General features: G+C 41.5%; 5 protein-coding genes across 8 annotated transcripts; 2 read left to right on the forward strand and 3 right to left on the reverse strand.

Moving 5' to 3' along the window:
• The first annotated feature begins 2798 nt into the window (after window positions 1-2798).
• On the forward strand, window positions 2799-43634 carry BEST3 (bestrophin 3). The gene is made up of 9 exons (XM_070407635.1): window positions 2799-2966; window positions 6409-6503; window positions 6961-7194; window positions 16617-16771; window positions 18407-18484; window positions 18588-18740; window positions 22903-22983; window positions 26154-26305; window positions 41288-43634. The coding sequence occupies exons 1-9, from the start codon at window positions 2815-2817 to the stop codon at window positions 42204-42206; spliced, it is 2019 nt and encodes a 672-aa protein (XP_070263736.1). The 5' UTR covers window positions 2799-2814; the 3' UTR covers window positions 42207-43634.
• A 24225-nt stretch (window positions 43635-67859) lies between these two features.
• LRRC10 (leucine rich repeat containing 10) lies at window positions 67860-71864 on the forward strand. Its single transcript, XM_070409747.1, has one exon. The coding sequence runs from the start codon at window positions 67878-67880 to the stop codon at window positions 68706-68708; it is 831 nt and encodes a 276-aa protein (XP_070265848.1). The 5' UTR covers window positions 67860-67877; the 3' UTR covers window positions 68709-71864.
• Window positions 71865-77079: 5215 nt separating this feature from the next.
• CCT2 (chaperonin containing TCP1 subunit 2) lies at window positions 77080-100908 on the reverse strand. The gene is made up of 16 exons (XM_070409748.1): window positions 100823-100908; window positions 98876-98950; window positions 98712-98777; window positions 96143-96254; window positions 95570-95646; window positions 95328-95440; window positions 93750-93952; window positions 91115-91215; window positions 90789-90916; window positions 87068-87171; window positions 84163-84282; window positions 83640-83768; window positions 83352-83455; window positions 81986-82085; window positions 80717-80858; window positions 77080-77357 (listed from the first exon to the last, which is right to left on the reverse strand). The coding sequence occupies exons 1-16, from the start codon at window positions 100823-100825 to the stop codon at window positions 77327-77329; spliced, it is 1608 nt and encodes a 535-aa protein (XP_070265849.1). The 5' UTR covers window positions 100826-100908; the 3' UTR covers window positions 77080-77326.
• Window positions 100909-102803: 1895 nt separating this feature from the next.
• On the reverse strand, window positions 102804-215201 carry FRS2 (fibroblast growth factor receptor substrate 2). Of its 4 annotated transcripts, XM_070409752.1 has the most exons (10): window positions 215075-215201; window positions 164744-164913; window positions 159565-159659; window positions 158053-158094; window positions 123245-123339; window positions 113742-113834; window positions 112600-112786; window positions 111493-111651; window positions 110455-110618; window positions 102804-108518 (listed from the first exon to the last, which is right to left on the reverse strand). In XM_070409752.1, exons 6-10 carry the CDS (start codon window positions 113805-113807, stop codon window positions 107568-107570), a joined length of 1527 nt encoding a protein of 508 aa, XP_070265853.1. In that variant the 5' UTR covers window positions 113808-113834; window positions 123245-123339; window positions 158053-158094; window positions 159565-159659; window positions 164744-164913; window positions 215075-215201; the 3' UTR covers window positions 102804-107567. The 4 variants fall into 4 exon arrangements, with proteins under 4 accessions (XP_070265853.1, XP_070265851.1, XP_070265854.1 ...); XM_070409750.1 differs by lacking the exon at window positions 164744-164913; XM_070409753.1 differs by lacking the exons at window positions 164744-164913; window positions 215075-215201 and adding an exon at window positions 214475-214493.
• A 59833-nt stretch (window positions 215202-275034) lies between these two features.
• On the reverse strand, window positions 275035-277803 carry LOC139005378 (kinesin-like protein KIF18B). Its single transcript, XM_070407636.1, is given in 3 exon segments — window positions 275035-275139; window positions 275360-277191; window positions 277194-277803. Coding segments are annotated over 3 exon segments (2547 nt in total).
• Between the last annotated feature and the right edge of the window lie 1991 nt (window positions 277804-279794).

Here is a 279794-nt window from a genome sequence, read left to right on the forward strand (position 1 = left end):
TTCTCCACAAAAAATACATGTTTTTGTAGTTGTTTTATTTAAGTTTAAGGTGCTTGGTGCACATGCTTTAGAAGGTTTGGAAAAACTATAAGAATTGGTCCTGAAATTATTGATGTCATTATTTAAAGAAGGCTCTCTCGAACTCTCTCTTTTGAGAAGAAAAATATGTGGCATAATCTAAGAGAAAACATTGTTAATAACTAGAAAATCCTCCTAGCCAGCCATGGAAAGATAACAAAGGTAGCAAATCCGTGTGTAATCTCTTTCCACTACCCTGGGCCATCCCACGCAATGATTCTCTCTGCTCTTCTAAAAGACAGTCTTTCTCAAGCATGCATGCTTGTTGCTTTTAATGGAAGAGCAAGAGCACTCTCCGTACCTCTTCAGTGAGTGTAAATCCTGTTTATATTCTTGTCTGCCCCGGTTTATGGCTTCAGGAGAGTTCACTCTGTGTTTTGAGCACACGCAGCCTGTCCTAATTCCCTTTTTTGGCCGGTGGAGCCTCCTCAGAGCTCATTAGGGGGAAAATGGCTCTTTCTTCCTTGATCCCAGGGCAAAGTCAAAATGAAAATAACAGACCTAACCGGCCCGTCCTCCTTCACGTCACCTCCGACTTCTCATTCAAAGGGGTACTTGGGGCGGCAGGTGGAGTTATAATTATAGATGAGAAAAAAGCCACCTCAGCAGCTGCTGCTTCTGTTTGTTCCCGGCTATAACTGTCATCATTGGGCAAATTGGCATAAACAGGCCTCCACAAGTGGAAAATCATTTAACCCCTGAGCTTGTCTGGGTGCTCTCAGTGGCCAGAAAACAGAAAGAAAACCTGACTGTGCACGCGCAAAGGGTGAAACCGAGAGTGCCTCGCCGGCCGGGAGGGCCCTGGTCAGGGGGCGCCTGAAGATTTTCTTTCCTGTCGGAGACTCCAAATCACATAAATAGGTTAGTGCCCGGAGAGTACACCTCTGCGTTCTCATTCTGACCTCTCCTCTATCTGGTCTTTGTTTTTCTGACAGAGCTTAACAGCAAGGTTGAACTGTTCCATGAAAGAGAGTTATCTGAGGGCTGTTCTTTCAAAAGGACTGTAATCATTATGAAATGGGCTGAATTTATTATGGTCCTCTCCCAATTTTGGCTGTATTCACAGCAGACAAATAGACAAGGTAAAGGTGGAAATAGGAAACCGGCGTTGTGGCATGAGTCCCATCCTTTCGTAATGCCGCTCGCTCATGCCAAAAGGCCCCAGGTTGTTTTTTTAATTGAAATCAGGAATATTGAAGGCTTAAGTTTGTGATTACCAAAACAAAAAAGTAATACCCTGAATAGAGTCCCAGAGTTTTATTTCCTTAGGGAAACAGGCAAATTAGAATTGGATTATTTTCCCAGCTCTAAATAAAAGCAGAACTTTTTCTTGTTTATAGTAAGATGTGTGCTATAGGCTACTTTATACAAGAAATTGGCTATAGGATTTATTTCTTGTGTCTTGCACAATTCTGCCTAAAAGATCTATAATTTCAGTCTACGTGGCTCCCTAAGACTTTCCTCATGGATCCCTTTGAGAAAATCAAAACGTTTCAAAGAAATCTCATTTTATCTGTGTTCCATGTTAGAGAGTAGTTGAGCAGGAATTTCAAAGATTAGCTCTGGGCCATCTTCCCAAAACTTGAATGTTTAGTCTCTTGGTGAAAAGCCATGGAATTCCAAAGAACTCACTGAAAACTGAGTTTTGGGGCCCATTTCTCATCCTACCCACACCCCTGGAACAGCTCCAAGTGGAAAGAGTCCTGAATAATGGCCTCAATTTTTTAGCTCCAAACAGAAAGTGAGCCATCCCTACGCGATTTGTGCTACATTTTTCAACGGGGAAGTGCACCTTTGTTAGTGTCACTGCGGCCCAACATTTTGTCTGTCTTTTAAAGTACCTAGAGTGCCAGCTATGCACTTGGAGCTCTATTAGAGAGACACCCACATCCAATTAAAACCAGCACAAGTAATCCATTAATTAACTTCCCACAAGGGCTTGCTTCGTTTTTTGTTTCTTTTTTAAAAAAATATTTTTATTGATTTCAGAGGGGAAGGGAGAGGGAGAGAAAGACAGAAACATCAGTGATGAGAGAGAATCATTGGTCGGCTGCCTCCTGCACACCTCACACTGGATCAAGCCCGCAACCGGGGCATGTGCCCTGATTGGGAATTGAACCGTGACCTCTCAGTTCATAGGTCGATGCTCAACCACTGAGCCACACTGGTGGTGTGGGGCTTGCTTCTTTCTAACAATGTCTCCTGATTTCTAAAAAGAGAGCCATACTTCCCCTTTGGAGGTTTAAGGGTAAAATAAATAAATACCTGTGTACATACTTTAGCAAATGAAGGCCGAAAGAATAAGTTTGGTCACTGCTTTTGAAAATGTCAATCAATATAACATATGAATACCCCAAATCTTCCTGTGGGTTAAGAAAGTATATGATAGGTAACATGATAACCTGTCTCATATATCTCATTTATTTATTCAGATATTTAGGGAGGAATGGCTATGTAATCTAAAAAATAATACTTAGAAATTAAGGCAAGCTTACACTTGCTAATATTATTCTTTCCAGAGATGATTTCCCTCCTTTTTCTACTAAGCACTTTAGCACCAAGATGGTGGTTATGTCCAAATTCCAAATTGTGCAAACTGAGAAAGGCAAAAAGAGGGGAGGTGACCGACTGGTTGATGGTGTGGGTTTCCTTTGAGATGCAGCCTTTTGCTTGGTCTTCAATGTGCTTCTTACTTGTATTTTGTCTTCTTGCTCTTCTAGAAAAAAACTATCCAAGATGACTGTCACTTACTCCAGTAAAGTAGCCAACGCGACTTTTTTTGGATTTCATAGGCTACTCCTCAAGTGGAGAGGCAGCATCTACAAACTACTGTACAGGGAGTTTATTGTTTTTGCTGTTTTTTACACAGCAATAAGTTTGGTGTACAGGTACTTTCCTTTGCATGTCTCCCTCGGTGGCCATCAGGTATCACGTGAGAATACAGTCTCAAAAACCTGAGCCCTGCGGTGGCTGCTGACTTTGGCGTATGTAACCTCCTTTGCATGATTCTCTCTGTTGCCTTCTCCCCAGGACAGGGTATTTTAACCCACACCGACCGTTTTTAGAATGGTAAATAGACTCACACTGTCATGTTCTGGTGGTTCTCATTCCAGCCCCACATGAAGTGATCGTGACGAGGCATTAGTTTCGTGTCAAGAATGTTGCTAGAGGCACAGAATGAAAGAGTTATACTTACTAGTAGATCCTCGCTGTGTAATGATTTTGAATGGCAAAGTCCACAAATGAATAATTTCTGGTGCTTCTCTCAACTATGCCACTCATAGTTTGAATTTGTGATTTGAGGGCCTATAGCAACTACTGTTGTAATGAATGTGTTTGTGGCTGGTGTCTATCAGGCATATACACTTAATCTAGGAAATTCCCTTCCTTTTGCCTGGAGCCCACCAACCTCCCCAATATTTCAACTAAAGAAAAGGCCAGAAAACTCACTGATTGTCTTTATATCTTCTGAGCTCAGGCCGTGCTATATTTACAAAAGGGGGTGTTTCTTCCTTATCACTTCACAACCTGTGCCTGTCAGATGGACAGGAAATGTGAGCAATATTATGTCCAAAAAAACACTTTTATGACTAAAAATTAGTCTTAATGCAATTTTACCAGTATTATAAAATAGAACCTTTTTTTAGCTTTTTAAAATTAAAATTGATTGCGTACATTTCTTCTCTGGGGGGAATTGAAACAAAATAGAAAAGCTAAAGGTTTTTGAGGCTGTATTTCCACCTTTTCTATGTACATCCGTTTGTTATTTTTCTTCTGCATACAAATGAACACATTTGTATAGCATTGCTCTCACCTACATTCTTCCTTGCAGCAATAGGACCCCACTTGAACAAGAGGGATATTAATTTGGTTGGCTGATAATTTTCAAAAGTAAAATAGGAAGATTTATGTAGCTAAATATCAAAATCACTATTTCAATAAACGTATATATTGGTATACATTTTGGCCAAATGTCTTTAAATGGAATGTTTTATTAAAAACCTCTAATAATTCTTCAGATATCTCTTATAATAGTATTTTAACAACTTATTTATGTCTTACCTAATCCTTCAGAATATGAGATGATGAAAGACACATGACATGGATTGTCTCAGTTTATTTTTACTAATGTGAATTTATTGCTGCTACTGCTGCTTAGAATAGAATAGCCCTTAGAATGGTTGCATTGTAGCCAGAAATGCTCCATGGAGCTTTAACTCTTGCTCCAATATCTTATTTACACCCCACAAAATTATATGCATATATTTTTTCTAAAAACCAAAGAGTGCTTACACTTATAACAATAACCATTAATTCAAGTCATTCTTCATTCTTTGAAGTCCAATTGTAAAAGCTTGTTAAAATAGATCCTTATATCTTGATCAAAGGTACACCAAGAACTATAGGCTGAATTTGTCAAGAATGTCAAGTATACATGTAGAAAGATATAGACATAGTTTTCTTCCCTTGTCTACTAATGACCCTAAGTTTTTTTATCCTATTAAAAGCAAATAAATATACCTAGCAAAAGTCATAAGACAGCGCCAGAATTCATTAATTTGATTACATCGCTTCCCTAATTTTGTATGGATTTGACAAAATAATTGCTGTAGTACTTTCTAACTAGTAAAATGTCTATATGTGTCTATTAGTTAAATCTTTTTTCCTTTGGCCAATGATTAATAACTAGAGGCCCGGTGCACGACATTCGTGCACTTGGGGGAACGTGGTCCCTCAGCCCAGCCTGCGCCTCTCGCAGTCTGGGAGCCCTCGGGGGTGAGCCCGGCTCAGGGCTTCTGGTTAAGCGGTGCTCCTCCTGTGAGAGCACACTGACCACCAGGGGGCAGCTCCTGCATTGAGCGTCTGCCTTCTGGTGGTCAGTGTGCATCATAGCGACCTGTCATTCCTCTGTTAGGTTGATTTGCATATTAGCCTTTTATTATTTAGGATAACAATCATTTTGTTATTAAGTACAACACCATCTGTTACGTCGTTTTATATATTATTTAATCCTCATAACATCCCTGATGCATAGATATTATTATCCCCATTTACTAGTACACATGAGAAAATAGAGGCTCAGAGAGATTTTAAAATATGCTCAAAGTTCAAATCTGTAAGTGGCAGATCTGGAATTCAAACCCAGCTTCCCCTGACTATGGCCTGTGCTTTCCACAATTAAATCCTCTTTGACCATTTCTATTGGAGTATCCGAAACCATTCTGGCTGTAACTTTCCGTCAGCATGACCTGATGGGCTCTGCAAAGAGGTGATGCCTCTCTTGTCAGCTTCTCCTGACTCCAGAATTCCTGACACCTCTTCCAAAGCTGAGGCCAGAACTCCAAGCCCACCCCATGCCCCATACCCCGCACCCCTGCTTTGTCAGCACCAGCTCCCATTTCTTCATCTGTGATCTGATTGCTGGCTCACTGTTCCCTCATTATTCCTCTACTTCCTTTATCGAAGTTCTACTGACCCAAATAGGCCTCTGAAGCATGTTAACATGGGCCTCTCCAAGGGCTTCCCTTCTCCTTTGGAACAGCTACACTCATTCTCTGATGCAAATCATCTCTGTTGCTTCTCTTTCCAGATTTTGATCATTATTAACCTGGAGACATTCCTTTTGACTCTGCATCTCCTCCCTGCAGCACAAATATTAATAATAATTCCATTAAATGAATTTATGGCTAACAGTATCATGAAGTGAATTTGGGTCAGATCTATAATATAAATTTTGATATTTATATTATGTTAATATAAACCCACCAAATGTAATAATAAAAATTTCCACTTCTAATTGTTAAATCTGTTATTTTATATTTTAAATAATTGCAGGCTTTAAAATAAAGTTATAATATCCCTTGAAATACAACACAGAAAATCAAGAATGTGCTGAGTAACATATTCAGGAGAAAGCAAGATCAAGATGTTAAAATCAGGGTGATTATTCAATAATAACTTAATAACTGTAATCCTCTTAATCAAGATTTTTTTCTCTTTGAGTACACCCAATGAATGATTGAAAAAGAAACTATTTTGAGGTATTGTGCTCCAAATCCAATGCATTAATCATATAAAAGTTTAAAATATAAAGTCTTTAAAAATAAAATGTTTAATAAATCTAATGGCCAATAACATTTATGCACTAAAAACATTAGTACTTGAAAGATTCAGCTTTTGAGATACATTAGCTTAGGTGGAAAAGAAAGTTATTGCTCCTTGAAAAAAATTTTTAAGATTATTTGTGCTTAATTGTTTGCACTGAATATCACTTGCAAAGCAGGTGCAGAAGTATAATATAAAGGGCTGTGCATTTTATTTTTGCTCCAGATTGTTACTTACAGGAGCCCAAAAACGTTACTTTGAAAAATTATCAATTTACTGTGACAGATATGCTGAACAAATTCCAGTAACCTTTGTGCTTGGTAAGTATAGGTCACACGCAGAATGCAGCCACACAACTGTCTCCGTTAGGATGACACCGATGACTGCATGGGAGTGTTTCTGAGCTGCAAGGCATGCCTGAAAAGCCACCGCTTGCAATAGAACCAGAATCATCCGTAAGGTTCACCCTCAGGGCCGCTTTCGCTACATTAATCCCAAACAAGTGTGAGGTAATGATCTGCTATTGGACAATGAAGCTTTCTCTTCACTAACCCTCCATTTTTGCTGTCAATTTCTGAGTTCTAATACCCACTTACGGGGTGCTATGGCATTGCCAGGCACAAATGACGTTTTTTTCTGGAGGGCAACAGCATATGGTCTGGATAACAACGTATTTTTATACCCCAAACCGTAAAAAGGCTAAAATTCTGCTAAACGCATTGGTGTTGACGTGACTGCTCCAAGAAAGTGCTTTATCGTTTTCCTGCTATTCTACAGGGTTTTATGTTACTCTGGTAGTGAACCGATGGTGGAACCAGTTTGTGAACCTGCCCTGGCCAGACAGGCTGATGTTCCTCATCTCCAGCAGCGTGCACGGGAGGGACGAGCGCGGGCGCCTGCTCCGGAGGACACTGATGCGCTACGTCAACCTCACGTCCCTGCTCATCTTCCGCTCGGTGAGCACCGCTGTGTACAAAAGGTTTCCAACGATGGACCACGTGGTGGAAGCAGGTATTGTGAATGGCTTTTCCTCCCATGGGCTCTTCTCAATCTAGATGGGAACCTTCAAAATTCCTTTGAAAATCCCGTTTATTCATTCATTTATTCACGAAATATTTATTGATTAACTACTATGTGCTAGAAACAGTCTTCAGAGGGGAAAAGGATAAGACATGGTTCCTGCCCTCAAAAAGTTTACTCCAGGGTTTGGAGGAGAAGAAGCAACAGTCACATGGCCTTTAGGTAAATATGATAATTATTATCATCTTTATTTAAACCAGCGGTTCTCAACCTGTGGGTCGCGGCCCCTTTGGGGGTCGAACGACCCTTTCATAGGGGTCGCCTAAGACCATCGGAAAACACATATATAATTACATATTGTTTTTGTGATTAATCACTATGGTTTAATTATGTTCAATTTGTAACAATGTAATTGGGGGTCACCACAACATGAGGAACTGTATTAAAGGGTGGCAGCATTAGGAAGGTTGAGAACCACTGATTTAAACCATCCAGCCCCAGTTGGTTTGGCTCAGTGAATAGAGCGTCAGCCTGGGGAATGAAGAGTCCCAGGTTCGATTCCTGTCTAGGGGATAGGCCCAGGTTGCAGGCTCAATCCCCAGTAGGGGGTGTGCAAGAGGCAGCTGATGGATGATTCTCTCTCATCATTGATGTTTCTATCTCTCTTTCCCTCTCCCTTTCTCTCTGAAATCAATAAAAATATATAAACCATCTATAATATTACCTTACATTTTCTACCACTTTACAGTTAATCCATTTTCATAAATATTATTTCCCTTGGACTTTAAGAAAAACGAGAAAAGTAGGAAACAGTCTCAGAGAGGTTATGACCTGCCCTGCATCACACAGCACACAGTTGTAATCCAGGCTCAGAACTCCTAAATTAATACTTTTCCCAAAACATTAGGAGATTCTCGTAGGAACCAGCAATGTGGGTTTTATCTAGGCCGAACCAGAGAGCTGCAGTAAAAGACCACTTCGGTGTGGGTCTATTGTCTCGCTATTTCTCAAAGCAGATGCAATTATCCTACCTGGGCTCCTAGATACACTATGCTGAGTAAAACTTATGTTGGAAGATGGTTCTCTTTGGTGTGTTAATATTTAGAGAAGAAGCTATGAGTTAAACCAGCCTTCAATGGGATGAGAATTAAGTGAGATAATTGTTGGCATATGCTGAATAAATATTGGTTGTTGTGCTGGATTCTTGTTAATAGATAGAAGTGTTTGTTGGAATGGATTAATGAATGTGTACCAGACAAAAGAATCATGAGATGATTCCATTTTTATATTGAGTATGCGCTCAAATTAGGTTGCTGTGTCTATTCTCCTTCTCTAAAATGTTCTTGAAAATACATTTTTTTAAAGGATACTATTTTTGGTTTGTTTTTGGAGGTGTTTTTTTGGGGGGGGGAGTGTGGGGGCCTTTGGTCTGTTTTTGCCTTGTTAGATGGGCAATATAGATAGTGACTAAGAACACAGACTAAGAGTTCAAATTCTTCCTCCACCACTTACTAGCTACATGACTTTGTGTGTGTTTCTTAACCTTTTTATGCTTCAGTTTCCTCGTCCATAAAATGAGTTTATGGTAATTTATAATACCACCTATCTCATATACCTCATTGGCTTCTTGTGAGGATTAATCAAGTTAACATTTGCAAAGTGTCCACAGCACTATCTGGCACATGGTAGATGTTATAGGAGTTCTTGCTAGTAATAATGAAATCACCTAGTACAACAGCATAACATGGCTCTTTGGTCACTTTAGAAGACTTGTTTGATGTGACATCCTAGGTCTTCTTGAACTAAAGGACCAGGTGGTTGAGAAAGTCAAGGCAGAAATCAATAAGGAGGGGTGCTGAGGGTGTTGTTGGGGTTACAGACGTGAGAAAGTTACAATGGCCTAGCAAATGCACAGATATATTAAGATGTAAAACCAGTAGAAACTTTTAAAAATTAACTGCCACACCCCCTCCAAATGCAAAAGGTGAATAGTGCTTCAGAATGATCAAGTTGCAAATGCTACTTGATAACTTAATTTTCTTACCCCAACATCTATAGCAGTGGTTCTCAACCTTGGCTGCACATTAGGATCACCTGGGAATCTTTTTAAAATCCTGATTTCTGGGCCTCATCCTCCGGAAATTCTGTTTCTTTGTTGCTAATGTTGTGGCCCCACCCCATAACAAAGAAACAGAATTTCCGGAGGATGAGGCCCAGAAATCAGGATTTTAAAAAGATTCCCAGGTGATTCTAATGTGCAGCCACGGTTGAGAACCACTGATCTATAGGATCAAGTGCAGTAAGAATTACCACGTCTGAAGAAAGACCTAAAAATAAATGAGAAAGGTTTGACCCATTCCACACTGATGAGTGAGAGCTAAAGTTGACTCGGATGGATAAAGGTGATCTTTCTCTACTCCTGATGCATCCCTGAAATGAAGAGAATGCATTCTGACAGGAACCAGACACCAGGCGCAATTCTCAAAGCAAATCTCCTCCTCTCAGCGTCATCTCCATATTAAAAGCAAATCAGGAGGAAGCCAGGATGGCTGGGGATGGAGAGGTTTGGGGGCCTCTGGGCAGACCTGAGCTCAAGAAGGCTGAGTTGTGCCCCGGCCGAGTTGCTCAGTTGGTTGGAGTGCAGCTGTAAGCAAGACCAGATATGGCCCATGTCCTCAAAGATCAGTAAAAATTATTACAAATCTTTTCTTACATGAATCTTTTTCAGAGACAACCACGAGTACAGCTAAATTCCATATCTCTATGTTGTATTTCTATTTCTCTAAAATAATTTCCTTCTGTGCCCATAAGAATGGTGAGAAGAGAGTAAAATTTGAGGAAAGGGCACTCTACTTTTCTTAAAGCCCTGGAATCTTTATATGAAGTTTCTTGAGCTTCTTCTACGACTAGAAAGAGCTTAATGAGAGCCCTAGGGAATTTCGTTCAATGCTGATCATTAACAGACATTAATACAACTAAGCAAGCTCCCAATTGTCAAGTGGCCAGTGAGATAAAGATTCTAACTTTAGATGCACTGGCTGGAAGGCAAGCCCCATTGGAGTTGCTGGCGTTATTTAGATCATTTAATCTGTGATCTTCTCTCACTAAGTAAAACCAGATGGATTTTGTGTTATATTGACTTTCTGCCCTGTGGTCTCCTGTTCACGTTTTCCCTGGCGCAGTGCATGGCTCTGGGGCTCCTTGGTCTCTGAAATCTCCAACTGCTCTTTGTTACAGAAGAGATGATCCAGGGACAGTGGTATTCACAGCTGTGCCAGTTTTCCCTCTGTTGGCTGAACTTTTACAGGCTGAGTCAGTTTCCCTACAGCCTCACATGATGAGCCCAGACAGACAGAATGTCATCCTGTGAGAGAAACCTGACGCACCCGTGTGCACTTGCATTACCCAGGGGAGAGAGTGCGCAGGAGAGCTGGCCCTCCTTGAATCAGCGCCACGCACGGGCAGTCTCGGCTAGTCACTGTCTGAAGGCTCCCCACAGTTCTCTTTTAGGAGTTAAAGCAAGGCTACCCACTCAATGTTTCTCAAAGTGTCAGTGTAGACCATGCTCATTGAATTATCAGGGGTACTTATTTCAATGGCAGGTTCCCAGGCAATGGATGTAATCAGAATCTCTGGGGTTTATGAGCTAGAATCCACATTTTTAACGAGCTCCCCAGCAGCACTGCAGGATCTGACCCAGACAAAAATGCTGACATGGCCAGCTTGCCATGTGATTCCATGCACAGGGTCCTTGTGCTAGTTGGAATCACTAGAGATCTTCTAAAAATACTGGTGTCTGGCTCTCCCTCCCAGGAATTAGATTCAATAGGAATAGGGTGCATCAGTGGTTTTTAAAGCTCCCCAAACCATTCTAATGTGTAGCAAACTTTAGGAACCATTGCACTAGGTACATCTATTAACTCCTCAACTTTATCTGCAAATCGTCTCAAATCTATTCACAGAGGGCTAATGAAATTCTTGGCTACCTGGGCAGGTGAGGAGGTAGGAGCACTGACTTATGTATGATAGTTCCTGTGTGTCATGTGTGCAAGGCAGTGAATTACTGATTCACATAGGATACTGATTTAGGGGTGGAGAGATGGCTGACTCATATCGGGAACACAGAGGAGTTTCTCTGTCTTTGTTCAGCATAGCTGTTCCAGAAACTGATTTTACTCAACCATTTCCTATTTTGAGCTTCTTAAACTGTGCATTGTAACTTAGTATTGGGTTCTTAAGTCATTTTTTTAAAGATATATTTTATTGATTTTTTACAGAGAGAAAGGGAGAGGGATAGAGAGCCAGAAACATCGATGAGAGAGAAACATCGATCAGCTGCCTCCTGCACACCCCCCACTGGGGATGTGCCCGCAACCAAGGTACATGCCCTTGACCGGAATCAAACCTGGGACCCTTCAGCCTGCAGGCTGACGCTCTATCCACCGAGCCAAACCGGCTAGGGCTTAAGTCATTTTAATGGCATGGCTTACAACCAGCATTTTAAATGGGATGCAATGGGATGGAAAACATTGGGTAGAAGAGCCAATCATTGCTTTGTGAACCACACACATCTTACTGTGGTTCATTGTATAAAATGTCTGACAGGCAGCCCCACACAATGCCTTCACAATGTGACTCCATCTCAATCTCATTTCGCCTCCCCTTGATTTTCCCACTTGGCAGGGATTTCTAAACCTCCACCATTGAATTTAGAGGACAGCTGTAGTTGAGTCTGGTGGCTTCATGCCACTCATATGGGAAATACAAAGATGAAAATGAGCCAGGCACTTTGCAATGTTCCTGAAAAAGTCATCTCTCTGAGACGCTCAGTTGCTGAATCACAACTTTCTCGTTCAGAGAGAACTGGCAACAAACCCACCCTGCCTTCAGGTTTTCAGATGCAGAGCTTGTAGCTCTTCTGGTAATAGAGCCTCATTTGCACACTCTGCTTTAAAGGCAAGACATCTGCCTTCAGCTGCTACCGAGGAAAAATAGATCAATTGTACAGACAAAATCTACAACAACTGGAATACTGTTTGTCGATGGACTTAATTAGTCCTTTGACTTGAGGGCAATAAAATTTGCCTTGAAGTAGCAGAACTTACTCCATCAAACCACAATTCAAGTTGCAAGCAAATACAAACATATGTGCGTGTGTGCGTGTGTGCATGTGTGCGTGTAGATTTTTATTTACTTTGACCTGAAATATTAAGGAGGGTTCTTTGGGATAAGCAGTAGGAAAATTGCTGAGCAGAGCTGTACCAGCCAGAAAGCCAGAAGGAAAGATATAACAAGAGAAACTCCAGGCAGGTGCAATGGCGAGATAAAATAGCAATGTCAGGAGTACGGATAGGGCCCACGGGAGCATGGCGTGAAGACTGACATGTGAAGGAGACAAAGATTGTGAGGACCAGCCAACTGATACTGCTGCCAAGCGGTAGGAAATCAATCCCTGTGGTTAACTTCGCCTTAGAGATGTGGATAAAGACCACATTCTGAACAAGATCACCGGTTTCTGGTTAAAATGGCCTGAAGTACTGATGAGGATAACATGTCCTTCGATAGCAAATGCTCTTTGAATTGATTTGATCAGCAATCTAGAGATTTTCTTTCAATTGATCGAAAACTTGATTTCCAAAGACAGGGTTACTTTGGCTAAGATGTGTGACCCCGCAGGGAATAACAAAAATTATTCTGCCTGTACACTCTTGGCGGACATATTAATGTCTGCTTAATCATCTTTCAATATGTTTGAGCTAAAATTAAAAACCACCAGCTTTCCTTGCTTTGCATGACCGCTTCCAGTCAGTGGTAAGTGTGCTACATGGTGGAGAGGTGGCGGGAGCCTGACTTCAGCTTTGGCGTTTGCACTAAATAAACCCTCACTCTTTTTTAATGCTGTTGTTAATCCTCATCTGAGGATATTTTTTTCATTTATTTTTAGAGGGAGTGGAGGGAGGGAGATAGAGAAACATAGATGTGAGAGAACACATCAATTGGTTGCCTTCCACACGAGCCCTGACTGAGGCTCGGGACTGAACCTGCAAACTATGTCTGTACCCTTGACCAGGAATCGAACCCTCAACCTTTCAGTGAGAGGGCTGGTGCTCTAACCACTGAGAACACTGGTCAGTGCTAAACCCTCACTCTTCATATTTGCTTTCGGCTAAGAAGCCAAGAAAGGACTTGCCAGCAGAATTTGATCCATATTCCTGAATAAAAAATAACTAAAAGTAAAGTTATTTCTTGGTCAAATGACAAAGATTGCAGCCAGTATACAAATGGGGATATTTTTGAAAATCGCACTATAATCCCAAGAATATAACTGTTAAATAATTGATATGAAATGTCTGAGAATAAGTTTCCAGGTAAAGGATGATGCATAGAACCAAGACAGGTCAAGTTCATCTATTAAATTCTTTCTTTTAAAAAAATGGTTTTTGGGGGATTTTTTTAGGAAGAGAAGAAGGGAGAGATAGAAACATTGAGTGCCTCCTGCATGCCCCCTACTGGGAATTGAGCCTGAAATCCAGGCATGTGCCCTGACCAGGAATTGAACCTTGACCTCCTATTGCACGGGACAATGCTCAATCCACACAGGCCAGGCCATCTATTAACTTCTTGTAATAAGAATTAATCACACTCTGCAAGTCCTGGGCAGGGTGGGGAGGAAAGCATAGTTATCTGGCTCGTGCAACGACTCTGAGATGCACCAAGAAATGAGAACAGAATTATCAGGCTCATTTTGATTTCTGAACTCCGAAGAGAGTCCAATTTCCCAGGCCTGAGCAGAACCCTTCTAAGCTAATATAAATAATCTATTATCTAAAACTAGTCCCCTGTTAGTAAATATTGGCTTTGTAGTTGTTACTCTGTTTGTTTGAAATATGAATAAACAGAATCTTCTGTCAGTGGGGCAGTGATTTTCAAACACTGCTATAGGTCAGTATCAGATTTTCCTGTAGAGTTTGGCAAACATGCAACTTCCTGAGCCCAGTTCCGTGAAATCACCCAGGAAGACTGAAAAGCATGCCGATGCCTGGACCTCACTCGAGAATCAGGCTCTAGAATCAGGCTCTGGGGGTAAGGCCAATGCATTGGTATTTTCTAAAAGTATCCACGTGAGACTCTGCGCTATGGAGTGCTTTAGTGGGTGAGGCTGGGGCCCAGCTCCCTCCAAGTACAGGTACCACAGGTGATTTCGATACCCTTAATCCCTGGATCTTATTCTCAAACACACTGGCCCAGATCATATCAAAAATCTAGGTAACTCCGAAGCGCTATGAATTGGTGACTCTCAAAATGACCAAGTCTCACTTTTCCCTTGACTTCTTTGTGCTACAGCAATACCTCTTAAGTACAATTCAGCCTTCGTGGTTGGGAGGGAGGATTACTTTAAACAGGATGGCCAGATTCATACACTGATTAAGATGCTCAAGGATAAAACTGTGTTACATTGGGGCAAAAGTAAATTTTTATCTAAATGTGTTATCAGAATTCCATAAGTAAATGGTTGCATCGCTGAGACAAAAGTAACTGAAAAATTATTATTTCACAAATAATCAGTTTTTGAAATAAACTTTAATTCAGAAAATATTATTTATACTAAATCATAATGAACATTTAAAAGTCCACTTAAAAAATCAAAGGGGTGCCTGGCCAGCGTGACTCAGTGGTTGAGCCTTGACCTATGAACCAGGAGGTCAAGGTTTGATTCCCCGTCAGGGCACATGCCTGGGTTGTGGGTTCCATCCCCAGTCGGGGGCGTGCAGGAAGCAGCTGATGGATGATTCTCTCTCATCGTTAATGTTTATATCTCTTTCTCCCTCCCCTTTCCTTTCTGATATCAATAAAAATATATATTTTAAAAAGTCAAAGGGTTAAGTACAAGGATAGTCATGGCAGCATTTACTTTAATAACAAAAATTTAAAAACTACTTCAAGTCTATTCAAAAGAGGACTCATTAAATAAGTATTGTATACAATTAACTAGGATGCAGCCATTAAAAATAAGGACACTGCTCTCTATATATTAATAAATAATATCTTCAAGATATAACTGAAAATAGAAGCAAACAATAGACATGTGTGTCATATAAATCCATTTGTTTTTAAAAATTAGGGCTATGTGAAATTCATGATATTTTTCTGGAAACTGTGTGGCTGGAAAAATGAGACTCACTTTCCTCATTAATATTCCTTTGGCCCTTTGGGGTTTTTGCACCATTCGAATTATTCCCTTTTTAAAAAATAAAAGGTTAAGTGTAAACTGTAAGCTTTTACTGTGAATCTTTGTATGAACAAACCCTGGTACATAGTAGACATTCAATAAATGTTTGTTTATCAAGTAAACCTGCTACGTTATTCCTCCTACTATTCAAATCTCTCCTTTCCTTGGTGTGTAGATGGGAGGGGGCGAGTAGCCAAAGTTTCACATAGTACATTATGCTTCAGCCCTTGCTGAGTGCTAAGTGTGTGCTAAGCATTGTCAGCCTCTTGACATGTGTTCATCATCTCAGGTAATTCTACATCTCAGTGAAGTACATATTATCATCTCTCTTTTACACATAAGAAAACCGAGGCTTAGAGAGTTCTCTGCAAACTCAAGCAAATTGTGTTACACACACACACACACACACACACACACTTAAAGAAGCACCTTTCAAGTAGATGCAAAACGTTGTGAGAATGATGGAAATAATATGCTCTTGTCCTTCCCAATGAACTCTGCAGGGGAAACATTTCTGTGTAACATGCCATCATGCACAGCAAGAGAGAGCCGGTGGTGGGAGCGTTGAAGCGGAGAAATTCGGGGAGGGAGGCTTCACAGATGAGGACCTGATTAATTAAGACTTGGAAGGGAGTGGTCAGGAGAAGAGTCATGTGGCCCATGTTTCCACACTACACTAAATGCTTTGTATACATTATCACCTTTTATTCTTTTAATCCTAACAATTCTAAGTATTCTCGTTCCCAATTTTGTATAAGTACCGCGCGCTAACCGATTGCGCCACTGGAGCTCCTCGTTCCCAATTTTGAATGAATAAATCAAAACCTAAAAAAGAAACCTTCCCCCGATGCTTGGGCCACACTCAATATGGCCTTACTCCTTACTGGCCATCTCTGTCAAGGATTGCCAACAATGCATTGCCTCGTGTAGTGAAGCATAAGTTGTGTGTTCACGCACCGTGTGTGTGTGTGTGTGTGTGCGCGCGCGCGCGCGTGTGTGCGCGCGCTCATGCATACACATTCCTTATCTCTAACACAAGTATAAAGTACTTGTGATAGGAACCTCGATATTTCTTTAATATTCCTCCATTATACACTCACATAGTAGACACTGAAATACTTATGGCAATGTATTAGTGCTAAACTAAGTCTGTATAATCCAGCTATTTTTATTTTGTACAAAGGTTTTATGACAACAGATGAAAGAAAATTATTTGACCACCTCAAGTCTCCTCATTTGAAATATTGGGTTCCATTCATCTGGTTTGGAAATCTGGCAGCGAAAGCCCGGAAGGAAGGTAGAATCAGAGACAGTGTTGATCTGCAATCATTGATGACTGTGAGTACATCATAAATTGTCACACACACACACACACACACACACACACACACACACGATGCTAATCAGAGACCAAGAGGGAGCTGGATGTGACAGGTTGGACCAGGTCGAACCTGCTTTGCTTAATTCAGAACCCTCAGCATGCAGGACAGGACAGCACACAGGTTCTAACTCAGGTTGATTGGCATTTGGTTGCTTGTAAACTCTGTGTTAACAGTATTGGGCTTGCAATGTGCTCTGTAGGAAAGTGTCCCTTGATTGACTGGCAATGTCTGCCAAGGGTTCTGCAGGATCTGGTGCCCTCACAGCATATTTGCATCCCTGGCTCCAGGACCTCTCCAGTCAGTTCCCCAAATTGGAATAGTTCAAGGTTAAGCCAGCTTTTCAGATGCTCCAGGAAACAAAATTGTGTTTTTATTCAACAAAATAACCCTGAATTCACCTGAGAAACAAATTAATGTAAGAGCTAGATAGATTTGTGCCATGACAGTCTCCTGCTTGGATTAGGCTAAGAGGAGTGAATGATTTAAAAATAGCTTCTGAATGAAAGTGAACTCTTCTTTCCAGTCTCAGATAATAATTTATGTGCAATTCGGGGGTGGGAGGGTGGGGAGGGAGTCAATGGATCCCAGTCCTTCCTGCTTCAAAGAAAGATAGATTTTCTGTCAATATAAGCAACCTTATTTGGCAGGGGTGGAGGGTTAGGATAGATTTATTTCTTTTTTCTAAGATCTATGGTAAGCATGTTTTAAAAACAGAAAAACAAACAAAAATATCTCCACATAATATACCAAAATGGCTAGAAATTACTTATCCTATATAATAAAAGCCTAATATGCTAAGTGTCCGGTTGACCAGTCGGCTGTTCAACCAATAAAAGCGTAATATGCTAATGATATGCTAAGGCCACTCAACTGCTAACTATGACATGCACTGACCACCAGGGGGCAACCAGTCAACCAGTTGCTATGATGTGAACTGATCACCAGGGGGCAGATGCTCCAACCGGTAGGTTAGCTTGCTGCTGGGGTCCTGCCAGTCGAGACTGAGCAAGACAGGCTGAACATGCCCTGGAGCCCTCCTGCAGTCCCTCCCCAGCTGGCCAACCTCCCACATCCCTCCCCGGCCCCAATTGCACACTGGTGGGGCCCCTCGGCCTGGCCTTCACCCTCTCACAATCGGGGACCCCATGGGGGATGTCAGAGAGCCAGTTTCAGCCTGATCCCACAGGCCAGGACGAGGAACCCCACTGGTGCACAAATTCATGCATTGGGCCTCTAGTTTAAAATATTAACCACTGCCTTCCCATCACCATTTTGGACCAACATCATTTTGGAAATTATGGATTCAATAGAGTAGGAGATACTTCTATAAAGTCCTAATGTATCTGAATATTTAATATATATATATATTCAAATGTACTTCTTTTTGTACATTGTTGAATGATGTTCATGGCTTGTTATTTTCAGAATTTTCCTTTTGGGGTGGTGTTCAGAACCAACTTATTCGCTTTGCAAAGTCCCCTTGTTTCACAGATATAGTCATGAAAGACATGGCCACATTCCTAATCCTACTAAATATTGATTACCACACCCGTCATTTTAGTAAATCATGTTTTATCTGTTTCTGACTTAGGAAATGAACCGATACCGCTCTTGGTGCAGCCTCTTATTCGGTTATGACTGGGTTGGGATCCCGCTGGTTTACACCCAGGTATCAAATGCCGTGCACATGACTTTTATTTCTGCTTGCTCCCTCTGGCACTGGCTGTGGGACACCAGCGCTGTGCTCTCACTTGGGTTTCTCTCTATTCCAGGTTGTCACTCTGGCTGTCTACACCTTCTTTTTTGCGTGCCTGATTGGACGCCAGTTTTTGGATCCCACCGAAGGCTACGCTGGGCATGACTTAGATCTTTACATTCCAATCTTTACTCTCCTACAATTCTTCTTCTATGCCGGATGGCTCAAGGTAGTCAACGGTCTCAGAGTCGTGAGACCCACTCTGTAATCTCTCCCATGTGCCAAACTCTGCATGCTGATCCTTCACTGAGTCTAGCCAGTCATTCCTGCGTGAGTCCAAGATAGATTTAACATTTAATGGCTCAGAGATGTTATTCCCTTTCATCCAGGGATTAAAGTGTCAGGGATGTGGTGAGTACCTATTGCAGCAACTGAAGCAGCTCCTTTATGCAAAGAGCTTACAAGAAGACTCTTTTATGGCTATTGATTTTTTAAGTCTTTGTGTGCTCCCACTAGGATTACAATAATGTAAGTAAAGTAGTAACTGTATCTTCATTGTACTGTGATAAGCAACTACACAGTAGAAGGGAGTAAATAAGAAGCTTTGTATCTTGGTTCTGCTCAACTCTGCAAATAGTTCGCTGTGATTCCCTGAAATCCCACTAGCTGTCTCACAATATTAAATCCACCCCATTTTCAAAACCAGAATTGAGACTCAGAGAAGAATTCATCAAAATCAAAACCAGAAACACAAGAACTCATGACAACATCTGGTTTGCCAGTGAATTGAAAACAGGTTAGGACAGTGAGGACGACTTGTCCAGTCATCAGTGTCAAGCTTTCACTGTTCCCACCAGCACCTCCTCCCACTCCTCCTGGAGGTATGTGTAGATATCAGAGTTCTGATCCTTCCATCTCTTTGGAGAACGTCCAAAACAGAAGTACAGTATGTGATGAAAAAAGAAATTGGAGTCTTTGGCTGCATTAGGTTAATTGAAATCTAATGACAGTTTGAAGATGGCGTTAATAACATGGACTTTCCAGGTGTCTGACTTTCCAAACAGCCGCTTGTTGGAGGGCATCGGTGAGGTCTTCCAGGCTGTGGCAGCATTTTCCCTGCAGGTGCCTTTACTTTCATTGGTTTAAATCTTAACCAGAAAAACAATAAATTATGTTGGCATTTCAAATTATACTCCAAAGAGTAAAGGCATATTCTTTACAAATGGCAAAAACATTTTTAACCAGATGACAGATTCCTTTTTTTAAACTTGTACACATTTTATTACACTGCAGGGCTAACACATGTTACCCTCCTGACAAGATGCTTAAAAAGTACTAGTTGACTTACATGTATTTCTCAAATTTTCTTCAAAATACAAAAATTGCCAAAATGATGAATTTTATCCCATTGGGAGCTTTGTCATATTCAAAAGTCTCTCTCCCTCTCTCTCTCTCTCTCTCTCTCTCTTTCACTGTTCCCACCAGCACCTCCTCCCACTCCTCCTGGAGGTGTGTGTAGATATCAGAGTTCTGATCCTTCCATCTCTTTGGAGAACGTCCAAAACAGAAGTACAGTATGTGATGAAAAAAGAAATTATACTCCCTGAAGTATAATTCTGATCCTTCCAAAGAGATGGAAGGATCAGAACTCTGATATCTACACATACCTCCAGGAGGAGTGGGAGGAGGTGCTGGTGGGAACAGTGAAAGCTTGACACTGATGACTGGACAAGTCGTCCTCACTGTCCTAACCTGTTTTCAGTTCACTGGCAAACAAGATGTTGTCATGAGTTCTTGTGTTTCTGGTTTTGATTTTGATGAATTCTTCTCTGAGTCTCAATTCTGGTTTTGAAAATGGGGTGCATTTAATATTGTGAGACAGCTAGTGGGATTTCAGGGAAAAAAGAAATTAGAGAGAGAGAGAGAGAGAGAGAGAGAGATCTATGTGAGAGAGAAACATCAGTCAGTTGCCTCTTATACTGGCCCCGACTGGGGAATGAACCCAGAATCTAGGTATGTGCCCTGACTGGGAATTGAACCCCCAACCTTTTGGTGTACAGATGATGCTCCAACCAACTGAGCTATCCGGCCAGGGCTAGGCTCTATTTTTATAAACAGAAAAATCACCAAAATTGGCCCAAATGTTTAATCATCCTGTTCTTTCCCCTGAGTAGTGCTGAGATCTGTAGTCTTGCTTTGTGTCCATGTGAGGTGTTTGGCCAGCCTACAAGAAACAGTTAGTTCCTGCCTTCTGACAGTCTCTCTAAAATATTAATGTTTTTTTCTTTTATAATTTTTTCAATACATTTTTATTGATTTCAGAGAGGAAATGAGGAGAGAGAGAAAGAAACATCAATGATGAGAGAGAATCATTGATCAACTGCCTCCTGCATGCCCCTTACTGGGAATCAACCCTGCAACCGGGCATGTGCCCTGACTGGGGATCAAACTGTGACCTCCTGGGTTAATAAGTCAATGCTCAACCACTGAGCCACACCAGCTGGGCTCTTTTATAAAATATTTTTAAAGAAAAATATGAGCCAGGCCGACATGACTCAGTGGTTGAGCATTGACCTAGGAACCAGGAGGTGACAGTTCAATTCCAGTCAGAGCACATGCCTGGGTTGTAGGCTTGATCCTTAGTGTGGGGTGTGCATGAAGCAGTCGATCAATGATTCTCTCTCATCATTGATGTTTCTATCTCTCTCTCCCTCTCCCCTCCTCTCTGAAATCAATGAAAATATATTTTAAAAAAAGAATTGATTCTTTATTTTGAAATATATATACATATGAAAAGCCAATCTTAGCTCCATTAAGAGAGAGGCAGTCCTAAGAGAAGTGAGTTTTCTCACCACAGATTGTATCTCAATTTCTAAACAGCTGTTTTGTCTACACCATTCTAATACTTACTACTCTGTTCACAGTATAGAAAATTCATCTAACCTTATGAGCAGTACATTATTCAGTTATTTGCTGGAAATGGAGCCTTTAAGAAAGTGAAAAAGTACTTTGTGATATAGTTAATTCAGAGGCATAGGTATCATTTTGGTAGTTAAATGTAGACTCTACTATTGTATGTGAGACTGATCCCATAAAAGTGAAATTCTGAATATAACAAAAATAGTTTCAAGACCTATCTAGTTGCCCATGTAATTTAAGGAAACCCCCAGATAAGAAAGGGCAGAGAGCCCCTTAAGAACTCGCAGTCAAGGACCTCGACATGGATGCTGCTATGAGGCTGACTGATTCAGGCCCTGGCTAGGGCTCTCCCTTAGAATAAGGGAGATGATGGTTCTCACCCCTGGCCACTCATTGAAGTCTCCTGGGGGCTTTACCCAACACCGATGCCTGGGTTCAACCTCTCACCCATTAAATGAGAATTTCAGGGGGAGGGGACCCAGGCATCACTCATTTTAAAAGCTCCCCAGGTGATTTTGCTGTTCAGCCAAGGTTGAGAACAACTCCTTGAAGTGGTTAGACTTAAATCCTAAAAAATAAGTAGGTAGATTTTCTACCAAATAGTCTCAGAATCTAGAAACTACTAATCAATGGTGCCTTTATTTTATACACTTGTAAATTTTTTCCATTTAGGCCCAATGAAAAATCACTCACACACCCAGATAATAAAAATCAAAGGGAATTACTAAAAAATGAGACTAACAGGTGAATCATATTTGGCATCTAAATCTCTCATCAAGAAGGCTATTCAATTCAGGAGCATGGTAAGAACGTATAATATTGACCAACTATTGTAAAATATATAAGAAGCTACTAAACTGTTCCCAGTGGGAAAACTAACTCACTAAATCCTTTAGGGTAAAACTAAGTAAGACAAATTTCAGCTTTATGACTTACTAGCTCTTGGACACATTCATTTAACAGTTATGTCCAATAATTATAAAGCTCCTTGTACTATTTTTGTTCATTGTGATTTGTCTTTCTTTGCTGTTTGAACCTTTCCCATGTTTACATTTTGTCTCGACACCTGGGCCTTCATAAATTCCTTAAGAGCGCAGGCTGTGCACCCCTCAAAGTGCCTGGTGCAGTGCCTCGCACACTGTCAGGGCTCCTTCCGTAGTCAGAGGTTTGATTTGTACCTGAAAATTGATTATAGGACTTTTAAAAGCCCATGGCTTCTCTGCACAGGCCTGCAGTGCCACCGGGTAAATATATCCACTGAGAACCTGCCCGTGCAGGTGCGTCATTCCTGGTCTGAGAGTCGGGTCTCGTTTGTTGGTAAATATCTGCATCTATACAACAACCCACTCCCCTCTAGGCTTCATCTGATGGAAGGGACAACAGAAAGCAGAATGTGAAACAGGCATCCTCTTCAACCTTCACTCTGAGTCCTCACAGCATCGTGGCTGACTTGGTCTGTGTTCTAACTGCAGGTGGCTGAGCAGCTCATCAACCCTTTTGGAGAAGATGATGATGATTTTGAAACGAACTGGTGCATTGACAGAAATTTGCAGGTGAGGTGAACTTTCCTTTCCTTTCTATATATATATATATATTAGAGGCCTGGTGCACAAAATTCGTGCATGGGGGTTGTCCCTCAGCCCAGCCTGCACCCTCTCCAATCTGGGACCCCTCGGCAGATGTTCGACTGCCAGACATCCCTCTCACAATCTGGGACTGCTGTCTCCTAACTGCTCACCTGCCTGCCTGCCTGATTGTCCCCTAACCACTCCCCTGCCAACCTGATTGACACCTAACTGCTCCCCTGATGGCCTGATGACCCCTAACTGCCCTCCCCTGCTGGCCTGATCTCGCCCCCAACTGCCCTCCGCTGCCAGCCTGGTCGGCCCCAACTGCCCTCCCCTGCCGACCTGGTCACTCACAACTGCCCTCCCATGCAGGCCTGGTCCCCCCACAACTTCCCTCCCCTGCCGGCCTGATCACCCCCAACTGCCCTCCCCTGTGGCCATCTTGTGATGATGTGAGGGCAGCCATCTTGTGGTGGCCAACTTGTGACAGCCATCTTGTGATGACGTCACATGTGATGCCACCTAGGCTTTTATTATATAGGATATACATCTCTATATATAAAAGGCTAAGTGACCATCTGACCGGTAGCTATGACAAGCACTGACCACCAGGAGGCAGATACTCAATGCAGGAACTGCCCTCTGGTGGTCAGTGTGCTCCCACAGCAGGAGTGATGCTCAGCTGACCTACAGGCACCAGACATCAGGCTCACAGCTGGTGAGCGCTGCTGCTGCAGTGGCACAAGCCTCTCCCACCTCTGTGGCAGCACTACTGAGTAGTGGCAGTAGCAGGTGTAGCAGGGGCCAAGATGAGCGGGAGTGGCACCCACCCCTGGCTCGGGCTCCTCCCTGGTTGCCTGCTGCTTCACACACTGCTACATCCCTTGGGGGATGTCGGACTGCCAGTTTGGGCCCAGCCTGCAGGGATCGGGCTGAAACTGGCAGTCCAACATCCCCTGAGGGGTCCTGGATTGTGAGAAGGCACAGGCCAGGCTGAGGGACCCCACCGGTGCATGAATCCATGCACCGGGCCTCTAGTTAATAGTAAATTACTTGTGCCATTTTAAATCCAAACAGATCCTGAATGCAGGCCCTTGAACTTTGGCCCAACCGTTAGCCACAAATAAAAGGGGTTTGGCCCTTTGGTAAGTTGCCTGAGGACCTTCTGAAACCTCACAGCTCCTAAATCTCAGTTCCAGAGAAATGTAGCCCCTTTTAAGTAGAATTTCAAGCCAGTTTTCTTTTTTAAGTTTTATTATTAACTAGAGGCCCAGTGCACAAAATTTGTGCATGGGTAGGGTCCCTAGCGGCTGCCGGCTGCCGGCTGCTGGCCGCTGGCTGGAGCCTTCTTTTATTCCGCACTTCCCCCTGGTGGTCAGCACATGTCATAGCAAGCAATTGAACCCCCGGTTAGTTGAACTCCCAAGGGGACACTTTGCATTTTAGGCTTTTATATATATAGATGTTATACAGTCTCTTCCACCTCAGAACAAAACAATATATTAATGCATTCTTTAATCTGTTTTCCATTGCCACCCAGAGAAGTTAACAGTGACATAATGGCAGCCAGACGCAATCTGATGTGAGTTCCCAAACTCATGTCACGCAGGTCCCTGCCATCGGATGTCCATCATGGATACTGGGAGCCTGGGCCACACTGGCCTGTATCTCAGATCTGCCTGTATCGCACCAAGGGGACTTCGGCCCCTTCCCTGAAGCATTATCCCACAGAGGTTTTCCATGAAGAACCAGCATAAGATAAGGAGAATGGTCTCCTCAGACCATTCTCTCCCCTGAGAACCACAGCCTTCAGCTCATCTATTTGTTTTGAGCCCTTAATCAGCTCTTAAACAGGTTCAAACATTTCACCATCAGTCACTGTAGGCTCGCAAACTGGCCCCCGTACAGGGAGGGCAAGGAGAGACTGGAGGAAGAGGCAGGCCACTCCAGATTGGCGGGCAGCAGGTTTAATAAGCAATGGGACACTTACATACATACAAGGCTTGTCTGGGGTGATCACCAGATCAGCATATGTCCTCACCCACCTGGCAGGAGCTTCAAAGTTTATACAGAGGCCTTAACTGGCTGGGTGCCGTCAGGTATATTGTTCTGATGGTCTCAACAACACATTGCTCTCTCCAGCCTGCATCCCCGAGAGCAGCTCCACTGTGACCAGGACATACATTCCAAGGAGAGGACAGTTGGGTGAGGAGCCTCCAACTGCCCAGGTCCAGCTCCTGGGTCACCTGGCAGTCACAACGTCTCCATCGCCTCCCTCAATAATCACACCATCAGTCTGCTAGAGAGGAAGCCTAAGCCACTCACTCTGTAAAACTTGGATTCCCAGAGGGTTAATAAGTCACTCATGCATCAGATTGTCAAAGAGGAGAGACCACTATAGCCCCAAGCAGGATAGGGTGTTGATACACTTTTCCAAACAAACAAACAAAAGCTCAAGGCATATAAGAAATGATATCTATACTAATAAAAGCCTATGTGGTCATCACGCCCTCACGCTGTGATGCCCTCATGCTGTAACAGTCCATCACCAGGAGGCTGCGTGCGGGTCCTGGCAGCTTCGCACAGTGCAGAGGCAAGACCCCCGGCTCCAGCCGACCTCTTTGGGGCCATCCATCTAGGAGCCCCAGATGGGTGGGCAGGGCCTACCTCTTTGGGGAGATGGATCGTGGGGCTCCCGCACTGTGAGAGGGCACAGGCCAGGCTGGGGAACCCCTCCCTCCCCCGAGTGGACGAATTTCATGCACCGGGCCTCTAGTCAAGTATAAAGGTGTTTATGAAATCCACAGAGTGGGATATTGAGGATCTTCAGCTTCCTGCGGTATCTGGGATTTGTGGGTGCTGTCAGGATAGGCAGTATGGTAACTCTGAGCAAAGAAGACGGTGCCTCTCATTCCTCCAGGTTAGAAGCAGCCCTACTTGGAGGCATGTGGCTTGATGAGCCTCGTCTGGGCAGTTTCACAGCCCCACCCTCTGCAGCGGCCCTGGTTGCAGCAAATACGAACCACAGACATTTGTATTTTCACTCATCGGGCTGTGCTCCATCCCACTCCAACTCCCATCCACCCTCTGAAACGTCTTCTCTTTCTTTCTAAGTTCACATCTGGATGATTCTAACACTGCAACAATGCTTTCAGGTCTCTCTTTTAGCTGTGGATGAAATGCACATGAGCTTACCCAAGATGAAGAAAGACATCTACTGGGACGATTCTGCTGCTCGCCCCCCATATACACTGGCAGCTGCTGACTACTGCATACCCTCATTTCTGGGGTCAACAGTCCAAATGGCGTAAGTGCATTTTTAAAAAAATCATCATTGTTTAGAAAAGAAGTGATAATTTTTTTGCCATGTTCTTGACGTTACTTTCATTACAACTTTCAGTTAACAGTATCTTATAAATTTTATATATAATTAATATACCCAAGGGAGTTAAAGAGTAAAGAGATGTAGTTTCTGGTTTAAATATGGTGTGTGTGTGTGTATGTGTGCGCGCGAGCGCGCTCGAGAGCGTGTTGGGGCAATTTGCATTTTTACATTGCTTTTGTACCACAGCAAACTTTTCCAATGGTTGTGAAACTATCCTTTTTTTCCCCATGCAATTTGAAGATAGTTTAATTATGTAGTCTTTTATTACTTAACTCTATCATAATTAAATGCATTTTTAAATAAATGTTTATTGAGCATGTACCACGTGCAGGCACTGTGTTAGACTATTTGGAGACAAGTAAATCTTAAAGAATTAAATGAGTTTTATCAAGTTTTCCCTAAGATTATAATTCAACCTACCCTGGTCAGCTAGCTTAGTTGGTTGGAGCATCATCCCGTACACCATAAGGTTTCCAGTTCGATTCCCGGTCAGGGCACATACCTAGGTTTTGGGTTTGATTCCTGGCGGGAGCACATGCAGTAGGTAACCAATGGATGTTTCTCTCTCACATCCATGTTTCTCCCTTTCTCTTTTTCTCTTCCTCTCTCTAAAATCTATAAACATATCCTTGGGTAAGGATTTTTTTAAAAAGATTATAATTCAACCCAACTGTGTTTAGTATATAGTAAATCAATCTCTGTTCCCTGGTGTTAACATAACAATCTGTCTTTATATACAAGCTTTAAATAAATAGGCTGAGGCCTGAAGTAAATCATGCACAGTTCTTGAATAATTTTATTTATTTTTTTAAAATATATGTTATTGATTTTTTTACAGAGAGGAAGGGAGAGGGATAGAGAGTTAGAAACATCGATGAGAGAGAAACATCGATCAACTGTCTCTTGCACACCCCCTGCTGGGGATGTGCCCGCAACCAAGGTACATGTCCTTGACCGGAATTAAACCTGGGACCCTTCAATCCACAGGCTGACGCTCTATCCACTGAGCCAAACCGGTCAGGGCTTGAATAATTTTATTAAATCTGATAATGTATTTGATTTTTAAGAAATGTGTGAATAAGGGGGAAGTGTAAGTATTTTTGCTGAAGGCAGATGCCACAGTTTCCAAGTAACTTAAAAAGAATATGGACAAATTTAGAAAAGTAAGGAGCCTTCCCAAACATTACAGAAAAAGGAAAAAAACTTGTGGAATTTTTCTTGTAACTTTTGGACAAAGAGTGGCTTGTTGCTCCCTGAGGGAACAGACTTGGGTTTGCATTTTGTAGTTGCCACTTGTGACCCTTCATTCCCCTCCCCCCAGTTTTCAGCCCTCCTCTTTCCCTATCATTTAAAAAGCAAAATGCAACTGAGCACATTTTGAAGATCCTATTGGCTTTACTCAGTGATTCATGAATTAGGCAACGTTCAATCTAACAGGTAGAAAGGAGCCCTAAGGAGCTGACTTTATAGACAGAGGGAGCAGGACCAAGGAAGTCCTTGCTCTAGGCAGCTGAGCAGGTTGGTTATTGTGACATTTCCTTCAGGGGGTAGCAGGGGCCTAGCAGGCAGATTATCTAACGAGTGCTCTTCTGGTGAGTCCAGATGGACTGGTTGAAGATCCCATCTCTGCGAGAGCTAGAACTATATTTAAGGCTCCATTTGGTGATGTGGGGCTTAGCATAAGCAACTTGAAGCTTGTTGTCTTGTTTTTATTTCTTTTTATTAAATTTATTGAGGTGACATTGGTTAATAAAATTATATAGGTTTCTGGTGCACAATTCTATAATATATCATCTGTATATTGTATTGTGGGTTTACTACCCCAACTCAAGTCTCCTGCCATCACCACTGATCCCCCATACTCTCTTCTACCTCCTCCACCACCACCCGTTTGTCTTGTTTTTAACACTGTATCAGGATATCTAGCTTCAGTCCTATTCCTGTAAGGCTTTCCTCTTAGCCAAGTGTCTCCTGACCCCCATAAGCAGTGATTTGTATGCTCTTCCCAAGGAGTTTCTGAGGCTGAAAGCCCTTCAAGACCCAGAGGAAAGGATGACGAAGCAGAAAGCCAGGCGCTGTGGTATATGTATAATAAGACCAGACCGTTCAGGAGCCAGGAGATTTGCCCTTTCCTCAAGAACACCTTAGAGAAAGGTGCCTACACTAGACTAGCTCCTGCCTCCAGAGAGACTGCTGAGCCTGGACTCTGCTGTCCAGAGCTTCTTCCAGGCCAGGGAGCTCGTCCCCACCCCAGCAGTCGCTCAGTCTCCAGGAATAGTAATGTCCTGTTGTTTGCACGACTCAGCATTTTTAATGCATTCTGCAGTGGCAGTTTCATGGATGTCTGGCAACCTTTGCAATTTTGAAAATTAATAGATGCTCTTCAGTGAGTTTGTTTTTAGGTCATTAAATATGCTTTAACCTTCCCCTCCACTCCCATCATTGATTAACGCAAAGTGTTTGAAGAGCTAACGTGTAAAAGAAGAGAACCCAGCCCCACTGGCGGGCAGGGGGTTATTGGGGGGCCTCTAGTTAGTCTGCAGGTGCTACCAGTGCTTCAGTTCGAGTGTCTACTTAGTTGTTTTTGCCTGACAGTTAAAAAGATTCTTTTTGGTCTCATGAAGTCCAGGGTGGTGGTATGTTTTTTAGTGGTTTTATATCACTTCAGGATGGGAAAGGGGAAGCTGCCTCCTCCACCCTGCCATTGTTCCTTACAATTGCCGTATGCCTTGTTTGAACAGATCCATGAAGACTCCTTATGCTACTTACTGTAGGACTGTCCACTATACGACTTAGCAGACCTTTCATGGGGGAAAAATTATCTCAGACATCAGTGGGAAAGAAGAGAGCTTTGTCTCTTTTGGGCAACCTTCCACTATTTGTTACAGACTCTGAGTTTTAACGTTGATGATGGTCTCCTTTTCATTTGGCTGCTGACAGCTGAAAAGCAAATCTGTAGCCCACCTTTAGAAAGTCTGTGGGGTTTGGGGGCTGCTTTTCTAGGTGCTGTGTCTCATCTTGCCATTGTTCCTTATTCTAGCTCTCCTATCGTAGCCTAACTTCATACATTATTGCATTGTATGTGTTTTTATAAGCCACCTCAAGTCCTTTATAAGATGAAGCAAGATGTAATAAAGAAACAAAATGATAAATATTCTTGCTCTGGAAAAAGAAGGAAAAAAGGCTGAGCAAAAGGAATCCACTGGAGAATAAGGAAGACACAGGAGCTAGAGGTTGACAGAGCAAGGTCCTAGAGAAAACACAGGAAGGCAGGGGCCAGGTTGGTCCCCGGAGGGGGCCTGGGCACCTGATCGGGAGGGAAGGAGCTGAAGCCGGATGTGGTGAGGGGGGTGGGAGATGGTGCCTGTGTAGCTAGTGAAGCAGGAACCTGTGTGCTCCATCATGTCTTAATCCAAAGGAAGTGTTAACAAGGCCTATCTTTCTCCATCTAAACTGAGGCCAAAAAGCTTGTTTTAAAACTATATTTTATAATTTCTAACACAATATGAATGCTGAACTTCTATCTCCCAATCTTTGTATGGGGCATATTAAAAGTCAACTTCAGAATGACCACTTTCAGTGAAAAAAAAGGCCAGTTGAAAATATGAACAGAGCACCCAAAATAGAAATTATAATTACAAAAAATATTAATTTTCATAAATATACCTGTCTTGAGCATCTAATAAATAGTGTTGATTATTCTCTGGCCAGTACTGTCCACTTAATAAACCATGTTATAAATTAACTGAGCAATGAAAAGAAGTCTTTCTGGTTGATCTCTTTTTCCATTACACAGCTGAGATTATATCATTTGAATCTGATTAGTATATTCTTTTGTCATAATGTAAAACACTTTCTGATCTGCTGTTTTAATTAAGACATCTTTTCATTAGCTTAGCCATGAAGACCCTATTAACCAAGATTTAAAGATGCCTGAAAACAATCAAAAGAAGAGTTGTTCATAAAATGAAAATGGGTCTTCTTTTACAACAAAACAATTATATAGTAGATCAGAAGTATTCTTAAGGATATTAGTTCAAATATACCAAATATACCAGAAGCAAACACTCTGTTTCATGAACCTCACTTCACCAAAACAAACTTAGAATGCTTAAACTCAAGCCAGCATTGCTGAAAGTAAATTTCTGTTTAAAACAAACAACAAAAAATAAGGTGCAGGCCTAGCCTACCACACAGCTGGCTTGGGGTAGAATGCTTGTCTTCAATTATACAGCCACAAGTTGCTCCAAAATTCTTATCATTTTTTAAATGCTTGGGATTATCCATTAGCACAACTTGTTAAGTCTCTGAGGAATGGAATATATGGAAATTAAAAACCTAAAGTCTCATAACTCCCTTTAATCCTGTCTTGAAAAATCAAAATGACCAACAGTGTAGAAGCAATAATTTCATAAAGGCATTGGTAAACCCTAATAAAATGCCCAACCATAGCAACTAAAGGATTCAAAATCCTGGAGAAGGCTGTCGCTGATTATGAAATGGATCACTCATGAGTGTTGTGAGGGTATGAGGTGTACACCTGGAGCTGTGCTCACTCTGTCTGAATCTAAAAGCACTCGCTCTGCCTGTGAACCTTGGATTACTGATTGCAATCCTGTTTAAAGAAGTCTGTTCTATTCGGCTTTCTGCCATGATTCAAACATGTCAACATCTCACACTTATAGTGATCTTAAGCAATGTGTCCATGAAGCCAATTAAGGTTCCACTTAGTAAAGAGGAAAAATATTCAAATTTTTGTGGAAATTTATTCCTATTTGGGAGTTGAGGAATTTAAGATTTATGTGTTACTGTGAAACTGTAAACACTTACCCAGAAATAATGACTTTTACTTCTCTATATTCATTCCAAAAGTTCTAAGAATATATAGCAATAATACAATTATTTTTTGTAATTATACAAATATGTACTTAATGTGCACAGAGCATTTAGAATTACATAGTAGATCAGAAGTATTCTTAATGATATTAGTTCAAGTATACCAAAATATATGTTTTAGCAAAGAAAGACTTCATTAAAGTACTAGAGGTCCAGTGCACGAAATTCCTGCACTGGTAGGGTCCCTAGTGGCTGTCGCCGGACGGGTCCTCCCTCCCTTCCCCTGGCTGGCCCCACGCCCTAGTCAAACTCCCGGACAGCTCCCATTCAGAGGGGACAATTTGCATACATGCTTTTATTATATAGGATGGTTGAGTATATTTCCAGATGGATGCTTTATTGGGTAATCTTTTCTTAGCCAACTATTTTAAAATTTTTCACTTTACAAGGAAAAACATAATATTGCATCGGTGTATCACAGACAACCAAGAATAACTTGAATTCTGAATCACTAACTTGAACAGAAATGTATTCTTAGAACATTGATTTGCACTTAATGCGCTAGAGAGAAAGGAAAGACGGAACCTCCCAAGGAGATGAACATGCATTAAGCTTATAATTTTATAAATAACTCGGGGGCTCTCTCATATGCTGACATGGGGGCCACCATTGGCGCTCTAACTTCCTAAATGATATGAGAGATACAGATGGCTTAATTTTCTTCTCTAACAAAACTATAGAGCACAATGGTATTAAAAGGTGGGGACCATTAGGTGAACCTCTATTTGGGGCCATTATTTTTTATTTATTTTTTATTTTTTTTATTGCTAAAAGTATTACAAAGGGTATTACATACGTGTCCTTCCCCCACTCCCCCCGCCCTTGACAATCCCCTGGCCTCCCTTACCCCCAGTGTCTTATGTCCATTAGTTATGTTTATATGCATGCATACAAGTCCTTCGGTTGATCTCTTACCCCCCTCCCTCCTGCCCTCCAACCCTCCCTGGCCTTCCCGCTGCAGTTTGACAATCAGTTTGAGGCAGCTCTGCCTCTGTATCTATTATTGTTCAAAAGTTTGTAATGGTCTCTATTATCCATGAATGAGTGAGATCATGTGGTATTTTTCCTTCATTGACTGGCTTGTTTCACTTAGCATAATGCTCTCCAGTTCCATCCATGCTGTTGCAAATGGTAAGAGTTCCTTCTTTTTTACAGCAGCATAGTATTCCATCGTGTAGATGTACCACAGTTTTCTAATCCATTCATCTACTGATGGGCACTTAGGCTGTTTCCAGATCTTAGCTATGGTGAATTGTGCTGCTATGAACATATGGGTGCACATATCCTTTCTGATTGGTGTTTCTGGTTTCTTGGGGTATATTCCTAGAAGTGGGATCACAGGGTCAAATGGGAGTTCCATTTTTAGTTTTTTGAGGAAACTCCATACTGTCTTCCATAGTGGCTGCACCAGTCTGCATTCCCACCAGCAGTGCACAAGTGTTCCTTTTTCTCCACATCCTCTCCAGCACTTGTCGTTTGTTGATTTGTTGATGATGGCCATTCTGACAGGTGTGAGATGGTACCTCATTGTTGTTTTGATTTGCATCTCTCGGATGATTAGTGACTTTGAGCATGTTTTCATATGTCTCTTGGCTTTCTGGATGTCCTCTTTTGAAAGGTGTCTATTTAGATCCTTTGCCCATTTTTTGATTGGATTGTTTATCTTCTTTTTGTTAAGTTGTATGAGTTCCCCATAAATTTTGGAGATTAGGCCCTTATCAGATATGACGTTGGCAAATATGTTTTCCCACGCAGTGGGTTTTCTTGTTGTTTTGTTGATGGTTTCTTTTGCTGTGCAGAAGCTTTTTATTTTGATGTAGTCCCATTTTTTCATTTTCTCTTTAGTTTCAACTGCCCTAGGAGCTGTATCAGTGAAGAAATTGCTTTGGCATATGTCTGAGATTTTGTTGCCTTTGGATTCTTCTAGAATTTTTATGGTTTCCTGTCGTACATTTAAGTCTTTTATCCATTTTGAGTTTAATCTTGTGTATGGTGTAAGTTGGTGGTCTAGTTTCATTTGTTTTGCATATATCTGTCCAGTTTTCCCAATACCATTTATTGAAGAGACTATCTTGGCTCCATTGTATGTTCTTGCCTCCTTTGTCAAATATTAATTGAGCATATTGGTTCGGGCCGATTTCTGGGCTCTCTATTCTATTCCATTGATCTATATGTCTGTTCTTGTGCCAGTACCAGGCAGTTTTGAGAACAGTGGCTTTGTAATACAGCTTGATATCTGGCATTGAGATCCCACCTACTTTGTTCTTTCTCAGGATCGCTGCAGCTATTCGGGGTCTTTTTTTATTCCAGATGAATTTTTGGAGAGTTCGTTCTAGATCTGTGAAGTAGGCCATTGGTATTTTAATGGGAAGTGCATTGAATTTATAGATTGCTTTGGGTAGTATGGACATTTTGATGATGTTGATTCTACCAATCCAAGAACATGGTATGTTCTTCCATCTCTTCATGTCTTCCTCTATCTCTTTTTCCAACGTCCTGTAGTTTTCTGAGTAGAGGTCTTTTACCTCTTTAGTTAAGTTTATTCCTAGGTAGCTTAATTTTTTTGGTGCGATAGTAAATGGGATTGTTTTTATAATCTCTCCTTCTGAAAGTTCACTATTGGTGTATAGAAATGCCTCAGATTTCTTGGGGTTAATTTTGTATCCTGCTACATTGTGGGGCCATTATTTCTCTTTGCATCAGCCAGTGGAGGTCAGAGGAGCATAACCAGAGTTGTAACGTGGGGCAGGCATGATATGTTTATGCTTTAACCAGATTTGCCGTAAGGCTTGGTTCCCTGACTTTGGGGACACTAGCAATTGGCAAATAATAAATCTGAAGTGAGAAGAACTCATATTAAGTATCATTTTCCTAAATTTCTCATTTTGCGAGCTCCAAGGTGCAGTAACATTTTTTAAAGAACACGCTTGAAGGAGAAAAGAAAGTGACCTTGAAGCGGAGGTAAGAGAGAGGCAGCGGTAGGGTTGCGAGCCCTGTTTGCAGCTTTCTGAGCTAATCGCTCCTCTCACGATGCTCCACTGGCTTGAAAGTGTCCCCAGCAGGGAAGCGGAGAGGAGGGCTGGGAAGATACACCCTTCCGTCCACTGGACTGTCCCCACAATGCTTAGCCCCACACCGCCCAGCTCCGTGTGAGGGTTACCTTGCCCGTCTTACAAATCCTTGACTACAGCTTTGAGGTGATTCTGCGGTGCAGAAGGTTAAAAATAACAGCTTGGCCTCTAATGGGTTTGAAGAGGACATTTCGCCTTGCCGGTGAGTAAACCTCCTCCGCACACTGTGCCTTTTTGTCCTGACAGATTTTCAGACAAATGATCAGCTCCCTCCAACGCAGTCGCCTGACTCTGGGGACACTAGCAATTGGCAAATAATAAATCTGAAGAGAGAGGAACTCATATTAAGTATCGTTTTCCTAAATTTCTCATTTTGATTCTATTAAAATGACCTCCTATTATTAGAATTTAAATTGTCAAAACACCACTTTCACGGTGGCACAGAGAAGAAAAATTAAGCATCACCCAGTTTTATCCCTCCGTCTTTTGAAGCTTATATTTCCCTAATCACTCTACAGTGGTTCTCAACCTTCCTAATGCCACGACCCTTTAATACAGTTCCTCATGTCGTGGTGACCCCCAACCATAAAATTATTTCCGTTGCTACTTCATAACTGTAATTTTGCTACTGTTATGAATCGTACTGTAAATATCTGATATGCAGGATGTATTTTCATTGTTCGTGACCCACAGGTTGAGAACCGCTGCTCTAGAACGAGGGTTGCTTGGCAGGAAGCTTGCTTCGAAAAAAATGCATTTGCTCTGTGAGTGTCATCCGCACTGTTTTTGGTCTTTCCATATAAGACACCTCAGGCAGTCTGAAAAGGGGCTGCCTGTCTCCTGCCTCTTCTTTGTTATGGCCACAGGCGGCAGACAGTGTTCTGCACCCCTTACCAGCCTAAGTACCTTTGCAAGAGGCCTTCATTAAACTCCTGCTGCTGCTGCTGCTCTCAGAGATTTGTCATTGGCAAAGAAGACTGTGGGGTTTATGGTTTTGTAGGTGCTCAATAGAGATTTTTTTAAATTGGGTGGCTGTTTTTTTGACACTTGAAATTAAAGTAAGAATGCAGACGCCAATCCAGACAATTATCTGACCTGTAGAAATAAGTGACGCTTTCCCTCCTTCTGGACTAAACTAGCCTGACAAGCTTAACATAACCTCTTCTTTCTCCTGCACCTAGCCTTCTTGTCCCTTTCAAAAATAGCCCAGCCTAGCCGAAACCGGTTTGGCTCAGTGGATAGAGCGTCGGCCTGCGGACTGAAAGGTCCCAGGTTCGATTCCGGTCAAGGGCATGCACCTGGGTTGCGGGCACATCCCCAGTAGGAGATGTGCAGGAGGCGGCTGGTCGATGTTTCTCTCTCATCGATGTTTCTAACTCTCTATCTCTCTCTCCCTTCCTCTCTGTAAAAAATCAATAAAATATATTTAAAAAAAAAAATATAGCCCAGCCTGGCCCATGTGGCTCAGCGGTTGAGCGTTGACCCAGGAACCAAGAGGTGGCCAGTTCGATTCCCGGTCAGGGCACATGCTCAGGTTGTGGGTTCGATCCCCATTAGGGACAGTGCAGGAGGCAGCCCATCGATGATGAGGCAGCTGATCGATGACGTTCCTCTCTCATTGATGTTTCTATCTCTCTATCCCTCTCCATTCCTTTCTCTCTAAATTTCAATAAAAACGTATTTTAAAAAATAGCACAATACATGGCACAACCTTTCCCATGCTCACTTTTTCTATATTTCAGTGTGAATGACTAATATTGTGCAGTAAATGTGTGCTGCAGGGTTTGGCAATGTCTGCAAATGGCACAAAACACAACACTGAGAGGCAAAGTTAGGGCAGTCCCACCTGACTGGTTCTATCTCCCTTCCCTCAAATAGTCCAGCTTCCTCTCATCCTTGTATTTCCTCTTCATTTACACAGTGCCTTAGTCTTACTATTAAATGACTGTTATGGTCATCCCTTCTAATGTTCATTGTTAGGTGGCAGCTCCAAGGTATAGTAACATTTTTTAAAGAACACGCTTGAAGGAGAAAAGGAAGTGACCTTGAAGCAGACGCTATCATTTCCTCCAATCACGTGCAAGATGTTAATGATGATTCCAAAACCGCCTCTGAAGGTTTGCCAGTCATTGAAAGAGCTCCTGTTATACCCGTCCTACTCTTCAAAGCTTTTCCACATACAGATGACTCCCAAACAACCTGCAAGGCAGGTAGAGTAAGGCAAACCTGTCACCAGATTGCCAAAGTCACAGAGAGGTTCAGTGGGCCTCCCAAGGTCACACAGCCTGGACAGCAGCAATCCTGGATCTGCAAGGTCCCAAAATAAATCATTTTTCTTACCACAGAGGCAGTTCTCAAATTCCACCTCTGGGCACTAATGGCTGCACGGTACTTTCCATGAATGTCCCCCTATCTCTAATTACCTGCCTACCTCAGTCCAAGTGAATTCAGAATATAAGACCCAGCTTTTCCAGCTGACCTTTTCTAATATATAGCAACATAATGAGGGTTCTGACATTCTATCATATAATATTTCTGCTATAATTGTTTGGGGGTATTTTAAGTGGTACTGTATTTGGGCCTCAGAATTGTACTAACCCTATACTACGGGTACACATTAAAAATCAAATACGGGGAAGTAGAAAGTTTAAATGGACCTAAAAAAAAAAAAAATACACCCAAGCCTCCCAACTAGGAAATAAAAAAATATTTTCAAGTACAGCAGGTCCTTGAAGAATGTCATCTCGTTCAACATCATTTTATTATAAAGTTTATGAGATTCCGTGGGAACTTAACTCTTGTTTCTATCAAATAGCCTATAGGAAAATTGGTTTCCTTGTCATTTCACTTAAAGTTATAGGACCTATTGATGGTGTTAAGTTACATGCTATTCTCTATGCTCTAAGCCTTAAACTCTTTTGCTCTTAAACCATAGTTTCTGCTGTCCTATTGGGAACCTGGGCTATTAGGCACAGGAGGGGGGCATAGCGTGTGGGCAGTGAACCCTTCGTGGAAGGTGTCATTTAGAAGAAGGTTCATTAGATTCCTCATGGGGAGGGGGTCACACTGCCTTTGGTAGCAGAGAGCCTGGAGGGCTTCCCTCATCACTTCAGCGTGAGATTCATAAAACTGCCCCCCAGATCACAGACCACTAAGTGTCCTTCTGAAGACCCGTTTTCTGACTAACAGTTTGGAAAGTTCCCCAGTCATGTTTCTCATGCTGCTTTCCACGGAGCTGTTCCCGCTTGGTCACTGCTACCAAATGGCGCACTCTAGCTCTGCCGTCCATTCTCAGAGACGATCCAAGCTCTCCACTGCCTCCTCCAAATCCCTCTCCCTGTCATGTAAGACCCTTCATGTCCCAGCCCGAGGCGACCTTTCTACCTCTATGCTAACACTATCCTGTGTGCTTCACACAAACTCAAGTATTTCCTGTTCCTCACAAACACCCTAGACCAGTGATGGCGAACCTATGACACGCGTGTCAGAGGTGACACGCGAACTCATTTTTTGGTTGATTTTTCTTTGTTAAATGGCATTTAAATATATAAAATAAATATCAAAAATATAAATCTTTGCTTTACTATGGTTGCAAATATCAAAAAATTTCTATATGTGACATGGCACCAGAGTTAAGTTAGGGTTTTTCAAAATGCTGACACGCTGAGCTCAAAAGGTTTGCCATCACTGCCCTAAACTGTCCTGCTACTCTGTTTGCCCAGTCGCTTCTTTCACCTGGAGTACTCCGTCCTTTCTCTGCCTATCTGATTCCTACTCAGTATCAAAAGTCCAGCTCAAACACTTTCTTTGCTCCAAATTCAGTTATTTCTATGCAATTGGCCCTGGAACAACACAGGTTTGAACTGCGTGGGTCCACTTACCTGGGGACTTTTATTCAGTAAACGTTATTTTCCTTATAATTTTCTTAATAACATTTTATTTCTTCTAGCTTACTGTATTGTTAGAAGATAATATGTAATTCATGTAACATACAAAACATGTGTTAATTGGGTGTTTGTTACCAATAAGGCTTCTGGTCAACAGTGGGCCATTAGCAGTTAAGTTTTTGGAGAGTCCAAAGTTATAGGTAGATTTTCAGTGCCCTTAACCCCCACGCTGTTCAAGGGCCAGCTGCACATGCCTTCGCCCTCCTTTTAAATTGTGTTATACAGGACTTAATGCAACAAATTGGTTCCTGGTAGGTGCTGAATAAATTTGGTTGGGTAAGTGGCTAGATCTCACGTGTCCACACCCCTGTTTCACGAGGCAGGAAGGTGCAATAGGGTCTCGATGTCGGTTGGTAAATCGGTAGATCATTAGCGAGAGCAGTGGCCTCTTTGCAGTTTGCTTTTTCCATCCGGTGTATTTTCCTCCACTTTGTGACCCAGGGCCTTAATCGTTTTGCCTCAGTTGAATGTACATATCCACCACATCAATGCAGAGTAAGAAAGTTTGGGTGTTGTTGTTTTTAGGATTCCTGAAGTTTTGAAGTAATAATAATACATTTTCTTCCTAGAAGATTTTGTCATTCTTACAAGGTTGTGTGGTTTAGAAGGCGCTAAGGCAAACAGATCCTGAACAAAAAGTTCAGATCCCAAATGGAGGAGAGAGGCCTGTCCACCTCGATTCCCAGAGCCCATCCATCCAGCGAGGCAATCTGAGTGAACAACTGCGCTTGTCGCTCCTCTGGAGAACTCCCTGATGACATGGGTTCCTGAAGTGTGACTGGAGATATGACCCAATGAAACCCAACCAGCCGGGTCGCCGGGGCTGCTGAAGCATGAGTCTGCGTTTCTCAAGTCAGTGTAACAGAATCTGAGCCATGCAGAGCGGAGGGCGGGCCAGAGGCTATCCGGTAGCCAAGGGCACTGCGGGGGCTTTAGAATAACAGGGCGAGGCTGTAACCGGACGCCATCCCAGGACATTTAGCCAGTTAATCATCTCAATTGCCCATTCGTTATTCATCAACACGAGAAACCAAGTTTTCTTCTGGCTGCCCTTTTGCCCTTTCAGGTTACACCAATATTACGCTGTCCTTACCTTTTCCTTGTGTCGCATAAAATGCACCTGGCATAGTAAAGCATCTTGTCACCATGGATGTCATTGTGAACACTGGCCTGGGTCGGCCCAATCACTGTTGCTCCCGGAGCCAACATAAGCGCTGGCAGTTTAAGGGCACGGCTTTCAGTAGTTCTTCAAACCTCATTAAGACTGTAAATCCGCCGAAACCGGTTTGGCTCAGTGGATAGAGCGTCGGCCTGCGGACTCAAGGGTCCCAGGTTCGATTCCGGTCAAGGGCATGTACCTGGGTTGCGGGCACATCCCCAGTAGGAGATGTGCAGGAGGCAGCTGATCGATGTTTCTCTCTCATCGATGTTTCTAACTCTCTATCTCTCTCCCTTCCTCTCTGTAAAAAATCAATAAAATATATTAAAAAAAAAAAAAAAAAAAGACTGTAAATCCACAGAGACGTGAGACCAACAGCCATGTAATCTGAGGCAGGAGAGGCCTTACAACCCTATAGCCCTTACTGTTGTCTCAATTATCCATTTTATTGCAGCCTTGGAGGAGGAGATTAAAGAGGGTAAGGTTTTTTGTGTCTTCAATGTTAAAAATTCTCAACAACAGCAAATCTATCAAACTAATCACACGAGGAGCCCAACCTCAGTGTGAGTCCTTCCACAAGGCCCGCACTGCCTCTTCAGGCTTTGTATCAAGGGGAGTAAAGACAAGGATTTTGGAGTCAGACTTCCGGGTCTGGCCCTCACTACTACATAGCCTTAGCGATTCTCTCTGGGCCTGCTTCCTCATCTGTACAGTGTGAATGGCAATAACAACACCAACCCACATGATTCCTGTGATAATTAATTACCTCATGGGAGGTCAGTAAATGTTAGCTCTTATTTGCACTGTCTTGAATTTAGCTATGATCCATTGTTTGGGGAGTTTTATGGGTCCTGGGAAAATATGACCTTTGTTCATCTGTAATAAGGGAGAAAGAACACATACTATATCTTTTTGTTTAATGTTCAAATCTCTACATCAGTGATTCTCAAAGTGTGGTCTGGGGACTCCTGCAGATCCCCAGCACCCCAGTCCTTAAATTGATATACATCACTGTGTAAGTTTAAAAAAAAACACACAGCATGATGGTTTGATTTATACAGATACAATAAAGAGAAGGAAAAAAATAAGAAAAAAGGGACAAATTTTTCTCCCTGTGATGAGAACTCTTAGGATTTACTCTCTTAACAACTTCCCTATATATCATACAGCGCTGGCAGCTGTTGCGAAACCACCTTTGTAATACTGAAATGTTATTTGCCTTTTTCACTCTCATGAGTGTGGAGTGGAATTTTCCAGAGGCTACATGCTAGGTGATGATGTAATCACTTACTAGGTAAGGGAATGTGTGCTTGTATATTCTTCCTGTGGTGTTTGTTGTTGTTTTGTTTTTATTCCTCAACTCTTTCTAATGGAGTAAATAGTAATAGCTATAACCCACATAAACAAATCTCTTGGGGGTGCTCAATCATTTGTTTTGTTTTTATTTTTTTTATTTCAGAAAGGAAGGGAAAGGGGGAGAGAGAAAAACATCAGTGATGAGAGAGAATCATTGATCGGCTGCCTCCTGCACGCCCCACACTGGGGATCGAGCCCGCCATGCCCTGACCTGGAATGGAACCGTGACCTCCTGGTTCATAGGTCCCCGCTCCACCACTGAGCCACGCGGGCTGGGCCAGTTTATAAGAGTTTAAAAAGGATCCCGTGGCCAAAAACTGAGACCCTCCGCTAGACTATTTCAAGTCAAAGGCACCGTCCCGACCACCTCCAAATCCCTAACGCAAAAATGCCAACGTGTCCTCCGCTTTGAGACTCTGCCCCCGGGACAGGCCCCAGAGGCACCTCTGCCCACCTCTGCCCTCCTGTCTTTCAGGCTCTCTGCGTCCGACCTGCCGGGCGAGGAGTGGCTGGACTACGAGAAGCACGGCCATCGCCACTCCATGATCAGGAGGGTCAAACGGTTCCTGAGCGCCCACGAGCACCCGGGCAGCACGCGCGGCCGGCGCTATGCCCGGCAGGCCAGCGAGAGCTCCGCCTTCCTCCCGCCCGGCGACCTCAGCCCCTCCAGGGACCTGCTGGACGTGCCCTCCAGGGGCGCCCGCCGCGCCCGGAAGCACCTGGCCCCCGAGGGGAGCCCCGCGCTGCACTCCAGCCTGGGGGAGCTGTCCACCATCAGGGAGACCAGCCGCACCAGCACCTTGCAGAGCCTGACCCCGCAGCCCAGCATGAGGGCCTCCCCCGTCAAAATGCCGCAGGTCCCCGAGGTGCGCATCACCGCCCCGGGGCCCGCGGCCGAGGACCTGGGGGACTCCACCGCCTCCATCCAGAGCTTCGAGTTCACCGGGGTGCCGCCCATGGGCCCCGGGCTGCCCGGGGACCCCCTGAGGCTGATGGTGTTCCCCTCGGGGGAGGGGACGCCTCCCCGAGGCCCCAGTCCCCAGACTGTCTTAGCCCCAGCTGAGCAAGACCTGTTCCCGTTCGCCCCCGAGGAAGACCCTTTTGCTAACGACGCGTTCCCCAAAAGGTGGAGCCTCCCGGGGTTCCTGGAGTCCAGCCACACCTCCCTGGAGGGCCGAGGGCCGGAGCCCGCCAACCCCGAGCCGCCTCCGTTGCTCGACCCGGAAACGTCCTCCGAGACCAGTGGCATCAACTTCGTGGCTGGCCCGCGAGCCTCCTCCGACCTGCTGTATTTGATGGAAACTCTGGACACCAAGGAAACGGACATCGTAGAATTTAACAACGAGCGCACGGACGGGTCGCCCGGAGGAAAGCCAGCGAGCGCCAGGACCTAGTGCTCGTCTCCATCCGTCCCTTCCCTGAGGTTCAGCATGAGTTGCAGGACATGCCAAGGACTGGTCAGTTTCTAAACAGCAATCACACTGTATAAGCTATTTAAAACTCTGGAGGGCATTATGATCCGGACGTTTTCAACTAAGAAAATCCAGCACATCTGCATCATCCACCACCGCGCGGCTTCCATGGACGCTACCCTGGCCGCAGTGATGTATCTTAACCAAATAAGGAGCCTTGAATACATACATGATTTATAAACCCATAGATTGCCAGCTTTGGGAAGCACCTTAGAGATCATAACACAACCCCCTGGCTTTGCCAATAGGAAGACAAAGAACTCCCTATTTGTTTCCTTTTCTTATTCTTCTTTTCTTCAATTATAAAGACAGGGAGATGGCTCGTAAAATGCCTCAAAAGCTGCCTTCTAATGAGGAGCTTTTGTTTGAGGCTTTCCTACCATTTCACTCCCACCTTCTAACCTATTATTATCATCGCTTCCATGTTCTTGAGCTTCAGCTTCATCTCCCATTTCCTCTTCTCCTTTCACCACTTCATTTTTCTCTGTTCCCACTTTATTCTCCCATCTTTCTCTAGTTCCCTTCTTCCTAGTCTTGCTCCTTCCCTCATACTCCACTCTGTCCCACCTTGCAGGTTATAGTATTTGCACCTGCCAACTCAGTTGCTTACTTTTTGCCATGATTTTCCAAATGTGAGGCACTGGCAACGCCTCCCACAGAATAACCGAAGATGTCAACAAATCCACTTGACACATTTCCAGCCCCTCGGCGGAGAGGGTGGGAGTCCATGGAAGCCCGCACCCTGGGCAGCCATGGCCGTTTCTCTCCGCCTCCACTCTGAGGCCTGGAACACTGGACAAAACTGAAGTCAAGATGGGCATGAGACTTAAATAACCACATGCTATGGAACCAAAGAATACCAAAGCTTGAACGTGTTTAACTCGAACTCTTAAAGCCAAAATCCCAAACTTGTCACAGCGTGGGACCAGTTACTGTGTCTGCCAGGTTGTTTGGGATGAGGTAGGACGTTGGAGCTGGGAGGTTTAGGGGGTCCAGGACTGCACCATGGGGATGGGACTGGGACTCACTCACTCCAAGGAGCTCTTGGGGTGGCTGCCAGTGGGGGGCTCCCAATTTTGTCTGGAAAGCCATGTCTTATGAGTGCTGCTCTCACTATTTCTGTCATGTGATGAAGCTTGACTACATAAGGTTTAAGAAATAAAATAACTCTAATAGCCACCATGTACTGAGTGCTCACAGTGATGAAGCTTGACTACATAAGGTTTAAGAAATAAAATAACTCTAATAGCCACCATGTACTGAGTGCTCACAGTGTTCCAGGCAGCAGCACGGAAAGTTCACAGATGACCTCACTAATCCTCACAGGAATCTTATGAGCTGATATACTGTCGTCTCCATTTTCAAGATGAAGATACCAGAGGCTTTGGAGAGGTAAAATAATTTGACTAAAACCACACAGCCAGGAAGTGCAGGGCTCAGATTCAAACCCAGGTTTCTGACTCAGGAGCCCATACTCTTAGCCGGTGAGATCCCTCCCTGTGCTGTGCCCTCTGCACGGCCCTGAATCTGCCAGCAATTTGCCCAGAACGCTGGAGGGAGGGTGCCCTGAGAGAACCATGCCTGTGTTTCTCCAGTGTTGGAGTCCTCCTTCGGTCCTCCCTGCTGAAGTCTACCTGCATCTTTTTTTAAAAAATATTTTTTTTAATTGATTTCAGAGAGGGAGGGAGAGAGAGATAGAAACATCAGTGATGAGAGAGAATCATTGATCGGCTGCCTCCTGCACTCCCCACACTGCAGACTGAAACCCGGGCATGTGCCCTGACCAAGAATCGAACCGTGACCTCCTGGTTCATAGGTCAACTCTCAACCACTGAGCCAAGCTGGCCGGGCTACCTGCATCTTTAATGCATGCATACAAGAGGGCATTGGTCCACGTTGGAGGCCCAGCCATGGTCCTCTTCATTTTCCTGAAAGAAGAAAGTTGGCAAACCCCCCCCCTCACCTCCCTCCACCCCCCTCCTCCCCCCCTCCCCTTCCCAACTCCTCCTGATATGCAAATGCTATCATTAGCACATTTTCACAAGGCATCGCAGCATACCAATGACCACCCCAGCTGCAGGACAGCAATGGCATTTACCTTACCTGGCCTTTCTCCAAGGACTAAAAGGAAATACTATTGGAAGAAATGCTATACATGGATGGTTTTCTATGTTGGTTGATAGTGTTACTACCTGGGAAGGCACTGATATCCAAAGCATTACACAGACTACGGGATCAAGCCCCAATATAACACTTGTAAAATGCAGAAACCTTGCCCTAACTGGTTTGGCTCAGTGATTGGAGCATTAGGTCCCAGACTAAAGGGTCCTGGGACCTATTCCAGTCAAGGGCACGTACCTTGGTTGTAGGCTCATCCCCAGCCCCATCCGGGTGCGTGCAGGAGGCAACCAACTGATGTGTCTCTTTCACATCGATGTTTCTCTCTCTGTGTCTCTCCCCCTCCTTTCCACTCTCTCTAAAAATCAATGTAGAAAATATCCTCTGGTGAGGATTAACCATAAAACTATAATAAAATAAAAATTTAAAGGCAGGAACCTTAACCTTCTCTTAATACTCTTCTCTTTAATGTTTCAACTGAAGTCCCTCTACTCTCTTTTCTTTGGCTTTATCTATTGCTCAAATGCAAATGTTTGTACTTAGCTGCTTTTGAAATATAATTAATTTTTGTCCCTAAATGCAAAACGACAAATTACACGCAAATAGAATCATGCATTTTGTGGAGGACTAAGAGAGTGTTCATTTATCTCTGCCTCCATCCATCCTTCATACCTTTGTGCAGAGAATTAATGTCCTTGATATTTCATCAAAATCTGCGGTGGCCTCCCCTTTTCTCCTTGCACTAAAAACTGAACAATGATTCATTCAACAAGCCTATCACCTAGACTGCTGATTTTCAGTTGAACAAGTGTAAAGTGACATGTGACTACTGTTTAATTGGCATTTACTTGCCAAATACACATCACTAGTTGCTGTAGTATGTGTATCTGATTTACTAAGGACATTTGGCATTCCTTTATATACTCCTTAATTCTCATGGGACTCCTATTTTAAAAATTACCTTTTCAAGTTCTTTTATCTATATTTCTCCTGTTGGTTTCCAGGAGTTCCTTCTATATTTTAGAATGATAATAGGCCCCTGTTGGTTTTGGACATCACAAGTCTTTTTCAATCCTTTGTGTGTCTGTTAAAAGTGTCAATGGTGTTCACTGTTGAATAGAAAGCCTTAATTTTGGTATAATTAAGTTCATCAATTTTTTTTTGTTTTATTCTTTTGAAGTTTTAGGGGAAAAAAGTCTTTCCCCACCCCTGTCATGATTATTCTCCTACAATTTTTTCTATTATCTTTATAACATTAGGTAGGGATCCAGTTTTATTTTTCTCCAAAGAATGAGCTGGTTTCCCGACAACCCCTCCAATTAAAAGACCAGTTATAAGTTCCACGTATCTCTTGCAAATCAGATGTGCTGGTATGAAACAAAATAGCATCTGAGAGAACTAAAAGATAGGGTGGTATCTACATATATAAAAGCCTAAGCAACCATTCGACTGACTGGTAGCTATGATGCACACTGACCACCAGGGGGCAGATGCTCAACACACAGGCATGGAAACATGGAACAGACTGATGAATCTCAGAGGGAAGGGGAGAGGTGGGAAGGCGGGATGAGATTAACCAAAAATCTTATATGCATACTATAGGCCCAGTACGTGGATTCATGCACCCATGGGGTCCCTCAGCCTGGCCTGTGGGGATTGGGCCGAAACCAGCAGTCCAACATCCCCTGAGGGGTCCCGGATTGTGAGAAAGCACAGGCCAGGCCGAGGGACCCCACCGGTGCATGAATCCGTGCACCAGGCCTCTAGTGAATGAATAAAAAAAAGCTGAATCTTAACCACATAAAATTCTACCTTCTCCCCACTGAATACAAACTTTCTCCAAATGCATCTCCTCTCTTGTCTTCCAACTGGTGCTTTCCCTCCTTTCGGTGCCTGGAGTGTGTAAACTCGTTACCTTCCTCAATGCAAAAACCCACTAAAAACAGGCCTGGCTGTGATCAGGCTGAGCCTAAACTGCAGAAGTAAAGCCTGGTACATCCGGAGCTCTTGCTAAAGAAGAACAGTGATGGTGTTGCAGGACCCTTCAACACTCAGAAGAGGGCAGGATGGAATCCAGACAGCTGGAGCCCACCATTAAACTATATTTAGGGCCTGGGATCAGCAGAGGTGGGGGTGGCACACCAGGAGGCCAGCATTTCTTGTTCTTACTGACTGAGACCTGCCCTGCGTCTCTGGGAGTTTCCCATTGTCTCCATCTTTGCTCTCCTGGAAAAGGCTGTGCTCAAAGATGGGTGGATGTTGGGTGTTTACTGCCACACCTGGGACACTTGCAGATGGTTTCAGAAGAGAACTTAATCTCATCTGCTCTTTATTCCTCAAGAAATGAAGCTTTCTGAAATTGGCAGCGTCCTTGACATTAATCATAAATTCATTATTTATCCACATGATCCTTGGACCCTCCAAATCCCAAAGGGAAACACACTTTTTGAGATTAGAAAACACTTTCAACCAAAGGACCAGTCAGATTTTTCCCCAGTAAATATGGAGTTTGATTAATTTTGTTACTAGAAAGAGTGAGAATACGGCAAGCTCCTGCATGACACGGTCACCTCTCTGCATGTTTGTTCCTCCTGTCCCCAGTTCAGAAGCTGTGTGCCCCTGCTGCTCTGTCAAGGAAGAAGGTCCAGGTCTCGCTGAGGGGGGCCAGGCGAGGTAATGCACTTCTCACAGGTACAGTGGAGGTGGGCATGTGCTCTCCTGTCCCAGGAGGCAGCCATGCCCCACTGCTGGGATGTAAGCTCTGTTCACTGTCTTGCTCAATCATGGTATCTCCGTGCTTCAGACAGTGCCTGACACGTCTAAAAAAACATGAGATGAGCTCTGGCTGGGCTACTCAAAGGTTAGATTCTCAGTCAAGGGCACATACCTCAGTTGTGGGTTTCCCAACCCCTATTGAGGTGCCTGAGGGAGGCAACCAATCGATGTGTCTCTCTCACATTGATGTTTCTATCTCTCTCTCTCTCCTCCTCCCTCATTTTCACTCTCTATAAATCAATGGAAAAATATTCGGGTGAGGATTTTTTAAAAATTAGATGAATGAATGTTTGAAAGAAAGAAAGAATTAATTAATTAATTAATTAACCAAATTAGATCTAGATCTAAAGTTAAGAAACCTAACATCTCAATCAAATATGACCACAACCTTAGCTGTATGGCCTGAATCAAGTTATTTGAACACTCTGGACTTCGTCTTGCTCAGGTCTACAATGAGAGGTTAGACTAAGTGGTTTAGGATTCCAATCAATTTCTGTAGATTCTATACTTGGGGAAGAAGGAAGAGATGGTTTTGATGACTATTGAGAAAATGGACCCAATAGCGGAAAGAAGTAAAAAGGGGAGTGGGGTGAGAAAGGGCAGGATTAACATTTACTGGTTCCCTGGGTGTGCCATGTGTCTTCATGTATCAGTTCAATCGATCTTCACAAAGTACCATCACCCATTATATAGGAGGAAATAGAATTTAAATAACTGCCGAAAGTTTCACAACAGTTAAAATTTCAATCTGGGATTTGAACCCAGGCCTCTTAGATTCATTGCTGATTCTACTATTCCGCACTGCATTAAAAAAAACTTAACTTGCCTGGCCAGGGTGGCTTGAGTGTCAATCCATGAATCAAGAGGTTACCAGTTCAATTCCTGGTCAGGGCATATGACCAGGTTGCAGGCTCGATCCCCAGTAGGGGGCTGTGCAGGTGGCAGCTGATCAATGTTTCTCTCTCATCAATGTTTCTATCTCCCTCCCTCTCCCTCTCTCTAAAATCAAATATATATATAAATAATTTAGTCACTCAACCCACTCCACTGACTTAGCCTTGGAAGACTGATGGGAAGCCAACATTTATTGACTACCTATTATGAGCCAGGTGTTATGGCAAGTGCTGTACACACATGATCACCCTTAATTCTCATAACAAACAATGAGGCGGCACTATGTCCATTTTTAAAAAAATATATTTTATTGATTTTTTTACAGAGAGGAAGGGAGAGGGATAGAGAGTTAGAAACATCGATGAGAGAGAAACATCGATCAGCTGCCTCCTGCACATCTCCTACTGGGGATGTGCCCGCAACCCAGGTACATGCCCTTGACCGGAATCGAACCTGGGACCTTTCAGTCCGCAGGCCGACGCTCTATCCACTGAGCCAAACCGGTTTCGGCCACTATGTCCATTTTACAGATAAGGACACTGAGGTATAGGGAAGTGAAAGAGTATGCTCATGTCACAGAGCTGAGAACTGACAGAATTAGGATTCAAAATCAGGTCTGCACATAAACCATGAGACAAATACATTGTTTCCCTGGAGGACAGCCCAACTCTAGAGCTTATTTCTCTATAAACTCCTTCCTGCCATTACACCCGCTCTCATGATCCCTTCCTTCATCAGGAACAACTTAAACTCTTGGGTGTAATATAGGATTGCACTCTGTCATTAGTCAAAGCTGGTTTGGGTGCCTGAGTCAAGTCTGCGATCCAGTGCAAGACCACCAATTCCTTCTTCTTTGTGCACATGTGAGGTGTGTTGGTGCATCCCTCGGGCCACTGGAGTCATATTAAATGTGTGTAACTTATATGAATTCAATGATGAGCTTGGCCAAGGAAAGAGAAGCACTTACATACATGTAAAAGAAAAGAACCTCCTCACTTCCACCCTTCTCCCCAGGGAACCATGTCTCCCCAGGGAGATGAGGATGCAAACCCCACTCGGACAGCCTCCATTCTGTGTGCTGCGAGTGAGTCTTGTGGACTTCCTGAGAAAGGTAGTTTATTAGAGCCCAACATGGTACCTTTCTACGGGATTTTCAATGGTAATTTTCACTCTCATTGTGACCCCTACATAAGGTCACTGATATGTTCATTTCCCAGAATACTGTTTACTAATAAGTTCCTTTACGTAGCAGTCTGAGACAAAATTAGATATAAACATTTGGTCTGCAGTGGGAGAATGGTGGCTGGTAATTTGAATATGATTTTCAGAATGCTCTTACCTAGCCAGGATTCTCCAACTTACCACTGTCTCCACTACTCCCTACTGCCCTCCATGAGGCCTGCTTCACTCAGGTGTGGCCTACTTGATCTGGTTGGTAGCTTGAGTTTTCAATTCTTTATATATATATTTTTTAATTGATTTCAGAGAGAAAGAGAGAGGGAGAAAGAGATAGAAATATCAATGATGAGAATCATTGATCGGCTGCCTCCTGATCGCCCCCTACTGGGGATCAAGCCTGTAACCCAGGCATGTGCCCTTGACCAGAATTGAACCCGGGATCCTCGAGTCTGCAGGCCGACGCTCTATCCACTGAGCCAAACCAGCTAGGGCTCAATTCTTTTACTAAAGCATCACCAGCTCCATGGAGACCTCAACCACTGTCTGTTCCCTAAACTATGCAAAGTGACTTTCCGTGACTTGGTTTCCTCACAGATAAAATGGAGATAATAGTAATACCTATTATTGTGAATATTTAATGAGTTCATTCATACAAAATTCATAGCGCATTGCCTGTCATATAGTAAGCATGTCTGAGCCCTACTCAGACATGCTAAACCTGGATTCTGTCTCTTCCTGACCTGCCTCTCCGAGACTACTACAGTCTTAGTAGTCTCCCTGGCTCGATGACAGGGCAACTCACTCGAGAGGCAGGGACGCCCAGCACTAATCAACCGCGCTCGACCAGGCCCCATTGGCAGCAGGCCTTGCAGGGATGCCAGATCCCAGACGACCCAGGAACAGCATTCATGTCTGTGTCATTCCCACTGGAGTAACCCGAGCCTTTCCACCGCTGGTCATGGTAGCTGGAGGCTGATTGTCTCTTGCCAAGAGTAAAGGCGGCCTGCAGCCTGCTATTTCCAGGCATCAACCTCGGGATCCATCAGTCACTCTGAGGTCAGCTCTGGAGCAAATGGCAGGGAGGCTGCACAGAGCGGGGAGATGAATAAATTTGTGATTTTTAAATTGATTTTAGAGGGAGAGGGATAGAGAGAGAGAGAAACATTGATGTGAGAGAGAAACATCGATTGGTTGCCTCCCACATGTGCCCCGACCAGGGACCGAACCTGTGACCTTTCAGTGCACAGGACAATGCTACAACCAACTGAGCCACACTGGCCAGGGCAAAATATGTAATTTTTTAAAGTTAGTTTCATTCTCCTAACGAAAGGACAAGTCAGTAAGTAAAGGAAGAAGAAACAGCTAAGTTGGTGAACCCTGTTGGTGTGAGGAAGAGATGGCTGGGAAGAACATCAGACTCGTTCAGTGCTTGGGAAACAAAATCTCTGAAAGCCATAAAGGATCAGAAGTTGATAAAAGACCGATCTGAGGTGAAACACCAAATGCAAGAGGCAAGAACACTCCTGTCCAGAGTTGCTTTTCTCAGACTACACTGCAAGGGCTACTCAGAGAGCCTGTGGGAGAAGCCCCGAGGAGTCGGAGCACAAGCAGTAGGAAGCCCAACATCAGACCCAAAATGACACTCACCGTGGCCAGGGTGGCTCAGTTGGCTGGGCATCCTCCTGTGCACTGAAGGGTCACCAGTTCAATTCCCAGTGAGGGCACATACCCTGGTTGCAGGCTCGATCCCTGGTAGGGGTTGTGCAAGAGGCAGCTAATCAATGATCAATGTTTCTCTCCCTCTCCCTTCCTTTCTCTAAGAACAAACAAACAAACAAATAAACAAATAATTAAAAACTAAATCTTTTTTTAAAGGACAGAAATGACACTCTTCCTCAGCTGTCCCATGGCATCGGTGGGGTCTGGCCTCTGGCCACCGGGGCAGTTCTCTGCAGCTGCCTTGCCTCTTTTACCTGAGGCCAAGGGGATCAATGCCATCTCCACCCATGGCTTTTGCAAACACCATTCTGTTGTTACCCCATCCAACACAGGGTAAAAATTGGATATAAACACAGCTCCTAAGACCTGGAGCTGTCCAGAGTGGGTGTTGACCTCTAGAACTTGAAACTACTGATACACACAGTCCCATCCCTCCTGGAATCAAAAAGAGCAAGTGGGGGTCACGCAGGCACCATGCCACTGCACGATGAGCTGGGGACCAGGACACACCATTCTGTCATGTTTTCCAGCAGGCAGCAGGTACTGCACTCTGTGGGTCAATGACAAATCAACAGCCAGGAGGTCATGGCCAACCTCCACCAGTCCCAGCACCAGAGAGGGACTTGAATATGTGAAACTTTAGAGGATGGTGTTCCAAGAATGGAGGGGCTGGCAGGATGGGAGCAAGGTTTGCTGGGGGCCTGGGTCTGACATCCTGGGTCTAAGATGATAAAGGGGGAAGTAGAAGAAGGAAGTGTGGGTGGAGTAGGAGGAAAGGAGAAAAGGAAATTGGGAGGGGTGTCCCACATAATCTCCCAGGCCCACTCAGTAACCCCAGTGCCTCCTTCTTAAATTCTGCACAGAAAGCCCAAACACCCACTTGTAATCCAAAGGCATTATCAGCCGCTGGCCTGGCTCAATGGTTGAGCGTTGACTTATGAACCTGAAGGTTACGGTTCAATTCCCAGTCAGGGCACTTGCCTGGGTTGTAGGCTGGATCCCCAGTGTGGGGTGTGATTCCCAGTTGGGGGCCTGTAGGAGGCAGCCAATCAATGATTTCTCTCTCATCATTGATGTTCCTATCTCTGTCTCCCTCTCACTTCCTTTCTGAAGTCAATAAAAATATGTTTTTTTAAAAAGGCATTACCATATTGGATCTGAGGACAGTCCAGCCATACATACATCCTTAAAACTTTTGTTAACAGTTAAAATCTCTATCAAATAGGTTGTTCATCAAAGAGAGAATCGAAGAAATTGGCAGCTAAGAGTCTTATCAGGAGGGAGAACAATGCAATAAAGACAAGAGTGTTATTCGAGATCAAGGAAGTGATGCAACAGGCCCTTCGGGTGTGCTCAGCGCCTGGGGACTTTAGTCAGGTTGAGGAGGAAGGTCAGGAGGGGACAGGAGGCAAGGCTGCACCAGTCTGAACAGAGCAAGGGACCTCAGCCTTCACCACACCTTGAACCCCTCATATCCAGCGGGTCTGCTTTTTGAATCAATGTGACGTTATGGAATAGAGATCTCTTCACCTGCAGACCTCAGAGGCTGCCGAGAGCCCCCGGGCACCAGCTGGCTACTGTAAACAGTCACTTTGTGTCTCCATGTCACTCTCTGGCCAGTTCCCAGACCTGGTGGTGGGAAGGATATTGTGGTGTCACAGCTCAGTGTCCCACTGTGAAAGGATTCTCTCTGCACGCTCCCTGCCAAGGTCCACCCAGCAGGAGTCACTCCAATGAGAGACCATTCACCTCTCCGACGGTGACCCACTGCGAGCCGGAACATCACACTCCACACTGAGCCCAAAGCTGCCTCCAGGTCCCACTGGCTCTCATTACGCCTCTGGGTCCATACCTACTTAGTCCATTCATTTCCTCACTCAGGACCAGCCTCAGATGGTTGAAAAATGCCATTTTGCTGCCTCTATGTAAGCATCCAAAAGACACACACACACACACATTTTTTCCTGAGACCAAATCTTGGCAAACAAAATTTTTCTTTTAAAAAAAATGTTTTTATTTATGAGAGAGAGAGAGAGAAAGAGAGATTGGCTGTCTCCTGCACATTCTGTGGAGCCCACAACCCAGGCGTGTGCCCCAAACAGGAATCAAACCAGTGACCTCTCGGTGCATGGGACAATGCTCGACCAACTGAGACACACCGGCCAGGGGAAACCAAATCGTTCTTTCCATCTCATGATCTTCAGACTCTTTACCATCCTGATCTTCTCCTACAGGGAGTGTCCTCATTTCACAACAGCCCTACACAAATGTGTACCCAGAAGCAAGCACAGTACTCCCCACGTTTTTTGTTGTTGTTGTTGTTTTTAAAAATATATATATATTTTATTGATTTTTTACAGAGAGGAAGGGAGAGGGATAGAGAGTTAGAAACATCGATGAGAAACATCGATCAGCCGCCTCCTACACACTCCCCACTGGGGATGTGCCCACAACCAAGGAACATGCCCTTGACCGGAATCAAACCTGGGACCCTTCAGTCTGCAGGCTGACGCTCTATCCACCGAGCCAAACCGGTCAGAGCTCCCCACGTTTTTTTAGTTTGTTTTTTGTGGCCAGTGCACAGTAGGGCAGCACAGTCAGCTTCCCTGTTGCAGACACTCAGCCTCCAGTCCTAGAGGCCCATGAGGAGGAGCCCTGTCTGCTCCTTCACTGCTCTGCTCCGGGGCTGGACCATTGTTGGCACGGGAGTGTTTGTTTATAAATGAATGACTTCTTGAGAGTATAGCCTTGTTTTCTGTTTTGTTTTCGTTGTAGTAGCAGTGTTGGTGGAGGAATAGTTTTATTTTGGTTATATAAACCCCCTCCAAGTAGACACATCAGATAAACGACTGGCTATGCAGACAAGTCTGGCTTAGAGGAAAGGTTGGGACTCCAGAGAGATTACCGACCCACAGAGAATGAGGCCACTTTACTACATTAACTTGCCTAGGAATTCACCTAATCCCGTGGTCGGCAAACTGTGGCTCTCGAGCCACATGCGGCTTTTTGGCCCCTTGAGTGTGGCTCTTCCTAAGCCTTAGGAGTACCCTAATTAAGTTAATAACAATGTACCTACCTATATAGTTTAAGTTTAAAAAATTTGGCTCTCAAAAGAAATTTCAGTCGTTGTACTGTTGATATTTGGCTCTGTTGACTGAGTTTGCCGACCACTGACCTAATCCAAGACCCCAACCTCTTTCCACGTGGCCTGTCAGAGCCAGCAACAGTGAACAGAGAGCATCCACCTCTCCTCCACCCCCACAGCCCTCCCAAGCAGCAGACACCTCGGGCTCACTCACCTTCCCCTTCTCGATCCCTCATCCCTGGGAGGCCACACACACACACACACACACACACCCCGTCCCATCCTGAGGAGAGAATGCCTGCCCTCCTTACCTGTAGGAACTCCAGAGGAAAGATCAAATGTGCATTCATGGGAGCAACAAGATCAGCTTCTTCTATTGCTAGAGAAAGTCAGCCACTTCCAACTCTACAGCTCATTTCTTTCTCAGCCCATGGCTGGAAACTTAGGCGTCAGCATGCAAGGAAGGGGCATTTCTGTGCTGTGCCCTCACACCCCGCTACCTAGGATGGCACAATACGGAATCCTGGTGTCCCGAGGAAGGGCGGACTCCCTGGGCCAGGAGTGCTCTCTGCTGGTCATAGTAACTGATGCTCATGAGGACAGCACCACCGTGAGCATTTATCATGAACCAGATTGTAATAAAAACTTCACTCAGATTAACCCATCTCATGCTCATCCTAACTCTACAAAGTCCCACTGCTCTGCTATTTCCCATTTTACAAATGAGGAACCTAATCTGATCAAAGCAGTTAGGTGACTTACTCAGAATGACAAAGGAGAGAGGAGATCAGCTGGTCTCCTCCTGGTCATCTACCCCTTCTAACTCCTCCGGACAGACAAGAACCATCCCAGAAGGAAAAGGGGAATTTAAACATATACGTTTTTCATTATAAAAGTAAACCTTTTGGGAAAATGGAAAGAAAAATAAACTACCTGTTATCAAAACCCCTGTTAGCATTTTAAAATTGCTTCCTTCCAATCTTTTTTATCCTTTCTATCTTTTTTTCATAATTGCAATCTAGTTATAATATAAAGTCTTCATAGAGGAATATTTTTTATTTTTTTTAATCCTTACCCGAGGATATGTTTTTATTCATTTTTAGAGAGAGAAGAAGGATTAGAGAGAAAGAGAGAGAGAGAAACATGAATATGAGAGAGAAACATGGTTCAGTTGCCTCCCATACGCACCCCAACTAGGGATCAAACCCACAATTTAGGATGTGCCCTGAACAGGAATCAAATCCACTACCTTTTGGTATATGAGACAATGCTCCAACCAACTGAGCCACCAGGGGAAGAATATTCCTAAAGATGTTTTTCCTTTAAGAATTTTCTATTCTTAGACGTGATTTCCACCCTTTTAAAATTAAAACAACAGGAATTTGCTTTGGGGACATCCAGGAAGAAAGAGTGTGACCCATAGATCCATGCCGGGAGTTCTTAAAATCTCTGTCTGCTCTGTGCTTCCAGGAGAGCCAGGGTTGCTATGGAGACCGAGTGTAAATTGAAGCCTCAGGACAGGCACAGGGCCCTGGAGAGCACTGCCAGCGGGCGGGTCCCAGAGGGCACATTTGGGAACTGGTGGCTGACTCACTTCCAACAGAGGTTAGCACAGAGGCTCAGGCATGGGGAGCCCCAGGCAGTCAGCACAGGGCTTGGGAAGGTCCCTGTGGCTGCTGGAGGGACGGGGCTATGTGGCAGCCCTATCCATGGGCTGTTTCCCGTTTCCGTGCTCTCTGCCGGGACAGGGCCTCCCTGCTGAAGCCGCTGTCCCTCTACCTGAACCCTAAGATACTCCCCAACCATGTGGTGCCCAGGGGCTGCGGCCTCTGAGTCACATCCCCAACTCTGCCCCTTATGAGCCCCGTAGCCTGGCACTCTCTAATCTCATACAAAGACCCGATTTCTCATCAGCAAACACAGTATAGAAATCGTTCATACTCAGACTTGTTAGGAGAGGTAAATGGACATTCGGCCGAGTACTGAGCACATGGTAAGAGCTCAGAAATGGCGGCTGTTGTTCTAGAAACTGTCTCTACATAGACAGCTCGTAAAGAAAGGTGAAGAGCAGCTGTCCGTGCAGCAGGTAGCGGGAGACCACGTGTAAACAACTCCTGCCTCCTCTTAGTTCTGAGCAGGTGCCCCTGCTCCCCAGCACCACCCCTGCTCCTCCTCGCCTCCCCCTTCTCCCCTGTGTCATTTCCCAAGAACACAGGAAGGACTGTACCAGGAGGAATACTCGAAGTGCAGTATGTAAAGACTCAGACTGAAGCAATCCATGAGCCATAGTGCTAACTCAGGGCGTGGAGCCTCCTGTTGCATCAGGTGTGACCACCTTAGTTCCTGGGTCGTGGGGAGGTCAGAGGTCCCATGAGACGGGCAGGGGAGCTGGAGTAGTGAAGAGAGTACCCAGCAGGCTCTAGGCAAGGGTTCTTGACCAACTGATATAGAAGTATGTTGACATGACCAACTAATATAGAAGTATGTTGACATTTTAAAATCAATATGGCCAAACCACCAGGTACCTATGGATTTGTCACCAGTTGAGACCCCGAGAAAGTCACCGTGGGACCACCATGAAGAATGCAGGGGACCACAGAATGGATTAAGCCCATTCGATCCTTGCAGGGTGAGTGAGTCGGGGAGAAGGGCTTTAGAGCTCAGGAGGCTACTCAAGAGTTAAATCATCCCTATCCATGTCATTCCTTCCTGCCTGCCTTGCTGATGCAATAGGAGAAAGGGACCCAGAAGATGGACAATCCCAAGTTAAACAGCATGGGGAATTCCTGAGGTTAGGGCCGATGCTGATAAAGCCACAGTCCTGGGCTCTGAAGAAGAATACACCGATCCCAATGTTGCAGCCCAACACCAGCCTTTCACGCCCGGTCATTCAGTCATTCATTCCACTAATATTTGTTAAGCCCACATAGCTGCCAGGGGCGGTCCCGTGGGCTGTGCATACAACAGTGAGCAAGACCCATAGGGTCTCTCCACACATTGGCTTAGTGTAGTAGAGGAGCCAAACATAAAATTACAATAAAGGGTGATAAGAGCTGTGGTGGGAAAAGACAGGGTGCTAAGAGGACAAAGGGGGGCACCTAACCCAGAAGTCTCATTGCTGGAAGTAGTGTCTAAGCAAAGAACCGAAGGCTGAGTGTGAGCGGGCCCGATGGAGAGGTGGAAGAAGTGTGGAGCAACATATGCAAAGACCAGAGGTCGGCTGAGCCATCAGAAGAACAAAACAGTTGACATGAACTTTAACACAATCATTTTGATATGTTAAATGTGAAGTGCAATTAATACTAACGCATAGGCCTGCCTCCTTGCCTAATTAGAGAATGGCTTGGAAAGACTATAACCCCGTAAATCTAAATTTCCAACCCCAAGGTGCAGGTTGGCAGGGAGAAGAAGTTAGAAGGCAGTGTCACAAGGGGCTAACAGTTGGACTTGTGTATCACATAAATTCAGGTTCAAGTCCCAACTCTACCTCTTCGGAATTGGGTGACCTTGGGTAGGTCAATTCAACCTCTCTGAGCTGTAATTTTCTTATCTAAAAATGGATAATAATGCTGGAATCTACTCTGTAGCACAGAGGTGATATTCCAATCAAACAGCATACAAAGTTCTTAGCATAGTAAATGGCAGGGGTTCAACTCTTATTAAAAATAAATTTGTGGCCCTGGCCAGTTTGGCTTAGTGGATAGAGCATCGGCCTGAGGACTGAAAGGTTCCGGGTTCAATTCCAGTCAAGGGTACATGCTAAGGTTGTGGGCTTGATCCCCAGTAGGGGGCGTGCAGGAGACAGCCAATCAATGATTCTCTCTCATTGATGTTTCTATCTCTGAAGTAAATAAAAATATATTTTAAAAAATATAAATAAATAAATATTCCTTCCTTTAAAAAAAAATAAAAAATAAATTTGTGGAATCCACCCCCAACCTAAACATCATTTGGTGCCCAAGAATTTCAAATGTTTTTTAGAAAAGAAATCCAACCTACTCCAAACATCATAGCTAAGGTATATGGAGAATTCACATACCCCGTCTCAGTCCTACATGCCATACATGAGTTACTTTATTAAGTTCTCACGACAGCAATGGAGGTGCCACTGTTTTCCAGCTTTCACAAACTAGGCAACCAAGGCAGAGAGGTTTAGTGACTTGCCTCAGGCCATTAAAAACTAAGAGGAAGCAAACACAGTCTTCAGAAATCCAGAACACTGACACCAAATGCTGGCGAGGATGTGGAGCAACAGGAGCTCCCATTCCTCGCTGGTGGGACTGCAAAAGGGGACAGCCACGTTGGAAGACAGTTTTTTACAAAACTACACATGCTCTTCCCAAATGATCCAACAGTCAGGCTCCTTTGTATTTACCCAACGGAGTTTAAAACTTAATGTCCACACAAAAGCCTGAGCACAGATATTGATAACAGCTTTATTCATAGTTGCCCAAACCTGGAAACAGCCAAGATGCCCTTTGGTACGTGAATGGATAAACTGTAGTACATCTAGGCAATGGAATATTATTCAGCGCTAAAAAGGAAATTAGCCATTAAGCTATGAAAAGACATGGAGGAAACACACATGCATTTTACTAAGTGAAAGGAGCCCACTTGAAAAGGCTACACACTGTGTGATTCCAACGTTATGACATTCTGGGGGGAAACTGTGGAGACAGTAGTAAGATCAGAGGTGCCTGTTAGGGGAAGGGAGAGATGATTAGGCAGAGCCGGGGGTTTTCGGGCAGGGAAACTACTCTGTGTAGTACTACGGTAGGGGTACATGTCATTATACACTTGTTCACGCTCATGGGATGTATAGCACCAGGAGTGAACCCCAAAGTAAACCATGGACTTGGGGAGATCATGATGGGTCCGTGCAGGTTTGATTGTAACGAATGTACTGCTGTGAATGACGGTAGTAGGCGAGGTTGTGTGTGTGGTGGGGAGGGGAAGGGGTATATGGGAATTCTCTGCTCTATTTTTCTGTGAACGTAAAACTTCTCTAAACAAATAAAACATATTAGTTAAAAAAAAAAAAAAAAAAAGCACAGGCTTTTAACCCAGGAAGTTTGGCTTCAGAGCTCACCCCTTTAATCACTATGCTATACTATCCCCCAACTTCTAATGGAAGGGGAAATCCAACTTTTAATAGATGTAAAAATATGCCCATGCAAAGTGAAGCAAGGAGATTGCTGGGTTTGGAATGTGCTTACAGCTAGGGTTCCCAGCCCTCCCTAATCCTTTCTAGAGCCAGGCAAGGCTTCAAGGCTGATTAAGCCGACTCCCTCCTGGGCAGTGTTTGATGAAAAGCACTTGAAGGGTGGCGTGAGGCCAGCAGCCCCAGGGTCCTTTGGTCTGGAAAACAGCTGTGAGGAATCTGGGGCTAGCGGAGCAGAAGGCTTTATCAGCTGGCCTGTCCCAAAGCCTACGGGGACACTATCTGCTGGTGCAGCTATGCCTCTAACTGCCCTATTTTTAGAGAAAGGCGTTCTTTCCAAGGCTGTGCTTCTGACCAAGGAGCCAGCCAGCTCTGTCCCAAGGCACAGCCTGTGAACATCTAGCCACTCCACTCATTTTCTGTGGGTTTGTGGACCAACATTCAAAGCATTTGACCAAAGGATTTATAAAATGATAGCTCATTCCCCAGCTGGGGTACCCAGTGTGGTATTGCTTTCTGCCCCAGGAAGGAAGACATAAGACATTGTCCTGCTCAAACAAGAGCATGTAGCCAGCATGTCAAAGAGGTCAGTAAAAAAGCCTTTTTGTTGTTGTAAGAAGCAAATACCACCACAGGATTAAGTTCTGGTCTAATACATCATGGTGGGAGGAGGAGTTGGGACAGTGAATCAAAAGGATATAGAGTTGGCCTGGTCTGTGTTAGACCCTCCCAAGCCCAAACCAGGAGGCCAGATGGGCCCTAGGAATTGAGAGAAACAGCCCAGAGCTGGTTCGGGGCGAAACTCACTTGCGCATCCATTAGGCCGACCTGGAATAATCCCAGCCCAGTAGCTAATAATAACATTAATAACAAAAAGAACAATAATAGCAACCATTTTTCAAGCACTTTTGCATGCAAGATACTTTATGCACATTATCTTACAGACCTCAAGACAACCCATGCAGTGGGTGTTATTATTGCAATTTTGCAGATAGTGAACTGAGGCTCAGAGAAATTGTTAACCTTGCCCTAGTAAATGGCAGAGCTGATATGCAAACTCAAACTTTTCGAACTCCAAAGCCCATGTATTCTCTTTCCATTTGTCATGCTGGCCCCTCTGAGTGTCTTTGGGAGGGGTGAGGGAGTTACACAAAAGGAAGGCAGTGTCAAGGTCTTTGCCAACTTAGTGTTCCAGAATTCAAACTAAAAACAACATTTTTCTCCAGCACAGCCCCCTCCCCATCTGCCTCACCCCTAACATACATTTGCAGCTGAGTGACACGCTTGGCGACACAGAGTCACACAGTGGGAGGTCCTTGCTGCCTAGCTTGATGGGAATCCCAGGGACCACCTAGTCCCGCGGTCAGCAAACTGCGGCTCACAAGCCACATGCGGCTCTTTGGCCCCTTGAGTGTGGCTCTTCCTAAGCCTTAGGAGTACCCTAATTAAGTTAATAACAATGTACCTACCTATATAGTTTAAGTTTAAAAAATTTGGCTCTCAAAAGAAATTTCAATCGTTGTACTGTTGATATTTGGCTCTGTTGACTAATGAGTTTGCCAACCACTGACCTAGTCCAACCCTCTTGTCTCCAGATGAGGAAAAGGAGAGCCGGAGAAGTTAAACAACAGGCCCAAGTTCCCACCGCAATTAGAGAAATTCAAACAGATCTTGAGAGTCTGAGTCTGGGACTCTTCCCACAACACCATCCCACCCCATCAATATGACTCCATCTGGGCAAGATTCAGCGAAGTGTTCAGACTGAGCCCTGCTGTCGGAAAGGCACCTGCGATAAGGCAACGTCAAACCAATGCCACTCCTTCTCCCAAAGGAGATGGGAGAAACTTTCCAACCAGAGAGGCACACAGACCATCCTGCACCTCTGGGGAGTCAGTGGTTTGTGGCTTTTCCCAGCCAGATCCACATTCTACTCACATCATCACGTAGCTGCTCGTTGGTCATTCTCTTCTATACATGCACTTCCTGGGGGGAGTATCACAGCTATGGGCCAGCAAACCTGCAGCTGGAGGTCTTTCCCAAACTCCTCCAGGGTCCCTGCTTCTCCAAGCTGAGGCCTGCTGGCCTGAACTTCGCTTAAAGAAACTCTGAAAGGCTAGAGAAGGATGAATGAGCGAGCGTGTGGCGTCCGTCCATCCCGTGTCAATTCATCTCATTCCACTATCAGCTCAGAGGCGGGTGGGGAATGAGAGGCGGATGTCAAGGAGAGATGACGTCACCACCGGGCTGTGGCATGGTTCCCTTAGCTCAGTGGTTCTCAACCTTCTGGCCCTTTAAATACAGTTCCTCATGTTGTGACCCAACCATAAAATTATTTTCGTTGCTACTTCATAACTGTAATGTTGCTACTGTTATGAATCGTAATGTAAATATCTGATATGCAGGATGGTCTTAGGCGACCCCTGTGAACGGGTCGTTCGACCCCCAAAGGGGTCGCAACCCACAGGTTGAGAACCACTGCTAGCTCCTCACGCCCCCAGGACCTGAAGGCACACTTGAGTCACCAAGGTAAGCCTCACTGCCCTTGTCCAGTGGCCACTCACTACTCACCGGGCTTTGTGATGGCTCATTTGTTTCCAAAGTTATGAGGCTGCTCCCTCAATTCCAGGAGGTTCTATGTTGCCAGTTAGTGGCCTGTCTGGGCAAATATTGACATTCCTTAAAGACGTGAGGTGGTTTCAGGCAAGTATTGAGGAACGAACGTTTACAATGGGAGGGGAAAGCTGACATGTAATTCAGCTCCTACTGTGTTCCGGGCATTTACTGTCATTTAATCCTCACCGTGACATTGTTAATTATCTTCATTTGACAAATGTCAAAGGACTTCCTAAGAAGTTCAGCAACCTCACCAAGGCCATACAGGCAGGAAATAGTGAAACTAAAATGCCACCTCAGGTCACCACCTGCCAAGCTGCACCCACCAGATGTTCCCATGGCAGAAACCGCTGGTTTTCTATGGAACCTCTCCTTTCTTCCTTGCTGCTAGGACCTTGGTTGCACTGAGACAGCAACATGCCCAGCTCCAGGTGGCCCCAGTTTAGTAGTATCTACCATCTGCTGAAATCACTTCCAGCTACTAGGCCTGCTGCTCGAGCTGCAGCTCAGAATTTATCTTGTTGAACCCATCTTACACACAGCAGTCAGCAAGACAGCAATTGCTGTTAATACTGTGCTTCTGCTGTCCTACAGTTATGCCAACTCTTGTAGATTAACCCAGGATACCACCATTTGTAGCATTGTTTCCACTGGAAAATGCATTATAAGATCCACCCAACCCTTGTGGCCTCCGCTCCCCCAACAAAACCAACAACTTAGAAGAGACTTAATGAGTCCTTTATAAGATTTACTAGAGGCCTGTTGCACGAAAAGATTCGTGCAATAGGCCTTCCCTTCCCCTGGCTGCCAGCACCCGTTTTCCTCCGGCACCCGGTACCCAGACCTTCGCTCTGGCCGGAGCCACCTTCAGTGCCTTCCCTGCTCCAGCCAGAGCCGCGTATGCAAATTAACCACCATCTTTTTTGGTGGTTAATTTGCATATCTCGCTGATTAGCCAATGGGAGGGTAGCAAAGGTATGGTCAATTACCCTGTTTGTCTATTATTAGATTAGATAGTCCATTCAAATTTCACAGGTCTAGTCCTGGCCGGTTTTCTCAGTGGTTAGAGCATCAGTCCATGAACTGAAGGGTCCCAGGTTCAGAATCAATTCCAGTCAAGGGCACGTGCCTTGGTTGCAGGCTCAATCCCCACCCGTGGTCAGGCACGTGGGAAGGCAACCAATCGATTTGTCTCTCTCACATCAATGTTTCTCTCTCTGTGTCTCTCCCCCTCCCTTCCACTCTCTCTGAAAATCAATGGGAAAATATCCTTAGGTGAGGATTAAGAAAACAAAAAAAAATTATTTTTCACAGGTCCAGACCCAAAGCTGCATTTACATGATCAACCCTTTACTTGCCTAGGAGATCTGGGAAGATCAAGAATGCCAAAGCGCTGAAAGTATAGTTAATATGAGGTATTTCTCTACTATCCAACCCACTTTATCAGATTAAAGGAAAATTTTCCCTATGGGCTTAGCAGTTTATTTCGTTCAGGGGGAAATAACATTATGACTACTCCCCTTCCCCCAATGAAAGACAGCTTTTATGTGTGAAACTACCTATATACTACTAGTATATGTCACGTTATATGTACAATCATATATGTAAAACTAGGTTTTTGCTCGGGGTACTATCTGTAGCAGTACTAACGAGGCATAATAAATGTGTGGTCTTTCTGTATTTGGAGCTATCCTTAAGTATTTAAAAATAATTTTCTGTGTGTAAATAAATGCCTGCTTCACTAGCCAATTAGCATCAGCCCTTTATTTCTGCTGGCTGAGGACCTATCGGGGGCCAGGCACTGAGGCGGAGACCCAACGACCCGACCCAACAGAGGGCGTCCCCGATGACCTCGGCCTCCTGGGAGGATGGGCAGTCAGCAAACATTTGCAGAGAAGCACTGACTGCACATTGTAACGTCACTAACTCTGTCTGAGGGTCAGGAGGTGACCTGAGGGGGGACAGCACAGATGAGCAAGAGGAGAGAGAGGGTGGCGAGTGGGGAGAGCATCCAGACGGGGGTGGGAGGCGGGTGGAGGAGGGGGCTGCATGTGGGAAGCCCTGAGGAGGAAGGTTGGCCTGTGGGTGACCCAGCAGGAGCCAGAGGAGGAAGCCCATAGTCCCCGGTGCACAGGGCCAGTTCCTGGAGGGTCCTGTAAGCCTCGCTAAGGAGTCTGGGCTCCGTTCTCCCTTCTTCGGGAATCAGAGGCCCCTGCCCCGGCTAGAGGTGGGAGTGACGAAGCTTTGTGTGGCCCCAGCGGCCCCAGGAGGAGGCGCTGAAGCTGACATGTGAGAAATGAATAGAGTAGGGACAGTGGGAGCACAATGAAGAGGCCAGGGCTCTTTTTAAAAAAATTATTGTTATTTTTATTATATTTTTATTGATTTCAAAGAGGAAGGGAGAGGGAGAGGGAGAAAAAAACATCAGTAATGAGAGATTGATCGGCTGCCTCCTGCACGCCACCCACTGGGGCTCACGTCTGCAACCAGGCATGTGCCCTGACCAGGAATCCAACCGTGACCTCCTGGTTCATAGGTCAACGCTCAACCATTGAGCCACACCGTTTGGGCTGAGGCCAGGGCTCTTTTCCTGAAGCCTCAAGGTCTCAACCCAGGAGCCAGGAGCAATGGGGGCGGGATCTCTGCCTTTCACACTCGCTGATTTTCCTTAGTATCTGCCCACAAGTAGGGGCTGCCGGGAAAGTGTCAAGGGACAGTTCAGGGTGTGAGGGCAAAGTTTGTCAACTGGTGTGACCAGGAAGAGCACCCACCGCACACCCGCGTGCTCTCATAGAATCGCACACTCTGTGAGAGCAGGTCCTGCCTGTCTTCTTGGCCACCAGACTCCCTGCATCTAGAACTTAGTGGGGCTCAGTACATACTTGATGTGATTATTAAACCTCTCTGGGCCTCAGTTTTTTCACCTGAAAATGGGGGATGAAAACACTTGTCTGGCAGGGGTTGGGAGAAGCAGTATCTGTAAAGCCCCCGGGCACAGTGCTCGGTTTCACAGATTAGTTACCAATAATGAGCACTAATCGCTATCGTTGTTATCATTTCTAGAGATGCCAGCGAGGCAGCTGCTTCATGACCATTTGTGGTCACTACTGGCCACACTAAATATAGAGGCGAAGCACAGTACCTGTTGAGAGAGGCTGGTTATTACAGCACAAATCAACAAAGCAAGGAGAGGACTCAAGATAAAAGCCCTTGACATTCAATGTGGAAAGTCCAAGGGCACCGGCTTCAGGGTGACTGAGTAGGACACTCACCCCCAAATACTCTGCAGGACGGCCATCCCCGTGGGGTGGTCCTCATCGCTCTGTTCAGTAAAGGAGCCCAGAAGGTGAACGGGTGTGCCAAGCCACCCCCACCCCCCCCCCCCCCAAACTCGGACACTATCCAGACCAGAGAGTAGGCAGATGAATGGATTGTTTCTTGGGGACTACAGCTTTAAATTTAAAGGGGATGTATGTCTATAGTTTTTAAAAAAATCAAACAGTACAAGAGAAAATAGAAAAGTCAGCCTATCATCCCCAAACCGTAAGGCAGATTCCCCAGAGATAATCACTGCTATTTTTTAGATAACTTTATGCATATACAAGAATATATGCATATTTTTTACAGATGGGATTATAAAAAACTGTTCTGAAACTCACTCCCCCCCCCCATTTTATCCTGATCTTTGCATATCAAAATATGCAGTTTTACCTACTTATTTTTAATAACTGCTCTATTAAGATGCGATAAGCCCCCAGATCTGGAGGGCTTAACATCATTGAAGTTTATTTCTCATTTACCTAAATCCAAGTGGTGGTAGGAGTGTTTGGGGAAGCAGGAGGTGTCCTGACCCTGGCATTTATTCAGGGGTCCAGGATGACTAAGGCCCTGCCAGCTTCCACATGTGACTTCCACATACTTGGTGGCTTCTAAGGTCACCCTGGGTGTTGAAGCTCAGCTAGCAGATGGGGACCGTGCAGAGGAAGGTGAGGTCTGTTTTAAGTGAGCCAGGCCCTGAAGTGACATATATCACTTCTGCCCACATTCCACGGCCAGAATTAGACTCCCTCCCTGCCCTAGGCTGGTGCTAGAAAATGTCCCAGCTGGCCAGCTGCTTCCGACAACTCCACACCACGGCAGGGAGCACGAGCCTTGGATGAGCTGTGAGCTACACCTGCCACAGAGGCACTGTCGGAATACGGAATACATTCTCAGTTACGTAAGCTGTGGGAGGCTGGCGTTCTTTCCTCCTCTTTTTCCTGCTTTTCTACTTGTCTTTTGTCATAGGCATTTTTTTAAACCTTTTAAAACTATGTCTTTACTAGTCATTTACTTCGTTATAAAAGTAAAAATACTCTCTGTTACAGAGGTTTTATTGAGACACAGCATGGAGCAGAGACTAAGGGTAGGGGAAAACAATACAGACTTACCTCATTCAAATAAAAGCAACACAGTATTCCTCAGGAGAATTGTCATTTAGTCAACCATTCCCCTACTAATGTTCTAGTTTTTTTTTTATTATTGTAACCATAGTGAAATAAGCAAATATATATATATATATATATATATGCTGGTATTTTTATTTTTATGAGTCTCCAAAGTGGAATTTCCAAGTCAACATGTAGGGAAGTGTTGTGTGTGTGTTTTATTTTTATTTATTATTTTAATTTTTATTGGATTTATTGAAGTGACATTGGTTAATAAAAGTATATAGGTTTCAGGTGTCAAAGGCAAATTTTTAAAGTGTGGAAAACTATTACCTGGTAAGAGTAAAGAATAAGAAAACGGACACCTGTAGAGTATGAACAATGGTCAGACTTGCTGGGGTAGGGAGGAGACACCATCAATAAAAAACCTTAAGAGGATACATGTCTTTGATCCAGAAACACTTGTAAGGATGTTTCTTAAAGAAATGAGTGGATTACTGCTCACATTGTACTTATGAGGATATTTATAACAGTAACACACCGTAAGCAACCTAGATACCCAATGATAGAGACCTGTCTAAATTTCAATGCATCCACACTGGGACCCATGTGGCTCAATGGTTGAGTGTCAACCCATGAACCAGGAGCTCACAGTTCAATTCCAAGTCAGGGTACATGCCTGGGTTGCAAGTTTGATCCCCAGTAGGGGACATGCTGGATGATTCTCTCTCATCATTGATGTTTCTCTCTCTCTCTCTCTCTCCCTCCTTTCTCCCTTCCTCTCTGAAGTCAATAAAAATGTATCCTATATAATAAAAGCGTAGTATGCAAATTACCCCCTCAACTGGGAGTTCGTCTGGGAGTTCAACCAGGTGGTGGGGCCAGCCAGGGGAAGGGAGGGACGCCTTGGCTGGCTGTGGCAGGCGGCTGGGGGAAGGGAGGGAGTACCCGGCCAGCAGCCGGCAGCCATTAGGGACCCTACCAGTGTACGAATTTCGTGCACTGGGCCTCTAGTATATATATATTTAAATTACATCCATATATTTTTTAAATGTACATCCATATGATGGACTCTGCAGGTGTTTATAATTGTATAGACACCTGCAAACATAAATATATGTCCACATGTTATGATAAAACATAATACTCCTGAACAGGATAATTTTTTAAAACAAATTGATTACTTGTGAGAAAAAGACTGGAGGACAATTATTAAATTGTTTACAGTATTTATCCTTGAGTCGTATGACTATGGGTGTTTTCCACTTTCCTCTTTTACAACCTTTATGTAATGCCTCACTGTTTTATCATTAGAAAAAAACAGTGCAGCTATTTTCAGCTTGAAACAAACAAATAAAAAAATGCAGATAAAGGAGATGGGGGTTTAAGGGACTGAAAGCAAGTATGTGAGGCAGACCTGGGCTCCTGGACCTGGCCTGCTATTGGGCCTGTCACCCGACACTCAGGTTGCTATCAGAAGCACTTTCCTCTGTTGAAGTGACTGGCTGCTGTCACGCCACCACTCCCCTCGGTTATAATGGGAGGGGAGGACAGGCCTCCGAGCAGTGGGCAGCAGCCCCATCGGTTGGTGGGCCAGGGCTCGCCATGCCTCCAGCCTCCGCATGGGGAACACCATCAGGGCCATCGTGGCCTTCATCCCTGCTGACCGCTGCCAGAACTTTGTGGTCAGAGACCTCCGGGAGATGCCGCTGGACAAGATGGTGGATCTGAGTGGGAGCCAGCTCCGCCGCTTGCCCGTGCATGTGTGCTCCTTCCGGGAGCTGGTCAAGCTCTACCTGAGCGACAACCACCTCAGCAGCCTGCCTCTGGAGCTGGGGCAGCTACAGAATCTGCAGATCCTGGCCCTGGATTTCAACAACTTCAAGGCACTGCCCCAGGTGGTGTGTACTTTGAAACAGCTCTGCATCCTCTACCTGGGCAACAACAAACTCTGCGATCTCCCCAACGAACTGAGCCTGCTCCAGAACCTGCGGACCCTGTGGGTCGAGGCCAACTGCCTCACCCAGCTGCCAGATGTGGTGTGTGAGCTCAGTCTCCTGAAGACTCTGCACGCCGGCTCTAACGCCCTGCGTCTGCTGCCAGGACAGCTGCGGCGCCTCCGGGAGCTGAGAACCATCTGGCTCTCAGGCAACCTGCTGACCGATTTCCCCCCTGTGTTGCTTCACATGCCCTTCCTGGAGGTGATCGATGTGGACCGGAACAACATCTGCTACTTCCCCAGCCTGGCCCACCTGTCAAGTCTGAAGCTGGTTATCTATGACCACAACCCTTGCAGGAATGCCCCCAAGGTGGCCAAAGGCGTGCGCCGCGTGGGAAGATGGGCAGAGGAGACACCAGAGCCTGACCACAGAAAAGCCAGGCGCTATGCTTTGGCCGAGGGAAGCCAGGAGGCACCTGCCCCACCTCCTCCACTTCCTCCTACCAACTCCTGAGGAGCTTCGGCGGTAGGTCAATGCCAGGAACCCAGCTGGCATCTCCGGGGACCTCTCCAGTGCTCTGGGACAGTTAGGGCATCTCCGCCAGCAGGAGCCGATGGAGTCAGATGAAATCCTTAAATCACACCAAGAAGAAAAATGTCTGGCAAATCTCTCTCCTAAAGGGCAGCATGACAACTTCCTTGCCAGAAAAGCAGTCTTTCCAAGTAGGTATTTTGAAACAGTGAAGAGCAAGGACTGGGGCTCTGTGGCCTCCTCCACTCTCCAGAGTGGCTGGTCATGAGGCTGTGAGCACCTCAAATAAGGACTTTGTAAAGAACTTACCGAAAAGGACTGTCTCCAGCCCTTTGCACATGTATTTTCTTACTGTGAGTGACCACAAATGGTATGAAAATATGACTAATTCAGGCCACTTTAAAAGGACATTTCTACCTAGTCAGTCACTCACAGAAAGACCTTGCTGTTGCAAAGGCTGCCACCTTAAATTTGACAGTGGTTCGTGCTGACTTGGCTCATTTTCCCTAAAAGGTTTGACCCAAGGACTGCTCTAAACTGTTTCCTTCGCTGACAATGCTAGAAGTCACGTCGGAAGTGGAACCTCTCCATGGCAATGTGGTCTCATTAAATCCAGCCTCGTGGTAACCCTGGCTGCCTCTGTGGAGAGAGCCCCGCTGTTTCCCTGCCATGGAGGGAAAGCACATTTCCAGAATCGTACCAGGTTAAAGGGAGTAGGTGGGGAAATCTGTTCACTTGAAACAAGCACTTGGAAATTTGAATCGCAGGTTGTGGTATAGAGGCAGCTTTTGCCTCTTTAGCCTCAAGTATCTCTGATTTGTTTTGATTTTTGTAGGTAGCGTCCTTTTGATGATCAGTGTAGGAACGTAGGAATTTTGGACATTTTTAAAAGTATGTAAATTGTGACCTTCTTCCCATGGATACTTTAAAGAAACTGCTCATTTCATTCATTTGAAACAGGGGGAAGTTGTTCTATTGGTGTTTGTACAGACTTCAGTTTTAGTCAGTAATGTATCTCAATTTTAATGACTCCTTGCTGTTGGACGAAAGCTCATGAGAGTAAAATGTTCCTTTGCTACTTGGGGGGCAGCAGGGAAAGAAACTGCTGTCAGTGGGTGATTTGAGAACACAATTCTTTATGTAAAAAGAATGATAGAAATTCTTTAAACTTTTTCAGCAATCAAGGACACTAAAATGTCATCTTAACTAAAACATACTATTAGCTTTTTGCCATAAAAGCATCTTAACCCATCAAAGTTTGGTTCTCAAATGACATTACACAGCAGACTGTTTTCATGTTTTCCTACCACAAATATTTCTTGGTAAACCAGACGAAGTTTCATATCACATAGTCTTTCTATAACCACTCCCAATCTGTAGAGTACCTGCAACCCACTGATTAAACTTTAATCATTAAATGTAATAGGTTGCCAAACATTTAACTCCTTTAGTAATGAGCCCAGATTTCTATTAGACAGGCAGTATTTATAGTCTATTTACTCATTCCTAATGATTGAAACTAAATTATACTCAGTTCATGCTAGAAACTTTCTGCCAACAGGCAGCCTTATGATGAAAGTTTTGACTTTTTAAAAATATGGCTTTATTGATTTCAGAGAAAGGGAGAGGAAGTTAGCAACATCAATGATGAGAATCATTGATCGGCCACCTCCTGTACACCCCACCCCCTACTGTGAACAAGCCCGAAACCTGGGCATGTGCCCTGACTGGGATTCAAACTGTCATGGGTCATACGTTGACACTCAATCACTGAGCTACACCAGTCATTGACTTTAATGCTCACCTGAGGGAGAAACATCGATGTGAGAACACCCATTGGCGTCCTCCTTTACTTGACCTGACCAAGAATCAAACCCAAAACCTTTTGATGTACAGGATGACGCTCCTTCTTTTGGCTTTGACTTTCTTTTGACCCTGTCTTCCCCTCCTAAGACTAACAACCCACCTTTTCCAGTGTGGCCCCATGACCTACGGCTACAAGCCATAAGGCAAAGTGAAACCACATGACCTACACAGAGTTCCCATATAATGAGCTACCCAGTCTGAATCAAATATTAAATTATAAACATTTGCACACAAGCCTTTTTCTTTTAAAATAATACATAATAAACATTTCTCAAACAATATGATTAAGAAATCACCACTGATTTTGCTGTACAAAATATTTACACTATAGGGTTTCAATCAATTTTAATATAGTAACTATATAAATGTCTATTTCCACTTCCATTACTTTTTCTTGAAACTCTGACACAATTAGAGAGTTAAAAAGCAGAAAATGTTGAAGCACCAAATGTAACTTTATTTAGGATTTTAGAAGTCCTGAACCTTAAAGTGTTATGCATCAGAGGAAAATCTCTTCCAGAAGTTTGTACAGAATTTTAGCTTCCATAAATATGAGTGATGCCAACCAAAATACTTTAATATGCATTCTATGGAAATGAGCCAATTTTTTTTAAAATATATTTTTATTGATTTCAGAGAGGGAGAGGGAGAGAGAGATAGAAACATCAATGATGAGAGAGAATCATTGATTGGCTGCTTCCTGCACGCCCCCTACTAGGGATCGAGTCCGCAACCCAGGCATGTGCCCTTGGCTGGAATCGAACCTGGGACCCTTCAGTCTGCAGGCTGATGCTCTATCTACTGAGCCAAATCAGCTAGGGCGAGCCAATTTTTTTTTTTGTCCTAACATGTAACATCATGTAATTTCACATTTAAAAAGTGGGCGTGTGGCCTAACAGTCATGTAGACTCAAATTTTAACTAAAAGCGCAGTGTGGTATGATGATTAAGAGCATGGCCTTCAAACTACCTGAGGTCAAATCCCATGTTTGGCATTTACTAGCCAGTTACCATCTGTGTACCTCAGTTTTCTCATCAGTAAATGGTTAAGTTCCTACCTTTCAGGTACTACAAGGATTAAACTAATTACTGTGTATAAAGAGCACAGAAAAGTGCCTGGCAGGCGACAGTTGATGTTTACATACCACATCCTTATGCCATGCAGCACAATACTTATATTTACCCTACTATTAGTATAGTTCCTTGCTTGAAGGAAAAAACATAAATGCCACAGAAAAAAACTTATCCGTTTTCAATAAAATTTTCAACAACAGTATCTAGTCTTGAATATGAGAAATATAACTGCCATGTGGTCACATGCTTCCGGCTTATCTAAATAGGAAAACACAGACATAATACTAAAGACTTCACTTTTAAATTTCTAAATGAATATACTTTGCCCTTACCCTATTTATTCTAGAATCAACAATATCACCAAGTACAGTTAAGTCCTCACTTAGCATTGAGAGGTTCTACAACTTTAAGCAAAAGGACATGTAACAAAACCAATTTTACCATAGGCTGATATAAACAGGAGTTAAGTTCCCACTGCATCTTATCAATGTAATGGAAAATTGAAAAGAGCATGAAAAACTGCTGTACTTGAAAACATGAGGCTATTCCTTGGCACTAAACCCTTATGTGTCCTGAGGGGCAGGAGGCCTCGGACTAAAGACATGGGTGTGTATCTGCTAGACACTTTACTCTCTGGTCTTTTATCACTATAAAAAAAATGCATACACCTTTATAATCTCACTACCATAGAACGGGTATTAACAATATTAAAAAAACAACTAAGTTTATGCTTTTCCCTTCTGGACTACTTCTGAACAGAAAACAAGTGATATTTATCTGTGAATCTCCAGTGCCTAGTACAATTCTACCAAGTTACCTGAATTTTGGAGATTTTATCAGGCACCCAGCCCACAGGCATGGTATGTACTATCCTCAGGGTATTGCGTAAGTCAATTCATGTAACCTTTTCAATACCTGTATGTACTGTATAGCTCACAATTTAAAAATGAAGTTGTGAAGTCAGGTTTGCCTTATTCTTCATATTGAGAAGCTGGAATGTTCTATAGTAATTCTAATTTTATTTATTTTTTAATATATTTTTATTGATTTCAGAGAGGAAGGGAGAAACATCAATGATGAGAAATGCCTCCTGCACACCCCCTACTGGGGATCGAGACTGAAACTCGGGCATGTGCCCTTGACCAAAATCAAACCTGGGACCAACACTCTATCCACTGACCCAAATAGGCCAGGGCAGTAATTCTAATTTTAAAAACATTAAGTCCTCTTTACACTTGTTCTATGAATGTTCTACTACACTAGTCTAGGCAGACTTTAGGAAATAATTCTATACAAAGAATATTCTGTTAACTTTTATCAGTCAGGTTCCTGGCAAAAAAATTCATTCACAAGTGTCGTCGTCCCCCCCCCCCCCCGACACACACACACAGTTTACACGGGGAGACTTTAATACAGGAACTATTACTGAACAGGATTGAGGGAGGGAAAAACCAATACTGAGGTGGTAATACTGATACACAGAAACAAGAGCAACAGCAGCAGCTGTCATGACCTGTATGGCTAACTGAAAAGGGAACAGAAATGTTACCCAAATCCAGTAAGAGCCGAGAGCCATAAGAGGAGTTGCCCTGTGAAGCAACTACTGGTACGTCTGACAGGGATGCAGCCACTTCCACAGATAGAGTAAAAACAGGGGGAAAATAGTGATTCCTTCTCCTGCCATTGCCTCCTGAGTTAAATCACAGGAAACCAGCATACAAAGAATTGTGAAGCAGCCATCCAGGGGAAGCCCCATGGTGTCCAAGCAGGCCAAGAACAGACCTCGGCTTGAGGAGAGCTCAAGAGAGTAATCAGCACATTCTCCTGCAAATAAAGGCTACTAGAAGAGACTTTAAAATCCTGAGCATTTAGATTATTTTCTATGCAGTGATTATTAATGTACATTCCAAATCTCTATTTCCATGTTACAGAAGTCTTGTGAAAATAAAGATCACTGTTTTCGTATTTTCTGTTTTTGAGTTAACAAAAACTCTATTCTAAAACTCATAGAAATTAGAAGGGCCTAGGTTAGAACTTCACCTCCTTGTTAACTTGGGCCCTAACTGGTTTGGCTTAGTGCAGTGGTTCTCAACCTGTGGGTCGCGACCCCTTTAGCGGTCGAACGACCCTTTCACAGGGGTTGCCTAAGACCATCCAGATATTATATACATTATCAGATATTTACATTACGATTCATAGCAGTAGCAACATTACAGTTATGAAGTAGCAACGAAAATAATTTTATGGTTGGGTCACAACATGAGGAACTGTATTTAAAGGGCCAAAAGGTGCCCTACCGGTTTGGCTCAGTGGATAAAGTGTTGGCCTTCGGACTCAAGGTTCCCAGGTTCGATTCCGGCTAAGGGCATGTACCTTGGTTGTGGGCACATCCCCAGTCGGGGGTGTGCAGGAGGCAGCTGATCGATGTTTCTCTCTCATCGATGTTTCTAACTCTCTATCCCTCTCCCTTCCTCTCTGTGAAAAAAAAAAAAAAAAATCAATAAAATATTAAAAAAAATAAAAAATAAAATAAAGGGCCAGAAGGTTGAGAACCACTGGGTTAGTGGATAGAGCCTCGGCCTGCAGACTAAAGGCTCCCAGGTTTGATTCCGGCCAAGGGAATGTACCTTGGTTATGGGCTCAATCCCCAGTAGGGGTTGTGTAGGAGGCAGTTGATTGATGTTTCTAACTCTCTATCCCTTTCCCTTCCTCTCTGTAAAATCAATAAAAATATATTTTTAAAAAATTTTAACTTGGAGTATTCTAGAGCCATGACAATAAAATCTGTAAGGGCTTCAAGGTTCCCGAGCTCAGTCCCCAGTGTGGGGCGTGCAGGAGGCAGCCAAGAGAACAGTGATGGCGAACCTATGATACGTGTGTCAGAGGTGACATGCGAACTCAGTTTTTTGGTTGATTTTTCTTTGTTAAATGGCATTTAAATATATAAAATAAATATCAAAAATGTAAATCTTTGTTTTACTATGGTTGCAAATATCAAAGAATTTCTATATGTGACACGGCACCAGAGTTAATTTAGGGTTTTTCAAAATGCTGATACGCCGAGCTCAAAAGGTTCGCCATCACTGCAATAGATGATTCTCTCATCGCTGATGTTTCTCTCTCTCCCCCTCTCCCTTGCTCTCTGAAATCAAAAAAAATATATTTTTAAAATGACTCTTTCCCACTTGAAGTAACAAAAACCATCATAAATTTTCCTATGTAAGAGAGAGCGCTTAGGTACACAAAATTAAATGAGTACTGAAGACTAGGTATTTTCACTAAATAAAAATAAATGGAGGAGAGACCAATTTGGCGGCATAGGTAAACACCGAAGATTACTGCCACAAACAACCATTTCAAAAATACAACTAAAAGACGGAACAGACATCACCCACAACCACAGGAAGGCTGGCTGAGGAGAGACTCTTCAACTAGAAGGAAAGAGAACAGTACACCGAGGCTCAGAAGAGGCGCAGTGTGGAAAATACAAAGGTATGGAGGTGCACGCGCAGAGGGGGCTGGTGGCTGAGGGCGCGGTTGTCGTTTTCAATCAGGAGGGAGTCTCAGACTCTGAGCTCCAGATCTGGGCGAGTCTCTAGGGACTCAGACTCAAACAGGAGAGGCGGGATTGTCTGGCATCAGTTGGAACGTGAGGGCAGCTCTCTCTCCGAGGTTTGCAGCGGTTGCTGGGGTTCTGAGAAGCAGAGCCTCTGGGAACAGGACTGAGAGCAGCCATAACTGCTCCCTCCACCCACCCTGTTGATCCCCTGCGACCCAACCCGCCCAAGCCCTGCACAGAGCCATTTGCCGGATAGCCTCAGGCAAAGGCTAGATTAGCACCTCTCCAGAGGACAGAAGTTTTCCCATTGCAGATACAGGTGATTCTCACAGCCAGTCGGACTGTGGTCAAATCCCTCTAGTATCAACTACAACAATCAAGGCTTAACTAGAACAAGACTGCGCACAAAGACCACAAGGGGGTGCACCAAGAAAGCATAAAAAATGCAGAGACAAAAAAACATGACAGAAATGGAGGATATAGAGCTAAAAAACGCAATTTTGAGGGCTTGCAATAATGTGCTAGAAGCTGCCAATAAACTTGATGAGAGCCTCACGAAATCTAATGAGACCCTCGATGCTGTGATAAAGAACCAACTAGAAGTTAAGCATACACTGACTGAAATAAAGAATATTATATAGACACCCAATAGCAGACCAGAGGAGCGCAAGAATCAAGTCAAAGATTTGAAATGCGAAGAAGCAAAGAACACCCAACCGGAAAAGCAAAATGAAAAAAGAATCCGAAAATACGAAGATAGTGTAAGGAGCCTCTGGGACAGCTTCAAGCGTACCAACATCCTAATTATAGGGGTGCCAGAAGATGAGAGAGAGCAAGATATTGAAAACCTATTTGAAGAAATAATGGCAGAAAACTTCCCCCACCTGGTGAAAGAAATGGACTTACAGGTCCAAGAAGCGCAGAGAACCCCAAACAAAAGAAATCCAAAGAGGACCACACCAAGACACATCATAATTAAAATGCCAAGAGCAAAAGACAAAGAGAGAATCTTAAAAGCAGCAAGAGAAAGAGACTCAATTACCTACAAGGGAATACCCATACGACTGTCAGCTGATTTCTCAACAGAAACTTTGCAGGCCAGAAGGGAATGGCAAGAAATATTCAAACTGATGAATACCAAGAACCTACAACCAAGATTACTTTATCCAGCAAAGCTATCATTCAGAATTGAAGGTCAGATAAAGAGCTTCACAGATAAGGAAAAGCTAAAGGAGTTCATCACCACTAAACCAGTATTATACGAAATGCTGAACAATATCCTTTAAGAAGAGGAAGAAGAAAAAGGTAAAGATACAAATTATGCACAACAAACATGCATCTATCAACAAGTGAATCTAAGAATCAAGTGAATAAATAATCTGATGTACAGAATGAACTGGTGATTATAATGAATCAGGGACATAGAAAGGAAACGGACTGACTATTCTTGGGGGGGAAAGGGGAGTGAGAGATGCGGGAAGAGACTGGACAAAAATCGTGCACCTATGGATGAGGACAGTGGGTGGGGAGTGAGGGCGGAGGGTGGGGCGGGAACTGGGAAGAGGGGAGTTATGGGGGGGGGGGGGGTGGGAAGAGGAACAAATGTAATCTGAACAATAAAGATTTAATTAAAAAAAAATAAATGGTTAGTTAATAAAGGTTATATATAACTGAGAATCAAAAAATTTGTGTATGTGTATCACATCTGATTTGGACCTATGTTAACCAAGATAATTATTTCATTAATGTTTAAGATCAATCAGTAGTTAAGTTGAAACAACTCTATACTGAAAGTACAATCATTCATACCCATTAAGTTACAAGTAACAAATCACTAAAAAAGGTAAGACGTAAGTAATTGTTCAAATTTTTATTTTGATGCACAATATGAGAAATGTACTTTTAAAACAACTGAATTTTATGGAGAATGAACAGCAAATAAGTTAGACCCATGTTAAAATGAAAGGTCAGCTAAATGTCTAAATTTAAGGATATTAAGAACCACAGCTCAACTTCGATTCCACAGTTTTCTTTAAGAAGTCGAAGTCTTTCAAACAACTTTGCTATGAACTGGTCCAGAGCATAACAGCATATAGGAATGCTTAACAAGGGTGGTGATCAGGGACACGTTTCCTGCAAGGATTATACAACATACACTTTAGAAAAAAGTTAGTAGTGAGAATGAAAAGCATGATTGTAACCAAAAGTTTATATTATTAAGACCATTATAACCCAATTCTAACATGTTTTTACCTAACATCCCTCAATTATCATATTAAGAAGACTTTATATTTATGAAATATGAAGGTCTATAGTAATTTAGCAGTTCTTAACTTCTTGTCCAAACAACCTACTTAAAGAAACACGTCATTTTCCAGAAAATGGTTAACATGTATTTTCCAAAAAAATGGTTAATTCATGTTTGCAACTACTATGTGTTAGGGAATTTTACTAAAATAGTCAAAGACAGTTACTCTTATCCAGAAACTGTAAAATGACAAGGCTTAGGAGCCTCCAGATGAAAATCTCTGGATCACTATTCTAACTGAAGGAAAAAAAAAAAATCCAACAGGTAAGGTGGTGATGGGGTCAAGTAACTCGCCAATAGTACCTCTTACATATTAAACTTTTATTCTCTCGTAACCATATAGTGAATGGCTCAGGAAGGTGGCATGGTAGGGGTACTAGTGAAATTATTTACTTAATGTCTGTTCAAGAAGCTAGGACTTGAGAAACACTGCTTCTAATAAACACAACAGTTACTAGTAAGAGAAGCAGAAAAGCATGAATACAGGCTCAAGGAGGATAGCATACTGGAATCATATAAAGAGATAAATCATAATTGCATTTAGTCATCTTTGATGGCACTACTTCCAAAAAAACTTTGTCAGCTTCTCCTTCTTACCAATTTTCCATTTCAAAATAAGGGAACTGGTGAGGGAAGTGCTTCTCATTATCCTATCTTCCCAGTACCAGAAGCAGGGAATCTCTAGATTTTTCATTCCAGTTCTCTTTCCACTACATCACAGTAGATTTAAATACCATTTCATCTGTTCTCTCTACATCCAAATCACTATTCTCTACTCTTTCCTTCCTCTAATAGTATTATGATAGTTGCCACTCACAGAAGTCAATGAAATGAATAATGCAGGGTTCTGCACAAAAAAAGTCATTTGTAACTTTGGGCTTTAAAGGTACAATTTCTTAGTAGCTTTCCAACTTCCTTCCTATTACTCCAGATTAACTCCCTGTGTTCCTGTCTAAAACCAACTCCTACTCTTATTCTCTGATCTCCCATTCCTTCTTGCAGCTACTTAGTGGACAGATCCCCTTTTCTGCATCCATCATTTCCTCTCTAGGAAATCGCTCCCTCTTAAGCTGAATTTTCAATGTCAAGACCCATACACCTCCTCTAACTACTATCCCACTTATCTGCTCCCATTCACAGAACTCCTCAAAAAAGCAGTCTTTATACACTTTCTCCAATTCCTCTTTTCCCACCCCCTTCATTCCACTAAAACTAGTTGTCAAGATTACCAATGGCCTGTGATTAAATAATTTTTTCTAATATTTTAAAATTGATTTTAGTGAGAGGAAGGAGGGATAGAGAGATAGAACCATCAATGAGAACTATCAATCAGCTGACCCCTACTGGGAAATGAGCCTACAACCTGGGCTTGTGTCCTGACCAGGAATTGAATCATGACCTCCCGGTTCATGGGCCAACACTCAACCACTAAGCAATACTGGCTGGGCATTAAATCCAATTTTTAAGGTCAATTATCAGTCCTTATTTTACTTGACCTATTTGCATCATTTTGACAGTTGATGACTCCTCCTTCCTAAATCCTTTCTTCACTTGGCTTCTGGATACTCATTCTCCTGATTTTTCCTCCCACTGCAGTAGCAACCCCCCACTATTCCCACCTTCTGTATTATGGAAAATCTCAAATATAAAAGCAGAGATTATAGCATGAATCCAGTCTGAATCTTTCCAAACTGGAATTCTTCAGTGCTCAGTCCTTAAAACTGCTTTCCTTTTTTAACTACATTCACTCCCTTGGGGACTGGGCCAGTCTAATGGCTCTAAATAACACACATAGTCTGACAACTCCTACATTTATAACTATAGCTCCAACTTTCTCCTAAACTACAAAATCAACTACCCAACTCAACTATCAAAAGACATCTCAAATTCCCAAAATGAAATCCCCTTCTTCCCTCCCAAAGCCATCTTAGATAAGAGAAATTCTATTTCTCCCTACAAAAACCTTGAATCAGCCACAATTCCCTTTCCTCTCACTTCTTGCATCCAACCCATAATCAAATCCTACCTTCAAAGTATGTATCTTTTACCAACCACTTCTCACCATCACCTTCACTTCTACCTCATGGTCCATGCCACCATTCCCTCCCATCTCCCTGAACCATCACTAACAGATAAAAATAAATAATTTTGGTAACTATTAATAAGAGTAACTAAAAAAAAAAAAAAAAAAAAAAAAAAAGAGTAACTAAAATTATTAACTGAATATTCAAAAGTTAAAATTTTCTTGCCATTTAATCATTTTAATGTGAATGACTTTGAAAAGAATTTAACATCTTAGAAAAACTGACATAGGAACATGCAAAAAACTCTGCTCATTATGTGCTTAAGAATGTCGGTATGGCCCTAGACAGTTTGGCTCAGTGGATAGAGTGTCAGCCTGTGGACAGAAGGATCCTGTGTTCAACTCCGGTCAAGGGAACATGCCTGGGTTACGAGCTCAACCCCAGTAGGGGGCATACAGTAGGCAGCCAATCAATGATTCTCTCTCGTCATTGATGTTTCTATCTCTTTCTCCCTCTCCCTTTCTCTCTCAAATCTATAAAAATATATATTTTTTTAAAAAAATGTCAGTATGGCCCTAGCAGGTTTTGCTCAGTGGATAGAGCATCGGCCTGCGGACTGAAAGGTCAAGGGCACATGCCCAGGTTGTGGGCTTGATCCCCAGTGGAGGGCATGCAGGAGGCAGCTGATCAATGATTCTCTCTCATCATTGATGTTTCTATCTCTTTCTCTCCCTTCCTCTTTGAAATCAGTACAATAAAGGAACTACAGGAAACTCATCATTCTAAAAAAAAAAAATAATGTCAGTATGGAAAAGTGTGCCCAGGACAGGAAATGAGTGCAGCTGATCCATTATAAGATATCAGCTCTTCCCCTGCTCCCAAGCTCTCTGGTTCTTGACCTTTCCAAACCTGGCTTTTTATGTGCCTTTCAATCCTGAGAGCTCCCTGTGTCACCATACCCTACTCCCCTAAGCTTTTCTGGCTTAAATCTAAGAGTTGTGATTACATATTTTAAATAACTTGCGTAATTCTTTTATCTAGGCAAAAATGGCTACACTTTCTATCAACTACCATATCAAATATATGCAGCTACCTATTTGTTCCCATGTCAATAAGTTTTTTCTAAGAAATGTTTTATATTTTATAAAGTGCTCCAATACCTTGGTGCTGCTTTGATGATATTATCCACACGCAGAATCACCTCTGCTGCTTCAGCTGCACTCAGAAGAACTTGCCGTTTCACTTGGAAACTTTCTGTTATGCCCAGTATTGCCATATTCCCAATAGTACCTTCCTTCATATCTGGAAAGAAAAAGTTTATACTAAATAAACTATGGTTTTAACAAGTATCAAAACATCACTAATAACTTTTAAGAAATGAAATTAATCCTGTCACAAATAATAAAATTACAGCACCTAATGACTCAAGTCTATGACTCAGGAAAAGCCTTTTAAAAAATCAAAACATTAACTACTGATTATTTGCATTAATGGAAAACTACTGCCGAAACCGGTTTGGCTCAGTGGATAGAGCGTCAGCCTGCGGACCGGGTTCGATTCCGGTCAAGGGCATGTACCTGGGTTGCAGGTACATCCCCAGTGGGAGATGTGCAGGAGGCAGCTGATCGATGTTTCTCTCTCATCGATGTTTCTAACTCTCTATCTCTCTCCCTTCCTCTCTGTAAAAAATCAATAAAATATATTTAAAAAAGAAAAGAAAAGAAAAATACTAAGTCAAATAATGAAAATTTTATACAAAACTTTATACTAGATCACCTACCTATCTTGAACATATATATAAAATTATTATAGAAAATTTGCTCACTAATTACCATAATTCTTAAGCACTAGAATAGAGAATTTAGAAATCAAAATTTTTCTTCTTGTGAGAATCCTAACCTCATCTTCATACAGATCATTATTCATCAGTTCTCTTGTCCAATGGCTGGATTACTTACCCTCTAAGACTGTTCCTATAACATCCTGAATAGTTTGTTGGCATATTTTTCTATCTGAATTAAATTTGCCTTTTTGGCCACTTTTATCTATGTATCAGAGATCTGCATTGAAGAATGTTTCAGAATAAGTCTACTGTGAGATTAGGAATTGATACTGATTTTATTACAATAAGTATAGCGAAGTTTACACACTTATTCAGAATGTAAGTACTGTTTATGTACTTAAATTCTATAGTCATAATATAACAAACTAGTTACACGTCTTTTAACTAGATTTATACCCTTTATGGAGTAACAAAGTTTGGCAGTGTTGAGAATCTGAAGTAAAACATTTTCCTAGATTATGTAATGCTTACAAATGGGCCACAGGAGTCTTTTATATGGTTGCCATGATAATTCATTTTTTTTAAAAGGTAAAGAACTTGGTAAAAGTTATTCTTAACTACTACAAGGTCCCAATTGATTTCTTACCCAGTCCAGCAGTTGTATTGCCTTCACTATGGGCAGCTCGGAGCTGTGCCACCAGATCTGCACTGTCATAGCCTGCGTTGTCAGCTATAATAGTAGGCAACTATGAAGTGGAGAAGACAAATGGTTACTATCTATTCTAGTATAATTCATTTATGCCTGCCCTGGCCGGTGTTGTCGAGTGGTTAGTATCAGCCCAAGCATCAAAGGGTCGAGGGTACAATTCCTGATCAAGGGCATGTGCCTGGGTTGTAGGTTAGATCGCTGGTCCCGGTTGGGGCAAAAAATATCCTTGGGTGAAGATTAACAACAACAAAAACAAAAAACATTTATGCCTAACTAGGATAGCTTTTTAAAAATACATAACACTGTAAAATCTGTTTCCTTTTAATCACCCCTCAAAGAGGATAAACTTCAGAATCAAATTTGGTTATTTTAATCCCCACTTGAGGATATTTTTCCCATTGATTTTTAGAGAGTGAAAGGGAGAGACAGACAGAGAGAAACACCGATGTTAGAAGAGACACATTGATTGCTTGCCTCCCACATGCCCTTGACCAGGGCCGGAGCCTGCAACCGAGGTACATGCCCTTGACTGGAATTGAACCCAGGACCCTTCAGTCCGCAGGCCTACGCTCTATTCACTGAGCCAAACCAGCTAGGGCCAGAATCAAATTTTTTTGTTTTGTCAATCCTCACCCAAGGATATTTTTCCATTGGTGTTTAGAGAGTGAAGGGGGGGAAGGGGAGAGAAAAAGAAACATCAATGTGAAAAAGAGACATCAATTGGTTGCCTCTAGCACAAGCCCTGACCGTGTGCAGGCTGCTGCTCTAACCACTAAACCACACCAGCCAGGGCCAGAATCAAATGTAAAAGTAGTGTGAACCAGTTCTTTTTCTTAAAGGCAAGAAAATAAACATTTTGTGTCCAAGTTATAAAAATACTAGTGCCCGTTGCATGGATTCATGCACTTTAAGGGTGTGTGCAGAGTGAGTGGGGTCCCTCTGGCAGGTGGGGTCCCTTGGCCTGGCCTGCGGGGATCAGGCTGAAACCAGCTCTCTGACATCCGCCAAGGGGTCCTGGATTGCCAGAGGGCGGTTCTCGGGTGACGCACCGAGAATTGGGCTCCCTCCTCTCTGGTGCCAGGGTGCGTCACCCAAGAACCGCAGCTGCCCAGTCCCCACAGCTGCCAAGTCACCGCAGCTTGGCAGCTCCTGCGTTGAGTGTCTACCCCCCGATGGTCATCGAGTGTCATAGCTACCGATCAGATGATAGGACGGTCGCTTAGCCTTTTATATATATAGATATTTAATTAAAAACCATCAAACCCAACAAAATTTAAGTTCAGATCTCTTATTTTTAACTTACCATTCTCAGTGCTTTAGCGTAAGACTCCATTGCAACAGCTTCTTTACCTGGTGTTTTATTGGCAAGCTGTGACACAGCATGAGCCATTAGCATCTCTGAACAGCCTATGGATTAAAAATTAAATAAAATACCATTATGCTTAGTTGTCTCGAAGACACTAAATTACTGACTTCCCTTAGATATATCAAGCATTTGAAAATTACGTGCAAAGGCAATATATAGTTTCTATAAGAACCATTAAAAACCACTTACAATTTATACTATACTTTAAGAAATAAAATGTTTTACCTCCTCCATAAACTGTTCTAGAATCCTTCACAGTTTGTGCAAGAACACAAAGAGCATCATGCAAAGATCTTTCCGCTTCATCTAAAATTTGTTGAGTGGCACCACGAAGAACAATAGTGCAAGCCTCACCTAATGTTAAAAAATAGTATGTCACAATGAGCATTTAATTATAAAATATAAAAATTTGCCTTCTATCATTTATAAGTGTTGGTTATATTACTTTGTTTTGAAACTGATATGTCTTCCAATGTTACACATTCTCTACCAGCAACCCTTGTTCACAACAGTTCTAAATTACCTAAAAAACAAGTATGTTGAAAATGCACTGTTCCCAAAGATAAGAATATAAGGCTGACCTCAAAAGAGATTAAAATTAACATATGGCATACTTCACAAGAATTAAGACACATCATATTCTAGTAACTATATGACTGTTTTGTGTGTGTGTGTGTTTTTTTTTTTCATTTCAACAGAGCCTAGCAAAGATTTAGGAACCTAAACCAGGATCTATATGATCACTCACCAAGGGCTACCCCAGAAAAGTGAATGAGCGTGTCTTCTCCAATCATGACTTCCTCAATAAGCTTGCAACTTCCAAGCTTCACAAGTTCTGGGTGGTCAAAGGTAGAGGCAATTTCACCACCTACGAACATAATTAAATACAAAACAGGTTTAAAACTTGTTTTTTAACAAGCAGTAATGGACAGATAACATTTTAAAAAATTGATTACTTACTATATGCCAACCACTGTTTGAAGCACCTATGAATTGGTTTAGGCTTTATAACAAACCTAATGAGATAGGTTCCATTATTGTTTAGAAATGATAAAATTAAGGCAAAGAGATGTTTCGTTTCTTATCCAAGGCTACACAGCTTGAACAAATAAGGTAAAGCTAGGTAGGATTCAAGTCCAAGCAGTCTGGCCTCAGACCTATATACACATACTGTATACTACAACCCACACCCTGCAAGGTTAAACTGAAACTTCAACATTTACCTTTAAGTCAGAATTTAAATACAGATTCTCTTCTGAATCCAGTCTAGAAGACCAGTACTCCTATGACCCAATTTCTCAAAACAAAAATGAGAATATTTGACTAGTCCTATTATGTCAACAGTATTATGACAACAGATGTACAAATCTTGGAACTAGCTTAAATAGGGAGCACTTGATATCTGCTAATTATCACAATAACTGATATGTCTGAGAGTTCCTGTAATGCCTAGAAAAGGGAGAAATATATAGAGAATTTCCAAGAGCAAACTTAATTGAGGTGTCAACAAAATAAACTTTGTTTTCTTGACTTGCGACCCAATAGATGTTTGGGATATCATATCCCCAAAATGAGACTAATTTGACTTTTGAGAATTTTCACTTATCCTACACTCACTCATCTACATCTGCTTACAAGGTACTTCTTGACATTTGTAGAACCAATTTCACACACTTTGACAACATACAAGCTAATAGAATGGGAGCCACCCTCGGGTCAAATTCAGTTGGTGTGCTTAGTGCAGCAAATTTTTTTCTGAGTATATGTCTCAATTTCATGTATAGGATCAACTTATGATATCAACTTATCCCATGAATGTGCTGTCATTCACATTTCTTATGTCTTTAATTTTGTCGCAACAAAGGAGGAATGACATAAACATGAGCACCTCAAGTTTAATAACCTTAAGCATCAAGTGTGCAATGGCTTTAAAGAACTTTAATTAGAACAGGTAAACCCACTTCAAAGCAATTAATAAAAGAAAAACGCTTCTTTTTAGGTCAAAAGATTATGCTTCCCAGGTTATTAAAAATGGCTGGAGGAAATGAAACAACAAAAAAGGAAAAAAAATGGCTGAAGAAACAACAAAAAGAGGAAAAAAAATGGCTGTAGAATTCTGAGATGAGACTAATTCTACTCTACATTAATTAGTATCCTTTAATTATTTCTAATACTCATGGCAGTTCCAAACTGAATTCAACATTCCTGGTGGCTTTACTTCCCAAACCCCAATCTCCTCAATTCTTCCTGCCAGATCCCAACCCAACTTTCCAACCTATTCATCCATTTTCAAGAACATGAAGATTCAAATAGAGGTTTTTAATACTTAACTTTATCTGTAAACACAATTTCTATTTCACACAACTGGGATATCACTCATAACTGGTGTTGGAGTATACAACTTTTCATCATACATTGCCGAACTGTTTCACACTATTTCAACATTTATTGCTTTCAGAAATGTTTAAAAAATAATAAAAACAATGTTTAAATTCTTGACTCACTCTCTGGTATATTGTTAAGTGTTCAGTAAATATTCTATCACAATTGCACCACCATGCAGGGCACAAAGCATTAAACTACTCACTTAGCACTAGAAATAAGTAAGTTAATAAACTAGATAAGACATATCCTTTTTTTAAGCTCCAGCTTATAGACTTTATGTTTAGAACAGTGGTCCTGTGAGTTTAAGAAATAATGTAGTATGAATCTTTAAAACAACACAACAAAAAGAAATCTATACCAACAGTAAGCCTGACATGTAATTTAATTTCTGTAATAAATAAAAACATAATACATTAATTAGACTGGATGACCTTCCGGACGAGGGCTGTGAGGGAAGGCTGGGTCCAGATACCAGAGGGAAGCTGGTGCCGGCAGCCAGGGCTAGAAAGGCCTACTCTTGCACAAATTTCGTGCATCAGGCCTCTAGTGTTAAATATAATGTGTTGACCAGCATGGCTCAGTGATTGAGCGTCGACCTATGAACCAGGAGGTCATGGTTCCATTCCTGGTCGATCAGGGCACATGCCCAGGTTACTCAATCCCCAGTGGGGGGTGTGCAGGAGGCAGCAGATCAATGATTCTCTCTCCTCATTAATGTTTCTCTCTCTCTCCCTTCCTCTCTGAATAAAAATATATTTTAAAAATAATAATGGAGGTGGGAGCAGGTGGGTAGAGGTCAATGGTGGAAAAAGGAGACATATGTAAAACTTTCAGCAACAATTTTAAAACAAACAAACAATGTAACTAAAGATATCCAAAAAGTTTAAATCGTATTTCAGAATAACGGTTTATACGCCAAACTCCTTAAAGGGATTTCTTTGTACTCTCAGCAATGAGTTATATATATAGTTGACCCTTGAACAATAGGGTTTGAACTGCATGGGTCCACTTATGAGTGAACTTAAAAAACTGGATACGTGCAGTTCGAACCCATGTTATTCAAGGGTCAAGTTTTTCCATTGCAGTTGGGGGTGAAGGGCTAACTATTATGTTTTTGTGAATTCAAGTTATATGGGATTTTTGACTGCCCAGGGTTGGGAGTTGATTCCCCTAATCTGCCCTGTGTTGTTTGAGACAACTGTAAAAAAACTCAATAAATCCAAGAATGATTATTATGTTTGAAAGAAATTAATGACTTTTTCTCATACCTGTGACAAGAGCCAGGCGTTCTACACCTGCAAAATCTGCATGTTCAATAGCCATAACACCAGCAGCACCAAAGAGCTGCTCAGGATAATTATAAATTAATTGCCTATAAATAAAATACATAAATACATTGTTACTTCACAAGATAAAATACATTAGACTAAAAAAAAAAGAAAATTTTTACCACAACAGAAATCAAAGAAATGCAAATTAGAAGATACCATTTCTCAGCTGTACAATAATTTATAAATTGTAATACATCCATGCTAGTATTAAAAACAGGTGTTCCTTTACACCAGTGGTTCTCAACCTTCCTAATGCCGTGACCCTTTAATACAGTTCCTCATGTTGTGGTGACCCCCACTTTCATTGTTACAAATTGAACATAATTAAAGCATAGTGATTGCCCTGGCTGGTTTGGCTCAGTGGACTGAGCGTCAGCCTGCGAAATGAAGGGTCCCGGGTTCGATTCCGGTCAGGGGCACTTGCCTGGGTTGCAGGCTCGGTCCCCAGTGGGGGGCATGTAGGAGGCAGCCGATCAGTGATTCTCTCTCATTACTGATGTTTCTATCTCTCTCTTCCTCTCCTTTCCTCTCTGAAATCAATAAAAATATATATATATTTTTAATCACAAAAACAGTATGTAATTATATATGTGTTTTCCTATGGCCTTAGGCAACCCCTGTGAAAGGGTTGTTTGACCCCCCAAGGGATCGCGACCCACAGGTTGAGAACCGCTGCTTACACAGTCAAACCTCAGTTCTTGAACGTCTTCCATCTTGAAAAATTTGATTCTGGACTAAGTTGTTCAGGGAAAATATGTGTTAAGTTGTCAAGCCAAGCGTCTTGCTGAGGAACCAAACTTTAGACCTGACAACCCTTTCAGCATGACAAAAAAGGTCTCAGGCAACCAAGGAGAGAATGCTTTTGATGCTGGGTCAGTCTATGATTAGCACAATTTTAAAACATAAAGAGGCCATTAAGAGTGCTAATGTTGCTAAGGGCGCGAAAGAAACGATGACAGGTAATTGAAGAGGTAGAAAAACTGTTGATTTGGATAGCAGTTAGCCAGTGACAGCATTTCAGAGGCAGCCATACATGAAAAAGCAAAGATGCCTCATACTGACTTCCTGAAACTCCTGGAATGAGTGCTAAAAGTTATTCATGTAAGGCTAGAAGAGGGTGCTTAGATAAATTTTTTTTAAAAGTGATTATATATTAAACCATACATTAGACATGTACTATATAAAACAAAGGTTAAAAAGGAATCATTTGAGAATCTGGAACTAAGGATTAATTCAATTTACATTATTTCTAATGGGAAAAAATGATTCCGTTTTCGAACAAATCACTTTCCAAACAGCCTTCCAGAATGAATTAAGTTTAAGTGCCAAGGTTCCACTGTATTGCTACTGGTAGTATGAACTGGAAAGCAATTTAACAGTAATGCAACAAAACCATGTCAATATTCATATGCTTTAATTCCACTCCTAAGAATCTACAATAAGAAAATTTGGTATTCACACAACTTAACAAAAAGAAGATAAACAATCCAATCAAAAAATGGGCAAAGGATCTAAATAGACACCTTTCAAAAGAGGACATTCAGAAAGCCAAGGGACATATGAAAACATGCTCAAAGTCACTAATCATCCAAGAGATGCAAATCAAAACAACAATGAGGTACCATCTCACACCTGTCAGAATGGCCATCATCAACAAATCAACAAACGACAAGTGCTGGAGAGGATGTGGAGAAAAAGGAACACTTGTGCACTGCTGGTGGGAATGCAGACTGGTGCAGCCACTATGGAAGGCAGTATGGAGGTTCCTCAAAAAATTGGAAATGGAACTCCCATTTGACCCTGTGATCCCACTTCTAGGAATATATCCCAAGAAACCAGAAACACCAATCAGAAAGGATATATGCACCCCGATGTTCATAGCAGCACAATTCACCATAGCTAAGATCTGGAAACAGCCTAAGTGCCCATCAGTAGATGAATGGATTAGAAAACTGTGGTACATCTACACGATGGAATACTATGCTGCTGTTAAAAAGAAGGAACTCTTACCATTTACAACAGCATGGATGGAACTGGAGAGCATTATGCTAAGTGAAACAAGCCAGTCAATGAAGGAAAAATACCACATGATCTCACTCTTTCATGGATAATTAAGACCATTACAAACTTTTGAACAATAATAGATACAGAGGCAGAGCTGCCTCAAACTGATTGTCAAACTGCAGTGGGAAGGCCAGGGAGGGTTGGAGGGCAGGAGGGAGGGGGGTAAGAGATCAACCGAAGGACTTGTATGCATCCATACAACCATAACTAATGGACATAAGACACTGGGGGGTAAGGGAGGGGAGGGGCTTGTCAAGGGCGGGGGGAGGAAAAAAGGACACTTATGTAATAGCCTTTGTAATACTTTCAGCGAAAAAGAAAAAAAAAAAAGAAAATTTGGTATTAAAGCATGTAATGATGATATCTGTAATAATTTTTACATAGAATAACAAAATTTGCCAGTGATGCAATGTCCACTAGGAGAGTGCTTATATAAATCACAATTTACAAATTATAGAAAGTCTGTAATTCTAAGTAAAAACTATAGATTTAAAAAGTGAGGTACAAGTTTACAGCTTATGAAATTAGACTATCACACATACAGACACACACAAAAGTCAACTTTTGTAAAGGAAAGACTTTCTGACTAAGACCCTAGATTGTTACTTCTTTACACTTTTCTATTTTCCAAAGTGAACATATATTACTTTTACAACAGGAGTAAAAAGAACATCTGTTTAAAAGTTTGTAAGTTTTTTAAAAAGCAAAATTTTAATTAGTATACACTAATGCACTGCTAGGCAAAATGTCTTATCAGATTCACAGATTACATAGTTTAGAAACTTATTTTTAAAAAGCCCACAAACATTTAGCCTAAAACAATTATTTTTCATTAAACATTATCTCTCAAAGTTAACTGCAGCCATTTCACTGAAATGCGATGTTCCTCTTGGTATTTTCCCCATTCAAAACAATCCATAAAAGCCTTCGTTACTGACAATTAAGAATACATGAAAAGGGTTTATATTTTTTCATACAAATTAAAAGTCCTGCCCTAGCTGGTTTGGCTCAGTGGGTAGAGTGTCGGCCTGCAGACTGAAGGGTCCCAGGTTCTACAATTCCAGTCAAGAGCACATGCCCAGGTTACAGGCTCGAACCCCCGTAGAGGGCATGCAGAAGGCAGCCGATCACTGATTCTCTCTCATCATTGATGTTTCTCTCTCCCTCTCCCTTCCTCTCTGAAATCAATAAAAATATATTTTTTTAAAAAGCCCTAGAAATTCTTAATATTTTCATCTCTTCATTGTTTTATCTCTATGCTTTTAGCTTTTTGCTACTTCAAACTCCCATCATTTAATATGAAATTAACTCTCACCTCCAAATATATGTTTACTATAGCGAAAACTATAGCATATCTGCCAAATCAGAAAATGGTTACTGTTAACATAAAAAGGGTTAGTAAAGTATAATCACTAAATATCACTAAAATCATTGTAATGCAAATGCCTTCTGTACAATTATATTTCTATCTGAGAAAAAAAGCAGTTCCTAAATAAATCACTAATTCCATATAAAGTATTTCCATAAGCCTTTTTAGGAAAAAAAATCCTTTCTTAGATCGTTACAAATATTGTTGGCACAAGAATGCACAGACCTGTTAATAAAGCAATTTATCCCATGCTTAAGAATACGTTCAACTTTCTCCTTCATTTTTTCCTTTTCTGCTTGTTCTATTTCAGCAACCTTTGCTGTAGAATCAACTCTTACACGGGAACCAAATATCTAAGAGGAAAGCAAAAAAATAGTATCACTTTCATTACTCTTCAGAGTTCTGTAGCATATATATACATTTTTATGGAAACACACCAGAAAATGTGCGCATGTGCATATATTTATATATATTCTAATCTCTATGGTACAATGGATTCCCAGCCCAAGTTTATAGCAGCTAGCAACTAGTTTTAAGAACTGTAAACATACCTTTATTTTGTCTGTATCCATACCAGTATTTGCAATAAGAATTTTAGCATTTTCAATTCGCTTTGGTTGATTTACTCCAATTTTTTTATCCAACAGAAAGCCTACAATATAAGGATAGTAAAATACTTCAAGGTTGAATTAATAACTCTTACAAAGTTGTCTGCTTTATCAAATTACTTTCAAAGAATGCATTTAAATCTAATTTAAGACTTTAATGCTTAGACTAAGTCTAAGCTCCTAGATCCTATAAAGCAGTGGTTTTCAACCTTGGCTGCACATTAGAATCACCTGGGAATCTTTTTAAAATCCTGACTTTTGGGCCTCATCATCTGGAAATTCTGTTTCTTTGTTATGGGGTGAGGCCACAACATTAGTAACAAAGAAACAGAATTTCCGGAGGATGAGGCCCAGAAAGCAGGATTTTATAAAGATTCCCAGGTGATTCTAATGTGCAGCGAAGGTTGAAAACCACTGCTATAAAGCATTTCAATAGAACAGTGATCACAAAAATCAATGTAGTAGGTCATTTAAAAAACACTATATGAAATGGAAAAAAAATTAGAGCACAGCACAAGTATTAAGAGTAAACACAGTATCTTGAAACTTTTATCAGATATATAGTATACTATATACACAGGAATGTGGGTTGCAATGTAAAAGTATTAAGTTCACTTATTAGCTTAAAACCAACACAAAAGAAAACAAGTTGTGAATAGATACACAATGTACTGTTAGAAATTACTGAGATAAGCCAGTCAGAGAAAGATAAATACCTCATGATTTCACTCATTTGTGGAATATAGAGAACAACATAGACTGATGAACAGAAACAGATCCAAAGACAGAGAAACAGCGATCAGACTATTAATACCCAGAGGGAAAGTAGGGGAGGGAGGGAGCAAGGGGAAGAGATCAACCAAAGGACTTGTATGCATGCATATAAGCCAAACCAATGGACATGGACAACAGGGGGATGAGAGCGTGAGTTGGGGGGGGGGGGGGAGGATGGGGGTTTAATGGGGGGTGGGGGGGGGGGGGCGATGAGGACACACTTGTAATACCTTAACTAATAAAGAATTTTTTTAAAAAAAATTACTCAGATATGTAAAGAACTGAGGCGGGTGAGAAAATGAAAAAGCCACGGACAATGGAGTCTGACAAACCTGGCCCCAATCATACCCCTGCTGCATACAGGCTATGTATGCAACATTAGACAACTTATTCAACCTTAGTTACTCATCTGTAAAACCGGAATATAACCAGTGGCATAGATTATTAGTTACCAGCATAGGACCCTATTGATTTAGAACTATCCTAAGAACACAGCCTCTCTCTTCAGGCTTCTTTCAGATGCATATGTAACTTTTATCTTATTAATCCACTAGAGGCCCTGTGCATGAAAATTCGTGCACTTGGGCGGGGGTGGGGGGTAGGTCCCTCAGCCTGGCATGCACCCTCTTGCAGATCAGGAGCCCTTGGGGGGGATGTCTGACTGACGGCTTAGTCTGGCCTCCCTCTACAGGAGGCGACCCACGGGCTGATCAAGGGACTGCAGCAGCTGGTGAGTGGCCAGCCCTGACCTCCCCCATCACCCCTCCACCACTGCCGGTTGCCACCATCCCAATCGCCGTCCCCTCCCTCTGCCTGCTGGCACCTGCCTTGGCTGGCTTGGCGCCGCCTGCTCGCCAGCCCCACACCCTGCCAACCAGTCATTCTGCCGTTCAGTCGATTTGCATACTAGGCTTTTATTATATAGGATTATCATCTTGAGTTTTCTGCTCTATTAAGCTGAGCCTAATTCTCACTATCGTAAGGAATGAGATTTTAAGTAAAATTCCTATTAGAATGCCTGGCACAGAGCAGACATTCAAAGAATGGTAGCTATCCTTGTTTTATCTTTCCCTACCACCAGCCCCTATTAGAAATGACAGAGCCCTTGCACATAAATTCAACCAAGAATATTTTCATAATTATTATTCCCTTTGGAAGATAAAAATGACATGCAGCAATACCTGGAAGCTAAATCACTGAAAGCAGAAATTGTAAAGCACAACTTATTCCTTTTTTCCTTCTCTATAAAAGACAATACCTACTCCACTTTCTACAGGCCAGCTTATGAAGTAAACACAATGGTAAAGGTACTTGGAAAATTCCTACTTTATGAACAAAATACACCAGTATAGGGAAATAGCACTTGCTAAGACTCATTTATTACTCTGAGAACACCAAGAACTATATCCTCAACACTTGCCAACTAAAAAATTATTTGACTTATTAACCCAGACCCTTCCTGAGAATCCAAGTAATCCTGGAAAATGCACCATTTGAAAACAGCTGACTTTTAGTAAAACTGTAATTTCTCTTTACTAGAGACTGAAAATATCTTCATGGTGTAAAGTAAAATCTGGATATTATCAAAGAATGCTGAGATGGTGTGAGATGAAGGACACTGTCAATTTAACAAATGGATTGAAATGACAAAAATGGTTGCAATATAATTTTTGTCCTTAAAGGCAGGTTTTCTGCCTTTGTACAGTCACTCGTCCTGACTCGCTAAAAACAGGATTCACAGTATTTAGCCTTCAACCTCTCATCAAAGCTTGTTTTCCCACATTGAACATATATACATACATACCTTCATCTAAATAGGAATCCACCAGACTTCCTCCTAGCTTCTTGATGACATGAATTGCCTCCAGATTACCAGAGCCTTTCAATCTGAGAACAGCTTCTACAGCTAACTTAGTAAAGTGATCTTTGTGATGAGTAAGAAGTTTTGAGGATAATGTTGTTCCTGCAATGTTCATTAAATCTTGGCGGAATTTATCTTCATCAGAACTATAAAACCACCAAACAAAAAAATCATGAATTTTCTCAATGAAATGCTCAAGTTGCTTCTTCATTCTTAAATGCTTCTACAGAGATATCAACCCTAATTTACTTTGCAAAATTTATTGGGATATATGTCTGTCAATTTCATCCTAGTCAGGGTTCACGTGATAAGAATTAAACCACACCAATAAGCAAGAAATGCAAATTAAAGAATACTATTTTCCCCACTAAACTGGCAAACTACTAAAAAAGGAACACAAGCACACAACAGCATACCAAACGTTGTCAAGAACATGGAAAAAAAAGGCACTGTTACACAGGCAGTGGACGTGTAAATAAATGTTTTTCTGGACAATTACTTGTAAGTTAAAGCACGTACATCTGCCCGGCTGACGTTGTTCAGTAGTTGAGCATCAACCCATGAACCAGGTCTCGGTTCAACTCCTGGTCAGGACACATGCCCTGGTTTCAGGCTTAATCCCCAGTAGGGGGTGTGAAGGAGGCAGTCAATCGATGATTCTCTCTCATCATTGTTTCTCTCTCTCCCTCTCCCTTCCTCTCTGAAGTTAATAAAAACATATTAAAAGGAAAAAAAAAAAAACCCACACATTATCTCTGAACGCAGCAATACTTCTTGAAATATTTTCTTGGTAACAAGTTTACCACAACATAAAAGTTAACACTGCATAGGTCAATCAATAACCTCTTAAACTGCTAATGGATAAATATCCTGGATGGCTATTTGGCAGTATCCATTCAAATTTTTCCAATGCACACACCCAAGCAAACCTTGATATCTACTCCTAAACTCCAACTACAGATAGGTAAATTATACTGTAATGATATAATCCAATGCATACCTTGATTAAAAATGTTGTACAGATACCCACAAATCTGGTTGTTATTCAACTGTGTTAAAGAGGCTAATACCCCTCTACACAATGCTATCATTTGTTTTACTTATGATTAGGCAAAAAATAAAAACCCAAACTTTAACTTTAGTGGCTATCTCTGGAGCAGTGGACGGCAAACTCATTAGTCAACAGAGCCAAATATCAACAGTACAACGAGTGAAATTTCTTTTGAGCCAAATTTTTTAAACTTAAACTATATAGGTAGGCACACTGTTATTAACTTAATTAGGGTACTCCTAAGGCTTAGGAAGAGCCACACTCAAGGGGCCAAAGAGCCGCATGTGGCCTGCAAGCCGCAGTTTGCTGACCACAGCTCTGGAGGGTAAATGTGGGGTTTTTGGCTGGGGCAAGATGAAGCAGCAGGATCATGTTTGTGTATGTTTTTCTTGTTCTCTAGACTTCGTGCACGGAGTATACTTTGGACAGAATGTCGACTATTTAAAACAGTAGTATTTTGGTATACTAACCCATGATCAACTGCAGAATCCAACAAAGCCTGTCTTGCTGCCTTTGTGGCTTCTCTCCAACCGGCAATGATGGTCTGAGGATGAATCTTTTTTGCAATTAAAGATTCTGCTTCCTATTAATAAACAGTGGAAAATACTTGTCAATAGTAAAAACGTAGGATGTAAGGACTTATTTCTGACATTCAAAACCACAGAAGCAAAAAACAATTAAAATGACATTAAAGTTGCTCAGAGAGTCTTACCCTTAGTAATTCTGCTGCTAAAACAGTAACAGAGGTAGTGCCATCACCAACTTCATCATCCTGAACCCGTGACATATCTAGGAAAAAAGTTAACTCACTTATATTTGATTCTGCCTTTTAAATTACTTCTCTGTAGCTTAGCTAATCCTCCAAAAATACCCACTACCAATCCAAGTTTAACTAACCAGGTCTCCTCACCTGATAAATTCTTTGGAACTCTTCAGTCTGAAATGCAATACTTTTACTACCAATAATTAATGGCAATCCAGAAGCTTGCATTTTAATAATGACAATAATTAAAAAGTGGACAACAGTTCATTAAAAGTACAATTAGTCAACACAGCCTATTTCAAATTTATTTCAAGCCCTGGCCAGGTAGCTCAGTTGGTTAGAGCATCATCCCTATACACCAAGGTTGCAGGTGCAATCCACGGTCAGTGCACATACAAGAATCAATGAATGAATGCAACAGTAAGTAGAACAACAAATTGATGTTTATCTCTCTAAAACAAATAAAAGTAAAAAATAAAATGTTTCAAAATGTTAACAAATCAGAATCATCTTCAGACTCACCAACTAAAACTTTAGCTGCTGGATTATCAACACCAATGTTTTTTAGAATAGTTGCGCCATCATTGGTCACCATAAGAGAGGAATCTCGTCCACTGCTTAAAAGAATTTTGTCCTAAAAGGAACATATTTGGCTCAAGTTAAGATCTAATTACATCTTGAACCCTACATGGGTCAATCAATACCCTCATATACTGCTAATGGGTAAATCTCCTGGATAGCAATTTGTCAGTATCCACTCAAATTTTTTCAATGCATACACCCCACAAGCAAACCTTGGTCTCTACCCCTAGAAACACTAGAAGAACAAGGGAGATAGGAACAAGGTTATTTCAGCACTGTAATAGCCAAAACAATGGAAACAAACTGTCACTCAATACAGTCATAAATGTAAACTATAAACGAATCAAGATGCTGAATACCATTTGACACTTAAAGAGGCAGAATTTTAACAAAGCAAGCTGCAGAAAAACTACATATAAATAATATCTACGACAAAACAAAGTATTACCTTGCAAGTATAAGAAAATACACGAGCCCTAACCGGTTTGGCTCAGTGGATAGAGCATCGGCCTGCGGACTCAAGGGTCCCAGGTTCGATTCCGGTCAAGGGCATGTACCTTGGTTGCGAGCACATCCCCAGTGGGGAGTGTGCAGGAGGCAGCTGATGGATCTTTCTCTCTCATCGATGTTTTTAACTCTCTATCCCTCTCCCTTCCTCTCTGTAAAAAATCAATAAAATATATCTTAAAAAAAAAAAGAAAATACACAATACGTAAGATACACATATCTACACTAATAAAAGAGAAATATGGTAATTAGCATACGACCGCTACCCTTTCCATTGGCTAATCAGCATATCCTTATGCAAATTAACTGTCAGCCAAGATGGCACCGGCAGCCATGCACTGAAGCGAACAGGGAGGCTTGCTTGCTCCAGCGATGGCAGACTCCAACGTTCCCAGCCTGACCTGCTGGCCTCTCAGCTGCAACTCTAAGCAACTATGTTGCAAATATAGAAGCTAAACAAAACCCTAGAAACCGGCTTTCAGTCAGCCAGGCTTCAGCCAGCCCGATCGCAACACTGTATCAAATACAGAAGGTAAAGGCCAGAAACCTGCTTTCAGCAGTGAGGCCTCAGAGCTAAAGCTGGCCCAGAATAGAAAAAAAGAAAAAAGAAAAAAAGGAGCAGTTGGGAGCTTCAGTCACCCACCAACCTGAAAAAGGCCCTCAGCCCCTCAGCCAGACTGGCCAGGAACCCCAGTGGGGACCCCCACCCTGATCCAGGACACCCTTCAGGGCAAACCAGCCGGCCCCCACCCATGCACCAGGCCTCTATTCTATATAGTAAAAGGGTAATATGCCTCCCAGCACCGGGATCAGCGTTTCAGGGGGCAGCGACCAAACCCCCTGATCGCCCTGCGGCTCTGTGTGTGACAGGGGGCGGGGCCACAACCTCCCTATCTCCCCTGCTCTGTTTGTGACAGGGGAAGGCACCCCAACCCCCTGATCAGCCCTGCTCTATGCCTGATAGGGAGAGCTCCCCAAACCCCTGATCGCCCTGCGGCTCTGTGTGTGACAGGGTGCGGCGCCCCAACCCCCTCCCTCCCCATGGGCCCTGCTCTGTGTGTGACAAGGTAGAGCCATAACCTCTCCATCGGCCCTGCCCTGAGTGTGACAGTGGCGGCGCCCCAACCCCCTGATCGGCCCTGCTCTGTGGGTGATAGAGGGTGGCGCCCCAACCCCCCTCCACAGGCCTTGCTGTGTGTGACAGGGTAGAGCCATAACCTCCCCATTGGCCTTCCCCTGAGTGTGACAGGGTGCAGTGCCCCAACCCCCTGATGGGCCCTGCTCTGTGTGTGACAGGGTACGGAGCCCCAACCCCCCTGATCGGCCCTGCTCTGTGATTGACAGGGGGCAACGCCCCAAGCCCCTGATTGGCCCTGCTCTGTGAGTGACAGGGGGTTGCGCCGCAACCTCCCCATCGACCCTGCCTTGAGTGTGACAGCGGGCGGTGCCCCAACCCCCCAATTGGCCCTACCCTGAGCGTGACTGAGGGTGGCATCGCAACCTCCCAGTCCGCCCTGCTCTGTGCATGACAGGGGGCGGTGCCCCAACTCCCCAATCAGCCCTGCTCTGAGCCCGACCAGGGGCTGCACCTAGGGATTGGGCATGCCCTCTGCCACCCGGGAGCAGGCCTAAGCCAGCAGGCCGGTATCTCCCGAGGGGAGGGGTCCCAGAACGCGAGAGGCCACAGGCCGGGCTGGGGGACGCCCCCCGCCCCGCACAAATTTTTGGGCACCGGGCCTCTAGTATTTACATAAATGAACAGAAATACTGGGAAGATTTACATCCCAGTGGTAACAGGGGTGGGAGGTAGGAACGAATGGGACTTCAGCCATATGACTACTGTTTTGATTTTTAGTAAGAAAAATATATCCACGTCTTACCTGTATAATTAAGGGTTAAATTTGAAAGATTAAAAAGCATTAAAAAATGTTATTTACTATGAATGTTTCCATTAAGGGCTCTAAAACAATAGCAAAACATAAAAATTCCCTGTTTTTCTCACCATGCCTTTGGGTCCCAAGGTGCTCTTTACCAAGTCTCCAATAGCAATGGCACCAATAAAGGAAGACTGGAATAAAGACCAAAGAGATTGTAAAAATCAATTCTAGTCTTAAAATTGTAAAAGTACAACTTTATCTTTAAATGAATGAGGAAAACAAGTTTCACCAGACGAGCTGTCTCTGCTCTCTCTTCATCAGCGCCAGCCTTGAAGATGTTGACAGGTGCAAGAGAAAGGGACGCCTAAAAAGAAAAATCAACCATCAGTTTGAATACCAATAATCTTTTAAAATATTTTTAATTTCATCTTTTATATTTCAACTAGTGGCCTGGTGCATGAATTCGTGCACATTAAAAGGCAATTAATTAGAAGAAATATTTTAATATTGCTATTCGCCCTTTCTCTATAATAGAAGAGTCAACCAAATTCACGATCAACAATGACAGATCAAAACACACGTGTGCGATTGGCGCAAGTGAGAGCTTTTATGTATCGAGTATGTGAGTCAACTTAGCCCAGTGGTTCTCAACCTTGGCTGCACATTAGAATCACCTGGGAATCTTTTTAAAATCCTGATTTCTGGGCCTCATCCTCTGGAAATTCTGTTTCTTTGTTATGGGGTGGGGCCACAACATTAGTAACAAAAAAACAGAATTTCCGGAGGATGAGGCCCAGAAACCATGATTTTAAAAAGATTCCCAGGTGATTCTAATGTGCAGCCAAGGTTGAGAACCATTGACTTAGCCTTTTATAGTATAAACTTGCTTAATTAGACCTGTTTTCTGATGTAGCTAAACTTTTCCCAGCCCGGTGAAGCACCGAAACTTCTCTTTCAGGTAATTATCAGCAACACAGCAGTAAATATCAACACAAAGCACATTATTATTGTAGATCACGCAGGGAGAACAAAGGGTAAAATATTCAACTGCAGCAGTGTTTGACTATATTTCTGCGCAGTGAGAAAACCTGAGGTCATTTTCAAGGTTCACTATTTCTTACTTCTTTTCAGTAGGGTCAAGTTTCTAAACTTTCTAAATCTCCATTTTCTGGCTAATGAGAAGAAAATAGGATTCCACCGAGTCTCCTATCTCCCTGCTCCAGGACTTCTGTGAGGATCAAATGAGATGAGGCACGGGAAAATGCTTCACAGAGATTTGGTTAAACTGTGAAATGTTTGCACCTGGCTATAAAGCAAGTGTGTACCTGGGCTGAAGAAACTGCAAGGAGGCTAGTTGCTAGGGAGAGGAAGCCGGGTGTTGCTATGTGACGTCATTACCTCATTACCAGAAGGAACACTTAGCTTATTAGCCTTTTATATAGAGTTGACATTCAGTATTATTTTACATTAGTTTCAAGTGTCCAGCACAGTAGTTAGACATTTATAGAATTTAGAAAGTGATCCACGGGTTAAGTCTAGTACCCACCTGAAAGCGAATATTCGTTAATACATATACTTAGATGTCTTCCATTAGACTTACAAGAAGGTAGACAAGAAAAAAATTAATTTACAGGACTGTACTTTTTCAAACAAATGGAAGTTCTCCATCATCCAGGCAGTCATTTATTAACGGGGGAGGCGGTAGGGACTTCTAAAAGTTGCATAAGGAAGGAGACCTTTTATTTTGGATACACAACTGCTCCAGGAATAAAATTACACACTGAAGAGACTGTCAAGAACAGCAAGACTAAAGATGATTTTAATCTAAGAATAAATCAGGCAGGGTTGTAGGCCGCTAACGGACCAAGCGCCGGGCGAGTAGGGGCCGCTCCCTCCCCGCTGCTCCGGCTCCGCCCGAGGAAGGCGGGGCCAGTCTCGCCGACCAGGGCCCTAGAAATTTCTCCGCGGGAGGTGCGCCCCTGGCCTTGGAGTTCCGGGGCTGTGGAGAGGCCGTGTCAGAGCAGGCCGCTGGCCGGGAGGCCCACCCCAGCCGCTGGCCCCCACGGAGGGCTTCACCGGCGGAAGGGGCGCAGGCCACACGCCACAGCCCGCACCATGTGCGTCGGTTCCGGGGCACAGAAACAGGGAGCAGACAGCGCGGGAAGGACAAAGGGGGGCAGTGGGGCAGCAGGGCACGGCGGGGAATGGCAGGGCAGGCCAGTGAGGCCAGGCTCACCATGGTTCCGAAGAGGTGGCCACTCACGCTACTCCCTCACAACTCGCGGCCGGGATCCGAGGGGGAGAGAAGCCGGATGTGACGCCACACGCTCTGCCGCAGGGGGCGGAGCCTCTTCCGGCGTGCCGCTCGGGCTGCGCGCCGCTCGCGGCGGAAGGGAAGGGGGCGGGGACGTAAACCTGCTCTTTATACTGGGGGGCGGGGCCCCGGCTCCGCCCCACCCCCTGCGCCTCCAACGGCTCGTGATGAGGAAGGGGCGGGCCTGACGCGGTGGTGGGCGGGGCGGATTGGGAGTAGAAGCGCCTAGAACAAGAGGAGGCAGACGCTGCGCCCCAGGGTTTGCCGCAGTAACGGAGTACCTGCTGACAAGTTTTTCTTAAACTTAATCTTTAAAAATTTGAAAGTACCACGTATACATATTAAAGTGTTATATACTAATAATGAACAACCTAATTCACCAACCTCACTTCCTCTCCCCAGAGGCCACCATCCTCAACTTTGTCAACTTTGTTTCGGGGGGGTTCCTTACCATTAAATACCTAAATAAAATTGTTATTGCTATTTTAATTTTAATATTACTTACTGAGCATTAGGGAGGAAGACTTACGTTCCTGTACTGAATTTTAAAATGCCGTTTTAAATTGGGCGTTGACATTAAAAATATCAACGACTAGGCTCTCTGAACGCGGCGGAGACCTTAGCTTTGCCCCGCGGCTCGGGCAGATTTTGCATTTCCCTCGTCCCCCCTTCCCCCTCTAGAGATGAGTGATATATACCCGCGATGTCTTGGTAGAAATCAAGAGCAATCCCAAACATTTCAGTTTATCAAAAACAGTTTTCTACTTTCTCTAAATTGGCCCTTAAAAAAATTCGTTTTCTATCTACTGATACCCTTTTCTCCCTTTGATTAACCAAACAATGAACAAGCTCTTGGATTCTTGGCGGTTATCATCGACAGATATGTTCCATTTTTAACTGATTCTACCCAGTTAGTTTACACCAGGGATTGACAAATTATGGGGAGCCAAATCCCTCCTGCCTACCACCTGTTTTTTGTATGACAAGAGTAAAGAATTTTTACATTTTTAAATGGTTGAAAAAAAGTTGATTCTTTCGTGATACATTAAAATTATATGCAACATATTTTGGTGTCCATACTTGGTTGGAACACGAGCGTACTCGTTCATTTTTTTATCCTGTGCAATGCAATGGTTATACAGTGGCAGAGCCCAGTAATTGTGACTGACTGTATCACCCATAAAGACTAACGTATTTATGGTCTTATCCTTTATAGAAAAAGTTTGCTGACCCTGGTGTACACTATTCCCAAGGCCTATCATGAAAAGGGGTGTTCAGACTGGATATCAACTTGTTCCACTTATTTATGCATTCATTGGTTGATTCTTGTATGTGCCCTGACCAGGCATCAAATCCAAAATCTTGGTGTATCTGGACAACACTCATTACTAGCATAGCACCTAGTTCATGTTCATTCATTACATAAAAACATGTGAATAGCTATTGTCTAAGGAACTCAAAGAAAAAAATACATAAATAATGCAAAGTTCTTAACTTCTGAGAACAAATACCTACATTTCCCAAGATTTGGTTTCTGCCACATCTTTACCAATCATGTGTTCCATGGTGTCTGGCACATATAAGCACCCAATCGTGTGTGGACTTGTCTTTCCCCCTCATTGTTTAAATGATGTCCATCTGGAGTGTATCCAAACGGGCTTTGCAGTATCACTCAGTGACTAAAAACAGGTTTGGAGACGCAGAGCTGAGAACTACTAGTTTGAATGACCACACATTTAAAACTGTGAGTCTGTCAAATACTTAAAATTTCATTTCACTTTGATGAAACATAAACTTTAACCCATTATATGTTCACTTTGAATGGAGGCTGTGATATGAGACAAAGAAATAAAACCTCATCATAGTTTCAAGAAATGTGTGAAAAATACAGTAAAACTATAAGTAGGTATCCAAGCTTTTATTGGGGCTTTATTGCAATCTACTTTCATCAATAAGAGGAAAGTAACCATAAGAACTTCAACCAGACTTCATTCAACAAAGCAGTTTTTCATGAATGCTTAAGGTCAGTGTATAGTCAGCTCAGCTTCCAGTATCAACTTGAGTAACTAACTCATCATGGAAATTTAGGCCAGAATGACAACAGTAAGCCATCACAAGATCCTAAATCCTCTAAGATTAAACCATATTTTACATATAATATTGGGACAGTATACTAATACTCTATAATAAGTAAAGATTTTAAAAAAAGATTTTAAAAATGTGTTGCTTAGCCCTTGTTGAACTAAATTCAATTATTAGCATATTCTTTAAGTACTGCAGTTACTAAAGGTTTGATTGTACTTCAAGAACTCTGACTTTTCCAAAGATTAAAAAATTAGTTCTTATTTGTTATGACAAAAATTAAACTTAAAAGCACATTCACACTTGTCCTTAAAAGCATGTTTACATCATACGAGATAACTTCTCATGCCTGGAGACATGGTTCATATGGCAAAAACTAGAGGGTAATTCTCCCATCTCCACATCCTCCAAAAAGCCACACTCGGCCTCAGTGTAAAAGTTATATTTTATTGCCATGCTACAAAATGTATGAAGTTGGCACTGATAGGGAGAAACAGAGAACAAAGGGTGGGGAGGAAGAGAGAGCAAAAGATGTTGTTACATATACAGCAAGGTTTTAATCAACAGTGGTAAATTTTGCCAATATTAAAAATGCAAACCAAATCTAAAATGCTGTTATGAAACAGCATTAAAATACAATTTATGCATAGTACAGTATCACTTATGTCTTTTATTAGAGAAATGTGGAATGTTTATAAAAGAAATTAACCATAGGGGGTAAAATTCATATTTCATATACAATTTGGCAATGGTAGTCCCACTGTTAGACAATTTTATATAAAAGAAAAAAAATTAAAAATCTAATAAGCTACCTTTATACAAAGTTGCTATATTTATGCCTTTATGTAGGAAAAAAACATTTATAATGCAAATTAGGACATACAATAATCTTACAATATTATACAATGTAATGAAAATAAAAACATAACACAAAATTTGTCCTTTATAAAATGTATATTTTGCATTTACTAATGCAAATGTGGCACACCGGTGACTACTGTACTATTAATACCAGTCCATCATAGAATTGCAATCATAATGATGCTACAAAAGAATTGTGTTATACCCCCAAAAACTGAGAAAGTAGAAATGGGGAATAGGGATATAAAGAACAGGAAAGATAGATATGGTGCTGGTTTGGGCAGAGTATATTGTGGTATGTCATAAAATAGTTGTTCATTTTTCAAGCCAAAAACATTTTGTATACATTCTGGAATTTCGTACCAATGCCTTTATTCAAATTTGGCAAACATCAGGGAAAAGGTAATTAGTACCATATACCTCACATATCAGAAATATGAATGAGATGCCAATACATCAGTTACTTCTGAATGTTGTCTCTGATGGTATGTCTATTTCAAGGATAAATATATGTATATGTGTTCATATACATATATATTTACACATACATACTACACATTGCACAAAACACTTGGGCATTAGGGGTTAGGAACAGCACAGGGGGAAGTGGGAAGTACTTTTTAGCTTGTTAAAACTTTTACCTTGAGGCAAAAATATGGTGGCACATTATTGAGAAATTATGAAAACATAAGGCCCCTGTCCCATTTTTAATAGAACATTATTGAGGTACATTTTTATATATTGTGCCACAGATTTCTTTGGGGTTGGGGGTGATAAACACTAGCTTGACTTATAACATTGAATTGTGGGGTTAACATCAATAACTATAAAAACAAAGATTGCTTGGCAAATTTTCTTAAGTCCCAAATGTGACCTATTCTGGATATACTGGGAAGTGAAAAGTTTTTTGCTGAATCTTCTAAAGTGCATATCTCATCACTCCACAGCAGCAGTAAATAAAAGGAACTATTTGCCAATCTTCCTGGAGGGAGAGAAGGCACCATAATTTCATTTTTAAAGAAAGATGAAACTGGGAAGTAAAACGCACTAAGAAAAAACACAGTCAATATCCATATCTGTTTCCAACCCTGGTCTGGGATAAAAACTGTTATGATCTATAATGATAAAAGAGGATTCTATTTAGGAAAATATATGAATAATGATTATATTTCCAAAATTGAAAAGTAGGATCACATAGTCTAGCAACAGAACAGAATATCTAAAATTAGGTCTGTCTCAGAAAATCTGAAACATATGGCCACAATTATATCCCAATAAAATGTCTCATTCTAAAATGCACCTAGTAATAGGTACATTCTTCCAGGATAGAGCTTATTAATGCCCATTACTAGACTACTGCAAAGGACAAGGAGTGTTCTACATTACTTTTTATTAAATGGGAACACAGGTGATTTCCAGAGACGTCTAGAAATTAACACCAGTTGTATGTGTACATCTTCCTAATACTCATAGTACCTAAAATCAAATTCTTAGCAGACAAATTGGTCCCATTTTCATTTTTAAAGCACACAGTATTTAAAGCATAAACTGCAATGATTACATTGGAGTGACCTAAAAAATATAAAAACTAATTAGAATCTGGAAGGAAAAATGAAAAGGATGAGAAAAAAAAAATAAAGTATCCAACCTCCAAAATGAATAAATAGGTCAGCCCTTCCATTTGGAGGTTAATGTTCTGTCTTGACTGCTTATTTCAGAGAAAACCATGTGTACTAATTCCATCACAATTATTATTCCACATTACAAAAATCACATAAATTTGGCACGATTAGCAAACTACTCAGAAGAAAACATAAATGCAACAATATATTAAAAATGGAAACTGCACACCTATACCACTGCTCTCTTTTTAGAGAACAGTGAACACTTTAGTAAGCACCAAGTTCACAGAAAAAAAGAAAAGAGATTCTGCTATGCACATAAACCAATGGCACTGAAAATAATAGACACCTTTAATAATTTATTTTCTTTATAATGGTCCCATTCTAATAGTTTTCCTAGTCCATTCACTGTCCTATAATTGTTTTTTTTATTGAACAGGTTGGATGCTATATGACTGAAACTTTTTCATGCTAACTTAACCTTAGTTACATCTGTTAGATACAGATCATAATCTCAAACTTCCTCATATTAGAGAAAACGGTAAAATATTTTGCAAGGTTACCTAACCTTCTTTTCACTCTACCTTCTCTTGTCTTCTCTAGTGTTTGGGAAATGGGAACACTCTTGATTTCCAAGAGTTGGACATATGACCTCTCGTCAGTTTATAGAAGCTTCAATTCATTTTAAATCCTAAATTATGACAATCTCATCGCTACACGACTTCCACTGTACTTGCTATGCTGGCAATAACCTTAACATTCCATTGAAATCAGGGATAATCAAAGATCCAGCTACGAGTGAAAGGACAGCAGAGCTGAGGAGCACTGCAGTGGGCAAAGTATAACTGCAGCCATGTGACTTGAGGGAATCACTGCTAAAGTGCTGGGGAGAGTGCCCAAGAGAAAACACAGTACCTTTCGGGAACTTTGCATGTTAAAAGTAACTTCCTTTTTTTTCTCAGCTGCTAAAGAGATCACCTATGGATACAAGTAAAATTTAGAACTGAGAGAATGTTTTTATCAACAACTTGAAAAGTAAACAGCATATAAATAAATACTGGACAAGGGCAACCCTGTTATAGAATAACAGTAAGTTCTAAATGAACCTTCAGAACCACAATTTGACAAAAATGCAAACTAAACAACAATAAACACATAATCCAATTTGAAAGCTATATACAAACTCAAACATTTTAAATTGAAAAAGACATTAAGCTACAAAATACAACATCCCAAACACCAAAGGAGAAAAACTGAAGGTAAGTGGCAACCTAACGGCACAAATGCCTCCAGAACAATGTTATTGTTAATAATCCATAGGAGAGAGACTTTCAAAAGATCATGGTTCAGATTTTCAAATGCTTTTGGATAAAGTGACCTGAGACTGATTCTTGAGCCTATGTAATTCTGATTAAGATATCTGGGCATGCCCTTCCAATGACATCATGAGATGAATAAACAGAAAGTCTTGTCTCCTTCCCTGCCTTTCAACACACCAACAGCAAACCATATTCACGGACACAGGACTCTTTCTAGTAAGATGAAGGCAAAGGAGCTGACTGGTATATAAGGAGTGTGGTACTTCTATTTCTTTTACATATGGTTTGGCTCAAGTCAAAAAGCCTACAATTAATGAAATAAAGGATTCTTCATGTTACATGCTGAACACCACATACCATGAACAGTGAATCTACAAATATTACTTTCAAAGCCTAGAGTTATCTGTTAGCAATGCACATTATCAAGAGGCTTTATAAAATGTTTGAAATGCCAACCATGACTTAGGCATGAATGATATGCATAAGTCCAGAATATTGATAAAAATCAACCAGCATGTCACTCACTTCAACTCTCATTTTAAATAGGCACTGTGAAAATGGGAGTGCTGCTGTACAGTAATGAGTAGTATATAATGAAATTAGTGTTCTTTAATGAGTACCTGCTCTACATTAATTCCCTTTAGTTAAAGAAGCACATGAAATATTAAAAAAAAATTTATCAGTCTATAAAAGGAGTTAGTGTTTAGAAATGAAAATGAAGTACTTGCATCTTCATTTTTTTTTAAGTTCATAAAGGTGCAAACAATGTAATGCTTTCCAGGCTCACATAGGCAAATCAGTACTATTATGTCTAGTTTTCCTAGATGTACCATCATCTCGTGGTAGTGCTTTCTGCAAATTTGACATAGCAGCAGTTTTCTCGATGTCTATCACAGCATACAGCTCTGTGCGCCTGGTAGGGGTCTGTGGAAGAGGCGTTGTAGGCGTTTTTGGAGTCTGAGGGTTGTCGGAGTCACTGCCACCTTCCAAGTCAACCTGTATGTAATTGAGCTGCCTGTGTTCTAAACTTGGGCGTCTGATATCAAAGTTAAAGACTGTCGGTATACAATCCCGACGCCTTGAGTATTCTATTTTGTGAGCACTTGCTGGCACTGTTACATTCTCTGTATTTACATAGTTATGCATTGGATCTAGATTATTATGGTAGCCATTTAGAGATGGGGTCTTTGGTCCTAAATTGTCATCTTCATCCCTACTTAGTTTGCGGGCTTCCCAAACAGGAGGCAAAGATGGTAAATTTTCATAGTTTAATAATGCAGTTCTTCTCTGAGCTGAGTTGTTGATATTTTGGGTATCTGAGGTACTGGTGGATGTCAGACGACCTCTCCGGACCCCTGAGGCACTAGGGATAGATAACCCATTTATATTTTCATATACTAGCTTGTTAACAGAGGGTGCATCTCTTCGTTCATCACTGTCATATCCAGTGTCCCACTCTGTGTTATTTGCACCACTTCCGCTGACTTGATCTCTTCCAATTTTCTCCAGTTTCTCTTTTTCCATTAATTGCTTTTGAACAGGAGTTGGTCCTAAGACAAATCTAACTACTTCAGGTTCAAGAAGAATCTGAGGGTCCCTGTCCTCAATACTACTTGGTTCTTCTTTTGGAGTGTTGCTTTCAGCATTAGAAATCCTCGCCTCCAACGGGACATGCACAGCTGCGCAATTTTTCCGCTCTTCTTGCACACCTGTAGTATTGACATAGGTATGTACCTAAAACAAGAAAGTGAATCAGTAACTTGCTTGAAACAATAAAAATACCCAGCCAGGGTGTGGCTCAGTGGTTGAGCATCTACTTATGAACCAGGAGGTCACGGTTTGATTCCATCAGGGCACATGCCCGGGTTGCAGGCTCAATCCCCAACAGAGGGGGTTCAGAGGGCAGCCAATCAATGATTCTCTCTCATCACTGATGTTTCTGTCTCTCTCTCCCTTCTTCTCTGAAATCAATAAAAATATATTTTTGAAATGTCTGATCTTAGCAGTTAATTTTATTAACTTTCTGTCTAAAAAATACTTTGGCTTTGAAGCTTTTGCACCTGTTTTTTACTAATAAAAAGGGGTGTATAAATGTACTTTCCTAATTTGATAAAATAATAACTACTCTAACATGAAACATTATATTTGATAGTGAAACATGAAAAAAAAGCATTCTATAAACAAAAAACATCAGGAACAAATAGGGATTAGCATTTTGATGGTGTCTAGAAATTTTCATGATTCATAAGTATTAAAAAGGAAAGACAGTACTAGCCAGTGTAGCTCAGTGGTTGAGCATCAACCTATGAACATCAGGAGGTCACGGTTTGACTCCTGGTTAGGGCACATGCCCGGGTTGTGGACCTGAACCCCAATGGGGTTGTGCAGGAGGCAGCCAATCAAAGATTCTCATCATTGATGTTTTTCTCTCTCCTATAGGGAGCGGTTATAGGGTTAAGCCTCAGACTGACCTGTTGGCAAAGCCACAAACAAGTCCCAGCTTAGAGGGCACAGTCCTCTTAGCATAATTAGGCTTGACCTTATGACTCCCTAGATCATATCTGGGTAGCTAATGGGCTGTGGGAGGTGCAGCAAGTGCTGCCAAAACAAGTGAAACTCAGAAGAACATTGTAACTATGGTGACCACTACCTTGTTTACCTCTGGCTATAAAATAAAGGCTCAGTTTGCCATCTGGATCTCTCTCTGTGGCCTCAGCCAGGCACGGGAGATCCACCTAGACCCAGCTTATTCTCTCTGTCTTTTCTACATCCTTTGCTGCCCCACCTCAGGCTCACCGAACCCTTGGCTGAGCTGGCACACCACACTCTCCCTCTCCCTTTCTCTCTGAAATAAAAACATATTTTTTTAAAAAGGAAAAGACAAATTTATCATTATTTACAAATGATTTGACTATATAAAGAAATAAAACCTACTAGATTTAAGACTTCTGTAAAATGCATGGACAAAAAATAAATACTACCTACTAAGAAATAATCACTAAAATGATAATGAAAGCTCAATGGTATTTGGGGAGACAATATAAAAAACATTTAGTAGACTCTACATAAAATTTGAAAACCTCAAAAATAAAATGCAAAATTGAGAGAAATGTAATTATAGTAAATGATGTAAGAACTCATGTACTGTGTAAAGAGCACAAAGAAATGAATTTTAAAACAATAAAAACTTCTTAATGATAAATGACAATGTGATTTACAAAAGATAAATATATAACTAATTAATACATAGATAATGTTTAACCAGATACTTCATTCCTCAAATGAAAAACAGAACAATCAGGAATATTACATAGCTCTATAAAAACATCAACAACAAAATCTACCTTTCTGCTAGTAGTACACTAACTATAAAAGCTGTAATATAAACAGTAGCATAAATTCTGAATTGACTGAAGGTTATTATAATGGGAACTGGCCACTGTTATGCCTGTCTTTATCTATAGATGCACCTCTCCTGTGAACCCACAAACTATCCTAATGCTAAGTTTCCCTTAACACCTGCACATATTTCAGCATACGTCAACAAATATTTGATATTTCCTCTGATTCTTCACTATAAAAATCATATACAAACAGTGAAAGCTAAATTCAAACTAAAATCTTCAACTCCACACAAGCCATTACCTGTTAGACAGTAGCACGTGCTTACCTGTTCCTCGGCCACAAGCAAAGGATGTGTGGATTCTTCTCCCACTGAAGGCAAGCGAGCACTTCCCACAGAAGGGTGCCTGCTTGAAGGGTGGGACGAAGCATCTCCAAATGAGGGATATCGGGGATATCCATTAGGTAAGTTCTGAGCAGCAAACCCTGGAGCTGAGTTTTTGTTTATTTATTGGTATAAGAAGAAAGCAGGATACAGAGGCAGGGGAGAGAAAATAAAAATGAATGAGAATCCAATCTACACTGACAGGTTTAAGGAAGGTGTTTCTGGCAAGATATAGCAGAAACCAGACTTACCATTATTTAGATACTGATAAGTATCCTATCCTATCTAATAAAGAGGGAATATGCTAATTACTGCCCTGCCCTCAAAGATGGCGGTGCCCACAGCCAATAAGGAGGGAATATGCTAATTACTGCCCCACCCTCAAAGATGGCAATGACCACAGCACAAGATGGCGGCACCCAGTCCCCTCAGCACCGCCAGGGTGGCAGGTGTGCGGCTGCCTCTGGAGTTCCCCAGTCCCCTCAGCCCCCCAGCCGCTCAAGGTTGGCCTGGGGCTCAGGTAACAAGGGCCGGCCGAGGCTTGCACTGCCGGCAGTGGCAGCAGCAGAGGTGTGATGGGGGCGTTGCCTTCCCCTGATCACCAGGTCACTTCCTGCCCCTGGGGGCTCCCAGACTGTGAGGGGGCAGGTTGGGCTGAGGGACCCCCCCTCCAGTGCATGAATTTTCATGCACTGGGCCTCTAGTATGACTAATAAAAAGGAAAAGAGAGGCCTGGCCGGTGTGCTCAGTGGTTGAGCATCAACCTCCATGTCAACATTCCATTCACATTTTAGATACTATGGAACAGTTAATGTCATTATATTTAAAATATTAAATACACTTATAATTATAGCTAATAGCTTTTTAAAACTGACAACCATTACTCTTTCATTTCTAACATTTTATAGATTAAGTATCCACAGTCTATAGTTTATAAATGGCTATTAATAAAAAAATACAAGAAAGAAAATGGGTACTTACTTGTAGGTGTTCGAGGTGTTCTGGGGACTTCCAATTCTGTCTGATGATTACTCCTTTCAACTACTGGCTCTTCCACCACATTTATACTGTTATTTTGCATTATCTCTTGTAACATGTTAAATAATTCTTCTGCACGGGCACACTTAAAGGCAAAGATTCCTACAAATATAAACCAGAAGGGAACAATGGTTACCACATCTTTTAAAAAGATACAGGAGCACCTGTCAAAGAATAAAATTGTAAAATAAGCATTCTGTGTACCAATAACAAGAAAGGCCATTTAAATAAATGATAAATTATTGAAATTCCCTGTTTCAAAACATAAACCCAAAAGAAAGTTCTACACCCCTGGAACTAGACAGTGTTGTACATGTATTTTTCCCACTTAATCCTCATAACACTCCTAAACTGAAGGTAATCGTGTAAAAATCAAACAAAGACTTAGTGACAATCCAAGATCACAAAGCTATGAAGCAATAGGGTTATGACCTATACCTAAGTTTGTACGATCACAGAATAATTTTCATTTGTCTAAGGGAGATGGCCCAAAATAAGGCAGATAAAAATAAGATTTGCACACTTGCTTCAGTTTGCTTTTTAACAGCAGGGGGAGCCAAACTCACCATTACCAAAGTGATCCTTTACCATATGACAGGCCCTGGCTCTGTTATCATGTTAAATCATTATAATAGTTGTAAGGCAAGGATTATTATTCACCTCTGATAGAGAAAACAGAGGTAATTTGTCCACGGCCTTTCAAATTGTAGGCAGCAAAATAATCAAAGTTGCACTGTTGGACTCCAAAATTTAGTTTCTTTCCCCAACAAGTTGTAACAGTAAAAACATAACCCTGTTTACTGGGCTGGCACTAATCATTTACAGAAAATCTTAAAGCTAATATGAGTCAAAATTCTAGACACAGAGAATGTGCTTACTAAATGCTTGCTAAATGACTAGTTTACTATATCTCTTTTCTTAATGAGGCATTTATTTAGGTAATTTTTTTAATCAGAAAATAAAATATTAAGTATTGTATATAGAATAACTGAAAGAATAGTATTTCAAATGTGACAAGGTTTGTAGAAAAAAGTTAAAGGCTCTACCTACCTTGTCCAGTTTGACACCGTCGACCACTTTCAAAAGAGAAGAGATTTGAATCATAGCCATAGCGTCGCAGGCAGAGGTAGTGCCATTTCACCGAGTCACGTTTGCGAGTGTATAAGATCAGTTCTGTCTCTGTAAGTTCCATTATGCCAGAACCTAACTCATTCCCATCATCATCCACATTAATGACCTAAAAGAGAAAGTTAATTAGTGCCAACTTAACGCTTTCACTTAACAGTCATACTCATATTTCACCCATTTGTCAGGAAAATACACTGTTGCTGATTGGTTCAGTTACTTACTCCTTTGTTAGTTTATTCACCAACCAATGTGTGTGTAGGACTATGTAGCAGTATAATACCTGGTTCATATCTGCCAAGGAACTCACATTCCTACTGGGGAAATAAGTTCATGTTAAGATAAGGCCTTGTACTACTGAGTTTCAGAAGAACAGATATTGCTTAGGGAGAATTTACTACACCCCTGGAACTAGACAGTGTTGTACATGTATTTTTCCCACTTAATCCTCATAACACTCCTAAACTGAAGGTAATCGTGTAAAAATCAAACAAAGACTTAGTGACAATCCAAGATCACAAAGCTATGAAGCAATAGGGTTATGACCTATACCTAAGTTTGTACGATCCAGAGGCTATGATTTATAGCAGACTGAGGCCAGACTACAAGAGACACAAAATAGCTGTGGATGAGTAAGGAATAGAGCATTTAGCTTCTAGGTAACAGAAAACCACAGACATTTCAGAATGATGAAAGAGTAATTTGATGTCAACTGCAGGAAGGATCACAGTGGTGACTCAAGGTAGAGTCTAGTTAAGAAATTATCCAGGCATGAATCAATGACTGGAGGTGGTGACAGGAGTAAAGAGGAATCCATAAAATGGTGTTTTAAAGAAAGTATGAGAACTGTGTGGCTAATTGAATACAGAGGACCAAAGGGAAAGTATAAGATAATTTCACATTGTCAGTGAAAAAATGTCATCGTCATTTGTTAAAATGAGAAAAGGCAGAGTGAACAAAATGGGAAATAAAGGATCTGGAGAGAAAAGTGAAAACGTAAGATACATTAAGTGAAAAAGAATATCCAAGTAGGCAATAAGAGAGATAATTCAAGCAGTTTTACTGACCTTAAACTTGTTCCGATGGTTATCTGGGACAGTGTCTTTATCTGGACAGCTACAACAGCTACCCATGGCTTCTTTCAGAAGACCATGTGAGCACTACATGAAAGATAATTAGAAAAAATTATTAGATATAGGATATAAAAATCATAAAATTAAAAATGGTTTTAGAAATCATTTAACACAGCCCTGAATTATTTTGATGAGGAAAATTAAGCCCAAGAAAGTATATGGCTAGAGGTAGATTTCACACAACTAGCTGGTGATTTTGCTCACTGACAATGATAATAATTTTGTGAGGTAGACGTTGCAGAAATCTCAAATTTCCAGTTTAATTTGCAAAGGTCTGCCTATTTTTAAATTATCTTAAAAAGCAAACCAATTTAACGTCTCATATGTAGCACTATTTAAATAAGTCATTCAAGGAATTAATCATTTATGGCTTACCAGGAATTTCATGTCCCTTTTTAATAAATTTACAAAGGATGCTAGACTTCTGACTTGGTTGGTATTTTTTATTACTCATTGTAGTATCTTTATGTACTCCACCAAACTAGAGTTCTTTGGTAAATCCAACACAAAACCAAATTTGGAATAGTTCTCTAAGAAAGACAACTCAAAATTCAAGCAATAACCTAAAAAGAATATTGGCAAAACTGATAGAGTGTACTTATCTAAACTTTCCTTTCCACTGAAGGTTACAGATAAGAGGTTATAGGTGACATGAATTGTTCAAGAACACACCAGATGAACAAAGGAAAAATCCAAAATGTCACTTACAAAGGAAAGAGAATGAATGTGACAATATTTGAAAAAAGCAACAAGAAGCTACAAAACATTAAAAACATAAATTTGATGAAAACTTGCTTAAAATTCTTTAGTGGCCCTTTACTACATTCAGGAAAAAATTCAGAGCTTATCAGTATGCCATGAGGTCCTTCCCAGTCTGGTCCCTGTCTAAGGTCTCAACTAAACTCTCCTCCTCTCTGCTTCAAGCCCTACCCAGGCATATTAAACAGCTTCCACAGAGTATCTTGTTCTCTCACAGCCCTCCATGCTGCACCTCTTCTGCTTCTTTTCTTTCTCAAGATTCAACCCAGACTACTGTGTGTTCAGGAAGCTTTCTCTGACTCCACCCAACTGGGCGAATTATACTTCTTATGTAACCCCCTGTCCCCCCCCCCCCCACCCCCCCCAAAGCACCCTGGGCTTCCCAGTATATCACAGCATCTTTCATAGTGTTTACTTAGTAGAAACTGTGGTAGATTGTCTGTTTACTTATCTACCTTCTTCCCTAATAAGGAGCTCCTTTCCAGCAGCAATGAACCTTATTCATTTTTGCACTGCCCATGCCTAACACAACACCTAGCACACAGTAAGTGCTCTAAGTCTCTTGTAAGCTGAATGAACTGTACTAAACAAAGGTAAAAGAAGGTCTGACAGGCATAAATGTTAAGAAGGTGAAAAGGCCCAGCTGGTGTGGCTCAGTGATTGAGTGTCAACCTATGAACCTTCCTCTTTGAAATAAATTAAAATATACTATAAATATATATATATATATAGAGAGAGAGAGAGAGAGAGAGAGAGAGAGAGAGAGAGAGAGAGAGAAAGCCCTAGCTGGTTTAGCTCAGTGTATAGAGCATTGGTCTGTAGACTGAAGGGTCCCGGGTTCGATTCCAGTCAAGGGCACATGCCTGAGTTGCAGGCTCGATCCCTAGTAGGCAGCGTGCAGGAAGCAGCCAATCAATGATTCTCTCTCTCTCCCTTTCCCTTCCTCTCTAAAATCAATAAAAATATTTTTTTTAAAAAAGAGAAAAAATACTTTTAAAAACTATGAACAATACAATAGAAATAAATGCATATCTATCAAAATTGAATCTAAACAAGTGAACAAGGAATCTAATGAACAAAATAAACTAATGAATAAAATAGAACCAGAGGCAGGGAAGCATGGAACAGACTGATAAATCTCAGAAGGAAGAGGGGAGGGGGACTGGGAAGAGATTAACCAAAGAACTTACATGCATATATGCATTACCTATGGACACAGACAACAGGGTGGTGAAGAACTGGGGCGGGGTGGGAAATGATAGATGGGAGCAATGGGAGGGAGCAGGGGGAAATACCTGTAATACTCCCAACAATAAAGGTTTAGAAACATTTTTTTTTAAAGGTACGTGCACTGGCTGGTGTGGCTCATTGGTTGGGAGTGTCCCCATACACCGAAAGGTTGCCGGGTTCAATTCCCAGTTAGGGCATATGCCTAGGTTGTGGACTCAATCCCCAGTAGGGGGCATGTAGGAAACAGCCAAGTGATGGTTGCCTCTCACTGATGTTTCTCTCTCCCTCTCCCTTCCTCTCTCTCTAAAATCAATAAAAAAATATATTTTTTAAAAAGAGTAAGAAAATATGATACTTTAGTTACTTACTGTTTTAAGATGACATAGATGTATGCAGGTTTGTAATGAGTAGGTCAGGAAAGGTTTTAAAATATAGGGGGGATTTTCCCCGGAGAGCAGGCCTTGGAGGTGGTAGTGGCTGCTCTAAGCTAGAGGCTGCAGGGCAGAATTCTGCCATTCCTAGTTTCAACTTGGGGGGGGGGGGGGGGCGAGCACCCAAGGCAAGGGACACCTGGGTCCAGGTGTGGTCTCCACCCCCGTCCCCCCAGGTTTTAGTTAACCAGCTGAGTGTCTGAACCTCCTGACAGTGGCTGTATTTGCAATCTGGCCAGCATGTGCTTCTCCCACTTATAGATGCTTTCTAGTTTCTGGGACTCTAGATAGAAGGCTGGGCCTCAATTTTGGCCTGGCTTCTCTAACAAGCAAGAAGGGGGAGATGGGGATGGGCAATGGGGACTTGCTCTCCCTCTCCAGAGCCTTTCCCTTCCCACTCTTCTTGCTCCCAGGAGCCTTGCCTTTGTCTCTCCTAAGCTCCAAGGGCCCTTTTCAAAGCCTCTGTAACTTGTTTCCTGAGCCTTCGTAGCCCAGCTGGCTCACTTCTACTACCCCTATAATTTTCTAAATAAATTTTGTTATAATTTGAAAAAAAAAGAAAAGAAAAAGAAGGGGACAATGGGGATACACAGAGGACACCTTTACTTTTGGCTGTTCCTAGCAAGCTGTTTCATATCCCCTTTTTAAACCTGGGGGGGGAGAATATATCTCTTCTGTTTATGCTGGACATGTTACCACAACACATGTACTACGAATCCAGGTAAGTCCCCAGTGGCCCCAGAGTCATTACTGTCTGGTGACATTCTAATAAGTAATCTTTTTGCCAAACACTTCACAAGTATAGTCAGCACTCTGTGGGTTATAGCCCAGCAGACAGTGGAAGTATGAATATTAGGCCAAGATATACGACCTCGATAGATTTAGGGTATGGTCCCTTTAGGTATTACATCTGGTCAAAGTTGGGAAACTATCTGTATGATTTCACAAACAGTGTTTGACACAGGCAGGTGGCTGGGATATAAGCCAATCCTGAGGCCAATCCAAGGCTTTCTGGGAACTGTAGTTGCCTTTGGTTAAGAACTATTCCAATAGGGCTTTTTGGGAATTGTAGTCTTCCTAGATCTACACTTCCAAACCTAGTGATTTTTAGCTTTCCTGAGGACACGAACCATTTCCCCAGACCAAAAATGCCCAAACATAGGCTCCTGGGGGAAAAAAATAAAATAAAATAAAATTTAAAAATATATATGCAGTGGGGCCTTGACTTACAAGTTTAATTCGTGACGTTAAGGAGCTCGTTACCTCAAATTACTCTGTCAACTCAATGCAAAAATTCGGCCGAGAGACAGCTGGTATCTCAAAAAACTCGTTAGTCGGGACACTTGTAAGTCAAGGCCCCACTGTGTGTATATATATATATATATATATATATATATATATATATAGAGAGAGAGAGAGAGAGAGAGAGAGAGAGATGAAGAAGAAGGAGGAGGAGGAGGAGGAGGGGGAGGAAAGAGAAGGGAAATAAAGGATGGATCAAGACAAAGGGGAAGACGAAAGATGAGTTCCAAAGTGAGACATCTGACCGGAGGAGGAGGAATGCCTCATGCTGTGAGGAGAAAGGGAAGAGAATAAGGACATGTGGCACACAGTAGAGAAGCTGAAGGAGATTAACACTCTAAATTTCCTTTGTAAAATAGAAGGCAAGTTTGCAAAATGAGAATGACAGGGTATTTCACTGAGGAACTACCCAAGAAAGGTTGCCAGATTATTAAATAGGCTGTGCTGATAGCTCAGAGAGGCTACAAAGTAAGATTATGCTGTTTTTCTAGCTGTGCTCAGCAGTCCAGAAGGTAGAAAGTTCAACTGGCCAGGATCAGTGAAGGTAAGAGGACAAGAAAACTAAAGGAAGAATATTGACAACACGGGGTTGGGAGGGAGGTGTTGAAGTGGTCTATTCAGGATAGAAAAAGAGGGCTCACGAAATGGGAGAAAATGCAGGCAAAAAGGAACAGGAGGCTTTAGTAAAGTTGAAAAACAGACTTAGTATTGAGTGAGAGACTGAAATAACTGGAACAAAAGGCAGTTGTGGTCAATTTCTAACATAAAAGGAGATTTTTTTAGTGTGGAGTTTTCACCCACATCTCTGACTGCTCTTCGTGAACCACAAACTCCTAGGCAAGGAGAAAGGCAAAATACTAGATATTCTGCATTTATGACCACCAGACTAATACTTGGAGACCACATCTGAGTTTTGTAAGACCTAATAATATGTGCTAATACTGTAACACTTGCTGAGAAACCATATGATCTCATCATCTCACAGTGCCAAGTTCATTACTCAGCAAAAACACAAATAGACTTACTATGCTCCCTTAAGAAAGCACCTTAGGAAAGTAACTAGGGTACATTCAAGAACAAAAGATAGCTACGGTTTGGGAGGATCAATATTGCAACAAGTTTGCTGAATATTTTATATTAGTAAATACTGTCTTAGTTTAATTAAAGCCCTTTGTCCTTATTCCTTGGAGGTGACAGCAAATCAGCAGGCAAAATGAGTGCATTCAACAAAACATTATTATGGGACAGATCGATAGTAGTACAGTCTTAGTAGAAAATGTTAACACCCCATTGGCATCTATGGATTGATCTTTCAAACAAACAATCAACAAGAAAATAGTGGCCTTAAACGATACACTAGACCAGGTAGATTTACTTTCAGAGCATTTCACCCCAAAGCAGCAGGATATGTACATTCTTTTCAAGTGCACATGGAACACTTTCTAGGATAGACCACATTGTTAGCATACAAAACAAGTCTCAACAAATTTAAGCAGATTGAAATCATATCAAGCATCTTCTCTGACCACAATGGTATAATACCAGAAATCTACAAGAAAAAAACTGGTAAACACACAAACACATGGGGGCTACATAATATGTCACTAAACAATGAATGGGTCAACCATGAGATTAAGGAAGAAATCAAAAGTTACCTTGAAACAAATGAATGTGAACACACAACAACCCAAAATCTATGGGACACAGCAAAACCAGTCCTACCTAAGAGAAAAATTCATAGCAATACAGGCCCACCTCAAGAAGCAAGAAAAATCTTAAATAAACAATCTATACTTACATTGAATAGAACTAGAAAAGGAACAACAAAGTCCAAAGTGGGTAGAAGGAAGTAATAAAGATCAAAATGGAAATAAATAAAATAGAGACTGAAAAGACAATACAAAAGATCAATGAAACTGTTCTTTGAAAAGAGTAACAAGATTGATAAACCTAGAAAGAGACTCATCAAGAAAAAAGAGGACCAAATAAATAAAATCAGAAATGAAAGGAAACAACTGACACCACAGAAATACAAAGGATTATAAGAAAATATAACAAATAAATTGGACAATCTGGAAAAAATGGATAAATTCCTAGAAACAATCTTCCAAAACTAAATCAAGAAAAATCAGAACACAGCAATTACAACTAATGAAATTGAAGCAGTAATTAAAAAACAAAAACAAAAAAAAACCTCCCAGCAAACAAAAGTCCTGGACCTGATGGCTGGCTTCAGAGGGGAGTGTTACCAAACACAGAAAAAAGAACTAACACCAGTCCTTCTTAAACTATTTCAAAAGTTCAAGAGAGGAATCCCAAGCTTGTTTTACGAGGCCAGCATTATCCTAATACCAAAAACCAGATAAAGACACTACAAAGGTGAACACATATGCTAAAATCTTCAACAAAATATTACCAAACCAAATCCAGCAATACACTAAAAAGATCCAACACCATGACCAAGTGAGGTTTCTTCCTGGGATGCTAGGTTGCTACAATAACTACAAATCAATTAATGTGATACACCACATCAACAAAATGAATGATAACAATCATATGATTATGTTAAGAGATGCAGAAAAACCATTTGACAAAATCCAGCACCCATCTGTGATAAAAAGTCTCAGAAAAGTGGGGACAGAGGAAAAATACCTCAACATAATGAAGGCCTTCTATATATAATATCTAGAGAACCCTAAGGACTCCATTAAAAAACTACTAGAACTGATCAATTCAGTCAAGTAGCAGGATACAAAATTAATATTCAGAGATCAAATTGTCTGAGACCCCCAACCCAGTTTGGTTTGTTGCTCACAGAATAATAGAGGCATTTTTTTTTTCCTTTGCTTCATTGGTGGAGATGTCCTGGAAGTTTTAGGATATCTTCCCTTTAATTTTTCCTAGACACTCTGATTTTAGTTATGTCTCTCACCTTTGCTTTCCCTCCATCCCCCACCACAACAATAACTTGCTCCAGGCTCACTTTGTTCTAGTGTCTAGAAGATCCGTCTGCCACCAGAACTATGATTCCCAGAATTCTTGGTGCTCCCCGTGCTGGGAGCAACCGAGGGAGCCACGTCCCCCGAAGGGAGAGACTGAGGGAACCACATCCCCCCCAAGCTGCTGGCTCTCCCGCTTCTGCTCTCTGCCTGGCACCTGTGTATGCAAATTAACCCACCAGCTTTGTCAGGTTAATTTGCATATTCACTCCTGATTGGCTGGTGAGTGTAGCGGAGGGATAGTCAATTTACATGTTTCTCTTTTATTATATAGGATAGAGAACTATCAGAAAGAGAAACTAAAAGAGCAATCCCATTTATACTACATCAAAAATAAATAAAATACCAAGGAATAAATTTAACCAAGGCAGTAAAAGACCTGTCCTCAAAAAAAATGGTAATACACTGAAGAAAAAAATTGAATAAAATAAAATAAATGGAAGCATATACCATGTTCACAGATAGGAAGAATTAATGTCATTAAAATGTCCATACCACTCCAAACAATCTATAAGCAAACACAATTCCTATCAAAATACCAATGGCATATTTCAAAGAACTAGAACAAATAATCTGAAAATACGAAACCATAAAAAAATCTGAAAAGCCTCAGCAATATTGAGAAAGAAGAACAAAGTTGGAGATATCACACCACCTGATATCAAACTATAATATAAGGCCATAGTAATCAAAACAGACATGCAGATCAATGGTACACAAGAGAGAGCCAAAAAAATTAACCCATGACTATATGGTCAATTAATATTTGACAAAGGAGACAAGAACATACAATGGGGTAAAGATAGTGTATTCAATAAATGGTGTTGGGAAAACTGGACAGATACATGCAAAAAAATGTAATCAGACCCCCTTCTTACACCATGTACAAAAATAAACTCAAAATGGATTAAAGACTGAAATGTAAGACTTGAAATCATAAAAATCTTAGAAGAACACATAGTAAAATCTCAAACATTTCTCTTAGCAATATTTTTTCTGATGTTTCTCCTTTGGCAAGGAAAACAAACAAAAAAAATAAACAAATGGGACTAAACCAAACTAGATAATTTTTCACAGCAAGGGAACCATCAACAAAACAAAAAGACAACCTATTAAATTGGAGAACATCTGATAAGGATTAATATCCAAATTTTATAAAAAATTAATACTATTCAACATCTAAAAAACAAACAATCCAATTAAAATTGGGCAGAGGACCTGAATAGACTCATCTCTAAAGAGGATATACAGAAGACCAACAGACATATGAAAAGATGCTCAACATCACTAACCATCAGAGAAATGCTATTAAAACCACAATGAGATATCATCTCACACCTGTCAGAATAGCCATCATCAATAAATGCACAAATGACAAGTGCTGACGAGGATGTGGAGATAAGGGAACACTAGTGCCCTATTGGTGGGAATGCAGATTGCTGCAGCCACTGTGGAAAACAGCATGAGGTTTTCTCAAAAAAAGAAAAAGGAAATTGCCCTATGACCCAGTGATTTCTCTTCTGGAGATTTATCTAAAAAAAAACACCCAAATCACTAGTTTGAAAAAATATATGCATCCCTATGTTTACTGCAGCATTATTTATGATAGCCAAGATGTGGCAGTAATTCAACTGCCCATCAACAAATTGATATATTGTGGATAAAAAAGCTGTGATACATATATAGAAAATGGAATATTACTCAGCAATAAAAAGAATGAAATCTCACCATTTGCAACAGCATGGATGGACCTTGAGGCTATTATGACTAATAAATTAGTCAGAGAAAGACAAATACCATATGATCTCCCTTATATGTGGTATCTAAAGAACAAAATAAATGAACAAATAAAATTGAAACAGACTCATAGACACAGAGAATGGACTGGTGGTTGCCAGAAGGGAGGGAGGTTGGGGGGGACTAGGAGAAAGAGGTGAAGGGGATTAAGAAGTACAAACTGGTAGTTACAAAACAGTCACAGGGATATAAATTACAGCATAAGAAATATAGTCGATAATACTGTAATAACTATGTATGGTGCCAGTTGGATACTGGAAATATCTGGAGGACACTTTGTAAAGTATGTGAGTATTGAACCACTATGCTGTACATCTGAAACCAATATAAAATATTAGTGAAAATAAACTATAATTGAAAAATTTAAATTTATAAAAAAAGAAAACATCAAATTTCTTGTTTAAAAATATAATTTGTAGACTTAATGATTTTTTAATGCTATTTTTTAAAAATATATTTTTATTGATTTCAGAGAGGAAGGGAGAGGGAGAGAGAGAGCAACATCAATGATGAGACAGAATCCTTGATTGGCTGCTTCCTGCACGCCCCCTACTGGGGACTGAGCCTGAAACCTGGGCATGTGCCCTTGACCGGAATCAAACCCAGGACCTTTCAGTCCACAGGCCGACGCTCTATCCACTGAGCCAAACCAGCTATGGAGATTTTCTTTTGTTTTTTAATATATTTTATTGATTTTTTACAGAGAAGAAGGGAGAGGGATAGAGAGTTAGAAACTTCGATGAGAGAGATCGATCAGTTGCCTCCTGCACACCCCTCAGTGGGGATGTGCCCGCAACCAAGATACATGCCCTTGAGCGGAATCGAACCTGGGACCCTTCACTCCGCAGGCCAACACTCTATCCACTGAGCCAAACTGGTTCGGCGATTTTTTTTTTATTTAAGATAAACTTCAACTCACCTAGATCTGGCCATGAATATGCTTAACCTTTGCTGCAGCCGCAGGAGTTTAATCATACTTCAGAACACCATGTTTTCTTCATTTGATGACTTAACCTAAAAGAGAGGAGAATTTTTTATTTCTTTTAAAACAATAATTTTCCTTATGAGATTTCTGGCAACACTGCTAGTTCAAATTATCTATTTAAACTCAAAATATCTAAAATTTGATTTAAAATTACTTTTTTGTTGTTAATCCTCACCGGAGGATATTTTTCCAATACTTTTTTTTAAAGTGAGTAGAAGGGAGGGGGAGAGGCACAGAGAGAGAAACATCGATGTGAAAGAGACATATTGATTGGTTGCCTCCTGCAGATGCCCTGATGAGGGCCAGGGATTGAGCCTGCAACCTAGGTATGTGCCCTTGACCGGAATCAAACCCGGGACCCTTCAGTCTGCAGGCTGACGCTCTATCCACTGAGTCAAACCGGCTAGGGCTAAAAATCATTTAATAGATAAGATATATTTTTAAAATATGATGTGTAGATGTTATAATTTCTTAAAAGAGAAAGTAAAATGAGCAGTAAACTAAATCACCTCTAATATTCCTTTCCAGTTCTAAAACCCTATTTTAGCCAGTGGCAGGCTAATTCTCTACCTCCAGTCACTTTTCTAAAAACTCATCATCACCCTTCCAAAGAGCAATCAGTGGCTCTCTTTAGAATCCCTCCTCTGCATCTTCCTATTCTATGAGAAGCCCCCAGAACAAAATCAGAGGAGTCAGTCATCACTAAACAGTCCACATGAACAAACATGCCAGAGTCACAGGACAATATAAGTTCTGGAAATCAATTACAATCTAGAGTTTCAAGAGATTTCAATACACTTTTGAAATTTTTCTGGTGAATTTACTCACTTTTTAAATATTTTTTTTTTTTTAGAGGAAGAGGGAGGGAGGGAAGGAGGGAGAGGGGGAGAGAGGCAGAGGGAGTCGGGGGGGGCGGTGGGAGTGAGAGAGAGAGAGAGAAATATGGATGTAAGAAATATTGATTGGCTGCCTCTCTTATGGACAACTGGAGACCAAACCTGCAATCTAGGTATGTGCCCTGAACAGGAATTGAGCCTGCAATCTTTCGATGAATAGGACGATGCTTCAACCAACTGAGCCACAGCAGCCAGGGCATTTATTCACTTGTTATAGCACAGAAAAAAATTAAACTCACTCAAACACAGGCACTAACATTTACTGCTATACTGTAATCAGGCATTATGTTAGAGGTTTGTGAATTGTCTCATTTTAATATATATTATCTAGAGTTAAAAGAATATGACTGATAACCAAAATGAACATTTCCAAAACCATGAACCCAAACTCAATCAAAAACTTCAATTCTGGATTTCAGGCTCACATCTATAATCAGCACACCCCTCATTTGGAGGGGGGGGGGGCAGGCGGGAGGCAGCAGCACCCTAGAGTCTCTTCCTTAGCACACCCTTCTTTTCACCATAAACTTAACACACATCATGTTTTGTCTCTGGATTGTAAAACTGTCCTGCTAATTCTACCATAATCCATGCTTTTTATATAAAATACATAGTTTGTCTATTTCTCTCTTTTAAGAAAGTTTAGCCAATCAACTCAGGAAAACCTGTCTTCCTCTTTTTATTTATTCCACTTATAAACACCCCATAACCCCCATCCTGAAATGAGTTTAAACATAGTAAATATAATTCAGACAAAGAGAGTGATCCATCTTTAACCCTGTATTAAGGAAGAGTCCTAAGTCTTGAAATAAAACATTAATAAATCTTGTTTATCCTTCATAATCTTGCATGTTATGTATCACTGCTCTTTCAATGGAAATTAATTCTGACCAGTACGACACCCATGTCCAAATTTAATACGACCGCAAAGGGTTGAAGAACCAGTGTACCAACCTATAAAGCTCCTGAAAATACTAAAAAGCCTCCATTAGAATCTCTGGAAACTTTATTCTATCTTACCTTCAAATCTCTTTTTTCTTTCTTTTTCCAAATTTTTTTAATTGTAGTAAAATACCCATAACGTAAAATTTGCCATCTTTCCCACTTTTAAGTATACATTTCAGGACTGTTAAATATATTCAATATTGTTGTACAACCAATGTCCAGAACTACTTCATCTTGCAACATTGAATTTCTACCCATTAAACAACTCACTTCCCCAGGCGACTGCCATTCTTTTTATTTGTACTATTAAGTTTGACTACTCTACTAGTAGATACCTCATATAAAAGATCATACAGTATTTATCTCTGTGCCTGCTTTACTTAACTTAATATAATGTCCTAAAAATTCATTCATGTTGTAGAAGGTGTCTGAATTTCTTTCTTTTTTAAGGCTGATTAATATTTCATTTATGTATATACCAAACTTTGCTTATCCATTCATCTGTTGTTAGACATTTATCCACCTTTTGGCTACTGTGAATAATGCTGCTATAAACATGGATGTACATACATGTCTTGGAGACCCCGTTTTCAATTCTTTTGGATACAGACCCAGAAGTAGTATTGCTTCTGGGTAATGTTATTAACTAGACCACATGGTAATTCTATTCATAATTTTTTGAGAAACTGTCATACTGATTTACATTCCCACCAGCAGAGCACAAGGGTTCCAATTTCTTCACATCCTTACTAACATTTGTTGTTTTCTGGTTGTTGTTTTTTTGTATCAGCCATCCTAATGAGTGTGAGGTGGCATTTCACCGTAGTTTTTTGATTTGCCTTTCCCTAATGATTAGTGATGTTGAGCATCTTTATATGTGCTTATTAGCCATTTGTTATCTCCTTTGGAGAAATGTCTATTTAAGACCTTGGTCCATTTTTTAACCAGGTTGCTTGTTTTTCTATGACTGAGTTTTAGAAGTCCTTTATATATACTGGATATTGACCTTTATCAAATACTAGGAGCAGAGCGTGTGAAATCGCGCGGCCCACCCACCCACCCGCTGCCCTGCCTTGACACCCAAACCTCTCCACGCAGAGCTCCAGGGCGCCTGGCCTAGCCCCCTGACCCCTCTGGCCTTCTCTGGCCTCTTCAAGCCCCGCCGTCAGTCCCTTGAGTTGTCTTGGGCTGGTCCCGCCTTCTCCGGGTGCCTCCCTGCTTATACCCTGTCTCCAGAGCAATGCGGTGGCTCCGCCCCGTCATGGCTCCGGAGGAGAGCATGGAAACCTCCCGCCTGCTGCACTGTGCTCCTTCTCCAGGCAGGTGAGCAGCGGGGCGCTCTGAATGTGAGTGGTGGGTGGCAAAGGACTGGTGAGGGGGGCACTACAGGCTCTCACCTTGCCCTCCCGGGCACGGGACTCCTCCGGGCACCACCCTGCTTCCACCCTGTCTCCGGGAGCAACGCCCCACTGCACACACGCAGGCAGCCCCTCCTTAGCGGTCGTGACTGTGACACCATTAGGACCAATTAGCATATTACCTCTTTATATATATAGATACTAGTAGCCCAGTGCACGGATTCATGCACATTGAAAGGAAATTAATTACAAGGTGACGGGCAGGGCGGGACTGGGCAAGACGGGCCGGACACGCCCTGGAGCCAACCTCCCAGGGTCCCTCCCTGGCTGGCTGCACTTGGGGCGGTGCAGTGGCTCAAAGGACATCTGCGGTCACTGCAGCTTAGCAGTAAACCAGATTTGGGGCCGACGGTGCCCCAGCAACAACATAACCTACGGCCAAAGGTGGAATCGTGCACCCCACGAGGAATCAGGCTCTCTCCTCTCTGATTCCAGGGTGCGTCAACCAAGAACCGCTGTTGCCAAGTCACCATAGCTTGGCAGTTCCTGTGTTGAGCATCTGCCTCCTGGTGGTCAGTGCGCGTCAAACCTACTGGCTGGTCACTTAGCCTTTTATATATGTAGATAATTTGCAAATATTTTCTCCCATTCTGTGGGTTGCTCTCAATCACTCTGTTTCTTTTTTTAATTTTTATTTATTGATTTGAGAGGAAAGACAGTCATCAATTTGTTGTTCCACTTATTTTTTTCCACTTATTTATGCATTCATTGTTGATTCTTGTATATGCTCCAACTTGAAATTGAACCCACAACTTTGGTGTATTGGGGTGATGTTCTAACCAACTGAGCTACCTTGCCGGAGCTGTTGACAGTGTCTTTTGATGCACAAATATTTTTATTTTTCAGGAAGTCAAATTTGCCTGTTTTTGCTTTTGTTACCTGTGCTTCTAGTGTCATATCCAAGAAAGCACTGCCAAATCCAATGTTGTAAAGCTTTTGGCCTATCTTTCTTCTAAGAATTTTATTGTTTCATGTCTTATATTTACATCTGTGATTCATTTTCAGTTAATTTTCATGTATGATATTAGATAAGAGTCAAAGTTCATTCTTTTGCATGTAGATACCAGTTTTCTCAACACCATTTGTTGAAAAGACTGCCCTTTTCTCCATTGAATTGTCTTGGCACTCTTGTCAAAACATTTTTTAACATAGTTTTTTGGTCATGTGAGGGTTTATTTCTGGGTTCTTTACTCTATTCCATTGATCTACAATTCTATCTTTATGCCAGTATCACACTGTTTTGATTATTGTGGCTTTGTAGTAAGTTTTGAAATCAGAAGTGTAAGTTATCCAGTCTTGTTCTTCCTTTTCAAGATTATTTTGGCTATTTGGAGTTCCTTGAGATTCCATATTAAATTTGTTTTTGTAATTTCCTTTTCAGATTGTTCATTGCTTGTGTATGTAAATGTAACTAATTTTTGCATGTTGAGTTTGTATCCTGCTACTTTGCTGAACTCATTTGTTAGTTCTAAGACTTTTTCTGTGAAATCTTTAGGGTTCTCTAAATAGAAAATTTTGTCATCTGCAAAGAAAGATTAATTTTACTTACTCTGTTCCAGTTTGGACACCTTCTATTTATTTTTCTTGCCCAATTGCTCTGGATAGAATTGAACAGTGCAATGTTGAATAAAAGTGGTGAAAGTGGGCTTCCTTGACTTATTCCTAATCTTAGAGGAAAAGCTTTCAGTCTTTCACTATTGAGTATGATATTCACTGTGGGTTTTTCATATATAGCTTCAATTATGTCGAGGTAGTTTCCTTCTATTCCTAGCTATTTAGTGTTTTTATAAAAAGGTGTTGAATTTTGTCAAAAATTTTTTTTCTGTACCAATTGAGATGATCATGTGTTGTTGTTTTTTTTATCTTCCTTCTGTTAATGTGTATTATATTGACTAATTTTTATATGTTGTAAATCCTTGCATTGCAAGAACAAATCACACTTTGGCTGAACTTAGTTTGCTAGTATTTTGTTGGGGACTTTTGAATCAGTGTTCATAAGGGATGTTGGTCTGTATTTTCCTTATGGTTTCTTTATCTGGCTTTGGTATCAGGGTAATGCTGGCTTCATAGAATAAATTAGCAAAGTGTTCCTTCATCTTTAATTTTTTGGAAAAGTTTGAGAACTGATAATTTTTTTAAATGTTTAGAAGAATTCACCAGTAAAGCCAGGGGTTTTTCTAATCAAAAGATTTTTGATTACTCATTTAATCTCTTTACTAGTTATAGCTTTGTTCAGATTTCCTATTTCGTTTGTGGTTTATTCTTGGTAGGTTTTGTGTTTCTAGAAATTTGTCTGCTTCATCTAGGTTATTTAATTTGTTAGTGTACAAATGTTCATAGTATTCTTACAATCATTTTTACTTTGGCAGAATCAGTAGTGATGTCCCCACTTTCATTTCTGATTTAAGTATTTTGAGTCTTGTATATGTTCTATAGCTATTTTCTGTGTAGTTGCCATGAGGATTACATTTTGCATCCTGAAGTTATACCAGTCCAATTTGAATTTATACCAGCCTGACATCAATAATATACAAAAACTCTGCTCCTTTAACAGCTGTCCTCACTCCTTTCAGTTATTGATGTCACAAAACTACACCTCTATACAGTGCACCCGGAAAAATAAACAATTCTTTTAAATTATTTGTTTCTTAAACGATATAGAAAATAAAGAGTTGTGAACCAAAGTTAAAATACTAGCTTTCAGATAAGTTTTTTCTTTAAATGTAGTAGCCCCTCAAATACTAAATCAGAAAACAAAAAGTGCAGTTACAAATCTGTTATAATAGTACTAGCTTTTAGAATTCCCCTTGTGAGTGAGATCTTTATTTCTCCACATGGCTTCCAGTTAGAATGTCCTTTTGTATCACCTTGCAGGACTCCCTTTCTTAGAAAATGCATTTCTTAATGGCAGGTCTAGTGGTAATAAACTGCAGCTTTTGATTATCTGGTAAATGTTTTCCTTTCTCCCTCCCTCATTTTTGAAGGACAGATTTTCAGATACAGGATCCTCGGTTGACAATTTTTTCACGAGTCTTTTAGCATTTTCAATATATATGTCTACTTCTGCCTAGCCTCCAAAGTTTCTGATGAGCAGTTTGGTAATGATCTTATTGAGGATTCCTTGTATGTACAACAACAATAATTTGCTTCCCTCTTGCTGCTTTCAAGAGTCCTGTCTTCGGCTTTTGTAATGTAAGCTGGATTATAATGTCTTGGTGAGGGTTTCTGTTGGGTAATCTTACTTGAGGTACAATGAGCTCCTTAGGTGTTTATATTCATCTACTTCTATATTCTCTGTGCCCCTTTCTCTCTCTCTTCCCCTTCTCGAACTCCCACAATATGTGTTAGACCACTTGATGGTGTCCCACAGATCCCTTAGGCTCTGTTCATTTTTCTTCAATCTGTTCCTCAGACTGAATAATTTCCATTGTCCTATCTTCAACTTTGCTGATTTGTTGTTCTGTCGGCTCACATAAGACTTTGAATCCTTCTACTCAGTTTTTCATTACAGTTATTGTACTTTTCAGATCCAGAATTTCTATTTGGCTGCTTCTTATGTTTTCTATTTCTTCATTGATATTCCTTTTATTCATGCATAGTTTTCTTGACTTTTCCCACATCTTCCTTTAGTGCTCTGAACATCTTTAAGAAAGTTGTTTTAAAGCTTTTGTGTAATATATCTGCAATCAGGTCTTTTTCACCAGTGGTTTTTATTGATTTTCCCCCTTTGAATGAGCCATACTTTCTTATTTCTTTGCATGCTTTGTGATTTTTGTTGTAAAAAACTGAACATTTGAATCTAATAATTTGTGAGGGTTTTTTTTTTGTTTTTTTGTTTGTTTTTGACAGTTACAGACTATCTCTGCACCAACTGTTAGCCTGAGGTGTGAACTTAAGGTGTTCTCAGGTCTTTTCTGAGCCTTTCCTTGGGTGCACATGGTCACTTTCTAATTTTTCCTGTATATGCAATGTCATAGTCTTTAATTTCTGGCTCCCAAAAAGGGGAAAAGGAGAAAAATGAATGAAGCAAAAGAGGGTACTAACTCTTTAAATATCCTGGAAGTCATTTCAGCTGGAGGGGAAGGGGCTTGCAACAATGGGGAGGCACAACACAACGGTTGCCCATCTCTTGGTCTGCTCCTCTACTATCAAAAGCAATAATCACGCACAGATTCCTGATATTTGGAGAGGGACCTTTGGACCTCCCTGGGTCCTATAAGCTGTATATAAGATGTACAGAGCTGGGAGTAGATGATGGGTAGCTGCTACTATGTTAAAAGTTGAAATTGATCAAAATTAAGTGCAATTTACATCTAAGGCTTTTCTCCTAAAAGCTACAAATCCCCAATAGCTCCAGAGTTCTAGAATAATTACAGCAGGTTCTGCCAGTGCAGGGGAGATAGATTCTGGATGCTTGCTACTCCACCATCTTCACAGAATCCTCTCCAGACCTCTTTGTAAGGATCAATATATATTCAGTTTGTTGTTTTAATTACTTTGATTATTGGCACTGCCAATGTATTGTGTTTTTGCTTGTTTTTACTGTTTTTCAGTGCAAATATCCACCATGTCAGTTGTATCAGGGATTAAAAGAATTCATGTACCTCATTTAAAAGGATACTTTCTACATGAAGATATGTTTGGGTTCCAAATAACTGACATACCATAGTAATTCTGGAATGAACATAACCCAATGGACTGAAGGTGTCCTGCCATTGATTTTGGAACATGGATACCTTAGATACTCTCCATGACTTCTTAACTCTCTTTGGTTTCTTCCCACTAATGGAAGGTTTAGAGTCAAAAGGTTATTGGGAAATAGTAAAAGGGAAGCGGTAACTATAGCCACTACATGAAGCTATGATCTTGTTGTAACATGGATGTTTTTCTATAAAATAGGTATATATATAGCTGCATATACTATGATTATATTACTCAAGAAAAATACAATGATTTTAACAGGATAATCATCAAGAAGCTAAAACTTACACTAAATACTGTTTAATAACACCTTATTTTTCAATAGTACACTGATTTTAAAGCCCTCACTGTATGACAGACACATTCATTTGGATTATCTCAATCCATACAACCACCCTATGAGGTAGGCACTATCATTATTTCCTTGTTCCAAATGAGGAAACCAAGGCTTGAAGAAGTTAGGTAGCTTTCCCATGGTCAACAGCTAATAAGCAGAAGAGCCAGAATTAAATCCAGAACTTACCCTTAATAATTAATACATGTAAAAACCTTAAAATAGTGCCTAGTATATGGTAAGCAGTTAGTAAATGTTAGCGACTGAACTAATGATGACTTATTTTAAAACAATGTTATATGCCTTTGGCAGTTGGTCAACCTTTCTGTGCCTCAATTTCTTCATTTATAAGATTAGGACATCTATTTCACAGAGGTATTGTGAAGACGGAATAAATTCTGGCTATGAAGACATTTAGAAAAATACATAGTTTAAAAAACAAGGCATTATTATATTGTCACTAACAGCAAAATCCTGTCTCTAGTATCACAAAGGAGCCTTTTGCACTATAAGCATAGAATCCTAAAACTTAAGCACCATCCTCATGACAAGAGTTACATTAATACATTTAGTAAAACTATCCTAAATTATTCCAATTCTTGCAGACTGACAAGCAAAGAGAACACTGAACTCTATTCATAAGGGTGATTGTAAATTTGGTGCTCAGGAAGGTATATTTGCTCTTTCAGTTCACTAGCATTGAGGGTGAATTTGACCTTTACTGCAGTAGTTCTGTTCAAATACAGCCAGGATAGAATATCTATAGTTAAAAGCTTAGCAATATAACTCTAAATTTTGGGCACAGCTAACTGTCATGTTTAATTACATTAAAACAATCAAGAGAATGGCATTCGATTCCTGTTCTTTGTGTCAATGGTCTGGCTGCATTGTTTTTAAATTATCAGGTAGGTCTTTTTTAAACTGATACACAATAGTTTTAGACTTATTCTTAACACTGCTAAGGATTTTTCATCTATAATAATAAAAGCGTGGGACTGAATCAAGATGGCGGCATAGGTAAACACCTGAACTTGCTGCTGCGCACAACCACATTAAAACTACAACTAAAAGACAAAACGAGTATCATCCAGAACCACGGGAAGGCTGGCTGAGTGGAAACTCTACAACTAGAAGGAAAGAGAAAAGCGCATTGAAAAAAGAGAAAAGCGGTAGGAGATGCAGAGGTGTGGAAGTGTGGAGATACAGAGGCGCGCGCGACAGGGGCTGGCAGCTGGGTACGCTGTTGTCTTTTTCAAACGGGAGGAAGATACAAGCTCCCTACTGCTCTGAACTCAAGTTCTGGTCAAGAATTTGGGGACCCAGACTCATACGGAGAGAAACTGGACTGTCTGGCAACAGGCTGGAACCCAAGGGCGGCTTTCTCGCAGAGGTGCTTGCAGCGTTCATTGTTCCTGCACAGGGCCATGGAACACAGACACCAGGACCTCTCCAAGGCAAAGCAGGCTGGCAGCCATTGCGGTTTGCTCCGCCTTGCTGATTCCCCGAGACCCCGCCCCACCCAATTTACAACTCCACCCGAGCTGTGCACAGAGGCTTTTGCACACGAATGGCCTGGCCTTTCTCTGCCTAAAAACCTGTCAAACTGTAGCTGGGTCAGAAAACCCCAGAGCTTCCAAAAGAAGGCCTAAGGCTCATCAGCAGCCTACATTACTTCACAGCTGGGCCTAATCTGGGCACCTCCAAACCCCAAACAAAGAGGAGGAATCTGCAGATCTCTCTGTAGCTCCTGCTGGGTAGCCTCAGGCAGTGGATGACTTTGCACCTCCTTGGAGATCACAAGAGCCAGTCTACCCAGTGGTCAGAGTGAGACCATCCAGATTACAACTCTTCACATCCATAAGGGACATACTCAGGAGGCAGACTCAGTAAGCGCCAAAGACCCACTGAAGCAAGTCCTGCCCCATAAGGCTGTCTCCAGCACAGAAGTTCTCCCACTGTAGACACAGCTGGTCCTCACAGCCAATTGGCCTGGAGGTCAATTCCTCCCAGTGATACTAACAGCAATCAAGGCTTAACTACAACAAGACTGTGCACATAGCCCACAAAGGGGTGCACCAAGAGTTTCCACCTCAGGTAATTGGGGAGGCTGAGCCACTGGGCCCTATAGGACACCTAGCACAGAAAGCCACTCTATCAACACAGGGAAACAGTCAAAATGCAGAGACAAAGAAACAGGTCACAGATGAAAGAAATGAAGGAAAGCAAACTACTGGGTATAGAGTTCAAAACCACGGTTATAAGGTTACTCAAGAATATTCTAGAAACCTCTGAGAAATATAGTGAGACCCTCAAGGATATGAAAAAGGACCAATTAGAAATTAAGCATACACTGACTGAAATAAAGAATAATATACAGAGATCCAACAGCAGACTAGAGGATCCCAAGAATCAAGCCAAAGATTTGAAATATGAAGAAGCAAAAAACACCCAACCAGAAAAGCAAAACAAAAAAAGAATACAAAAATATGAAGATAGTGTAAGGATCCTCTGGGACAACTTCAAGCGTACCAACATCAGAATTATAGGGGTGCCAGAAGAAGAGAGAGAGCAAGATATTGAAAACCTATTTGAAGAAATAATGACAGAAAACTTCCCCTATCTGGTGAAAGAAATAGACTTACAAGTCCAGGAAGCGCAGAAAACCCCAAACAAAAGGAATCCAAAGAGGGCCACACCAAGACACATCATAATTAAAATGCCAAGAGCAGCCGAAACCGGTTTTGCTCAGTGGATAGAGAGTCGGCTTGCGGACTAAAAGGTCCCAGGTTCGATTCCGGTCAAGGGCATGTACCTGGGTTGTGGGCACATCCCCAGTGGGAGATGTGCAGGAGGCAGCTGATCGATGTTTCTCTCTCATCGATGTTTCTAACTCTCTATCTCTCTCCCTTCCTCTCTGTAAAAAATCAATAAAATATATTTTAAAAAATAAAATAAAATAAAATGCCAAGAGCAAAAGACAAAGAGAGAATCTTAAAAGCAACAAGAGAAAAACAGTTAATTACCTACAAGGGAGTACCCATATGACTGTCAGCTGACTTCTCAACAGAAACGATGCAGGCCAGAAGGGAGTGGCAAGAAATATTCAAAGTGATGAATACCAAGAACCTACAACCAAGGTTATCCTAACCCAGCAAAGGTATCATTTAAAACTGAAGGTCAGATAAAGAGCTTCACAGACAAGAAAAGCTAAAGGAGTTCATCACTACCAAACCAGTATTATATGAAATGCTGAAAGGTATCCTTTAAGAAGAGGAAGAAGAAGAAAAAGGTAAAGATACAAATTCTGAACAACAAACACACATCTATCAACAAGTGAATCTAAAAATCAAGTGAATAAAAAATCTGACAAACAGAATAAACTGGTGAATAGAATAGAATCTGGGGCATAGAAAGGGAGTGGACTGACAATTCTCAGGGGGAAGGGAGTGTGGGGGGTGCAGGAAGAGACTGGACAATAATCGTACACCTATGGACGAGGACAGTGTTGGGGGGGGAACCGGATGAAGGGGAGCTATGGGGGGGGGAGACAACTGTAATAATCTGAACAATAAAGATTTATTAAAAATAATAATAATAATAAAAGCATAATATGCTAGTTAGACTGGACGTCCGGAAGGATGAAGCCAGGACGAAGCCAGGGCTGCGAGAGAAGCCCAGGTCCCAGGTGTCTGTCGGCAGCCGGAGGAAAGCCAGGGTCCTAGGTGCCAGAGGTTAAGCTGGTGCCAGCAGCCAGGGGAAGGAAGGCCTACTCTTGCACTAATTTCGTGCATCGGGCCTCTAGTTGTATTATAAGGAAGAGGAATTAAAAAAAAAAGCTAAGGAAGGAGATTATTCAGTACATTCTGCTTCTCACCTAAACAAACCAGAGCCATTCTGTGAAAAGTAAGGACACCTCCAACATAGTTTCCTTGTTAGCTGAAAATTTAAAGTGCAAATATACACACAAAACCAAAAAAACATCCAACTCTTTTTTAAGCTTCTATCCATGAATATGGTTGTATATGTATATTACAAAATGGATTTTTCTTCCCTTAGGTTTTTTAGTCTATTGAGGGTAATGTTTGTGAACCAGTTTGCAATTCATAAACCTCCATCCACACCCCACTATTGAACTCTAAAGAAAAAAAAAAAATCTATTCAACTACTTACAATCACTTCAATATCTGGTACTTTCTTTTCTGGAAACTCTTAGTCTAACCTAAATTCCTTGTACTGTAATTTAAATGAGATTCCTCTCATTTCTGTTTCCTCTGTAAGAGACAAGTAAAACCAGGATGATCAAGAAAGCTTAAGGACATGCTTACATGTATTTAAACTGACATCGATTCATTTTCCAATAGATAAATCTAAAATATTAATAAAGTAACAAATTTATATTTCAGACATAGTTGTTTGAAATAACAAAAGGTTAGTTAGTAGATAAAAATTATTTGTAACTCTAGCTGGTTTGGCTCAGTGGATAGAGCATTGGCCTGCAGACCAAAGGGTCCCCGGTTTGATTCTGGTCAAGGGCATCTACCTTGGTTCAGGCTCCTCCCCAGCCCAGACCCTGGTCGGAGCTCCAGCAGAAGGCAACCAATCGATGTGTTTCCCTCACATCAATGTTTCTCTCTGTCTTTCCCTCTCTCTTCCACTCTCCCTAAGAAAAATATCCTCAAGTGAGGATTAACAACAACAAAAATAATTTGTAAAGTTATGAATATTAAGGAGAGAATAAAAAATGAGTTCTTTCATTTCTTCATCTACACCAGGGGTGGGGACCTTTTTTTCTGCCAATGGCCATTTGGATATTTGTATCGTCATTCGCTTAGTATAAATTTATGTTTCTATGAAAAAAGCTCCTAGATTTATAGAATTTCAAGTCCTGCCTGCAGTTGCCTTGGCAGGGCCAGACCAAATTATTTTGAGGGCCTTATACAGTCTGGGGGCCGGACATTCCCCACCCCTGATCTACACTACTGAGGCATTCAACAAATATTTTCTAAGCACTAACTCTCTTTGCCAGGCACTGAGTTAAAATGCTAGGAATAAAGCTACACATTCCCCAGTTCGAATGAGCTTACTAGTTACTAAAGGAGACAGACAAGAAAATTAATACATGGCAGAGTTGCTGACCCATGCGCCACTGCCATCAGAACATTTAACTCAGAGCAGAAGGAGAAAAGTGATGATAAGAGAGGTTTCCTGGGAAAGGTGACCTCTAAGTCCTGAAAGACAGATGGGAGTTTGCTAGGGCAAAGGCAATCCAGATCAAAAAGACTACACACAAAAACACAAAAGTATGCCCTGGCCCATATGGCTCAGATGGTTGGGTACTGTCCCATGCACCGAAAGATTTTCAGTTCAATTCCCATCAGGGCACATGCCCAGGGTTGTGGGCTCAATCCCTGGTAGAAGGCATGCAGAAGGCAGCCAATCAGTGTTTCACTTTCAAGTTAATGTTTCTTTCTCTCTCCCTCTCCCTTCTTCTCTCTCTAAAAATCTATACAAATATATGTTCTTAAAAATCTGAAAAAGCATAGCCTGTTCCAGAAGCTGCAAGTAGTTCCTTATAGTTGAAATGTAGGAATGCATGGGAAAACATTAGGAGACAGGCGGGAAGGTAGGCTTATACAACTTCATGAAGGGTCACTTTGCAATACTGTGGGCAGTTCACATTTCCTTTATAATCTTAAAGACACCACTACTGGCCTACCAAATACATTCTTATAGGGGCAGAAAATCTGTGAACAAAACTTCCAATTTATATGAATAAAATTAACGGTGTTTTATGATTGATGATGTCCAAAGTCTAACTTAAAAGTAACAGCATCCATCCATAAATATTAACATTCTCCCAAAAGCATCTGGACCTGCAGTGTCATTGTAGGATGATGACACAAACCTCAGATACCACTTCCAGACCTAGAAAAAGTCACTCACTTTAACCTTATATTTCACAATGAATTCCACAAAGTCTCTTTAAATTATGCATTTTGGCTTTTAGGAACAGAAATTTAAAAATCTGTATTTGTATATCTTTATCTACCATCTATCAATCTATTAATCAACAACTGTCTGTACTTAGCAAACACTGTTAAAATGGTACTAAATGACTTGCAAAAATAAAACAAGAGAAAGCTGCAACGGAAAATGATATAAAAACACAACTCTGCCTTAATTCAGTCCTAGAGTCATCTATAACCTTGGAAAATACTTATACCCAGAAATACTAGTGATGAAATTTACACAATTAAGTCAGAGTGCCCATAATCTCTGTCCTAAGATATAAAAATGCGCCTACAGATGTGCAAACCCAGCAGATGAGTCACTACACCTTAGCTAATTCAATAATGTAATCAGTACTAGATGGCAAAACTCCCAGCACCTTCAATCACAGGAAAAAATATCATCAGTCTTGGGGACTCTCAAAGAAACTCTTAGTTTAGTACTTTACGTTGCAATATAAAAATATGTACAAGGAAATCAAATATTGTCCTCCAGCAACATAAAAGTGATAAACATTCTGTATTTCAGATCATGGAACTCTCCTCACTAAACTTCACAGACTGCACCATAAAAATACAAGTGACTGTAAGATAGCAGAAGAGAGTACAAGCGTTCTCCAGAAAGTATTTATCATTAATTCTGAAAACTGCAATGAATATATTTGATCTTACAAAGATAGTGCATTCAGCCCCGGCTAGTGTCACTTAAGTGGTTAGAGTCTCAGCCCGAGCACCAAAGGGTCAATTCCCGGGTCAAGGGCACATACCTGGGTTGCAGGTTCAACCACAGCAGCGTGCATGCAGGAGGCAACCATCAATGTGTCTCTTTCACATCAATGTCGCGCCCCCCCGCCCCCCGCCGCCCCGTCCTGTGTGTGTCCTCACTCCCTTCCTTCTACTCTTTCTAAAAATCAATGGGAAAAAATATCCTCAGGTGATTTTAAAAAAAATAGTGCATTCAATTTTCTATAATTATTGCATATCAGAATCCCATATCTGTGTTCTTAAACTGTTATTATTTCTATATATTAATAACATATAATTGTGTCAAATTATTAAATGACTGCTTAGCCCTCATAATAAATCTCTAGTTTATAAATTTACTATTAGACACTAGTCCACTATCAAGGACTGAATCTAGCATAAAAAATGTTTAACTTATGAGGTTTTAGTAAACTGAGCATCCCTATGACCTTACTTCATGTTAAACAAATATGAAACTTAGTCAATATCAATCAAGCTATAACAATCAACAAAATACAAGGCATGCAAGAAAATATCTAGACATCTTCACTTTTTATATAATACTAGAAGCCCAGCACGCAAAATCACACGGCCCCGCCCACCTGCACCCGCCTCGCTGCGCCCACCCACCGCCCGCCAGCCGCCAGCCGCCAGCTGCCAGCCTTGCTGCAATTGGAGCTTGTGGGGGAGGGACTGAGAGGTGCTCCATGCAACTCCTGGTGATCCGGGCTGCTTCGCTCCGGCCACTGCTGCCACCCACCCGGTTCCCTGTCCAGTTGTTGGTCGTTACGACGTTACGGCCACAGGCCTTTTATAATATATATGCTTAACTGAGAACTAAATAAACAATTAAAGGTAATAAAAAATAAAAAAGGGTAATTTTAAAAACTAAATATACAAGTGCATAAGTAGAATATACCATAAATCTGTATTTCCAAACTCAGGTGACTATCATCTTGTTAACTAGACTCATATTAAAAGCCTAAATATTAACTGTGTGTGTGTATAAAAGGTACACACACACACACACACACACACACACAACCTGCACAAAATAAATTAAGCCAAATGCCAAGCAAATCCAATCCTCAAAACAAATTACTTCATGAATAGCTCATCAGTTTCTGCATTTAACTCAATTGAAATGCTCTTAAACATATTCTCAAAGGAAAATAAACTGATTATTTATTTTCGTTTAGAGCAATGCATTAAAAATTCTTACAATCTAGCAAACTCACCTGATTCAAATACACCACTAATAAAAATAGTTTGATGTATGGGTGTGTTTTCTAACACTTCCCACCCTCACAAAATGCCACAAAAAAAGTTAACCAGGAATATTTACAACAGAATACATCTATCCATTTGATGTATATTTATAAGGCCATTAATAAACATTGTTTAAATAATATTTAATTGCAAAAAATGTTCATAGGATAAAGTTAAACAAACAAACAAAAAAGGACAAAACTGTTCTTTTAAAATGCAATATGGTATCCTGAATTGTATCCTGGAACATAAAAAAAACATTAGTAGAAAAACTGGTGACACCCAAATAAAGCATATAGTTTAGTTAATAATATCATAACAGTGTCAATACTTAGTTTTGACAAATGTACCATAGTTGTGTATGATTAACATTAGGGAAAGCTGAGTAAAGGGTATATGAAAACATCTATACTAGCTTCCTAATTTTTTTCTGATTCTAAAATTGTTCAGAAAATAAAGTTTATTTTAAAAAATTACTCTTGCCCTGGCTGGTGTTCTCAGTGGTTAGAGCATTGACCTGTGCACCTAAGGATCTCAGGTTCAATTCCCAGTCAAGGACACATACCTGGGTTGCAGGTTCAATCCCCGACCCCAGTCAGGGAATGTGTGGGAGGCAACCAATCAATGTGGCTTTCTCACATCTCTCTTTCTCTTTCTCTTTCTCTTTCTTTCTCTCTCTCTCTCTCTCTCTCTCTCTCTCTCTCTCTCTCTCTCTCTCTCCCCCTCCCTCCTTCCCTCCCTCCTACTCTCCCAACATATCAATAGAAAAATTATCCTATGGCATGAGAATTTAAAAATTTTTTTTAAATAAATAAACTAAAATAAAAATTGCTCTTAGTGACCAGTAGCAAATTTGAGAGGATTCTTTCTTAGTTTTAAAAAATAGCCTTCGCACTTATCTATCTCTCTTCTACCCCTACAAAAACACATAAACCCGGGGGGGTGGGGGGACTAGACTAAACCATACTAAAATGTTAATGCTGGTTCATGTGGTGGTAAGACATTTTCTATAGTGTGAATTACTTCTATCTACACTAATAAAAGAGAAATATGGTAATTAGCATACGACCGCTACCCTTCCCATTGGCTAATCAGCATATCCTTATGCAAATTAACTGTCAGCCAGCAGCCATGCACTGAAGCGAGCAGGGGGGCTTGCTTGCTCCAGTGATGGCAGACTCCAACGTTCCCTGCCTAACTTGCCGGCCTCTCAGCTGCAACTCTAAGCAACTATGTTGCAAATATAGAAACTAAACAAAACCCTAGAAACTAGCTTTCAGCCAGCCAGACTTCAGCCAGCCAGACCGCAACATTGCATCAAATACAGAAGGTAAAGGCCAGAAACCTGCTTTTAGCAGCGAGGCCTCAGAGCTAAAGCTGGCCCAGAATAGAAAAAAGAAAAAGAAAAAAAGGAGCAGTTGGGAGCTTCAGTCATCCGCCAGCCTGAAAAAGGCCCTCAGCCCCTCAGCCAGACTGGCCAGGCACCCCAGTGGGGACCCCCACCCTGATCCAGGACACCCTTCAGGGCAAACCAGCCGGCCCCCACCCGTGCACCAGGCCTCTACTCTATATAGTAAAAGGGTAATATGCCTCCCGGCACCGGGATCAGCGTGACAGGGGGCAGCGCCCAAACACCCTGATTGCCCTGCAGCTCTGTGTGTGACAGGGGGCGGGGCCACAACCTCCCTATCCGCCCTGCTCTGTTTGTGACAGGGGAAGGCACCCCAACCCCCTGATCAGCCCTGCTCTGTGCCTGATAGCGGGGAGCTCCCCAATCCCGATTGCCCTGCGGCTCTGTGTTTTGACAGGGTGCGGTGCACCAACCCCCGCCCCCCCCACGGGTCCTGCTCTGTGTGTGACAGGGTAGAGCCATAACCACTCCATCGGCCCTGCCCTGAGTGTGACAGTGGCGGCACCCCAACGCTTTGATCGGCCCTGCTCTGTGGGTGATAGAGGGTGGCGCCCCAACCCCCCTCCACGGGCCTTGCTCTGTGTGTGACAGGGTAGAGCCATAACCTCCCCATTGGCCCTGCCCTGAGTGTGACAGGGTGCAGCGCCCCAACCCCCTGATCCGCCCTGCTTTGTGTGACAGGGGGCGGTGCCCCAACTCCCCTATCGGCCCTACTCTGTGACAGGGGGGAGCTCCTCAACCCCCTGATGGGCCCTGCTCTGTGCATGACAGGGGGGAGCTCCCCAACCCCCTGATTGACCCTGCTCTGTGAGTGACAGGGGGCAGTGCCCCAACCCCCCGATTGGCCCTGCTCTGTGAGTGACAGGGGTCAACGCCCCAACCCCCTGATTGGCCCTGCTCTGTGCGTGACAGGGGGTGGCGCCGCAACCTCCCCATCGACCCTGCCTTGAGTGTGACAGGGGGCAGTGCCCCAACCGCCCAATCAGCTGTACCCTGAGCGTGACTGAGGGTGGCATCGCAACCTCCCGTTCTGCCCTGCTCTGTGCATGACAGGGGGCGGCGCCCCAACTCCTCAATCGGCCCTGCTCTGAGCCCGACCAGGGGCTGCACCTAGGGATTGGGCCTGCCCTCTGCCACCCGGGAGCAGGCCTAAGCCAGCAGGTCGTTATCTCCCGAGGGGTCCCAGACTGCGAGAGGGCACAGACTGGGCTGGGGGACTCCCCTCCCCCCCCCCAGTGCACAAGTTTTTGTGCACCGGGCCTCTAGTTATCAATAATAAATTATTAGCTAAAGAATATACAAATCAATATTTATTAAAGGCTTCTTTAGAAAGAAAAGCTATAAATGTCTAAGCAGAGCCCAAAGGCAGACTATATACTAAACAGGTTAGGGCAGAGTGTGGCCAAGAGAAACTGCCAGAGAATTTAAGTAGGCAAAACCTAATTAGTAAATGCTGGAAACCTGCCAATGCACAGAACTTAACATCCACTCTTAGGCTAAAGGTGCTCGCAGCCAGCAAAGTTATTCTCAGAATTCACATGTCTTAGGGGAATGTCCCGAAAGGCCCCCTAATACTAAGAATTTATGAATATACATAGCCTGGGTTTATTCCAAACAAAAATAACGCAGTTGGCCATCTGGTGTACAGCTGCCCACTGAGAGCTTCTAGAAACACTCTTCAGTACCAGTCTGTCCTCTAAGCTTTTCTCCTCTGCGATGTCTTTCCTCTCCAACACCTTCCTAACCACCTCTATCCAGCCCTTAGCCTAAGGCCTAAAAATGGCACTCTAGTGTCATTGAGCAACAAGGGTAGAAAGATCATGGTCTAGACACCACTGGGATTACAGAATCAAATCCTATTTCAGATGCTTGACGGGTGAGTATCAAAAGTTATTCCCCCCAATATTTTCAGGACAAAATATGTTCTAAGGCAACTCCATGAAGCCACAAGAGGGGATAAATAATCATCAAGTGTTCCCCAGTCAAAATGAGAAAATAAAATACATTTTGTTTTTTAAAAAAAGTGCCGATGGAATTAGACAGCCTGCATTCTGATAAAGAATCTTTCCAAGCTGTAATCGGTGACATATGTATTGTCAGGCTGTCTGCCTAGTTCTGGGTTTTATGTTGTTGTTTTTTTAAATAGCTTTTAATTCTACTTTGTTGGTCACCCTCATTCTCAGCTGACAGTATATACAGCAGGTCCTAGAACTGTCACTTAATAAACATCTATTTGTGTTTTTGTTGTGTTTGCTTTTATTTTTAGTTTACACTTTTGAATTCTTATGGACTCTATAATCAAACATCCACGCCTATTAAAACTAGATGCAAGTTCAGCCAGTGTGGCTCAGTGGTTGAGCATCAACTTATGAACCAGGAGGTCCTGGTTCAATTCCCGGTCAGGGTGCATGCCTGGGTTGCAGGCTTGATACCCAGTAGGAGGCATGCAGGAGGCAGCCAATCAATTAAAAAAAATTTTTTTAACTAGATGCAAAACAATAAAGCCCTATACTCAGAGACAAAAGAATACTGTATGCTAAAGTATATAATCTTTACTTTATGAGATTCATAACAACAACTTTTTCAAGCACCAGAAGCCTTTTTTGCTTACTTTCCAGTTCTTGGACATGTTTAAGAAAACAGTCTTACCAAAACAGTAATCCTCATGTATGGAGGCCACTAAAGTTATTGTTGCTGTTATTTTGAATACTAATGGAGGTATATACTGTTTTTCATCAAAGCTGAGGTACAATTGATTTTGAGGCTGATTTTTTAATTTTTTTTTTATTGATTTCAGAGAGGAAGGGAGAGAGAGATAGAAAACATCATCGATGAGAGAGAATCATTGATGGGCGGCCTCCTGCACGCCTCCTACTAGGGATCGAGCCCGCAACCAGGGCATGTGTCCTGACCGGGAATCAAACTGTGACCTCCTGGTTCATAGGTCGACGCTCAGCCACTGAGCCACACCAGCTAAACACCAACAATTAAGGGAACTGCAGAGAAAGAGAAGCCCCCAAAGGAAATTGAAAAGGCATTGTCCAAGAAGCAGAAAAAAAATCTCCATAAGTATGGTATCACAGAAGCCTAGGGAAGAGAGTGATTCAAAATGAAATCGGATAAGAAGTGTCTAATCAGTAAGGTAAGACTGCAAAAACAACAGAAAGGTAGTTTGGAGAAAAAATATTTAGCAGTAAAGAAGAGTAGGGCAGCCCTAGCCAGTTTGGCTCGGTGGATAGAGAGTCAGCCTGCAGACTGAAGGGTCCTGGGTTTAATTCCAGTCAAGGGCACATGCCTGGGTTGCAGGCTCGATTCCCAGTAAGGGGCGTGAAGGAGGTAGCCGATCAATGATTTTCTCTCATCATTAATGTTTCTATCTCTCTTTCCCTCTCCCTTCCTCTCTGAAATCAATAAAAATATATTTAAAAAAAGAGGAGTAGGGAAGAATAGTCAGCTGTCTTCAAATTTCTCTGTTTAAGGAATAACCTGACTTGCTCCTGGAACAGAAGTTGGACCAAACCATAGAAAGTCTACAAGAATAAAACAGACTTCCATCTAATAAAGAACTGAATTCCTTTAAATGTTGAGTTCCCAATCACTAGCAATGTTCCATAGATTCCACTAAATAGTTAAGAAACTGGATGAGATGACTTGAGCTTTCTTTCAATTTAAGTAAATTTCAAGGACCAAACTAAATCTGAAATACTTTGCATTAAAAAGAAGGGAAAGGCACAACAACAAAAAAACCTTTTAAATATTTAGAATTATAAAGTAATGGTTGTATAAAGTTTTAAAATTAAATTAATTCTAAGTAAAACACATAAAAAAGATAAAGGGATTTTTATAACCTTGTGAGTCCAAAGTAAAACATTTAACATGATGTAAAAACTTTTATGATTGATAATAGTTGTAATACTTCTGTCCATGTCATTAAAACCTACCCTACTGAGTTTTTATAACTTTTTACAACTAAAAAATTATGTTCTTTCTTTTCTTCATTTTAAAGTTCAGGCACATTGGTCTGTTGGTTTGCTTGTTTGTTTTTATGTTTATTTGTTTACTTGGTTTTGTTTATTTGTTTTTATATTGGTTTATGGCAGAGTTTATAAAAATATTTTTGCAATGTTGGATATTTTCCATCTGTCCTCCAGAGCCACCTGCTCTGGGCCCTGGGGGCCTGACCTGCATGGAGCACCAGCAGACCAGTTAGCTATCGCTCCATTCCTTACTGAAGCTTCTCTACTGATGGCTCCTGTCAGGCAGCCCTCTCCTATACCTATAGCTCTTGCTGGTTCAGGTGATCACTCCCTTCCCCTGTCCCTCCTAGACAGAGGTGGTAACAGCTTCTGCTGTTACTAGCTAGCCTGGTCATCATTTTTGCTTGCTGGTTTCCTTTAACCTGCCTAAACTATGCAAATAATCCCTTCATTAAATTCTTATCTATTAACACTGTCAGTGTTCTGTTTCCTACCAAAACCTGACTCAAAGTTGTTAACTGATGTTTTCAATTCAGTAATTACATATACCCTATAATAAAGAGGTAATATGCAAATTAACCCTCATGCCATAAAGGCATCACAAGATGGCAGCGCACACAGCAGGGGGCCGGCTGCTCCGCGCACCTGCTGCCGCAGTTCCCACAGCCCCGCGGGGGGTGGGGGGCGCGGAAGGCCTGGTGGCCGCTCCACACACCTGCCACCGGAGTTCCCTCAGCCCCACCAAGGGGGAGGCGGGGGGCTGCAGGCATGCAGAGTGGCCACCACGGTTCCCACAGCCCCACGGTGGTGGTGGTGGTGGGGTGGGCAGGAGGCCCGGCAGCCGCTCCAAGCCCCTGCCACCGGGGTTTCCACGGCCGCACCAGGGAGTGGGGCTGGTAGCTCCGCGCACCTGCCGCCAGAGTTCCCTCAGCCCCGCTGGGGGGCGGGTCCCCATTGCTGCTCTCCACGGCTTCCCTGGGGAGTTGAACATCCCCCAAGGGGTCCCAGATTAGAGAGGATGCAGGCTGGGCTGAGGGACACCCTCCCCAGTGCACGAATTTCATGCACCAAGCCTCTAGTTGTACTATAACCACTATAGAAAATAGCATGAGAAAAGAGCCATGATCATCAGCTTTTTTTTAAAAAATATATTTTATTGATTTTTTACAGAGAGAAAGGGAGAGAGATAGAGAGTTAGAAACATCAATGAGAGAGAAACATCGGTCAGCTGCCTCCTGCACATCTCCTACTGGGGATGTGCCCGCAACCCAGGTATATGCCCTTGACCGGAATCGAACCTGGGACCTTTCAGTCCGCAGGCCAACGCTCTATCCACTGAGCCAAACCGGTTTCGGCATGATGATCATCATGCTTTTACATTTCTTTTCAAACTAAATTCTTAAGAATGGAAAATAAAAATTATCAACATAAAAAAGGATAAAAAAGAAAATTATTTGTAAATTTTACTAAGATTAATACTCAAAAATCTTGCAATCATCCTTAACATCTCATTCTCACATCCCATATCCAATCTATAAATCCTTTCAGATCTATCTTAAAAATATATCCCAGTTCAATAGCTAGCTGTTTACCATCACCACCATTCTTCTCAGGTTCAAGCTACCATCATTTCTAGTCTGAATTTTTGCAACAGCCTTCTAATTGATTGAAGGCTTCTGCTGCCTCTGCTCTTGTCCTCCAACAGAGCAGCCAGAGTACTTCTGGTAAAAAATGTTATTACCCTAGCCAGTTTGGCTCAGTGGCTAAAGCGCCAGCCCACAGACTGAAGGGTCCAAGGTTCGATTCCCTTCAAGGGCATGTACTTCAGTTGCAGGCTCGATCCTGGCCCTGGTAGGGGTACGTGCCGGAGGCAACCAGTTGATGTGTCTCTGTCACATTGATGTTTCTCTCTCTCTGTCTCGCCCCCTCCCTTCCACTCTCTCTAAAAATCAATGGAAATATATCCTCAGGTGAGGATTAACAACAACAAAAAAAGTGTTACTGGATTGGATATATTTTTTAATGGTTAAAAATCATGACTCTTATAAACGTGGTAAAATGAACATATGTCAAAGATATTATTTAACTCATTAATTAAGAAAGGAACCATTAAGATGTTATAACTGGTTCAAAGGAGAGTTCTAAGAGACACTCCTATACAGGGTGTCCCAAAAATATATATACAGTGGGGCCTTGACTTACGAGTTTAATTCGTTCCGTGACGGAGCTCGTAACTCAAATTACTCGTATGTCAAATCAAAAAGTGAACGAGTGAGACATGTGATGCTGGGCTGATGTTGTGGCGTTCACTGTGACGTTCATTGCGCCAACTAGCAGTGGGGTATCTGAAGCTGGCTCGTAACCCGAATTTTAGCTCGCAACTCAAAGCAAAAAATCGGCCAAGAGACGGCTCGTATCTCGAAAAACTCGTTAGTCGGGACACTCGTAAGTCAAGGCCCCACTGTATACACTTTGAATAATTATTAATTCCAACGGGTTAAATCTGAAAAGAAAGAAACATCAATTGCGCTATCAGCTGGTAAAGTGTGTATACATTTTTTGGGAACACCTTATAGCAGTGGTTCTCAACCTTCTGGCCCTTTAAATACAGTTCCTCATGTTGAGACCCAACCATAAAATTATTTTTGTTGCTACTTCATAACTGTAATGTTGCTACTGTTTTGAATTGTAATGTAAATATCTGATATGCAGATGGTCTTAGGCGACCCCTGTGAAAGGGTCGTTCGGCCGCCAAAGGGGTCGCAACCCACAGGTTGAGAACTGCTGCCCTATAGCATACACCCTATAGGGCCTATATCAGTGATGGCGAACCTTTTGAGCTCACTGTGTCAGCATTTTGAAAAACCCTAACTTAACTCTGGTGCCATGTCACGTATAGAAATTTTTTGATATTTGCAACCATAGTAAAACAAAGATTTATATTTTTGATATTTATTTTATATATTTAAATGCCATTTAACAAAGAAAAGTCAACCAAAAAAAAGAGTTCGCGTGTCACCGCTGACACGCGTGTCATAGGTTCGCCATCAATGGCCTATACAAAGAGAGAATGAGGAATTCTGAAATAAATTTACAAGTAGATGTAAAGCAGTTCTTATGCACAGGGTAATAATCAATTGCATTCCACTGGACACAACTCATTTGCATCTCTATGGATAAAAATCGTGTACATTTTTAAGTTTCTACAAATTACAAAACTATAAAATAACTCAAAGAAAATGAGACAGAGATAAATCCAATGGATGAACAAGACAGAACCCCCATTCATCATTTTCTGCCCACTTCAAAGTCATTCACAATTTTTCCTGACAAAATCTTGCATGGCTCCCCTGTTCCCTGAAAGTAAAAAGTAAACACTTATTAATGGCCTGGCCTACAAGGTCCTAAATATTTTGGAAGTATTTCCTGTTCTTCTGGTTCAACTACTGGTTCATGTGTTCTCCCCCTCCACACTGTATTCCAGCCACACTGCTGTTTCTGAATACACTAGGCATGATCCTACCTCAAGATCCTTTGCCAACTGTTGTTCTATCTGGAACACTGTTCTGCCAGATACCCACAGAGCTCCCACCTCACCTGCTTCAGATCTTTGCTCACAAATCAATTAATTAGAGGACTTTTCTGAGCACCCTATAAAAAATACTAGTAGGCAGACTCCTATCCTATAATGGTACTCCCTTTTCTGCTTACACTGCTATATTATTCTCCAAATGACTTACTATCAACTGACATACTATATATTGACTTTCTGTTGTTGCTGTTAATCCTCACCCAGGGATATTTGTCCATTGATTTTCAGAGAGGGTAGAAGGGAGGAGGAGAGACAGAAAGAGAGAAACATCAATGTGAGAGACACATCAATTGATTGCCTCCCACATGTGCCCCATCCAGGGCAGGGGATCAAGCCTCCAACCAAGATATGTGCCCTTGTCTGGAATCGAACCCACAACCCTTCAGTCTGCTCTCCAACGCTCTATCCACTGAGCCAAACCAGCTAGAGCTATATTGACTTCTTTATTTTTTGAGTCCCTCTCTCTATCCCATAGCCCCCACAAAATGCCTCCATTGAGGCAAAGACTTTTTCTTCATTGCTATATCCATAGTGCCTGCCATGCTGAACATATTAAATGATCAATAAATTTTAGTTAAATAAATACCCTAGTATTAAATAATGTTTCAGAACAGCAGCATACTTTTTGTTGTTGTTGTTAATCCTCACCTAAGGACGTTTTCCCATTGATTTTTAGGGAGAGTGGAAGAGAGAGGGAAAGACAGAGAGAAACATCAATGTAAGAGAAACACATTGATTGGTTGCCTCCTGTACAAGCTCTGACCCGGGCCCGGCTCCAGGCCTGGCAGAAGCCTGCAACTGAGTACATGCCCTTGACCAGAATCAAACCTGGGACCCTTCGATCCACAGACCAACGCTCTATCCACTAAGCCAAACTGGCTAGGGCAGCAGCTTACTTATTAGGGATAAATCTTGTCCCTAAACTTCTACAACAAGAAAACATATCAATAAATCTACAACCAAATAATTTTACATTTTCACAATTAACATGTTACTTCAAAGTTATTTATAGATTACTTTTTTAAATAGAGCTCAAAATTATCTCTTAGATTTGCCTATACGAGGGGTGGGTAACCTTTTTGTGAGTGCGTGCCAAAACCAGCAAAATCTCTGACTCAAAATTCTTCTGCGTGCCAACCCTAATTTTTTGAGAACATGTTATGCCTACTTGATATCTCTTAAGGTGTACGTATGTGAAGAACCTTGAAGAAATAATAAAATTCATTTGAGCGACAAAAACACAGTATATGATGATGAAAAATACATTCATTTTTTAATGTATACATGTACACTGATAGTCCAACAGAAAACTTTATGACTCCGTTTGATATTATCAGTGGGACTTTTGCTGCTGCATCACTGATGACAGAGATTGTACATCAGGTTTATATTTCGTGACCTTCAGAGATATGCATGAGCTACCACTTTCATCCGTCAGGCTACTCCTATTACGAGACTTAACAAAATTCATCACTGAGAACAAAGATTCACAAGCGTATGTGGATGAAACCAAAACACTGGTCAGATCTAGGAAGGCAGGGAGAGTTAAGGCAGAGGCATAGAAACTGCTCTTCCCCTCTCTCATCAATCCATGTCTATGGTCTTTAAGATAACTTGTTATGTAAAATTATTTATCTAAGATGCACCTACACTGAATTTATCTGAAAAATAAAAAAGTCGATATTAAGGGAAAAAAATGTAAATGGAAGATTTTAAGAGAGGGTTTCGCGTGCCAGCAAAGTTACTGGCGTGCCAAGTTTGGCACGTGTGCCAGAGGTTGCCCACCCCTGGCCTATACACTGACAGCTATGTCATGCAAAATACTTTGAAATTCAGCATGTTGTATCACACATTTCTCTTAGACGCAATGCTTCTAAGCAATTTGACTGTCAAAGTGAGCAAGTATATTCACAAGGCTTAGCTGCCACCAGATGTCCTCCTTTTCATACTACAAAGATTCAAAGACTGTCATTTGGATTGTAATTATTATAGCAGATGAAATGTCTAAAGATTCTATCTGGGCAAGTCAACTGCCTAAAAGTCATTTTCCAACCTGTATCACTTCCTCCAAACTAGGTCACTCCTTCAGGTTGAAGGTAACTCTAGGGCTGAGACTACAATTTATTTGGATTTCTGATCAAAACTCTTTCCCTAAGTTCTTTTCATTTTTAACCTTAAAAGGTACCTAATATTAACTAGTATTTTCTTTGAATAACACTTGAATCACCTGCCATATACAATTCCAACACCAACATCTTTGGTTTAATTATTTGGTATTTCTTTGATAGTTATTTCAGCTAAAAGAGGAATATGTAAGTGAAAAGCACAAGTGTGAAACATCACAGGCTACTAAAATAATGGTTTAACTATTACAACATTTGTTTCTCCAAATGCTTTCTTTCTGTACCCTAAATCACTCAGAAATTTGTTTAAGAATACAAGAATAAAAGAGGTCATCTTTTTCTTCTTTCATCTATAAATAAAGGTAAAGCTAACAAAGTAAGGCTTTAAATTCCTGTTGATGATGCTAAAACTGTTAAGATTGACTTTGCTAGCATTTTTACTTTTTAATTAAAATGCTACAAATTAATGTTTATTTAGTCAAAAATAAGTGTGTCTGTTGTTTAGTAAGGAAAAATATCAAGAACACACTCTACCCCAACCCAAGAAAATACCTGGGTTGGAGGCAATAAATGCCATTTTCCTAATGAAGAGTGTGCAAAAGTAGGTTTACAATTATTCATATAGAAAATAATACAATAAGTAATAGATAATAATACAATAATAAGCCATGTTTCGCATATTCACAACTGTAAACCTACTTTTCCCCCACACTGTATATGGCCTCAGTGATGCTTGAGTAATAAAAAGAAAACCAAACCATCATTCAAGTGCCTAAGGCAAAATTACTCTGAAAAACAAATTACTTATTTGAAACAATTATCTCTCTTTAAATTATTAAAAAATATGTTAAGATTATACCAAAGAATAAGAAAGACTTTTAGGTTAACAAATTATACTTCCAAAGGTATAGTCAATATTTTTTACAAAAAATTTTGGTTGGTCTGAAGACTAAAAATTTCAAATGATATTAAAGAACTCAAGATTATAATAAAAACAACTTTCTACTTGTGGGGAAGCCTTCAGCTGGCAGCAAACACAGCATGAAAATGTTAAGCCTGTTTGCAAGAACCAGTTATGCAATACCCTCAAGCAAATTATTCTGTTACCAAATTTTTAAAAATTGGGTTGCTCCAGGAGTAGTATGTATTAAAGAATGAAATACGAGCAAAAATCTGGTAAAAGTTGTGAAGCACATGATTTCTGGGTTTAAAAAAATACTTGAGAACCCTGGCCTGTGTAGTTCAGTTGGTTGAGCATCATCCTGTGCACCGAAGGGTTGCTGGTTCAATTCTTGGTCGTGCCCAAGTTTAGGGTTCAGTCCCAGGTCAAGTGCATACAGAAGGCAACTGACCGACTCGTGTTTCTCTCTCTCACATCCATGTCACTCTCCCCCTCTCCCTTCTTCTTTCTCTCTCTAAAATCAATAAAAACATTTTTAAAAAATAAAATAAAATAAATTTTGAGACTCCATATCTTTTTTTGTTTGTTTTTGCTGTAATCCTTACTGGAGGATATTTTCCCATTGATTTTAGAGAGGGTGTAAGAGAGAGGGAAAGACAGAGAGAAACATCGATGTGAGAGAAACATTGATTGGTTGCTTCCTGCATGAGCCTTGACCAGGGCCTGAGCCAGGGAGAGCCTGCAGCTGAAATACATACCCTTGACCAGAATCGAACCTAGGACCCTTCGGCCCGCAGGCCAACGCTCTACCACTGAGCCAAACCAGCTAGGGCGAGACACCATATCTTTTAATTTGTCACAATTAATAAACCAATATAGATACATTATTATTAACTAAAGTCCACACTTTATTCACATTTCCTTAGTTTTTACACAATGTCTGTTTTTTTGTCATTCCAGGATCCTATCCAGGATATCACATTACATTTAATCACCATATCTCCTTAGATTCCTCTTGGCTATACAGAATATCTGATTTTTCCTTGTTTTTTTTATGCCGCTGGCAGTTTGGGGAAATACTGGTTTTGAGACCCTTTATTGGAATTTGTCTAATGTTTTCTTCATGAATAGGTTATGAGTTTTGGAGAGGAAGACCACAGAGATAAAGTGCCATTTTCATTACATCATATCCCCTGAAGCCTTGATAATGTCTGAGGACCCCATTACACTTCTAAAAATTATTTAAGAACTTTATAAAGAGCTTCTGTTTACCTGGGTTCTATCTATTCATATTACCAAATTAGAAGTTAAATCTGCAAAATGTTTTAAATATTTATTAGTTTATTTAAAACAATAAGCCTTTCACACATACATAATATATTTATTTTTTATAAATAACTGTTTAAAAAAACCTATTTTCCAAAAAAACTCAGTGAAAAGTGACAGCATTTTATATTTTTGCTAATATCTTCAATGTCTTGCTTTATGAAAGGGGGTTCTTACGACATTCTGTGATATACTGTTTCAGTTAAAGTATATAAGCATATGAAGATATATAGTTGCAAAAGAGAATATTGAAATAATCTATTTCAAATAACTTGATATTCTTGATACTATACCTAAACTCAACAAATGGTAGTTTCTTGAAAGTTAGTTAAATTTGGATTCTAAAACCATATCAATAAACTTTCATACTCTACTACAGCGGTTCTCAACCTGTGGGTCGCGACCCCTTTGGGGGTCTAACGAGCCTTTCACAGGGGTCACCTAAATACATCCTGCATATCAGATATTTACATTACAATTCATAACAGTAGCAAAATTACAGTTATGAAGTAGCAACGAAAATAATTTTATGGTTGGGGGTCACCACAACTTGAGGAACTGTATTAAAGGGTCACGGCATTAGGAAGGTTGAGAACCACTGCTCTACTTCATTAAAACCTAATGGTTTATCTTGTACTTTGCATCTTTACCCATGTGATTGTATATCATCATACATTGGTTATTTGGTAAATATTGGTTCACTGAATTATGCAGATATTCCAAATTAACAATTCAGAATACAATTATCAAGGGCATATAGAGGATAAATGGTGATGGAACAAATAAAATAAAAAATAAGTTTAAAAAAAGGTATACCTGAGAAATGCCAAATAACCAACTGAACTCAAAGATGAAATTATTTTCATCTTTTAATTTCCCTCCACAATGCTGTGCCTATATCTCATTTCAAATTAATCAAACACCAACCATGTCAAAGCAAGGAGACTATCTGATTAAGAAAAAAATAATGTGGTGCTAATGTAATACAGAGCCTCCAATGTTCCATCTACTTCACATCCTAAATGTATTATACTTTTATGACCTCGTTAAAGATCAGCATATTATTGTAGGGATTTGTTAACAAGAATTTAAAAAAACAAAAAAGCTCATGGTTTAGTAAGTGTCTATATCAATGTCTATTCCTATATCTCATTTTAAATATTAGCAATGGTAAAATCTTAATAGTGCTTCAAATAAGTGGGGTATTGGTTTGACCCATCCCATTGCTCCTTGAATCATATTTTTTACCAAAAGTCAGAACCTCTCTTTGGATGCTTCAGGGAAGATAAGATCTCCTTTGGATAGAATAAGAACTTTTTCTTTTTCTTTTCTTTTTTTTTTTTAGATGTATTTTATTGATTTCTTACAGAGAGGAAGGGAGAGGGATAGAGAGTTAGAAACATCGATGAGAGAGAAACATCAACCAGCTGCCTCCTGCACACCCCCTACTGGGGATGTGCACGCAACCTAGGTATATGCCCTTGACCGGAATCGAACCTGAGACCTTTCAGTCCGCAGGCCGACGCTCTATCCACTGAGCCAAAGCGGTTAGGGCAGAACTTTTTCTTTTTAAATAGACAACATATTCTTAGGACTTTCAAATAATTCTGAAATTCAAAGTGCCAAGGAAATAAGCACAATAGAAGGAATAAATACATTATTCACTTGTGAAACTATTAACTATATACAGTATATATGACAAAGGGATGAGTTGGTAAAAACATTTATCCCAAGATAATTTTTTAATAGTATGAAAGTGTCAATCAAGCAAAATAAATTCATGCCCATTTCTTTTCTTTTTTAAAAATTTATTTCAGAGAGGAAGGAAGAGAGATAGAAACATCAATGATGAGAGAGAATCATTGATGGGCTGGCTCCTGCTCACCCTGCACTGGGTTTTAAGCCTGCAACCTGGGCATGTGCCCTGACCGGGAATCGAACCGTGACCTCCTGGTTCATAGGTGGACGTTCATCCACTGAGCCACGCTAGCTGGGGTTCATTCCCATTTTATCCACCACCAAAACACCCTCCCTTTCTCCAAAAATACACACATAAATACAAAGTAGATATTTTCAATCTAAACTGTAAACCTCAGGCTCACATGAAAACAAAATGATTTTAACCACACAAATTCCAGCACTCAGACTTGTAATTTCGACACGCTGCCCACACAGCACTTTGGGAGCATGTGATTAGGAGGAATGATGCACAATCACACCACATTCCTTCCCTCAGCTCACACATCAAGAACTTGCCCTCGCAGCTGCATTCTTCTCTAAACAGCCATGGTCCCCTTAGCAACCCTATGCTCCTAATATGGACAGCTGGTCCATTTAAAGTCAGCCCTTCTTGGCAGGGAAAATGCTTGTTCTTCAAATTGGGGGAGAAAGAAGAGGTTTTCCTTTCAATACACATTACAGGGGTTGATTCAACTTGATCAGCACTTTTGTTATGTGGCAGCAAGTTGTGTCGAGCTTCAACCTATTCTGAGTTTGTTTGTTGTTGTTGTTTTGGTGTTTTGTGGGGGGTTTTTTAATCTAAAGCAAGTGGCTAAAGATAAAGGCAGCTCATATGGAATTATAAGGAAGAGTAGAACATGAAAAATAATTATATTATTTTATAAAATGATAAAGCCAATCACAATTTTGAAAGTTCAAATTTACTTAAATTGAACTGTAACATCTGAAGCCTTAATATCCAATAAGAAATCAGAGTCAGAAGACCTGTTTATTTTAACATATAGTTTTTGTTATTCTTGAACAACAAAAACATTGCTAAAATTCCAAGTCCTATAATTCCAATCTATTCAACACACTGTGAGTCAATGGATTTATCCTACCACCTACATGTAAATCTCACAGTCTTTCCAAAGGCTCAAATCTAAACTAGGTTTCAAAACCAAGTGGCTATTACATCTGAGAATACTCTAGACCTAGAATGACCTAGGACAGCACTGGATTACTCAAAACCAATCTTAATCTTATGCTTATACCATGAAAGCTGAGCCTGCACCAAATTAATTCTCTTGGGATAAAAGATACAGGTTTATAATATGTATGCCTGGTTTTTATACTACAGATAAATAATTTGGGGATTACCAAATTATTTTGGGGATTAGCAAAGGATTACCATATTCTGCAATATGTGAGATCAAACTACTTATTCCATGCCCACAAAGGCATTCTTATCTGCCATCCATCAAAATTAGACATCTAATCTTTACAGAAAGTACACAGGCATGTTCAAAACTAAAAGATATCTAAATTTATGGCCTTCATTGTAAATGGGAAATATTTATGAAATACATTTCTATATAACAGTGGTAGACAAAATCTATATTAACTTAATAAATGCTTAATGATAGACATATAAAGTCAGTCAATATATTAGAAAGTTGTACATTAATAATAATTGAGCCCTGGTTCATAGGTTTCTGGTTCAATTTCCTTTGTTTTTAGTTGTCAGGATAAAAATTTCATGTCATTGTATCATGCACTACATTAATGTGGAAGACTTAAATTTCATTTGCCAAAAGAACAGAGACAAAGATGTAACAGATCAGGTTCACTAAGATTAGATCCTTTGAAGTTTCTGTTTTTGCTTTAAGCATTGTGGTCCAGGAAAAGAAAGATCTGGATTTCTCCTGCAATCTTTGAGCAGTGCCCTGGAAGATCAGATAGTGCTATACGCAGGTTCAGGATCCCCTTCCTTAACACCCAGAAGTAAAAGGAAAAAACAGGGGAAAAGAGTTTCACAAGAAACTTGAAAATAAAAACTATTGGTGATTTGCCCTCCTTCCTCCTCATTAGTTCCTTTATTTTAACCCTTTGTTCTCAGTTATCAGACTAAAGACTGCCCTGATTAACTAAACCAGTGGCAGTCTCAAAACTATGTGGAAAAGATATGCTTGAGAGACTGCAAGTGACCCTCAGGACATAGTATACTGGAAAAAGTGAATAAATAAGAAAGTTATTGATCTGAATAATTAGCTAAATAAGTATTTGAAGTTAACTGGCTGGATTAATCTGCCGCGATCACCACTACCTATTCTAAAAAGTTCCTGAAAATTTCTAACCAAAGTAACTTAAGGCTGCCAAGAAATTGATTTTAAGTTCCTGGCACAGTTGGTAAGCACACCAATAAGGAGATTTTACTATTGACTCACTTGAACATTTCAACCTTCAAAAGTCAGGAGTATAATAATGTAAATCAATGATGATTTAAAATCCATTCTAAAGGTGATCATTCAGTATTTTTTTTAAACTAGATATTACTCAGTCTTTTATTATCTACCTGGTAAAAAAACATTATACCTTTTTTTTTTTAATCCTCACCTGAGGATATTTTTTTTTCATTGTGATTTAGAGAGGGGAGAGGGGAAGAGGGGATAAGGGGAGAGGACCCTTCAGTCCACAGGCCGACACTCTATTCACTGAGCTAAACCAGTTATAGCGAGCCTGTGTCTTGTTAGCCAATACTGAGGTAGTAAAAGTTTGCTAATAAATCTGTGAGAATCTTGTAATAATCAAGAAAAGATGTGAAATAAAGATTAGAAAAGAATTTTAAAATCAAGAACAATTGCCCAGCTGGTGTGGCTCAGCGGTTATGCATTGACCTATGAACCAGGAGATCATTGTTTGATTCCTAGTCAGGGCACATGCTTGGGTTGCAGGCTATATCCCCAGTAGGGGGTCTGTAGGAGCAGCCAATCCAGGATTCTCTCTCATCACTAATGTTTCTATTTCTCTCTCCCTCTCCCTTCCTCTCTCTGAAATCAATAAAAACACTTTTCTTAAAAAAGTCAAGAACAGCCGAAACCGGTTTGGCTCGGTGGATAGAGCGTCGGCCTGCGGACTGAAAGGTCCCAGGTTCGATTCCGGTCAAGGGCATGTACCTGGGTTGCGGGCACATCCCCGGTAGGAGATGTGCAGGAGGCAGCTGATCGATGTTTCTCTCTCATCGATGTTTCTAACTCTCTATCTCTCTCCCTTCCTCTCTGTAAAAAATCAATAAAATACATTAAAAAAAAAAAAAAGTCAAGAACAATTAAGCCTGTATTCAACTATATTTGGTTTATTACTATATTAATTTCTTACCTTGTGGAATTCTCTTCTGAGGAAAATAGATACACTTTGTTCCTAAAAAAAATTCAGGTAGAAAAGTTGAAATGTTAGTTTCAAAACAGAAAAGTCTCTTGAAAGTGAAAAGTTACAAAATGCTAACATAGTACATACAGACTATTATGACACTTGATATTACCAAAGCTTAAGTAACAGACAGTAAATCTCTAACAATAAAAGTACTTTATTATTTTTAAGAAAATATCTACATATATAGAAGCCTAAGCGACTGTTACGACCAACGACCAGTCGACTGGTCGCTATGGCAATGCACTGACCACCGGGGGGCAGACACTCAACACAGGAGCTGCCCCCTGGTGGTCAGTGCGCTCCCACAGCCAACCTCCTGGGGTCGGCCAACCTCCCACAGCCCCCCCTTACCCTCCCAGCCGGTCCCTATCACCAGCCAGGCTGAGGGACCCCACCTGTGCACAAAGTTGTGCACCAGGCCTCTAGTTTATTATAAATGTATTTCTTATCATTAAAAAAAATACTTATTCTACTGCCTATCAAATCACTTTTTCTAGGTACATAATATGGCACATTTTCATATTCTACAATATTATTACTCAACTGGGTTTACTTTAGTCAAAATTTGATATTCTGAAGGGTACTTTTGGGGTTTAATCTACATGTCGTAAAATTCATCCTTTTAATGTATAAAATACAGTGGTTTTTACTATATTCATAAAGTTGTGTAACCTTTACCACTAATTCCAAAACATTTTCATCATCCCCAATAAAAAACCCTGTACTGAAGCAAACATCCCCCCCCCCCCCCCCCCCGCCAGGGAGAAACATCTGAAACAATTTAATTTTTAAAAATATACAAGAAGCATACTCTACAACACTATGATCAAAATTGTTTTCTTTTAAATGTGTAGAACAAAGACTGGTAGAGAAAAACAAACATTCTAAAATTATAAGAGTAGTTATGTTGGATAATGATATTATAGAGACTCTTTTTCATATATTTCTTCTAAGGCTATGATTGTATAATAGTACCTTTATTGTTCTTAAAAGGTACAGCACAGCCCCAGCAGGTTTGGCTCAGTGGATAGAGCGTCAGCCTGCGGACCAAAGGGTCCCGGAGGGTTTGATTCCGGTAAAGGGCATGTACCTTGGTTGCAGGTTTCTTCACAACCCTGGCCCTAGTGCAGGAGGCAACCAATCGATGTGTTTCTCACATGGATGTTTCTCTCTATCCTTCCCTTTCTCTTCCACTCTCTCGGAAGATCAATGGAAAGAATATGCTCAGGTGAGCTTTAAAAAAAACAACAAAAACAAACAAACAAAAAAAGGTACAACACCGTCATCATTTTCTAGAGCTATATGCTAAAATTTGTACTATAATCCACAGTAAAAAACAACAAGACAAATACAAATTGAAACTTTTAAAATATCTCACTGTGGTTTTTTTTTTAGTAAATGTTTTTCTAAGTAGATAAAATAAGTATAAAGTTAAAGAAAAAAGTTGGCCACACTTACTAATCTGGTTGAAAAGCCACAGCTGCATTTTACTTTATGACAAATTGGCTGTTTCATCACTTTGCATCTGGGCATCTACTTCTCCATGGTCATTTCTGAAATAAAGATACAATAATTAAGAATATATTATAACAAACATGAAATCTTGAAGGGCAATTATCTAAACTTCAGTGACTACAGGGAACCATCAAAACAGTTCTTGAGCAACCTCATAAAAACAGTAACAGGACTGAGGGTAAGGTGGGATGGATGAAATACAGGCTATCGTCCCACAGGCCCAGAATTCCATAGTTATGTTACAATTACTGCATATAGAAATCCACGACCTCTTTTCAGTCCTAAATCCCTTTCACCCACCAGGGTCTTGCAATTCCTAAGAATGCCATTTATAGACTGGAAAAAGAGAAAAGGAAGATGCAGAAGAGAAGTTGAAAAACTAAAACTGCACAGTTGAAAACAATAAATTGCTTGTTATGCTTGTTTGTCTATTTCCTCCTCACACTTATAAAGTAAGCTCCAGAGATTTTTGTTAGTTTAATTTACTGATATTTTTCAAGCACCTAAGAAAATGATTGCCTAGTTAAGTGCTCAGTAATACTTACTGAAAAAAAATGAATAAATTGATGAATGATTTAACCTTACAGTATTTCAAAACAGCCAAGTGTCAAAATGGCATCTCTTCTACACATACACCACTGATGCTAATGCCAACTACATCATCTTTGTTGCTTTGTTGTCCAATAAACAAAGTCCCTAATTAAAAGACAAGACATGATCCCAACCTTCAAGGAACAGAAGAAAGGCATGTGTCACTTTGTAATTGTATTAGTGCAACTTTTGGGAAAGACTACTGAAAGGGGAATTGCTGGACATGTGATTGTGCTAAAATTGTCAAATGGTGTGGGTGAAGGTCTTTTTCTTTTTTAAATATGTATGTTCTTAAAAGTGCTGGTTGTTAAGACAGTTAAGAATATAAGAGAAAATCTTTCATACAGAGTGAAAAGTTGACAGGTCTCAAAAATAACCCTCAAGGAAACTTGGAGCTCCTTTCTATCCTATAGCTCATCAGTATTCCACAAAATGCTACACTTCTTGTAAAAATTGGGGGAATGCAAATATTGATACAAATTTGCTTTTTTTTCTTTCAAAAAGAAGCAATGGAAAGATAAATTGAAACCATTTTTAAAGTTATCTATTAGAGAAAAGAGAAAACAGGGTAGAAGGATAGAAATGGAAGACTTCTCAGAATAAACCTTATTTTACAATTTTTACTTTGAAGATGTATTTTAAAATCAAATGAACATCAAACTACCATTGCTTGAAACATTAAACACATAGGACATCTTTGGATGTTGCTAGGGCACTAACTTATTATCTGACATTTGATAAAGGGGAATAATCAAGCATTTATCCTGGCTTTCTTGTATGAAAAATACCCCAGGGTAATCAAGAAGTCAATAATCCTTTTTTATAGGATTCCAAATTTAAATATAAAAGGAATGGGAGGATTGGAAAATCGGCATTTTGCCCAGCCAGCATGGCTCAGTGATTGAGCGTCAACCTATGAACCAGGAGGTCATGGTTCAATTCCTGGTCAGGGCATATGCCCAAGTTGCAGGCTTGATCCCCAGTGTGAGGCGTGATTCTCTCTCATCATTGATGTTTCTCTCTCTCCCTCTCCCTTCCTCTCTGAAATCGATAAAAAAAAAAAAAATTAAATAAAAAGAAAATCAGCATTTTGTAACCCCTAATGAAATAGATATTTAAAAATGATCAATGAATGTTAAAACCATTAGGTAAAAGGCTGGTGGGAAACATTATAATGGATAAATCAAGTTGACAAAACTTGAACCCAGTGATTAATCCTAACACCATTAAAAATGGTTCAACCAGATATTATGTGCAGAAGTACTCATCACTATCCATTAAGTATTCATCCTGGGAGCTCCAGTTCCAAATGATATCCACCATATTACCACTCCTATCACCATGGACCAAGCCACCTTATTTCTCGCCTGCATTACATAATTGTTTCCTATCTGATCTCCCACTCCCTTGTTCACCTCAACAAAGCAGTCAGGTTAGTCCTTTTCAAAAGAAAGTCAGACCATGTCATTCCTCTGCTCAAAACCCTCTAACTCAGGGGTCCTCAAACTACGGCCCACGGGCCACATGCAAATACAAATATTGTATTTGTTCCCATTTTGTTTTTTTAATTCAAAATAAGATATGTGCAGCGTGCATAGGAATTTGTTCATAGTTTTTTTTTAACTATAGTCCGGCCCTCCAACGGTCTGAGGGACAGTGAACTGGCCCCCTGTTTAAAAAGTTTGAGGACCCCTGCTCTAACTGAATCCTACTCACTAGTATAAAAGCCAAAGTCCTTAAAAAGACATAGGACCATTGTGTGAAATTTCCCTTCTCCATCTCTCTAACCTCACTTCCTACCACTCTCCATGTTGTTCAGTCCATTTTAGCCACATTGGTCTCTTTCCTGTCCTTAAAGGCATCAAGCATGTTCTCAGGGCCTTGGGATTTGTCTTTCCCTCTGACTATGACACCAGATATCTCTTAGGCTTATTCCTCCTCCACCTCCCTTAGAACTGTTTTTACAAGTTATCTCAAAAAGATATAGCCTTGTTCCCTAGGCAAGCCCAAAACCTCTGAATCAGATTTTCCTATCTGGGAGAGAATATGCTAGGAAAAATCAGCCATAAATTTTGGAGACGACAATCATTTGAAACTAGAAAGGAGGGGGTTAAAGATTTAAATCAAATGGCTTCTATTAAAAAAAATTAGCAAAATAAATAGCATTCCCTTTCCTCCCACTCCTTTAAGGATTTCTGTAGGGATTACATGATAAAGTTCCAATTAATCTCAGGAAAAGTTTAACTACTTTCAAATGTATCTGCTACCTCAGGCACCATGACCACCAGAAAGAATCAAAAGAACTCGCTAACTAACATGACTAGACTAGCTATGACATAGTTGGGATGTTTGAACTTAATTATTTTTCTTTAAATAAACAAGCTCCCTCTGGAGTAAGGCCTACTCTGTTTTAAACATCTTATGGCTGCCAAGCTTCAGGGTCTTAAGAGAGATAGCCAGGGGACAGAGAAAACAGCCAGTATGACTCAGTGATCACATTTAATAGTCTCTGAGACCAAAACAAAGATACCAGTTCTGGCAAGAGTTCTCTAGAATTGCCCCAAAACTGACTTATCCACATACCTTTCATCTGAACAATTTCTTTTTACTTAGTTTAAGTTTCACAAAGCACTTGTTATGTGCCTATGGACCTTAGGTACAAAAATAAACCAAGAGGACAATGAAAACAATCAGCAGGGGTTCTAAGAGTTGGAGGATGAAATTTAATGTTAAAATCTGTTTTGTTTGGGGAGGAGGGAAGAACTCTTGAGTATTTTTTGCAGAAATGCCCCCACTCATTTGAAAATCAGACTTTAACAAGTCCAGTCACTTGAAAGAAGGTTAGTAATTTTAAAGTATCCTTTATTGAGCAACTCTGTGTGCCAAGTATTTACATTAGTTCACAATTCTCAGAATTTCCCTATGGGAAAGGTATTAACAAAGCATGTGGAGTGGTTAAATATTTTGTCCAAACCAGAAAGAGACAGTGCCAGGATACAAAATGTCAGTCTTTCTTTTTCACTATTATAATCTGCAGTAAACTGGAATGAAAATATTAGTCACAAATAACACATTTGCCCCACAGGAGTAACATAAATCTAGGCTGCTCATTTAAGAAATTTTGTTCCATTGTTCCAAAGTTGCTTTAAATAAAAAGGCAAAAGGGAAAGGTTTATTGTTACACATTAATAAGTAAACTGTGACATTACAGGAAATAGGCCTCTGTAATCCATCTTCAGCACACTCAACTTTTTTTTTAATACATATTTTATTGATTTTTACAGAGAAGAAGGGAGAGGGATAGAGAGTTAAAAATATCGATGAGAGAGAAACATCGATCAGCTACCTCCTGAATGTCCCCTACTGGGGATGGAGCCCACAACCAAGGTACATGCCCTCGACTGGAATAGAACCCGGGACCCTTCAGTCCTTGGGCTGAACCAAACCGGTTAGGGCACATAATCAACTTTTAATGGAGGAAACTAACAGCATGTTGCCAGTCGGTTACTGAATTTTCCCAGGGCAAACAGGATGTAGGGAAGAAGGGAAAGGGTATAAGAACAAAGAACTGTATACTAGGTTGTACCAGTTAATAATGCGGATTTTTTTCAATAGGTAGTTAAACATATGTTGATATATATGCGATTTGATATGTATACTATTTTGTTGTATTTACAGCATTTAAAACTTCATATGTCAAATTTGCTGAAAGTGTTAACATCACAGATATTTTTATGCTTAAAAATGTAGAATATCATGCCAAAAGAAGAGCATTTGCGGGATGTTTTAATTAAGTTATGGTATTCTTCGGGAAGCTTATGGTGAACATGTTCCATCTCAAGATACTTGTGAACGCTGGTTTAAATGCTTTAAAAGTGATGATTTCAATGTAAAAGACAAAGAACGTCCAGGTCAACCAAAAAAGTTTGAAGACCAACAAATGCAAGCATTATTGGATAAAGATGCATGTCAAACTCAAAAACAACTTGCAGAAAGATTAAACGTTGCTCAGTAAACAATTTCCTATCATTTACAAGCAATGGGAAAGATTTTAAAGGAAGGAAAATGGGTGCCACATCAACTGAACGAAAGAAAAATGGAAAACCGAAAAGTCATCAGTAAAATGTTGCTTCAACAGCACAAAAGAAAGTCTTTTTTGCATTGAATTGTGACTAGTGATGAAAAGTGGATTTATTTTGAGAATCCCAAATGCACAAAATCATGGGTTGATCCAGGTCAACCATCAACATCGACTGCAAGGCCAAATCGCTTCAGAAAGAAGACAATGCTCTGCGTTTGGTGGGATACGGAAGGTGTGGTGTATTATGAGCTTCTAAAATCAGGTGAAACCATTAATACTGATCGCTACTGACAACAAATAATCAGTATGAACCATGCTTTGATTGTGAAACGACCAGAATGTGCCAGAAGACACGGCAAAGTAATTTTGCTTCATGATGACGCACCATCAAACACTTCAAAACCAGTTAAAGACACGTTAAAAGATTTTGCCTGGGAAGTATTAACCCACCTGCCGTATTCACCAGACCTTGCTCCTTCAGATTACCACTTGTTCCGATCGATGGCACACGCAACTTTCTGAGCAGCACTTCAAAACATATGAAGAAGTGGAAAATTGGGTCTCTGAGTGGTTTGCCTCAAAACAAGAAAAGTTCTATTGGGACGGTATCCACAAATTACCTGAAAGATGGAGGAAATGTGTAGCTAGCGATGGACATTACTTTGAATAAAGCACTTTTGATGTTTCTCTTGAAATTATGGTGTTTTCTTTGATTATAAAATCTGCATTATTAACCGGTACACCTAGTACATGACCAGCAACACATTTTCCAGGAAGATCCACCCACCACAACTAGACAAAGGTAGGTGGAGACAACTAGAAAAGTCCTCAGCCCATTTTTTTTTTTTTTTTTTAAATAATCCAATAGGAGGCAAAAAGACCTAGGTGAAGTACAGGTAAAACTATTAACCCATAGTACTCAGCCCATGAGAAACCGGGGGAGGGATTCTTGCACACTAGGAATAAATAGCCTTTGATCACAGCTCCAAGTGTGCCTGTTCAACCAGACATCTGATCTTGCAAGACCACATTACAAGTTTCATTTTTGCCATACTTTGTGTCTCTGAGCCTGTTATTTGAATTCGGACAGGTGAGCATTTCTCACAGCATTAAAGGGATGAATCACAGGAATATGCTACATTTAGGTCTAAGGAACTAGTAAGAGTAAGTTAGGCATAGCACAGCTCACTACTTACTATTCATATGATTAACCTAATCACTTCTAAGTGATAGCTATTCCATTATTGGTTTCCAACAAATAGAAAAGTAGAACCCTTGTCACATGAAAGAACCTTCAGTCAACCCATATCCCAAATATTCAATATAAGCTATACCTGTTTTCTCTGACCTGCAGCTATATAATTCTTTCTCGTGAAATACACAAAACTTTTAGTTACAGCCATCGGATAATTCAAAGGAATTCAGTAACCCTCCATAATTTGTGTCTCCTTCATTATACATAAAGAACTTAATAGTCTATATTTAAGTAGCATGTAGCGGGGTGAAATGCTGGGAAGGAGGATAAGAAAGACAAAACTCATAAATTGGCCATATTAGAAATAAGAGAACAGATTTTGAGAGTAGGAAACAATAAACTTGTGAAATCACTTTATATTTTACAGGTGGAGAAACTACAGCAGCTTATAAGCAAGGACAGAACTTTAGTTCACATTATAAGTGGTATCCCCCTCCCCCCCGCCCCAGAATCATTTATTCCAACAAATCTATAGGTATTTTAACTTAATGCATACATATGTAACCAGACAGACTGCAATGTTGAAGAGTTTAAATGAACGCATGAATTCTGAGTATATAAGTTAAGGGAGAACAGAAATGGCCCATGAGTCCTTTAGGAATGACAGAATTCAATAAGTAACCTGTTTCCTTGGGGGTAGCTCTTTAGCACAGCCGGGGCTAGAGGGTTCACTGCTCTGGCCCAGCATGACATTTCTTCTATGACTAATTAAACTCATCATTAGCTAATGTCCATAAAGATAAGAAACTGTGGCCCTGGCAGGTGTGGCTCAATTGGATAGAGTGTTGTCCTGTGAACCGAAGGTTCAATTCCCGGTCAGGGCACATACCCAGATTGTAGGTTTGATCTCTGGTTGGTGCAATGTACGGGAGGCAACAGATCAATGTTTCTCTCTCACATCGATGTTCATTCATTCTTTGTTTCTTTCTTAATTTCTTCCTCTCTCTTTCTCTCCCTCTCCCTCCCTCCCTCTTTCTCTCTCTCCCTCCCTCCCTCTTTCTCTCTCTCCCTCCCTCCCTCCCTCCCCCATTTCCTCTCTCTCTAAAATCAATAAAAACATGTTTTCGCCCCCCAGCCAGTTTGGCTCAGTGGATAAAGCGTTGGACTGCGGACTAAAGGGCCCTGGGTTTGATTCCAGTCAAGCGCACATGGCCGGTTGCGGGCTCAATCCCCAGTAGGGGGCGTGCAAGAGGCAGCCAATCAATGATTCTCTCTCATCATTGATGTTTCTATCTCTCTCTCCTCCTCCCTTCCTATCTGAAATCAATAAAAATATATTTTAAAAAATAATAAAAATCTAAAAATAAGTAAAAACATGTTCTCTGGTGAAGTTTTTTTTTTAAAGAGCAGCTGACTGAACATAATGTCATTAATATATTAAAAAACATGTAATAAAAAATAAAAATCTTACCTAATAATAGACAAATGTAAATTAACCATCCCTCCACTACCTTACCAGCCAATCAGGATAGTACGCAAATTAACCCAACAAAGATGGCGGTTAATTTGCATACATAGGGGCGAAGCGGCGGAGCAAAGACTGAAGGCTCCGTCTGGAGCCCCGAAGACTGAAGGCTCTGTTGGGAGCGAAGGCCTGGGTCCCGGGTGCTGGAGGAAAACCGGTGCCAGCAGCCAGGGGAAGGGAAGGCCTATTGCACGAATCTCTTCGTGCAACGGGCCTCTAGTAAATAAATAAAAAGATAAGACACTGTATATACCAACATCCTGGATTCAACCTAATAGCTTAATAAATGGACTATTGCCCTAGCTGGTTTGGCTCAGTGGATAGAGCGTTAGCCTGTGGACTGTAGGGTCCTAGGTTCGATTCCAGTCAAGGGCACATGTCTGGGTTGCAGGCTCAATCCCCAGTAGGGGGTGTGCAGGAAACAACCCATCAATGATTCTCTCTCATCATTAATGTTTCTGTCTTTCTCTCCCTCTCTCTTCCTCTCTGAAATCAATAAAAATATTAAAATAAAATAAATAAATGGACTATTGCCCATTTGAAGATTGCTGGTCCACTAAAACAGTTCAGGTGGGGAGGTGAGGACAAAAAGCATAGTATATTGAATATTAAAAATGTAATGCTTAAAGAGGATAAAAATCACTTTTCATTTCACGGACATTTACCTTATATCAAATACTTCTCTAACACTCAACCCACAAGTGGACAGTCTACAACAAGCATGTCAAACTCGTGGCCCACATTTATTTGGCCCGTGTTAGCCTGTGAGTTTGACATGCTTGGTCTACAAGAATGTGTGTGTGGAAGGGCATTTGATCTACTCACTTTAACAAAAATTATAGCTGCCCATTTAGTCCCAAAAGCACAAGTGAATAAAATTACATTATTATAAAATGCTGCTTGGGTAGCATAGAAAAATCTGCAGTACAGACAGACTTGTACTAAATGAATAATTAACAAGAAATTTATGAGGAATAGTCTATCGTGATTGACATTATAGTAACTTACGGGAGTTTCTTTACAACTTTTCCCCCAAAACCAAATTGTATATATATATGTCCCAAGTTAAATAACAGCTCCTGTTTATACCTCCTAGATAGCAAATATTTTTTTAATTTTCAAATAGAAGTACACCAATCGATTTAAAATACAAACTGGTACAGAGGCTTAAAACTTATGGTTTATTCTAGAGATAGCATTAATTCTAACTTAAAAAAAGGGGGTTGGGGGGCTTCAATGACTTTCCGAAAACAGAGGGAAAATTTCATTGTTTTTCAACCATTACAAATAACAAAGGGTACCACTTGAGCCAAGCCGGTGTGGCTCAACCTATGAACCAGGTCAGAGTTCCGGGTTCGATTCTTGGTCAGGTCACATGCCTGGGTTATAGGCTCAATTCCCTGTGGGGGGGTGTGCGAGAAGCAGCCTATTAAGGATTCTCTCTCATCATTGATGTTTCTCTCTCTCTCTTCCTCTTCCTTCCTCTCTGAAATAAAAAATATATTTTAAAAAAACTACCACTTTGTAGGATAACGTGTTCCCAGTCCTTCAGTATATATTTGTCTGATACTCCCGTGTGTGTGTGTGTGTATCACTATGGCACTTAGTACATTGCATCTTACTTATTTACGTATTTGTCTTCCATACTAGGCCCTGCCTTGGTCTTGGTCATTCTATGTCCCCTCTCCTTGTTGACCTGACTCTCTTACACTCAATAAATGGTTTCCAAACACTGATAATCAGAGAGACAGAATTTTATCAGGTTCGAGTGTGTGGCAAAGTGAATTACAGTAAATTACTAAATGAGAAAAAGAATCAGAAATTATTCAATTAGTTAAAAATAGATAAAATTAAAGCCACAAATTTTCAACTTCCTTTAAAATGCCTAAATACGTATACATGCCATACATAAGATTTTAATAAACTTAGTAGAGTCAACCTGACAGATTTATTTACAGGATTTTGAGCTAAATATGTCAGGGGGAATTAAAACAGTTTAGTACAGAGGTTATAAAATCATAGTCTTTGGAATTAGAGCTCTGAGATTGTGTCCCAGCTCTGCCCTGATTAACTATGATCTTGAGTAGTTACTCTCTTTTGGCCTATTACCTCATGTCTAACTTGGGGATGATGTGCAATAATCTTGTAAGACATTTAGCATAGTGCCTAGCACATAATGAAGGCTCAATACATATCACAGCTAAAACATCAGAGGTACCCTAGCTGGTTTGGCTCAGTGAATACAGCGTTGGCTTACACAATGAAAGGTCGTGGGTTGGATTCTGGTCTAGGGTTATGTACTTTGATTGCAGGCTCAATGCCTGGCCCCAGTCAGGGCCTGTGCCCATGTGTCTCTCTCACATTGCTGTTTCTCTGTCTCTCCCCATCTCTTCCACTTTCTCTAAAAAAATAAATGGAAAAATATCCTCGGGTGAGGATTAACAAACAAAAATAAAATAAAGCATTGGGTGCAGTGGACATCTTTCCTTCTTTCTGTCTGCCTTTCTCTTTGTGAGTTTGGGAACTTCCCCACTTTATGATTTCAAAAGGTCAAATAGTTTTCTACATCTTAAATTTGAGAACTTCCTCTCATCTTATAATTTCAAATGGTCAAACACTTTCCCACATGTCCTACACATGGACTCTGCCAAACATATATGCCCAGCCCAGACTAGAAATGGGCAACTAGTGAGCAAGAAAAGTGGAGACCAGAAGGAACTCTCTCTCACACTAATAGTGGAATAATTGCAGCCAGGTCAAGTCCAGGGCAGAGGTGGCAGCACTTACAGTCATCCAGAGCTACAGTCACTGGGGCAGGCTGTGGCGTCTATCAGTCTGTCTCTAAATGGTGCTGGCATCCTCGTGGGAATCATTGTGCAATGTGATTTGGGGCATTGTTTCTGGCGGCTTAAGTCCTAAGTCTGGTTCTCTAACCCATGCAACAATTGATGAACCACTGAGCTCTACCCAATATCCTTTTTAAATACATGATATGCTTGAATTGGATTTTACTGCCACCAAGAATTCTGACACACATCAAGTAGGGGTAAGATTTATTCTTATCTGCCTCACCTCCACAGGGAAAAAAAGATTATTTTTAATCTCTCCAAAGAAACACAAAAGCGTTGTTCACATTCAAGCATGGATTTATCCTGTGCAGTCTTGGAAAACTTATTTTTATAAATTTGAATAATCATTTTCCTAATTTAGAATATGAGAAATGTCTAACCAATTTTAAATTTATTTCAAAGGAACACAGTTAAAGAGAAGTGATGACACAGGAAAACACCTATATGTAAGGAGTAACTACCACTGAGGCAACAGAAATTATTCCAACGTTCCCAAAACCTCGCTCTACAGCTTTCTTCCCAGCAGGAGCTTTTCACTTGAGGTTCTATAACCAAGGAATTCCCTCTGCCTCTCAAGGATCATTTTAGGGTAAAAAAAATGTTTAAATTATTATCAAAAGGCTTTAAATATTCCTCTTTTGTTTTAACAACTCAGTAAAGAATCCACATAACAAAACTATTCAATTCTCTGTTAAAACCATACATAGCAAGTCAGTGCCTCATTGCCATAGGCTGATTTTTTAGTATGTAAAACACATGCCTCATCTCTGCTAGATTTTTCTGCAGAGCTATTTCATAGTTCAGTACTGCTTTTTCCACTGTTTAGAATGTTAAAGCTAAAATCCGTTAACTTTTTTTTTATTATTCATTTATTTATATTACTTTGTTAATATAAATGTGATACAAAGTTTATAGGGAGGGTGAAACTGGAGGGTTAGATGTGTTTTTTTCTAAATTTCAGAAGCAAGTCACTATATAGAGCTGAAACTATCCTATATAATAAAAGGCTAATATGCAAATCGACCAAAGGGCGGAAAGACCTTGCGCTCCCACAGGGTGAGCACCGCTCAGCCAGAAGCCAGACTCACAGGCCTAAGCTGTCAGTCAGACATTCTCCGAGGGCTACTGGACCGCGAGAGGGCACAGTCTGGGCTGAGGGACACCCCCCCTCCCAAGTGCACAAATTTTGTGCACCGGGCCTCTAGTGTTTTAATAAATAAAAGAACAATCTAAACAAAACCAAACATAGCTTTATTTTTTTTAAAAAGTGATTGTCTTTTCAGAATAAAATTAAAGGGGAAAAAAATCAAGCACTGGAAATGTATCTTGATGTCTAATATCTACCTAACATTAAATACAGTAAAAAAAAAAAAAAGAATTTGGCAAAGATTTGGGGTGGGGGGAGAAGGCCATAGAATTTTAGGGTTTCTGATAATTCTGCATCAGAGCTATGTTAGACAGAAGTAGTCCAGGTCTTGAGAGTTAGCAACTTACCCAAGGAGTGTATCTTCTGATTACTAGCATCTGAATAAAACATCTTTAACAGTATGGAGTTTCCTCAAAAAGTTAAAAATGGAACTCCCATTTGGCCCAGTAATCCCACTTCTAGGACTATATCCCAAGAAATGAAAAACACCAATCAGAAATGATATATATACCCCCGGTGGGGTCTTACCCGAGGTGGGAATGACTGGGGGATGAGGAGAGGTCAATCGGGGAAAAAGGAGACATATGTAAAACTTTAGACAATAAAAAAATAAATAAAATAAAACTGTAATCCTATTGCTCTTCCCCCCCCCCCAAAAATCTTTAGCTTGTCCTTCAAATTAAGTCAAAATAAAGTCAATTGAATACCATCTGATATTAATGCCTGCATTTAAAATAACCAAAAAATTAGTAAATCCAAGGCAAGTGATTTCAAAATCCAACTGTTATTAACCTTCAATATAAATAAAATTCTGATTTATGTTAATTTATAAATACTCTGGACTTATCAATATAGATAGTCACCAAAAACATAAAACCTGCCCAGCCAGTATGGCTCAGTGGTTGAGCATTAATCCATGAACCAGGAGATCATGGTTCAATTCCTGGTCAGGGCCCAGGCCCAGGCCTTAGGCTTGATCTCCAGTAGCGGGTGTGCAGGAAGTAGCCAATCAATGATTCTCTCTCATCATCAATGTTTCCATCTCTCTCTCTCTCCCTCTCCATTCCCTCTGAAATCAATAAAAAAGTATCTTTTTAAAGTAGAACCTTTTTATGGTGTCCATAAGTTCATTTCTATGTAATTTCCAAAATGTGTTAAAAAGTAAAATCATTTTTAAATTGTATGCTAAGGGCTATTTCATTAATCACCGATTATAATTTATTGGTTGTTATTACTACATACCCTCAGAAAAAAAAAAAATTATACCTAAAAACCATTATTTTAAGTTTATGCCATTTAACACAAAAAAATTTTCTGGTCATAATCTATCTCCCCTAAAAGGACACCATAATCCCTTATAGAAAAGTTCCTTTACATTTGGTTACATATACTATACAGAGCAGGAACTTTCTACTCAGGGGAGTAAGAAGAAAAAGTTCACACAAAATCTAATCTTCCTTAAATGAGTCATGACCAAGTCAAACCAGCTATATTTGCATTTCATAAGAGGTCTATAAGCAGCAGGGCTAAAAAGGACCTAAGGCTAGCACTAGATTACTATCTTATTATGAAGAATAATTCATGCTATAAAACAACAACAGTAACAGCCAAAACATTTTTTTAAAGGTACAAGAACAAAAAGTAGATAAAACCCAAAAGAGAACAGGAAGAAAACCCTATACAAGAAAAGGCTAATATGCAAATTGACCGAAAGGCGGAACGACCTGTTGCTATGGAGCGCACTGACCACCAGGGGGCAGACGCTCAACGCAGGAGCCGCCCCCTGGTGGTCAGTGCACTCCCACAGGGGGAGCGCCGCTCAACCAGAAGATGAACTCATGGCTGGCAAGCACAGCAGCAGTGGCAGGAGCCTCTCCCGCCTCCACAGTAGCGCTAAGGATGTCGACTTCTGGCTTAGGCTCGCCCCCCTGTGGGGAGCAGGTCTAAGCAGTCAGTCGGACATTACCCAAGGGCTCCCGGACTGCAAGAGGGCGCAGGCCGGGCTGAGGGACCCTCCTGAGTATACGAATTTCGTACACCAGGCCTCTAGTATGTGTATAAAGAGGCAAAAGAAGGTTTACAGCAAGTATGGCAATCCCAAGGCACATGTACTGCTATTTCCCTTCCTTCAAAACTGGCCAACACAGGTAACAGGTGACAGCTCTATGGAGCCTGGCAAAGCATCAGAAACCTCTAGAATGCTACTGCAAAGCAATGGAAGTTGTCAGACCAAACAAACATTGCCATTCCTGATTTGGACTGACTAGAGGAAGGGTATGAAAAAAACTATTAAGGAGGGAATGGGTATAAGGAAAAACAGTAAGAGTAAGAGCCTCAAATATTTACTGAGCTATTTCTTATTTTATATTTCTAGGTTGCATATACTTCTTCATTTAACAAACTTCATAATTACTTATTATGCCTGTTTTATACACAGAAAAAAAAACTGAGGTTTATAGAATTTTAAGCCACCAATATGTTAGAGTCATACATAAAATAAGTGATGGAACTGAGGCTCTACCATGATATGATCACTTTACCACTCCTTTTAGATAGTTGATCATGGAATTCAATAACTGGTCTACCCTCTATCCACCTGCCCATGAAAATCCACCAGAACAGATTTTTTAAAAGAAAATTTTAATTATTTAAGTAATAACATGTTTCTTATTGAAAACCTTGAAAATATAATGGAAATACTAAAATTCATTTCTTTTCATTGCTTTTATAATTAATATTTTAATGAACACCTTATACATATAAATCTCTGTGCACATTTTTATTCCCTTTATAAAGCATTTTAAATGGAATTCTGGGTCAAAGAATTGTGAATACACTCTGCCAGAACATCTGATTTTAATATTACTGAAATGATAAACAGATAACGGTTCCTTGAAAGAAACAACCATGCCTTACTCTCCCTTGTATCCAAAATGCCTAAGCACATGAGCAAGTGTTCAATGACTGCTGAATGAATGAAGAAAGTTTCTCTTCCCTCAGCACAGGGTCTGAACGGAGAAATAAATAGAGAATTAAATTATCCCCAAGCCAAATATCAAGTTCATTAATGGGCTGCATAAAACTCTGCTAGGGGGAGAGGAGAGAGGATTACAGGGTTTGCAACAGGCCTCAGGAATCAAACCCCTGCCAACACAATGGTAACCAGCGATAAAAAAGATGCCCATCTATCAAGCTAAAGTTTATAGCCAATATAACTATATGACTGCCTTTGTTAGGCATACCTGTATTTAAAAACCCCAAATTTTCCATTCCCTGACAGACATCCAGTCTCCCTTATTGCACCGCTTTACTCAGATTAGACATTTGTGCCAGACTGTGAAGCCACCCGTCAGCCCATCAGGGTACTGTGCAGTAACTCATCAGGGAATAGATAAAAAGCAGAGAGGAATCCTCATTGTGTGTGCTTGCCCGCCATGTTGCTGGTGCATTGCACCCTTTTGTGCAAAAGTAAATCTGCCTTGCCAACCCAAATAAAATATCCCCAATTTTTAAAATTAATAAGAAATGTAGGGGGAAAGCAGGCCTTCAGTTAAGCATGACTAACCTGACTCGTTCCTGATACCTCACCTTAAGAAATTAAAGTTGCTTTAGAAGTACAGAATCCATAAGGATACAGAGAATAAGGAAAGACATAACAGCAAATGAAAGAAGTTAACAATATTTGGGAAGCTAGAAAGGGAAAAAAGTGGTAATAACCTAACAAGACCAAGAAAGATGAAACCTAAACCTGAGAGAAAGAAGCCATCAAGAAGCAAGCTGACTACCCCGCAGTAGGGCTCAGTGGTTGAGATCACTGTTCCATTCCTGTAATACCCAGGTTTCAGGCTCAATCCCCAGTAGGGGGCATGCAAGAGGCAGCTGATCAATGATTCTCTCTCAGCATTGATGTTTCTTTTCTCTCTCTCTCTTCCTCTCCCTTCCTCTCTGAAAATCAGAACAAAGAGCTGAAAAAAAAATTGAAGCTGATTGCCACTAAAGATTGGGAACTGGAGGTCAGAAGAGAAGAGATGGGTAACCACTGTTTTAATAATCCTTGAATTATTCAACTTTTAAAACTACATATATACACATATTTTCAAGATAAAAATTTAAAGAGATAAAGCAGATTTTGTCATGATGTTAGAAAGATCTAAAACCATCTAAATTCAGTATACATCATTTTTTCCAAACTATTATATTGATTTCTGTCAACTAGAATTTTCAGTAGTATTGAGGTCAATAGTACTAACTACTTTTCTTATAACACAATTCATGAACTGACACAGTATGCAATTCACAGGAGAAATACTTTGGGCATGTAGCAATTCTAAAGCCTAACTGTATAAAACCAGTCCATAAACACCATGTTTTATTTATTCCTCCCCCTAAGAACATCTATTTGGATGTATTTATATAAAAAGTTTATATTATTTGTAACTCTTGGGTCAAATCCAAATTTTGACATTTTGAATGACTAGCATTTGTAAGCATCAGTGATGGGAGAACTGAAAATACAGTTGGAATGTCAAATTATACAAATGGACAAACTGAAAGACTACTTCATGGAAAAAAATATGAAGTACTAAATATGCAAAAGAAAACAGGAAACAATCTTATCTGCAAGAACTATAGCAACTTGCAACATTTTAAAAGTCACATTCTTGTGGGCACAAATTCACCAACTAAATATAATTTAATTAACATATTTCTTCTACAGCCAAAACCAAGAATTTCATTCCAGGAAGAAAAAGAAAAAATACTTCAAAGCACAGATTAAAAGACCATGAGCAACTACATCAGAATCCATTGAAATTTTTTTTAACTTAGTGAAGTTCTCTTCATATAAAAACTATGAGACAGCTCTTTCAACAATACTAATGGACTGTGCTGATCTATAACATATAGTTGTCCAATTTTACATATCAACTATGTAATAAATTTACAAATAATTAAGCAACTGCTACAAAGGCTTAAGAGCATTAAAACCATGTTATTTTACACTGTACATCCACATAATCAAATGAGAAAAAGAGTCAGAAGTACAGCAATCAATGAAAAGCAAGTATTTATCACTAGGAACCCACATGTCAGGGAATATGAGTAAGAAATGCATAGGAGGCAAGTCCTGCATTCAGGGAGTTTGAAATTTACAGTGCAGAAGGGGTAAGACGTGTATGGTGATAGGGATGCCAAGGCTAAGACATGAAAAAAAAAATGAGCAATGTAAAACAGTGAAATGACTGAGTACTATACTATCCTATATGATAAAAGGCTAATATGCAAATTGACCGAACAGCGAAACGACCAGTTGCTATGACGTGCACTGACCACCAGGGGGTAGACGCTCAACACAGGAGCTGCCCCCTGGTGGTCAGTGCGCTCCCACACCGCTCAGCCAGAAGCTGGGCTCATGGCTGGCAAGTACAGTGGCGGTTTCGGGAGCCTCTCCTGCCTCTGTGGCAGTCAGACATCCCCTGAGGGCTCCTGGACTGCAAGAGGGCACAGGTCAGGCTGAGGGACTGCCCCCCCAGTGCACAATTTTCATGCACCAGACCTCTAGTTAAATATAAAGGATAATGATAAATTTAGAGAAGAAGAAGATAACAGTGGGCTTGAAAGAGGAAGTAGGCACTGAACTAGGTGGCCCTCAAAAGAATTAGAAAAACATTTGAAGAATTAAGGAGAAAGATCAATTCCATTCTCTCTCTCTCTCCCTCTAGATTTTGCTGTATATTTAAAATTTTTCATAATGGCCCTGGACAGTTTGGCTCAGTGGCTAGAGTGTCAGCATGAGGACTGAAGGGTCCCAGGTTCAATTCAGGTCAGGGGCACATGCCCAGGTTGTGGGCTCGATTGCCAGTAGGGGGCATGCAGGAGGCAATCGATCAATGATTCTCTCTCATTATTGATGTTTCTATCTCTCCCTCTACATTCCTCTCTGAAATAAATATTTTTTTAAATAAATTTTTTCATAATGAAATTCTAGGGGCAAATGTATATAAAATCAAAAAAGGAAAATAATCTGAAAAAGAACTGACACAGACAAGGAAAAATAAACAAAGTAGTAAACAGGGGAAATTCTCCACAACTTCAAAAAATAAAATCAAAGGGAAAAAAAACAAATAATCATACATCTTGTGTATCAATAAATGTTCACACTATTTTGATTAGCCTCATTCCATTACTTGAGAGAGACTAAGAGTAAGAGCTTTATAATCCCACTTCCACAATGATAGAATGACCAAAAAAAAAAAAAAAGTTTTCTTTAGCAACAAAACTACATAAGGACAGCTAAAATTTCCTGATTCCCAATCCTATCATCTATCCATTACCCTACACATTACGTATTAAGTTTTTTATACTGGACTTACTTCATTATCAACTTCAATTTCCCATAAAAACCAAAAACATTAGGACACTATAGCTACTATTTTTTTTAAAATGTCCATTTTAAAGTGTGCTGCAATACATAGAGCCTAATGGGTCTCATTTAAACCACAAAACTTTTATGACCAAAACCTTGTGGCCTTTCCAGTAAATTGAGATGTTACTATTCCAATGTGTCCTCTAGCCAATAGGCCATTCTAATGGTCAGAAGAAGAGAGGATGATGCTCAGAAAAATTTCAGAGCTAGTCATAGTTCCAAGGAATTCATATACTGTATAAAACTTTTTCAATGTTTTATCTAAACTATTTTGGTTGGCCCAGCCAGTGTAGCTCAGGGGTTGAGCGTTGACCTATGAACCAGAGGTCATGGTTCGATTCCCAGTAAGGGCACATGTCAGGTTGCAGGCTCGAACCCCGGTGCCGGAGGCAGCTAATCAATGGTTCTCTCTCATCATTGATGTTTCTATCTCTCTTTCCCTTTCCCCTCCTCTCTGAAATCAATAAAAATATATTTTAAAAATAATTAAATAAATAAATTATTTTGGTTGCATGCCGACTGACAGCTGTATAGATAGGGACTAAAATGCAAGAAAAGTACATACTTAATATATCTAAATGAAACACTATAAAATAATGAACTGAACTAGTAATTATGCCATATTAGTCACAAACTTACAAGCTTTCTCAGGAATTACAATAAAATATTACTTTTAACACCTACACTACATTTTTCCCTCCTCTAAATCAGTAAGACCTTATTAGTTTTTCCACATCTACAAATAGGTATCAATGTTTATTAGTGTTTGCCAAACCAGATTAACATTTGTCATAAACTGAAAAACACTCATTGGTCCAGCATCTAGGAGCCAGGGTGCTTTATATTCTCTCACTTCTTCCTGTCTTCCCACACCCGAAGGCATAAGAGGGTCTCATGCTCTCCTATTATACTCCCACCCGAAACCTTCCTGAACAGTAGCCAGGAGCCAGCCCGTCCCTCCCCTGGCCCTTCCACAGAGATCTACTACTGAATTAACTTCCCATTTCTGTAGTATACAGAAGGGTGTACCTAAGTAATCCAACATCTTTATATGTGTTTATGTGTGACTGGGAGGAGCAGGGAGTTTTGAATGGAGGCACAAAAGAGCCAAAGACAACCTTCAGCCCTCTAAAGCAGCTGTGGCGTATTACAAAAAGCAAAGTACCTGGAGTAGAGGAGCAGAGTCTTAGTCTTGACTTTCTCAGCTGAGTGACCTCCTTCACCTAGCATTTCAACTTGCCTGTTCAGCCTCCAAAGGCACACCCAGGAAACCACTTACCTTAGCAGTCTTTGATACTAGCCTTGCTCTTTTTTTTTTTAGAAATTCAGAACAATCATGTAACTCTTTTTTTTTAAAATATATTTTATTGATTTTTTACAGAGAGGAAGGGAGAGAGATAGAGAGCCTGAAACATCGATGAGAGAGAAACATCGATCAGCTGCCTCCTGCACATCTCCTACTGGGGATGTGCCCGCAACCCAGGTACATGCCCTTGACCGGAATCGAACCTGGGACCTTTCAGTCCACAGGCAGACACTCTATCCACTGAGCCAAACCAGTTTTGGCTAGCCTTGCTCTTAATCACTCCACTAAGCAGCCATACTATGGTGGATGGATCATTTTTTCTACTTTACCTTTAGATATGTTCTGTGATTTTTACCCTACTTTTCCTGATTATGTCTGTCTTAGATTAACATTTAAAATTATATTATCTGAGCCTATCAACAAGGAAATAATTATAGTGAGCATCAAGAGCAAAACAGGAACTGGAATCAGTGTTTTATCAATCACATTCAGAAAATCAATAACGAATAATAACATTCACTAAAATACTTCATTAGCCATTCAGGAATACATTACTTTTAATTCTCTGATAATGTCATGTGCATCTGCGCCCACACACAACATGAACTATGTCTTAATTAGTCTGTTTCAATAATCATGTATCAGACTAGTTAAATATATCAACCAACAAAATATGTCCTAATGGACAGTTAGATACCATTTAACTTTAGCTACCTATAAAAAAGGCTATACAAATTTCTATAGCTCACCCAAAATTATATCACAAAATATATTTCTTGCTGCCACCACAAAGTTTTATCTAATAGTTGCATAAAGTATTAACATTTATTAAACAGTCTCCTTAAATATATTCATTATTAACTGCATTAATATTTCATTAAAATTATTTTACCTAAAGAATACATATCACTACTTTCCCAATTTATCAGCTTAACTGTATTTGCAGTACTATTCTAAAGTACTGAATAAATTAGAAAGAAGACTAAAAGTTAACTATAACTTTCTGAAAGATCTAGGATCAAACCAAATGACACAGAGCCCCACTAAAACAATAAAATCCAATCTATTCTTTGGGGATATAAGACCAAAAACCAGATTTCTGCAAATCTTATTATCATTAAGATAATAAACTGAATTTTGAATTTTGAAACAATTCCCAGAAGTATTAATGCTAGAAGTAACTCTTCTCCTTGAAGATAAATTTATGCAAAATAAGCATGTCTTAAAAGCCAACTCAAACAGTGTTAGAGTGGAGATAAAAGACATCTGAAGACAACTTTACTGTCCCATAGTTTTTAAAAGCTCTAGGAGAAAATTTAAGCTTAAAGTACCATAAAAACATTAATTAAAGAAAGTATGAAGATAAAAATAAGAAGAAAAATCAATGAAACACTTCTGGAACAAACGGGAGACCAAAGATGAAAATAACAGAGCCCTGGCCTGGCAGTTCAGTTGATTAGAGCGTCGTCCCAATACGCCAAGGTTTAGGGTCAGGGCATACAAGAATGAAGCAATGAATGCATAAATAAGTTGGAACAACAAATATATCTCTCTCTCTCTCTATCTATCTATCTATCCATCCATCTCTATATCTCTATCTCTCAGCTCCCCCTTCCTCTCTCTCTCAAATCAATCAATAAATTTTTTTATAAAGAAAACAGAAAAAAGTCAAAGAATTCATATGGAGAAACATTTTTGCAACTTACATAAAAAATTAATCATACAGCCCTAGCTGGTTTGGCTCAGTGGATGGAGTGTCGGCCTGAGGACTGAGGGGTTCCGGGTTCGATTCTGGTCGGGGGCAAAAACAGCAGGTTGTGGGCTCAATCCCTGCTGGGGGGCATGCAGGAGGCAGTTGATCAGTGATTCTCTCTCATCATTGATGTTTCTATCACTCTCTCCCTATCCCTTTCTCTCTGAAATCAATAAAAATGTATTTTAAAAAGTTAATCATACAGAGTAACCACCAGAAATGAGGACCATCTACTGTGCTAAAAAGTATAAAGAGTTGTATCATTGTTCCATGCACACTCTGTGAAGACTTTTCCTCCACCATAAATACACAAAAGGTTTTTGTTGGTGCAATTTACTACGCCTATTCCCAGCCCTAGGATATTTTTGTACCCAATCTCAAATTGGAAATGGGATGCTATCTGTCCTCAAAATGTCGAGTTATTGGCAGAAACACAGCTCCATGTCTAATAGAACGTTTATGCTCCACTAGCAGTCTTTTAAGTGGTATTCTTCTTTAGATTTAACTAAGACCACCTGTATATTTTGAAATAGAAATCAAAACTTATGGGACACATTGTTCACTGATATAACCAATTTGAATGTTTCCCTAGAAAGAGAATACAGTCTTAGTACTTATTTATCACTAAACCATATCATTAGAGTAATTCATATTATGTATATCCTTCATTTCATGAAATTTCCCACCACTGTAAAAGCAGAAAATGTTCCTACAGAAATAAACTCCCAAAACATTAAGCCAAAAACCATTCACTACAAAAGAAAGTCAGTCGACACTTCCTCTGCTTCCATTTCTTCATTGGAATATTAGGTACCACGTGAGATCCAGAACTTTTAAAGAATGCAAAGTGGAAACGTATTAAGAATTAGAAATTTTCTATAACCAGATGCACATCTGTGAGCAACTTAAAAAGTGTAATTGAAACTACTTGTCCATTTACTCCCATCAGGCTCTGTGATTCTACTTCGAGGAAGAAGGAAAAGTTACATGTATGTTTTTAGTTATAATATGCATTAAACAAAAAGAACATTTTATTACATCATAAGAATCTTTCTATCTGAGAAAATATATTTTATTAAGGGATGCACTTGCTAACATAGTAGACTTGGGTTTTTTCCTCTATAACTTATAATTTATTTTCTTAGTCTTCCTAAGTAAACTCACATTTCAGTCTCCCAGATCTATGCTTGAAATTCCCCCAAAAGCTTTCTATTTTTAAAAAATCTGTAACAACATGTAACTAATACTAATTTTCATTTAGGGGGAGGAGGATGTTGCCTGGCATTCTCACTGCTATAAAACAGCTCTGAGCCCTGGGGGTGAACTAGGACTTGAGAACCTAACCTTCACTCTGCCTTCTCCCCTGAGCCACCATTCCCCATCTCACTCCTAAGCACCGACGAGGAAAACGTAGACACCACTCTGGCCACTTACTACTTCTGCCCAAACTTTTCTTAGAAGAGAGCCTAAAGAGAAATCTATGACTACTACAGCAGAAGCTCATGATCTCTGGCCACAGATAAATGTACTAAGGAGGGCTGCTGATGTTCCCCCATGCAATGGGGACTGTGGTGGGCCAAATTCTAAGACCCAAAAACCCTGGTTCCTGGTGCATACACCCTGCATAATCCTTGGGACGGAGAATTTGATGCAATTTCACTCCAATGATTAGGTTAACTTTAAGAAAGTTGGCTTAAGAAAGGGGGATTATCCAGGTGGGCCTGAACTAAACATACAAAGCCTTTAATCTGAGTACAGAAATAAAGCAGAAAAGTCAGGGAGATTGGAAGGTCAGAGAGATTGCTTTTAAAGAGGGGGCCAAGTGGCAAAGAATATAGGCCACACCTATGAGCTGAGAGTAGCTCCCAATTGATAGCCAGCAAGGAAATGGGATCACAGTCCTACAGCTGCAAAGAATAGAGTGCTGCCAATAATGTGAATGAGCTCTGGAAGAGGCTCCAGACAAGAACTTGGCCCAGTTAACATATTTATTTCAACCCTGTGAAACCCTGAGTAGAGAACTGTGCCACACTAAGCCCAGACTTCTGACAAACAAATCTGTGAACTAATAAAAAGGTGTTCTTGCTCGGCCAGTGTGGCTTGGTGGGTCACAGGTTCGATTCCCAGTCCGGACACATGCCCAGGTTGCGGGCTTGGTCCCCAGTGTGAGGCATGCAGGAGGCGGCCAATCAATCATTCTCTCTCATCACTGATGTTCCTCTCACTCTCTCCCTCTCCCTTCCTCTCTGAAATATATATATATATATATATTTTTTTTTTTAAGGTATTCTTGCCCTGGCCGGGTAGCTCAGTTGGTTAGAGTGTCATCCCAATAAGCCAAGATGGCAGGTGCGATCCCCAGTCAAGGCATATACAAGAATCAACCAATGAATGCATAAATGAGTGGAACAATAAATCAATGTTTCTCTCTCTCTCTCTCACTTCCTCTCTCTCTAAAATCAATAAATAAAAAATTTTAAAAATAAATGAGTGTTCTTTTAAACCACTGAGTTTGTGGTAAATGGAACACAGCAATAAAAAACTAATATACGCCTTGAAAGACTGTAGGCAATAAGTTTTTTTTTTATTGTCACATATAATTGTCCTGGCACACAGGCATGCAATAAGTATTTCCTGAATGAATCAATAACCAAAACTCAGAGTAAATTGTGCTATATATGAGATTTCTCAGAAGGAACTGAAATAACCACATTATAGATTGGGCATGCTGCAACCAACAAAATCCATCCTAACAACTAATCTCCCTTAATACAAAACAGATATGTGTTTTTTCATAGATGGCTTTTATAAATGCCCGCAGTGATATCATCCGTTCAGAGAATGCTTGTAGCCTGGTAAGTATACCAATAACAATAGAATGGTGTTTTAGTAAACAATATAATGAATGAAATATTGATTAGGATGAATTTGTTTTCAGTCAATGGAGCCAATTCAAGTCATTAGCTCTTTCCATACAATTACCCTACACCCTGCAGAACCAGAGTTAAAGAATCCTAATAGGCTTAAAGAAATTCAGAACCAGAAAAATCTACTGATGAGCAGCAGGGTGTATTTCTACAGAAGGGATCACATTTACATTTAGTTTCTTTGTTGTGCTAAGTCGAATGCTGCTCAAAGTAAGTTTAGAATCCCTAATATAATACAAAAGAATACATTAGTAATCAATATTCAAGAATATATTAGTAACCTTCTACTAGATATAAACTATAGACTCAAACACTTTCAAGAGCAGATAATGGCAAAAGAGATATCCAATTCTCTTTTAACATATCTCTTTTCTGGCAAAATCAATCACTTCTACAGTAGTTCCCAATTTAAACATGGTACATTCCAAAAATGATTTGTTGGCCTGTCACTTGGGAGTCATGAATGCCTTTTGGCCCCAGAGAATCACTGTTATAAATGGTGATTAGGTGATGGCGGTACAGTTCTGTACTACAGGTACATTATAGGGTTTTGTGGCCTAGCAATGACCACTATGTGTTTCATTTATTTACATTTTGTTTCATTCATTAAAAGGGGGGGGGGGGGAGGATTATGGCTGACACATATGTGACAATTTAATGATTTTTTTATTCTGAAATTTCTAAACTAAGTCTTTTTAATTGAAAAAAGTTAATATTAAATTGGGGCCAACCACCTAAATTCAGCCTGAAAATAAGGTATGAGCCTGGTGTGGCTCCGTTGAGTTGAGTGCCATCCCATGCACCCAAAGGTCACTGGTTCGAGATTAACTGGTCAACGCACATGCCCAGGTTGCGGGGTCCATGCCCAGTAGGGGGCATGCAAGGGGCAACCGATCAATGTTTCTCTCTCTAAAGTCAATTTTTAAAAAATAACGTGTGTGTGTGTGTGTAATGTTATCTTTTAAAAAAAGAAAATAAGGTATGAAAAAATGTGTTCTTAGATATGCTTTAAAATGAATTTTATAATGCAAAGAACAACAAAGTATGTACCATTATGGGTAATTCACAAAAAATTAGAATTATTTTATCACCATAAATTCAAAGAACTTCTAAAATATATTCAGAGGTCAGGGACAAATTTTCATTTTAATGATAACAAAAATATAAATAAACTGTTAATACAGTCATTTTCCCCCCAACCCACCCACCAAAAGTAAAAAGAACTTCACATCTGTGACCAGCATTGGTTCATATCCTGGTATATTGCTTAGAGACAAAAACTCTACAAAACTATTCCTCAAAATTATTCATACCCAAGACAGAATCTCTAAGGTGGCACTTGGCTGAGTTCATTGTAGTTATTGAGGTGGGGCACATTGTCCAGATATGGAATTCCTGATTTGGAGGCCATGGTTGGCCATCATGGAGGTTGTAAGGTAGTTTGAACTTGAATGTAAAATCTGTAATACTGTAATTTTAACAATGTTTGGACCTTTCTTCAGATAATGAAGGGGTACATGATGACACCAACCAGTCCCTTTCCCAAAATACAGAAAACTAGGGATTTGTGTAAAGAAGTCAGGCTTTGGGTTTGGAACACCTGACTGGTTTCAGGACACAGCATTGTTCTAGCTTCCTCCTCACAGCAAGACTTTTAGCCCCATATGACTGTCATGTGTCCCCAAAGCAGGCCTCATTATCTTTCTGAGGCTTCAGTTTCCAAACTGTAAAATAGGGGACTATTATTGCTACTATTTGTGAAAATAAAGATTATCATCTGATGAGAAAAAATATTTATTCATATCTCTATAACGATATACAATCAAATTTCCTCAAAGTAGATCTCAAAGCGGGAGGGAAAACGCTTCCTCTTTAGAGTAAGTGTGTGTGTGTGTGTGTGTGTGTGTGTGTGTGTGTGTTGTCCATATATAGCAGCCTAATTCATGTTTATGGCTGAATCTAAAAATTTCATTCATTGAATTATTATTATTGAATTAACTAAGCCTATTAAGTCTCAAGCAAAAAAAAAAAAACAAAAACATGACCAAAGGATGTTCTAATAGTTACTTATTTGAAAACCAGGAATGCATTTTCCTCATTATTGTCACATGCCTTCTCCACACTTTCATTCACTCATTCCAGATGAAACTGCTAACACATCAAGAAAAAATTTATCAATTCCTATATGATGATCAATGTGAGCTGGCTAAATCCAAATATGTGAGAACCACCAGAACATAGAAACTTCTGGGTGTATATTAATAGACAGTATCACATATTGATAATGCAAATTATCACAAACCTATCCCTGAATTTTTTTTTAAGTCAGCCAATGACATTTTTCTTCTCTTTTTTTAAATATATTTTTATTGATTTCAGAAAGGGAGAGGGAGAGAGAGATAGAAACATCAATGATGAGAGGGAACCTTTGACTGGCTGCCTCCTGCACACCCCCCACTAGGGACCGAGCCCACAACCCGGGTATGTGCCCTTGTCCAAAATCGAACCCAGAACCCTTCAGTCCGCAGGCCATGCTCTGCCCACTGAGCCAAACTGGCTAGGGCTCCCTGAATTTTCAAAAGCACCACACATACCTTTTAGAAACTCCTACCTCCCCTAAGACTTTCTGGACATCATACTCTCTCCTGGTTTTCATTGGTCTGATCACTAGCTGCCTCACTTTTTACAGCAGATTCCTCTTCCTCTGGCATACCTCAGTATCTCCCAAAGCATAGGATCTATACCCACTTTCGGTGGCACATCCTATATAACAAAACCCTAAGATGCAAATCGACCGAATGGCAGAACGACAGGTCGCTATGACCTGCACTGACCACTAGCGGGCAGATGCTCAACGCAGGAGCTGCCCCTGGTGGTCAGTTCGTTCCCACAGGGGGAGCACCGCTCAGCCAGAAGCCGGGCTCACAGCTGGCAAGTGCAGCGGCGGTGGCCGGAGCCTCTCCCACCTCCACAGCAGTGCTAAAAACCCCTCGGGGGATGTCTGCCTGCTGGCTTAGGCCCAGCGGGCAGGCGGACATCCTCCGAGGGGTCCTGGACTGCGAGCGGGCACAGGCTGGACTGAGGGACCCCCCCACCCCAATGCATGAATATCATGCACTAGGCCTCTAGTATATAATAATGAATCATGTCATGAGAAAATTAGCTTGTCAAGTGCTCAAGCTTTGTAATTATAAAGTCTTACTGTTTTTCATTTCATTCTGCTTTCTTATTTAACAGGAGTAGACTCATGCTCAGAGGATTTAACAGGCAACAGTATCTAGCTAAAATTCAATATGATTATTGCCATCACTTAATTTTTCATTGCCAATTATTTAAAGCAAGTGATACTAGTTTGCCATTTGTAGTTCCAATATAAAGTTCCCTTTAAAATAAATGTATTTGCCCAGCAGGCGTGGCTCAATGGTTTAGCAACAACCTATGAACCAGGAGGTCACAGTTCAATTCCAATCAGGGTACATGCCCAGGTTGTGGACTCGATCCCCAGGGTGGGGCGTGCAGGAGGCAGCCGATCAATGATTCTCTCTCATGATTGATGTTCCTCTCTCTCTCCCCCCTCCCCCTCTCCCCCTCTCCCTTCCTCTTTGAAATCAATAAAAATACTTTTTAAATTTTTTAATAAAATAAATGTATTTAAGTAAAAGAGTCATTTAAAGAAAGATACTGCATTTTGGAGTGGTCCTCAAAAAACAGATGTATAAGAAACACTGCTCTGACCCAAACTGTGGCTATTTTGAAATTCAATTATTCCCCACATTTTCTCACTTGTGTGATAACTCCAAATTCTCAGCAAAGCTCCAGATTTCAATATAGTATCAGTGCATGTAATTCAATACCTCCAAATGAAACCCATTCTCTTCTGGATCACCCCACCACCACAGAATTCTCAAAACCTAGGCATTATCTGACTCATCCCTCTCTATTCTGTTTTATTTGTGTATTATTCTAGCAGTTACTAATTCATTAATTCCACAATTCATTCATTCATCCACAAACACCTGTTGGGTTCCTGCTGCATATGAATAAAACTGTCATTTTAGAAAGCCATTCTTTAAAAACTTCATGATCTATGAGAAGAAACATGTAGCCTTGTGGACTCTTCCAAAAATTGGGGGCGGGTGGAAACAGGAAAACATAAGATGGGACAAGCATCCTAATTTCAGACTCTCAATATGTCTTCTGCCTGGCCTCTAATAACCTTTGTAAAGGTCATTGTCCAATACATTATACAAACTGTTGGCAGAATAATATTTCTTAAAATTTACCTTTACTAAGTAAATTACTCTTCTATTTGACAATCTTTAATGGTTCCCTACTGCCTATAATAATAAGAGTTGCTTACTCTGACAGCTTTTCAGAGACTTCTATAATCTAGCCACAATTCCATGTGTATAAAAAAATTTTAAATAGCATTATCACAAATTAAATATTAGTGTTTTATCAGAAAGTTAAATATAAGCCAAAACTACATAAGACTTAAAAATCTGGCATACTATTAATGATTCTGTTGGGCACTGTTAATACTCCTAAAATTCAGGTCTTTATTACATCCTCCATTTTTCAAAGACTCCATTTTAGAGAACCTAGATTGTATTTAGGAAGCAAGCTACAGTCCAGTTAATCAAAAGGTATTAATAGATTTATCCATTAAGGATATACTTATATTGAAAGAGCAATGGGAAAAAAAATTGGATTTTAATGGTATAGAGTCAATACTAGCGGGTAAGTGCCAGGCCACCAGGCACAAAATAAATTAAGCTGAGTATATTCAATGTATTGTTTTTGCTCTAAGTTCTCATTAGGTTAAAGCAATTGGTATTTTTGTTCTATAACTTATCACCTCAAGGTTCTTAGTTCTGTAATATTTAGAAGGTATTTGCTTAGCACTTACAAATGCCATGTTATTAGTCACTTTTGCCCAAGACTATGTGTTCTTGGATGACAGAGGCAAATGATGCAAAAAGTTCGTGCTCATTAATGCTCTTCAGCTCCCAAGGAACATCCAAAAGCCTAGGGGATTTACTGACTCAAAACCTAAAAGCAACAGGCTGGCATGGAAGAACTTTCTCAGATATTGTGAGGATTAAATGCCAGGTCAGCACTTTAAAGACAGTGAGAGTGACTCCTTAATGTTGTGCCCTAGTGCCTCCTTCTTCAGCCTAGTCCTGGCCAGGAATAGAGCCAGGAATAGTGCTAAACATCCTACCGTGCATAGGACAGTCTCCCACAACAATTGCCTGGCCCAAAATGTCAACAGTGCTAAAGTTAAGAACCCTGGTAATAAAAGAACACTAAGTGAGAAAGAAGCCCAGCTCCCATAACATATTAGCTAAGTGACCTTCAGCAAATCATATAACCTCTCGAAGATAGTTTCCTCGTGTATAAAATTGATAACATCTTATGTCGAAGGATTTAGGAGGATAAACTGATACAGAAGCTTTTAGACACTCTACAAATGTTATCTGCCATTCTTCAGAATGAGTACAAAAATCTTCTCTATCAAAGGTAGAGCTCTTGCCCTTTCTTCTTTTTTTATTTTATTGATTTTTTACAGAGAGGAAGGGAGAGAGACAGAGAGTCAGAAACATTGATGAGAGAGAAACATCGATCAGCTGCCTCCTGCACATCTCCTATTGGGGATGTGCCCACAACCCAGGCACATGCCCCTGACCGGAATCAAACCCGGGACCCTTCAGCCCGCAGGCTGACGCTCTATCCACTGAGCCAAATCGGTTTCGGAGAGCTCTTGCCCTTTCAAAGATCATTTTAAAATATAAATGACCATGGTGCTATAATTGATTTATTGTATGAATCTCCTATCAAAGTCTAAGCAACTTGAAGGCAGGGTCCTTACCTTATTGAACTTGGTACCCTCAGCCTCTACAACAAAGTAAGTACTGGTTAAGTATCTTTTAAATGGCCAAATGGGCAAATAAGCTCTCAGTATCTACCCACCACAGAGCATTCATTGCAATACATTGTGGATAAATATCAAAGAATGCACAAAAACCATTTTTGTCCTAGATAAATTGTAAAATAGTAAGAGATGCCTAACAACAAAACAAAATATACAGGACTCAAAACCATAAAAATCCTAGAAGAAAACATAGGCAGTTAAATCTCGGACATTTCTAGCAGCAAGATTTTTTTCTGATATATCTACTCGACCAAGAGAAATAAAAGTAAAAATAAACAAATGGGACTTCACCAAACTAAAGAGTTTTTGCATAGCAAAAGAAAGTATCAACAAAATGAAAAGACAGCCTACTGAATGAGAGAACATATTTGCCAATAATACACCTGATAAGGGGTTAATATCCAAAATTTATAAAGAACTTATAAAATTCAACACCAAAAAAACCCCAATCTAATTAAAAAAGGGGCAAAAGACCTGAATAGACACTTTTCCAAAGAGGACACACAGAAGACCAATAGACATATGAAAAGATGTTCATTGGCACTCATCATCAGAGAACTGCAAATTAAAACCACAATGAGATATCACCTCACACCTGTCAGAATGGCTATCATCAATAAATCAATAAATAACAAATGTTGGTGAGGATGTGGAGAAAAGGGAACCGTTGTTCACTATTGGTGGGAATGCAGATTGGTGCAGCCCCTGTAGAAAGCAGTATGGAGTTACCTCAAAAAATTAAAAGTAGAGCCTACCCCTGGCTGAAGTGGCTCAGTAGTTGAGTGTAGACCTATGAACCAGGAGGTGACAGTTTCATTCCCGGTCAAGGCACATGCCGATTGCAGGCATGTGATTCTCTCTCATCGTTGATGTTTCTGTCTCTCTCTACCTCTCCCTACCTCTCTGAAATCAATAAAAAATAAATAAATAATCAGTGGGGCCCTAGCTGGTTTGGCTCAGTGACAGAGCCTCAGCCTGAGGACCAAAGGGTCCCGAGTTCTATTCCGGTCAAGGGCACATACCTCAGTTGTAGGCTACTCCCTGGCCGACCCTGGTCAGGGCTAGTGCAAGAGGCAACCAGCGGATATGTTTCTGTCACATCAATGTCTCTCTGTCTTTCCCTCGGGTGAGGATTAACAACAACAACAAAAAGTGGAAAAAAATACACAGGTTTAACACAAGGAGACACTCAAAAGAAGCTCAGGGATTGATGAGTAAAATTTACATAAATAGCTAAGGTCACAAATGAATACCAATGAGATGCACACAAAAGTTAGAATTAAATTAAACAAATTTAATCAGGGAGGCCTATTTTTTAATTAGTGTAATCCTTTAGAGTACATGCAGCTAATCTTACAAAGGCAATGAAACAGTACACTTAAAGAACAAACATCAAAATGACAAGTTCTATCATTTGTCATGTTAGCAATACTCAGCCAAATTTCATAATTCAGATAATGGTAGCATATTTTAATAGGTTCAAAGGCGATTTTAACCAATTTTTTAAACCACATTAGATTTTAATGGGAGCTTATCAAATTCCTGACATCCACAATCTATCTTAATTATCTTACATGGTCTGAGACAGAATAAGACCAACAGGGCTAATGTCCAAGTGTCTGAATACTTTGCTGAAAGGCTGAGCTCAAGCATACCCAAAGTGTGTTAGAAGCAACTTTTTAAATGCACAAATATAACAATTATTTTTAAACCAACAATTTTAGAAAAATAGTAGCTGCTAGCTAAAGCTTATATAAATATGACACTAGGTTTGCAAATGTCAGCAGAGTTTTAAGATCCCTTTCTAAAGTAATAGTCTCCTTCTGTTTTGCTTGGTATCTTAATTTGCCTTTAGTTTCAAAACTAAACTTGCCAACACTATTCCTCTCAAAACCTCAGGAATTCCATTACTAGTTTTAAGCTAAATTAAAGGAAAAGAGACACATTCAATCCATGGCAGAAGTATTCACAAAGTGTTTGTTGATGCTCATAAATAGCCTGAGAAATTTAGACATGTCTGAAGGACAACGGCTGTATAGTCATCTCTGTTTTGCTCCACCATGGAACTGAATAGAAAAAGAATTATTGCTACTACTTCATGTGAGACCAGCACAAATACCTTTAAACCAAGTAGGATATAATAGACAGAACATTCTCTTTAAGTCAGAGCCTATGTGCATGCTTCACTTCAGGGAAGAATGGTGAGAGTGCCCTTAAAAAAAATCCACATGGAGCCAAGATAGTACTGTCCTCTCCTCCAAAAACAATGCTTAAATGCCCTCAACACTGACCACCTACTTGCCTAAAAAAATAAAATAAAAAATGAATAGTAAGATTTGGGTTTCTCTCTCACTATGATTATTTCTCTCATATTGATGTGTCTCTCTTACATTGATGTTTCTCTCTCCCTAAAAATCAATTTTAAAAAAAGGAACAAACTATAAATGTTTAATATACAGATAGATGGTTCTTTGTCTTAGCACTAGAAATCTTCTTTTCCATTCCGTTTCCCTTTTTTCAGACTCTGTAAACCTTCCTGACAGTTATAGACACTGTTACTCATTATCCCTCTCCATCACCTCCAACAAACCCTAATTAATCTCAACTCACCTGAATCGCAGGTATCAGGATCCCTTGAATGGAACTATTAAAAGACAAAGTTACTATGAAGGAAAATCCCATCTTTCCCATTTCGCTGCTCCCTCCCTTACCCTGTCCCAGCCCCGCAGAGAAGCAACAAAGGGAAGGAATAAACCACCTTAAGTTCATTCAATGGCTATTTCCCTAATTCAGTTCACTGCTCCCTCTAGGCATCTGCTTCTTGGGCATCACCCTACATGACTCTACTCCCCTGCCTCAGGTAATGGAAGTCACAACCAGGAGCCTCGATTTTGGGAAACCCCAGTTCCCTAAGACAGGGATGCAGCAGGATGAACTGGTTTCTACCAGTGTTAAAAAGGGTAGTTTGAATATACTGTGATATAATGGGTAACATTCTTTTTATTGCCTGACCTAGTAAGCTAAACACCATTTAAATCTGAGAGAGAGCAAAGAAGGGAGAGGGAGGGAGAGAAAATTGATCAGTTGCCTCCTGCATGCACCCCAGGCCAGGGATCAAACCTGAAACCTCGGTATGTGCCCTGACCAGAAATCAAACCAGGACCTTTGGTACATGGGACAAAGCTCAACCAACTGAGCCACACCGGTCAGGGCTAAATACCATTCTTATATGACTTATTGGAAAAATAGACTCTTAATTCCAAATTCCTCTTTGTAACTACCAATTTCCCCTACTGCTAGCCCCTAGCCAAAATCCTTTTTAAACAATTCCTTTACAAGATAGAGGCTACCTATATAAAAGAGTAAAATTACAGTAGCTACTAGTAATTAAAACAATACATTTTTGACAAAATAAGTGAATACCAGTAGCTTGTGCAACATGAGTGACCCATGCTTAAAAGCACATAACAAAAATAAAGTAAATCTAATACAATAGAATATTACTTGACCATAAAAAAGAATGAAATCTTATCATTTGTGACAGCATGGAGGGACCTAGAGAGTATTATGGCTAACTGAGTCAGTCAGAGAAAGACAAATACCATATGATTTCACTTATATGTGGTATCTAGAAAACAAAATAAATGAACAAACAAAACTGAAACAGACTCATGGATACAGAGAACAGACTGATGGTTGCCAGAGGGGAGGCAGCTTGGGGTGACAGGCAGTATCTATCAAAAATTGTATACATGTATCTTTTGGCACACATATTCCACCTCTAAAATTTAAAGTACTGCTATATTTGCACAGATGTGAAATATGTATGCAATACTTGTTGCCACATCCTATATAATAAAAGCCTAATATGCAAATGGACCAAACAGCAGAACGACCAGTCGCTCTGACGCGAACTGACGACCAGTGGGCAGACACTCAACGCAGGATCTGCCCCCACCCCGCAGGCTCCAGGCCAGCCAAGGCAAGTGCCAGTGGGGGCCCCCGATCATCCCGCCCATTGCCCCATAGATTGGCCCTGTTTGCGCCGGCCAAGCCTAGGGACCCTACCCATGCTCGAATTTTGTTCATCAGGCCACTAGTTATTTATAAAAGATAAGAAACAAGCTTAATTTATAGTACATTAAATACAATGGATACTATTCAATCAATAAAAAGAGTGGATAAGGTTGTATATGTAGGAAGAAAACTTGCTACAAATAGCAACTGCCCCAGGGAGGGGACCTAATAGAGAGGTAATGAAAAGAGACTTGCTTTTTACAATAAACCTTTCTGTACCTTTAATTTTGGGGGCATGTATACATTATTAACCTTTTGTTAAAAATTTTGTTAAAGAATTTAGACCATTGCCCTAACCAGTTTGGCTCAGTGGATAGAGCGTTGGCCTGCAGACTGAAGGGTCCCAGGTTCGATTCCGGTCAAGGGCATGTACCTTGGTTGCGAGCACATCCCGAGTGGGGAGTGTGCAGGAGGCAGCTGATCGATGTTTCTCTCTCATCGATGTTTCTAACTCTCTATCCCTCTCCCTTCCTCTCTGTAAAAAATCAATAAAATATATTTTTAAAAAAATTAAAAAAAAAGAATTTAGACCATTTACTCCAAGCCCCTGATGCATCATGCATACATAGTTCTACTATACTCATCTGCAGGCAATGTTCATTAAAACTGAGAATCTAAGCTACTAGAGGTTACCAATAACCAATATGCTAGGGTAGGGGACTCATTTCCTCAGTGCAGAGAGGTACAACTATGGCAACTTTACATCAATTGAAACAGAGTATAATAGGTAAAAAATAGATGAAGAATTTATCTTACCCAAGCAACCTTTATTACAGAAATAAAATTGGATGCAATATAATTTTGTCAGCACTCTAAAAACCATGCTTTGTCTAAAGGAAAAAAGTATCTGGCTGGATTTTCTGGTTAGGGTCTAGATCTCAATGGCTACATTCACCAGAAATATTTTGTAAAAACCTAAGAAGTCATAAAATCATTTGAACCCAAAATGCAGTTCAAAACAAGGGGGGGTGGGGGGGCCGGTGGAGACTGGAGACAAAGTCACGGGCAGTAAGTTTCAAACGCCAAAAAAATACAAGCCTTTTTTTAAACAAGTGTTATAGCAGAGCTGACTGAATTCTTTAATTGATTTAAGGGAGGGAGGGAGGGAGGGAGGAAGGGAGGGAGGGAGGGAGGTCAATATAAGAAACATCCATCAGCTGTTTCCTGCACACACCTTGACCAGGGATCAAACCGGCAACCCAGGTATGTGCCCTGACACGAAATTGACCACAGAACGTTTTTGCTGTATGGTATGACATTCCAACCAACTGAGTCACACAGCTGGGACAGAACAAACTTTTAAAATACCATTTTTCTAACAGAATTTTTCTCTTTCTCTCTTAAATTCCAAGTAAGACTGAAAACAAAGTTGTCCCTCAGTTATTAAAACTCAAAAAAGTGATTGGAGCCCTAACCGGTTTGGCTCAGTGGATAGAGTGTCAGCCTGCGGACTGAAGGATCCCAGGTTTGATTCCTGGTCAGAACACATGCCCAGGGTTGCAGGCTGGATCCCGAGTAGGAGGCATGCAGGAGGCAGCCAATCAATTTTCTCTCATCATTAATGTTTCTATCTCTCTCTCCCTCTCCCTTCCTCTCTGAAATCAATAAAAATATAAAAAAATTAAAAAATATATAAAACATGAAAAGTAGTGGAAATAGTACAGTTTAGTTTTTCTAAAGATTCTAAAAAAGCAAAATGCAAACTAAATATACATACCAGACTCTACATATTGACAACATGTTTATCAGGATAAGGTTCATGCTGGGTTCAAACAGAAAGACACATGAACTATAAATATATATACTAGAGGCCTGGTGCACAAAATTCGTGCATTGGGGGGGGGGGGGCCCTTAGCCCGGCCTGCGCCCTCTGGCTATCCGGGAGCCCTAGGGGATGTCCAACTGCCACGGAGGCAGGAGAGGCTCCCACCACCACCACTGCTCGAGCCAGCTGTGAGCCCAGCTTCTGGCTGAGTGTTGCTCACCCCGTGGGAGCGCACTGACCACCAGGGGGCAGCTCCTGCATTGAGCGTCTGCCCCCTGGTGGTCAGTGCATCACAGCGACCGGTCATTCTGCCGTCAGGCTGAAACCGGCTCTCCGACATCCCTCTGGACATCCACCCCATTGCCTTTCTGTGGTGCTAAATAAATACTGTGCAGATGAGTGCAGTGCCCTTGACTGGGAATCGAACCTGAGATCCTCTGGTGCACAGGCTGACACTCTAACCCAGTGGTTCTCAACCTTCCTAATGCCGCGACCCTTTAATACAGTTCCTCATGTTGTGGTGACCCCCAACCATAAAATTATTTTCGTTGCTACTTCATAACTGTAATTTTGCTACTGTTATGAATCGTAATGTGGTGACCCCCAACCATAAAATTATTTTCGTTGCTACTTCATAACTGTAATTTTGCTACTGTTATGAATCGTAATGTAAATATTTGATATGCTATATGTGTTTTCCGATAGTCACGACCCACAGGTTGAGAACCGCTGCCCTAGGGGTTCTGGATTGCAAGAGGGTGCAGGCCAGGCCGAGGAACCCCACGGGTGCACAATCGAGGCCAGGGAGGGACGCAGGAGGTTGGCCAGCCAGGGAGGGACCGCAGGTGGGCTCCAGGGCGTGTCCAGTCCATCTCGCTCAGTCCCGATTGGCCGGACCCCAGCAGCAAGCTAACCTACTGGTCAGAGCGTCTGCCTCCTGGTGGTCAATGCACGTCATAGTGACTGGTCAACCGGTCAACTGTCTGTCCCCTGGTGGTCAGTGCATGTCATAGCGAGCAGTTGAGCAGCCTTAGCATATCATTAGCATATTATGCTTTGATTGGTTGAATGGCCAACCGGAGGACCAGACACTTAGCATATTAGGCTTTTATTATATAGGATTATCCTTTTCTTTAAATTATAAAGGCTCAATTGATGTTTTAAGAAATAGCAAGCACCCTGGCTGGTGCGACTTGGTTAGTTGGGAGTTGTCCGTGCACCATAAGGTTGCTTGTTTGATTCCCGGTCAGGGCACATGCCCAGGTTGCAGACTCAATCCCCAGTAAGGGGCTTGCAGGAGGCAGCTGATCAATGTTTCACTCTATCCCTCTCCCTTCTTTTCTCTCTAAAAATCAATTTAAAATCTTTTTTTAAAATAACAAGTAATTATAAAGGATAAAGATGACTGATCAGATCCCAAACTATGAAGGAAATTTAACAAAAGGATGAATTTATGTCTGTGTTCTCCAACTCCATTTTTCCTCCTTACACTCTTTTATTTCACAATTACCTCAGCAGTTACAATTCTGCAAGATCTGCAAGATTTTAGCCACAGTTCTCACCTATACATATCCAACAAAAATTAAAAAAATTATAAGCCTAATTTTCACCTTGGAATGCACCCACATTTTTTACACAGCATTAGTGCGAAAGAAACACTAAGGAGCAAAATGAAACTAGGATCCAAGATGTGAGATAACAGCAAGAACAACACTACCCCAAACATGACCTGAAGATCACTCAAGAATACTGAATGACAGGGAAAATCAGCTGGCATCTAGGTATCTAGCACCTGCACAGCAGGTAAGGGGACATACTACATGTGAACCTCTACAAATCTGGATACAAATCCTGGGCTCCATCACCTATTATCTGCCTGACCTTTGGAATATGACTTAACTTTCTGAAGCCTTAGCATTCTCATCTAAAACATGGAAATAAGAAAAATAATTTAGTAGAAACTCTTTTAACAGACTTCTACTTTATCAACTTATAGAAATACAGTTCTTCAATCGCTCAATAAATCACTCCCTGATGCCTACCATAGGCTGATCATTTGCACCTGGTAATCTTCTAAGTAGACCACTTTCTTAATATATCCCCACCCTTTTGATCTCACCAAATGAGCCGGACGGTTAACAAGAGCCAGCTGTTTGTTCCCAAACCAGTTTATGCCAACTGGACTTGTTATTGTAATTATGTAATTTAAGATTATGTAAACTAATGAAGTATGAGTGTGAAAGGGATTGTTTCTCTGAAATTCTGTTGAAAAGTTCAAAGATTCAAAGGCTAATTATTTTTAAAAAGTTATGAAATTAGGTGTATGTAAAAGCTTTAAAAGAATAAAGAAAAAAGCATAAAACTGTAGAAGGATTTTTTTAACACCCTAAAAGTGCTTTTTAATTCTCTCTTCTATAAGAGATGCTATTAAGATAATTAACAGATAATGCCTCATGGGTGTGGATTCTGCTAAAAAGACAATCCAGAACTCTAGCCAAAGGACCTATCCACAAAGAAAAACCTTAATTCTATAGGGTGGAAACGGTGAAAGAATGTATATCCAAGTTAAAGTTAAAAATACGTATCTTATTTATGATTCCCTGCTAACCAACTTTTCAACTACCTACTCAACATCACATACGAGATCTTTATATGTAGCTACTGCAAAAATTTAAAGTAATATTACTAGTATAAAGACTAAACAAAGTACTTAAGCATAGTGCCTGGCACTTAGTAATATTCAATTAAAAACTTCTGTTTTACTTTAAAAAATTTGTTATTACTCTGATGGTCTACTGCTCTAAGAATACATATAGGAAAGTAAACATTGCACACTGTCAGTCTGTCATTTTTGTATTCATCTACATTATGTATACTCCATAGATTATTAGCCATATAACTTCTGTAGTGGCCATCAAAAAAGTAAAGATAGCCAATACGCCTTAGAGCCCCAGGTGAGTAGTCATTCAGGGTTATACTCAACTACAAGGAAACATCACACTAGTGCATTAACATGTCAGCATGAGCTGACAAGAACACAAGAAAAATGAATAAGAGAGAAACCAAGATGGCGGCATAGGTAAACATATGAAATTGCTGCCTCGCACAACCACTTCAAAAATACAAACTGGACATCATCCAGAACCACAGGAAGGCTAGCTGAGTGGAAATTCTACAACTAGAAGGAAAGAGAAAAGCACGGTGAGACTCAGAGGAGGTGCGGAAGTAAAGTGCAGAGGTACGGAGGCGTGCTCGGAAAGGGCCGGCAACTGAGAACGCGGTTGTCTTTTTCAATTGGGAGGGAGACACAAGCTCCCGACAGCTCTGAACTCCAGTTCCAGGCGAGTCTCTGGAGACCCAGACTCATAAGGGGAGAAACTGGACTGTCTGGCATCGGGCGAGTTGGAACTCGAGGGCGGCTTTCTCTCAGAGGTGCTTGCAGCGATTACCGCAGGACACTGAGACCAGGGGCCTCTTAGGGCAGGACTGAGGATCAGCCATAGCTGCTTGCTCCGCCCTGTTGATTCCCTGAGAGCCCGCCCCACCCAAGCTGTGCACAGAGGCTTTTACATATGAATGGCCTGGCCCTTTGCAATCTAAAATTACCTAACAAACTGCAGCTGGGTCAGAGAGACCTAGAACTACCAAAAGAAGGCCCAAGGCCCCACAGCAGTTTGCATTGCTTCACAGCTGGGCCTCATCTGGGCACCTCCAAACCCCAAACAAAGAAGAGGAATCTGCAGATCTCTTTGTAGCTCCTGCTGGGTAGCCTCAGGCAGAGGCTAAATTAGCACCTCCTTAGAGATCCAAGAGCCAGTGTACCCAGTGGTCAGAGTGGGACCATCCAGATTACAACTCCTCAGATCCATAAGGGACACACTCAGGGGGCAGACTCAGTGAGCACCAAAGCCCCACTGAAGCAAGTTTTACCCCATAACGTTGTCTCCAGCACATAAGTTCTCCCACCGTAGACACAGCTGATTCTCACAGCCAATTGGCCTGGAAGTCATTTCCTCCTAGTGATACCTATAACAATCAAGGCTTAACTACAACAAGATTGTGCACAAAGCCCACAAAAGGGTGCACCAAGAGTGTCTACCTCAGGTAATTAGGGAGGCTGAGCCACTGGGCCCTATAGGACACCTAGCACAGAAAGCCACTCTATCAACACGGGGAAGCAGCCAAAATGCAGAGACAAAGAAAGAGGTCACAAATGACAGAAATGAAGCAAAGCAAACTCCTGGATATAGAGTTCAAAACCACGGTTATAAGGTTTTTCAAGAATTTTCTAGAAACCGCCAATAAACTTGGTGAGACCCTCAATAAATCTAGTGAGACCCTCAAGGATATGAAAAAGGACCAACTAGAAATTAAGCATACACCGACTGAAATAAAGAATATTATACAGAGATCCAACAGCAGACTAGAGGATTGCAAGAATCAAGTCAAAGATTTGAAATACGAAGAAGCAAAAAACACCCAACTGGAGAAACAAAAAGAAAAAAGAATCCAAACATATGAAGATAGTGTAAGAAGCCTCTGGGACAACTTCAAGTGTACCAACATCCAAATTACAGGGTTGCCAGAAGAAGAGAGAGAGCAAGATATTGAAAGCCTATTTGAAGAAATAATGACAGAAAACTTCCCCTACCTGGTGAAAGAAATAGACTTCACAGTCCAGGAAGCGCAGAGAACCCCAAACAAAAGGAATCCAAAGAGGACCACACCAAGACACATCATAATTACAATGCCAAGAGCAAAAGACAAAGAGAGAATCTTAAAAGCAGCAAGAGAAAAACAGTTAGTTACCTATAAGGGAGTACCCATAAGATTGTCAGCTGATTTCTCAATAGAAACTATGCAGGCTAGAAGGGAGTGGCAAGAAATACTCAAAGTGATGAATAGTAAGAACCTACAACCAAGGTTACTTTACCCAGCAAAGCTATCACTCAGAATTGAAGGTCAGATAAAGAGCTTCACAGATAAGAAAAAGCTAAAGGAGTTCATCACCACCAAATGCTTAAAGGTATCCTTTCAGAAGAGGAAGAAGAAGAAAAAGGTAAAGATAAAAATTATGAACAATAAATACATATCTATCAACAAGTGAGTCTAAAAATCAAGTGAATAAATAATCTGATGAACAGAATAAACTGGTGGATATAATAGAATCAGGGGCATAGAAAGGGAGTGGACTGACAATTCTCGGGGGGAAAAGGGTGTGGGGGTGCGGGAAGAGACTGGAAAAAAATCGTACACCTATGGATGAGGACAGTGGGGGGGGGGGGGTAACGGCAGAGGGAGGGGTGGGAACCAGGTGGAGGGGAGCTATGGGGGGGAAAAAGAGAAACAACTGTAATAATCTGAATAATAAAGATTTAATTTAAAAAAGAAAAAGAAAAAAAGGAAGGAAGGAAGGAAGGGAGGGAAGAAAAGAAAGAAGAGAAAAGAAAAGAAAAGAAAAGAAAAGAAAAGAAAGAGAAAGAAACAAGGAAGGAAGGAAGGAAGGAAGGAAGGAAGGAAGGAAGGAAGGAAGGAAGGAAAGGGAAGGGAGGGAAGGAAGGAAGGAAGATGAATGAGGTGCTGGTATGGTACCAGTGGAGGGAGCAGCAGCTGTTTAAAACGAGAGTAGACACAAGGGGAAAGGTCAAGCATCCAAATTAAAGAGAGTAACTAGAACAGTGGTTCTCAACCTTGGCTGTACATTAGAATCACCTGGGAATCTTTTTAAAATCCTGACTTCTGGGCCTCATCCTCCGGAAATTCTGTTTCTTTGTTATGGGGTGGGGCCACAACATTAGTAACAAAGAAACAGAATTTCCGGAGGATGGGGCCCAGAAATCAGGATTTTAAAAAGATTCCCAGGTGATTCTAATGTGCAGCCAAGGTTGAGAACCACTGAACTAGAAGATAATGGCAGAGATCAGAGAGAGAAGCAATGAAGAAATTGGCAATCATTTTGTAGGCAACAAATCTGTTAACTAAAGAGGTTACAGGTGCCTTAGCCGGGTTGGGTCAGTGGATAGAGCTTCGGTCTGCAGACTGAAGTGTTCCAGGTTCAATTCTGATAAAGGGCACAAGCCTGGGTAGCGGGCTCAATCCCCAGTAGGGGGCATGCAGGAGGCAGCCAATCAATGATTCTTTCTCATCATCATTGGTGTTTCTATCTCTCTCCCTCTCCCTTCCTCTCTGAAATCAATAAAAAATATATTTAAATAAATAAATAATGCTGCAATGAACATATAGGTACATGTATCTAAAAAAAAAAAGAGGTTACAGGTAAGGTATAGGGATAGATCTGGTGATTCAACCTCTTGCTCAGAACTGTTGAATACTGGGCACAGATATTAAAATGCTTTTCCAAATTACTTACTAGTAAAAGCAAAAGCACATCTTTAATAGTTCATGTCATTTTGACATTACAATCAATTTTACTTTTCATGGAAATGGTTACATAAAGAAATGCACTCTAAAATTAGAACAATGAAGTACCTTATTCACGTATGAAGCTGGGGGTGGGTAACTAATATCCACTCTAACAAGAATACAGTAAAATAGTACATACCATCCTTTCGAGAAACAACTGACCAAATGTTTCAAGGCTAAAAACCTTCATATCCTTAGTTCCGTATCACACATCTGGGAATCTACCCTAGGAAATAACTTAAAACACAAAGAAATCTATATGCTGGAAGGTGTTTTCTGCAGGATTTTTTGTATTTTAGAGAGGAGGAGAGAGACATCCATGTGAGAAAGACACATCGATTGGTTACCTCCCACAGCACCCTTACTGGAGCTGGGGAACCTGTAACCCAGGTATGTGCCCCTAACCAGGAAATGAACCCGAGACCCTTTGGTCTGTGAGCCAACCCTCTTACCACTTAGCACACTGGCCAGGGTTCTACTGTCTAACCTTTTTAAAACGTTATTTTACTTTTAGAATTAAAGCAAATTATATTTAAAATATGCACCTCAAAAGGTTACATACTGTACGACTCCATTCATATAATATTCTCAAAATGACAAAGCTGGTGGTAGGGGGTATGAATACATAGAGGTAACACTAGGAAGTTCTCTATCTTGACTGCGGTAATAGTTACACAAAACTATTCATGGAATAAAATTTCACAGAAGTACACACCCACAGCAATGCAGGTTTTAAAAACGGTAAAGTCTGTATATGGTCTACAGCAGTGATGGCAAACATATGACACGCGTGTCAGAGGTGACACGCGAACTCATTTTTTTGGTTGATTTTTCTTTGTTAAATGGCATTTAAATATATAAAATAAATATCAAAAATATAAGTCTTTGTTTTACTATGGTTGCAAATATCAAAAAATTTCTATATGTGACATGGCACCAGAGTTAAGTTAGGGTTTTTTAAAATGCTGACATGCCGAGCTCAAAAGGTTCACCATCACTGGTCTACAGTCTAGTTAACAGTAAATATCAATTTCCTGGCTTTCAAACTGTATGACTGATACATATGATGACACACTGGGGAAACTAAGTGAAGAGGATATAGGACCCTACTATTTTTTTTGACATTCTGAGCCTCTACCTCAAAATAAAAGTTTTTAAAAAGTGCACTTGCATGTATAATAGCTTTCTTTTGAGCAGATAGGAGATAAGGGAATGTAAAATGATCCACATAATCCTATATAATAAAAAGCTAATATGCAAATTGTCCCCTCAACTGGGAGTTCAACCAGGAGTTCGACCAGGGGGTGGGGCCACAGACGGCCAACCGTCTATGGCCCCTCACCCCGGCTGGCCCCGCCCCCGGTCAGCCCCCTCCACCGGACCCCACCCATGCACGAATTCATGCACCAGGCCTCTAGTATACTTCCAACACACCACTACCCACTAACTATTCATAAAACTCCATATGAAAAAAATGGCAGTCTTTAGATTGAACATAATTTACTTAGGTCAGGTCTGAATAAAAGGCTTCAATTTAAATGAAAGTATCACTTAATTTTCAGAATATGCTTAACTGAATTGATTTGAATCTCAAAGCCTATATTTTATAGTATATCCATTAAGCAATAGCCCTCAAAATTTTCTTACATGTCAGCAATCACATCCTTTTTTTTTTTTTTTTAATTTTAAAGAGAGAGGGAGAAAATGGGACAGGCAGAGAGGGGAAGGCAGAGAGAGAAACACGAATTTGTTGTTCCACTTATTTATGCATTTGTTGTTTGAATCTTTTATGTGCCCTGACCAGGAATCAAACCTGTGACCTCTCAGTGCATGGGACGTGGCTCAACCAACTGAGCCACACTGGCCAGGGCCAGGACTCTATCTTAATTCAGCATTTTAACCTCAAAGCCTATACTGTTCTTGATACCTACTAGGCCCCCAATAACTATTTACTGAATTAACGAGTCAATGGATGAATTCCTGCTCTAGCTAAGATTCAATGGCCAAGTTCCTCCAGCTTTAATAGAATGGGAGGTAGGAGGTAGAAGGTAAGAGATAAAAGGAAAAAAAGGGGGCCTAGCTGGTTGCTCAGTGGTTAGAGCATCGGCCCACAGACTGAAGGGTCTCAGGTTCCATTCTAGTCAAGGTTACGGGCTCGATCCTCGGCCTGGTCTGGACATGTGCAGGAGGCAAACAATCGATATCTCTCTCTCTCCCCCCTCCCTTCCACTCTCTCTAAAAATCAATGGAAAAAATATCCTCAGGTGAGGATTAACAACAAAATTTTTAAAACAGGTATATATTTGGATAGGGTCCAGCTTCTACCAATTCACCAGGGCAAAAGATGACATTAATCAACACTGCATATAAGCTAGTATCAATGCAAAAGTTGACCTTAGGAGACTTTAAATCATTTCCACTGATCCCACAAATCTTAAAGATATGTCTAAGAAAAGAACTGAGCTAGTATCAGAAAATTTGCCTCACTAATCTTTATCACAAAATGCTTTCAAGAAAGCCAAATTTTCTTTGCTATGTGCAAATCCATCAACTTTGTTATCTGAAAAATCTTAGCTTGTAATGCAAAGTTCAAAAAACCCTTCACATGAGCTTTTAGCTCTCAGCAACAATATATATTATATATATATTATATATGCTTACACATTATGTATTACACCTATCTATCTATATAAAAGGCTAATATGCTAAGTGTCCCTCCGCCCATCAGACCAGTCACTATGACACACACTGACCATCAGCGGGCAGGAGCTGCTGGGCTGCTGTGACTTGGCAGCGGCAGTTCTCAGGTGACGCACCCCGAAACCAGAGAAGAGGGAGCCGGATTCCTCACAGGGCCACGCGATTTACCTTCGACCATTGGTTATGTTGTTGCTGGGGCACTGTCGGCCCAAATCTGGTTTACTGCACACTTGCCTTTGCGTTCCACACCCTGTAAGACAGCAACTTTGCAGAGTGCCCTCTCACACTCCAGAACCCCTTAGGGAATGTCAGAGAGCCGGTTTCTGCCCAATCCCCGCAGGCCAAGCTGAGGGACCCCACCTGCTGGAAGGGTCCCGCTCACTCTGCAGACACTGAGATGGACGGTGGGAGGTTGGCTCCAGGGCGTGTCCAGCTGGTCTCGCCCAGTCCCACCCCACCGGCCACCTTCTAATTAATTTCCTTTCAATGTGCATGAATCCGTGCACTGGGTCACTAGTATTCATATCTAATCTAATAAAAGACAAACATGCAAATTGACCATACCTTTGCTATGCCTTAAGCCACACCCACCAACCAATCAGAGCAACTATATGCAAATTAGCCCAACCAAGATGGCGGCTGGCAGCCATGGAGCTGGAGTGAGCAGGCGGCTTGGTTGCTCCAGTGATGGAGGAAGCCAAGCTTTCCGCCTGCCGCAGCAGCTGGCTCTGAGCTCCACTGACGGCAACAAAATTTCAATTATAGAAGGTAAATAAATCCCAGAATAAAAAAAAAAAAGAAAAAGAAAAGGAGAGGCTGGGAGTTTCCATCACCGGGGGGCTTGGCCAGCCTGAAAACGGCCCTCCGCCCCTCACCCAGACTGGCCAGGCACCCTAGTGGGGACCCCCCACCCTAAAGGGGGTGTGGCCAGCCTGAAAACAGCCATCAGCCCCTCACCCAGGCTGGCCAAACCTCCATGGGGTGAGGGTCCCCACTGAGGGGGGGGGGGGGGGGGGGGGGAGGCTTGACCAGCCTGCAAACACCCATCAGCCCCTCACCCAGGCTGGCCAGGCACCCCAGCGGGACCCCCACCCTGATCCGGGACACCCTTCAGGGCAAACCAGCCGGCCCCCACCCGTGCACCAGGCCTCTATTCCTATATAATAAAAGGGTAATATGCAAACTGACCCTAACAGCAGAATGACTGGGAATGACTGGTCACTATGACACACACTGACCACCAGGGTGCAGACGCTCAATGCAGGAGCTGCCCCTTGGTGGTCAGTGCGCTCCCACAGGGGGAGCTCCGCTCAGCCACAAGCCAGGCTGATGGCTGCCAGTACAGCGGTGGTGGTGGGAGCCTCTTCCGCCTCCTCAGTAGCACTAAAGATGTCCGACTGCAGCTTAGACCTGCTCCCCACTGGCAAGTGGACATCTCCCAAGGGCTCCCGGGCTGCCAGAGGGATGTCTGATTGCCAGCTTAGGCCCAATCCCCTGGGGAGCGGGCCTAAGCCAGCAGGTGGTCATCCCCTGAGGGGTCCCAGACTGCGAGAGAGCACAGGCCGGGCTGAGGGACACACACACACACACACACACACACCCCACTGAGTGCACAAATTTTTGTGCACCGGGCCTCTAGTATAAATATAAAATATATAAATAATGTAATTACACTATGTCTATGCTGTTTATTCAACAGTTCAAGGTAGTAACAATATAACAGTGAACAAGACACAGATCATATCTAAGTTTACAGTCTGTCTAGTAATTTAAAAGGCAACTATAGCTAGTAAAAAAAATCTTAAGAAAACCAAGGTTTAAATTCCAAAGCTACCTCCTATTAGCTATGTCTCTTAGTCTTAGTTTCCAGAACTATAAAAGGTACTATTGTCATGACTATTAAAATAAAATCATAAAAAAATTTATAAAATATAAAAATGGTTGGCAAACTGGAAAGCACTATACAAATGTAAGGTATACTATCACTATACCTAGCTTTTCATTAAGAAAAAAAACAAAACACTCTGATTATCACCCTGCATAATGCTTACTAGTTGCAAGGGGGGGGCGGGGGGAGTAATTGTATAGTGAATAAACCAGGTTACATCTTGATCTAACTTAAAATCATTAGTGAGGGGCAAATGGACATTATATATATATCCATATGTGATATCCTGAGAGGAACACATCACTTTTGTAGTAGTCTAACTAAAGATAAATAAATAGCCTGAATCAAATCATAAGAAAATCAGATCAAATCAGACAAAACCAAATTGAAAAACTTTCTATAAAATAACTGAACTGTATTCTTCAATTAAATGCAAAACAAAAAAAGGCTGAGAAACTCTTCCAAATTAAAGAAGAATAAAGAGAAATAGCAACCAAATACAATACATGATCAAACTGACAGAACTGGAATATAAAATATAGATTAAAGTATCAACGTAACATTTCTGGAATTTGATAAGGGTACTTTAACTGCATAAGAAAATATCCTTATTCTTAGGAAATATACCCTGAGGTATAAGAAGGAAAAAGGCATACAACCCATTCTTCAATGATTCACAAAAATAAATGTGTGTGTATATATGCCATAAGACAAATATGATAAAATGTTAAAAATTTATTTATGAGTATGGGTAAAAGGTATAAAAGCAACTACTATATCATTCTTGCAACTTTAAGTTTAAAATTATCTCAAAATAAAAAGTTTAAGAAAGAGGATACTAACCTCCACGGATTTAGTTATAAGCTCTAAGCTACACAATTTTAAAGTACTTTTAAAAATTACTCTGTAGCCGTAGCTGGTTTGGCTCAGTGGATACAGTATCAGCCTGCGGACCGAAGGGTCCCAGGTTTGATTCCAGTCAAGGGCGCATGCCTGGGATGTTTCTATTTCTCTCCCCCTCTCCCTTCCTCTCTAAAATCAATAAAGATATAAAATAAAAAATAAATAAAAGAAATATGTGTCTATTCAGTTTACCTTTAAAAAAAATTACTCTGTAAAATTAACAGAGAGAAAGTTCTAAGAAACTTCACATTTAAATTATAAAACAAACAAGAAAGCATAGCACATGAGCAAGAACCAGGAAAAACAAACAGCAGAATCACATCTGCAAAGATATTAGGAAAAATATATAAGATAATATATTTAATAGGTTTATAAGAATCTATTTCTTGAGAACATGATCAAGAAAAGGAGTAATGCTCTGGCCAGGTGGCTCAGTTAGCTGGAGTGTCATCCCATATACCAAAGGTTTCAGGTTTGAATCCCAGTCAGGGCATATATCTAGTGCCCAGTCAGGCCAAGCATGGGAGGCAGCCAATCAATGTTTCCTTCTTTCCTTCTTTCTTTCTTCTTCCTTTCTTTCTTTCTTTCTTTCTTTCTCTCCCTCCTCTCTCTAAAATTAATAAGTATACCCTCCTATAAGGATTAAAAAGAAAAGGAATAAGACTACAAAAAAGGAGAGTCTTAAAAAGGAACAAAATAAAACATCTAGAAGTAAAAATATATATAGTACATGAAACCTTTAAAAACTCAATGAGCCCTAACCAGTTTGGCTCAGTGGATAGAGCGTCGGCCTTCGGACTGAAGGGTCCCGGGTTCGATTCCTGTTAAGGGCATGTACCTTGGTTGCGGGCACATCCCCAGTAGGGAGTATGCAGGAAGGCAGCTGATCGATGTTTCTCTCTCATCAGTGTTTCTGCTTCTCTATCCCTCTCCCTTCCTCTCTGTAAAAATCAATAAAATATATTAAAAAAATAAAAATAAAAACTCAATGAACATACTACAACATAAACTTTGAAGGTATCATGCTAAGTGAAATAAGTCACACAAAAAAGGACAAATATTGTATGAGGTACCTAAAATAGTCAAATATACAGAGACAAAGTAAAATAGTTCTTGCCAGAGGTTGGTGGAAGGGGGAATGGGGAATTATTAAACACAAATGGTGAGGAGTATAAAGGGCTTCAAAGATGCTGGCAGTGTTCTAAGCTAATTAGTGGTACATGGTAGTTCATTTTATAATTACTTAAATTGTACATATATTATACTGAATGCTTTGTAATAAAAGTAAATTTTAGGTCCTGGCCAGTGTGGTTCATTGGTTGAGCATTAATCTATGAACCAGGAGGTCATGGTTCGATTCCAGTCAGGGCACATGCCTGGGTTGCAGGCTCGATTCCCAGTAGAGGGCGTACAGGAGGCAGCCAATCAATGGTTCTCTCTTATCATTAATGTTTCTCTCCCTCTCCCTTCCTCTCTGAAATCAATAAAAATATATTTTAAAATAATAATAAAATTACCTAATCAAAACACTCAAAGGAAACAAATAAGTCTTAATTTTAACAGTCACTTAGGCAAGGTTTGCACCTTAAATTCCCCACACATACACCCTCTAAATGAACCAGGGAGTCAATAAACTTCTCAGCTAGACAACTGAATATAATTTCAATAAACACTTATGCTAATAACTGGTCTGTGTCCCCAGGAGGACTTCTGTGGCTCCACTTATATAACCCATTATGCAAAGTGCTGAACTATTCTTTCTCTAGAAAGCATTTTGAATACTGATATTTGTAGTACAAGTTTTACTTGCTATGCTAAATTTAAAAAAAGCTTTTCTTGCTGTAACTTCAAGGATCTTTCCTGCAGAAGAGGTAAAAAGGAAAGCCAGTTTCTACTACTCCACTATGTCAAAGGCAAGTTATTTATCTTGTTGGCTAATCAACAGAGTAATGACTTACAGCAGCACCCTCAGGCAGCCCCCACGGTTAGCCTGTTTACCCCTGGGACTCTGTTGAGAAACAGTTTTCAACAAGTAATTTGGAGCAACTTGTTTGAACTCAACTGAAAACTATCTGAACTATCCCTTGAAATGTGCTGTAATGTAAAAACTTGACAAAATTAAATTTAATGGTGGTGAGAATCACAATCCCTTAGCACAGTGGTTCTCAACCTTGGCTCACATTAGAATCACCTGGGAATCTTTTTAAAATCCTGATTTCTGGGCCTCATCCTCCGGAAATTCTGCTTCTTTGTTATGGGGTGGGGCCACAACATTAGTAACAAAGAAACAGAATTTCCGGAGGATGAGGCCCAGAAATCAGGATTTTAAAAAGATTCCCAGGTGATTCTAATGTGCAGCCAAGGTTGAGAACCACTGCCTTAGCATAATACAAGGGCAGACTACCACAAATCTAACTTGAATATGCATAAATATGTTGAATGAGTACTCTCCCCCCAACCCCTGGTTCTGTTTAAACCAAGATTATCAGATTTCATAGAACCAAAAATCTTAAAAAATCAAAGGTACCACCTTTATTTTGCCAAGGACATTTAAAAAGAAAATAATTGCCAATTACCATCACCATTATTTCATAAAAGAACTAATATGCTTACACCAAAAATGATAAAAGATAATTTTAGAAAAAATCTTTTAAATTCAATAGATTTAGCTTTCAGAGAAGCTAACTCATTCTTATTCTCACTTCAGACAAGTGAAAACGTTGTCATGGACTGACACCACTCCACAGTGCAGCATTTGGGAATGAGAGGTCTAAGCAACTAACTCCCACTTGAAGAAAGAAAGCAGCAGTAGGGCATGCCCACACAAAATATTCAATAATGAGGAAACAGAGGCTTGGAGGGGTTTAGGGACTCTCCCAAGGTCACAGACCAAGAATTTGACACAGGTCTGTCTAATTCCAGAATCAGAGTTCCTAACCATTATACTAAGTTTCCTCTAATATTCTTCCAGTGCTATAAAGATCCGCCCTAATCCAGTCACCTTTGTGACCAATGACAACCGAGGAATTTCCAAGACAGCTGGTGGGAGTGAGAGGTATAGTGCCTGGCCATCATTCAGACTGAAGCTAAATGGAACTCCTGACCTTTGCCTCATTAATACCAGGCTCACTGCAACTAAGCCAACCAGCCCAGACAAAGCACACAAACCCCCTGACTCCAACAACATTGACACAGGGCTCTTAGGATATTCCCACGTGCCTGTAATATAGTGAAAAACATATTCCTGAAAAACAAAACAACATATTAATTTCAAGAAGGAAACAAACACTTCCATAGTAACTCAGTCTAAAATTAACAAAACTTTCCCTCAAAAAGTTACAACTGTAAGCCTCATTCTGCAAACTATAAGTCTTCTACACATTAATACACAGATTCCCCCTATTTAAATATCTAAACAGAAAACCACACAATTTTATAATTCCATAGTTCTTAAAGTTTCCAAATTAAAATAGACTTTACATATGTATCATTACCTGATGGTTAAAAGTATCTTCTCATTTTTTCCTTCTAAGATATAAAATTATTACAGGCAAAACCATTCATGTTAATCAAAAGTACTTATTAAAAAATTAGAAGAAAAACATGTAACTAAATGCCATTTTCTATGAAAGGCACTATTAGCAGCTGGTAGTAATAGAGGGTACAAAAATTATCTTTGAATATTTAGGGGTTCTTGGTATTGAAACCAAAATTGAAAGTCATACATACAAATAAACAGAATACTGTATCAGAGATTTGCTTCCAAATCCTCACATACCACTTGCCAGCAAGTGTCCAAAATAAACAACCAAACAGCTCTTAAGTGACCAAAGTTTGATAGTCAGGACCAAATGAGTGTGAAATAGTTTGTCCTCCCTGAAATAGGGCAATGATAGCATAGTATTCTTGAAAGCAATGGCAAGAAAATTTTATTCCCAATTGGATTTTCTATCCTTTTTTTTTTTAAGAGAGAGAGAGATCAATTTGTTATTCAACTCCTGATCGAACCCACAACCTTGGCATATTGGAATGACGCTCTGACCAATTGAGAACTCGGCCAGGGCCCCACTTGAATTTTCAATAATCAGATTCTTTCTATCCTATCTGATCTGCAATATGAGGGAGCAGTACACAGATTATCAAGTATTTTAACCACTATATAAAATTATCTTCTTAGTGTCTTTTCCTTCTGTTTTAAACAGATGCCATCTAAGAGAATTTTTTCTTTCCCCTCTAAACTCTCCCTTCTTTCATCTCCTTATACAGACTCAACAAGTACATGTATTATTTTCTACACGCGTTTAATAGATGCCTAGCACTGCCCTCTAGCATGAACTACAAACCCACTTTTACAAAAGCCTCTGGGCATTTCCAGTGTTTGGCAAGTATATAAAAAACATATTCAACAAAACTGATCTCATTAAGCATCCCCTTCCCCATATTTCTAGTACTAGTACCACCATTGCCATCACTCACATTTAAAGTAAGTATAGCCTTCAACTTCAACTTCCTCCAAACCTTTCCCAACAATCCTTCCTTCCTCCACCTACTAAATCATCCCAATGCCATGACGCTTGCCCAGTATTTATACTACCGTTGATACTTGAGCAATGTGGGGGTTAGGGGTACCAACAAATCCCCAAAAGTTGAAAAACCACGTGTAACTTTTGACTCCCCAAAATCTGAATAGCCTGTTGACCAAAATTGTTATAACATAAACAGCTGATTAACATAAAGGGTGGGGCAAAAGTAGGTTTACAGTTGTTCATATGGAAAATAAAATAAATAATACAAGAATAAACTGTTTTATATATACACAACTGTATGGAAAATAATACAATAATTGTAACAAAAAAGTAAACTAGAGAAAAGAAAATGTTATTAAGAAATTTCATTTACAGTACTCTATATATTTATTGCATATAAATGATACCACGCAGTTGCAACCCATGTTTTTCAAGGGTCAACTCTATATATTAAAAGTCAGCTTTCTACTACAAAAAGTTCTACACACTACACTTTTAGACCTTAGAAGTTTCTCATTACCTCCCAAGTGTTGAACTCCTAAGCACAGCATTTAAACATGTTCCAGCTCCAAAGTAAATTTCAAACCTCAGCCCGACTGGTGCGGCTCAGTGGTTGAGCATTGAGCTATGAACCAGGAGGTCACGGTTTGATTCCCCATCAGGGAACATGGCAAGGTTGGGGGCTCCTTCCCCAGTGTGGGGTGTGCAGGAGGCAGCCAATCAATGATTCTCTCAACATTGATGTTTATTTCTCTCTCTATCTCCCTTCCTCTCTGAAATCAATGAAAATATATTTTAAAAATAAATAAATTTCAAACCTCAACCCTTATTCCCCAAAATGAACATTCTATTCTAGGTAACCTGGTCCACTAACTTTTCTCTGAGTACACCATGAGCTTCTCCCTCCTCCACACCTGTGCTCACATCATTCCCTTTATTGAAAAAGCCTTCTTCATCCACCTATTCCCAACACCTAAATTTTTGTCTGAGAAAAGTCTTACCCTCTGTAAAGTTGAACTCAGGTTACCAGTTTATTGGAAGATAGCATGATGTAGTGGAAACACACAGGCATGGCATTGGGCAGATCTGGATTCAAAATAGGGCTCAGTTACCTGCTAGCTACATTGTCCCCAACTAGCAGAGAGCCTGGTGCTCACTTAGTGCTCAATAAATAATAGTTTCAGAGTTAATTTCAGAAGTATTACTGTACCTCCACTACTCTCCATAATTACTGCAGCTAAAAATGAACCCATTTTCCTTTCAAACAACTCCAAACTTTACATCAAACCTATACATGTACATGTATTTTTTAATGTAGTAAATGTTTATGCAAATATCTTCCATCCCCTCCTAGATTTCAAATTCCTAAAGACAGAAGGCTTCATCTCTGTACCCTATAAAGCCTAATAATGAAGCACACACTACCACCAGCAATTAGAGAAATTGTTTAATATACTTAAACAATACAATTCATCTCTTCATGACTTGTGACACATCATTACCAAAACATAATTCTTAGTTGTTAGGGCTGTATCTTTATTTGTTTAGTACATGGCTATCTAACATAGCAAATGTTCAATATCAGGTGAATTGACTTGAATAATATAACTTACAATGCAAATGTTCAGTATCTACTGAATTGACTTGAATACAATAAGATTTCCAGTGCCTAAGAAAAAGATTTTCCCAAGCATCTTTTTCTGCCATTACAATTGTTGAAATATTTCCCTTCAAAACACATTAACTACCATCAGTACGGATCCATGACCATATCTAACTTGACTCCTTTTCCACATTCTCTCAATTATAATACTCCAACTGTAAGCTCTATCTAAACAAGTAACCACTTCAAATGGTTAAGAATCTACAGCTTCTATCTAAATGTAAATGTCAGTCAACTAACCTTTCCTCCACAATCTTTTCTAGGAACTTAAAAAATCATCCACCCTCTGCCTGTTGAAGAGCAACAATCCTGAAATAACTTTTCTATTGCATAGGAGAGCTCACTGAACTTGTCACTTCAGTCTGTTTTCCCTAATTCCTATTACCTCCCTTGTCAGCGGTGGGAGGAGAATGAGATAAGTACCCAAATAACTACAGTATAAGTCCTAATAGAAGCACCAGGTGAAAAATGCAGGAAAGTGTCACTTGCTTCACAAAGGTGGCTTGTGTGCACTTTACAGGGCAAAAACAGTGGTCACCTGCCGATAGTCAAATTCTGCAGTCACTGCATTCCCCTATGATCGTAACTGAAACATCACTATTAAAACCCTCATTTCCTACAAACCTTTCATCTGTTTATTATCTAAAATCTATTCATTAAAGATACCTACTTTACTTTTTCTTTTAGGAAATCCTCAATTTATCTGCGCTAAGCACTTCATAATAGAAGCTTTTTAAATAAATAAAAACGAATCACCTGTGCCCATCAGTGTGCACTCTCTGCATTGCAACAACAGCTGGAACAGTATAGGGAACCTCTCGGGAGTTACCGAGAACAATTCTCCTTTAAAAGTTATGGAAAATGACAGTTCCAAACATGAAGTCTATACAAACTTCGGGGAACGGAGAGACTAATAACTCTCCAAACCTCTGCGATCCATTCGTGCAACAACCGCAGACTGAACTCATTACACAACCGTAACTTCAAATAGCCACAGGAACGAGGAATACAGATTAGAGAACAGCATCGTTTTGTGCGTCTGCAAGAAAATAAGGAAACGTATCTGAACCGATTTTCCTCAAGTTGTTTGTTAAGAAGCGACTTGAACAATAGGTTGAGCAAGCTTTCCAGTCGCTGAAGATCGCGGGAGGCACGCCGGTGCCACACTGACCTACCCAGAACCGGTCCCAAGCGCGGTCCACGTCGAACCCGGGCAACCCCCAAGCGCGTCGGGTGGAAGCGCTTGGCAAAGACGTCGGGCATCTCCACCCGCATCGCCCCGCCCTGGGGCTGAGGGGACGACACCTCGGCGACCCGGGCTAAGAACCAGCCCGAAGGCAGACCCACAAGACGAAAATGTGGGGGACTCGGTCCCGAGATTGAGTCCGGCGTCCAGGTCCCCAGCCCCACGCCGGCGGGACACAGAAAACCAAAGGTGGGAGGCCGTGCGAAGATGTGGGGGCGCAGAAAAGAGGGGGTCGGGGGGGACCGAGGCCCAGCCCATTCCCACTCTCCAGTCCCAGCAGCAACAACAGCTCCGGGAACCCGGTCCCCGGCTCCGCCCCGCCCACCCCGCGGCCCGCCGCCCGCTCCTTCCCGGCCGCCGGGTTCGGCCAAGACCTCGGCGGCCGACAACCCGCTTCCCGGAACCCCGACAGCCCAGCCCAGCCCGGCGCCCGGAGCCCGGAGCCCGGAGCACGGAGCGGGCAGCGGGGGCCCGGGAGCGCCAGCCCGACACGGCCCGCTCCATCCCGAGCCGTCCCCCGGCCACTCACCGTCGGCCCGGGCGCTGGGAGGGGTCAGGGCGCGGGGCGGCGGGCGCGGACCCCCGGGCTCCGATCCGGGCTGGAGCCCCTAATCGGAGGCGATCGAGCCCCAGCGGCTGTGCCTACCAGGCCTCTCTCCGGCCCGAACCTGGAAAAGCACTTCCGGGGGAGCGGGTGAGGGACGGGCTTGGCACCGGAACTGCTCGCGGGCAGGAGCGGCCGGGCCTCCCAGGTGGGGCGGGGCCTCGTGCCCCCCCTTTTCTCTCCCCCCTCCCCCCTCCCACCCCCCGCCCGCGGACTCCTCGGTAACCCTTTGTGCCCAGCGGCCTCTTGGTCCCCGGGCTCCCGCTGCTCCTCGGGGTCCCTTCCATCCACCTAGTTTTACGGAGGAGGAAGCCGGGCTGCAAGAATTTAGGGGACAAGGGTCCAGCGCATACACCGGCCTCTGCTCTCTCGCATGTTCGCTCCACTCCAATCGGCCTTTTTTTAAAAGAAGGATAGTTAACTGTCATTGGCGGCGTCCTACCTGGTAGGGACCCTGTGCAGCGCTTTCAGCGGTTCTCAACCTGTGGGTCGCGACCCCTGTGGCGGTCGAAAGACCCTTTCACAGGGGTCGCCTAAGACCATCCTGCATATCAGATATTTACATTACGATTCATAACAGTAGCAACATGACAGTTATGAAGTAGCAACGAAAATAATGTTATGGTTTTGGGGTCACAAGGGCCAGAAGGTTGAGAACCACTGGTAGGCGCTTCACTCAGTTCACCATCCCCACGCCCCTTGAGAGGGGTGCGGACATCTTGCAGAAGAGGAAACCCGTGAAAGGTGCCAAGCTCCATACCACAGACGCTGGCGCTTGGTTGTAACTTGTGTTATGTGTAAAAATCTGCTCAGCTACCCCAACAGGATTTTTTTAATTCTTTAAGTGCGGGGACCAAGTTATGTTCCCATATTCCATCATCGCTTGGAGCTTCAACGGAGGCGGAGAGCTGGAGGCTCGGGCTCTCATTGCCTGGGTCCTGGTACTTCCCTTTACTTCCTCACCCTGGGCAAGACGCTTGACCTCTCCACGCCTCCCTTTCTTCGTTTGTAATACATCTGACGTGTGTGTGTGTGTGTGTGTGTGTGTGTGTGTGTATACATAGATGATCACCTCTGGGTTGTTGCAGGAATTCAAAGTGAAAATGCGTGATAAACACTTCCGTGTACCTAGGACCAACATAGGACTGAATAGAAGTACGATTCTCGTACCTGCACAGGAACAGTGTCTCTTCCAGTGGAGTCACTCTGACAGGGAGCAATTTGGAAAACTGTGGATTAGCAACAGGCAACAGAAGAGGTTAGTTAAGGAAATAAAAGAAGAGTAGAGGTTTTTGCAATGGGAAAAATGAAGGTAGGTGAGCCAGAGAATGTCCTGTGGCCAGCCTGGAGACTTGCGACACTATGAGCCAAGACAGTATGAGGACCCACAGTCAGTTGCCAGGCAGGGAACGGAGGGGGAAAAATTAAATAAAAAAGGGATTCCTCAGCCACAAAATCAAGAAGGCATCAAACATCGTAGACAGAGTCTATATCTCAGGCCAGATATTGGGGGAGGGGGGCACACGAGGGGTGGGGGGATAAAGCCTCTTAGCATGGACATTATCTGCAAAACAAATTTGCAAGCATCTCTTAAAACGGTGGGGGAGAAAGATTTTTAAAATTTTCTGCTTAAAAAAGCAGAAGAAATGGAAATATTTTACAACCGTTATCAGGAATGTAATATGCAAACAATGCCTTTGCTATTGGCTTTATTTATTTGTTTATTTTATTGTTGTGATCACAGAAGTGTTTGTAAATACTTCCCTAATACCCAAGTTTAAGCAGCCTTTCGTGCCTTGGAGTGTGAAGGAATAAAAAACAGAACCTGGGTTGGCAGGACTGGCTAACTTCTCTTTCCACCAATGGCCAAGGGCTTAGAGCAGTGGTTCTCAACCTTCCTAATGCCGCCACCCTTTAATACAGTTCCTCCTGTTGTGGTGACCCCCAACCATAAAATTATTTTCGTTGCTACTTCATAACTGTCATTTTGCTACTGTTATGAATCGTAATGTAAATATCTGATACGCAGCATGTATTTTCATGGTTACAAATTGAACATAATTAAAGCATAGTGATTAATAACAAAGACAATATGTAATTACATATGTGTTTTCCGATGGTCTTAGGCGACCCCTGTGAAAGGGTCGTTCGACCCCCAAAGGGGTCTTGACCCACAGGTTGAGAACCGCTGGCTTAGAGGCAGAGTGAGAGGAATCCTGAGTCACAGGTTCTCAGGCTCCCGGAGAGACGCACAAGTGCGAGAGGTTTGTCATTGAACCTTGTCATCTAACTAGTAAATGGTGCAGTCAGGATCTGAATGTGGGTCTGTCCCCTCTTGCTTTCCACCACTCCACCAGTGGTTCTCGAACTTGAGAGCGCATCAGCATCACCTGGAGGCCTCGATAAAACACAGATTGCAGGGCCCCAGCCCCAGAATTACACATAACCATGCCAGTGCTTCTCTGAGGTCTGATCCCTGGACTCCCAGCACCAGCAGCATCTGTGAACTGGTTACAAACGCAAATTATTCGGCCCCACTCCAGACCCTGTGAATCAGAAACTCTGGGGTGGGGCCCAGAAATCTGTGTTTTAACAGGCCTTCCAGGTGATTCTGGTACATTCTCAAGGTTTAGAACCATTGCACTCTACTCTCTTGTCTTCCACATATTCCTCTTTCTTTTTTCTAATTGCCCCGAATAGGAATCATTCTACAGAAACAAAAGTTCTTGCCATTGAACTAAATGACAGATTTTTAGCCATTTTTTGCTGTCTACAGGAGATGAGGCTAGAAAAAAAATCGTATGAATGTGGGATTTTTAAAAAAATTATTTTATATTTGTACTGAAATTCAACCAGATAATACCGGGTTGGGGGTGGAACTAATCTTATTTGAGAACTATTTGTGCCAGGGCTTAACATGCATTTTCTAAATTAATCTTCACTACTCCGCTATGAGGTTTTATGATCTTAATTTTACAGAAGAGAAAAACTAAGACTTAGATGAAGTAACTGACTTAAGGCCACATTCTTATTAAAGGGCAGAAATCAGGATTAAAGATCCCTCTAATTCCAAAATTCATGATCTTTCCACTCCGTGGCAAGATCTTGGAGAACCAAATTCCAGTGTGGGCTCCACCACCCCAACTATGCAACATTGAGTAAGCGATTTCATCTCTGTTTCAATTTCTCCATCTATAAATAATGTTATCATAAATCTGCCCCTCCCACACTGGAATGTTAGAACAAATGGGGAAATAAAAGTGTAAGCGCTTTGAGCTTTTTGAAGAAAAACAGTAAAAGAGCAAGTTATTATAGCGCTGTATGTTTAGCTGAGTGTTGCTATGTGAGCCTGAGCGTTGCGTCTTCCTAGTTATCTCCTCATGCATGCATAAGAGGTCCGAAGGCTGTACTTGATGCCAAAGAAAAGTTGTTTGACTTCATTTGTCAGTGTCTTCTGAAGGTTAAAGAAGATGACAGATGGTTTTATGTGTTGCTTTTCAAAATTACAGGGACTCTCTCACCAGGTTCATAGGCTCCAGGTAAATTACTGGCCCATCCTCATCCTAGAAATGTTTTCTCCAAACCCTTTTTTCGTCTCCCTATTACAGGCACCCCTCCACCCTCCTGCCTCTACTCACTAGGTAAAGACTTAAAATTCCTCTTACTTTATTTTTCCCCCTCTTACTTTATTATGTAGAAGAATTTAGCTCTCAGTCCTCACTCAGGCCAGATTCCAGGCCTGTGTTTATTGACCAAATCATCCAGGTAGCACAATTGGGGGGGGGGGGGGGGGGGGCGCGGCGGCAGGGGTACCATTCACAAAGAATATAACCTGAATGGTGCTCAAGGGAGCTCCTCTATGCATAGCTCTCACCCCCAAAATCCATTAAGGTGTTTTGTTAAACAAAAGAGCCATCTACAGTACTTGGGTATCACCATTTGCCAAGCTTTCAAATAATGGGTTTCTTTGTTTATAGTTTTTTATAATGGGCCTGATCAAATACATAAAGCCTTAAGTCCTGGCTTCCACACAGAGTGAAAGTGGCACTTTTCACTCTGTACTATGACACTATTGCCTATCTCCCCACTAGACTTGTGAGTTTTGTGAAGACTTGGTCATATTTTGTCTTCCTCACCTTGTATCCATGCCTTGACATAAGTGCTTGAAATGCATTTGCTGATATAAATAACAGCACACAGTACTCCTATGTAGGTACTAGTATAATTGGCAGAGATTTGAAAAATGGCCCTCAAGTGTGTTGTTTGACCCACAGTGTTTTGCATAAGAAATATATTGAGCCAAAAATTTTAAATTGAGAAATGTTACATAAAAAAAAAGCAATCCCAGTTTCTGGAGTCCCTTGAAAAGTTAGACGTGGGCAGACTAGGCACGCATCAGTGTCTTTATTCAGGTTGTACAGTGAGTTGGCCTCATTCACATGTAAAATCTTGTTGGTGGGTGCTGAGTTTGGAGCCACTGGGATCTTATGGTTGTTTTGGAGAAACAAGTATAAAATTTTGCCTTAGAGATTTTACACGTGCTCATAACTATGTATTCCAATGTATTTTGAGGTTCTTTTAAATTGTTTTTCTGGGGTAGAAAATTGTGTTGTACCACGTTGTACCATTTCCAAACAAGCCAGGCAAGTGCAGACATCAAATTATAAATATCATTATCACCAACATTTTAATAGAGTTATGGCTGATGTTATTTGTCAACTGCCTTGGAAATAGAAAAGAAATAATAGCATATACTTGAATAAATCTCATAATAAGTAACTGTATGGAGTGTGATCCTCTTTCTTTCTTCTTCTGGATGGAGAAGCAGAAGCACAGCTAGTTCAAATAACTAGCAAGAAATGTAGCCAGATTAGAACCCAGGTAGTCTGTCTCTACAGAACAGAGTCTTAACCACTAAATTAATGTTTATTGAGCCTTTCCCAGGTGCTATGGTCATGACTGCCTCCCAACTGAAAGAGACTACCAGGTTTATGGAAGAGTGTGTATTGCTTCCAAGCCTTTTATAGGGTGCTGCAATAAACCCACACAGCTCCTTCTCATCTCTCTCCCCCTCCCACCCCAAGTCATACTGACATGTTTATAATCTTCAGTTTTTAAGTGTACAAACTGTCAGACATCTAAGACTTCCTTTACTCCCAATATAATTCTTGCACAAAGTTTGTTGTTATTGTAAGTTATTACGAAGAGTCCTATGCTTGTGATGAGCAAAAGGCGTCTCTTAAAGACAATGGAAGCAATTTGAAGCAATATAATATCGACACTGAAAACCAATATCTGTAGTCAAATTGTGCTTGTGTGGAGAAATGGGAGACAGTAAGGTTGAATTAGAACAAAACTGTCACATGACATGAATGCAGTGAAAGCTCAAAAATAGACAACCTAAAAGGAAATGGTCATCAACTTTTAGCATTTTTTACATTTTATTTTTAATTGAATGTTGAGAAAAATATTGGAAGTGACACCTTCCTTTAAAAAGGTTTAAAGGATTAAACTTCTGTTTTGGCCAGATTGAGCTGTTTCTCCGAGTCTCAGAAATTTAAGAGATTGCATTTTACCTTCACTTTTTATTATGAAGAGATGTAGCTCATCTTATTCTGCTTCAGTTTCTCTTTCTGCAAAATATGCATGGTAAGTGCATCTTTATATGGTAGAGATATTGTGAGTCTAGCTAATAAATGATCATAAAGCACAGTTCTTTGAAGTATAAAGCACTGCATAATTGCTAAATACTATAATAATACTATAATAATCATCTTCATAATAATAGTAATTTTCAACCAACACATCAGCCAGACCTAGATGCCTTTACTCAGCTCCCAATTAGACAAAAGTGTATATGCCAACTATGAAATGAAGTGAAAATCTTAAACCACAGACTAGTTCCACTCCCCTCTTCTTTCCTATGCAGAATATAATGTCAGCCTTCCAGACACATCTCAGCTCCATCACTTGCTAGCTGTGAGACCCAGCTCACAGGAGACAGTCAAACCTCTCCAGCCTCTTTTTCTTCAACTATATAATGACAGTAATAATAATTCCCACTTCTCAGGAGCTGCTGTGAGAATTCAGCCTAACAGACTGTAAGAGCTCTATGAATGTTAGTGGTGATGATGACTGGCAGTAATATCAGAAAAAAACTAATAGTGGGCAGCTTTCTAACCATGTTTTTGAATGAAAGAGGGGGGAAAATCAATACTCTCAATTTAGGTGCCTCTCAATTACGTTAACATTGATCAAATATAAGCACTGTAATATTAAACTTAGATAGAAAAAAGCAAAGGTGAAATGTTTTACTTTCCCGGTGTATTTGTTTGTTTTTAATAATTGTGCATGAAATAAATGACTATATTTTGGTTATAGATGATTAGGGAAAGAAATTGAGTAAAATAGAATGCTCCAGCTCACTCCTTTCTGTAGGTGTAACCATAGTTAATGATTTGGTGTGCTCCTTTATAGACCTTTTTCTGTGTTTTTATATTCACTGAAACAAAACAGAATTACCCGATGGGTGGATGAAGTATGTACTTCAGGCCCCAGCAAACCATGACCAAAAGAATTTTTTGTAAAGAATTTGATGTTTTAAAGGAACCCTTCTGCACTGCTGGTGGGAATGCAGACTGGTGCAGCCACTATGGAAGACAGTATGGAGTTTCCTCAAAAAACTAAAAATGGAACTCCCATTTGACTCTGTGATCCCACTTCTAGGAATATATCCCAAGAAGCCAGAAACACCAATCAGAAAGGATATGTGCACCCATATGTTCATAGCAGCACAATTCACCATAGCTAAGATTTGGAAACAGCCTAAGTGCCCATCAGCAGATGAATGGATTAGAAAACTGTGGTACATCTACACAATGGAATACTACACTGTGGTAAAAAAGAAGGAATTCTTACCATTTGCAACAGCATGGATGGAACTGGAGAGCATTATGCTAAGTGAAATAAGCCAGTCAGAAAAAGATAAATACCACATGATCTCACTTATTTGTGGAATATAGAGAACAACATAGACTGATGAACAGGGACAGATCCAGAGACGGAGAAACAGCGATCAGACTGTCAATTCCCAGAGGGAAAGTAGGGGAGGGTGGGGGTAAGGGGAAGAGATCAACCAAAGGACTTGTATGCATACATATAAGCCAAACCAATGGACACTGACAACAGGGGGATGAGAGCATGAGGGGGGGGGGAGGTTGGGAGTTAATGGGGGGATGAGGACACATTTGTAATACCTTAACCAATAAAGAAATTATAGATTAAAAAATAAATAAGTAAATAAAATTTATCCATGTAATGTCATGAAAAAAAAGAATTTGATGTTTTCGTAAAGGTATAGACATTTTTAAAAATCATAATTTGTTGAGACTTCCTTATTTATTTAATTTTAACATGGTTTTAATCTTAAAGTAAATAATAGGATATTATTTTATATACACCATCAGCTTGTCAGTGCTCAGGACCTTCCTGAAGATCCTAATCCAAGCTTACTTTATAAGTATATTTGCACCCATATTTTTTAGAACATAAATATATTCATATTGTTTTGCAAGTTGCTTTATTTGTGTGCGTGATTTTAAACAGTAGTGTTTACTTAGCACCAAACTAAACGAGAAAGAACTTTCACCACATTTGCCATTTTACTTCACTAAGAGTTATCTCTGTATAAGGGTCCTATTAGAACAATTTGAGCTTTAAAAGCTTCCTTTCTTGGTACAGCAAATTTCATTTTCCATCACATTTTCAAGCCAATGTAATACAATCCTTTTTTTAATCGCCACAGAGTGTATGATGGGGAGAAATCCTGCCGACCAGGAACTTTCTAAATGGTGACTATGGAGAGATGCCAAGGAAATCGAATGGTGCCAAGTGCAAAATCCTCAAGTTGCTCCCTACACCAACAGAAATCCATTTGGGAGCTAGATTTCACTAAGGCAGGAAGTATTTCACCTACGATAGAGCACATGCGGAGATTATATTTGGGAACCAGGGACTAAGGAAGAAAAAGTAAAGCTACATTGTATTTCAGGAGACAGTAAGAAGAGAACATTCCCTGGAGAAAAGCCCAGTGACCTTTTGTGAAGGAAGAAAGAATGCTTAAGCAATAGTTCAAAACTACATGTTTTTAAAATATTTCCCTGATAGTAAATAACTGCTGAAGTGTTGTTATTCTTTCCATAAACTCAATGCACTAAGAAAATACAAATATATATGTAAAGAAAATACTGCAAATGTTTATTACACACTTACTGTGAACGAGACACAGTGGCTCAGGGGATATCAAGACAATACATGGAGAGCTCTGTACCAGTGCCTGGCATTGTCACACAATACTTGTGTAATCTCCACCAAGTGTGACTCTCAGTCACAGAACCTGTATGCTAAGAAACAAAAATGTCAGTTAGGGAGATAAGTTAAGAACTCATAGAAAAAGAACGACAATACAAAGCATCCTGTGATAAATGCTGGGTGAATAACAAAGCCACTAATTTTCGGAGACCTCTTCCATTATTCATGGTCTTAGGACCAAGTCAGAGGTAGCATCTAAACAGTGTCGCCAAAGATGTGTAGACATGATAGGGAAAGGAGGAAAATGAAAGGATCCCAGCTTTCAAAAAAGCATAGAAATAGGAAGTATAGAAGGACATCCAGAAGACACTGAGCAATCCTTTTTACTAAAACAAAGAGTTTGGGCCTCTAGACTAAAGGGTCTTGACCACTAAATTAAGATATTTGGGCACTGCCCTGTCTGGTTTGGCTCAGTGGATAGAGCATCCGCCTGCAGACTGAAAGGTCCCAGGTTGATTCCAGTCAAGGGCACATGCCCGGGTTGTGTGCTTGATCTCCAGTAGGGGGCATGCAGGAGGCAGCCAATCAATGATTCTCTCTCATCATTGGTGTTTCTATCTCTCTCTTCCTCTCCCTTTCTCTCTGAAATCAATAAAAATATATTTTTTTTAAAAAGATATTTGGGCATTACCTTCATAGGCAATAAAGAATCAAAGCTGGTTTCCTGCCTGTGAAGCAACGTAATTAAGGTACACTTTTAGAAAAACCATTTATTTTTCATGAAGGAAATTTACAAAACACAGAAAGCATAAAAAATATATAAGTCACCTAGAAACCTATCACCCAGAAATGTTACACTTTTGATGGATAAACTTTAGAATTTTTTTCTGGTTGTGTGTGTTTGTGTGTGTGCACGCACATGTGTACACATGTTTGTGTGTAAATTGGGATTATGCTTTATTCACTCAACATTATTTTGCAAGTATTTTATTAAAAATCATAATTGTGCTGCATTTCATCAGATAAATGCAATATATTGTACTTATCCACTTTTCTGGTGTTTAGCTAGGCACAAATAACTAAAATTAACCCGAGGTTAACTTAGGCAGGATGTAGAGTGGTTTGGAGTGAGGATAAACTGAGAATAGGAGGAGCAGTTGTAAGAAGCTATTGGTATAAATTAGAGCATATTCACACAGAATAGATGAGTTTATAACTATTATATTGAAATATAACTATTATTTCCAATGCTTCTGCTCCTGGTGTACTATTATGGAATAATTTCTCAAACATACTTTCTCTTCTCCCTAGTCACTTAAATTTGGAGTGCTCCAAAGTTAGTCCTCTCCTCTCCTCCAACTATGTTTACTCCCTTGATGATCTCATTCAATCCCAAGATTTTAAATATTGTCTACATGCTGGCCACTTGATGATGCATTATGGAAAGGGGATTTTATATGCAGAGGTAAATACAAGTTTTCTGAAAAAGAATTCAAAATTTTAAGGAAGATGGAGAAGAGGAAGAGAAGGACGAGGAGGAAGGGGGGAGGAGGAGGAGGAGAAGGAGAAGAAGGCTGCTCCACTAACATGCTTTGCAATAGGAAAAAATACAAATACAAAATGCTGGTGTCCTGCTCTGGGAGGGGCCTTGGAAGTGAGGGGCCTTGAAGCTGGGTGAATGCTACAGCTTAAGCAAGGGCGTGTTGACAGGAGCAGAATGATGTGAAGAAATCAGTAAGGGGACATGGCTACTTAAAAGTCAGAAGATGATTAAAAAAAAAGGGGGGGGGGGTGGGGGATGAGGTGGGTGGGAAAAAAATCACCAAATTTGAACCATTTGCTCTTTAACCTCTATTCATTCGGATATCTGTAGTATAACAACCTGAAAACATCATTTGATTTGGGTTTCTGAAAAATGGTACATAACTCATTGTGAGAGGGGGAAAGGAGAAAGTCTCTGTGGGCTAATTAACAACAACATGCTCCGGAGATAGAAAGCAAACGCACACGCCTCTTCATTTTCAATACCTTTTCCACGTTAACGTTTCTCTCATTGTTTCTATTATAAGCTCTGCGTTTCACCAAGTAGCACCCTCAGCGAAAATTTGTCAAGAATTCTTTCTTTCCATATTGAAAAGGCCTGGCAACTTTGAAATGACTGTAGCTTGCGCGCGCGCGCGCGCGCGCGCGCGCGCGCGCGCGTACACACACACACACACACACACACACACCATTCTATGTGAGTACAAACATGTAAAAATATTTATACATCTCCCCAATCTATAGAAAACCATTTTGGGGTCTTGAAAACAGTCTCTTTACAGATGGAGAGAATGTGAGAGAAATGCCCTCAGTGTGCTGGCTAAAAACTGTAATGCCTGCTCAGCACTGTGCCTCCTCTCATAACAGGGGATGCTCTGCTGAATGAGCCCTTGTATGTCAAGATTCAAAAAGTTCTTGTTTGCTCTGGGTGAACAAAGCTCTCACAGACAGTGGGATCTGCAGGGTAGCCACCAAGTGTGTTAAACCAATGTTCCCTCCACCGCACTGCCGAATAGTTTATCGTAATGGCAGTTCTCACCTTCATGTATAGAGGCCGGTGTTCACCTCGCCGCCCTGCACAGAGCTCCCACTGACATCAAAGGAACTGACATAGAACAGAACCCCATGGTGTAAGGAGAAACAAGCAGCATCTGATCAGAATCAGGCCATATTTTTTCTTTAATTCTCTCTGTATAACTGGCTAAATTCATATACAGAGTATCTAAAGGCCACCTTTCACTTCAGCAGTTTATTAATTGTCAGACATACACGCACTTATTGGGGAGCTCGACACTGAACTGCTTATTATGTAGGAGGGGAAGGGAGGGGGTTGTGTTGTAGAGAAATCCATCCCAGCCCCAACCCCACGTTTTTCTTGGTCTACAGGATCCCCAAGAGACCCAAGTGACTGGAGGAGCTTAGTGGCTCGTTTTACTTAAAGCTGGCCTTGAGACAAGGAGGAGAAGGAGGAGGAAAAAAAGGAGAAGCAGAAGGAACGAGAGGGAGAGAGAAAAAAAATGTAAGCATGTTTAAATCTCTGGATAGGGAGATCCCTTTCTAAGCTTAAAAGCAAGTCACTAAAGATTAGTAAATTTAACTACAAAAAGATGAAAACTTCTACATGTCAAAAATTAGAATAAGATCGGTCTAAATGGCAAATAAAAAGCTGGAGAAAATATTGGTGACAGTTTTGACAGGTAAAGGATTAATATTCCTAGAATTTTCTACAGATTGGCTAAAAATGTAACAAAATAAGTTTCAGATGGGTAAAGAAATGTTTAACCAAATTTCTAAAAATGCTTAACAAAAATGTTTAACAAGATTTCTAAAAATGTAAAATTTTTTTCCTTTTTTTTTTTTTTGACAGAGAGAGGAAGGAAAAGGGATACAGAGGTAGAAACATCAATGATGAGAGAGGATCGAGGATCATCTATTGGCTGCCTCCTGCACACCCCCTACTGGGGATTGAGCAAGAGCATAAACTTTTCAAATTTAAAAAGCGGAATTTTTATTCAGCAAAGGCACCATAAATAAGTGATAGGATAATTCACAAACTTCTCTTTGCAATGAAAGAAGATATTATAACAACATATATTACATTGCTGGACCTAGACAAGGAGTAGGCATCCTCCTTACATCGCTGTTTCTAAACTTTCTCATTTCTTCTTAAAACTCTGTCTTGATTAACGTTATCTGACTACATACCATCACTTTGCTCTTTGCTATACCCATCCTCCTACCCTAAGATTTCTCTTTCCTTTAAGATTTCAGCTGGTAATTCAGTCATTCCAATACTATTCTCACCATAATTCTTGCTGACTTTAATATCCACTTACTGATAGGGTCCTTTCAATCACCTAACTTGTAAAGTTTTTGTCCTTCTTTTTTCCAATAATGTTGACTTCCATCTTAGCCACTCACTAACATGGTCATGTCTCTAGAACTGCACTGTTCCATATGGCAGTTACTAGCATCATGTTGCTTTTTCATTTAAAATGTATTAAAATTAAATATAATTTAAATTTCATTTCCTTAGCCCATTATCAGTACCACTAGTGGCAACAATAATAGATAGCGGGTATCAATGCTCGGAATCTTGTCATTACCTATAACTGCAACTCTTCCATAATGTCAATATTAAGTATCACACTCTTTGTGATGCTCAATGATTTAAAAATTGTGTTAACTTTATTGGAGTCACATTGGTTAATCACACTATATAAATTTCAGGCTTACAACTGTGCTTTTTTGTTGTTTCATTTTATTTTTTTAAATATATATATATATATTATTTCAGAGAGGAATGTAGAGGGAGAGACAGAAACATCAATGATGAGAGAGTATTAGTGATTGGTTGCCTCCTGCACACCCACCACCAAGGATCAAATCCACAACCCAGGCATGTGCCCTGACCAGGAATCAAACCATGACCTCCTGGTTCATAGGTCAACGCTCAACCACTAAGCCACACCGGCCAGGCATGTTGTTTTTTAATCCTCACCTGAGGACATGCTTAGAAGGAGGAAGGGGGGGGTGGGGAGACAGAGAGACAGAAGAGAGGAGAGGAAAGGAGAGGAGAGGAGAGGAAAGGAGAGGAGAGGAGAGGAAAGGAGAGGAGAGGAGAGGAGGAGAAACATTGATGTGAGAGAGAAACATTGATTTGTTGTTCTACTTATTTGTGCATTCATTGGTTGACTCTTGTATGTGCCCTGACAGGGGATGGAATCCGCAACCTTAGCATATTGGGATGACGTTCTAACCAACTGAGCTACCTGACCAGGGCTCCACTGGATCTTTTCTACCATCCTAAAAACTCAGGTTTATTTCTTCCATCTGAAAAAAAAATGACTATTTGCTGGGGTCCAATCCCAGCAGGTCCAGGGGTCCCCAAAGGTGTGGACGGAGTCGGCGAAGAAGGAATGACACGAAGACAGCCTTCAGTTGGTGAGCAGCCTAGTCAGGACCTATAGCCAGGATCTCCAGCCAAAGTTCTGGTCGGAGTTCTGGTCAGGAACTGATGAGGATCTGATGTTTATTGTCTTATTACATCTGTATTTATACCGGCCGATTCCAATCCCGTCAATTTCTATTACAAGGGTTAAGGTGTTTCTCATCTCCATTCCAGGGAGTAAAGACCATGTAGCTTAATTACCCGCCTGGCACTTAATTAAGGGGTTGTATCCCCTCTCTAACCTCAGGGAAAGATCCCCACCTGGGGAAACAACCTTTCTCGGAGAGGTGACCTTGGTTAAAACACATGGCGCTAAAGGGAGCAAACATATTAAAAACAGTATGCTACATACGCCAGGTCCACTGAAACACATGCTGTGCAGATGCCTCTTTCCTGCAGCGACTGCGTCAAGCAGCAAGGATGGACCGGCCTCCGGCAACTATTGACCTCAGTTTTCCCTCCAGTGACTCCTCCATTTCCTCCCACCACCTTTTAGCAACAGTCTTTGAAAAAGCAGTCTGCTCCTATGAACCAGGACGTCACGGTTTGATTCCTGGTCGGGGCACATGCCCAGGTTGCTGGCTCAATGCCCAGGGGGGATATGCAGGAGGCAGCCCATCAATGACTCTCTCTCGTCATTGATATTTCTATCTCTCTCTCCCTCTCCTTTCCTCTCTGAAATCAATAAAAATACTTTTTTAAAAAAAGAAAGAGCAGTATGCTGCACTCACTATCTCTATCTTCTCTCCTACTCTCTTTTGAATACACATTGATCAAGTTTTTGCCCTACACCATGTCATCAATTCTCTTGTCAAGATCACCAAAGATTTCCACATGGCTAAACCTAATAGCCAATCTCTGTCCTCATCTGGCTTGACCTATTAGCACATGTGACACAGTTGATCCCTCCTATCTTCTTGCAATGCTTTGCTTGACTCCTAACCTGGCTTTTCTCCCTATCTTACTATTTGTCCTTCTCAGTCTCTGCTGGTTTTCTCCTATCTCCCTGACCTCTGAACATGGAAACATATTAAACTTTGAATTTCTTCTCTTCAATGTCTACACTCTATGGTAAATTAAATGATGGTTTGCAGCTATTTGCTCCTTCCCTTCTATGAGTATTGTGTATCCACACCCTTTGGATTTGTTTTGATGTGCCTCTTCTGTGCACAATATACATCCTGGTCCTATTGTAGGGCTGGACTATGTGACTTTCGGTCTTTTTTCTTTCTTTTTTTTTTTAAGTGTATATTCCTTTTCATTTTCTTATTTTTAAATATGTTTTTTATTTTATTTACTTCAGAGAGAGGAAGGGAGAGGGAGAGAAAGATAGAAATATCAATGATGAGAGAGAATCAATGATCAGCTGCCTCCTGCACAACCCCCATTGGGGATTGAGCCCATAACCCGGGCATGTGCCCTGACAGGGAATGGAACCGTGACCTCCTGCTTCATAGATTAACTGACACTCAACCAGTGAGCCACACCGGCTGGGCCATCCCTGATTTCTTACTTTTCCTCATATTTCTTGCCCAATTTATCAACAAATCATATTAGTTCTACTTTCAAAATATATCTAGAATCTGAAAACTTTTCACATTCCCATTCACTGGTGCCACTAGCCCAAGCTGTTATCATTTCTACCTATTTACAGTTATAACCATACCAATCCCCCTACCAATGGGTTGGTCACCTTTGTTTTCTCCATCCATAGTCTCAGCACCTAACATTACTAGAGAAAGTTCTTCTCAAGTAGGAAAACAAAATTAATCAGTAACTAACCAGCAAATACCCCCTGACCTCAGCTAGTCATAGTTACTCACAAGTTATCTTTTAATTTTCTCTAATCACTTTTTACCACCTCAGTATCACCTTAGTGCAAGCCACCATTATCTCTTACCTGGATAATGCTTTTTGACTGATACAAATGTTATTTTTCATGGTAAAATTTTTATAAATTTTATTGTGTCAGACACAATTCAAAAGCAACAGTTACAAGTGAACTAAAAAGTAGCTCTTTGGGGCACTTCTATTCATTTTACTATCATAAGCATGTTTTGTTACATGCACAGCAACAATAGTTATAACTTACAGAACTGTTCAACTTGGAAATTAAGTAAGTGTGCTATGCCCGGCTGGCATGGCTAGGTGGTTGAGCATCAACCAGTGAGCCAGGAGGTCAGGTTTCAATTCCTGGTCAGGGCACATACCTGGGATTATTTGCTGATTGAAAGTGACAAAAACAAAAACAAAAAACAAAACAACACTGGGGAGAACTGGCTGTTGCCTCCTTAACTCAGTAATTAATATTCCCATCACTAAATTGTACACAGCATCAGCTAGGAATATTCCTGACAAAAATGTTTAACTTAAATTGAAATCTCCAGTTTACAGGGAATAAGGGGTGGATGAACATGTTAAATGACATAAAACAAAGAAACAATCAGACAAATCCAGAGGTGAAAGATTAGATAGGGACCATGGGCCCAGTTCAACAATTCAGTAACATAATAAAGAGGGAAGGGAGCATTGTTGAAGTCAACAGAGAATTAAGCCCTGGCCTGTGCGGCTCAGTTAGTTGGAGTGTAGTCCCATACAGCGAAAGGTCAGAGCTCATGCAGGAGGCAATCGATTAACGTTCCTCTCTCCCTTCATCTCTCCCTAAAATCAATTTTTTTAAAACACACACACAAGACCCAGAAATGCTGATCAGCACCCATTTCTGAGAAAAGAGGGACAAAAAATAATGAGTGAAGAGATGAGAGGATTCTAAAGTGGAGACAAAAAAAAAAGTGGAGAAAGCCAATATAGGGAATGGCCTTTGAGTGGAGGAAGGTTAAGAAGGGTAGATCAAGAATAGTGATGGGCCCTAGCCGGTTTGGCTCAGTGGATAGAGTGTCGGCCTACAGACTGAAGGGTTCCGGGTTTGATTCCAGTCAAAAGCAAATGCCTGGGTTGTGCGCTCAATCCCCAGTGTGGGGTGTGCAGGAAGCAGCCAATCAATTATTCTCTTTCATCATTGATGTTTCTATCTCTCTCTCCCTCTCCCTTCCTCTCTGGAAAAAAAAAAAAAGAATAGTGATGGGAGACCAGCTGGCATGGATCAGTGGTTGTGCATTGACCTATGAACCAGGAGGTTGTGGTTCAATTCCCAATTCCCAGTCAGGGCACATGCCTGGGTTGAGGGCTTGATCCCGAGTGAGGGGTGTGCAGCAGGCACCCAATTGATGATTCTCTCTCATTATTGATGTTTCTATCTCTCTCTCCCTCTCTCTTCCTCTCTGAAATCAGTTAAAATTTTAAAAAAAAGAAGAATAGTGATGGAGATTTGAGAATGAGAAAGTTCTGAAAATGATGCTGGATAAATTCTGCAGGAATGCAATGCTGAAGAGCGGTGTTACCCAGATGAAGTTAGATAGCATTCATTTATAGTGAACCCAATCAGCGTGATTTTTATGGTTTCCTTTGGAGATGTTCAAAAATCTGGAAATGATAGGAGGGATAAATGCTGATGGGAATATATATATATATATATATATATATATATATATCCCTGACCAGTTTGTCTCAGTGGTTAGAGCATCACCCTGCAGACCGAAGGGTTTGGGGTTCAATTTCTGGTCAATGCCCTGTACCTTGGGTTCGGGTCACTCAGGAGGCAACCAATCGATGTGTCTCCCTCACATGGATGTTTCTTTCTCTCCCTCCTTCCCCATCCCGTCTGCTCTGTCTGAATATCAATGGAAAAAATATCCTCGGGTAAGGATTAAAAAATAAAAAAAAACATATACATATATTTAAATCTGGAAATGGAGGAAAACCACAGAATGCTAGGTTTACCCTAGAGTGGAAGATGAAAAGGTGATAATCCTACAAATTAAATGGGTGCTTGTGGCTGTTTCTAGGTTTTAAATTAGGCCATACAGAACTAGCGACTCATAGGAAGCCCCCGGTATAACATAAAGCATTGAGCTTGCTCACAACTGGCTTTGGGTGAGACTGGAAGGGCATGAATAGATTAAAACAAAAAAGGCTGAAAGGAATAGAAAGTCATTTACTGTGAAGGAAGGATTAATGGGAGTGAAGGTGTGGAACAATTAGAGGAAATAAGTTGTAGTCAAGACAGGAAGCACAGAGGGAGAAAGTCTGGAGAATATAAAATTTCAAGTGATGGTGAGGTCCCAGGCATGGCCAGGCAATGTGTAACTGAAGAAGACGCTGTTAGCCAAGTTATTAGATGAATACTAGAGACCCGGTACACAAACTCATGTACTGGTGGGGCTGATCGGGCCAGGCCGGCCGGGGGAAGAGGACACCGGAGGTTGGCCAGCCGGCCTGCCCCCAATCGGGGTCAGGGGTCGATCCAGGGCGGGGCTGGCTGGGAGAGGGGGGGCTGAGGGCAGTTGGGGGATGGGCCCCGCCTCCTGGTTGAACTCTGGTTGGACTCCTGGTTGAAGGGATAATTTGTATATTAGCATCCTATCTAATAAAAGAGAAACATGGTAATTAGCGTACGACCGCTACCCTTTCCATTGGCTAATCAGGCAATATGCAAATTAGCTGGCAGCCAGGCAGCTGGAAGCTAACAGGAGGCTTGCTTGCTTCAGTGAAGGAGGACTCCAACATTCCCCGCCTGCCTTGCAGGCCTCTGGGCTGGCAATTAGGAACATTGTAACAAATATAGAAGCTAAACAAAACCCCAGAAACCAGCTTTCAGCCGGCTGGGATCTCAGAGCTGGAGATGATACAGTGTTTTGATTATAGAACCCAAACAAACCAGATACCTGCTTTCAGCAGAAGAGACCTTGGCCCAGAATAAAAGAAAAAAGAAAAAGAGGAGCGGTTGGGAGCTTCCGTCATCCACCAGCCTGAAAACAGCCCTCAGCCCCTCACCCAGACTGGCCAGGCACCCCAGTGGGGACCCCCACCCTGAAGGGTGTGTGACCAGTTGGAAACAGCCATCATCCCCTCATCCAGGCTGGCCAGGCACCCCAGTGGGGACCCCCACCCTGATCCAGGACACCCTTTAGGGCAAACCAGCCAGCCCCTACCCATGCACCAGGCCTCTATCCTATATAGTAAAAGGGTAATATGCCTCCCAGCACCGGGATCAGCGTGACAGGGGGCAGCGCCCAAACACCCTGATTGCCCTGTGGCTCTGTGTGTGACGGGGGCAGGGCCACAACCTCCCTATCCGCCCTGCTCTGTTCCTGACAGGGGAAGGTGCCCAACCCCCTGATCAGCCCTGTTCTGTGCCTGATAGGAGGGAGCTCCCCAACACCCTGATCGCCCTGCGGCTCTGTGTGTGACAGGGTGCGGCGCCCCAAAACCCCCCCCCCCCCCACTGGCCCTGCTCTATGTGTGACGGGGTAGAGCCATAACCTCCCCATTGGCCCTGCCCTAAGTATGAGAGTGGCAGCGCCCCAACCCCCTGATCGACCCTGCTCTGTGGGTGTTAGAGGGCAGCGCCCCAACCCCCTGATCCGCCCTGCTCTGTGTGTGACAGGGGGCGGTGCCCCAATTCCCCTATCAGCCCTACTTTGTGTGTGACAGGGGGGAGCTCCCCAACCCCCTGATGGGCCCTGCTCTGTGCGTGACAGGGTACAGAGACCCAGCCCCCCTGATCAACCCTGTTCTGTGCGTGACAGGGTGTGGCGCCACAACCTCCCCATCGACCCTGCCTTGAGTGTGACAGGGGGCAGTGCCCCAACCCCCCAATTGGCCCTACCCTGAGCGTGACTGAGGGTGGCATCAAAACCTCCCAATCCGCCCTGCTCTGTGCATGACAGGGGGCGGTGCCCCAACTCCCCAATCGGCCCTGCTCGGAGCCCGACCAGGGGCTGCACCTAGGGATTAGGCCTGCCCTCTGCCACTCGGGAGCAGGCCTAAGCCAGCAGGTCGTTATCTCCTGAGGGGTCCCAGACTGCGAGAGGGCACAGGCCGGGCTGAGGGACTCCCTTCTCCCCCCCTGAGTGCGCAAATTTTTGTGCACCGGGCCTCTAGTTTTATTATATAGGACTAGAGGCCTGGTGCATGAAATTTGTACACTCAGGGGGTCCCTCAGCCCAGCCTGTGCCCTCTCACAGTCCAGGAGCCCTAGGGAGATGTCTCTCAGCCTGGCCTGCACCTTCTCGCAGCACCACCAGCTGGGTAGCCTGGGCCTCTCTCTGTGGGGTGAATGCGGGGCCCCCAGACCAATCGCATCGCACCCATCTTGGCTGGCCTGGCGCCAGTGCGTGTCATAGTGTGGTCATCCGGTCGGTCATTCTGCTATTCAGCCGTATGGTCGATTTGCATATAATGCTTTTATTATTATTATAGACTAGAGCAGTGGTCAGCAAACTTATTAGTCAACAGAGCCAAATATCAACAGTACAACGACTGAAATTTCTTTTGAGAGCCAAAATTTTTATCTTAAACTATATAGGTAGGTACATTGTTATTAACTTAATTAGGGTACTCCTAAGCTGGCCTTTGCTAAAAACGTCCTCAATCTGATTGAGGTACGTTCGCTGAGGTTGACCCCTTCCAACTCTCCCATCCACACTCATCTTGTATACTTGTTTCGTCTATCTCCTTTCGTTCATCCTCTCTATATGTCCAAACCATCTCAACATACCTTTCTCAATCCTCGACACTACATCTTCTTTCACTCCACAACGTTCCCTAAAATTAACTTAATAAACTTTACTTAAAGTTTTAAGTCTTAGTTAAACTATAGGTAAGTTATTGAAATAGCAGGGGCACAGGTACATGGAGAAGTACAAGATGACAAGGTGCTCGGTGCTGTAACAGAGGTATAAAAGTTATGGTGGCCTGGCCAGGCAAGTGATTGATTTTTCCCAAAGGCTCAGGGCTAGGAGAAGGCTCACAGAATAGGTGAAGTCCTCTTTACGTTTCTTGTTTCACTGTGTAGAGATGAGTGAGTTGATGGTTAGGAAAGATTGGCCTTCTAGATTTCTGCAGGGAGGAGCAGATATGGAAAGGGAATCGGGGAATTCTAGGTAGATCAATTTGTAAATAAATCTCCCTCAGACCCTGTCCTTGTACCAATAACTTATGCTTGCACAGCAACAGACTTCTAGCCTTTGTTTGGTTTCCTCTGTGGGAAGAAAAACTTGCAAACTGGCCAACATAAATATATTGCCCCACTTGGCTGTTACAATTGTAAATGATTAAATTGATTTTCTGATACAAATCAGATTCACATGAGTTTGGGATGCAAGAGCCAGTTTCTTAGGGCCTGATCAAGCCAGGAGAAGCCAAGAGTGAGGATCCAGACAGACAAAGACAGAAAACCAGGAGAAATCTAGAAGGGCAACATCTTTCCCGACCATCAACCTCTACACAATGAAACAGTAAACGTAAAGAGGACTCCATTAATGATGACATTGTCTACTCAGTGAAAAGCACTAAAAAAGCAAATGCCGTAAGATTTAGGGCTGGGGTAAAGAAGAAAACCTTAAAAGAGAACCTAAAAATACATTCATGAACATATTTGAATAGATACTAAAGTCCAGGTGCTTCAGCCATTTGTGTGCATTAATAGTGAGCATCAGCACCAAGCTTTTATGCCTTCAACCGTGACAAATACCGATAAAGAGGAGAGGGTTTGGTAAACTGCTCCAGGGCCTTTTTGAAATTGTACGTAAGGTCAGTTTGACATCACACACTAATGTTCTGCTTGATCGAGTCCGACCAGTTTTTCTCTCGGTTAATAGGGCAATTCCTTCCCTGCTCTGTGAGTCCGCTCTAGCCGTGAACTGCTGCGACAGCAATAACTGGTCAGACTCGGGCCAAATTTGCACGTACACGAGCATCCTAAGCAAGGCTGCGGTAGGCTTCAGTGCCCTGCCTCGTTTGACTTGACCCAAACACTACATCCTAACAAGAGCCTGCCCTGTGTCCTTAACTCACCTGGATGTACCGAGGTCCTAAGGTTTTAAGTTCTACGTCTACTTTACTCTTCACAGTATACATTCCTATGTGAGTGGCCCCACAAGAAAACCCCAAAGGCATTATTTTCCACAATTAAATGTTTTATGTCACACTTAATCTGAAGATCTAATTTACATACAACACCAAACATTTGATCAGTTTTTGTCTAGTCTTTGTCAGTATATAAGTGCATATTTTTACAGAGTTGAAATCAGTGTGCTCACTATCCTGTTTGTTATTTTTATTCCACATTTACCTCCTTGAGATCCACATAGTTAGACACACACTCATGCCTCAGTGTAGAATGGATTCTTATCAGTTAAAATTGGTACAGAGGCCCTGGCTGGGTAGCTCAGTTGGTTAGAGCATCATCCTAGCTACCGAGGTTGTGTTTCGATACCTAGTCAGGGCACATACAAGAATCAACCAATGAATGCACAAATAAGTGGAACAACATATTGATGTTTCTCTGTCTCTCTCCCTTCCTCTCTCTAAAAATCAACAAATAAATAATTTTTTTTAAAAAGTAGGTACCAGAGTATTCAGTGTATTGACAAGAGCAGACTCTGCTGGGTTTGGGGTTGTTTTCAGTTTTTTTAATAAAGCTGTTACATACAGCCTTCTACACATTGCTCTCTCTTCTTTTAGGCTATTAACTTAGAACATATTTACCCGAGCGGGGATGAATGAGCCAATGGCTGGACAGTGAGGAAGCACTGAAGGTAGATAAGCGGCTGAAAGGCATGATCAGATTTTCATATTTAAAGGTCTGTCCAGTGAGGATAATACCTATTTCGGGGTTTATTATGAACACAAAATGAGGTCAACAAGGTGCAAGAACAGTAAAGAAGAAATTGTGCAGTTATAGACGATTATACTCAGAATTTTGTCAGGAAGGCTAATTATTAGTGTCTAATCAGCGTTAATTAAAGGTCACCAATTTAGTCACACACTCAAAGTGTGTTTCTTGGGTTCTTATTTTATCTTTGTATGCTAAGGATAACGCAGTGCCGAGAGAAGCAGTGAACTTCCACAAATAACCACTAAAAACAGGCCTATTCTTTATGCCATGGACAAATGGCTGTTTCCGGAACCCAGGCCTACCTCGGAAGCACTGAAGTGGCCCACTCTGCAGCTTGACAATTTCAGTGATCTGATAAAGAAAAGGAGACATTATGTAGTCTAGACACTGGCTTAAGGGCCAGCTCCTCACATTTCTCTTCTCTCTTTTCATTTTATCCATGGTAATCCTCTTATTATATTGAAGTCCTGTTTTTGCTTCTCTTTCTGTTCTTAAGGGCTCACAATGCCCTGGTGTCACCATTGCTGGGCTCCATTTTCTCCTCTGGAAAATGAGGAGGTGGTCTTGATGGTCTCTTCCAGCCCTTGCAGCGTGGACCTCAGAGGGTCTATGGTTCTGTCCACTCTCTCTGGATGACAAGGCCAAGTCTGGCTCCAACCCAGTGTCTTGTTGCTTCAATTTCCCTAAACCACCAACCACTGGCTCTTTAGGGAAATCTTTGTCAAAGTGTGGCGTCCCAGTCACCTTAAAGCACACTAAACTGCAGATTTCCAGGCCCCAGGCCTCCTTAAGCAGAGTCTCAGGGGTGAGGCCTGAGAAGCTTCTTTATAAAAGACAAGCATGGCCCTAGCCAGGTAGCTCAGTTGGTTAGAGCATTGATCTGATACTACAAGGTTGTGGGTTCAATTCCCAGTCAGGGCACATACAAAAATCAACCAGTGAATGTATAAATAAGAGGAACAAAAAACCCCCAAACAAACCGATGTCTGTCTCCCTCTCTCTCTCTCTCTCTCTCTCTCTCTCAAAACAAACAAACAAAAAGAGACAAATGTACTCAATACAGATGATCCTGAACCAAACTGTGAAATGCCATCTTAGAGTAACTCCACCCCTTGCAAATTCCTTCATTCTTCACCTTTCCAGTATTTACCTCTTGTTCTTCAAGGTTCTGCTTCTCCTCTTATTCTTCAAGATTCTACTTCTAAAACAGTCTCACCAGAATCACATCAAAGACAACAGGTTCACAGGATTGGCAGGCATCAGAGAGATGCACAAGAAAGACCTTTTCAATCCCATTGATCCTCAGTCCTATCTGGTCTACAATTACCTAATCTACTGCCATTAAGGCTGATACTAAATGTGGCATCAGAAGATGTCCATGGATTGACCTGTGTCCCCTTACCCCAAACGCATATGTTGAACTCTAATTCTCAGTACTTCAGAATGTGACCTTGTTTAGAAATAGAGTTATTAAACATGTGATTAGTTAAATTATGATGAGGTTAGACTGGAATAGGGTGAACCTCTAGTCCAATGTAACTGGTGTCTTTATATAAAGGGAACATTTGGAAACAGATACACGCACAGGGAGAACACCATGTGAATGTGAAGGCAGAGGATCAGGGTGAGGCATCTACAAATTAAGAAACAGCGAAGATGAAGAGAACCACCAGACACTAGGAAAGAAGCACGGAGCAGGTTCTCTCTCCCAGCTTCCGAAGGAACCAACCCTGCCAACATCTTGACCTCACTCTTCTAGCTTGCAGAACTGTTAAGACCATACATTTCTGTTGTTAAGCTACTCAGTGCTTCATTAAGGCAGCTCTCGCAAATGAATACAGAGACCTTGGTTACAATCGGGGCTTGGTCATGGGGACCTTAGGCTATCACTAGCTGCTCTGAGTTGCACTGTACCATCTCATCAGAAAGACAGGAAATATGCGATGTTTATTAGAAGATGAGTGTTGAATGAGATCTGTGTGAAAGCACCTGTGACATATTGACTATTAGTGATTTTATTATTCACCAAGTACCCAACAGCGAACTGGTTAGGGAAGATCATAGGGAATTCTTTGGTAACCAATAATGATTTTTCCACTACATACAAAGATAGGCACCAGGTTGTAGATGCCTTCAGTTATCCAAACTGTGTGATTAGTATCGATTAACTCCCTGTGCTCTCATCCAAAGCCAGTCCCTGTAAGTGTACGCCACATTGCATCCCCTCTCACATCACTTTAGCATTCTCTCCTTTCTGAAATCTTCCGTATTCTCCTTCCATCAATGTATAAATATACTATTATTATTTCTCCCAGCTTAAAAAAACCTTTCTTTAATCGTCCTTCATCTGTGAACTACCCTTCATTTCTTTCCTCTCCTTTGTAACAAAACTTTATGAAAGAGTTGTTATAACCTCTGTCTCCACTTCCTCTCTTACCATTCTTAGCTTTTAGTAAACTTCATTTTAGACATTTAGAAATGTACACAAAGTCCTAAACGCTCCGTTAATTTTGACCAAGTGAACAATCCTGCTAATGAGCACCCAGATCAAAGATCAGAATATCAATGTATTGCATATTTGAAAGTTCTAAAAGAATAGATCTTAAAAGTCCTCATTACAAGAAAAAAAAATGTTATAACTATGGTGGTGGATGTTAACTAGAAAAAAAAAGAATTAGAATATCATCAGCACCCTAGAAGCTTATCTCCTGACCCCTCCCAGTCACTAACACCAAGGTAACCATTATTGTAACTTCTAGCACCAAGATTAGTTTCCCTGTTTTTGAACTTCATACAAGTAGAATCATACAGTGTACACTCTGCATCTGGCTTCTTTCCCTCAACATTGTATTTGTGAAATTAGCCCATGTTGTTCTGAATACCAATAATCCACTCACCCTGATGACTCCCGTGCAGGGATTGGCAACTTAGAGTATTGGATAGTAAATACTTTAGGCTTTGTGGACCAGAAGGAGTTTAGCGCAACTACTCAACTCTGCTGCTGTAGCCCATGAAAGCAGCCACAACAATTCTTACACAAATGGGTGTGGCTATGTCCTAGTGCACCTGTATAAAAATAGGGCCTGTGATGAATTCGACTCTTACACTGTAGTTTGCTGACCCCTGCTTAGTCTATAATATTATACTGGATAAATAGGCCATGATTTATTTACCCATTTTAATGTTGATGGACATTTGTGCTTTTCTTTCTTCTTTTCTTGTTTTTCATGACCCCACTGGCACAGAACAAGGGAACATGAGCCGTGAGCGCTGAAGGCCTTGTATTATTTCTAAGTTTTGGTTTTCCAATTTCACACCTTCCCTCTTCTTGTGCTTTTCAATCAACTTCATTGAAATATAATGCATACATAGTAAATAAAATGTACCCATTCATATCTAAATCTATTCCAGTCTGGATTTCCCCCACCACTCCAACAAAGCATTTGTTAGCAAAATCACCAAAGATCTTCATGTTGTTAAATCCAATGATCAATTCTCAGTCCCCACTGAGAATTGACACACTTTCCTTGACACACTTGACACACTTTCTTCATTTTGTTTCCAGAATTTGATATTTAGGTTTTTCTCCTGCCTCTGATCATCCATCTTGCTCTCTTCTGCTGAATCCTCTTTTTTTCTCCTTACCCCTTGATGTTAGAATGCTGGACCTCCTCTCTATCCACACTCACTTTCTTGGTGATTTCATCCAGACTTTGACTTTCAATACCATCTGAATGCCAAAAACTGCCACATTTACATCTCCAGCCCAAACTTCATCCCTGACCTCCAGACTACAATATCCAACAACCTGCCCCACTTACAGATTTCTCTCTCTTGATGGTTGTAGTGATCTAACTCGTCTTCCGCCCCCCCCCCCCCCCACCGCTTTATAACCCACATCTAATGTATAGCAACTCCAACTGACTCTACCCTCAAATTCTATCCCAAAACTGACTAACTGACTACTTTCCACCAACCCCACTATCACAATCCGGTCTAAGCCAGCATTGCCTCTTTCTTGATCATTGTGATTGCATTCTATCTGGTTTCCCTGTTTCCACTCTTGCTCTCATATAGTCAACAGCCTGTGAGTGATTTGGTTTTAATATAAGAGAGAATATGTCACTCCTCTGCTTAAAACTCTTTAGTAGAGTCCCTGCTCATTCTGAGTAAAAGTCTTACAATGTAAAAACAAAAGTCCGAAGGCCTAGGGCAGGGGACAGGGGCAGGCTGGAGGGGGCCAATGGGGGGGAAAAGAGGGACATATGTAATACTTTCAACAATAAAGATTTATTTAAAAAATAAAAATAAAAACAGAAGTCCCTACAGTGACCTACCAGCCTGCACACCATTAGGTCCTTGTTATCTCTTGCTGTCTTCCAAAATCCACCCATCCCCTCCCACTGCTCTAGCCACCCTGGCTTCCAGCTATTCTTCAAACACACCAGACACACGCCTGCCTTGCTATTTCCTTTGCCTGGTAAGCTCTTTCCCCATATGTCGTTTTGGCTGAGCCTCTCAACTCCTGCAAGTCTTTGCTCAAATGTCACCTTCTCAATAAGGCCTACCCTGACTAGTCTATTTAAATTGCAACCAGCCTTGCCTGGCCAGCATGTTTCAGTGGTTGAACGTCAACCTTTGAACCAGGAGGTCACAGTTCGAATCTCAGTCAGGGCACATGCCTGGTCCCCTGTGTGGGGCATGCAGGAGGCAGCTGATCAATGATTCTCTCTAATCATTGATGTTTTGTTGTTAATCTTCACCCGAGGATATTTTTCCATTGATTTTTAGGGAGAGTGGAAGAGAGAGGGAAAGACAGAGAGAATCATCCATGTGAGAGAAATACGTTGATTGGTTGCCTCCTGCACAACCCCGACCAGGACCCAGGCTGGGAAGGAGCCTGCAACCAAGATATGTGCCCTTGACTGGAATTGAACCCAGGACCCTTTGGTCCACAGGCCACTTTATCCACTGAGCTCAACCGGCTAGGGCTAATCATTGATGTTTTTATCTCTCTCTCCCTCTCCCTTCCTCTCTGAAATCAATAAAAATATATCTTAAAAATAATGATAAATAAATAAATAAATTGCAACCAGCCTTCAATACTTTAAATCCCTCATATTCTGCTCTACTTCTTTCTTTTTCCATAACACTTAGACCTTCCTAACACACTATATAATTTACTTATTCATTATGTCTATTGATAATCATCTATCTCCCCATGCTAGAGTATAAATCCTTTGCGGGCATGAACCTTTGTTTTACTCATTGATGTATTTTAATCTCCAAGGACAATGCCTAGCACATAGTATGTCCTCAATAAATATTTGTTCAATGAATGAATGAAATGTCTTTCCCTTTAAGAAGCATTACTCTTGTTTTGGGGTGCAAATTCTCATCCTGGATTGGAAGCTAAAGTATTCATGTGTCAAGTTCCCAGCGAGTGGTTTGGCAATTATATCAACTACAAGCAGGTCCTCTTAGGTCGATAGACACCTGAGGCTATTTATTTTATTGCTGAAAGTTTTGTGTGAGAGCATTTTGGTCCAGTTTAGGAAAACAGCAGTGTTCTAACCAGCAGCTCTAATAAATCTTGCACATTCTTGAGCCCATAAGTCCTGGCCGCTTGCCTCTCTACACACCCATTCATCCAACTAAGAAGAAGCTCTTGTTGGAGCACACAGGGGCACTTGATTAGTAAGAGCGATGGGAAGGAGCATAATCTTCTTCCCTTTCTGCCCCGGGGACAAAGCCTCAGAGCAAGCAGCTCGTTGCTTAGGACGCGCAGAATGTGACAAGGAAGACTGCATCTCTCCACAGCTCCCAAGCGGCTTGCCCACTGTCCAAACCCAGGTCAAGTCAACACATGGAGCCAGACACTAACACATTCTCATGCCAAGGCAAGTGGTATTTTCTTCTGGGACTGAGAGTACTACATGAGCATCAAAGTCTATAGAGACTAGTCGGCTGAGAGATGCTTCATCCAAAAGAATATAACATGATTATTTTCTGATTCCATGTCCCTTTTTACGTAATTTCTATTATAGTACTTTTCACATTTCCACTGTTTGTTTATATTTTCTAGTTGTTTATTTATAACAAGTAGTTAAGGGCATGAACTCTGAAGCCAGACTGTATGGGTTGAGTTCCAACATCAGCACTTATTAACTGTATGAGCTTGGGCAAGTTATTCAACCTCTCTGTGCTTTAATTTTCTTGACTGTTAAATGAGTATAATAACACTACCTATCTCATGAGATTGACATAAGGAAAAAAAGAATTAATATGTACATAAATCACTTAGCACAATGCCTGGCACATAGGAAGTATGAATATAGGCATAAATGTTGTAGATAGATATAGATATAGATATAGATATAGATGATATAGATATAGATATAGATATAGATATAGATATAGATATAGATATAGATAGAAGCAATTTGTGTCTTGGAAAGGTGACATAAATAATCCAGGATTTTTTTCAGAATGACCCCTACCCTGGAATCAGGAGTGAGACAGGTGTTTGTCTGATGAAGATTCTAATAAGATGTTAAGGAGAAAAAAATAATTCTGACCCTGTGCACACACTCCCAGAATGCCTTTCTCCTTTTAACAGGGCTGAGCCAGGCTCAGGAGACAAGCTCCCTGGCAGAGATTCTGGAAGGGAGACCTAAGAGGACCAGAGATTTTATGTGACACTACCAGGGTGTACAGGAGGTGGTGGCAAGGTTTAGAACACGTTTTATTTGCTTTGTCACACTCCCCCAAATGTATATTAAATCTCTGTGGTCATCATATTCATACATGCCCTCGCCTTTATTAGTTAGTTCCTTTCAGGTTGGCCAAACCTTATGGACTAAATTGTGTGCCTCTTCTCCCAAATTAGTATGTGGAAGCCCTAGCCCCCAATGTGACTGTATTTGGATATAGAACTTTTAGGTAATGAAGTTCCACAAACTGGGCTTAAAACAACATACATTTATCCTCTCATTGTTCTGGAGGCTAGAAGTCCAAAGTGAAGGTGTGAGCAGAGCCAAGCTCCCTCTGAAGGCCCGAGGGAATCACCTTTCCTTGCCCCTTCAAACTTCTGGTGGCCCCAGGCAGTCCTTGCCCTGTAGCAGCAAAACTCCAATTTCTGCCTACCCTTGTCTTCATACGGCCTTCTCTGTGTGTATTTCTTGTGTCTTCTGTTCTTATTTAAAAACACCAGGCATTGGATTAAGCCCACCCTAATCCAGTATAACCTCATTTTAACTAATTACACCTGCAGCTCCTATTCCCAAATAGGGTCACATTCGAGGGTTCTGGGTAGACATGATTTGGGGCAATGGGGAACACTAGTCAACCCATTATATTGCTTTATTTAATTAAGACGCTTTAGCTAAAAATTTAACAGAACAACCTTTGAGCCATATTATGGGAAAAGACAGGTTTTGTTAATTGGACATGGGAGTGTTTCCCAGAACCCCAAGGCAATAAGCAGTCGGTCCTCAGGAGGAAGAACCTGGAACTGCACAGCTACCAGAAGTATCGTCCTCTCCCTCCCCTCTCATCTCAGTGCCCCCCGCCTGGCTTTCTCTGCATCTCCATGCCCTCAGACACAGAAGGTGACCAACCCTCTTATCCAGAATTTACATTTATGTTCAACTGACCAGTTCAAATTGGGTAACCTTGCTTGAATTATAAATAATCAGGAGAGAGAATCTAACTGGCCCATTCAGAATCAGGTGTTCAACCCTGGTCCAATCAATCGTGGGTAGGTGAGTACAGGGATACGGAATAGTAAATACAACTGGGGGAGTGGAGTCGTCCGTGGACAAGGAAGGCATCCCTCAGGAAGATGAGTCACTGTAAGCTGGATAAATACCCCCAAAAGGTCTAAAACACATCTGATGGCATTTAGCAGCATACAAAGTGTTTTCATGTATAGTCTCATTCGATTTGTGCCAATTCATCCAGAGTAGGTGTAACTGGCATTCTGCCCATTTTGCAGATGCAGAAACAGACTCTGAGAGATGAGATGACTAACCCATAATGATGGTCATGTCAGAGACCAGACACAACATTCTGTCGTCTGCCTCGGCCTGACTTTCACCTCACCATGCGGTATAGTCTACAGTTCCTTCACAATTCTACTCTTCCCCCTACCCACCCACCCCCCCCCCAAATCACTATTCTCCCTGAATGTTTTCACTGATTTAGCACACTAAAATAAAAAGAAAAATCATTTCTGTGTAACGTTTAGACTCAAATCCCTCCTCCTTTGCATTTGATGATCTTCTAATTCTGGAATCTGATCAATTCCCCACGTTTGGGGAAAGTGAGCTAATCCTTTTTATTAATCTCCTATATTTTCTCTGAGGCTTGTTTCACACAGTCACCAGTTCAGGCTCCCTCGTCTCATTTTTTCACTCCTTGGATTCCCCAATCCTGTGGCCCCACAGTGAATGATCTTGCCTCCTGTTTACTGAAACTCCATTAGTTTCTTTGGCCTTAGTTCCCTTGAACTTTCTGTTTCTATTTTCAATTCATTTTCTTTCCATTATGTAAGGAAAAAACCATTCATCCTCTCATTAGAGGTAAAAGTTTTTCTCCTAAAGCTTCCTAGAACCATTAATCTCATATAATTTCCTCTGTAAAAATTAAATCTTTCTTTCTCAACTGCTTCCTTTTCTCTCTCACTTTCATTTTTAGCCTTTCTTTTATTTCTAGGAAAAAATAACAACCCAAGCCTTTGCTAGGTCTTGCTGCCCCTTTCTGTCTGTGCGGCCATACTTCATGAAAAAATGGTCTTTGACCACTACCTTCATTTTGTCCTCATCATTCCTTCCCTTTTTTCAGTCTGCTGTCTTCTCCACCACTTGGCTGAAATTTTATTTTTTTTAAAATAGCTTCCATTTATCTTCTCACTTTGTTCATGTTTTCGTTTAATTAGTCAAACCGTTATAGTAGCTGCTTTAACATCCTTGTCTGCTAATTCTATCCATCTCTATCATTTCTGGGTCTGTTTCCTTTGAGGGATTTTTTTTTTTTTTTTTTTTTTTTTTTTGCTACAGGTCATGGTCCTGCTTTTCGGCATGTTTAGTGTGTGTGTGTGTGTGTGTATGTGTGTGTGTGTATGTGTGTGTGTATGTTTTCAATCCTCACCCAAGATTATTTTCCCATTGATTTTTAGAGAGAGTGGAAGAGAGAGGGAAAGACAGAGCTATGAGAGAAATGACATTGATGTGAGAAAAACACATCGACTGGATGCCTTCTGCACCAGCCCCAACCAGAGTCTGGGCCAGGGAGGAGCCTGCAACCGAGGTACATGCCCTTTCCCACAATCGAACCCAGGAGCCTTCAGTCGCAGGCTTACGCTCTAGCCACTGAGCCAAACTGGCTAGGGCTGGTTTTGTTTTTATTAGATGCTAGATACTGTGGGTATTACATTGTTGAGTTGTCTAGGTTTTGCTGTCTTCCTTTAAAGATTCTCATGTTTTGTGGCAGGCAGTAAAGATATGTGATCCTTTGGGGCTTGTATGAAGCCTTTTTAGGGCAGATATAAAGTAACCTTTATTCTAGGAATCATTTAGTAACACTACTAAAGCATGGCCATTTTAGGACATGGGTGAAAAAGGGTTCTACAGAAAGTTAACTCACAGGGTGATCTGATCATAAATTCCTAGCTGGGCAGGTCATGGTGAGTAGTCATGCCCCAGGCACATCAGTAAAAGGTTTCTCTTTGCCTTAAGCAAGCCCTGTTCCTTGTTTCTGTGCATCTAGGTTAACACACCTTTGAAATGCTCTTTTCAGACCCCGCAGAAGCCACCCTCAAGAGAGCACATCATCTTAATTATTCTGTAATCCACTCCCTGCCTTGCTTTCTCCCACCGCCATGTAATCTTTCTTAGTTCCCTCTTTAATTCAAAATGCGTAAAAGAAGCTGTAAACTGCCATGCTAAGAAGCATTCTTCTCAGCCTGTTGAGATCTTGCTTCCAGGCTTATCTTCTGATGGGCTAAGATCAGGAACTGTTCAGTTCACAGCTCCCCAGTCTCTATCCAGACTGTGGAGTTTCACTGTATTCCCCCCAAACTCAAAATGAGCCCATGCTGATCTCTGGAGCTCTTTTTCTAGGTGCCTTCCTCCTCTCTGCAACTCTACCCTACAACTGCCAGCAGCTTCAGCTCTCTGAACTCCCACCTTCATCTCCTCAACTCAATAAGACCACCGTACTTTACATGGGATCCCTTCCCTGCTTCATGGCCAAGCCTGTGTCTGCAGGCAGAAGCCAGGGTGATCTTAAGGCCACTTTCGCTCAGAGATCACAGTCCCACACTACCTGCTGTCTGAACGTAAAATAGTTGTTTCATATATTTTGTCTACTTTTCTAGTTGTTCAGGGCTAACCCCAGTTCCAATGATTCCATTATGGCCAGAAGATAGAGTGTCTGAAACTTCTCTTTTGAAGAACAACACTAGTGACTACTTCTAGGTAAATCCAAAGGCTTTTCCTTATTCCTCTTGTTCTTGAGACAACATTTGGATCACTGTCTTCTTTCAATTCTCCTTCTATAAATCATCCTGTCTCCCTTACCATTCCTTCCCTATATCTTCTCTTCTCCAGAGGGCCTTGGTGATTAGGCATCTTGTCCGAGTAGAGCAGTGATGGCGAACCTATAACACGCGTGTCAGAGGTGACATGCGAACTCATTTTGGGTGACACGCATCGACAGAGACAAAAAATTGCATTATTCAAATATTTGTCTCTTGCAATGGCCAGAGTTGGGCATCACTCGAGTAATATTATTACTCACGTTATTCATGATCAATAATGCAATTCTAAAACCGGATGTAAACATGTACAGCGGTGTTGCATAGCAAAGAAACATAGTGAAAACATCCAAGAGACATTGTTCCAATATTGACATTAATATAAAAAGGTTAAGAATTGCACTATAAAGAGATTAATCTTTACTCATGACATTTTATTTTTACTCGAGTGACAAAATGCCCAATTCTGGAAATGGCCTAGTTATTGTCAACATGTGCCTGGGGCAAGCTTCCTGTGCCTTCCGGTGCATTCGGCAAACGGACGCACTTGATCGCCATGTGTTAGGAGACAGGAGTGGGAGGGTAAAGTACTTGAGCAATTTGTGGAGTGCTTTGAAGAAATTATGGTATTTATTGAGAATAAGGATCTGGCAAACTTTCCTCAGATCAATGATCATAAGTGGGTCAGCAATTTGATGTTTTTTACAGATCTCTCTGTTCATATGAATGAACTAAACTTAAAATTACAAGGTTTTGGCAAAAGTATTGACGTTATGTTTGGATACATCAAATCTTTTGAAAGTAAACTTAAAATTTTCAAGCGAGATATTGAAACTAAAATTTATAAGTATTTTCCTCGGATAAAAAAGTATTTCGAGAAGGCCACTACAACGAGTGTAATGGAGTCCATACTTATGTACCAGAATATAGTAAACTCGTTATTTGAACAGTTCAGCGAAAGATTCAACCAATTTAGAAGCCTAGAACAGACCATTAAAATAATTAAGTATCCGGATGTAGTTGTTTACAGTATTTTGGAATTAAAAGATTTCCAATGGATGCAAATTGACGATTTAGAGATGCAACTTGCAGATTTTCAAGGTAGCATTTGGACTCATGTGTTTGTCAACTTAAGGTCGAAACTTGAAAATCTGGAACGAAATCATTTGAATAATGAAGAAGAGTGCAACTACGAACAAGAAATTTTGAGTGCTTGGAACAGAGTACCTGACACTTTTAGCGACATAAAAAATCTAGCAATGGCTTTGCCAACATTTTTTTCATCAACATATTTTTGTGAGACTTTGTTCTCAGCATTAAATAATATTAAAACGAACAAAAGAAACCGGCTAACAGATGAAGTTAGTGGCGCTTGCTTGGCCTTGAAGTGCACCAAGTATGAACCTGCAATCGAAGAATTAGCAGACAAACTTCAGCATCAAAAAAGTCACTAATTTCTAGTTTTCATACCATTTGAATATCTTTTTTTTAAATTATTTTTTCCTAAATGTACATTGTTTTTCTGTTTTTGTTCATTTTATACATATTTTTGGTTGATTTTTCTTTGTTAAATGGCATTTAAATATATAAGATAAATATCAAAAATATAAATCTTTTTTTTACTATGGTTGCAAATATCAAAAAAAATTATGACTATTTCTATATGTGACACAGCACCAGAGTTAAGTTAGGGTTTTTCAAAATTTTGACACGCCGAGCTCAAAAGGTTCACCATCACTGGAGCAGAGTATATGGGGTGTTATCCAAGGCGTCCCTTGAGATAAACTTAACCGTGCAGGTGTTCAGACATTAAGTAGTTGCTAGCGCAGAGACTACGCTAAGCAAGCAGGACTGAGGGTAGGCATTATCACCTGACCTTATCTATACTAATAAAAGGGTAATATGCTAATTAGACCAGACATTTTCTGGAGATCTTCCGGACATCCTTCTGGACAAAGCCATGGTGGCAGGGTGGAGGCAGAGGCAGTAAGAGGCAATCAGGCTGGCAGGGGAGAGCAGTTAGGGGGATCAGGCTGGCAGAGGAGAGCAGTTAGGGAGATCAGGCCAGCAGGCAGGTGAGTGGTTAGGAGCCAACAATCTCAGATTGCAAGAGGGATGTCCGACTGCTGGTCTAGGCCTGATCCCTGTGGGGCCTAAACCAGCAGTTGGACATCCCCTGAGGGGTCCTGGATTGGAGAGGGTGCAGGCCGGGCTAAGGGACCCACCCTCCCGGTGCATGAATTTAGTGCACAGGGCCTCTAGTATTAATATAATCAAAACTGCCGGAGGAATTACACCACACAAATATATGCAGTTGCAAATCACACAGCACTTTATTACTCACACGAATTCCTGTTGCCCTGGGTACAGGCTTAACGGAATCCCAAAGTGTGGCTTCCTCTGGAGGCAGCTACGCCATTGTCTGGTAGCTGGCAAGGTCCGGTCAGGAACTGGTTTTCGAGGCTTTACCATCCGAGATCTCACAAAGTTGTATTGCAGTTCAATCAGAGGCTTTAGCCATCTTCTGCTGTCTGGCGTGGAGCAGAGCAAGAGCGTGAATCGAGTCGATTGATGTCTGAGATTTGGGACCCGTTATTATAGTCAGATTGTTTACCTCACGGCAATCCAGGTACTTATCAATCAGGTACAGGGATTCAAGGTGTTAATCAATCAATTACGTCAATGGTACAGGTGCATATCAGTCAGGGCAAGTGTTAATCGATCAGGGTGCAAAATATTCTCCCAAATTACACTTTAAACCAAAACAAGTTCTGGACTTTCCAGGGTGAGTCATGTTCGTACTTCATGTCTCTCTGACCAGTCCTTATCTATGGAGTGCACTCCTGCTCATGTACTTTCCGCAGCAAATCTTTATCTATGGGTGCATTCCTGTCTAATTACTTTCTAAAACGTCATATGAAGTTTCACACAAGTATTTTTCTACATTTCCTATAACACTCTTTAATTATTTTCTATTGCTATAACATTGTAACACTCTCTACTTATTTCCTATCATTATAACTATCACTATTACTATGACACAACTTCAATTATAAAGCAGGTCATAGTTGATGCTGGCAATTTCCAGTTTGGTCAGGGAACGTAGTTGCAGGAACCTAGGCGGTGGTCTCTAGGCAAAATCGCCATGATTAGCATTTAACAACCATTTGCTGATCTATTTGGGAAGCACTGTACCCTCACCCATTAAGATGGTTGAGAGCTGGCTGTGTTTAGCATGTGTATATTTCAGGATGAATGCTATTATTTTCCAATCTCATTTAGGATAGTTCTGACGATTTTTCTATTCTCAAGAAAGCATGAAATTAAATTTGTCAAGAATGTAATCTTTGCTCTAGCTCAGTGGATAAGCCTTCTCAGACTAAAGGATTCCGGGTTAGATTCTGGTCAAGGGCATGTACCTTGGTTGCAGGCTCAATCCCAGGCTCTGGCTGGGGCAAATGCAGGAAGCAACCATGGATGTGTCTCTCTCACATCAATGTTTCTGTCTCTCTGTATCTCCCCCTCCCTTCCACTCTCTCTAAAAATCAATGGAAAAATATCCTTGGGTGAGGAATAATAATAATAATAATAATAATTTTTTGCCAAATTTATTATAGTTGATGATTTTTTTCTTGATGGGTCCCTTTCAACTTGTACAGCTCCCCTGTTGGCCCTTCCCAGAGCAGACACAATATTTATTCTTTTTTTTCCCGTTTCAGTTTGTCCATGTGCTTCTGTCCTGGGCAGTTTAGCAATATGCCACAATGTTCTGTCTTCTTTGTTTCTTATATCTCAGACAAGATAATGTAGGTTAATATCTTTATTGTAAATTATGTTTTTCATTTATCTTGGTTAATGACTCCAGGTCCCTTCAGGCAGAGACATCCATATAAATTCCAGATGATTATGCTGCCCTTGAGATTGAACCTTCATTTCCCCCCTCCCTGAGGACATTTCTATTAATTATATGTAACTCCTGCAGGTATTCAATATAAAACAAATTTAAGTACATCAAAAAGATGTCTGGATTAATAGACTAATCTTAGGAAGTAATATAGTGCTCCACATCTGTCAAAAGGCAATAACTCAGGTCCCCTGACCACTTGCTGTAGCTTTTATTGATATGAGATGTCATTAAGGTAACCAAGCATCAAGCAAAAGATAATTGTGCACCTTCCATTGATTCTCCGAACTCTCTTTCAAGAAACTTGTCCACACAGACTTGATGCTTTGAGAAATAATATCACGTTAAAGGAATCATTATCAAGCGCAAACTGACATCTCAGTGTTCAAAATCAAGGACAATTAAATACTTGCTTATCCTAGGAGTTAATTGACTGCCCCTGAGACCTCTTTCACCTCCTTTAGAGTGTTTAAAAAATGGACAGATTGGTTTTTAAGAAATTCCACTCGTGAATAATGGTTTCCTTAAACAAAAAGAGCTTTTAAAAATCCTGTGCTGTTTTGGCATTCCTGGCTGCCTATGTTTGAAAGAAAATTTAAACTGTAGTGGCATCCACAAATATACAATGAGAAAATTGATTTTGAATAATAGCTGTAATTCTTTGTCTTAGCCTAGAACAGAGAGGTTGAGGCCAGGGTATATACTAATGTTACTGGAAGGAAGGGGATACAATTCCAGGGCAGCAAGAGTGAGTGAAAAGGAAGTCAGTCAGGGATGGAGAAATAGCAAATACAAAGTGATGCATAAGGGCATTGGCTACGGCGTCATGAGAAAACACAGTGAGTTACTTGGTCAGGCCATATGGAATCATAGGCACAGAGCGGTCCGTCAGGGAGAAAGGGGGAGGAGTTAATGTGCTGGATCCTTTTCACCTTCGGTCTCACTTTGGTCAAAGTAGACCCCCAATAGGGGTGATAACTCCCTTGCAGCCTGGACTTGTACCCAAGACCTCTCCGGGCATTACTGGAGAAGTCACAGCACTGCCTAGAAGTGGTGGGAGGAAACAGAAACCCCGTGAGTCAGGTTGAGCTGGCTTGACACTCGTGGCCGCACCGCAGCTCCTATTGTGTGTTGCCATGGAGGCCATGCCTGAGATGGTCCTCACACCGGGGGAATTAAACACCACCAGGACTCTCCATGTAGCAAGCAGCTTGGAGGCCAGTGAGGCAAATCCAGGAAAACATATAAAATAGGCCCAATATTCTTTTATTGCTATTCAAGCCCCCTACTTCAAAATTCCACTTAAAACACATTTTTTGAGCATCTATTATTTATCAGCCTTTGTGCCAGAGGCACACAGATAAAGAAAATAAGACCCATGGCCTCCTAATCCTATATAATAAAAGCATAGTATGCAAATTATCCCCTTGACCGGGGAGTTGTCCAGGAGAAGGGAGGGAGGTCCAGGCCGGCAGCCGGCAGCCACTAGGGACCCTACCAGTGCATGAATTTTGTACACTGGGCCTCTAGTTAACTATAACTTAATATAACAAATGCCAAGACACTGGGATTTTAAATGAGGAGAAATGAATTCTATTTGGGAAAAAGCAAGGGAAGCTACAAAGAAGAGCACAAGGATGAGTAAGGCAGCGTTTCCTACTCCAGGTGGAAGGGAAGGTAAAGACTGGTGAGAGAAGTAAAAAAAAATGAACCAGAGTATGCATCTCATCTCCTGCGCACAGAAATAGGACTCTACATGAGTATAGTCTCTTAGCTGTTTAGGAACTCTTGCTCTTTAAACTTTCTACTGTGATGGCACCATATAAGGCAGTGTGGCAATTAACAAAAAAATCCAATTAATCATGATTTAATCAAGTCACTCATTATTGATTATTGACTTGGTTAAATTTGAGACAGGCCATCCCTCAGTAGTTTTGGAAACAGAACAGTGTCACCAAGTGTTGGTTCACACCCTGTGTAAAATCCGAAGTGGCCCCCTTACAGGGAGGGCAAGGAGAGATGGGGGAGTGAGGCAGACCACTCCAGATTGGCAGGTGGCAGCTTTAATAAGCAAGGGAAACTACATTTGAGGCTTGTCTTGGGCCGCTGCAAAATCAGTAGATCTCCATAACCACCAGAATGGCCGAATCTCACAAGAGGCTTTGGGATTCAGTCACAGATCACCAACACATACGTCTCTCAAAGTTGTGTCCTTCAAAAGGCTCTGGCTATCGGAATGGTGGGCAGAATGCACATTCCAAAGACAGGGGAAGGGTGAGGAGCCTCCAAATGCTGGGGTCCAGCTTGAGGGTCAACTGGCAGTCACATCCTCTTACCGACCTCCTTTGACACCAAGAGCCCAGGGTTTTTCTTCTGCGCTGCCATTTCCAACTTGTTGGCTTTCATCCTTGTTGCCTCGTAATCTTAAAATAATCACTACAGCTCCACACATTAGATCTTTACAGTGCAACAAGCATAAAGAGAGGAAGGAACGGGACAATAGAAACTTTCTTCTTCTTTATCAAAGAACTCTTTCCCAGAAGCTTCTTGTAGAATCCTTTTATACCCCATTAACCTAAAGTGGGTTGCATAGCCGAAATGCAGATCAATCAGTGGATAAGGAGATTAAGATTGTCCTCAGTAATTTAAATAAATCAAGATGTATCCATTGGGTTCAGGTACACAGTCGCACATCGGTGTTGGCCTCCTTCTTGCTTCTAGCCAGTGTGCTCTTTCTAACAAACAATCTGATAACCCAACTGTCATGCTTGAAATTCTTCTATTCCTTTCCTTGTCTATAGGGCAAATCCAAGTTCCATGACCATTCGTGCTTGTTTGTGTTAACCTTCAATTTCACCTCTGACCATGTACAGACTTGTGATAATTACTTATTACTTCATCTATCTCCCTAACTTGACTGGAAATCCCCAGGGCTTGGCCCAGTGGCTAGAATGTAGAAGTCACTTTAAAAGTATTGAGTACCTGGCCCGGCCACTGTGGCTTAGTGCTTGAGCGTTGACCCATGAACCAGGAGGTCACAGTTGGATTCCGGGTCAGAGCAAACGCCCAGGTTAGGGGCTCAATCCCCTGGGGGGGGGGGATGTGTAGGAGGCTGAGATCTATGATTTTCTCTCATCATTCATGATTCTATCTCTCTCTCCCTCTCTGAAATCAATTAAAAAATGTAAAAAAGAAAAGTATTGATTACATGGAAAATCCCAGTGGATGTCTGCTAGCAATCTTAACCAGGTCTTTATTTGTTTAATTTATCACTTCTTAAGTGCTGACCCTGGAGACTGTTGCAAACACTACCCACCCTCCCATGGCCCAAGTGCAGTCTTTGCCTACTACATCCTCAGCATGTAATCTCAAGCTCGTCTTCATAGAGTTTATTGATGACATTAAGTTTATAGTCCTTAATTTTCCCTCATTTACCTCACCTCTCATGGCCAACATTTAACATCTCTCTGTTTCTCACTTTCTTCATCTCTCTCATCTGAAAGGAAAAGGTATCTCTTCTCCCTAGAAGCCTCATGCCTTCTGCCCCCTCCTTGGGCCTCTCTCCCCAGAATACTCGACCTTCTCTTTGACACCTGCTAGCACTTCAGTCTTGAAAACACCCACCAGTTACTCTTGCACTGCCTTTCATCTCAAAAGATTCTTGTCCTGTCATCAATGCCTTCAAGCCTAGCAGAGGTTGCTAGAAATGGCGACTCAAAGAACAGATACAGACTATAAACTTGACTGTCATAGTGTTTTTAAATTAGGAAATTTCAGCGAAAAATAAGGATTTCAGCCCAGTCACCATGGCTCAGTGGTTGAGCCTCGACCTATGAACCAGGAGGTCATGGTTCAGTCAGGGCACATGCCTGGGTTGAGGCTCAATCCCCAGTAGGGGGCCCTGCAGGAGGCAGCCAATCAATGACTCTCTCTCATTATTGATGTTTCTATCTCTCTTTCCCTCTCTCTTTATCTCTCTGAAGTCAATAAAAAAATATTTTTTTTAAAAAAGGAAGACAGCCCTAGCTGGTTTGGCTCAGTGGGTAGAGCACTGGCTTGTGGACTCAAGGGTCCCAGGTTCGATTCCGGTCAAGGGCACATGCCCGGGTTGCAGGCTTGATCCCCAGTGTGAGATCTGCACGAGGCAGCCAATCAATGATTCTCTCTCATCATTAATGTTTCTATCTCTCCCTCCCCCTTCCTCTCTGAAATCAATAAAAATATTTTTTTTTAAAAAAGGAAGACAATCCAATTTAAAAAATGAACAAAGGACCTAAATAGACACTTCTCCAAAGTGGACATATAGAGGGCCAAGAGATATATGAAAAAAATGCTCCAAGTCACTAATCATCTGAGAGATACAAATCAAAATGACAATGAGATATCACCTCACACACCTGTCAGAATGGCTACCATCAACAAATCAACAAACGACAAGTGCTGGAGAGGATGTGGAGAAAAAGGAACCCTCGTGCACTGCTGGTGGGAATGCAGACTGGTGCAACCATTGTGGAAAACAGTATGGAGTCTCCTCAAAAAGTTAAAAATGGAACTCCCATTTGACCCAGTAATTCCACTTCTAGGAATATATCCTAAGAAACCTGAAACATTCATCAGAAAGAATGTATGCACCCCTATGTTCACAGCAGCACAATTTGCAATAGCTAAGACTTGGAAACAGCCTAAATGCCCATCAGCAGATGAGTGGATAAAAAAACTATGGTATATTTACTACCTGGCAATAAAAAAGAACTCTTACCATTTGCAACAGCATGGATGGACCTGGAGAGTAGTAGGCTGAGCGAAACAAGCCAGTCAGAGAAAGATAAGTATCACATGATCTCACTCATATGTGGAATCTAATGAACCAAATAAACTGGTGATCAAAAATAGACCCAGAATCATAGAAGCATGAACAAACTGTTGAACCTCAGAGGGAAGGCAGGGGAGGGTGGGTGGGAAGAGATCAACCAAGGAACTTGTATGCATATATGCACAACCTGTGGACACAGACAATGGGGTGGTGAGGGCATGGGGGTGCAGGGATGGTGCGTGTGGGCTGGAAGAGGTTAATAGGGGGAATAGGGGGACTTGTGTAATACTATCAACAATAAATATTTTTTTTAAAAAAGATTTCAGTTGGTTTTTTTTTTCTGTAAAAGCCAGACAGCTGGCTGCCCTGAGCCACCCTTTCCACGTGGCAACAATGGTCTTGGCTCAGCTGCTACTCGAGGGTGGGACATGTGATCACCCAGTCACACAGTCTCCTCTGACGCTCTTCGCTCACCTATTACCTATCAGGTCCTTGAAAGCATTTGAGTTTGCAATTCCCTGCTAGATTTTTGGTTACCTCCCTATCTTGCAACTGGAAGTACCCTCTTAAAACTCACCAGTGATTTTCCAGTTATGAGATACACAGATGTTTGCTCCTCCTCATTGTCCTTGAACTTTCTGCATCTCTCTGTCACCTCTCCAGCACCTGTTGTTCCTGGCCCTCTTAGACCCCCTAATGCCAATTTTGCTGGCTCTTCCCCTCTTGCTCCCTAAATGAAAGCTTTTCCTAAGTTTTGGTTCTGAAATTTTCTATCTAGGACTCACTAACCTCCAGGGGCTCACCAAGTCATGTGGCTTTTGTCATCCATACCTTTATGTGAAGAATAAGCAAATTTTTCTCTGTCTCTTTCTCATATTGTTTTCACATATCTCCAACAATCTGTTGGAAGTATCCTCCGGGATATGTTTTCAGCACCTCAGATTTAATACATCTGAACTACAACCCCTCACCTTACCTCTTGCTCCCTCCCCCTGACCAAACCAGGTCCCTCCCAACTAGTTAACTGTTGATGGAGTTTTTGTGTGTGTGTGTGGTTTTTTTTAATCCTCACCCCCGGACATGCTTAGAGAGAGGAAGGGAAAGAGAAAGAGAAACATCAGTATGAGAGAGAAACGTGATTGGTTGCCTTCCTTATGTGCCCCAACTGGGGATCGAACCCACAACCCAGATATGTGTCCTGACTGGGAATTGAATTGCAACCTTTTGGTGCACAGGACAACACTCAACCAACTGAGCCACTCCAGCCGGGCTGATGGAGTTCTCACAGTGATCCAGGCTGCAAATCACTTTATCCCTTTCTTTGGACCGACTAAGCATTTCTTCAGGTCTTCAAAGCTCTTGGCCTCCCAACTGGCCTCCTTCCCTCCTGCCCCTCATCCAAATCTCATTCCTCACACCTTGGCAAAATCACCCCTCTAAAACACCGCTGTGATCATGTCTTTCTGCTGCTCTGCATCAGTAGCTGAAAGAATGAGACATGCAATTTAGTCAAGATTCCTTTCCAAGTTCTTCACAGCAATCCAGTTAAATATATATATATATATATATATATATATACATATATATATATATTTAAATATTTTTATTGATCTTAGAGGGGAAGGGAGAGGGAGAGAGAGAGAAACATCAATGATGAGAGAGGATCATCTATTGGCTGCCTCCTGCACACCCCCAACTGGGGATTGAGCCTGCAACCTGGGCTTGTGCCCTGACCAGCAATCGAACCGTGACCTCCTGGTTCATAGGTTGATGCTCAACCATTGAGCAACACTGGCCAGGCAATCCAGTTATATTTAATCCTCAAAGCATTGACAGTCCACCCTACCCACAACATTCTTGGTGCATCAGAGACTTTGACTAAGTTCTCCATCATTTGAAGGAGGAAATCCAAAACTTATTGAATGACCTTCAGCCATCTAGCCTCAACCAGGTTTCCCACCTTATCTTCCACTGCTCCCTGATGCTTACCTAATATCACCTGGACGGCTTCAACGTCATCAGACAACTTAAAGATACCGCAAGCGTTCTTCCTTTGCTGATGCAGGTCCACTGTTTGGAACAGCGGTTCTCAACCTGTGGGTCGCCGACCCCTTTGGCAGTCGAATGATCCTTTCACAGGGGTCGCCTAAGACCATCCTGCATATCAGATATTTACATTGTGATTCGTAACAGTAGCAACATTACAGTTATGAAGTAGCAATGAAAATAATTTTATGGTTGGGTCACAACATGAGGAACTGTATTTAAAGGGCCAGAAGGTTGAGAAACACTGGTTTGGAAGGTCCTTCCAGCACCCTGCAAGGCCCATCTCAAATATTTCACTGAAAATGCCGCCTGTCAGACACTTTCTTTTACTGTGTTCACAGCCAGGTCTTCCTTGGCCCCACTACATTGTTTGCTTCTTGAGAGTAGGGACTGACTCCTTCTTCATCTTTTATCCCATCAGAGTGCCCAGCACGTGGCATCTTTTCAATCAACAAACATTTAGACAAGCCATGTACAATGGCAGACACTGAGCCAAGCGCTGTCCTATGAAGATGGATGAGGCACAGCCCCTGCCCTGGTGGGGTTCTCACTCAAAGCGGGGAGAATGACACATAAACACGTGACTGTCCAGTGTGATGATCACAGCGGAAGTATATGCAAAGTAAAGGAGAACTTACTCGTGGAGGGGTGACTGGGAACGGGAAAGTGCGGCCTCAAAGGATATGACACTTAAATTGGGCACTCAGGGAAGAACGGTCAGAGAGATGAGCAGGAGAAATGACTGAAGTGAAATTTAAGTCAGCTATATTGACAACGTATTGGCCATTACAATGCTGGTAAGGTAACAAGGCTGCAGGATTAGCTCAAGTGTATTTAGATTATGTAGGTTTTGCTTTGGTATGAAACAGATAAAAGAGAGTTAACTATTACACAGGATTCTACCAAGAGAAATATGATGGGGGGAGGGGGCGGGGGAGACACTGAAAAATCTCTCTCATTCTTGGCTGTTGACTCCCTCCAACACACATCACATTGTTGACAGGTAAATGTTGTAGACGAGCAGGTATTTATTACTGACATTTTACAAAGGGAGAGAGAGTTAACTGTCAAGAGTTGGTGCAGATCAGGAAACTAGTAAGAAGCACCTTACACAAATTGCAAGCATGGTATCTGCAGTCCAAAACCTACTTGGATTTTGGACCTCTTCCACTCTCTGAACCTGACTCGAACAGCATTATCACCTGCCAAGGCTGAAGACACTGCTCACATGCCTTCCCTAATACAAGACAATCCCCGGGATCTTCCCTTATCAGAACAATGACCTTTGATTTCTCCCTGAGAAGACACAGCTTTATTTGACTAAGATGTTTAAAAAGCCAGAATCTTTAAGTGTAACAGATTTCATTTGACCATCTTAACTAAAATCTCTACATGAGAAAAGATTCTCCATCAGCAATTTGCTGTGTTTTTTTAAGGGACATCTGGCTTCAAAATCTTTTCTTGCTTTTTTTTTTTCTATTGTAAAAATATTAAGTCAAGCATTTCTGGGGAGGCAGGCCACGAAAATGCCAACATCAAACGAAGTCCTGCTGGTTTCCACTGGGACTGTCTCCACAATAACAAGTGCTTGCGGTTGTTTTTACAGAAACACCAATAAATAAACAGGCTTAGAAACACATCTCGTGCACAGTGATAGAAAAAAATGAAACATTTCTCCATTTTAAAGCTAGTTTTAAAACATCGCAGAATTACTAGTGGAGAACACAAATAATTAGCCTTGAAAAGCAAAGGATTTATCGTCACAGGAATTTCGGCCTCCCGCCCACGCAGCCTTTCTGCATCAGCCGTTGGTCATTCTTTCTCATCTGCTCAGAGGCTTGGAAGGTATTCATTCAGCCAAGATCTTGGTAATCCAGCCCTATCCACCCATCTCCCACCAAATGCGTTCTTATCAAAATTTAGCGTTGGAGGTCAGTCATTACACACTGACGTAAGTGGGAAGTGGAGTCGTAGAGCCTTGTAATTTCAAATCCAGACCCGGGTGAAGCCAGCCTAGGTCATGCCGTGGTGATGGGAGGATTGCAGGGAGGTAGACAGGAGATGTGACTCACTGTGCGTCTTGGGCTGCCCTTTGAACTCCAAATCGATGGAAATGTTTCCTTACTGTGACAAACACCTCCACACACTGATAAGCGTCATTTGGAAATCTTCATTCTGATACACATCACTAGTTCACAGTGTTTCTGAGTTCTGGGTCTTTCCCTACGGCCAATCACTTTGCAATATGCCTCTTGGGCAAACTCCAGTTCCCTAGCTAGAGGACTGTAAATGTAAAAATCAGGAGAATTTATCTTATTAAAAATTATTATTATTGCTTACTAGGTAACAAATTAAACACATCAGTCGATGGAAAAGCCTCTAAGTTGTTTGTTGTTGTTTTTGGGGCGGGAGAACAACTGATTAACCAGGTCAATTTCTTCCTACCAGTTTGCTCTTTGAAGCACAGTGTATGGGTAAGAGTTAGTGGGGCGACAGAAACAGTATTGAAGCTGGAATGCAACTGCGTTTTCTCCTCTTCTTCCACTGAGGAGGGACAGAGGGCCAGGGGGTGCCAGACCTGGAGGATCCAGCTGCCTCCGGCTCCAAGGCTAGGGTGATGGCTGTGTTTTCACAGAAGTGCTGACAGAACATGTCAAATAGAAAACAGATGCGAACTGACCTCCCGAAAATGTATTTCAAGGCTTCTTAATCTTCGTAGGAATCCTTCAGGGTGAGAGATGCCACCTTCAGGCTGTGATGTGCATGGCATTTAAGGAAGGGCTTCTGCTCCTGCCTGGACCCCCGGGACAGGCCCCGTTTTAGACAGCGCTGGCCTCAGCATCCATTCCACAGGTGGTCATCTCCCAGCACAGCTGCTTTCCCCCATCTGTCCCCCCCCCCCCCCCCGCCCCCCCCAGCACAGTCTTGGTTTTCATAGATGTACCTCTTTTTACCAAGCATTGAGGCCACGTCTCTCCCATGTTTAGACCCATACTTACTTGGAAATTGTCGTTGTCACTAGGCCATTACTAGCTCCTCTTTGTGAGATATCAACAACTTGACAAGAAAGAAAGTCTTCTACAAAGAAGACTTTGTGACACTAAATATAAGTTGGGAATCACTGAGTACACTGGACTTTTGCCCACTTAACAACTTAAGTCAGAAATCCTGGAATAGAGAGGTCCAAAGGCCGATGAGGGTAACAAGTTCTCATGCTGCTCTCTTACTGCCCTGGGTCCCTGGCTCTGAGGGCAAGGTCCCGCTCCCTCTGCATGAGTGAAGGCTTGTACCAGGCATGCTTCTATGCCTCTGACCTGCTCTGCTATGTTCTCGTGGACACCTGTCTGCATCCCACAGGAATTTGGGTGGGATTTCCCAGAGTTTTTCCCTCACAATGACTACAATACTTTGTAGAAGACTTTCTTTCTTGTCAGGTTGTTGATATCTCACAAAGCAATTAATGACAACATTTCCCCTGGGAAGGAAAGCCATGCAAGTGCAAGGCAGTACAAATTCATTCCCATTTCCACCGATGAGCAATCAACTACATCACCCTGGTTAATCCCCAATCAGGCTGGTTTCAATGTCCGGGACTTCTCAGTGGGCCAAGCCAGCTCTCACTCTGGAAGTTTGGGGATTCTCTGCGTAAGAAGTCAGTGCATTCTCCTACTTTCAGGCATCAGATGCCAAGAAGTTCCCATCTTATTATGAAGTAAATTAAGTAAAAAGTTTTGGGCAAGAACAGATAGAATTTATGGAACACAAACATTTGAATCTTTTTCCTATTCCCATTTCAATCATTTGTCCAATTTGTGGGATAATAAAAAAATGTGTTCTTTATTAGAACATGCAGTTGTTGTTTAGATATCTGAGTTTTGCAAATGAATAGAAGCTGTCAAATATGCAATTTGTATGCATTAGCTCAGCTGAGTGTGATGATGAGCTGATGCAATGGGTAACAGCACACCAATTTTACAGAGTAGAGAAATGAATTTTACTGATGTGAAAGAACCCGTTATTTCAAAGCTAATCAATAATAGAACAGGATTTAGTTAGGCTTGACCGACATCTGATGGAAATGTGGGCAGGGGACTTTCTCTGAAGTTGTGTTTGCATCGCTTTGCTTAGTGTATGTATTTGGGTTGCTTAGTGTATTTATTTGGGTTAGATCGAAGGGGTGATGGAGATCAGGGGGCCTTTAGCCTCCCCACTGCAAACTATGTCTTGGGCTGCCGTTGCTTCTTTGACTCCAAGATCAATTCTCTTTCAATTGATATATTTGCAATGTGAGATCCCAGAAAGAAAAATTTAAAGAGAAATGTGTGATTATTGATCCATAGATTTATAACCCAAAGTTCTATTCTCTGGCGGTTTTTCATTCTAAATCACCACAACCACCTCTCACACACATGGAGATTCAACAACATGGTGGAGTTTTTATTCAGTCTTTCCTAGGTCTGTCTTTGTATATATACAGTATATTCTTCCCTGTACCCGGAACTCTCCCCTTGTACCCCCCGTTTCTCCTCTACCTACACCATCCCTTCTGGGGAGGCAAACAGCTATTAAGTTTCAGCTTCAGTGTTATTTCCTCCGTCCCATATCAACCCATGATAACCCCCATCACATCCGATACCTTTAAGGGAGGCACTGTGGAGCCCAACCCTGAGCACTTGACTTCTCACCTTGCCTGATGGTGCACGTTCTGGCCATGTACTAACCCTCTCAGTTTTTTACTTTCCATGGGGATGACAGTGGCACTTGAGCTTTGAGTAGGTCCAGGATCACTGAGAAAATACCTTCTAAGCGCTTAGAGCCAGCCTGACTTTCGGCAAGCCCTCTGCCTGCCTTAGCCATTACCATTCATTGTTTACAGTAATAGGGGAGGGACCATCACTGGGATGGTCCCCACAGCATCCCTGAGCATTGCACGGTGCCTATGAAGATTTGCTGGGTAAATAAATCTCCAGACTACATCAAAATAAAAACCTTCTGCACAGCAAGAGAAACCACCATCAAAATGAAAAGGAGCCCTCTAAATGGGAGGACATATTTGCCAATGACACAGCTGATAAAAGTTTACTACCCAAAATATATAAAGGACTCATACAACTCAACAAAAGGAAGACAAACAATCCAATTTAAAAATGGGCAGAAGACCTTAATAGGCATATCTCTAAAGAAGACATACAAATGGCCAAGAGACATATGGGAAAATGCTCAAAGTCACTGATCATCGGAGAGATGCAAAGTAAAACCACAATGAGACATCACCTCACACCTGTCAGAATGGCTATCAACAAATCAACAAACAAGTGCTGGCGAGAATGTGGAGAAAAGGGAACACTAGTTCACTGCTGGTGGGAATGCAGACTGGTGCAGCCACTATGGAAAACAATATGGAGTTTCCTCAAACAATTAAAAATGGAACTGCCGTTTGACCCAGTGATCCCATTTCTGCGAATATATCCTAAAACCCCCCAAACACCAATCAGAAAGGATATGTGCACCCCTATCTTCATATCAGCATTATTTACAGTAGCTAAGATCTGGAAACAGCCCAAGTGCCCATCAGTAAATGAGTGGGTAAAAAAGCTGTGGGACATTTACACAATGGAATATTATGCAGCCATAAAAAGGATCTCCTACCCTTTGCAACAGCATGTAGGGACCTGGAGAGTATTATGCTAAGTGAAATAAGCCAATCTGAGAAAGACAAATTTCACATGATCTCACTTATTTGTGGAATTTAATGAACAAAATGAAATGACCAACAAAATAAGACCTGACATGCATGGAGGCATGGAACGGACAGACATACCTCGATGTGGGGGAGGGGAGACAAGAAGAGATAAACCAAAGAACGTATATGCTTATATGCATAGCCCATGGGCACAGGCAACAGGGAGGTGAAGGCCTGCGGGTAGGGCTGGGAAGACCAGGAGGGAAGGGGGACAATGGGAAATAGCTGTAATACTATCAACAATTTAAAAAGAATATTTAAAATAAAAAATAAATCTCCAGTTGCACAAACATAGCACGTCCACGGCTCCTGATGACAAACACCATTATCTCTTATCTGGGTCCTGAACTCGGCTCCTGACCCAGGCTCCTGCTCTCTGTCTCTCCCCTCCAGCCCAGCCACAGGGGCCGTTTCCAAACTGAAGTCAGATCAGGTTGCTTTCCTGGTTTCACATCTCACTTGGAATAACAACTAAAGTCCTTGCAAGGACACCAAGAGCCTACGTGGTTTGGCTCCCTGTTGCCCACCTGACCTCATCTTCTGCTACCCGCCTGTCGCTTACTCAGCTCCAGCCACACTCTTGGATGTTCCTCCAACACACCAGGAATGCGTTTGCTTCAGGGAGTTTACCTGGCCATTCCTTCTGCCCAGACCACTCTTTCCAGCAATAACTGCTAACTCTCTTCCCTCCTTCATGTCTTGCTCTAATGCACCTTCTCAATCAGGCCTACATAAATTACCTTATTTATTTATTTATTATTTGTTAATCCTTACCTGAGGATATTTTTCCATTGATTGTAGAGAGAGTGGAAGAGAGAGGGGAAGACAGAGAGAAATATCTATGTGAGACAAACACATTGATTGGTTGCCTCTTGCATGCGCCCTGACCAGGGCCCGGGGAATAGCCTGCAACCGAGGTATGAGGTATGTGCCCTTGACCAGAATCAAACCTGGGACCCTTCGGTCTGCAGGCTGACTCTCTATCCACTGAGCCAAACCAGCTAGGGTTTACCCTATTTAAAATCGCAACCTCAGGCCTAGCCAGTTTCGCTCAGTGGATAGAGCGTTGGCCTGAAGACTGAAGGATTCCAGGTTCAATTCCAGTCAAGGGCACATGCCCTGGTTGCAGGCTCGACCCCCACTAGGGGGTGTGCAGGAAGCAGCCAATGATTCTCTCTCATCATTGATGTTTCTATTTCTCTCTTCCTCTCTCTTCCTCTCTGAAATCATGAAAAATATATTTAATATATATATAAATTAAAAATAAATAAAATCGCAACCTCATCACAAATAAAAGAAGAGAGAAAACCATGAAGAGGGCAGAAAGAGACGTTTGGAGGTGATGAACACGTCTATGGCACAGATGGTGCTGCTGATGTGCATGTATGTCCAAAGTTATCAAGTTGTAGACAGTAAACATGTACAGTGTTTGTATGTCAATCATGCCTCAATCAAGTGCCCTGTTTTTAAAGTAAAAGACAAAATTGCAACCTTGTCCATGCTTCCCTCCCGCACTCCAAACCGTCCTACCGTCTTTAATTTTATTTAACACTTTCCAACTTAACTCTTTAGCTGAGCTCTTTATTATGCTCAGTCTTTATTTTCTGACTCTCTTCTAGAATGCTAGCTCCACAGGTGCAGACGCCTTTGTTTATTCATGATGTATCCCAAGTGCCTGCTCACACACGGCCCTTCATCAATATTCTCAAATAAGGTGTTACATATGCATGCATACCTATACATGGTTTCAGTTCCGAGTCACTAAGGGCTGGTAAGGTTAGCAGGGGGCAATTCTTCTAGGTGCGACAAGCAGACTTCCTCATTTGCAGCTTTGACATATTTGCCTAGATCAGCGGTTCTCAACCTGGGGGGTCAAACGACCCTTTCACAGGGGTCGCCTAAGGCCATCGGAAAACACATTATAATTACATATTGTTTTTGTGATTAATCACTATGCTTTAATTATGTTCAATTTGTAACATATACATCCTGCATATCAGATATTTACATTATGATTCATAACAGTAGCAAAATTACAGTTATGAAGTAGCAACGAAAATAATTTTATGGTTGGGGGTCACCACAACATGAGGAACTGTATTAAAGGGTCGTGGCATTAGGAAGGTTGAGAACCACTGGCCTAGACAGATTTCAACTAAATGGATCTTTGGCAGTGTGGATGCTCTCTGTCTGGGTGTGGCCCTGAGCACGTGGTCTAGATGGAATGTCTTGATTAGCTATCAGATGTGCCTGAGCAGCTCTGGGGGAATAGCTTGTCAGTTCAGGTCTCACCATGAAGAAAGGGTTTCTCATGAGCAGTTCTATTGAAATCCTTCCTGCGCTGTCTCTATCCTCCTGCAACTCACAAAAGTATTTTCCCTCATAGTCTCAGTCTCTCTCTCTCTCTCTCTCTCTCTCTCTCTCTCTTTCTGTGTGTGTGTGTGTGTGTGTGCGTGTGTTTTAATATATTTTTATTGATTTCAGAGAGGAATGGAGAAGGAGAGAGTGATAGAAACATCAGTGATGAGAGAGAATCATTGGTTTTCAAGCCTGCAACCTGGGCATGTGCCCTGACCGGGAATCGAAGCATGACCTCCTGGTTCATAGATTGATGCTTTGCCACTGAGCCACGCCAGCTAGGCCCTCATAGTCTCTTTTCACAACCTTTTCCTTTATTGATTGCAAAAAAGCAGCTATCACTTCCTTTTTAAAAAAATACATTTAATTGATTTTTTTACAGAGAGGAAAGGAGAGGAGTAGAGAGTTAGAAACATCGATGAGAGAGAAACATCCATCAGCTGCCCCCTGCACACTCCCCACTGGGGACGTGCCCGCAACCAAGGTACATGCCCTTGACCGGAATCGAACCTGGGACCCTTCAGTCTGCAGGGCGACGCTCTATCCATTGAGCCAAACCGGTTTGGGAGCAGCTATCACCTCTTAATGTATGATTACAATAGTCATTTGGATGGAATATTTCAGTTCCAGCTATTCTGTGGTACATGCCATAAATTTGTCTAACCTATGTTACACCTAAACTGTAATAGGAATATGTTACTGTGTAGAAGTCACAGGGCAGTACATTTGGACTCAATATAATAAGTTTTGTGGGAATAAGGACACATATGTAATAACTTAATCAATAAAAAAATTTAAAAAAGAAGTTTTAACAGATAATCATGATATAAAATTCCCTAATCATTGGAGAGGATTTTTATGAAATGGCCAGAACTGACAAATCTATATATAGAGGGAAAATTAGTAAATTAGTGGCTGCTTGGGGGCTGAAGGTGGGAACGGGAAGTGACCACAAAGGGGAACCAGTTTTCTTTTAGGCATGATGAAAATATTCTCATATTAGATTGCACAAATTTGTTAATTTAATAAAAATAATTGAGTTATACACGGAAATGTGTGAATTTTATGGTATGTGCATTAGTTTACTAGGGCTGCCATAACAGAGTACAGTATCACAGACTAGAGGGCTTAAACTACAGAAATTTATTTTCTCAAATTCTGGAGGGTGGAAATCTGAGATCAAGATATCAGCAGGTTCATTCCCTGTAAGGGCTGAGAGGGCAGGGTCTGTTCCTGGCTCTTTCCTTGCCTTGTAGATGGTCTTCTCCATCTTCACACCCTCTTCCCTCTGTACAGGTGTGCATCCAAAAGTCCTCTTCTTATTAGGACACCAGTCATATTGGATTAGGGTCCACCTAATGACTGCATTTTAATTTAATTATATCTTAAAGACCTTATCTTTAAATACAGCTCCATTCTGTAGTAGAGGTTAGTATTTCAGCATATAAAATTTGGGGGTGACACAATTAATCTCATAACAATATGTAAATTATACTTCAATAAAGCTGTTTAAAAATAACTTATATGGCCTAACCGGTTTGGCTCAGTGGATAGAGCATCGCCCTGCGGACTGAAGGGTCCTGGGTTTGATTCCGGTCAAGGGCATGTACCTTGGTTGCGGGCAATGTCCCCAGTGGGGACATTCCTCAATGTCCCCAGTGCAGGAGGAAGCTGATTGATGTTTCTCTCTCATCAATGTTTCTGACTCTGTAGTCCTCTCCCTTCCTCTCTGTAAAAAAATCAATAAAATATATAAAAGAAAAATCACTTATATGAGCCCTGGCCAGTGTGACTGAGTTGGTTAGGCATGGTCCTGTGCACTGAAAGGTTGCCGGTTTGATTCCCAGTCAGGCACACAAAACTCATGTTAGATAATTCAACAGAGGGAATATAGGAATTACAAAAATTTAGAGGCAAACTAGCCTACATCCAGAAGGTGGTGATCCAGGGACACAGGCAACCCCGAACCACAAGGCACAGGCAGGAGGGGAGTTGGGAAGGCAGGGTCAAAATTACTCTATTGAAGGTCATTGCTTCTACTCTCTGCTTCTTTTTATGTATCAATTTTTTTAAAAAAAATATATTTTATTGATTTTCTACAGAGAGGAAGGGAGTGAGACAGAGAGCTAGAAACATCCATGAGAGAGAAACATCGATCAGCTGCCTCCTGCACATCTCCCACTGGGGATGTGCCCGCAACCCAGGCACATGCCCTTGACCGGAATCGAACCGGGGACCCTTCAGTCTGCAGGCCGACGCTCTATCCACCGAGCCAAACCGGTTTTGGCAATCAATTTTAATCTCTGTTGACCAACCTTCCATTCTTCTCCATGCGCATAGCTTCACCAGTCCTAGATTAAGCTGAAGATAATCCCAGGAGTTAACCTGATGGATCCAGATGGGTTAAGTATCCACCCAAATCCAATTATCTCTAGCCTGGGGGAAGGGCCACAGGACTCACCTCTGAGTGGGGATTGCAGTTCTCCCTAGAGGGGCCTGGGCTGGGGAGATCCCATCTACTATTGATGACATGGGAAACTGGATGGGTACTGATGCCATGACCGAGGTGGGGAATTCGTGATGGGGAGATCAGGATGGAAGACGATAACTTAAGTTTTGGACTTGTTCAACTGAGATGCCCATAGAACACCCAAATACATTGTCTAGGACAGGGGTGGGCAAACTTTTTGACTCGAGGGCCACAATGGGTTCTTAAACTGGACCGGAGGGCCGGAACAAAAGCATGGATGGAGTGTTTGTGTGAACTAATATAAATTCAAAGTAAACATCATTACATAAAAGGGTACGGTCTTTTTTTTTTTTTTTTTTTTTTAGTTTTATTCATTTCAAACGGGCCGGATCCAGCCCGTGGGCCGTAGTTTGCCCACGGCTGGTCTAGGAGGTAAATGAATAGAGAGCCCAAAGTTCAGCAGGGGAATTTGAACTGGAAGTCTAGGCTTGGGACAATAAAAATAGAATTTTGAAACCATGGGTAAATAAAATAAAAATAGTGCTGAGTCCATCTAGAACTCTAGAGAATAAGAAATATTTACAGGATAAACAGGGAAATAAAACATGAAAAGAGCCCTGACCAGTTTGGCTCAGTGGATAGAGCATCGGCCTTTGGACTCCAGGGTCCCAGGTTCGATTCCAGTCAAGGGCATGTACCTTGGTTGCGGGCACATCCTCAGTGGGGAGTGTGCAGGAGGCAGCTGATCGATGTTTCTCTCTCATCGATGTTCCTAACTCTCTATCCTTCTCCCTTCCTCTCTGTAAAACATCAATAAAATATATTTTTTAAAAAACATGAAAAGAGACTGTGAAAAGCTGGCCAAAAGGACTGGTGAGGGGTAAAAATCATGAAGAGAAGAGATATAGTTTCAAGGAAAAGAAAATGGTCAGTTTTGTTAAATAGGATAAACCCTGCAAACTGCCCAGTTGGACATGGTCCCAAGGTCTCTGACGATGTGAGTATCAGAGTGCAGAAAGAAACCAAATTGCAATGAGTTTAGAAGGTTATGAAATAAATTCCCCATGGCATAATGCTTTTGTGGCCTGTCATGAAACAGCCTTGGTGAGATTAAGTAAAAGAAATAAATCAGGTGCTTCAAGGTTCTTCTACAATTCTCTCTCTCTCTCTCTCTCTCTCTCTCTCTCTCTCTGCAAGTATCTTTTGAATAGAGATAGAGTAGCTTGCACTATGACTAACCTAGTCAGCTCTGGACATTTATTTAAAAAGGCCAAATCTCAGGTTTTTACCCTGAATTCACAGAGTAAATTACTCTGAAATCCTAGAGCTCCCTCTAGAGGTTGATGATACTGTATGTTACTAGCCCTGGAAACAGGAGGATCCTTCCTGGGCCTGTATCGGGCCCTCTCTCTACCCGTTTTTTGTATAGCTTGTGACTAAGGATTTTTAAAAAAAATATTTTTCATTGAAAAAATATAAAATGAAGGAAAATATTTTGTGATGTAAAAATTATCACATGCAAATTCCAGTGTCATTAGATAAATGCATGGCACAATGCTCCTTTGTTTAGGTTTGGTTGTTTTCATGATACATTAGTAGAGTTGAGTAGCAGTGAAAGAGACTGTACAGTGGGGCCTTGACTTACGAGTTTAATTCGTTCTGTGACGGAGCTTGTATCTCAAATTACTCGTATGTCAAATCTTAAAGTGAACGAGTGAGACACGTGATGCTGGGCTGATGTTGTGGTGTTCACTGTGACGTTCGCTGCGCCAACTAGCGGTGGGGTATCTGAAGCTGGCTCGTAACCCGAATTTTAGCTCTCAATTCAAAGCAAAAAATCGGCTGAGAGATGGCTCATATCTCGAAAAACTCATTAGTCGGGACACTCGTAAGTCAAGGCCCCACTGTATATGTATAGCTTGCAATGCCTAAAGTATTTGCTATCTGGCTCTTTTCAGAAAGTGTCTACTGTAGATTGGACAGGGCAGTCCTGGGACTTTGGGTTGGTTTTAGTGATATAAAATAGCTTAGTTCTGGTCACCAAACCTTAATGAAAACTTACTATAAATGTGTCTAATCTCTTCTTTTTAAAAATATGTTTTTATTGATTTTTAAAAATACATATTTTTTTCATTGATTTCAGAGAGGAAGGGAGAGGGAGAGACATAGAAATATCAATGATGGGAGAGAATCATTAATCGGTTGCCTCCTGTATGCCCCCTACTTACTGTGGATCGAGCCCACAACCTGGGCATGTGCCCTTGACAGGAATTGAGCCTGGAATCCTTCAGTTCTGCAGGCCGATGCTCTATCCACTGAGCAAACGAGCTAGGGCCAGAAATGTAATCTTAACCAGTGTGGAATTTTCTGGTCAACACCAATGAGGTCATCTGTCATGTGGGCCCTCTTCATCCCCTCCTCATCACCCCAGAGAAGAGGCAATTTATGGGACTGAAAACCCTTGCCCGCCCTTAAAAGATGTCCTGGTCTAAAAAATGATTCTTCCTTTTGTTAACAACTCCCCTGCCTCACCCTTCGCCCTACAAAAACCTTCCATTTTGTTCACGCCTTCTGAGTGCCTTCAGGATGCTAGATGAAATAAAGCATGGTTCATGAATTGCTTCATAAAACCAAGTAGAGCTTCAAATTTACTTGGCTGAATTTTGTTCTTTTGTTGTTGTTAATGCTCACCCAAGGATTTTTTTCCATTAATTTTTTCGAGAGAGTGAAAGGAAGGGAAAAGAGAGAGAGAGACACATCAATTGATTGCCTCTAGCAAATGCCCACTTGCAACCAAGGAATGTGCCCTTGACAGAATCGAACCAGACACGATTCAGTCCGTGGGCCGACACTCAAACCACTTAGCAAAACCGGCTAGGGCTTGTTCTTTTTATTTTATTTTTTTAATTGTTTTATTGCTTAAAGTATTACAAAGAGTATTATATGTGTCTCCTTTTTACCCCGCCCTTGACAATCCCCTGGCCTCCCCTACCCCCCCGTGTCTTATGTCCATTGGTTATGCTTATATGCATGCATACAAGTCCTTCGGTTGATCTTTTACCCCCCTCCCTCCTGCCCCTCAACCCTCCCCTGCCTTCCCACTGTAGTTTGACAGTCTGTTCAAGGCTGCTCTGCCTCTGTATCTATTTTTGTTCATAAGTTTATAATGGTCTTTATTATCCATAAATGAGTGAGATCATGTGGTATTTTTCCTTCATTGACTGGCTTATTTCACTTAGCATAATGCTCTCCAGTTCCATCCATGCTGTTGCAAATGGTAAGAGTTCCTTCTTTTTTTACAGCAGCATAGTATTCCATCGTGTAGATGTACCACTGTTTTCTAATCCATTCATCTACTGATGGGCACTTAGGCTGTTTCCAGATCTTAGCTATGGTGAATTGTGCTGCTATGAACATATAGATGCACATATCCTTTCTGATTGGTGTTTCTGGTTTCTTGGGATATATTCCTAGAAGTGGGATCACAGGGTCAAATGGGACTTCCATTTTTAGTTTTTTGAGGAAACTCCATACTGTCTTCCATAGTGGCTGCACCAGTCTGCATTCCCACCAGCAGTGCACAAGGGTTCCTTTTCCTCCACATCCTCTCCAGCATTTGTTGTTTGTTGATGATAGCCATTCTGACAGGTGTGAGATGGTACCTCATTGTTGTTTTGATTTGCATTTCTCAGATGATTAGTGACTTTGAGCATGTTTTCATACGTCTCTTGGCTTTCTGAATGTCCTCTTTTGAAAGGTGTCTATTTAGGTCCTTTGCCCATTTTTTTATTGGATTGTTTATCTTCCTTTTGTTAAGTTGTATGAGTTCCCTATAAACGTTGGAGATTAAACCCTTATCAGCGATAACATTGGCAAATATGTTCTCCCATGCAGTGGGCTTTCTTGTTGTTTTGTTGATGGTTTCTTTTGCTGTGCAGAAGCTTTTTATTTTTTTTATTATTATTTTTTAAAATATATTTTATTGATTTTTTACAGAGAGGAAGGGAGAGAGATAGAGAGCCAGAAACATCGATGAGAGAGAAACACCGATCAGCTGGCTCCTGCACATCTCCCACTGGGGATGTGCCCGCAACCCAGGTACATGCCCTTGACCGGAATCGAACCTGGGACCTCTCAGTCCGCAGGCCGACTCTCCATCCACTTAGCCAAACTGGTTTCGGCGAAGCTTTTTATTTTGATGTAGTCCCATTTGTTTATTTTCTCTTCAGTTTCCAATGCCCTAGGAGCTGTATCGGTGAAGAAATTGCTTCGGCATATGTCTGAGATTTTGTTGCCTTTGGATTCTTCTAGTATTTTTATCGTTTCCCATCGTACATTTAAGTCCTTTATCCATTTTGAGTTTATTTTTGTGTATGGTGTAAGTTGGTGGTCTAGTTTTATTTTTTTGCATGTATCTGTCCAATTTTCCCAACACCATTTATTGAAGACACTGTCTTGACTCCATTGTATGTTCTTGCCTCCTTTGTAAAATATTAATTGAGCATATTGGTTCGGGTCGACTTCTGGGCTCTCTATTCTATTCCATTGATCTATATGTCTGTTCTTGTGCCAGTACCAGGCAGTTTTGAGAACAGTGGCTTTGTAATACAGCTTGATATCTGGCATTGAGATCCCACCTACTTTGTTCTTTCTCAGGATCGCTGCAGCTATTCGGGGTCGTTTTTTATTCCAGATGAATTTTTGGAGAGTTCGTTCTAGGCCTGTGAAATATGCCGTTGGTATTTTAATGGGAAGTGTGTTGAATTTATAGATTGCTTTGGGTAGTATGGACATTTTAATGATGTTGATTCTACCAATCCAAGAACATGGTATGTTCTTCCATCTCTTTATGTCTTCCTCTATCTCTTTTTTCAACATCCTGTAGTTTTCTGAGTAGAGGTCTTTAACCTCTTTAGTTAAGTTTATTCCTAGGTATCTTAATTTTTTTGGTGCGATGGTAAATGGGATTTTTTTTTAGTCTCTCTTTCTGTAAGTTCACTATTGGTGTATATGTTCTTTTTATTTTTATTTTATTTCATTTTTTTTTTAATTTAAATTCTTTATTGTTAAAAGTATTACATGAGTCTCCTTTACATGAGAGGTCCCATTGACCTCTCCCTGGCCACTCCCAACCCCTCCACCCTTTCTTTTTTATTTTTTAAAATAATGGTGTTTTTTGTTGTTGTTGTTAATCTTCACCCAAGGATTATGGGTGTTTTTTAAATTCATTTTTAGAGAGAGACTAAGGAAGAGTGAAACATCAATTGGCTGCCTCTTGTACACGCCCCAACTGGGAATCAAACCCACAATCTAGGTATGTGCCCTGATGGGGAATCAAACCCGCCATCTTTTGGTGTATAGGTCGACATTCCAACCAACTGAGCCATTGGGCCAGGGCTCCCTTTCTTCTTTACACTTCTTTTAACACTGAGTGTGTAGCCTGTTTACAATAAGGATAAAAAACCATGAAGCTGTCTTTATTTGGAAATCAAGGCACCACCGATCTTCTGCATTGTCACCAGGACTGTGGCTTTTGCTCCAGGCAGGGGGGATGGGGCTGAAGCTGTCCCTCCCTCAAAACCAGGAAGAGCCAAGCTGGGGCTCCGCACCAGGCCCCCTCCTCCTCGTCATCCCTCCTCCACTGCCATCATTAGACAGAGCCCTGTGTTAGACTGGGGACAGGGAACAAAGACCTCCAGCCACCTGCCTGCAGGGAGGGTGTTATAAACTGGGGGGTGGAGGGGTGGGGAGTACCTTTAAAATAGCAACACATTAACACTCACAAATGTGTATATACATGCTGAGAAGCTGAATATAACAAGAGATGAATAAGAGCGTGAGTAGCAGAATGAATGACTAGGAGAAGAGGGTGAGTAAAGGAAGAGGGTGTTGGCATTCATTGCTCCAAGCTGAGGAAGGCAGGTTAGGGCTCCTGGTGCAGGCTGCTCCAGGATCCAAGAGGGGACAGCAGTCAGGACACCCTGGCAATGCATCTCCCGGCTGACAGCACTTCCCTAACCCTCATCAGTTCCCTCTGGCTCCGAAGGTTGCCAGGGCCATGGGGACTGCAGGGGGGCTCTGCAGGCCAGTGGGTGGGGGAGGCAGGGAGGAAGGAGACAAGTATGGCTCTGTCCCACTGTCTCTTCTTCCATCCCGTCTCCCATCTCTCCTCAGGATTCCTGAGATGCTTGGAAGTACTCCCAGGTCCTTGGGTCTCTGCCCACCTTGTCACTTCCTACTTCCTGTTTTCATCAGTCACGGTGGCCGAGACCATCCCTGTTTCCAGTGCTAGTCACCTGGGGCAGAGAGGGACTCGCTAGCCTCTTCAAGGTGCTTCTAGGGAGGCGGGCGATGCGGCTGTGGTGGGCGATGGAGGAACTCACAATGCACCTCTTTTTGCGGGCTGAGGTCTCAGGGAAGGAAGAGGCTGACTTGGGGCCCTTTGTGGTGAACAGGGGCATGGGTCCACTGGGAATGAAGGGCTGATCGAGCCTGTTCTGGGGCACATTTTCCCAGCCAGCGCATTCATGGAAACCCAGCTTTGAGGGGGACTCCTCGGAGGGATCAAAGGTAATGTTGAGGTTCTGAGTGGGCAGGGCCACCGGGGTGGAGCAGTTCTGCAGGGCAGAAGGGCCCAGAGGCACCCAGCTTTTGACGACTGTGGCTGGGCAGAAGCGAGGGGAGTGGCAGGGGGAGGAGACCCTTCCCTTTTGGGGGGTGGTGGGTCCGAGTGAAGGCTGAGTCTCAGGCAGGGACCCCCTTCGCAGGCAGGGTAGGAAGGACTGGTGCTGGCGCTTGGTCCCCAGACTTGGGGCTTGATGACTGTCTTGCTCTGAGGGGCTCAGTTTCCTTCTTCTCTTCTTCTCCACAGACTGCAGAGCTGCCTGGGCAGAGGTGCTGTCAGGCCCAGGTGGGGTCCCCAGACCGTGCATGAGGCCACTCAGTTGCCTTGCCATGGTCCGGGTCACAGGGCCAGAGTATCCTGGAGGTTTTGGCTCTGAACACAGCTCCTGAGCCAGAGGTGCCTCCCTGGCTGGGCCAGGATTCCTGGAGGCCTCTGGTTCAGGCCCAGGTTCTTCCTCTCGCACCAGCTGCTGCAGGGTCTCAAACTCTGCAATCATGTCAGGGGTCAGGAGGTTGGCTGCTTGGAGCAGGGAGTGCTGCTGCTGGGCCAGGCACAGCACCTTCAGTGCCAACTGCTTAGAACGGTCCCTTTCCAGGTTCTGTGATGAGAGGTGGCCCACGACTTGCTTGGCCTCCAGGGTCAGGCCAGGGGACTCCAGCTGTGACTGTCAGAGGCTCTGTTCTGACACCCGGATCAGGACCTCCTTGGCCCTGTCTTTGTCTTTGTCCTCCGAGGGCTGCTCCTGGTCTGAAGAATTCCCTTCCCTGACCCTCTCCACCCTGACCTTTGCCCCCAGGCTTTCCTCTTGAAGGACTGCAGATCCTGGGTGGAGCTCTGGGGTGCCGGGCTGGCTGGGAAGATGAGATGGTGGGGAGGAGCTGGAAAGGGGTGGTTGTGAAGTGCCTGATTTGGGGGGCTGTGGGAAGTCCTGTTGTGGGGCCTGGGCTCCTGCCTCATACATTCGAAGCTTCTCCCTCAGACTGGCCACCTCAGCCTGGAGCTGCTGGCAGATAGTGGCGTACTGGCTGATGTGACAGTCCAGGCTGACCACATTGCTTTTCAGCGAAAGTTTGATCTCCTTGGCCCGGTCGGCGTACTTGAGAGTGTTGTACGTGTCCTCATACGTCAGGCTAGAGGGGCTGATGGCAGCAATCATCACTGTGCGGCGGTTGCCTCCAATGGAGTCCTTGAGCAGGCGGGTCAGCTTGCTGTCCCGGTAGGGCACATGAGACTTTCGATTCTTTGCATCGGCCAGGGCATTGAGGACATTGATGAGGGCCAGCAGGGAGCGGTTGATGTTGGCACCTTCCCGCAGCCGCTCCCCCTTCGCGTGGGTGTTGGAGGCCCGCTCGGAGCCAGCCAGGTCAATCAGGCTCATCTTGGCCACCTGAAGGGCCTGGGTCAGACCTGGAACACGGTCCTGCTGCTTCACGAAGATCTGGAAGATGGCATGGGAGCGAGAGGAAGTAGCGTTGGCGTCAGTGGGGTGCTGTGTGCGGTTAGCATCTCCAGCAGCTGCCCAGCTGAGGTTGGCTGGTGGAAGGAAAGTCCTTGTACCACCACCCCCTTGTCGGGATCCTCACGGATGACAAGGGGTCCCTTGGGCTCCAGAAGGTCGTGGACCTGCTCATTGTACACCTCCTGGTAGCTGATGAGCACCTCGAATCGCTTCTCCTCCTGGCTGGCCTCCAGCCGCCTGTACAGTTCCATGGTGGTCAGGTACATGATGCCAGGGTCCCCCTCTCTTCCCAGCATGGTGTGTGTCTTCCCGGCCCCTGTGGCCCCATAGGCAAACACGGAGCAGTTGTAGCCCTGGAGGAAGCTGTCCAGGATGCTACGGGTGGTGTGCTGGAAGACATCCTGTTGGGTGGCCGCCTCGCCAAAGACCCGGTCAAAGACGAAGGTCAGGTCTTTGCCCTTCTTCTTGGGGCCGTCATGGACGCTGCCCCATTTCAGGCCAAGGAAGCCCCCATCGGGCTCCTCAGGGTCAAACACCAGCACCTGCTCATCCACCACCCGAATCACAGGCCTCCGCTGGCTCTCTAGCTCCCGTGGGGTGGGGGGTCGGACCCGAACCACAACCTGCACCGCGCTGTCCTCCACTGCCATCGCCATGACAACACCTTTCGTCGGTTCCCTGCCGCCGCTGGTGTTGCCGCTAGCTACCGGGTCCCTTGGCCACAAACAGTGCTCCACCGCACAAGCTCCCCTTCCTTCAAGAAAACCACCAACCGCGCTTGGCTTTTAAATCAGCCGGGTCGGTTCATCCGCGCTTCCCATTGGTCAACGCCCGCGACGCTGATTGGCTGTTTCCTAAGTAACAAAGGACCGGGGGCCGCCAGCAGTGCGCGTGCGCACTTCCCGTTAGTGCTGTTTGAGGCAGGCTCTGAGGCTGGACGGATTACAGGATTACACCGACTGCGCTGGTTTGAGATCCGGGGGTGAGAGACGTGGGGGGTAGATTGAGGGGCGTCTCTGTCGTCCCTGGGACTGGATTCATCACCAATTGCAGCAACGAGATATCAAACCCGTTTTCAAACCTGCTTTTTCTGTGGGCATCCGCTTATCCAAGCCACTGTCCAGGGTTTCTTCCCGCCCCTCGACTGCTGGGGTCCAACCCCAGCAGGTCCAGGGGTTCCCAAAGGTGTGGACGGAGTCGGTGAAGAAGGAATGACACGGAGACAGCCTTCAGTTGATCAGCAGCCTAGCCAGGATCTCTAGTCAGGATCTCCAGCCAAGTTCTGTCTTTTATTGTCTTGTTACATCTGTATTTATACCAGTTGATTTTAATCCTGTCAATTTCTATTCCAAAGGTTAGGGCGTTTCTTATCTCCATTCCAGGGAGTACAGATTATGTAGCTTAAGGGTGATTGTTTGTAAAGTGACTAACTACCTGCTTGGCATTTAGTTAAGGGGTTTTATTCCCTCTCTAACTTCAGGGAAAAATCCCTACCTGGGGAAACAAACTTTCTCGGAGAGGTGACCTTGGTTAAAGCACATAGCGCCAAGAAGGGGAGCAAACATATTAAGAACAGTATGCCATATACGCCAGGTCCCTTGAGACATATGCTGTGCAGATGTTTCTTCCCTGCAGCGACTGTGTCAAGCAGCAAGGATGGACCGGCTTCCAGCACTCAAGGATCCCTAGAATGAATTTTGAGAGCAGCCTTGGTGTGGAAAAGTTGGCGGAGGCAGAGAATGACGATTCCACCCGCTTGGCTCTGATAGTGGTAGGAGTGTCGTGGACTGATTGTTGAATGAGGGTTGACCCCTTAGGGCATTGCTGGGTAGCCCTGTCTCCATCCGCCACAGCCACCTGCTGCTTGGATTCTGGTGGGCCATCCTCATGCTGATACCCATCACCCGAGGTTGTAAGGGTCAAAGAGAGTTTTGCCTGATTCCAATCACTAGTGGCTGAGAGTCAGTTTACTAGCCTGTAAAATGGGGCAAATAGCGTGCTGTTCCTACTGACCTAGAAGACCATGGATGAGACAGTGCTCCAACACCCCTGCCTATGAAATGGGATAGCTTTCTATGACTCTGATTAGGGTGACATGGGTGATGGCCGCCAGCAGCCAGTTGCTCACCACTTTCATTAAATTGATCTGAGGCATGCAAGAAAACAAGAGGCAAAATCAGGACTTGTTCTTTTTAAAAGAAATATGCTTCTATTGATTTCAGAGAGAGAAGGAGGGAAAGTTATAGAGAGAAACAACCATGATAAACATCTACCAGCTGCCTCCTGCACGCCCCCTACTAGGGATCAAGCCCACAACCCCGGGCATGTGCCCTGAGGGGGAATGGAACAATGCTCAGCCACCTGAGCCACACCAGCCAGGGCTGAGTTTTGCTCTCAACCTGAGTAATTACATATCTATAGTCATGCTTTGAATAATGTTTCAATCCACTGATGAACCACATATATCACGATGGTCCCATCAGAATATAAGGGAGCTGGAAAATTCCCGTCTCCTAATGACAACACAGCTGCTGTGAAATGTCTGTGGTGATGCTGATGTGAACAAACCTACTGCACTGCCAGCTGTATAAAAGTGTAGCACATACAGTTATGCACAGCACACGATATTGATAATAAACGGCTGTTA

Source organism: Myotis yumanensis, unplaced genomic scaffold (assembly GCF_028538775.1).
Source record: "Myotis yumanensis isolate MYYU_CA2020_CCGP unplaced genomic scaffold, mMyoYum1.0.hap1 SCAF_3, whole genome shotgun sequence".
NCBI lineage: Eukaryota > Metazoa > Chordata > Mammalia > Chiroptera > Vespertilionidae > Myotis > Myotis yumanensis.

Coding starts and splice junctions, on each gene's coding strand:
- BEST3 (XM_070407635.1), top strand. CDS start 2,815: ATGACTGTCACTTACTCCAGTAAAGTAGCCAACGCGACTTTTTTTGGA. Junction 2,967..6,408: donor GCAATAAGTTTGGTGTACAG/GTACTTTCCTTT, acceptor TTTTTGCTCCAG/ATTGTTACTTACAGGAGCCC. Junction 22,984..26,153: donor GCATTGACAGAAATTTGCAG/GTGAGGTGAACT, acceptor CAATGCTTTCAG/GTCTCTCTTTTAGCTGTGGA.
- LRRC10 (XM_070409747.1), top strand. CDS start 67,878: ATGGGGAACACCATCAGGGCCATCGTGGCCTTCATCCCTGCTGACCGC.
- CCT2 (XM_070409748.1), bottom strand. Junction 93,953..95,327: donor GATTCTGCAGTTGATCATGG/GTTAGTATACCA, acceptor GTGGTTTTATAG/TTCTGATGAAGATAAATTCC. Junction 91,216..93,749: donor GGATTCCTATTTAGATGAAG/GTATGTATGTAT, acceptor CTTATATTGTAG/GCTTTCTGTTGGATAAAAAA.
- FRS2 (XM_070409750.1), bottom strand. CDS start 113,807: ATGGGTAGCTGTTGTAGCTGTCCAGATAAAGACACTGTCCCAGATAAC. Junction 112,787..113,741: donor ACCATCGGAACAAGTTTAAG/GTCAGTAAAACT, acceptor TTTCTCTTTTAG/GTCATTAATGTGGATGATGA. Junction 111,652..112,599: donor ACGGTGTCAAACTGGACAAG/GTAGGTAGAGCC, acceptor TTATATTTGTAG/GAATCTTTGCCTTTAAGTGT.